This window comes from Manis pentadactyla, chromosome 2 (assembly GCF_030020395.1).
Source record: "Manis pentadactyla isolate mManPen7 chromosome 2, mManPen7.hap1, whole genome shotgun sequence".
Lineage (NCBI taxonomy): Eukaryota > Metazoa > Chordata > Mammalia > Pholidota > Manidae > Manis > Manis pentadactyla.
In genome coordinates this window covers 201,782,578-202,070,935 of record NC_080020.1, presented here as the reverse complement: position 1 = coordinate 202,070,935, position 288,358 = coordinate 201,782,578, and the positions used below count along the sequence as shown (strand labels likewise).

At 38.2% G+C, this 288,358-nt stretch overlaps 2 protein-coding genes and 1 long non-coding RNA gene across 6 annotated transcripts; 2 read left to right on the top strand and 1 right to left on the bottom strand.

Moving 5' to 3' along the window:
• Window positions 1-14,800: 14,800 nt before the first annotated feature.
• LOC118932248 (uncharacterized) lies at window positions 14,801-34,531 on the top strand. Its single transcript, XR_008995871.1, has 4 exons — window positions 14,801-14,953; window positions 15,408-15,501; window positions 31,938-32,053; window positions 32,598-34,531. It is a non-coding gene; the product is annotated as an uncharacterized LOC118932248 (long non-coding RNA).
• Window positions 34,532-84,943: 50,412 nt separating this feature from the next.
• EML4 (EMAP like 4) lies at window positions 84,944-278,124 on the top strand. 4 transcript variants are annotated; one of them, XM_036925587.2, is made up of 25 exons: window positions 84,944-85,246; window positions 85,862-85,918; window positions 177,318-177,500; window positions 191,593-191,722; window positions 194,407-194,580; window positions 196,446-196,571; window positions 197,024-197,049; window positions 197,233-197,265; window positions 207,941-208,064; window positions 209,314-209,463; window positions 212,444-212,513; window positions 213,541-213,651; window positions 215,345-215,440; window positions 219,301-219,435; window positions 219,547-219,682; window positions 230,736-230,887; window positions 232,420-232,545; window positions 232,631-232,762; window positions 233,486-233,553; window positions 254,905-254,993; window positions 256,335-256,432; window positions 271,313-271,400; window positions 271,924-272,022; window positions 274,596-274,726; window positions 275,357-278,124. In XM_036925587.2, the coding sequence occupies exons 4-25, from the start codon at window positions 191,622-191,624 to the stop codon at window positions 275,828-275,830; spliced, it is 2,739 nt and encodes a 912-aa protein (XP_036781482.2). In that variant the 5' UTR covers window positions 84,944-85,246; window positions 85,862-85,918; window positions 177,318-177,500; window positions 191,593-191,621; the 3' UTR covers window positions 275,831-278,124. The 4 variants fall into 4 exon arrangements, with proteins under 4 accessions (XP_036781482.2, XP_036781481.2, XP_057353243.1 ...); XM_036925586.2 differs by lacking the exon at window positions 85,862-85,918; XM_057497260.1 differs by lacking the exons at window positions 84,944-85,246; window positions 85,862-85,918 and adding an exon at window positions 167,964-168,327.
• On the bottom strand, window positions 233,574-235,033 carry TNP1 (transition protein 1). Its single transcript, XM_057497263.1, has one exon. The coding sequence runs from the start codon at window positions 235,031-235,033 to the stop codon at window positions 234,815-234,817; it is 219 nt and encodes a 72-aa protein (XP_057353246.1). The 3' UTR covers window positions 233,574-234,814.
• Window positions 278,125-288,358: the final 10,234 nt, after the last annotated feature.

Sequence of the window (288,358 nt, the reverse complement as noted above, 5' to 3'; positions counted from 1 at the left end):
TTGTTTTCCTGATTTCTCTTTCTGTTGGTTCATTGTTAGTGTATAGGAAAGCCACAGATTTCTGTGTGTTGATTTTGTATCCTGCAACTTTGCTGTATTCTGATATCAGTTCTAGTAGTTTTGGGGTGGGCTCTTTAGGGTTTTTTATGTACAGTATCATGTCATCTGCAAATAGTGACAGTTTAACTTCTTCTTTACCAGTCTGGATTCCTTGTATTTCTTTGTTTTGTCTGATTGCGGTGGCTAGGACCTCCAGTACTATGTTAAATAACAGTGGAGAGAGTGGGCATTCCTGTCTAGTTCCCGATCTCAGAGGAAATGCTTTCAGCCTTCTCACTGTTCAATATAATGTTGGCTGTGGGTTTATCATAGATGGCCTTTATTATGTTGAGGTACTTGCCCTCTATTCCCATTTTGCTGAGAGTTTTTATCATGAATGGATGTTGAACTTTGTCAAATGCTTTTTCAGCATCTATGGAGATGATCATGTGGATTTTGTCTTTCTTTTTGTTGATGTGGTGGATGATGTTGATGGACTTTCGAATGTTGTACCATCCTTGCATCCCTGGGATGAATCCCACTTGGTCATGGTGTATGATCCTTTTAATGTATTTTTGAATTCGGTTTGCTAATATTTTGTTGAGTATTTTTGCATCTACGTTCATCAGGGATATTGGTCTGTAGTTTTCTTTTTTGGTGGGGTCTTTGCCTGGTTTTGGTATTAGGGTGATGTTAGCTTCATAGAATGAGTTTGGGAGTATCCCCTCCTCCTCTATTTTTTGGAAAACTCTAAGGAGAATGGGTATTATGTCTTCTCTGTATGTCTGATAAAATTCCGAGGTAAATCCATCTGGCCCGGGGGTTTTGTTCTTTGGTAGTTTTTTGATTACCGCTTCAATTTCGTTGCTGGTAATTGGTCTGTTTAGATTTTATGTTTCTTTCTGGGTCAATCATGGAAGGTTGTATTTTTCTAGGAAGTTGTCCATTTCTCCTAGGTTTCCCAGCTTGTTAGCATATAGGTTTTCATAGTACTCTCTAATAATTCTTTGTATTTCTGTGGGGTCCGTCATGATTTTTCCTTTCTCGTTTCTGATACTGTTGATTTGTGTTGACTCTCTTTTCTTCTTAATAAGTCTGGCTAGAGGCTTATCTATTTTGTTTATTTTCTCAAAGAACCAGCTCTTGGTTTCATTGATTTTTGCTATTGTTTTATTCTTCTCAATTTTATTTATTTCTTCTCTGATCTTTATTATGTCCCTCCTTCTGCTGACCTTAGGCCTCATTTGTTCTTCTTTTTCCAATTTCGATAATTGTGACATTAGATCATTCATTTGGGATTGTTCTTCCTTTTTTAAATGTGCTTGGATTGCTATATACTTTCCTCTTAAGACTGCTTTTGCTGCGTCCCACAGAAGTTGGGGCTTAGTGTTGTTGTTGTCATTTGTTTCCATATATTGCTGGATCTCCATTTTGATTTGGTCATTGATCCACTGATTATTTAGGAGCGTGTTGTTAAGCCTCCATGAGTTTGTGAGCCTCTTTGCTTTATTTGTACAGTTTATTTCTAGTTTTATGCCTTTGTGGTCTGAAAAGTTGGTTGGTAGGATTTCAATCTTTTGGAATTTTCTGAGGCTCTTTTTGTGGGCTAGTATGTGGTTTATTCTGGGAATGTTCCATGTGCACTTGAGAAGAATGTATATCCTGTTGCTTTTGGATGTAGAGTTCTGTAGATGTCTATTAGGTCCATCTGCTCTACTGTGTTGTTCAGTGCTTCCGTGTCCTTACTTATTTTCTGCCCAGTGGATCTATCCTTTGGGGTGAGTGGTGTGTTGAAGTCTCCTAGAATGAATGCATTGCAGTCTATTTCCCCCTTTAGTTCTGTTAGTATTTGTTTCACATAATCTGGTGCTCCTGTGTTGGGTGCATATATATTTAGAATGGTTATATCCTCTTGTTGGACTGAGCCCTTTATCATTATGTAGTGTCCTTCTTTATCTCTTGTTACTTTCTTTGTTTTGAAGTCTATTTTGTCTGATATTAGTACTGCAACCCCTGCTTTCTTCTCGCTGTTGTTTGCTTGAAATATGTTTTTCCATCCCTTGACTTTTAGTCTGTACATGTCTTTGGGTTTGAGGTGAGTTTCTTGTAAGCAGCATATAGATGGATCTTGCTTTTTTAACAATTCTATTACTCTATGTCTTTTGATTGGTGCATTCAGCCCATTAACATTTAGGGTGACTATTGAAAGATATGTACTTATTGCCATTGCAGGCTTTAAATTTGTGGTTACCAAAGGTTCAAGGTTAGCCTCTTTAGTATCTTACTGCCTAACTTAGCTCACTTATTGAGCTGTTATATACACTGTCTGGAGATTCTTTTCTTCTCTCCCTTCTTATTCCTCCTCCTCGATTCTTCATATGTTGGGTGTTTTGTGCTGTGCTCTTTCTAGGAGTGCTCCCATCTAGAGCAGTCCCTGTAAGATGTTCTGTAGAGGTGGTTTGTGGGAAGCAAATTCCCTCAGCTTTTGTTTGTCTGGGAATTGTTTAATCCCACCGTCATATTTGAATGATAGTCGTGCTGGATACAGTATCCTTGGGTCAAGGCCCTTCTGTTTCATTGTATTCAATATATCATGCCATTCTCTTCTGGCCTGTAGGGTTTCTGTCAAGAAGTCTGATGTTAGCCTGATGGGTTTTCCTTTATAGGTGACCTTTTTCTCTCTAGCTGCCTTTAAAGCTCTTTCTTTGTCCTTGATCTTTGCCATTTTAATTATTATGTGTCTTGGTGTTGTCCTCCTTGGAGCCTTTCTGTTGGGGGTTCTGTGTATTTCCGTGGTCTGTTCGATTATTTCCTCCCCCAGTTTGGGGAAGTTTTTAGCAATTATTTCTTCTAAGATACTTTCCATCTCTTTTCCTCTCTCTTCTTCTTCTGGAACCCCTATAATACGGATATTGTTCCTTTTGGATTGGTCACACGGTTCTCTTAACATTGTTTCATTCCTGGAGATCCTTTTATCTCTCTCTATGTCAGCTTCTATGCGTTCCTGTTCTCTGGTTTCAATTCCATCAATGGCCTCTTGCATCCTATCCATTCTGCTTATAAACCCTTCCAGAGTTTGTTTCATTTCTGCGATCTCCTTTCTGGCATCTGTGATCTCCCTCCGGACTTCATCCCATTTCTCTTGCGTATTTCTCTGCATCTCTGTCAGCATGTTTATGATTCTTATTTTGAATTCTTTGTCAGGAAGACTGGTTAGGTCTGTCTCCTTCTCTGGTGTTGTCTCTGTGATCTTTGTCTGCCTGTAGCTTTGCCTTTTCATGGTGATAGGAATAGTTTGCAGAGCTGGGACGAGTGATGGCTGGAAAAACTTCCCTTCTTGTTGGTTTGTGGCCCTCCTCTCCTGGGAGAACAGCTACCTCTAGTGGCTTGTGCTGGGCAGCTGCACGCAGACAGGGTTTCTGCTTCCTGCGGGGCTGCTATGGGGTTTATCTCCACTGTTGCTGTGAGCGTGGCCTGGCTCGGGCAGCTACTCCAAAGTGGTGGAGTCGCGTTGGAGCAGGAGCGGCCTGGAGGCTATTTATCTCCGTAAGGGGCCTCCCTGCTCCCTGCAGCCCAGGGGTTAGGGTGCCCAGAGGTCCCGGGATTCCCTACCTCTGGATTAAGTGTCCCGCCCTGCCCCTTTAAGACTTCCAAAAAGCACCCACCAAAACAAAACAATGACCACAAAAAAAAAAAATATTTAAATTAAAAAAAAAAATTTTTTTAATTAAAAAAAAAAAAGTGGCCCCTCATTTTTCTTTATTCTCTGGTGCCAGCCTCAGGCATCTGCTCACCGGTCTTGCTGCCCTGTTTCCCTAGTATTGGGGGCCCTATCCCTTTAAGACTCTCAAAAAGCGCTCGCCAGAACAAAACAGAAAAAAAAAAAATGGTGGAGCGTTTTTCTGGTGTCCTCCGGCGCCAGGCCACCGGTGCCCACTCACTGTTCTTGCTGCCCTGTTTCCCTAGTATTGGGGGCCCTATCCCTTTAAGACTTCCAAAAAGCACTCGCCAAAACAAAACAGCAAAAAAAAAAAAAAAAATGGTCGTGCGCTTTTCTTATGTCCTGCGGCACCCGGCCTCCGGTGCCCGCTCACTCTTCTTGCTGCTCTGTTTCCCTAGCATCCAGGGCCCCCTGGGCACATACTGTGTCTGCACTCTGGCCCGGATGGCTGGGGCTGGGTGTTCGGCAGTCCTGGGCTCCGTCTCCCTCCCGCTCTGCCTATTCTTCTCCCGCCGGGAGCTGGGGGGAGGGGCGCTCGGCTCCCGCCGGGCCGGGGCTTGTATCTTACCCCCTTCGCGAGGCGCTGGGTTCTCTCAGGTGCGGATGTGGTCTGGATATTGTCCTGTGTCCTCTGGTCTTTATTCTAGGAAGGGTTGTCTTTGTTATATTTTCATAGATATATGTGGTTTTGGGAGGAGATTTCTACTGCTCTACTCACACCGCCATCTTCCGCCTGTGTCCACAGTAGGTCACTCTTAAAAGAAATGTCATAGCAAATTCTCCAGGAAGGAAGAAAATAAGAAAATATGATACCAAACAGAAATTGGAATCTACACAAAATAATTAAGATCTCCAGAAAAAAGTTAAAAGTGATGTAAACATAAAAGGTGTTTTCTTATTTAATCATTGTAAGAAATAATTGGCTGTCTAAGCCAAAAAGAGTAGTAAAGTATTGTGGATTTATTGCATAAAAGTAAAGGATAACAAAGGCTTAAAAGCTGGAAGGAAAGAATTGGGATTATACTGTTGTAAGGTTCTTACACTATTGATGAAGAAGTATAATATTAGTTGGAGATAGGCTGTGATTAATTAAACATGCTTATTTTAAATTAGGATTAGACAACCTAAATTGTGATTGATTAAATATGTACAATTTAAACACAAGGGCAACATGAAAAATTTTAAGGTATAAGTAATAATGCAATAGTGTAGACAAAACCAAATGATAACAAATTCTCAATCCAAAAAAAGGCAGAAGAAGAGGAAAGATTAAACAAAGAACCAATAAATAGAAAACTAACAAGATATTAGATTTTCATTCATGTGAATGATCTAAACAATCAGATTAAAAGACAGAGATTGTCATATTGGATAAAACTGCAAGATCTAGCTATATGCAATCTACAAGAAACACACTTTAAATATAAAGATATACATAGGTTAAAAGTAAAAGGACGGTAAAAGACATACCATGCAAATACCACGCAAAGTAGATTTCAGTAAAATATTACCAAGGATAAAGAAAGGTGTCACTTAATGATAAAGCGTCAATTCACCAACAAGACATAATAATCTGAAATTTAAAGGCACCTCACAACAGAGCCTCTAAATACATGAGACAAAAAACAATAGAAATGAAAGGAGAAGTAGATAAATCCACAATCACCATTAGAGGCTATAATTAAGTTGTAAAACAAGTAGACAGAAATCAATAAGGACATTAAAGATCTACATATTGCTGTCATTGAACCTGACCTAATAGAATTTACAGAACACTACTCAGTAACAGCAGAATCCACATTCTTTTCAAATGTGCATGAAACATTCATTAAGATAGACTGTATGTGGGGGTGGGTGGGGTTGGGGACATAAAACAAACCTCAACAATTTTAAAAGACTTGGAATTATACAAAGTATGTTCACCAAAATGGAATTAAACTAGAAATTAGTACCAAAAAGATATCTGGAAAATCCCCAAATATTTGGAAATTAAATGTTTGATGGGAGTACTTACTGGGGGTTTTGCTGTTTGTTGTGAGATATATCCATCACTCCTACCACCTTACAAAAGTTCTTAGTAAAATATGTGTGGCTTACTAACGCTTTAGCCAGGAGGTGGCAATCTGTGGCCTGCAGGACAAATCTGGCCTTTGGCCAGTTTTTATCTAAACTGCAAGCTAAGAATAACTTTAACAATCAAAAAAGATTATGAAGAAGGAACAGAGGTGGAGGAAGAGGAGAAAAAGCAGTAGCAGCCCAGTCTTAAATATTTCCCTACCCCTCCTTTAATCTTATAAAATGAGTTGGGAAGTGTTTCCTCCTCTGTTTTACTGAAGAAGTTTGTGACACATTGCTATTATTTATTCTTTAATGTTCCCCAGCAAAGCCTGGTGTTGGGGTTTTCTTTGTAGGAAGGTTTTAAAGTATAAATGCAGTTTGTTTAATAGATAGAGAGTTATTCAGATTTTTATTTCTTCTTTTATCAACTTTGGTAATTCCTCCCTTCGTATAAATCGAAGTTTCCATCTGGTATCATTTTTCTTTAATGTCAAGGATTTCCTCTAACATTTCATGTAATGTATTTTGCCAGGTTGAATTCTCCTGCTTTTGTTTCTTTGAAAATGCCTTTATTTCACGTTTGTTTTGGAAGATATTTTTTGCCAGATATAGAATTCTAGGTTGACATATTTTTTTCCTATAGAACTTAAAAGATATCATTCTCCTATCTTCTGGTTTTCATTGTTCCTGATGGGAAGTCGGTGTTCATTCTTACCATTTTTTTCTTTATGTAATGTCTTTCTCTTCTAGCTGCTTGTATTATTTTCCTCTTCATTGTTAGACTGTAGCAATATGATACGGTGTATCTTGCTGTGTCTTTCTTTGTGTTTATCCTGCTTTAGGTTTATTGAGATTCTTGGATATTTTAATTTATATCTTACATCAAATTTGGAAATTTTTCAGATGTTATTCTTTCTTTAAAAAAAAAACTTTAATAGCTTTACTGAGATAAAATCCCAGTACATACAGTTCACCTAAAGTGAACGGTTTAATGGTTTTTTTAGTGTATTCACAGAGATGTCAGACTTTGTTTTTTGTAATATGTTCCTGCCACATTCACTCTTTTCTCTCTTCCTAGTACTCTAATTACAGGTTTATTAGAGTGCTGATATCCAATAGGTCACTGAGTTTCTGGGGGCTCCAGTTTGGATAGGTGCTATGTTTGTACTTTCATGGATATTTTCTCCTGCAGTGTCCAACCAATGTGTTGCTGAGCCCATTCCCTGAATTTTTCACTTTGTTTTTTTTTATTTTTTAGTTCTAGAAAAGATAATACTTTGGTTCTTTTCTAGATTTTACATTTCTCTTCTCATTATGTTCATGTTTTCCTTTAAACCTTTTAAAGCCTTTGTATGCTAATTCAGTAATCTCTGCCATATATGTGTCTGGTTCTTCTAATTGATTTTCTTCTGGTCCTATGTCATGTTTTGCTGCCTTTTAGCATGCCTAGTAATTTTTTAAGGAATACTGCTGGACATTGTGAATGTTACATTGTTAAGTGTCTTTATATTGCTGTCTTTTCTTTGAAGAGTGTTGAGATGAGTGGGGGGCAGATAGTTGAGTTATTGAAAAATAACCTAAATCCCTTGTTTTTGTGCTTTGTTGGGTGGGTCTAGAGCAGTGGTTCTAAATCTAGTATAGTTTTCCTCCACCCCCACCCCCAGGATATTGGTAATGTCTGGAAACATCTTCGGTTGTCACAACCCAGTGGGTGCTGCTGGCATCTAATGGTTAGAGGCCAGGGATGCTGTTCAATATCCTAGAGTGCACAGGAAAGCCCCCAAAACAAGAATTATCCCTCCCCCCAAAAATATTAAGTGCAAAGACTGAAAAAACCCTGGTCTAGAGTATCCTTACCCTCATACCCTGTGTTACTCAACTACTAAAATATTTATCTGAATGCCCCAGATATTCAACAATGTCTCCCGGCTCACCAATCTGGCTAGCTGGAATTCAAACATCTCCCAACCTGATTTGAAGTCTGGAAATTGTTCAGCTTACAGATTCCTGGTACTTGTTTTTCCAGTAGCTGTCCTTTACCAGGCTTAGTAGAGTCTTAGCCTACACATGCACAGATTAGTATCTAGCCAAAAGTCAAGGGTACCCCATGCAAACTGTTAGAGCTCTTTCTCTGCATAGCTTCCTCCTCTCTAGTACTCTGTCCCACAAATTCCAGCTGCCTTGGCCTCCCTGACCACTAATCTATGAGAGTTCAACTAAATGGGGCCTCCAGGCTCTGCTGGGTTGCCCCTTCCTTGTGCTTGCTCTATAAAGTGACTTCCCATGTGTATCTCCCATTGCTACATGTTTTAAGAGCCATGGCACTATCCGCCTTTGTTCCTATCTTTTCAAGGATGTTGGTATAGAGAACAGCCTTGAAAGATAGAGGTAGTGTCTCTCTGTGGAGAAAAAGACAGGTTTCTGTACTGTCCAGTGTTATAAATATAATGTCTTCCTGCAGGGCAAAGTACAAGTAGGCTTCTGCCCATTATACATGATTTTAGTTCCCCAAGTGTAGGGTTCCTCTTCTGTAATACAACCCACTACATGTACACACATCACCTGAACCTCTTCATATCACTTTATGGAAACTGGGACTCAAGGAACCAGTGCAAATGCTGATTCTCTGGCCACTGCTATTGTTCTGAGTAATAAAGTCCTTTGTCTCTGACCTAGGAGTCTTGTGTCTTCTGTCAACATCTATGAAATGCTAGCAAGCTAACTTGTTAACTTGTGAGTAGAATCCAAGCCTCCTTTACACCAATTATGTACTAGATTAGGCTCTGATTTTGAGGAACTACAAATCAAAAAGGGACATAATCTGCCTTTCTACAGTTTATAGTCTAGTGAGAGAGACAAAACATTTTGAAGACAAACATCATTTTTAAATGGCAACAAGTATTGAGAAAGAAATAAGGAAATTACAATAGGAGAATGACAAGGAAAAAAACTTTAAGTGGCTAGGGGAGGCCTCCATGAACAGGAGTCTTTTAAACTGAGCCTGAAAGATGAGAAAATCAGACAGAGGATGGGCAAGAGAAAGAGATTCCCAGGCAGAGGGAACAACATCTATAAAGGTCCTGTGGCAGAAAAGAGCTTGGCACATTTGAAGAATTGAAAGACCAACACACTTAAAGTGTAGTGAACAGTTAAGTGTGGTGGTAGTTGGGGGGAGGGCGGGAATAGGCAAGGTCTAAATCAAAGGTTCTCAACCCTGACTGTACTTTCACATCTACTCCAGGAACTTGTAAAAATATCACTGTCCCAAGCCCCAAGATAGACCAGTTAGGTCAGAATGCTTAAAAGTGGGGCTTGGCCCCTGATTATTTTTCAGCATTCCTAGGTAATTCCAGGACAAGGCTTGGGTAGAGGATCACTGATCTTGATCCTGTGGGTTCTTGTAGAAGTTTAGATTTTACTGAGGAGTTCGGGTTTGAGTAAAAGTACAAAAAAGAGTCACTGAAGGGATTTAAGCATAGAAAAGGCATTTGATATGATTTATTTTTGAAAAGATCTCTCTGCTGTTGTGAGAAGAATAGAGTAAAGACCAGGAGTGGGAGCAAGGAGATAGAGTGGGAAGTTATTGAAATTGGCTAGGCAAGAGATAATGGAGGTTTGGCCTAGGGTGTGGCCATGAGAAGAATATTAGAAATACTGGGAATCAAGACTAGATTAGTAGAATAGGGCCATAGTATAAGTACTCTGCCTCAGGATCTTTGTACATGCTGCTACCTTCTGCTTGGAAATCTCTTTCCCTTGCTTGTCCTATGTCTCATCCTTCAGGCTTAGTTTTAAAAATACCAAATTAAGAAAATTGAACTTTATCATATGGGTATTGGGGGAAGGGGGCTATTTAAAAATCATGAGTTAGAATGATGTCCAGATGAACATAACAACAACATGACTTGCAGTGGCCTAAACAAACAAAGGATTTTTTTCCCCATATAAACAAGGAATCTTGTTTATATGAGAAGCAGTGGCATTTGTTCAGCTGTTCAGTGATGTCAGGAGCAATAACTTGGTCTTTCCCTCATGGTTGCAAAATGGCTGCTGCAGCTCCTTTGTAACCACACTCAAGTCAATAAGGAAGAAGGACAAGTAACACCAGCCATGATTTTCTCTTTTAATAGGCAATGACAAACTTACCCAGAAATCATTTTCACTTATTTTTCACTGGTTATAACTGTGACTCCCTTCACTAAAGCAAGAAGAGAAAAAAAGGATTTAGTTTTTTCCAGATTTCATCATGCAAGGCAGTAAGAATTGTTAGAGTTCTTGAGCTAGAGTATAATATTGTCAGAGAGGTGTCTTAAAGTACAGCCTGGGGACAATGGAAAAGTGGAAAGGAAAGAACTAGAAATGGAGATGAGTTAAGAGGCAATTGCTATCAGTCAGTGGAATAAAGATCTGGATTAGACTGAAGACAGCAGAAATAATAAAGAGCTTAGTTTAAGGGGCATGTATGCTCATAGCTATAACCATAAATAAGTGTTTCTGTGCTTTCATGTAAATATGTATCATTTTTACAAGGATAGAGAAATTTATGTAAACAGATGTGCATACTTACTGAGTCCCAACTTTGTGCAAGGCTATGTGTCAGGCACTATGGGGAACATGAGTCAGGCACAAATCCTATCCTCAAGGACCTTACAGATTATAGAGAAATACATGTCCCAGACAGCTAAAATACAAGTTAGTAAGATAGTAACTATCATATAGTTATGACAGTTTAAAAGAGGAAGTCATCACCTTAGCTGGAGAGATAAGGAGAAAAGTGACATTTGAACTTGGTCTTAAAGAATTAATAGGATGAGGGGGAAGGAACATAGGCAGGGGGCAATTGACAATGGAACATTCTTAGCTAACTGGCTATAAGGCAAGATGAAAAATAAGCCTGAAGAAAGCTGATCTAAAGAATTTGGATTTTATTTTGTAGACTAGAATTTATCGGGACTCCTACCAAGGGTAAGGTACTATGCTAGATGCTAAATTTCTACATATGACTATGTATCTGGTTTTCTACATATGTGTGCCTGTTTCTGAACACATGTATTTCACTGCATGTACAGAGCTGTCTCCCTGTGTAATAGGTGATCTCGGTGTGTATATTTACACTTAATGCTATATGCCTACATAGAACCAGCAGGTGGCGCCACGAAATCATGCCTAGCAAGGACAAATTTGCCTCTTCCAGCCAGGTAGACCCTATCTCTTAGACCCTGTCAGGCCAAGGAGCCATCCCAAGGCCCTTGTAGGGGCTGGGAATTAGCTTATCTATTTCCATCATTAGCGTTATTCACCACTCTATTCCTATGCCTAGCACAGAACCTAGCAAATGAAATGCTCAGTAAATATTTAGCGAATGAATTGATTAAATGATCGCGTGCTCCACAGGAGAAGTGAGCTAAGGAGGGCCAGGGGAAGAAGTACAAAGAAGGTGGCCAGCAGTAAAGACTCCACAGGAAGTCACACTCATTGAAGTGACAGAAGGTGCACAGGGGAATATGTGACAGAACAGTAAACTCGGTTGTCGCTGTCACCCCTAAGGCTTCTGCTCCTTATAAGGTGGTATCTGACCCTGATCCTTTGCTTTGGCTTTTATTTAGGGCCCAGTGAGTACTAGGACCTGTGGGAAATAGAACCTCTGCTCTCTAGCAGTTTACAATCTAGGAAAATAGATAAAGTTTTGTTTTTAAATAACAACCAATGCAATTTTCTCTCTGCCTATTGCTAAGAAAGTTCCTTCCTGCCCCGTGGGAGAAGTGCTCTGTCAAGGACAGAGCTGCAGAGCTAGATGGTCCAGCTGGGTCTATTCAGCAACCTTTTGATCCAGACACTTATTTACCCAATGCCCCTCTGATCTCCTCAATGGGACCAGTTGAGGTCGGCTGACCATATGAGGAGCTGGGAATACAGAACCCTTTAAGGGTCTGGTAGGGTTTCCATGGATGGGTCCATCTGCTTCCCCCTCCCCCCAGTCCTCCCCATTGCCTCACTTCTTTATCTGAGGGGCTAGCAACATGATTATCATGACACTGATGGTCAGGGCCTCCTCCTGGTGCTCTGAGGACTCCCACAAATGCCTCAGCCTGACACTCAGGCCCCTCTACAAAGTGGACCCCACCTCTTGTTGCAGCCATTCCTCCCATTACTCCTTTGCACCCACTTCCACCCTACACTCTTTGGGCCCTAGATGTGCTCACACTTTCTCTCCCCTGCACATTTGCTGATTCAGTTCCTTGGCTCTGGAATGTCCTTCTTTCCCATCTTCACCTGGCAAATGCCCACCAGCTTTTCAAGACCCACTTCAAATGCCAACTTCTTCCTGAGGCTTTTTGTGCCAACCTGATGTGGCCTCTCCCTCCTCTCTTGGCAACTATTATCAGCTTCATCCTCTTAATGCTTTATTACTTGAATGCCAATTCCTTCTACTCAACTTCAGCTCTGCAGGGGACAAATTTGTCTCTTATTCACCCAGTACCTAGCAACTTGTTTTACATGTAGTAGTTGCTCACTAAATGCAGAGGAGGCAATACAGCCAAGGGTGTTTGCTATAACTCAATCCAAGAGACATGGGCCCAAGGAACCGCAAGCTCTACGGGACACATGATAAAGATGCTCTCTCCACAAGGAGATGAAAATAACATTGAGCACCTACTAGGTGCCTTCTGGCCCTGTCCCCATCCCCATCAGGCTCCTGGCCTCCTCAATTCTTAAGAACATACCACTTTAAAAATATTTCCACTTCACCCCCCCACCCCTTTCTTCTGCCTTTCTCCCTTTTCCTTCCTTTCTTTCCCCTACTCTTTTATAAACCCCTGGGGCCTCTTGCCCACAAAACCCTGGGGAGAAACTAAAAAGGGCCGAGGGAACCCACCCCCTTCTGAGTACTGAGACAAGGAAGTGATGATCAAGGGTCACTGCCTTGGTCAGTTCCTGTTTCTGGAGCAAAGATGCCAAACTCTGTTCCTTTTTCTTGTGAAAAAAATGTAGAGGTTTGCATTTCCAAAGTTCCCAAAACCAGTATGTCACTGTGAGCTGTCTGCATTTCTGTATAGGGTCTGCCAAGGCTTCCTGGGCCTGCTCCTCATGGGAGACTGTCCAGGGGCAGCCTGGGAAATGACACCTCATTCCCTGCCCCTCCCCAGTTACACCACCACCCACCAGGCCCATCTGTGGAGGGGCAATGTCTCTCCTCAGGCCTGCCCCAGGCTCCTATTTCCTAGCAGGACCTCTCAGAAGGCCCTGCAGAGGGTAGAAATTATAGCTGATAACTTGGACTCAGAAGTGATGTGAATCAGTTTGGGAAACTCTCTCCCTGCCTTGCTTCCAAGCTTGGAGCCATCCCATTCCAGGGGCAAGCAGACACAGCTACCACCCTTCTGGCTCTCCACCCTCGGGGCCCCAAACCCATTTGGAACAGATGGACAGCGCCACTTCATGCGGTATCAGACCCTCCTGAGCCCTGAGCCAAGAAAGGAGAGCCAGCCTGGCAAGTACTGGGGGTGAGAGAGAGGAAAACAGGCATATATCAGCTAAGCCAAACCCGGAGGCTAATGCCAGCATAAGACGGAGAGTGAGAATGAGCACTGGGATTAAAGTTAGGATCAAGATGTGAAGGTCAGAGTGGTCTTGGAGAAGTTAATGGTGCCAGGTCTTCTGGACTGGGCCCACCTTGGGGTGGCAGGTGAGAGAAGGCAGGACAGGGCCTAGGCAACAGGTTCTCTGTATATGCAGGAAGCAAAGCTTAGAGTTTTCTAGCAGGATCCACATCTGGCCTGCTTCTCCTTTGGTCTCCGTTTCAGTCTTTACTGTGCCCACCCAGTTCATTCCTCTTTCACTCATTCATTCATTCATCAAACATTTAAATAGTGTCTTTACTATAAGGCAAGCACCAGAGTAAACAGTGAGTCCACAAAGATATGTAAGATTTGATCAGTCTTTGACCTTGTGGAGCTATTGTCTAACTGAAGAGATAAATTTATAAGCACATATTCACAATCCAGTGTGAAAGGTAAAACACTATAGGACATGGCAGCAGATGGAGGGAATAGAAGACAATGGGAGTCAAGGAAGAATTCAGAGAGAACAGAGGGTATTTGAGCTGAAAGCTCAGTAGGACTCACCAGCCAGAGAAAGGAAGGGAGGGCCTTCCAGGGTGATGAAACCAACAGCTGGAGAGGGTAAGCGCAAAAGCCCTCAGTGTGAGAGTTCCTGGGTGTAGGGGCAAAAGGTAAAGACCCCTCCAAATGCTATTCTTGACTGGACCAGGCACTCCAGTGAAGTAGATACATAGAGAGGAGAGAAATCCTGAGTCAACCAGCACTTATTCAAGCCCATCCTAGAAGAGGTTACCTGGGCCCGCACCTCACCTCTCCCCCAAACTATGTTTTTGTTCTGTCCAAGGAAAGCAGGAAGCTTTGGCAGGCTCAGCTGACCACAAGAAGGTTTCCAATCCCCTCCTCATGCCTTCGCACTCTGGAACGTTCTGAGATGATCTCGTTATTCAGACCAGGTCACCTCTCAGGTTCTGTCTCTACTACTCTGCATCCCTGCCCCAAGACCCTCACACTATACCACCTGGTGGCTGACACCTCCTGAGGGGTCTGCCTCTCCCACCGAGCCAACTCCCTGCCTTGCTCTCAACACCTGGAGTAAAGAAAGGCCTGCACTGCAAGCCAGGAAGGCAGGCCTAGAACACTGGGAGACATCAGCGGCCGGGACTTTCCAAAAGCATAGGCTGGGACTTACAGAGGCTTCTGTAAGGCCTGCAGCACCGTCCTCGCTGGGGTCCACACGGGATGTGTGCTGCGCGCCATCCCAGAGGCTGAGGGTCTGAAGCCTCATCAGCCAGGGGTGCAGGACCGCTCCCCAGATGAGCCAGAGCCAGGTTAAGGGGGAGGAGGCCGGACTGGGCCAGGCAGTCTCTCCAGGGGCGAGCCTGTGTCCCTTCACGTGCTCCGGGAGCGGGAGCCTTGCTCCCGCCGCAGGTGCGGGGGGCTGGGAGCCCGACGGCCCTCGCCAGCTCCCCGCAGCGCCTGCGCACGGTCCCCCGGTGCCTCCCCGCCCCGCCCGCCCGGAGGCCTGAGCGAGGCGACGCGGGAGGAATTCGAGCCATTTCCTCTGCGACGCGCGGTATGTGGCCTGCTCGCTGCCCGACCACAGCGCGGCCGGGAGGTGGGGGCCGGGCGGCGCGGGCCAGTCGCCAGCCGCGCCTGGCAGCTGCCGGGGCCTCACTGCCCTGCTCGGGATTCCCGGGCGGCCTTTCACGCAGTGGGGGCCTGTGCGGCGCCCCCGGACGCCGGCTTCTCCCGGCGCAGCTGCAGCCAAAACCTGTCCCCGCCCTGCCCTCATCCCGCACCCCCGCCTCCCCTCTACACGCCTTGCAGACCTTGGGGGTCCCCAGAATCTTGAGTTTGAAGTTGGCCCTTGCTTCGTCACATTGAGGCAAGTCCCTTCTCCTTTCTAAGCCTCAGTTTCTCCATCTGTGAAATGGTGGGCCTAAAAACAGTGCTGCCTCATTTGGGCTGAGTTTAATTGAGAAAAGGAGCTTGTTGGACAAATGTCAACGATGTTTTTGTTTCTCTAGGTACCGATGCTGTCCTTAGTTTTCCTAGATCTTCCCGCCTACCATGCCCATGGCCTCTTCTCCACTCTAACTTGCGGGAGGAGCAGCTGTACAGGTAGGCACAGTAGCAGGTGGCCGCCCCCTGCCCCGGCCTCCCCTAAACTGCTCCCTCTTATATCAGAAAAAAAATGCCTGAAGATCTGATGGTAGTCTTTGTTGGGAGTATTTGCCTTCAAGGTTCTTGAAAAGCCTAAAGACAGTTATTTACATTTTTGAAATGATGTCATCGCAGTCTGAGAGCAGCCAGACACGAACGGATTAGGGAAAGCTGAGGATGCGGCCCGGATGATAGGTGCTCAAACTTGGATTCTAGTTTTGCAGCTCTGAACAAAGGATGCGTGCTCTCTGGGTTCCTCTTTCAAAGTGCAGGATCCCCCGGAGAGGGAACATTCTTTCAGCCTTTAACCGTTTGGAGGCCCAGCGAGGGAATGCAGAGCCAGAGCCCCAGGTGACTGAACGGGTGCGATCCACTTCCCCCACCGCCCAACACCTGCCTCACTGCACCCACGGCTGCCGTAAATATCACTAGGTGGGGTTGGAAAGTCCCGGGTTTCACCAGGCCTGCCCACCGACTGCTTTGCAGATGCAGCGCGGAAGAGCTGCTCTGCCTCAGTGTTCTCCAGATGGCCCCTTGTTTTGATTTTGTAACTTCCATTCCAGTCAGAGCCCTACAGCTAAGAATCAGCCCTTGCAGGAAGATGGGCCCCCGTCATTCCCTACACACACTACAGCCACAGACTGCATAAATCCAGGTGGAGACAGGTCCAGAAACACAGGTGCTATAAATAACCTAGTGTACCCACGAGAGTGAGCTCTCAGGCAGGCCCCTTCCCACTCGCCCTCCTCAGAGCCCACCACTTTTGGCCATCGGGCTGTGCAGGCCCGTCTCCTGCTGTGGGAGGAGCATACTTCCTCTGTTACCAGAGAGGCTTGGCTTCCGAACCCAGGACTGCCCAACCCAAGGAGTTTCCCTCTACTGAGAATAAACTCCCAGTGGCAGAATGCTCCCTCTCTGCCCTGGCATTTTTAGAAGGCTTCTCCCAGGAAGCTCAGGCTGTAGCAAGTCTTCAAGACGGATGACTCCTCTTTCAAGATTGATGAGGGATGCTGCCCATGGTTAGAAAGCAACAACCTAAATCAGATTTTTAAACTTAAAATATGATTCTAAATTTTTGGCAGCACCTTTTGTTCAAGGAGTTAAAAAAAAAAAAAGGTTGGCGACAGGAGAGGGGAAAGAAGAAGCTGGAAATATATGCAAAGAGGAGATAAAGCCCCACTAGAAAAGAGAGTTGCTTTCCCAGCAGGCTGATCCCCAGGAGCTTAGTGGGACTTTCTGAGCCAATCCTGAACCTGGCACTTGGAGTGCAGCTCCTTGAAGAAATCCACCACCAGGGACTAAGGGACTCAGACACAGAAATCATCCCCAGGAAACTCAGAAACCTGATGATTTGGAGAGAGGGTAGCAAGAGCAAGGCAGGTTTGAAGTTGTGAGTGAAACAGATCTGAACCACCAATTTTCAAGTGTGGCTGTAAACATTAGCTTTAACCAGATAAATCCCTGTTTGAAACGTAGAAGGTAGTCCCTCTAAAAATGAAGTCACATCAGTTTCCAATGTGGGAGCTTACTCTACAGTCACTGTGGAAGCACTTTGCAAGCTCAATCTCAATGAATCCTACTTAGGATGCACTGGTAATTCCCCATATTCCAGATGAGGAAACTGAGGTCAGAGAGGCTAATTAACTAGCTGAAGGACACCCAGCTAGTAGAGGACAGGTTTGAACCAGGGATCTGACTCCAGTGATCACATGTTGACCCTGTGGAATAATCAACTCCTATGGTCTCTCTGAGCAGAAATGGAAATGACCCCACTGCAGTCCTCGCTGCCTTTCTCAGTGAAGATGTTTCTGTAACACTCACCTGTCTCTAGCAGACCTGACTGATTGCAGCCTCATTGAACTTGGTGGCTTTTCTGAGGGGCCCAGGCAACCTGCTCCAATACTCCAGGGCATAGAGGAATAAACTGTCCATAGGAGCAGGATTCCAAATGGACTGGATTCAAGTCACCAAGGTCAGAGTCAGCCCTGGACCAGTCCTTCCTCTGTGGTTTCAGGACCACATGGAGGCCCAAATGGCCTTCCTATGAAAATTCAGCCACAAAAGAACCATAGCACAGAATCAGAGGTGTGTTTAACATTATACAAGTCACTGGTATCTCACCTTGGACCATGGGCCAAGGTGACCCAAAGATATATTTTGTCTGGCTTTCCTACCATGTTTTAAAGTTAATTAACAAGCATTTAAAATTAGAAGATTACACAGAAATACCTGAATTTTAAGCTTTTCCCCCAAAATCTGAAGATCTGGCTGCACTAACATTGTATGTACTCTGTAGTTCACTACAGTCCTGGCCTTCCCATCCTGTGTTAGTCTCCGTACCCTACTGCATGGCCCATCTCCCTCACAGAAATGCAAATAATACTCACTAAAGCAATAACTATTGAGTCTAATTAGTCACATCCCAGTGGAGATAACTGTTTCCAAGACCTGGTTAAGGGGGACTAATTGAGATAAGTTAGGGTGAGGGTAGGAGAGAAAGTGGGGCACCCCCCAGACAAGGCATTAGGCCATACCAGAGCAGAGGAGATTTCGAAAGGAGAAATCCTGAAGACCCCAAAATGAGAAATCGCTGTTCCAACAGCCCTCATGGATGTGCAACACCTGCTCCCCAGGAGCTCATCCTTTCATTTAACTCAGCAAACACCAAGCTTTTATTAGTATCCTGGGCTCCCTTCCCCGCGCCTCCTTCTGGAAGCGCCTTGGGTGATCCCCAGCAGCAAACCCTGCAGATGATTAGGGGACTGCCGACTCAGGCTATGAGTGAGCCCAAAGGAATGGGTCTGGCTTCCAACCAGGACAGAGCTAGGCCCAGGAGAGGAGCTGAATGAAGACAAGGACCAAGTGCTTAACTGGGGTCTAGGCAGCCAGGAGTTGAAGCACGATCTCATTCACCAAGATGGTGAGCAGATGTGTTCTCTGAAATGTGGGCCACATGAGAGAGCCATTTTCCTCAAATTTGGAAGCTGTTCCTGCCAAAGCACTTTACTGTGCAGGCAAAGAGGGGAAGAGGTTTTGTATGGAGATGTGGAAATGGATGAGATGGCCTAGAACAGATGATCTGATGAACCTCGGGGCCTCCTCAGCCTGCTCAGCATGCCCATCTGGGAGGGTTTCGGCTCTGAATATTAGAACTCATACTTTTTTAGCAGCAGCCCATGTGACAAGTTTGTCAACAGAGCCCTGGATGTATACAATGGGGTAGAGAGCAGGGTAGACATGATGAAGTGCTTTTAGGGCTTTTAGAGAAACAGGAAGTTCAGTAATCAGAGGAAAATCTATTTGACTTCTTTCAAAACCAGTGGATGTGGATAATATGTCAGCGTCAGGATTGTCACAACTGCTGGGCCTTTCGAAAATGTGAAAAGCAGGAGATGGGGAGGAGAGGTCCCTGTGGGAGTTGCCAGGCTGGATCAGGGACATACTCTACTCAGAGAGCCTCCCCTAACCTTCCCCATCATCAGGAGCTCCTGAAATCCCTCCTGAACCCCAACACTCCATCTTGCCACCATCATCTGCTTTGCATCCAATGGGACTAATCTCATTATGTCCTTGTCCCTGTTTACATCAGTCCTGAAATCCCCCTGGCTCCCAGGTCACCTCATCTCCAGGTCTCTAATCCCATGAGGCCCTGTCTTTCCCCTATTCTGTGGCCTTTTCCCACCCTTCCCTGAACTCTTCCTCCATGACCTCTGGAATTCATAATCCACCATTAGCAAAATCTCCTTTATTCTCAACCCATTCTCTGAGCATCTTCTACTTCTTGCCCTGCAGGACACCTGGCTCTCCCCTGAGTTCACTTGCTTTGATTCATAAGCAGAGTTTCCCTAAGCCTTTAAAATACTTATACTGGATATGTGGCAAAGTCAAGAGGTGGAAATCAGATTTCCCAAGTCTTTGGCCACAGAACTCTTTCTATCATGGAACATCTACTCTGGTGTTCCATGAAACACAAGTAGGAGCTAGTGAACCACTGAAGATTTTTGAACTGGAAAACAACACCTGGGGGAAAACAAAGTTTTAGAAAATTGATCTTATGGTAGAATGTCAGGTGAACAGAAGAGATAAGAAGAGCTTGGATTCAGACAATACAATTAGATGACTGAATCAAGACAAGAGAGGTGGGGGTGATTGGATTATACTGGAGCAGAAAATGGAGAGCAAAACATTTATTGTATGCAATCTTCTGTTGGACTGTGGGGAGACACAGAAGTGTCTGAGTTGCTGGGTCTTGAAAGTGTTTGAATGAGCATTAATCAGGATTTGATTGCAAGGGACAGAAATCAGTCTGGATCAGCTTAAGCAAAAGGGTAGTGTTCTTAAGGAAACAGGGATGCTTCACCAAGAACAGGATCCATGTACTGGAAAGCTGGCAAAAATTCCTTATCTATTTAGTCTCAGCTTCTCTGCATGTCTGCTTCATATTCTTCATATTCTCTCTCTCTCTTCTCTTCTCTTTCCCCTCTTTCTCCCCTCCCACTCTCATTTGTGGAAGAAAATGGCTTCCCTACAGTTCCCGAGTTTGCCTGTCACAGTTCCAGACACATCAGAAACAGACTCTCCATCTCTCCTTCCCAGTTTCAGATTTCCAGTAGAAAGAATCTTGTTGACCCAGCCTAGGACCCATTCCGCTGTGACCAGGGGAACGGGTTTCAAAATAGAAACATGGCTGCAGGGGACTTACCCTGTGAATAAGTGTGGAGGCCACTTACCAGAAAAAGGTGTCCACAATGGAGTGAAATCATGACCTTTAATTGAAAGTATGCTTCTGGAAGAGTTAAGCAGGAAGCTACTGTTAAATGGACGGATGACTGTGAACTTTATGGCAACTTCATTAGAGAGTGTCTTTGCTTGTCCCTTCCCAAACTCCTTTATTTTCCAAGTCCTGGAAGAATGTATGGATAAGGAAAGCAGAATACACAATGGTTAAGTGCACATGTCTGGGTTAGATTGCCTGTTTTTTGGATCTTGGCCTTGAAGACTTGAGCAAATTATGTAACCTGCCTGAGCCTTGGGTTTCTCACCTGTAAAATGGGTATCATGAAGATTAAATAAAGTAATATGTGTAAAGTGCTTAGCACAATGTGCTCAATGTCAGCAACATAATTTTTTAATGAAAATTAACTGATGAGGCTGAAACTTACATCTGCAGATCCTACTCATTAGCACATTTGTTCCAGTGGTGATTCAAATTCTTCTGCAGAAATGGACTTGAAAGACAGAAAATTGCTCTTATAATCATTTAATAAGGAATTCTAGATAATATCTTCAATAAACTAAACAAAAGAAAGATAAATTCACAGGTGGGCTAGTGGTCAGCTTGGTTCTCCAGATATCCCCACGAATGTGCCCTCTTGAATAGGGGGTTTGGGGAGAATAGTAAGCCATGAAGATCTCGTGGGGCCAAGTGGGACTTTAGAGATCACAGGTCACTTGGGCCAGGCCCACTCCCTTTTATTCCTAAAGTTTAATATCTACCTACCTATTAAATGGTCATTGTTTGGAGGAGAGAAGACAAGAAGAGGAATTGTTTTCAGCTGGCCAGAGTCTTTAAATAACCCTGGGTACAACATCTTTTAAACACAAAGGAGACCATATGTAAAACATTAGTTAAATTCAGATATAAATCTAGTCTTTGACCAGTCCAGAGCTAATCAATATGCTTTTCTGCTCTCTTTGAACTTTGAGTTTTCTGGCAACAAGAAAAAATCCGAAACCCCATCCAAAACCATCGTCCAGACAGCCCAGCTTCTATGCTCCCCTTGCTCATGTCACATATTGTTGACAGAACTACTCTTGTTACCACATTTATTCCAGTGGTGATTCAAATTCTTCTGCAGAAATGGACTTGAAAGACAGAAAATTGCTCTTGTAATCATTTAATAAGGAATTCTAGACAAGGAATACAGAGCTATGAATATGGATTTACCCTTAGCTTTCATGGATGCATTTTTCTCAGTTATTTTTGTTGAAAATCACGATGAACTCATTTAAATAGCAAGGTAAACTGAGATGAAAAATTACCCATAATAAGAATTTTGTTGAAAGTATAGTCGCCTGGCTTTAAGAACATCAAGGACACTTTGTTTAAATTGAAAATAAGTATATATTTGAATTGTGTTTGTTTAAATGTGTCAGTTTTAGGCACAAGGAGACTACCGCTTCCCAGAAATCAAGAATTTGCTTTGGGAAAAAATCTTGCAGTTTGATTTGGGGAAATGTACAATGCAGAGGGGGAAGAAAGTAAGTAATGGGTGAGAAAGACCCACCCAAGGGCTGCAGCCAGCTTCCCTAGGAAGATTCATGATCATGCCTCATTACTCTGCTGAGCTATTCTTTCCAACAAATTTTACTCTAACTCTAAATAAATCACTGAAGCAACTGCCGCTGTTACCAGAGCTATCTTTGCCTCTAAAAGAGGAAAATTCTGGACATGCAATATAATCTTCTCACTGTCTAAAAGAGAAGTCCATTTGTCATAACTGAAAACATTAGCTATGTAGTATATTCAACATTAAAGTATCGTACCTCAATATTATATATGTTTTGTAAAATAAAAGGTGGAGGGAGCACACAGAGGTGGATGGATGCAAAAGTGATAAAGTGGCTTAAGTTGGATTAACTAACTATAACCTACAAAAACCATTCTATCTATTGTAGGTGCCTCTAGAAGGTAAGAAAAATTTATGAACAACATTTTAAAAAACTTCTGAGCTATTGACAAATGAATTCTTACCCTTACCATATGTATAAACATTTATGTAATGCAAGGGTTTCATAACTCACAGTGTCATCAAAGGGAGTGCTAACACAGTGTTCCTCTCTTTGACTTGAATGACCTCTTCCCTATTAGGGTCATTATTGCTTCATAGCATTCCAGGGGTGAAAGGACTCTGAAAGGTCATTTGCCTTTCAACCCAGCTAGCAGCATTGGCATTATCAGGGAGAAGCTGGTTAGAAGTGCCAAATCTTGGGTCCACCCCAGACTTACTGACTCAGAATCTGCATTTTGACAGGATCCCCAAGTGATCCATAGGCACATTTAAGGTTAAAATATGCCCCTCTTGGTCATTCTCCTGCCTCTGAGCAGAACTGGGCACAGTAGATAGACTGGTCTCATTCAGCCAATTTTAGGTCCTTTATAGTCTGTCCTGTTTGAGTCATTGAGAAGTAAGGGGAAATATACTCATTTAAGGGAGTCTTTCATAACATAACAAAGTTAGCAACTTCAATATAGTCAAGTGCCTTGCAAATTAGGACAAAGGAAATAAAAAAAATGGAGTGGGCTCTAGTGAAGTGAGGGTAGTACAGAAGCTGAGTCTATCAGGGATTGGGAGGAGCAATTTCACCAAATTACCAGTTCCAAAGACTTCTCTGCACTGTGGGTGATAAATAGCCTCAGAAGCTTAAAGGCTTGAGTCTTGCTATATTCCATTTGAGATTAGTAATTTTTATCTAGTACTTCCCTGCAGCTTCAAATGAAGGCCCTGGAACTACAGTGAATTTATCTGGTGATTTGTGTGCTCACTCTTTAGCTATCCTGCAGGTTTCAGATTTATAACAAGCCTGGAATCTGGACAATAGGACACCTTTGTGGATTAATGGCAGCCCAACTTCTAAGCCAAAGACTGAAGGACTTAAGATAGTTATGTATGTGGTCCAGTGGTTCTCAAATTTAGCTGCACATTAAAGTCACCTAGATACCATTTTTTAAAACAGCTTTCTTGAGATATAATTGACATATAATAAACTGCACAAGTATAAGTGTACACTTCCAAGTATAAGTGTATAATTGGATGAGTTTTAAAATATGCTATGTATCCATGAAACTCTCACCACAATCAAGCCAGTAACTCTTACAATTTCTTTGTGCCCCTTGGTATAGTCCCTCCCCACATCCTGCAACAATTTATTTGTTTTCTGCCACTATAGATTAATTTGTGTTTCTAGAATTTACATAAATGGAACCATATTCTTTTTTTTTTTTTTGGTCTCACTTCTTCCATTGAGCATAATTATTCTGAGATTCATCCATGTTGCTGCATGTATTGATAGTTTGTCCTTTTTGTTGCTGAGAAATATTCCATTGTATGGATGTATGGCAATTTATCTAACCATTCACCATAGAAAAATATTTGGGCTGTTTACAGTTTTAAGCAATTATGAATAGCACTGCTATAAATATTCATGTACAACTATGAGTATATAAGTTTTCATTTCTCTAGGTAAATACCTAGAAGTGAGTATGGTAAGTGTACATTTAACTTTAAAAGAAAATGCCAAACTGTTTCCCAGAGTATTGCTTGCCCACCAGAAATGCCTGAGTTCTAGTTTCTCTACATCCTATCTAGCAGTTGACATTATCAGTATTTTTTATTTAGCCATTTTAATAGATGTGTAATTATCTATTAGATATTTACATTTACATTTCCCTATTGCTATTAATTTACATTTTCCAAATGACTATTGATGTTGAGAATCTTTTCATGTGTATATTTTCCATCCTTATATCTTCTTTGGTGATGAGTCTTTCAAATCTTTTGCTCGGCTAAATTGAGTTGTTTTGCCTTTTTAATTGTTGAGCTTTAAGTGTTCTTTATATATTCTGGGCACAAGTTTTTTGTCAGATATATATTTTCTCCCAATCTTTTTATTCCCTTAACAATGTCTTTCAAAGAGCAGAAGTTCTTAATTTTGATGAAGTCCAATTTATTAGTTTTCTTTTAAGGATTGTTCTTTTAGTAATATATCTGAGAAATCTTTACTTAACCCAAGGTCACAAAGATTTTCCCCTATTTTTTCTTCTACCAGTTTTATAATTTTTGGTTTTATATTTAGTTCTATGATCCACTTTGACTTAATTCTTATATATGATGCAAGGTTTAGTATGATGTTTGCTTTTTTGCACATCAATATCCAATAATTCCAGCACCATTTATTGAAAAGACTGGGCTTCCTCTACTGAATTGCCTTTGTACCATCATTGAAAGTCAATTTACCATATATTTCTGGGTTTGTTATAAATTCTCTATTCTGTCCCATTGTCCCAAGTCACATTATCTTGATTACTGTAGCTTTTTTATTAGTCTTGAAATCCAAATTTTTTTTCTAAGAAAAATAAGATTTTTTGAATAAGTGTGTCAATTTCTGCATTTATAAAGCCTAGTGGGATATTGATTGGGTTTGCATGAATCTATAGATCTGTTTGGGGAGAACTGACAACTTAACAATACTGATTCTTCTAATCCTTGATTATAGTAAGTATATATTTCCATATATTTAAGTGTTCTTTTATTTCTCCCAGCAATGTTTTTCCAGCGTGCAGGTCTTACACTTATTTCATAAGGTTTATCTCTAAGTATTTGATGTTTTTGTGCTTTTGTAAATGCTAATATTAGTATTATTCCACTTTCCTACTATTTGTTGAAACTATTTAAAATACAGCTAATTTTTAATATTGATTTTGTATCCTGCAACCTCACTAAACTCACTTATAGTTCTGTAGCTTTTTTGTAGATTCCATAGAATTTTCTACATAGAAAATTATGTTGTCTGAGAATAAAGATATTTTATTTCTTCTTGTCCAATCTGGATTTCTTTTATATTTTTGTCTTGCCTTATTGCACTAGCTAGAAGTAGTATAATGTTGAAGAAGTAATGAGAGTGGACAATTTTGCTTTGCTCCTAGTCTCAGAGGAAAAGCAGTCTTTCCCATTAAGTGTGATGTTAGCTTTATGTTTTCCATAGATGTCCTTTTTCAAGTTGAAAAGTTCCCTACTTTGCTGAGAGTTGCTTTCTTTTTATCTGAAATGTATTTTGAACCCTGTCAAATCCTTTTTCTGCTTCTATTGAAATATTCGTATGGTTTTTCTTGTAAATATAAGAAACTATGAGACATTCTTATGATAATAGGGTGAATTACATTGATTGATTTTCAAATATCAAACCAGACTGGGGTAAACCTCACTTGATATTGTATATTCTGTTTTTTATATGTTGTTAGATTATAGTTACTAATATTTGAAGAGAACTTTATATCTATACTCATGAAGAATATTTTCCTCTCGTTTTCTTGTAATATCTTTGCCTGGTTTTCATGTCAGAATAATGCTGATCTCCGCAGGGGGGCCATCAGGTGAGAAACTGGGGATCAACAGAGGTGAGGCTTAGAACCTCACCCCCCTGTTTTGAGAGAAATCTTCTGTATCCGTGGATGTTTTGTTGCCCTTCTCTAGCTTGGATTAATACTTAGTCTATAGGCACAGACCTGATCATCTGCATTTGCCCTCTTACAGCACTAAATTATGTTTTCTACCTTTATCTTGCATCTACCTACCACTTCAGCATTTTATTAAAAAAAATAATAATAATAATAATAATAAAGGAGAAATGTGGGATTCACATATAAATCAAGTATAAAAATCAAACGACCAAGGGGTAAAGACACCTCAAGACAAATACTGGGCATAGAAGCCACAGGGCATAAATATGCAAAGAAGTAAAAAGCTAACCTTTTCAAACAATAAGGCTTCTCTCTCACTGATCAACTTTACATTTCCCTGTATGGCCCCGGAAGATGACTGGTTAGCCAGAGACGGGTAAGATTCCTCAAGGGAGGAACAACCTAAGACAGGCACAGTCGCAGGGGGGTCATCAGGTGAGAAAATGGGGATCAACAGAGGTGAGGCTTAGAACCTCACCCCCACGTTCTGAGAGACATCTTCTGCATACGTGGATGTTTTGTTGCCCGTGTCTAGCTTGGATTAACACATAGTCTACAGGCACACACCTGAGCATCTACATTTGCTCTCTTACAACACCAAACTATGTTTTCTACCTTTATCTTGCATCTACCTACCACTTCAGCATTTTATTAAAAACAATAATAATAAAGAGAGAAATGTGGTATCCACATATAAATCAAGTATAAAAATCAAATGAATATTCATATTTGAACTGACTGTTTATAGTTCATAATGCATGAGCAAAACCAAAAGCTTCTGTGATGACTGCCCTTGTACTGTTCACCATGTAACTTATTCACTATGTAAGAATTCGTACTGCATGTAAGAACTTGTTCGTTATGCTTCAGAAGATTGGAGACTGATGAAAATTAGGCTTGGGGTGGATTAATGATTGTGCATTGAGCATGGACCCCCCTATAGAGAATTTTATTGTTGTCAACAACCATTTGATCAATAAATATGAGAGATGCCCTCACAAAAAAAAAAAAAAAAAGAAATATGAGTTAGGAAACTTTCATATAATGTACTGTGAGCTCCATATACTGTCTACTACTGTAAAGTGAAGCCTGTGGTACCCTCTAAAATACTGTTGTGTCTGAAATTACGTTACAAAGTAAATTCTAAATGGCCCCTTTGAATGTATTAACTATAAAATTTAAATGTCAAAAAAAAAATCAAACGAATAATCATATCTGACTTGATTGTTTATAGTTCATGATGTGTGATCAAAACTGAAAGTTTCTGTGATACAACTGCCCTTACACTGTTCACCATGTAAGAACTTATTCACTATGTAAGAACTTGTTCACCATGTAAGAACTTGTTCATTATGCTTCAGAAGATTGGAGACTGTTGAGAATTAGGCTTGGGGTTGATTAATGATTGTGCATTGAGTCCCCTATACAGAATTTCATTGTTGTTAACAACCATTTGATCAATAAATATGAGAGATGCCCTCTCAACAAAAAAAAAAAGAAGAATGCTGATCTCATAGAATGAGTTGGGATGTATTACCACCTCTTCAGTGTACTTGAAGTGTTTGTGTGTAGAATTGATATTATTTCTTCCTTAAACATTTGATAGAATCTACCATCTAAGACAGAAGTTTTCTTTGTGGGAAGATGTTTAACCACTAATTCCATTTCTTTAATAGATATAGAGCTATTAAAGTTATCTATTTCTTCTTGAATAAGCTTTGGTAATTTGAGTATATCAAATAATTTTTGTTTCCTCTAAGTTGATAAAATTTATTAGTATAAAGTTGTCCTAATATTCCCTTATAATACTTTTATTTTTTTTATAATGCTTTTATGACCTGTAGAAACTTAATGATATCACCTCTCTCATTCCTAAAAATATCTTCTTTTCTTTTCCTAAATAGTCTGGCTAGAGGTCTATCAATGTTATTGATCTCAAAGAATCTGCTTTTAGTTTCATTGATTTTTTTCTGTCTCCTATTTCACTAATTTCTTCATCTTTATTATTTACATTCTTCTGCTCAGTTTAGGTTTACTTTTTTTCTTGTTGCTTAAGGTGTAATCTAAGGTCATTGGCTTGAGACCTTTCTTCTTCTCTAACATTAAGTGTTTATTGCTATAAATTTCCCTGTAAATAGGTTTTGGCTGAATATCACAAATTTTGGTATGTTGTGTTTTCATTTAGTTCCAAAATTACTGAATTTCTCTTTTGATTTCTTCTTTGACCCATGGGTTATTTAGAAGTGTGGAAATTTGTTCCCAAATAATTAGGTATTTCCAAGATATCATTCTTTTATTAATAACTAGCTTAATTAGACTTTGGTCAAAGAACATACTTCATCTGATATGAATATGTTAAAATTCCCCGAGGCTTATTTTATAGACTAGAATATGGTCTACCTTACAAAATTTTCTGCGTGCATTTGAGAAGAATATGTACTCTGACATTAAGTGGAATGTTTTTAAGATGTCAAGTCAAATTTGTTGATAGCATTGTTAGGGTCTTCTATATATATATCCTTACTGATTTTCTATCTATTTGTTCTATGAATTATTAAGAGAGGGGTATTGAAATCTCCAACTGTAATTGTGGGTTTGTTTCTTGCTCCTTCATACTTCTATATAGCCCACTGTCAAGTCCACACATGATGCCAATTAATTCAGAATCTCTGGGGGCATGACCCAGGCATCAGTATTTTTTTTAACTCCCCAACTGAATCCAATGTGCATCCAAGTTAAAGAACCACTGCCTTATGCAGTCCACATTATGGATTCAACAGATTCTCAAATGCATTATCTCATTTAATCTTAATATCTGCATTTGAGGTAGGCATTATTCATTCCCACTTTACAGAAAATGAAATTGAGGCTCAGACACTTGTCCACGATCACACAGTTAATCAGAAAACCTAGCTGAGATTTAAACCGCAGTTTCCTATCTCAAAGTTAGTTGCTTTGAGTTACTTATATTTTGTTCTGTGAGATATGTTTGTTGTCTTGAATTCTATTTTATTTTTTGCTGTCCCTCTATTACACTTTTTTGGGTTGTGGGTAAAACCAAAAAAATGCTCTTCGAACATTCTTTGAACATGGTTGAGAAAAATCAAGAACCATGTCTAATCCAAAACTTATAATTTTCACTGGACCTACCACAGTGTCTGTACTCTGGAGATGATTCTAAGGTTTTACTTTTTCGTCTTGAAAGATCTAAGTATCTGGGTTCATCTGACCATATAGTAGTCATCAATCTGCCTTTTTCACGGTCCATCTTCAACCTGAGGGTTTAAATCAGGCTGTAATTAACCCTGACACTCAGGCTTTTCTCCAAAAACCTTCTCAGGCTACAGACTGTCAGCCTGCTTCCCTCCATTAATACAAGACCTTGGCAGCCAGGGACTAGATCTTGTCCAGCCATTCACCCAAGTTTGGGGCAAGATTATGAGGAAAGAGCAGCTTGGAACGGATGCATCTTCTGTGAGTAAAGGCTGTTTTGTCTGAGTGCTTTAAAGTGCTGGTACACTATGATTAAGTTGGCCAAGGGTTAATATTTAAAATTAGGAATGATTTGAAACATTCCTGTAGCTGAGTTGTTTAGCTGCCTCCAGAAAAGGATCAGTCAAAAAAAATGGACCATTAATGTTTTAGAGTCAATTTTAGAGATACATTTCAAAGAGATAAAGAGGAAGACATGAAGAGCTTCTTTGGTTCTCTCTCTCTTTATTTTATTATTATTTTTTGGTCACAGGTATCATCAGTTTCAGCTTCAATATAGACTAATGAATGAATGTGAGTTTGTTCCTTTTCATAAATATTCAACTATGCAAATATTTTCCCCAAACCTGCCTTCTTGGACCTATTTTCTCTATCTGTTATTCTTCAGATCTCCTCCCCTGACTCCTCTTATTACCAAGAAGTCACATTCTGAGCTCAAGACTTAATAGTTGCTGATACGACTTTCTCTACATTTTGAATATTTCCTCAGTTATTGTACAAAGTGAAAACCAACCACAACATGTTAGGGAATTTGGGTATTCTTTTTTTTAGAAAAGGAATTATTTTTATTACTAATGCAAGTCTACAACAACTCTTAACGGTATTTAAAAAGAAAAATATCACTCAATAATTTTTTCCACACCTAACACTTTCTCTTCTCCAAAATTTCCTTCCAGTCTTAAATCATTACATAAAGTTCATATAGATTTTGTGTTCCACTTTATTGTTTAACATAACTTAATAAACACTTTTCATTATCCTTGCATAGTCTTCTTAATTATCATTGTTTGTGGCTGTATGGTCTTCCACAGATATATCATAATTCATTTAACCATTCCCCTGCTGCTGTACATTAAGTTGTCTGCAGTTTTCACTATTACAAGTGATTCTTCCATAAACATTTCAGTACATATAAAGATTTTCCCCCCTCTTCTTCTGAATAATTTACTTTGTAGACAATTCCAGGGGTGCTATTGTCATGAATGATTTTTAAGGGATGATCAGCTCTTAAAAAGCAGTGACACAGAGTTCATAGCCCATGTCATATCTTGATTTGTAAGATTAATTAAGGCACAGGAGGGCCAAGATCCTTCCTAAAGCATCACTCACTGTCCAGTCTTATCCCACAGAGTGGTCCAAGCAACAGAAGATGAATGCATCTCCATCAGTTTATTGTTTCCACTGAAGCCCACTAGAAAAATTAACCAATTCCTCCCACATTTTAAGTGATTAGCTTTTGGAATAGGTCTTAAGAAACTCCAGAACAAAACCATAGGGCTAAATCAAGGATGCACCTTCTGAGATAAATCTTGTCCGAGAAATGAAATGAAGATATACAATGTGTGTGGCAGGGGTGGTAGGGAGTGGGTGCAGGTCAGATATGATCGGAACGCCAGTGTCACAGGTGTCCCCTGCAAATTGGTCTCTGGGAGCTGGGCAGCCAAGTTAAAAGCCAAACACAGACAGCAGCTGTTGAGGATGTAAAGTCTCTGGCTAGAGTGGAGAGCGAGTTGGGTGTGGTCACCCAGAGGCAATTTCCACTCCACCCTGCAGACCCAGTGACAGGACTGAGAAGAGAGAACTTCCCTATTGCATTCCAGTCCTCCTTTCTGGACTTAGTGGGAATGTCTGTGAGACTGCTGGACCCTGGCTGCAAGCTGCCTGATTGCACTGCACACACCTCCCTCAATGGGGTGTCATCGTTCCCCTTCAACCCCCCGGAAGACACAGAGGCTTCTAAGAATATCACATCCAAAGAGCCAGATGCAGGACTGACCTGCACATTCCTGGCTACAGCCCCGGGTATAAAGTACAAGTAATGCCCACTACTGTTGTCCTAGAGAGACGGAGCTAAACTGCAGGGAGCTTGTGGGTCTTTCCTCCATTGCACAAGTAAGCGCTGAGTAGCAGGAGTGACACTATCCCCTTCACAGAGTTCCCAGAATGTTCGAAGAGCTCTGCAGGCTACATCACTGAGCAGGGAATCTTCATTATTCATTTCAGCATCACTTTTCTTGGAAACCCCGACTGCTTCACTCTCCAAAAATAATCTATCAAATTTTTCTCTTTGTTGAAGTCATACTGCGAAAACTCCCATAATCAAATTCCCCACATTAAGATCCCAGATGATATTATGTAACAACAGTCAAGAGGGAAAAGAGTGGGAAAGACACTGACATACTTCATTTTTCTTTCTTTTAACTTTTCAATCATGAAAATTTTCAAATACACACCAAATGAGAAAGAATGGAATAGTGAACCCCCATGTCCCCACCACCCAGCTTGAGCAGTCTCCGCACTTTTCCTCTGTTGTCCCCATCCTTCTCATTCCCTGCCAAATATGCATACTTTTCTTTTTAATTGGAATTTTAAAAGCAAGTCCCAGACGCAGTGTCATTTCACTCATAAATATTTCAGCATACATGTCTAACCAGGACTTTTTGTGGTATAACCTCTATAGGCGCTTACATTTATCTTAGTAACTACTGGTATTTGTTTAGCATTTAGTATCTAGTTCAAGGTTTTGCATTAACACTCTTTATGCAGCTTATTTCATGAAATCTCAGCTCAGCAGAGAAATAGCTTGCAAATTCACAAACTCCCTGGGAGAAAGAAATGCCCTGGCCTTAAGAACATTGTTGTTTGCATTTTACTCATGAAGAAAATGCTCAGCCAACTCAGGGTAAGCTGTGCAGAGGCTGTGGTCCAGGAGATGGCAGAGCTTGGAACGAGAGGCGCATCTGAGCCTGAATTGCTCCATCCCCGCTGGATATTCAGGTATTAAAATGGCATTGCTTTCTCATCTGAAAACGGCCTTTTTTTTTTTTAACTACCTTACACCTACCACGTCAAGTAGCATTGTCAAAATAGAAACATCCAGTCTTCTCCAAAAGGTAGTATCTTTACAAAAGACACTATCGGCAAGAGTTTTGAAAAATGCAGTTTACATTTCTACTCATCAGGGAACAGAGGGGGAATGTTGCCTCACTCAATGTGTGAGCAATCTCAGTGTGAGTATTTCTCTTTGCAGTCTCCCCACCTAACCAATCTACATGCTCAGGAGATTTAGGCAGAGTAGTTGAGACTGATTTGGCTTACCCCAGTAAAGGTGGGGACTGCATAAGCACAGCCTTGGGGTGAGACTGTGACTCAAGGACAGGTTGGTAAACCCACTCTCAGTCATGAAAATCCTACACAGGCCTTGGGCTTCTGCCTGTGACCAGGCCTTCTAACTCCAGCATCCTATACTCAAACCCCCCAGTCAGCTCCACAGATGGTCACAGCACACTGCTGATTTTCCCATGTTATTGCCTTCCTCCAGGTTCTTATCACTTTATGCAAGATTGATTGCTGGACAGTGTCTATCCCTGATTGTCCCATTTTGGATTGGATGCCCTCCTCAGGTACAGTCTGCTGTGGCTGAAGATTGGGGCATGTTATACAAAGGAGCTGCCAGGAGCCACAGTCATGTGTGAGGTCTTTGCACAGGGAGAGGGATGGATTGTGTAACCTGGACCAGCACCATACACAGTGCACTAAAAAGTGGGCTGTTCAGATCGACTCTGACAGATGTCCTCTCTGCCTGGACCACCACCCTGCAGATGTCTCTGTGACTTGCCCCTTTGCCACCGTCTCTACTTCTTTCAGGTCTGCACACAAGTACCCATTATCAGGGAGGCCTTCCCCAACACCCACATCAAATAGCATACACCACTTCCACTCTCGAGCCCTTTACTCTGCCTTGCCTGTCTTTATACCCCTTATTTAACCTGACACATATTTATTATTTGTTGTCTGTTTTGGTCACTACAGTATCTCCTGAACCTAGAACAATGCCAGGCATAAAGCAAGGGTTCAACACATTTGTGCAGAATAAATGATCTCCTTAAGAACAAGATCTTGCCCTCTTCTACCACACACAACTGATTAGAGCGGGCACTGAACATGGAGCTTTGCTGAGGATGGGCTCTGTAGGAAATTATGGGGAGATACTAATGAGCGTTCCAGAGCCAGCACTCACTCACAAATCCTAGCTGTTCTAAAAGGAATATCTCTTTATTGAATCTATAACCTCTGTGACTACTACAGAGCTTGTGACCACCAGCTCACACTTTGTTCTTGCCTCAGAGTCTACATGAAGCTTCCTTATGGCCTGACAAACTTTTAAGCACATATGCTTTAAAAAATACATCCTTCTCAGAGCTACACCACTGAAAGGTGTTCCTTCAACAACAGAAAGATTTATTACTTTCTTCCCCCACAGAAAAACCACAAAAATATTTCCTTCTTGACTGCAGCAGTGAGTTCCAAGTGTCATTAAAGAACCGAGCAGATGCTTCCTCCTAGCCCATGTGGGAAGAAGTTAAGATGAAGAGCATTTGAAACTCTAGCACTGCATACATGCCCCATACCTTATTCCCCCCTGACACATCTTCTTCCTGTCTGCCCAGGGACAGGGATGTAGAGCTGTGTGTGATCTGCCTCGTGCAGCAGCTGGGGCTCTGGAACACCCCTGCCCCTTATCCGTCTGGTATTAATAATAGATGGCTCTTATTGAATTGTGCACCTGCCATAAACCAGGCACTGCACCTAACAAATTGTTTCAAATTCTTAACCCCCAAACTGCAAAAGAGCTGTAACCTGAGTGTCTGCTCCCTGGACAGCCCCGTATCCATAATAACAGAACCTGTCTTTCTGCCTCTGTCACCAAGAATCACTTTCCTCCAGTATATTTGCAGAAAGGGAGCAGTCTCTCATCTCCAAAGCCTGTCCAGGCTGCAGCCTCTTCCTCTGCTTTCATCTGATCCTAAATGCCACACTCAGCCAGGGTCACTGTAATGTGGGCGGAGCCTGTGCTCTGGAGCTGCATCTTCCCTTGATGTGACACTGAGGGTGGCCTCAGGAGCGTACTAGGCAGAATAATGACACTTAAGAATGTCCACGTACAGGAACCTGTGAATATGTTACCTCACATAGCAAAAGAACTTAACAGATGTGATTATCCTGGATTATCCAGGTGAGCATGATATAATGATCATAAAGGAAAGAGGAAGAGTCAGAGAAGATGTGGCAACGGGAGCAGACGTCAGAGGGATGTGAGCCGGGGGCCACGGAATGCAGGCAGTCTTTAGAGGCTGGAAAGGGCAAGGAAACAGACTCTCTCTTAGAACGTCCGGAAGCAATACAGCCCTGCTGATGCCTTGCTTTTAGGTCTTCTGACCTCCAGACCAGTAAGATAATAAATCTGTGGTGTTTTAAGCCTCTAAATTTGTGGTGATTTGTTATGCTAGCACTAGGAAAGGAATACATGGGGATGATGCAGGAAAACCACCTTTGCCTTTGCTGTCTTATCCTTTAATCCTATACCTCTAACACATATGTGTATGCCACTTCATTAAGAGTTTGGGGATAAATATGAAAGGGGGAAAAAAGGCAGAATGTTAAATACGATTGTTCCCAGAGCCCAAGGGAAGAAGGAAAAACCCTTAGCAGGGTTCCTTTAGGGGCATCTCCTCTTTCCTGGCCCTGCTAACTGACTGAAGGCCCTCCCTCTTTTTCTTCTTTTCCTCTGTGAGCCCACTTTTCTCTTCTCTATGGCAAAATTCATTCATTCAGCAAGTATTTACTGACTACTTACTAGGTCCCAGGCTCTCTATTAGGTGCTGGGAATAGAGCCCTTAACACAAAGGACAGATAACACAAAGTTACCACAGTGCTTACCTTTGAATGCAACTCCATTTCATGATATTCCTCCCCAACAAAGTCCACCAAACCCTTACCCTCCACTCCAAATAGGATAATCTGTAAGATACAGATACTCCACTGTAAAGCATTTCTCAAAGTCTGAGTTACTTGATTAGGAATCATACCATGTGATTAGATGACTCCCAGAATAAACCACAGTAGGCTTCATCTCTCCAGTTTTATTCTCTTCAGAGTCTGTCTGCCAAGGTCTGTCTTCCTCCTTATTCTTCCTATGGTCTTTTGGTCTGTGATTAATTCTTAGATCACAATGACACATACACATATCTCCCAAAGACAAACCATCAGTTTCAGTCCAAATCCGTAGTAAGAACGGAAGGGAGAATCTTCCTAAAAGTAACATATTCTGCTCAACCAAATAAAGACATGCCTTAACTTTTGTTATGCTGAGCAGCTCCAATTCCCCTTTTGCCAGGCCCCACCCATAGATCATGTCCAGTGTCCATGTATGTACCAGAAATGCCACCCATCACTGTGCCTTTCTAAACAGAAAAGACCTCCACTCGTTACCATCATCCCCAGCTACCCAGAGAACTGGTAGAAGCTTGGTGGATGTGCTTTTTTTTATCCATTAAATCACATAAAATTCCTACCCAGGGCTTTCTCTATGAACAGATGCCACTGGGAAATGAATCTGTCCTCTCTGTCGTCCAACCATAGCAAGCCCTCAAAATTTATGGGACTTTTCTTCTTCTGGTTATGGAAAGGAGCCCCCAAGGGTATCTCCTTTTAACCACTTGTAAATGATCCTCTCCTCCTCTCTTAGGCTCTTTTCCTAACAAAAAATGCACAGGCACCATGAGGCAAATACTTCCGATTAATGCAAATGTTAATTCTCAGGCACTCAGGAATTTCAGAAGGAAGAATTGTTAGCTGTAGATCTGACCAAGCTTACCACCATTGGTTATATAATGCTGGTTGCAGAGTAATTGTTGTAATATAAGTAACAATATATTGATCATATTTTTACTGGGTGCCTGGGACTTTACCAAATGTTTTTCTTGCATTCGCTCATTTAGTCCTCCCAAATCCACATTTTATAGATGATGAAACTAAGGCTGTGGCAGGTTAAGAAAATTGCTCCAAGGTCACGCTGCTAGTTGGTGGCAGAGCCAAGGCTCATATATAGGTTTTCCTGATGGTTAGGCCCTAACCACTCCACTAAACTGCTTTAATAACTGGAAGGCTATTCGTGGTGGTCCCTTCCATCTCCATTTCCATCTGCCTTTCCATCTCCAGACACGAAAATAACAAAGGAGAGAAGAGACAGGTTTCATGTGCAAATTTGACCACCCTGAGTATTCTAGACAGATGCAAAGAAACCTGAAACCAGGAACAAGAAATACTTTGAAAATTACACCTAACTTAGCAATGGTAAGTTTGGAAATTTTGGTTTAGAGTCAAGAACGGTGTAAGGACTTCATTTATTTTGAAAGTGTCAAAGACCATTTGGATGCCTTTGATAAATGGGAGCCTAAAATACTTGAAAGAGAATCCCAGCAGAGACTACTAGCCAAGAATCCCTGGCTTACAAAATAATGGGGGCTGTTTCATCCCAAGTTACCATGCACAGAAGCAAAACTTGGCAGAATCTGAAACAAAGGATTTTGATCTGGTTCCTACCACTGCTTCCACATAAGGAAGCAAAACAAAACCACTGGGTTATATATATTTACTACTGCTCCTGAGCCCCAGGAGCCTGCTAAGCACTGCTTAAAAGAGAACCCCACCCTACTCTCTGCCCAGGGAAACGAGCCTCTCTGGAAGCAGCCCCAAAAGATCCAAAGGCAGGGCTAGATTTTTCTACCCCTACTTATTTTCTGCAGAGTTCTGTTTCTTGAGGAAATTTTCCACATATAATTGAGTTGCTACTCTGACACCATTTTCATTGAGTAATCCCCGGTGATGTCACACTGGCCAGGCACTAGGGGGAAGCCCTGCTTTTATGGGTTGGCTCTTAATTTAGGAATTTTTATTTTCTGACTTTCCTCTCTTTTTTGCTGGACTCCACTGCTTTAGAGCAAGATGCCTGAGTGGTGAAGTGTTGCCTGCTTTTGAGAAAAGGAATTCCTGCTCGTTGAGAAGCAAATGTTTACATGAAGGCAAGATGTGTGTCCTGTGATTGTACATCTTAATTGGGGAGCTAGCAAGACAGGAAGGATGTGTGGGCTTGGTGTGGGCTCCTCTGCTACTGATGGGGTTCATCCAGTTGAGCTAAGATGGGTTGGAGATAGTAGGACTCACAATACTCCCTGGTGCCAAAGTCATGTGTACCTGGGGAACCAACGACCCCCTCCTGGCACCCGGGCAGCCACATCTAAGCTGCATCCCCATCTTTCTGCCTCTCTTCTCAGCTGCTCTGTGCAGCAAGCGGAGCCAGCAAAGGCAAGCTTGGCAAACATTGCCTGTAAAAGCCTAGTCCAAACAGCATGTCCGCTGAGCTCAGCGGGGTGACTCATGTGCAGTGATGTGTGAGGCCAGCAAGCAGAGATTAGGATCTGGCCCGTCAGCCAGCCTACCCTGCACTTCCTTTGATCAACTCTGATGGTTTTTAATTCTGCAGAAGCAGCTTCCTGCCAGTGGCAAGAACCTCTCAGTAAAGGCTGGAGCCATGTCTATACTGACGTACTTGTCAGAGGCAAGGCTGGCGTGTGCTCGTGACATAGTGACTGATGCCCTGGGCTCACAGCCCACACTGGGCCGAGAGGAGAGCCTCTTTCTCTGAGGTGCCTGTGGTGAATCAGAAGCTTGCTCCTCAGCCAACACCAGCAAGACTATGCGTGTGAGCAGCCTGGATTCTGAACCTGAGGATGGCATTGGTTAGAATCACTGGGTAGTAAAGAAAATGAGACTCTTTCTAGGAAGCTTTTCTTTTTCTGTAAGCTGTGGCATCTCCAAGGATAGTGTCTGGCATGAAATGAAGCACTCTCTGGGTTCTCCAGAAGTTATTTTTCACATCTGTTTTGCTCGAAATTTAACACATTCAGAGTATATTACTTGAAACTTTCTTCCCCTGCTTGAGAGGAATATATTTGCCTCTTGATTCTCCCAAATCCCCTCAATGACCAATGCCAAGCAGAGCACCTGAAACCATATCTCATTCTCTCTCTTTCCCTCTAGCCCCCTATCTTGCTCTCTCCTTTCTCTTATCATTTTTTAGGAAGTAGAGGAGTGATTCTTGGCTACATGTTAGAACCATGAGGAGGCAGGGAGGCAGGGGTGGAGGGCAGTGTGATTTTTAAAGTCCACATGCCCAGGCTCTACCCCAGAATAATTCAGAGTCTGTGAGTGCTGGGCCAGACTTCAGTAGTGTTTAAAGCTCCTCCATTGTGCAGACAAAATTGGGAATCATTGAAAAATGTGGGTCCCATGGCATCAGCTGTAAGTTCTAAGGATAGCTCTTATCTCCTGGTCTGTCTTCCCTACCACCGTTCAGCTTGAGGGCCTTCTAGAGACTGATGTGTACTTTAACGGGTTTAAGGTTGTCATAACAAGCCTATGTGCTAAGAATTTGTTCATCTGACTAAAAATGTTTACCATCCCACTGAGACTCAGCACAAAGCATGTACATGAGGAACTGAAATACAGAATGATTAGGTCTCACAGGGAAGAGCAGGGTGGTTCAGCACAGTACAAGGACCAACCCAGTTGGAATTTCTGAGAGGCAGGTTTCTATGTGATGAGGACAGATGTGGGTAGGGCTCCCAGATAAAATAAGAACGTCTAGTTAAATTTGAATTTCAGATAAACAATAAATAATGCATATTTGGAACATACTTATACTAAAAGATTATTCCTTGTTTATCTGAAATTCAAATTTAACTGGGAGTTCTATGTTTTATTTGCTAAGTCTGGAAATCCTAACTGAGGATGGCAAGCTAGAAAGGAGAATCTTGGGTATTTGAGGGAGTGGCAGATCTCACCTGAGTGGTTACTGCCCTCGAGGGGGTGTAGAGAAAGTGTGTAAGCATGGCATAGTTCCAGTGAAGAACTGTCCCATCTAAAATGCCCATAACACCCAGACCAGTTCCACCTACTTCACAGTTTTACTGAGAACTGACCCTATCACTTTCATGCAGTTGCTCTCTAGAAAACAATGCCCTGGCCAATCAGAGAAGTTCAGAAACTGCCCCCAGGGAAAAGCCAACCTGACAAAGTCCCAGCTACTTGCTCCAATGCCTCCCATAGTCCTACCATACAATGCAGCTGATCCAGTGAAATGAATCTCTGAAACTAACTAAAAGCCTTCAGACCTTTAACTAAGTGCTGCCTCCTTTGGGAAGCCTTCCTTGACTGCTCCAGTCTTCACTGATCTGTCTCCTCAATCCCTAAAGCCCTTATTCTCCTAATTTAATACTTGAAAATATTCTTCCAATAGTTGCATGTGTGGTAGCCTGTGAGTTAGCCTCTACGGCTGGCCTGGAGACACCAGGGAAGTGAGATCAAGTTCTGGGTGACCTTGGTCGGTCACGTTACTGATTTGTTGGTTGGGTTTGCTGTTTGTTATACTTTGCCTTTCTTTAAAAACTCTGGTGCAGCTGAAATCAAATGTACAAATAGATGAGGCAGTTAACATAAAGATGAAAGGGGAGATGAGAAACCACATGGAGGAAGGAGAAGACCAGGGACAGGAGATGAGGAAATTTTGTAGTGAATATTAAATTTAAGCCTGAGCCCCTGACATTCAAAGCAAAAAAGGGAAAAACAATTGGTTATGTCACTCTTACTGTTCGAAAAAAAGAAAGCAATACCAGCTTATGAAGAAGCATAATCTTTTTCCTTAGGATAAATTCTAAGTCAAATTTATTACATAGATCCTTAAACACAGGACTCTGAGAAACATAATGTATAATGTCTTCAAGTGAATTTTCAGAAGACAGAAATGTGGGATTTTATTCTAGTTCTTATGTTTACCTTGTAAGGAATTTAGAACTATAGTATTGAACCTTGGCTCAGTGAAGGCATTTTTATGAGCAGCTAAGCTAATATAGTCTACATTTGTTGGTTTCTAGTGGCCTGATTAAAAAAGACGCACTCAGAAGTTTTCAGCTGCACAGAGCTTTTATGAAGGTTTCATGTATGGTACCCCTAGAAGATTCCGAGTGCATTATGGAAAGGGTGGAGATGCTCTAGAAACTAGGTTTGTGTGAGGGGTAGAGGAAAGGTGGCTGGGAACGGCCACATTCCACTTCCTACCCTACCTTCCTTGCTCAAGACTAGAATCAGACAGTTGGAATTACCCACCCTTCCCATAGAGCACTTCCAGCCGCATCCCCAGGAAAAGGATAAAGGAAAGCAGTGTGTCGCCAAAGGCGTTGGCTAGGATAGGATCCTGAGAATGGCTACAGAGACAGCCTAACCCCGTGTATCATCCTTTAATGAGTGCTACACTTCCGAGTTGGTTTGTCTCTCTTTTAAAGGCAGGGAACAAATAATAAGATGCCTCAAAAAAAGAGTTTCCTGTTTTGGTTTTATTGGGGGCTTTTTTTTTTTTAAACAACGCCCTAAATGGGTAGGAAAGTAAAACAAACTAACAAAAAATAAACTGCAGATTTTAAAAAACCTGGGCTAGACAACATCAGTGATAGGAAACTGTGGCTTAGGGCTTTGAGAGATTGCTGATTAACACTCATGTCCCCTCGCCCTACCCACCCACCGCTGTCTCAGATGCCAGCCCTTGTGTTTGGTGGCTAGCAGTGACAAAACCAAAATGAATCACCATATGTCAGGATCCACAGATTATCAAAAGTCTGAGTAGCAGGTCTGAGATGAGAGATTAAAGCCAAGTGTAAAAATCTTTGATCTCTTGTTTTAAATGGTGGCAGCTTTTATTTCCTTCCTGCTGGTGCAAAAATGACTGGAGTAGGCAGAGCAGATCCAGGTGCAGGTGGAGAGGCTGCTTGAGCGCGAGTGACTGCTCTTCTCACTCCCACGGAGGCTCCTCGTTGCTCCCTCTTTCTGCTCCCGTCTCTGAAGCCAGGGAGAAATCTTTTCCTCCTTCCCTGAGGGGAGGTCAGAGTGGCTGTGCTGACCTGACTTGCCTAGGGGGCTTGCTTCTCAGGTCATACTGGCCTGAGTGCTGGAATGTACTGGACTCATGTCCAATTCTGGCAGGCCAGTGGTGTTGACCCAGGTCCTCCCCTTCACAAAGGATTAGAGGAAGGGGGTTTAATTGGGGTCATTTTTGGCTACCCTGCATCTGAACTGTCTTTCCTGTTGATGACATTTACCACTTTATGAATCTTGGTGCCCTAAGTAAGAGCCCAAAGCCAGATGCTGTCTTCGCTAGCCTCCTCTGCAGTCAGCACATGCACACACTGAAAGGGTATCTCGCCGCAACCCTCCTTACCACAGAATGACTCAGGAGACACGGGCCCACACAAGAGATTTTATTATCTGAAAGAGAAAATGGCTGCCCCCAGAGAGAGGGAGCAGCAGCTGGTGGGTGAGGAAGCGCATTTTTAAGGAGTAGGGGTAGGGTGTGTTCTGCGTTGGTGATTGGATCTTAAGGGGTGGGGGTCTTAGCACGCCAGAATTTGCCTTTACACACAACCAGGACTTGGACAATCAGGTGCATTTGTTCCAGGTGGAATCAGAAGTTACTGGCACCAACAAAGAGGGAGACTGGAATATCCTTTCATGGGGAGGTTACAGGGCAACAAAAATATCTAGACTCCCAGGGCAGCAGTGTTCATGGTGGCATCCAGTGTGCAAGGCTAAAGATGGTGGCGGTGCAGGCTGTGGTGTGGCACTGGGCAGCAGCTGGAGCCATACCCTCATCTCTCCCTTTCCGTGCTGTGCTTGTGCCTGTGGTCTTGGATGTGATCCTGAGTTTCTGGTTCCTATGTTTTCTGAGCCTGTTTCTCCAGCCTTCTCAGTGATTCCATGACTTACTCAATAGCCTTTTGACAGATTCCTTTTCTGCTTAGATTAGTCAGAGATGGTTTCTGTTGCTTGCAACTGAGAACCCTGACTCTGTCCAGCTACAACTGGTTTTGGTCAATTGTTTGCAGATGCTTTTTTTTTTTCCACTGGCTGCATTCTTCATGCCTCTGCCCTCCTGGCAATTTCACAAGTAATCCAGAAAAGGAGGAATGAACATGCAGAGAATTTGACCACAGCTGGGAAGTGAGCCAAGAAAACTCTCAAGAACGTGAATATTAGATCTCTCACTGTTAGGTGGGGTGAATGCCAGGATTAAGGAGATGGAAGGCTGTGGGATGTCCACCCTATTTTATTTTTTTAATCTCTACTTTGGTTATATAGTAATCACCCATGGCACTTAAAGATCTCAGAGGGCACAGACAAAGTCTGCTTTGGTTTCACCAGTACCTAGGTCATACTGGATATTTAGTCAAATAGTAGTAAACGGGTGATGATGGAAGTTTTGAGGAAGAGAATTCAGGGAAGAGAAACCCAATATAACCTTAATGTCCCTTTCAAAAAAGAATTGTCTCAGCTATGTGGGAGCTGAAGATTAAGGCCTGTGAGTCATGCCAACACTGCAGATATTTGGCTGTGTTGATTGAAGAGCAAGAGTCTGGAGCTTTAGCCATCAGACTGGCAGAGACAGAGACGACACACTCCCAGACAGGCAGAGCCCGACTTGAGTCTAGCCCAGAGAGAGTGCCAGTCCATTTCTTCTCAGAAAGGGGCCCCAAGAATGCCTGCAAGCTGAACTGAGATGGCGCTCCAAAAATCATTTTGAATCAATTTCAAATGCTTTGACAGTACTTGGTTGAAACCCAGACCTGGGGTGGTGGGTGGAGTTAGTTTGAATCTAGAAAACCAAGGGCAGTTTTCCATCAGCTAGCTTAGACCATAAAAGACCTTTAATGCATGTGGTGTAGTAAGCCTGGTACTAGGATGTTTGCTACACACACTGACTCTGGTTCTTATTCTTGTTTGTGGGGTTAACCAATGAAACCTTACCTTAGATAAGTCTCTTAACTGACTTGTCTAAGCTTTTGTTTACCAATTTTTTAATTCCTGGTTTTAAAATAGAGGATTTAGGATATCTCATGCACCAATTTCCTATCTAAAATGCAACATTTCTATCATTTCCCTTAAGGACAAGAATCATGTGTTCTTCAGCATGCTCTTCTGTCCAAGTACAAAACTGGATACAGCAGGCACAGCCTGCAGCAAGGCCATGCTCCACAGGATTCTTCTAACAACTTTTTCAAGCCAGAACTGAGGAGTAGCAGTAATAAAGTTAAAAGAGGGAGAACACTAGTATCCTTTGACCTGTAATTATGATCTGTAACCAGTTACAGAACCTTCTAAATGGCTTGTAGTGTTTAGGTTTGCTCCTGAAGGGATTTCTAAGGCACCTACTTCTAGCCCATGCTAATATTTAAATTCACATTGACCAGTAGAATATATATATATATATATTTGAAACCTGTGCTGTGCAACTCGGTTTTAACATGTAGAATCTGTGGGGACTGTTTTTACTCAGTGAGGGAGCTGCACCTCTTTCCCTTTCCGTCCTGGGCTTAGAAAGATAAGCAGGTTTGAAGGTCATAAGTGACAGCCGACAGGATGGTCATCTATTTCCTCTGCTTCCACCCTGTGGAGAAGCAAGAGGACTCCAGAGAAAAGAGAGATGGGAAGGAAAACAAGTAAATCTCAGCAGGGGGAGCAGGGAGGAGAGGAGATGGCAACAGACGTGGGAGCTCAGCTGCCAGCAAAAATCGGATGCCCTGCACTGCTCCAAGGAGAGGCTGCAAGGCTTCCCAAATCCAGGCGCCCCAACATGATTGCAAAAACCACACCCATGAGCCCACAGACAGCCAACGCTGCTGCAGAACCAGTGAGACACCTTGGGAAGCTGCCCAAGTTTCTGAAGACATCTCTATAAAAGCTGCCTTTCTCCGTGGTAGATGTTTGAATGCCAGCATGGGGCAACTCAGGTCTGCCACATAGAGCTGAAAATCCTCTTTTAAAAGGCAAAGTTAATTTCAGAAATTTTGTTCTCAGTTTTGTTCTAGGGCTAATAGCCAATTTCTTCTCTGCACTGGTGGCTGGCAGGGCTGACTGAGCAAGCACACAGTGCTTTGATGTCAACAGAGGTAGGCAGGGCAGGCCCCGGTGGAAAACCGTGAAGTCAGCAGAGTTATCTCCGGCACTCCTCCCTTCCCCCTCTGCTTCCCTTTCTCCACCCATTTCCCCCCACTCAGCTTCCAGTTCTCATTTCCCAGGGGATCCTGGAACATAGGAAAACCCCCTGTCATAAGATATGAGGGGGCCAGCTCAAGGCTCCAGCCATCAGAGTCTGCTTTTTTTCCCCAGTCTAAAACAAACAAAGGCGTGCATTCCATACATTTCCTAAGAAAAGAGAGTGAATGCAGAAACCTTGTCCTTCGTGCTCTCTCCGTTAAACCCCAAGAGTTCGGGGCCCTTGAATTGGAAGCTGTCTTCCTGCCTCCTGGGGTTTTAAAAAGATTCAGAAGTGCCTCAGACCAATACAGCTGCTTGGTTTATGGCTCAAATTTAAACCACAAATTATAAAATGATAAATCGCTGCTCAAATCTCTTCCAGGAAAGACTATGTTGTCAAGATTAAGTTACAACCTCACGGACCTATGAGTGAGTCTAGCTGCTGACTAACTCTCACTGTTTTCCTGCTGGGGATGCTTTTTCTTCATGAACTTTCACTGTTTCTGAAGACTTTAAACAAAGAAAATGACTGAAGGCAGGAAAAACATTGGGGACCTCTTAACCCATGGAGCTTTGTACACACTTTATTATGTCACGGCTGCTTTTGTTTTGTGAGAACCAAAGGAAGTTTAAGAAATTATCTTTCTTCTTGAGCTCTTAACTGCTGGAGAGCAGTGAGAAATGGCTTCACACAGGCAGCTACACTCACTTCAAACTCTAGTTGGAACGTTTAGCATGTGGTAAATCAAAGCTGTTTTAAGGAATTTGGGTCTTAAAGTATCTGTTCAGTGATTTGGGCAGATGCAACCTGAATTACTGTGTTTTGTCCCCATGAAAGTCAATTCTTTAGAATTCTCTTACAGGGTCTGGTCTAATGACAGAGGAGTGTGACAAATAATTAGGCCACATGCATGCTTCTCTGTAATGATGCTCTTCTCTGCCAGAGCTTTGGGAAGCCAAAGGAGAGGAGATGAAATATCTGTTTGAGGCACCCATCTTGCCTCGCTACAGGGTCTGTCACACGGACCTCATTCTGATGACCTGGGGCTGCAGGAAGGAACTCAGTCGTCCATCGTGTTCCCCATCACAGTGCCCTTATTGTACTGCCATGACCCGGCTTCTCCAAGGCCACTCTAGTCTTGGGGACCATCAGAGAGGGAGTGAGTCATAATCACTTTAGCATTTGCTCCTGTTTGCTCTTGCTTATTTTACACCTGAGACCCTTCAGCCTCTCTTTCTTGGGGGGCCCTTGAGTCCTGTGTGGCAGTTTTTGTTTTCTGATGGAATTTCACATTATCACCCACACCAGCTATTGCAGGCCCAGCGTAGCTACTCTTGTCTCTGCTTTTTCTGAAGTCAGCCCTGCTGTCATTACTGCTGCTGCTTTTTCTGAGATACTTCAAGTTGTGGAGAAAGTTCTTTTCCTGTGATTATAGCTCTTTCTTCCAATTTTTACTAGTCTGGTGTCTCTATGATTATAGTTCATTAGGACTCTTGAAGCCAGAAGGTACTTTTTTTTAATGCTGCCTTGTTCTTATTTTTTTTAATAAGATACATTAAGACTTTTTTTTGCAGGGAAATATAAAAGTGAAAACATTAATGGTCATTAATCCCACAGTCCAGACAACCCTTCACAGTACTTTTAAAAAATAGAAATAACAGGAAGAAAATCAAAATTGAAAAGGTGTAAAAGAAAAATAAAAGCTCCCTCTTCTGTCCTGGAGTCCCTCCCTCAAATATAACCACTATTACTATTTTTTGTATATCCTTGTTACTACATATTTATGTATATCCTTTAACAAAATTATATGTAAAGGAGATCTTGCTAGACTTTTTTGCCTAAAATGCTATCTTAGAGATCTTCCCACATGTGCACTGCAGATACTCTCCCTTCTTTTAATGTCTGCATAATGTTTGTTAGAAGAGAATTTGCCTTCCAAATGGAAGGCACTCAATTAATATAATCCCTGGCCCCTTTCTGTCCCTTTACTTCCTCTGCTTGAGTCCAAGTGACTCACCTAAGTTTGGAAGAATGAACTAGACATGCTAGGTCCAACTCTGCTCTTTCTTCTGAGGCTTGAGTTGCCTATAGGGATGTGCCTTCTGCTGCACTCCTCTCTCCCCTACAGTGAGCAGAACGGAGTGATGTCTGCCCAATTCTGGGTTTCAATAGTCAGAAGTCAATTTGTCTCTCACTTAATATGAGATAATGTATGGTACTACATCCAACTTTGCTTTTTATCAGAGATGATTAGGCCTTCCTCTGCCACTCCTTTGTTTTATTTCTCAGTTTGTCCAGAATCTGAGCAGGGAAGAAGGCTGCTATTTATGGGATCTACTCAGGGTCTCCACATGTTGTTCCTTATTTGGATAAATCAAAATGTATTTAATCAGTTTCCTAATGGAAACTGGATTCCATTTGGATGTTTAGGTGGTTCCAGTTTATTGCTTGAACAAATAACACCTCAGTCAACATCTTTATTTATATGCCTGGGTGTACTTTTTTAAAGCCCATCATTGGGTCAATTCCTTACAGTATAAGTGTCCCAAATAAAGATGGGAGAAAAAGCCTACCCCCAACCTTAATGAGAGTTGGGAAGGGGGTGCCTAGATAGTAAACTAATAATTATAATAGTAATAATTAACATTAATTTGTTTCTAGCTGTGTGCCAGATTATGCATACTAATATTTTTTGATCCTCGTAACAACCTTATGACATACAATATTGTTTGTGTGTTGCCCATTTCCCTTCCAGGCCCTGTCCACAGGGCAGGTAAGGGTTTTTTGTTGTTGTTCTGTTTTGTTTTTGTTTGTTTGTTTGTTTATTAAGGTATCATTGATATACAATCTTGTGAAGGTTTCACATGAGCAACATTGTGGTTACTACATTCACACGTATTATCAAGACCCCCATACACAACCCATTGCAGTCCCTGTCCATCAGCGTAGTAAGATGCTATAGAGTCCCTACTTGTCTTCCATAGAGACTATTTTTATCTCCATTTTACAGTTGAAGATACTGAGATCAAAATTGTTAAATGACTAGTTTAAGGTCATAAAGCCAGTAACTAGAAGAGATGGAATTAAAGTCCATGTTTGTGTAATTCCATGGTCTGTACTTCTGACCACCTGACTAAAGATTGTTCCCCTGGCATAGAGTGGGTGGTAGCCTGGTCTAGCATTTGAAAATGTGTCAGGACCATTGATTCACAGCTGAGCTCACACACATATACATATGTAGTATAGTGACTAAGAACACAGAATCTGTAGCTAGGCTCTATGGGTACAAATCCCAGCTTAGCCTCTTACAGATTGTGTGATATGTATCTCCGTTTCTTCATCTGCAAAATGGAGATTACTAAGAGTTTTAAGTTATTTAATATTTGTAAAGCACCAAGAACACTGCCTGGAATGGAGTAAATCCTTAATAATTATTTAAGTAAAACAAATTCCTTCTATTTTTTAAATTGATACAAATCTTCTAACTCCAAAAATAATATATGAATTTGTATTTGTATTACAGTAAATAATTCAAGTAAGATACAAGTGTATACTGAGAAGTGACTAGTGGTTACCAGGGGGGAGGGGTTGAGGTGGGTCAGGGAAAAGGTTGAGGGGGAGAAAGGGGCACAATAATTCAGTCACAATATAAGTTGGTCATGGGGACATTAGTAGAGTCTGGAGAATATAGTCAATGATTCTGTAACATCTTTCTACATTGATAGATAGTAACCACACTAGAGGAGGTGAGGATTTAATAACATGAGTAACTGTTGGACCACTGTGTTCTATATTTGAAGCCATAATAAGATTGTATATAAATGACACTTCAATAAAAAGACAAGTGACATTTGATCAGTTCAATATGGCGGCATGAGAGGTGAGACAGAGAACTCCCAAAACAACATATAGTATGAAAATAAAGTTAATACAACCAACCCTAAAACAGCAACAGGAAAAAAGGCTGCACCAGACTGCATACACCTGGAGAACAGAGCAGACCTCACGAAACAGGGTAACGTATCAAACCCTTGAACCGGCGGGACTCAGGCCCTTCCCCCACCCCAGCTCATGGGCAGGAGGAAGAGAAACGGAGCGGGGAGGGGTCTGAAGCCTGGGACTGCAGAACACCCAGCCCTGGAGATCTGCTTTGGAGCACGAACCTACATTGTGTGGTGCTCTGGAGGTTGGTGGGGATGGGGAGCTGGGACAGGCAGACGGCTTGAGAGACTGAGATTCCGGTCATTTGTGGAGGACAGGGATCCACATCAGGCCACTCTGGGACAAAGGAAAGGTAGGCAGTCTGGGAGGCTTCCTAGCAGCAAGAGGGGGGTTGAAGGGGCGCGGTTTGCATGGACCTTGCTGTACCAGAGAAGGGATAGGTGGACAAGGTTGTCTGGGCATGCTCTGCCCAGCAGGTTGGGAACTTTGAGGAGCTTCAGGCACTCCATCCACCGGGCTGCCTACTCAGCTCTGACGCCCCCACTGTGACAAGCAGCCTGCTGCGCCTTCCTCCTGGCCTGCTGGCACTGGCTCGCAAACTGGCAGTCACTGTGCTGGCATCAGGCCAGCCACAGGGAGGCCCCACCTACAACAGCTAGAGACCCAAAGCAGAGAGGCTTACACCTGTGTGCTCAGCCCACTGGCTCCATCATAAACATGCTGATGGAGGTACAGAAAAAAATTCAAGAACTCAAGAAAAATTTAAGACAGAGATTCAATCATTAAGAAATTCCATATCTGAAATAAAACATACAATGGAGGAATTCAAAAGCAGATCAGATGTAAAAGAAGAGACAATAAATGGAATAGAAATTAGAGAAAAGGAATACAAAGAAGCTGAGGCACAGAGAGAAAAAAGGATCTCTAAGAATGAAAGAATATTGAGAGAACTGTGTGACCAATCCAAACAGAACAATATCCGCATTATAGGGGTACCAGAAGAAGAAGAGGGAGAAAAAGGGACAGAAAGTGTCATTGAGGAGGTAATTGCTGAAAACTTCCCCAATCTGGTGAAGGAGATAGTCTCTCAGGCCATTGAGATGCACAGATCTCCCAACACAAGGGACCCAAGGAGGAAAATGCCAAGACATGTAATAATTAAAATGGCAAAGATCAAGGATAAAGACAGACTTTTAAAAGCAGCTAGAGAGAGAAAAAAGATCACATACAAAGGAAAACCCAGGCTATCATCAGATTTCTCAACAGAAACCTTACAGGCCAGAAGGGAGTGGCATGATATATTTAATGCAATGAAAAAGAAGGGCCTCAAACCAAGAATACTCTACCTGGCAAGGTTATCATTTAAATTTGAAGGAGGGATTAAACAGATTTCAGATAAGCAAAAGCTGAGAGAATTTGCCTCCCACAAACCACCTCTACAATGCATTTTGGAGGGACTGCTATAGATGGAAGTATTCCTAAGGCTAAATAGCTGTGACCAGGGGAAATAAAACCACAGCAAAGTAGAACAATTAATTACTAAGCAGATGCAAAATCAAATCAACTACCCCCAAAGTCAATCAAGGGATAGACAAAGAGTACAGAATATGATACCTAACATATAAAGAATGGAGGAGGAAAAAACAAAGAATCTTTAGGTTGTGTTTGTAATAGCATACTAAGTGAGTTAAATTAGACTGTTAGATAGTAAGGGAATTACCCTTGAACCTTTGTAAACCACAAATCTAAAGCCTGCAATGGCGATAAGTACATACCTATCAATAATCACCCTAAATGTAAATGGTCTGAATCCACCAATCAAAAGGCATAGTCACTGAATGGATAAAAAAATAAGACCCATCTATATGCTGCCTACAAGAGACTCACTTCAACCCCAAAGACATACACAGCCTGAAAGTAAAGGGATGGAAAAAGATATTTCAAGCAACTAATAGGGACAAAAAAGCACAAGTTGTAGTACTTGTATCAGACAAAATAGATTTCAAAACAAAGAAAGTCACAAGAGACAAAGAAGGACATTACATAATGATAAAAGGATCTGTCCAACAAGAGGATATAACTATTATAAATATCTATGCACCAACACAGGATCACCTACATATGTGAAACAAATACTAACAGAATTACAGGGGTAACTAGAATGCAATGATTCATTTTAGGAGACTTCAACAGACCACTCACTCCAAAGGACAGGTCAACCAGACAGAAAATAAGTAAAGAGACAGAGGCACTGAACAACATACTAGAACAGATGGACCTAACGGACATCTACAGAACATTCCATCCAAAAGCAACAGGATACACATTCTTCTCAAGTGGACATGGAATATTTTCAAGAATAGATCATATACTAGGCCACAAAGAGAGCCTCAGTAAATTCAAAAAGACTGAAATTGCACCAACCGGCTTCTCAGATCACAAAGGTATGAAACTAGAAATAAATTACACAAAGAAAATGAAAAAGCCTACAAACACATGGAGGCTTAATAACATGCTCCTAAATAATCAATGGTTCAATGACCAAAAAAAATAGAGATCAAGCAATATATGGAGACAAATGACAACAATAATTCAACACTGCAAAATCTGTGGGTCGCAGCAAAGCTGTGCTAAGAGGGAAGTATATTGCAATACAGGCCTACCTCAGGAAAGAAGAACAATCCCAAATAAACAGTCTAAACTCACAATTAACGAAATTAGAAAAAGAAGAACAAATGAGGCCCAATGTCAGTAGAAGGAGGGACGTAATAAAGATTAGAGGAGAAATAAATAAAACTGAGAAGAATAAAACAATAGAAAGAATCAATGAAGGCAGGACTGGTTCTTAGAGAAAATAAACAAAATATATAAATCCCTAACCAGACTTTTCAGAAAAAAAAGAGTCACACACATAAACAGAATCAGAAATGAGAAAGGAAAAATCACTAGACACCACAGAAATACAAAGAATTATGAGAGAATACTATGAAAAAATGTATGCTAACAAACTGGATAAGCTAGAAGAAATGGACAACTTTCTAGAAAAATACATCCTTCCAAGGCTGACTCAGGAAGAAACACAAAATCTGAATAGACCAATTACCAGCAAGGAAATTGAATTGGTAAAAACAAAACTACCTAAGAACAAAATTCCTGGACCAGTTGGTTTCACTGCTGAATTTTATCAAACATTTAGTGAAGACCTAATACCCATCCTCCTTAAAGTTTTCCAAAAAGTAGAAGAGGAGGGAATACTCCCAAACTCATTCTATGAGGCCAACATCACTCTAATACCAAAATCAGGCAAAGACACCACAAAAATCCCTGATGAACAAAGATGCAAATATGCTCAACATAATATTAGCAAAGACCAATATCCCTGATGAACATAGATGCAAAAATACTCAACAAAATATTAGCAAACCAAATTCAAAAATTCGACAAAGTTCAACATCCATTCATGATAAAAACTCTCAACAAAATGGGTATAGAGGGCAACTACCTCAACATAATAAAGGCCATATATGACAAAACCACAGCCAACATTATACTTAACAGCAAGAAGCTGAAAGCTTTTCCTTTAAGATCAGGAACAAGACAAGGATCCCCACTCTCCCCATTTCTATTCAACATAGTTCTGGAGGTCCTAGCCATGGCAATCAGACAACCCAAAGAAATAAAAGGCATCCAGACTGGTAAGGAAGAAGTCAAACTGTCCCTCTTTGCAGATGACATGACACTGTATGTAAAAAACCCTGAAGAATCCACTTCAAAACTAGTAGATCTAATATCTGAATTCAGCAAAGTTGCGGGATACAAAATTAATACACAGAAATCTGTTGAATTCCTATACACTAATGATGAACTAGCAAAAAGAGAAATCAGGAAAACAATTCCATTCACAGTTGCATCAAAAAGAATAAAATACCTAGGAATAAACCTAACAAAGGAAGTGAATGACCTATACTCTGAAAACTACAAGACACTCTTTAGAGAAATTAAAGAAGATACCAATAAATGGAAACACACCCTGTGCTCATGAATAGGAAGAATTAATATTGTCAAAATGGCCATCCTGCCTAAAGCAATCTACAGATGCAATGCAATCCCTATCCAAATACCAATAGCATTCTTCAATAAACTAGAGCAAATAGTTCTAAAATTCATATGGAAACACAAAAGACCCTGAATATCCAAAACAATCCTGAGAAGGAAGAATAAAGAGGGAGGAGTTACGCTCCCTGACTTCAAGCTTTACTACAAAGCTACAGTAATCAAGACAATTTGGTACTGGCACAGGAACAGACCCATAGACCAATGGAACAGACTAGAGAGCCCAGATATAAACCCAAGCATATATGGTCAATTAATATATGATAAAGGAGCCATGGATATACAATGGGGAAATGACAGCCTCTTCAACAGCGGGTGTTGGCAAAACTGGACAGCTGTATGCAAGAGAATGAAACTGGATTATTGTCCAACCCCATACACAAAAGTAAGCTCAAAATGGATCAAAGACCTGAATATAAGTCATGAAACGATAAAACTCTTAGAAGAAAACATAGGCAAAAATCTCTTGAATATAAACATGAGCAACTTTTTCCTGAATGCATCTCCTCAGGCAAGGGAAACAAAATAAAAAATGAACAAATGGAACTACATCATGCTAAAAAGCTTCTGTACAGCAAAGGACACTATCAGCAGAACAAAAAGGTATCCTACAGTCTGGGAGAATATATTTGTAAATGACATATCTGACAAGTGGTTAACATCCAAAATATATAAAGAACTCATATGCCTCAACACCCAAAAAGCAAATAATCTTATTAGAAAATGGGCAGAGGATATGAACAGACAGTTCTCCAAAGAAGAAATTCAGATGGCCAACAGGCACATGAAAAGATGCTCCACATTGCTAATTATCAGGGAAATGCAAATTAAAACCACAATGAGATATCACCTCATGCCAGTTAAGATGGCCAACATAGAAAAGAGTAAGAACAACAAATGCTGGCAAGGATGCAGAGAAAGAGGAACCCTCATACACTGCTGGTGGGAATGTAAACTAGTTCAACCATTGTGGAAAGCAGTATGGAGGTTCCTCAAAAAACATTTGACCCAGGAATTCCACTCCTAGGAATTTACCCTAAGAATGCAGAAGCCCAGTTTCAAAAAGACATATGCACCTCTATGTTTATCACAGCACTATTTACAATAGCCAAGAAATGGAAGCAACCTAAGTGTCCATCAGCATATGAATGGATAAAGAAGATATGGTACATATACATAATGGAATATTATTCAGCCATAAGAAGAAAACAAATCCTACCATTTGCAACAACACGGATGGAGCTAGAGAGTATTATGCTCAGTAAAATAAGCCAGGCAGGGAAAGACAAGTACCAAATGATTTCAGTCATCTGTGGAGCATAAGAAGAAAGCAAAAACTGAAGAACAAACAGCAGCAGAATCACAGAACCCAAGAATGGTCTAACAGTTACCAAAGGGAAAGGGATTGGGGAGGTGGATGGGAAGGGAGGGATAAGGGGGAAAAGGGGCATTATGATGAGCAGACATAATGTAGTGGTGGGGCATGGGGAAGGTAGTACAGCACAGAGAAGACAAGTAGTGACTCTATAGCATCTTACTACGATGATGGACAATGACTGTAATGGGGTATGTGGTGGGGACTTGATAATGGGGGGAATCTAGTAACCACAATGTTGCTCATGTAACTGTATATTAATAATACCAAAATAAATAAATGAAATACAAGTGTATAGATTAAAAAGTGAAAGGCCTCCTTCTTAAGCACCTGCCTCCACTTGTCCACATTCAATCCTAGTCCTCTCCTAAGGGTTAAGTTTCTAGACCTTGTTTTGTTTTATTTTTTAATATGCATTTATATGTTTATAGTTTTATTTATACACAACTGAGATTACACTACTGGGAGACTACTTTAACATAGTGATGAATATGACACTGGCTCAAGACCACCTGAATTCAAGTCACAGGTCCTCTTCCTACCAGCTGGGTGACCTTAGACAAATTACCTAATTCTCTGAGATATAGTTCTCTCATAATTTCCACAATGGGGAAAAAAGTAGTACCTTCTTATATGAAGATTAGATGAGCTAATATATGCAAAGCTCTTAAAACAGTGCCTGATATTTTAAAAACACTCAGTAAGTATCAGTGTTCTCATAATTATTCCTGCATGTTGTTCTGGGATTTACTCTCTCTCTAAACAGTGTATCTTAGGGATTATTCCACAGCAGTATGTATAGATATACCTCATTTTAAAAGTGGCTCGTATGACATTTCATAATACAACTACACTGTAATTTATTTAGATATTGCATTGTTTCTAGCATTTGGTCCTTTCTTATATGAGGATACAGAGTTCTGGAATCTCTCAACACAAGTCTCTTTTTAGCAGCCATCCGTATGTTCTACTTTATCTATTTAACAAACATGTATTTCATTTACTGCCTGTCACACAATGAACTAATCACCTTAAAAATGTTAACTCACTTAATACTCATTATGACACTATTGAAGTAGGGACCACTTAAGCCCCATATTACAGACTGGGAAACTGAGGCACAGAGCGGTTAAGCAATTTACACAAGATTTCATAGCTAGGAAAAGGAGGGCTGAGATTCCAACCCAGGCAGTCTCGCTCCCACATCCATACTCTTATCCTGTCTGTACACACACTGCACTTCTCTTCCATTCTAAAATCTATGCCACACACTGCACTTCTCTTCCATTCTAAAATCTATGCATCACTTCAATAAGACCCTGAGCCTCCTCTTGTCACATTTTACATCTGTATTGAGGATGGGAATACAAGTAATCTAAAGGTTGCTAAATCAGCCTGACTCCTTAAACTACCAAGGGCCAGCCTTTCTAAGGAGCATACCTGACAATAGCCAGCCAACGTTGAGACAGGCTTTCAAGTGATGATACCAGCCCTTGTCTTCCCAGGCCCTGGCTCCGGGCTCTTGACTCTGCCTCTTTGTTCCTTGCTGGCCCACTAAGTAAACTCACAATGCACGTCAGCAGACAGCCTTAAAGTAAACAAACATATTTGTGTTGTGTGAGGTTATGGAACAGTGTGTATCCAATCAGTAGTGCAAAACTCTTGCAAATAATTTTTTTCTTTTTTTGATTCCTGCTGCATATGAGTCTTTCACAACTGACTTAGCCAACTCAGATTCCTAAAATACTAAGGTTCAGAAAGTCTGGTCAAAAGTTTGCTGGTAAAATCTGAAACCCTGACTCCTCTGTCCTCCATCAGTGCCCCATCCCTACCCTCAAGCTTCTTTAGCTTTTAGATATGTGTATACTAAATGCCTTTTTCTTTAAAGACACGGGTGAGATACTTCTTTTGAAGTATGTCCAGACAATCTGGCAAACCCACACTTGACATTAGCCACAGGGAAGCATTTAAGAAAAAGAAGAAGAGGAAGAACAAGAAAAAAGATTAGGGCAGACTGTGGGCCTACCCTTTTAAAAAATCAGAGTATCTTTCCAAATCAAAATATCTTCCCATTCAGTTATAAAACTGAATGGTTTTTTTTTTAACTTTTTTGCTTTGTTCCTGGAAAAAATATGTATACACACATGTAATTTAATATTCTAGGGAGCTTTTATATTAATAATAAGAGTCTAAGTTTTCATTTCAAAAGTTCTTTCTTAGGCTAACAAACTAAAACCTTCATTTTTCCTTATATAAATAAACTCCTATCTCTGGATTCTGTCCTTATAGAAAGAAAGAACTTAAAGCCAGTGTTCTACCCATCCCAAAGATTAAGTTTTGGCTCAAGGAGCTTCCTGTCCTGTTCCAGCTGTGATATGTTAAAAGTAAACCAGCAATATCAAACAACTTGCTATATACTCTTTGAGTCTTTGCTGTGAGTCTAATACTTCATGTTTTAGGAAACAGAGTGGAGTATGGGGAGAGAAGGAAGGTGGGAGAGGCTCTGAAGGGAGCAGGAAGTAGGATCTTCTCAGGGCCTCTTTTCTACTCCTTTACTCTTCACACCATTCAAGGGGACAAGTTGCCTCTACCACATATGTCTGATCCAACTTCTTTCACAGGGAGATGGTTGAGAAAGGAGTGGAGTGCACTGGTATTGGACCATGGGCTTGTCTTAACCCTTAATTACAACTTGCAAGACTGGAGATTGACTTCAGGAAACTATATCCTGGCAGAATTGCTAAGACCAAAGACAGAAATTAATTGAAAAATAATTGATCCACTTTTATTAACAATATCAATCACATAGAAAAAGACCAATCACACTATGCCCTTCTATTTCAGTATCAACTAGTGGAAACTGCTCTAACCTCTGGTCCCCACTGAACGAGTTTGGTCCAACAGCCATGTTTTGTACCATGTGATCCAACTCTCTGTTCTCATAGCTGATTGAACAAGAAATGGGAACCTGATTCAAGAGCAGCCAATCCATATATTGGCTAGATTCCCATGACCTATAGCCAGATATGAAAAGTGATTCTGGGCCAATCAGAGTCCCTCTTTCAGAAAGGAGGCATGAAAGCAGAGGGAGAAGTTACCAGTTAGTAGCAGGACAGACAGGATTATGGCTGAACTATATTTAAAATGATGAAATACTGTGAACACCTAGGAATTTCTGTTGATGAGGTCTATACAGCCACGTCAAATTCAGAACTAGCTTGTAGCATTAATTTTCTGACACCAGCCTGTTTTGGTTCCTATTCTCGGGTTTCTGAAAGTTTCCGTTATCTTATCATGTATTTTTTTAATGTTTTTATACTTGAGCTAATTGGAATGAGTGCCTGATACTTGTAGCCAAAAAGAAGCCAAACTAAAGCTTTATCAAAAAGGCAGGCAAAAGTAGAAACAAAAATAAAGGAGACTGAGGAATCAGGAAAGTCTAAATCAGAAGCGGTAAAAGAAGGTGACCATGTTAAGGTTCTTGAGGTTGCAAATAACATTGCAGAAACTAACTCAAGTTGATTAAAGAAGAAAAAGGAATTCATATATTCATATGAAGGATGCTAAAGTAGCTCAAGAGCACCCAGAACTTACAAAAACTAATGTGGTTCCTTATAGAGTTGTTACCATATGACCCAGTAGTTCCACTTCTATGAAAATATATGTACACACACTCATACACCAAAATTCATAGCAGCATTATTCATAATAGGCATAGAGTGGAAACAACTCAAATGTCCATCAACTGTTGACTGGATAAACAAATTGGTATATCCATACAATAGAATATTATTTGGCCATAGAAAGAAATGGAATTCTGAAACATATATGACATGGTTGAACCTTGAATAAGTGAAAGAAGCTAGACACAAAAGGTTACAGATTGTATGATTCCACTTATATGTAATGTCTAACATTGGCAAATCTATAGAGACAGAAAGTAGATTAGTGGTTGTTAGGAGCTGGAAAGAATGGAGAATGGAGAGTGACAGCTAATAGGCCTGAAGTTTCTTCTTTGGGGGGGAATAAAAATGCTATAGAATTAGATCATGATGATGGCTGTAATACTTTTAATATACTAAAAACCACTCAACTGTATATTCTTAAAGGTTGAGTTTTATGGCATGTAAACTATATTTCAATAATGCTATTATTACAAAAAATTATGTATATACAAAAACAAAACAAAGAAAAACAAAAAAATTAGTGTCACAAAATGGAAAGCCAGGAAGGAAAACATAGAATTCTCTCCCAATCTCTCTCTCTTCCTGTCTTGGTCTCTCATCTCTACTTCCCAGTGGACATCTGTTTCCTCCTTGCTTCTCTAAAAATCAGCTTTCTTAGCTTTTGCATGCACGCAGTAGATACTATGAACCCCACAGTTAAAAACTTATATGCTGTGACAGAGACTAACTAGATGGTCACCAACCCATTTTCTCTTCTTTCTGGACATACAACAACTGGACTATATTTTCCAGCATCCTTTGCAGTTAGGTGGCATCATGTGATGAGTTAAGGCCAGCAGAATGTGAGCAGTGGAAGTAATGCATACAATTTCCAGGCCTGACCAATTAAAGAAGCCTGCTCTGCACCTGTCAATCCTCTTCCTTTTCTGTTGACTAAGGCTTTATAGAATAGTTGATCCCCTAGATGGAGGGAGCCTGAAAATCAAGTACCAAGGTATCAAGGGTAATAAACTTAATACAGTTTGTGAAGCATGGCATTTCCCCATCTCCATTGACCTACCCTGAGCTGTGATATGATTGAGAAATAAACTAAAGGGTTACTGAAATTTGGGGACTTGTTACAGTGGTCAACCTACTCTGACCATATATGTCCACTGTGCAAGAGATGAACTCAGACTGGCTGGCTCTCAATTCCAATTTGAAATCTTCAGGTGAGAAAATTGTATTGGCCTGAAGTGAGTCAGACAGTCTCCTAGTTCAGTCAACCAAAGACAGGGTATGAGGTCACAGAACATATAGTCCCCTAGGGACCAACTCATGTAAGCGAGCAGCATTTCTTAGAGAAAAGATGTCTACTACAGTGGTTAAGTAGGAGGGGTCAGTGTGAATTAGGGAAGTGAAAATGCAGTTCTCAAGCAGCGTTTTGTTCTCTCCCCAACACATTCATAGATATGGATATGGATACAGATAATATAGATATAGATGTATAAATATATTTTAGTTCCTAATTCTAAAGGTGAAGTTCCTTTTAGTCAATTTGAAAAAGACAAAAAAAAAAAAAATCAGGAGGGAGGGGCGGAAGATGGCGGCGTGAGTAGAGCAGCGGAAATCTCCTCCCAAAACAACATATATCTATGAAAATATAACAAAGACAACCCTTCCTAGAATAAAGACCAGAGGACACAGGACAATATCCAGACCACATCCGCACCTGAGAGAACTCAGCGCCTCGTGAAGGGGGTAAGATACAAGCCCCGGCCCGGCGGGAGCCGAGCGCCCCTCCCCCCAGCTCCCGGCGGGAGAAGAATAAGCAGGGCGGGAGGGAGACGGAGCACAGGGCTGCCGAACACCCAGCCCCCGCCATCCGGGCCAGAGTGCAGGGCCCTCGATACTAGGAAAACAGGGCAGCAAGAACAGTGAGCGGGCACTGGAGGCTGGGCGCCAGAGGACATAAGAAAAGCGCGCGACCATTTTTTTTTTTTTGCTTTTTTGCTGTTTTGTTTTGGCGAGCGCTTTTTGGAAGTCTTAAAGGGATAGGTACCCCAATACTAGGGAAACAGGGCAGAAAGACCGGTGAGCAGAGGCCTGAGGCTGGCACCGGAGAATAAAGAAAAACGGACAACCACCTTTTTTTTTTTTTTTTTAATTAAAAACTTTTTTTTTTTTTTAAATTAAAAAAATTTTTTTTCCTCTTTTTTTTTTGGTGGTCGTTGTTTTGTTTTGGCGGGTGCTTTTTGGAAGTCTTAAAGGGGCAGGGCGGGTCACTTAATCCAGAGGTAGGGAATCCGGGATCTCTGGGCACCCTAATCCCTGGGCTGCAGGGAGCAGGGAGGCCCCTTACGGAGATAAATAGCCTCCCAGCAGCTCCTGCTCCAACGCGACTACAGCATTTTGGAGTAGCTGCCCAAGCCAGGCCACGCCCACAGCAACAGCGGAGATTAACTCCATAGCAGCCGGGCAGGAAGCAGAAACCCTGTCTGCGCGCAGCTGCCCAGCACAAGCCACTAGAGGTCGCTGTTCTCCCAGGAGAGGAGGGCCACAAACCAACAAGAAAGGAAGTCCTTCCAGCCGTCACTCGTCCCAGTTCTGCAGACTATTCCTATCACCATGAAAAGGCAAAGCTACAGGCAGACAAAGATCACAGAGACAACACCAGAGAAGGAGACAGACCTAACCAGTCTTCCTGAAAAAGAATTCAAAATAAGAATCATAAACATGCTGACAGAGATGCAGAGAAATACGCAAGAGAAATGGGATGAAGTCCGGAAGGAGATCACAGATGCCAGAAAGGAGATCGCAGAAATGAAACAAACTCTGGAAGGGTTTATAAGCAGAATGGATAGAATGCAAGAGGCCATTGACGGAATTGAAATCAGAGAACAGGAACGCATAGAAGCTGACATAGAGAGAGACAAAAGGATCTCCAGGAATGAAACAATATTAAGAGAACTGTGTGACCAATCCAAAAGGAACAATATCCATATTATAGGGGTCCCAGAAGAAGAAGAGAGAGGAAAAGAGATGGAAAGTATCTTAGAAAAAATAATTGCTGAAAACTTCCCCACACTGGGGGAGGAAATAATCAAACAGACCACGGAAATACACAGAACCCCCAACAGAAAGGATCCAAGAAGGGCAACACCAAGACACATAATAATTAAAATGGCAAAGATCAAGGACAAGGAAAGAGTGTTAAAGGCAGCTAGAGAGAAAAAGGTCACCTATAAAGGGAAACCCATCAGGCTAACGTCAGATTTCTCAACAGAAACCCTACAGGCCAGAAGACAATGGCATGATATATTGAATACAATGAAACAGAAGGGACTTGACCCAAGGATACTGTATCCAGCACGACTATCATTCAAATATGACGGTGGGATTAAACAATTCCCAGACAAACAAAAGCTGAGGGAATTTGCTTTCCACAAACCACCTCTACAGAACATCTTACAGGGACTGCTCTAGATGGGAGCACTCCTAGAAAGAGCACAGCACAAAACACCCAACATATGAAGAATCGAGGAGGAGGAACAAGAAGGGAGAGAAGAAAAGAATCTCCAGATAGTGTATATAACAGCTCAATAAGCGAGCTAAGTTAGGCAGTAAGATACTAAAGAGGCTAACCTTGAACCTTTGGTAACCACGAATTTAAAGCCTGCAATGGCAATAAGTACATATCTTTCAATACTCACCCTAAATGTTAATGGGTTGAATGCAACAATCAAAAGACACAGAGTAACAGAATGGATAAAAAAGCAAGACCCATCTATATGCTGCTTACAAGAAACTCACCTCAAACCCAAAGACATGTACAGACTAAAAGTCAAGGGATGGAAAAACATATTTCAAGCAAACAACAGTGAGAAGAAAGCAGGGGTTGCAGTACTAATATCAGACAAAATAGACTTCAAAACAAAGAAAGTAACAAGAGATAAAGAAGGACACTACATAATGATAAAGGGCTCAGTCAAACAAGAGGATATAACCATTCTAAATAAATATGCACCCAACACAGGAGCACCAGCATATGTGAAACAAATACTAACAGAACTAAAGTGGGATATAGACTGCAATGCATTCATTCTAGGAGACTTCAACACACCACTCACCCCAAAGGATAGATCCACTGGGCAGAAAATAAGTAAGGACACGGAAGCACTGAACAACACAGTAGAGCAGATGGACCTAATAGACATCTATAGAACTCTACATCCAAAAGCAGCGGGATATACATTCTTCTCAAGTGCACATGGAACATTCTCCAGAATAGACCACATACTAGGCCACAAAAAGAGCCACAGAAAATTCCAAAAGATTGAAATCCTACCAACCAACTTTTCAGACCACAAAGGCATAAAACTAGAAATAAACTGTACAAAGAAAGCAAAGAGGCTCACAAACACATGGAGGCTTAACAACACGCTCCTAAATAATCAGTGGATCAATGGCCAAATCAAAATGGAGATCCAGCAATATATGGAAACAAATGACAACAACAACACTAAGCCCCAAGTTCTGTGGGACACAGCAAAAGCAGTCTTAAGAGGAAAGTATATAGCAATCCAAGCATATTTAAAAAAGGAAGAGCAATCCCAAATGAATGATCTAATGTCACAATTATCAAAATTGGAAAAAGAAGAACAGATGAGGCCTAAGGTCAGCAGAAGGAGGGACATAATAAAGATCAGAGAAGAAATAAATAAAATTGAGAAGAATAAAACAATAGCAAAAATCAATGAAACCAAGAGCTGGTTCTTCGAGAAAATAAACAAAATAGATAAGCCTCTAGTCAGACTTATTAAGAAGAAAAGACAGTCAACACAAATCAACAGTATCAGAAACGAGAAAGGAAAAATCACGACGGACCCCACGGAAATGCATAGAATTATTGGAGAATACTATGAAAACCTATATGCTAACAAGCTGGGAAACCTAGGAGAAATGGACAACTTCCTAGAAAAATATAACCTTCCAAGATTGACCCAGGAAGAAACAGAAAATCTAAACAGACCAATTACCAGCAACGAAATTGAAGCGGTAATCAAAAAACTACCAAAGAACAAAACCCCCAGGCCAGATGGATTTACCTCGGAATTTTATCAGACATACAGGGAAGACATAATACCCATTCTCCTTAAAGTTTTCCAAAAAATAGAGGAGGAGGGGATACTCCCAAACTCATTCTATGAAGCTAACATCACCCTAATACCAAAACCAGGCAAAGACCCCACCAAAAAAGAAAACTACACACCAATATCCCTGATGAACGTAGATGCAAAAATACTCAACAAAATATTAGTAAACCGAATTCAAAAATACATCAAAAGGATCATACACCATGACCAAGTGGGATTCATCCCAGGGATGCAAGGATGGTACAACATTCGAAAGTCCATCAACATCATCCACCACATCAACAAAAAGAAAGACAAAAACCACATGATCATCTCCATAGATGCTGAAAAAGCATTTGACAAAGTTCAACATCCATTCATGTTAAAAACGCTCAGCAAAATGGGAATAGAGGGCAAGTACCTCAACATAATAAAGGCCATCTATGATAAACCCACAGCCAACATTATATTGAACAGCGAGAAGCTAAAAGCATTTCCTCTGAGATCGGGAACTAGACAGGGATGCCCACTCTCTCCACTGTTATTTAACATAGTACTGGAGGTCCTAGCCACCGCAATCAGACAAAACAAAGAAATGCAAGGAATCCAGACTGGTAAAGAAGAAGTTAAACTGTCACTATTTGCAGATGACATGATACTGTACATAAAAAACCCTAAAGACTCCACCCCAAAACTACTAGAACTGATATCGGAATACAGCAAAGTTGCAGGATACAAAATCAACATACAGAAATCTGTGGCTTTCCTATATACTAACAATGAACCAACAGAAAGAGAAATCAGGAAAACAACTCCATTCACAATTGCATCAAAAAAAATAAAATACCTAGGAATAAACCTAACCAAAGAAGTGAAAGACTTATACTCTGAAAACTACAAGTCACTCTTAAGAGAAATTAAAGGGGACACTAACAGATGGAAACTCATCCCATGCTCGTGGCTAGGAAGAATTAATATCGTCAAAATGGCCATCCTGCCCAAAACAATATACAGATTTGATGCAATCCCTATGAAACTACCAGCAACATTCTTCAATGAACTGGAACAAATAATTCAAAAATTCATATGGAAACACCAAAGACCCCGAATAGCCAAAGCAATCCTGAGAAAGAAGAATAAAGTAGGGGGGATCTCATTCCCCAACTTCAAGCTCTACTATAAAGCCATAGTAATCAAGACAATTTGGTACTGGCACAAGAGCAGAGCCACAGACCAATGGAACAGACTAGAGAATCCAGACATTAACCCAGACATATATGGTCAATTAATATTTGATAAAGGAGCCATGGACATACAATGGCGAAATGACAGTCTCTTCAACAGGTGGTGCTGGCAAAACTGGACAGCTACATGTAGGAGAATGAAACTGGACCATTGTCTAACGCCATATACAAAAGTAAACTCAAAATGGATCAAAGACCTGAATGTAAGCCATGAAACCATTAAACTCTTGGAAGAAAACATAGGCAAAAACCTCTTAGACATAAACATGAGTGACCTCTTCTTGAACATATCTCCCCGGGCAAGGAAAACAACAGCAAAAATGAGTAAGTGGGACTATATTAAGCTGAAAAGCTTCTGAACAGCAAAAGACACCATCAATAGAACAAGAAGGATCCCTACAGTATGGGAGAATATATTTGAAAATGACACATCCGATAAAGGCTTGACGTCCAGAATATATAAGGAGCTCACACACCTCAACAAACAAAAAACAAATAACCCAATTAAAAAATGGGCAGTGGAACTGAACAGACAGTTCTCCAAAAAAGAAATACAGATGGCCAACAGACACATGAAAAGATGCTCCACATCGCTAATTATCAGAGAAATGCAAATTAAAACTACAATGAGGTATCACCTTCACACCAGTAAGGATGGCTGCCATCCAAAAGACAAACAACAACAAATGTTGTCGAGGCTGTGGAGAAAGGGGAACCCTCCTACACTGCTGGTGGGAATGTAAGTTAGTTCAACCATTGTGGAAAGCAGTATGGAGGTACATCAAAATGCTCAAAACAGACTTACCATTTGACCCAGGAATTCCACTCCTAGGAATTTACCCTAAGAACGCAGCAATCAAGTTTGAGAAAGACAGATGCACCCGTATGTTTATTGCAGCACTATTTACAATAGCCAAGAATTGGAAGCAACCTAAATGTCCATCAATAGATGAATGGATAAAGAAGATGTGGTAAATATACACAATGGAATACTACTCAGCCATAAGAAAAGGGCAAATCCAATCATTTGCAGCAACATGGATGGAGCTGGAGGGTATTATGCTCAGTGAAACAAGCCAAGCGGAGAAAGAGAAATACCAAATGATTTCACTTATCTGTGGAATATAAGAACAAAGGAAAAACTGAAGGAACAAAACAGCACCAGAATCACAGAACTCAAGAATGGACTAACAGGTACCAAAGGGAAAGGGACTGGGGAGGATGGGTGGGTAGGGAGGGATAAGGGGGGGAGAAGTAGGGGGGTATTAAGATTAACATGCATGGGGGGGTAGGAGAAAAGGGAGGGCTGTACAACACAGAGAAGGCAAGTAGTGATTCTACAACATTTTGCTATGCTGATGGACAGTGACTGTAAAGGGGCTTATAGGGGAGACCTGCTATAGGGGAGAGCCTAGTAAACATAATATTCGTCATATAAGTGTAGATTAGTGATACCAAAAACAAAGCAAAAAAAAAAAAAGGGCAGTTCCTGTGTGGTAACCTCCAACGAGTTCTACACAAGGGTATAAAGGGCATATAAAAGTGTAGGCAAAGGGTCTGTTTGTGTTTATACAGAGGATCAAAGCCTAATTGGGCTACCCCGAAAATGAACTAAGATACGATATGAAAGAGAACTTCCAACATCTGCACTCTCTGGAAGACTCATGCCAGAAGATGATCATCAAAAAACCCCAACAAAGATCCACGCACTGCTACACTGTAGATGCATGCATTCCACCAGTTCCTGGACTTGCCATGGGAATGAGGAAGGAGATATCTAAGCTGGCCTGTGCATACAGTAAAACAACAAATTTGACTGGATCTATACTGTTGGAACTCAACCAAGAATTTGGAGAAGTGCAAATTGTAGCGCTCCAAACTCTTACAACTACAGACTATTTACTGTTAAAAGAACATATGGCATGTGAATAGTCCCCAGGAATGGGTTGTTTTAATTTGTCTGATTTCTCTCAGACTGTTCAAGTTCAGTTGGACAATATCCACTATATCATAGATAAGTTTTCACAAATGCCTAAGGTGCCTTAATGGTTTTCGTGGTTTCACTGGAGATGGCTGGTAATTACAGATATGCTTTGGTTATGTAACTATACTCCTATTATGTTAATGTGTGTGCGCAATTTAAGTAGTAGCTTAAAACCTATATATGCTGAAGTTACTCTACAAGAAGATATGTCAAAGAAATAAACAATCTTCCCATGTTTTCTTCCGTCTGCTACTTCTATAGCTTTTCTTCTTCCTTCCTAATTACAACCCTTAAATAGAATTCGTGCCTCATATCAAATTTACCGAGTATCATAACTCCTCCAAGTGGTAAAGATACCTCAAGACAAATGCTGGGCATAGAAGCCACAGGGCATAAATATGCAAAGAAGTAAAAAGCTAACCTTTTCAAACAATAAGGCTTCCCTCTCACTTACCAACTTCACATTTCCCTGTATGGCCCCGGAAGATGACTGGTTAGCCAGAGACGGGTAAGATTCCTCAAGGGAGGAACAACCTAAGACAGGCACAGTCGCAGGGGGGCCATCAGGTGAGAAATTGGGGATCAACAGAGGTGAGGCTTAGAACCTCACCCCCCCATTCTGAGAGAAATCTTCTGCATACGTGGATGTTTTATTGCCCTGGTCTAGCTTGGATTAACACATAGTCTACAGGCACACACCTGATCATCTACATTTGCTCTCTTACAACACTAAACTATGTTTTCTACCTTTATCTTGTATCTACCTACCACTTCAGTATTTTATTAAAAATAATAATAATAAAGAGAGAAATGTGGTATCCACATATAAATCAAGTATAAAAACCAAATGAGTATTCATATTTGAACTGACTGTTTAGAGTTCATAATGCATGAGCAAAACCGAAAGATTCTGTGATGACTCCCCTTGTACTGTTCACTATGTAACTTATTCATTATGTAAGAATTTGTTCTCCATGTAAGAACTTGTTTGTTATGCCTCAGAAGATTGGAGACTGACGAAAATTAGCCTTGGGGTGGATTAATGATTGTGCATTGAGCATTGACTCCCCTATACAGAATTTTATTGTCGTTAACAACCATTTGATCAATAAATATGAGAGATGCCCTCACAAAAAAAAAAAAAAAAAAAAGGACAGACTTCCAATGGTAAAATAAATAAGTAACCGGGATGTAATGTATAGCATAAGGAATATAGTCAAGATATTGTAACAGCTTGGTAGGGTGATAGCTGGAACCTAGAATTATGTATATAAATGTTCTACCACTGTGTTGTACACTTGAAACTAATGTAATGTAATACTGTGCGTCAACTACCCTTCAATAAAAAATAATTATTTAAAAAAAAAAAAGAAAAGGGCAAATCCAATCATTTGCAGCAACATGGATGGAGCTGGAGGGTATTATGCTCAGTGAAACAAGCCAAGCGGAGAAAGAGAAATACCAAATGATTTCACTTATCTGTGGAATATAAGAACAAAGGAAAAACTGAAGGAACAAAACAGCACCAGAATCACAGAACTCAAGAATGGACTAACAGGTACCAAAGGGAAAGGGACTGGGGAGGATGGGTGGGTAGGGAGGGATAAGGGGGGGAGAAGTAGGGGGGTATTAAGATTAACATGCATGGGGGGGTAGGAGAAAAGAGAGGGCTGTACAACACAGAGAAGGCAAGTAGTGATTCTACAACATTTTGCTATGCTGATGGACAGTGACTCTAAAGGGGTTTATAGGGGAGACCTGGTATAGGGGAGAGCCTAGTAAACATAATATTCGTCATGTAAGTGTAGATTAGTGATACCAAAAACAAAGCAAAAAAAAAAAAAAAGGGCAGTTCCTGTGAGGTAACCTCCAACGAGTTCTACACAAGGGTATAAAGGGCATATAAAAGTGTAGGCAAAGGGTCTGTTTGTGTTTATACAGAGGATCAAAGCCTAATTGGGCTACCCCGAAAATGAACTAAGAAACGATATGAAAGAGAACTTCCAACATCAGCACTCTCTGGAAGACTCATGCCAGAAGATGATCATCAAAAAACCCCAACAAAGATCCACGCACTGCTACAGCTGTAGATGCACTCATCCCACCAGCTCCTGGACTTGCCATGGGAATGAAGGAGATATCTAAGCTGGTCTGTGCATACAGTAAAACAACAAATTTGACTGGATCTATACTGTTGGAACTCAACCAAGAATTAGGAGAAGTGCAAATTGTAGCGCTCCAAAATCTTACAACTACAGACTATTTACTGTTAAAAGAACATATGGGATGTGAACAGTGCCCAGGAATGGGTTGTTTTAATTTGTCTGATTTTTCTCAAACTATTCAAATTCAGTTATATAATAACCATCATATCATTGATAAGTTTTCACAAATGCCTAGGGTGCCTAACTGGTTTTCTTGGTTTCACTGGAGATGGCTGGTAATTACAGGTATGCTTTGGTTATGTAACTATACTCCTATTATGTTAATGTGTGTGCGCAATTTAAGTAGTAGCTTAAAATCTATACATGCTGAAGTTACTCTACAAGAAGATATGTCAAAGAAATAATCAATCTTCCCATGTTTTCTCCCGCCTGCTACTTCTATAGCTTTTCTTCTTCCTTCCTAATTACAACGAATTCTTAAATAGAATTCGTGCCTCATATCAAATTTACCGAGTATCATAACTCCTCCAAGTGGTAAAGATACCTCAAGACAAATGCTGGGCATAGAAGCCACAGGGCATAAATATGCAAAGAAATAAAAAGCTAACCATTTCAAACAATAAGGCTTCTCTCTCACTTACCAACTTAACATTTCCCTGTATGGCCCCGGAAGATGACTGGTTAGCCAGAGACGGGTAAGATTCCTCAAGGGAGGAACAACCTAAGACAGGCACAGTCGCAGGGGGGTCATCAGGTGAGAAATTGGGGATCAACAGAGGTGAGGCTTAGAACCTCACCCTCCCTGTTCTGAGAGAAATCTTCTGCATATGTGGATGTTTTATTGCCCTTGTCTAGCTTGGATTAACACATAGTCTACAGGCACACACCTGATCATCTACATTTGCTCTCTTACAACACTAAACTATGTTTTCTACCTTTATGTTGTATCTACCTACCACTTCAGCATCTTATTAAAAATAATAAAGAGAGAAATGTGGTATCCACATATAAATCAAGTATAAAAATCAAATGTGTATTCATATTTGAACTGACTGTTTATAGTTCATAATGCATGAGCAAAACCAAAAGTTTCTGTGATGACTGCCCTTGTACTGTTCACCATGTAACTTATTCACTATGTAAGAATTCGTACTGCATGTAAGAACTTGTTCGTTATGCTTCAGAAGATTGGAGACTGATGAAAATTAGGCTTGGGGTGGATTAATGATTGTGCATTGAGCATTGACTCCCCTATACAGAATTTTATTGTTGTTAACAACCATTTGATCAATAAATATGAGAGATGCCCTAACAACAACAACCAAGAAAAAGTACACACTTCCAATTGTAAAATAAATAAGTAACCGGGATGTAATGTATAGCATAAGGAATATAGTCAAAATATTGTAACAACTTGGTATGGTGATAGCTGGTACTTAGAATTATCATGTATATAAATGTTGAATCACTGTGTTGTACACCTGAAACTAATGTAATGTAATACTGTGTGTCAACTACCCTTCAATAAAAAATAATTAAAAAAAAAAAAAGAACAAAGGAAAAACTGAAGGAACAAAACAGCACCAGAATCACAGAACTCAAGAATGGACTAACAGGTACCAAAGGGAAAGGGACTGGGGAGGATGGGTGGGTAGGGAGGGATAAGGGGGGGAGAAGTAGGGGGGTATTAAGATTAACATGCATGGGGGGGTAGGAGAAAAGGGAGGGCTGTACAACACAGAGAAGGCAAGTAGTGATTCTACAACATTTTGCTATGCTGATGGACAGTGACTGTAAAGGGGCTTATAGGGGAGACCTGGTATAGGGGAGAGCCTAGTAAACATAATATTCGTCATGTAAGTGTAGATTAGTGATACCAAAAACAAAGCAAAAAAAAAAAAAAAAGGGCAGTTCCTGTGAGGTAACCTCCAACGAGTTCTACACAAGGGTATAAAGGGCATATAAAAGTGTAGGCAAAGGGTCTGTTTGTGTTTATACAGAGGATCAAAGCCTAATTGGGCTACCCCGAAAATGAACTAAGATACGATATGAAAGAGAACTTCCAACATCTGCACTCTCTGGAAGACTCATGCCAGAAGATGATTATCAAAAAACCCCAACAAAGATCCACGCACTGCTACAGCTGTAGATGCACTCATCCCACCAGTTCCTGGACTTGCCATGGGAATGAGGAAGGAGATATCTAAGCTGGCCTGTGCATACAGTAAAACAACAAATTTGACTGGATCTATACTGTTGGAACTCAACCAAGAATTTGGAGAAGTGCAAATTGTAGCGCTCCAAAGTCTTACAACTACAAACTATTTACTGTTAAAAGAACATATGGCATGTGTATAGTCCCCAGGAATGGGTTGTTTTAATTTGTCTGATTTCTCTCAGACTGTTCAAGTTCAGTTGGACAATATCCACCATATCATAGATAAGTTTTCACAAATGCCTAAGGTGCCTAACTGGTTTTCTTGGTTTCACTGGAGATGGCTGGTAATTACAGGTATGCTTTGGTTATGTAACTATACTCCTATTATGTTAATGTGTGTGCGCAATTTAAGTAGTAGCTTAAAACCTATACATGCTGAAGTTACTCTACAAGAAGATATGTCAAAGAAATAATCAATCTTCCCATGTTTTCTTCCGCCTGCTACTTCTATAGCTTTTCTTCTTCCTTCCTAATTACAACCCTTAAATAGAATTCGTGCCTCATATCAAATTTACCGAGTATCATAATTCTTCCAAGTGGTAAAGATACCTCAAGACAAATGCTGGGCATAGAAGCTACAGGGCATAAATATACAAAGAAGTAAAAAGCTAACCTTTTCAAACAATAAGGCTTCCCTCTCACTTGCCAACTTCACATTTCCCTGTATGGCCCCGGAAGATGACTGGTTAGCCAGAGACGGGTAAGATTCCTCAAGGGAGGAACAACCTAAGACAGGCACAGTCGCAGGGGGGTCATCAGGTGAGAAATTGGGGATCAACAGAGGTGAGGCTTAGAACCTCACCCCCCCTGTTCTGAGAGAAATCTTCTGCATACGTGGATGTTTTATTGCCCTTGTCTAGCTTGGATTAACACATAGTCTACAGGCACACACCTGATCATCTACATTTGCTCTCTTACAACACTAAACTATGTTTTCTACCTTTATCTTGTATCTACCTACCACTTCAGCATTTTATTAAAAATAATAATAATAAAGAGAGAAATGTGGTATCCACATATAAATCAAGTATAAAAACCAAATGAGTATTCATATTTGAACTGACTGTTTATAGTTCATAATGCATGAGCAAAACCGAAAGTTTCTGTGATGACTGCCCTTGTACTGTTCACTATGTAACTTATTCATTATGTAAGAATTTGTTCTACATGTAAGAACTTGTTTGTTATGCCTCAGAAGATTGGAGACTGACGAAAATTAGCCTTGGGGTGGATTAATGATTGTGCATTGAGCATTGACTCCCCTATACAGAATTTTATTGTCGTTAACAACCATTTGATCAATAAATATGAGAGATGCCCTCACCAAAAAAAAAAAAATAAGGACAGACTTCCAATGGTAAAATAAATAAGTAACCGGGATGTAATGTATAGCATAAGGAATATAGTCAAGATATTGTAACAGCTTGGTAGGGTGATAGCTGGAACCTAGAATTATGTATATAAATGTTTTACCACTGTGTTGTACACTTGAAACTAATGTAATGTAATACTGTGCGTCAACTACCCTTCAATAAAAAATAATTATTTTTAAAAAAAAATCAGGTCACCATTTTGCATGCTTTCTTCCCTCCTTTACTTTCCATTTTTTTCCCTTCCTCCCATGTTGTGAAGCAGCCTAACCTAGTAGCTAAGAGTGGTTACATCTCTAGAATGAGCGTACCTGGCTAGAGCCTTGCTCTACCACTTTTGAGCAAATCATTTAACTGCTCTCTGTCTTAATTTCCCCATCCATATGGGGATATTTATGATAGCACTGTCCTCCTATCATAGAGGAGTCTCATGAAGGGTAATGAATTAGTACACGTTCAGTTTACTGTATGGTACATACGCTTAGTTTACTGTATGGTACATAGGGAAGACTTATAGTTTGTTGTCATGTATCTGAGGCTGCATTCGAATTTTTTTGAAATTTTCCCAAATGTTCTAAGGCTAGAAGGTGGGCTTTGACCTTACTGAAAACTGTTTTTATGTTCCTGAGAATACAAAAGAAGTAGCAGCAAGTTGTTCTCGGGGATGCCCTGAGCTGGTGGAGTAATCCAGTGTGGGTGTTTGAGGTGGAGATGCTGAGGTTTCTGTTTAATAACACAGATAACTGTTTTTATTGGGGACAGGCATACCTCTGTCCTGATTATTGCAATGTCTCATTTTCTCTGTTGATGGTCAGAAATAAGAAGTTGGGGCCCCAGGACATGGGTCAAGAGCAGTAGAGGCGATTCCCATCCTAGAGGGTGGGACAAGCTCCAGCGCCCCAGTGGCAGGCTGCAAGCTAAGGAGAGCAACTGCCAGGTCGGGGTCCCTGGGAAGAGCCTTACAGGGGAGCTTTAGGAGCGGTGACATCTTATACCCACTTTTAAGTTGTCCATTTCTGCATTGTAATTCCCTTATGTAATCCTTAAGCCTTTGTAAAGTTTGTTAAAATTGCAGCCTTATGTTAGCTGTGTCTTGGGAAATAGAAAACAGGTTTTCATATTTCATGGTAAAGTAGATATTAGAGAATATCAGCCAGCTAGAAAAGCCATTACAAGATGTCCAGAGGAGATTGGAGATGAGTCCTGGAGCAGGGTTGCTGAGTGTAAGGTGACCATTGGAAACCAGCATGGATTGGGGGATAAACAAACACCTGCTGGGAGTTCTCTGAAACACCTGGAAAGAGGACAGGACTTCTTGTCATACAAGTTCCTTTCCTTGGCATAGGAGAGGAAGATAATAGAGTAAGGGTGGAAAATCTGGAAAATCTCTCTCTGTCTGTCTTTGTCTCTGTCTCTGTCTCTCTCTCTCTCTATATATATATATATACACATACACACACATATACATACACATATATGCACACATATATACACACATACATATGTATGCTATTGGTGTTCTATATGCATGTGTATATAGAATATATATCAACATGTGGTTTATAGTATATACTTCTTCATTTGTATCATGAGCCTTTCTTAGTATCTTTAAATATTATTCAAGCATATAACAAGTATATAATAATAATGGCCTCTTAGTACCCTATGGTATGATTATGCTATGATTTACTTAACTAATTCCAATTATTGGACTTTTTTTTTAGTTTTTCACTTATATAAATAACACTACAGTGAACAACATTCTTACATATTCATCTTGGCCTATTAAAAAATCATTTCTCAAGTTCTCAGAAGTGTATTTTCTATGGCCAATGATCTGAATGGTTTTAGGCTTTTGAAATAGATTGACAAATTACCTGCTGGAAAGATCACACCCAGAAGGACTCCATAATCACCATATCCCCATTCCCCCAGAATCGCATAGGTGCCCATTTCATCACATCTTTGTGGAGTAACTGGCACATTTGGGAGATGAGCTGTGCTCATTTAAAGAGGCTGGACATAAGAGACACAAGGAGGCATTTGCTTGTTACCAAGAGATGTCACCAAGAAAATATATCTCAATTTCCATGTCAAAGGAATTACCTTTCTTTATCTCCACAATGGTCTTTTCTTAGCAGGTTTAGTTGTGAGGAAATATCAATCTTCCTTACAGAGAGAACTCTCTAGCTTCCCTTAAAGGGAATTTATTCTTAATTCTCCCCTTTCTACTTGAAATCAAGGTGAAATAATCCATCTTCTGGTGGCGTGATTGAGGGAAAATCTTGTCTCCGGCTCTCTCAAGTTTACCCCTACAAATAGCTACAGGTAAATGCCTACTAGGTCTTACATAACATGCTTAGAATAACCATGACTTTAAACATCATTATGGGGAATATTGATGGGAAAAATGTAACCAAGTCATGGATATCACTTACAGGACTGGATTCAACTTAGCTAATGTTGTCCACTAGAACAAAAAGAGTTTCAGGGCAGATTTGATGTCATAGCAATGAGAGGAACATTATAAGTAATGTGCTCACATCAGCTATCCCGACATTCCCTCCATTCAAGGATAACTATAAGCAGTTTAGACTCCCCAGAACCCTAAGTAAGCAGAAACATGTAGGGCACAGTCCACTTGGAACACCTATCCCATAGCTGACCCTGCTCCTGAATAGGGAAGTGTGGGTCAGAAAAGACATCTATACAAGCTTTTCAATTTCTCTGACTTCATTAATTCATGGGAAGTAAATCTCTAGAGGCACACTCGAGGTCTGTTCTACACTTTAAACACTAAACACTTGACATCACAAATCCTCCACTAAGCAGATAAGAAAACTAAGCAAGAAGTTAGTTCAGTTGCTTTTTCTGAATTGTAATTAAATCATGACTAATTGAATCACAAACCTGGACTAGTGCAGTACATTTCCTTTATTTGCTTTTGACAACACTGTTGCTGACTGCCAAGGTAATGCACATGCATTTCAGAGACAGAAAAAAGTATGAAGAATGAAAGTAAAATCCCCCATAATCCCAGAACCAGAGATTACCACAATTAACATTTTGGTAGATCTTTTTTCATTCTTTTATCCATAGATCGATATACATACACACATCTCTTTTGTAATCTGAGATTGTATAGTATAGTTTTGTGTTCTCCTTTTTTCTTGATATAGGTTGTTTCTGATCTTGAACCATTAAAAATAATATTATGAGGAGACTTCTTGGTTCATTATTTCCTTTGGGATAATTCCCCAAAGTGAAGTTGGCTGAGTTAAATAAAGGTAGTCACAGTTTAAGGCTTTTGGTAAATAATACTGACATGCCCTCCAGAAATATTAACCATTTTACATACCTATTACCAGTATATAAGACTACCTGTTTACCTGCCTCCTCCTCTACACTAAATAGTACTTAAAAAACCCCAAAACTTTCTCAATTTGATTTCTGGCAAATGGTATCTCTTGAATTAATTTGTACTGCTTGTTATATATTCTTCTTATACAGATTTATTGGTGATTTGTTTTTCTTCTTTTGTGAAATGCCTGCTCTTGTCCTTTGCTGTGCCTACATTCTTGACCTGCAGTTGGCCAGCTTGGTGAGGCTGGTATTGTGCAGAACACTGGGTGACTGCAATTAGCAATTGCTCTACACTGACAAGAAGATGCCTTTCCCACACTTTTGGCCCTGGGAGGCTTCTGGGGTTCTTCCAAAGGAATGGCCTCTCCTTGCTTTTGATTGAGAGTGGCCCATCTGTCACCATGAACTGTCTGTATCTATCATGTCCCACCACAGGCAGGCTGGTGCAAAATTGCCACCATTTTGGCATGAAGACCTCAGGTCTGAGGTAATCACATTTCATTGTAGCTCACAGACTAACAAATTCATATATCTTCACAAAACTTAAATTCTAACAGTTTAAATTAAGAGAAATAGCCAGCAATGCTGTATCTGGAAATGACCATTCAGTCAAATGCAAGTCCTCATGTGCCTGAGAATGAAAAACTCCTGTTGTGACTGAGGGAACTTTTATGTTTAACATCATTGTTCTGTGCAACTGGAAATGCTCTGGAATTACAGATCAGTCATACCTTTATCAAGCACTCAGTGTGGGCAAAGTCAAGGTTTAGACTAGGAAGAGAGTGAAGAATGATACAAAAAGTTTCTTGACCATGCATGTCTAGAAACACGCACATACCTGCACATACAAGCATGTACACACACATACAATTATTGAGAAAAGAAATATAAGGAATGACATGATCAAAAGCAAATTATTCATTTTATATTTCCTCCTGTCTTTTTCAAAAAATAATTTCAGACTGCCTAAAGGCAAATTAATACAGTAACACCCACATAGACCACTCCCCTGATGAGCCTCACATCAGCATTGCCTCCCTAAAGTCTGGGCAAAAAGGAAACTGCTTTTTAAATCCATTGGAAAGACTTCATGTACTTTAATTACATCCACGAAGAACCATAAACTAGGAATAGGAAACCTCCAGGGCTTTAATCTTGTTATTATAGTCTAAGGGTTTCACTGTGTTTGAGAACCACTGATGACTTCTTATATTTCTAGTTACAACTTATTTTTTAAATGCCTATTCTTTACTCATAGACTTCTGACATTTGGTGAGAGGAAGATGGAAAATAAAATAAAATAAACCTTACAGTTTGTGTTTATTATTTAAATCAGAGACCATTTTAACTTTATGCTTTTATATGATTTCTCTGCAATGTTTTGATACTAGTTATGTGGCTATTGGATTTATATATATATTTTAAAGGACCATAGAGTAGTGCATTTCCAAAAATGTGCAATGAAGTTATCATCTAATGGTACACCTGAAATTGAGTTTCTAGTTAATCAGATTTAGTTTTATCAGGTCATCCACAAGAGCTTATTGAGATTCGACTGTGCTATGAAACAAAATAAATATGGGTGAAGAATATTTGACTTACCTCTGTGTGGGACATAAATTAGTAGAAGAAATAGAGTTTTCTGAGGAGAATGAGAAATTAAGAAGGATGAGAAATTGTTATTTAAGGAGGAGTAATCACATTAGCTTAAATACAAACAAACAGTAGTGGGGCAAGGAGGAGAGTACTGTGGGGTGGGGAAGAAGCATCTAGTAGATAGTAATCTACTACTAGATAGTCACAGTGGAGAGTCTAGGAAATCAGGTTCTTCAGCCCAAGGAGGAAGTGGGAGAGAGTACTTGGTAACCCTGGCTTGCAAGAAAATTGCAGGCCCTCAATTCTAAAAGTTTGTCCCTTTATCATACTTCAGCTCATGTTAATTTTCTGCTTGTGTTCTTCTTTGCTCAGTCATTTAACAGATTTTTATTGAGTACTTGCCATATGCCAGGTACTTTTCCAGGAGCTGGGAATACAGCAGTGAATAAGACACATAAAATCCTGCCAAACTTCTTTAAACTATAGCTTATATTTTCTCCTTCTGCTTTCACACCACCCTCTCATGTCTTTACCCCCTGAAACCTGATTGCTTCCCCCCTATCATGATAAAACAGCTCTCCCAAAACCAGCGACCTTTTAATCACAATATCTAGTGCCCATTTCTCAGTTCTCATCTTCCCTGGATTCTGTATCATTCAATAGCATCCAATTTCCTTCATTTTTTAAAGTCCTTGTTCCCTTGGGTCTGCGACATGGCACTAGTGTGATTTTTCTCTTACAACTATTACTGCTTCTTTCCTGAATTGTTCTCTTGCCTCCTTAATATTGGTGGTCCCTCAAGCTCTACCCTTTGCTCACTTGCATTTCCTCTCTCGCAAATCTCTTCCCTTGATGATTTCCCATGACTTAAATCTTTGGCTCTATTTAGAAATATCCTACATCTATATACCCAGACCCAACCCTATCCTAAACTTTAATCCCACATTTCATGTGCTGGAGGCTTCCATCTGGGCATCTGGTTATGATACCAGCACAATCTGTTCAAAACTGAGGACAGTGTTTGTACCGTACAGAGCTCTCAACTGCAGACAACAGAAACCCACTCTGGCTAACTCAAGCAGAAAATGAATTCACTGAGAAGATAGCAGGTGGCTCACTGGATCAGCAGGGAAACCAGAGGACCAAGCATGGAAAACAGGCAGGGACCCAGGCAGTCTGGAGCACAGAGAGCACAGCCACATTCACCCCACAGGAGTCTGTTATGTTCCTTCCCCCACACACGATCACAGCTGGTCTTCAGCTTCTCAACCACCTTCTAGTGTGGTCCCTAACGTCAGTATTTGTGTTCTTGCCCCAAGATTAAAAGATCTGGGCTAGGGCTTCAAATTGGTCTAGGACATGTTCCTAGGCCCTAGGTGCCAAAGATGACCTCTTGATTCCCTTCAGCTTCCCACAAAAAGAGAGGACTTCTGACAAGGGCCAACCAAAAAAATGGCAATCAACGATTATATTTTATTTTCTCTAATCACCTCATTTCTTTAAGTTCCTGTTTGCACATTGCATTTCTCTTCAACACCAGGAACTGCACCTGGATAACCCCTTTTACTCTTTCCTTTCTGTCAGCTTCTGAGGCCATCAGTCATCCAGGTCTATGAGGGCTTTGTTTCGTTCATTTATTGCCTTCCTTCACATTCTTTTCCTCTTAGACCTTTCTGTAGCTACCCCCTGCTTCAACAGCCTCCTAATTTAATTCCCCACTTTCGGTGCCTCTTCCAGTTTATCCACCCACAGGTTAATTTTTCTATAGCAACACTTTGATAATGTCACTTGCTAAAATTACACTGTTAATAGGGTCTCAGCCTGACGTACAAGGATCTCCACAACAGAATTCAGGTGAGACTGAGAGGCAAACTGGTGCGGTGAAAAGAGCTTGACCTTCAGGTGCAGACTGATGTGGGTTCAAACCCTGATTTTCCTCCACTTTCTAACTGTACACTCTGGAGGCTCATTTTCCTCATCTGGAAAATGGGGATAATAAAAACCTATCTCCTAGGGCATTTGTAAGTCAGCTCTTTGAAAGTTGGAATGGTATTATAAATTGTATTTAGGTTGCAACATCAACTCACAGATGCTTATAAAGGGCAATAGTTCTAGTTCAAAACCTTAAGTAAGGTTGTCATCACTGTGGTTTCAACATAGGCAGGTTGGGATCAGCATGCTACATGTTTGGGGGCTGGCAATCTAACCACCATTTATATATAGCATTGTTCCTAATTTCAAACAGCTGACTTACAAATGACCTTTTGGAAAATATTTTATTTGCAAGTAGAGAACTTCCTGCTTTATTAGTTTCTAGAGTTGAATTTCCCTGATTGGCTGCTTTCCACTATAACATTGCCATTTGAAAATATTTCCCTGCTGAATTTCAATTTTGTGAGAGGCTGTTATGAATTCCCTGTGGGGCAAAGTACATCGTTATGGTGAACAGATGAAAATTATTAGTTATTACTTCGAAGTCTTTCCCAACATCCAGTAAATATGGTAAAGCTCTAGCACATAGGATGAGACTTTAAAGCTTGTTCTACAGTCTCAACAGGTTTAAATCCCACTTCATAGCAAAAATCCTGGGTTGGTACTGGGAAAACTTAGCTCTGCAGCCCAGTCTGGGTCTCTTCTCTGTGCTAGTCATGAATGGCACTATCAGAGCTATCAAATTAATTTGAGTCCGCATTCACCCACTCACTCATACACCCATGCAGCAAATCCCTAGTGAGGTATGTTTGGTGAACCCTGCATTCTCATAAGCTCTTACCAAGAATTTACAGCACTGCTAGTTGCTTGATTCTTTTCTGAGGTCAGAAAGTCTGGAAAGTCTTCAGTGAAAGATGACAATCATGCCAAGATTGGTAAAACAGTTATTTAGTAAGCATGGTATTTTTAACCAGTCTTTACTATAGTTTGTGGGTGAGTGTGTGAATATGCATTGCAACATATTTTTTGTTTTTGTATCCTTAATGGTTTTTAAAAACTAACATGTTTATAATATGATTAAAATAATATAAAAGTGAAAGCCCCTGTATCTCTCCCTTTTCCTTCCTTGACTCAATTTCATTTCCCAAAGGTAACTGTTTTTTTACACTTTGGGGTATATCCTCCCACACTCTTCTTTTTTTCTCTTGCAATAATTTAAAAGTTATCCCTTTATGGTTAGAAGCTAGAACAACATTGTTATTTAGCCTCTTACAGATTTTGGGACTCTTTCATACACTTATGTTAAACATACATTGAAAACAAAGAATCCTTTTTTCCTACTCAGATGTTATTAATTTCTAATTCTGAAGGCAAAAGAAAAACATTTAATTTTCTATCTATATCATACTTACGCTTACGTGTACAACTCCATGACTATGGGGTTTAATTTTTAAAATGACAATAAGACAATGAAACAAAAGGATCAGAAAGCCCAGCATACTTTTAAAAATTTACTCTGCATGCCACTTTTAAAATGTCAGAGGCAGAGAAAGTCAAGAATCCAAAAAGAATCTATACTTACCTTTCAAGGCCATCTTGCTAGGGAGAGCAAAACAAAGAAATCAGTGTAGGAATCTTTTTTCTTCAAATCTTAGGTCAAGGCTTGACAAATAGATGTTATGTGACTTCACATGTATTCTCAAACTCCTGTCACAATACACTTATTTTGACATAGAGGGAAGATAACTATGCACAGAGTCAAGATTCTGTGCATGAAGAGAATGTTTTAAATTTGTATTATTTGATATAGCTGTATTTAGCCTTCTGCAATAATTAGTCTTCTGAAATATGGTGCATGTTTTATATTTGCCTGAATTAAATTGCATTTAAAGGGCTTAAAGTGAGGGGTAAAGGATGTTTTGTATTGAAAATAATCTAAAGATAATCCTTTGTTAAGAGTGAAGAATCTAAATAACTACCCAGTAATTGTTAACTGTAATATATTTGATTTTTTAAGTATGTTTGTTTTACGATAATGTACAGTTGTATTTTCATTTTGAGGGATTTGTGTTAAGTCTTCCATTTTATTATGGTGTTATTAAATGGCATAAGATCTAATTGATAATTATAAAACAGAAAAATTAATATTGGTTTCTTTAAAGAAATTGGGCATTGGTTGTTGAAATAATGTGTTCAGCTTGACCAGTTTTCTAGGCAGTATCATCCCAGATTCTGCACTACCTCTCCGATATTCTAAAAGCTCTCCTTGTAGAATACAATATAATGGGTGAGACAATTATTGAATAATAATTCAAGCAAATGAAAAATTATAACTGTGATAAGAGCTATGAAGAGAGGTATGGGAGAAACTATTTGGCTCACTGTCACCAAAATGTCTCTCTTTTCCTTCTACTTTTGGAGTTAAGATTGTATTTCATGGTTTCCCTTGCAGTTAAGTGTGGTAATGCAACTAAACTCTGGCCTATGGAATGTGCATAGCACTGAGGCACACACTTCCATACCTGGATCATAAAAGCTTCCTAATTGATCCTCCATGTTCTTCCACCAATACCCCATTTGCTGGCTCAAAAGAGAAGAGTGGAGTCCAAGATAGAAGAAGCCTGGATTTTTGAATGACTTCATGGAGCAGAGTCCCCTGATGATCTGCACTGGATACTGATAAGAGTGAAAAAATTTAGTATATTAAGACAAATGAAATTTGGTGATTGTTTGTAATAGTAGTCAGCCTATCATGACTAATACAGAAAATGAAACCTTGAAATTGAATGCTACCAAAGGGGAAAAAAAACCTAAATATGTGACCTTGAATTCACAGTTGGGTCATGGATGGTATGGAAACAGATATTGGAGGTTGGATTACTTGAGAGCCCTGCTAAGTCATGGCAAAATATTTTCTACACTTGTTGCTTGTGACAACTTAGAAGATGACACTCTATCAGCCTAGTAAGCCTGTAGTTCTAGAGGAAGTTTTTGGGAAGATAGTAATAGTTTATGTATGTTGGTCACTATTTGCTAACTTTAGGAAAGCATTACAAGAAAGAAAAAAGCTCAAGCAAGAACTGACTGGTTTGCAAGGCGAAATAAAAGAGAATTAGAGAAAGTCCAGAAATCTGGGGGCTGAAAGACTAGATGCTGACTACCTTTAGACACCCAGATAGGAAACAAAATATTAAAAACCTTTGAGTACCAAAGGTCCATTTAGATCCAGACTCACTGCAAAAATCTGATTAAGAGTATGGTCTTCTGATCCAAATATGACAGCCTGAAGAAAGCCCTCATTAAATTGAGAGAGAGGAACTAGGGAAGGAAAGCAAAGACATAAATAATGCTTGAGATTGATATGTAGTAGGAAAGAACTTTGGGTGTGGGTATTGGCATGTGTTGCTGACAGGAAGTGAACAGATCAGAAGCCTACCAAGTTTTTGAGGGAATCATGTTCTCAAAGAAATCCTTTGATTATTTGAATTGGAAAGTAACCTTTGGATCTCATTGCTGAACCAGTAGGAAGTGAGCTGAGCAGAGCCATAAAGAAGGTATATTCCTAGTGCCCTTTTGTAGAACAGCAAAGCCAGAGGGGCCATGGAGTACAATGGACAAGGGAATTCCTTGGAAAGAAGAGCAAGATTAAAGTGAAGAACATTCCTTACCCTTCATAACACCTATTCCAGCAGGATTCTGGAATTAATGTAGACAAATGGCTACTGTATTTTTCCTCCTATTTGCCCTTTTTTTCTGAGTGCGCATTTACTTCATTTTCCCTGTCCTTGCTTTTTTTGTTTTTTAAATAACCTTTTGGTTGGCTTCACAGGTTAGGATAAGCACAGATTACTTTTGTAAAAATAAAAGTAACTAAAATAAAGGCAGATTCATCCTGAAACTAATGAAACTTAAGCTCTAGAGGGTCTCTTCAAAGGCTCTAGGAAGTGTATCTTTCCACTACAATCTCTCCTTTGTCACATTTCCCTTTATGTTGGGTGGTGGTGGAATAGCCCTGGATATTTTGGGTATCTGGCTAAGGGAAAGTTGAGTTAGGGATACATTTAATTTCAGGCTTAATGAGACATTTTACATGTGTTACAGTCACTTACATTTAATTAAGTTATTCCTGGCTGTCTTTATTTAGCAATAGATTCCAGGAATACTCCGGTGGCCCACTGCAACGATTCACCCAGCATCCCATCAAAGAGGTGTAGGGCTAGAGGTCATAATGTGATAGGAACATATGGCTGTTACTGGAAGTATGTGCATAGTGTGGCAGAAACAAAGTTTGAAACATAAAGAGCCAGAAGCTAGTCTAGGGAAAATTCTTCTGATCCTCAGATATATGTATAGTTGTAAGTGGAGAGTTTGGTTCTCATTGACGTCAAACTAAAATAGAAGTTCTCTCCTGTCAGGAACATACTCAATAAAATGCAGTGTGTATAATTTAAAATTCGCCATACATTTTATTTTTCTTTTTTAAAATGGAAATCATGTGAAATAGAGAATTCCTTCAGCAATACTACAAACCGCTTGCACTATACGTGTTAATTAGTATTTTTATGCATCAGAACTATCAATAATAAAGGCAAATTTGATCAACCATGCTAGAGGAAAAACTAAATTACCTTCTTATTCTCACTCAAAAAGTTATTAAAAATCACTGTCATATTCATAACACGGATCTTATAGGCTTGCTGTGATATTGAAATGGGGTTAGGTGTATAGAACACTTGGATGCAAAACCTGTCATATAGCAGGATCCTAGTAAATGGTATCTATTAAGAAAAGAAAATCATCATCTTATGAAGAGATAATCAGAGAGTATGCAGCCAAGAAAATTTTTAAAACTATTAGAGGTATATTGAGTAAATACATGTTCTATTTCTCAATTTTGAATGTTTTAGTATTTGCAAGCTTCTTAAAATGTGTAATCTGTTGTGATTTCTTAGTCTAAATAAATGCTCCATTTAACCTAATTTTGTATTTGTAATGTTTGTATTAGTTTTTCTCCAAAGAGCCCCTCTAATAGTAAAATCTTCAGTCCTCACAAAATGTGGGTCCTTCTTTCAATTAAAAATACACATTTGTGTGTGTGTGTGTGTGTGTGTGTGTATATATATATATATATATATATATACCATATATATACCAACATAGCTATGTTTCAGAATTGAGACCTTCTCAAGCATTAAGTGGGTAAACTAAGTAGAAATTTAGATACGAAAATGCCCACAGCAGAGAAAACTTGGGTAAGTAATTTAATTTTGAGGAAGGAAGAAACTTTAGTGTGTAACCTGAATTTATCTTGGCTGCCTTATGGCTAGTCTCCACACACTATGGTATTCAGAAGACATCAGGTCTGATATCCAAAAAGAAATAAAAAGTAATTTAGATTTTTAGGAAATACTTCTAAAGAGGCAACAAAGGGGAGAAGTGTACTTCAAGACAGTGACAGAATGTCTGACAATCCTTTCAGCCATCTGATTCCTCCAAGTCCCTCTCATTGTGACAGTTGTAGACTGCCTCGTATATTTCTCATCTCCCTTTAGCCTGACCCTCTCTCGTGCAATTCTGTCAAGAATGACTCTTATTCTCCCCTCTAACTCATCTCTTTATTATTGTATAGGTCAATTTAGTTACTGAGCACCTCACAGTTGTCTTTAACTGTTACTCGATCCACACAACCAAATCCCAGGAGGACCTTTGGAAAACTATACTATAGGAAGATCTTTAGAAGGATGGAAAATAGAGGTGGGTGGAGGAGAGAGGAAGATGAAAGCTGTGTATACTTATTTGGTTAGAAGTCCAGTCCTTCCACTTGCAAATGAATAAAGTAGGCCCAATTAAGTTTAGTGACTTGACACTCACCTAATGAGTCACATAGAGTTGAGCTAAAATTTAGGCTTACTTCACGTCAACCTTTTGTTGTAGTTCACTAGCCGGCATCCTTATGATCTGCCCTATAAAAGTTGTTTTTGCATCCCTGGTGGAAAGAACACCAGGGAGAGTAAGGGAGCCTAGGTTCTAGCTCTGCTTCCAACAGGCTCCATGACCTTGGGCAGATCATGTCCTTCCTAAGGCTCCGTTTCCTCCCTGAAGGAGCAAGATGAACTCTTGGGTCTTGTCCAGCATTAGCATTCCTTGCTTCCGTTCTATCTTGGGCCCTGCAGCTGTAGCTCTGATGCCTTGAGCTAGTCAAGAAGATTCACCCTCATTTGTCTATCACCCAACTGGGGCAGAAGAGGGCCCTTCCCACACTTGGTTGCCTCTTTAGTGTGTTTGTAGGCACTGGGATTGCCAATTTTCTGCTACGGGGCTCCAGGCTTGGGCTTCAACAGGATTCCACGAGCTCCCCGGGGACTGCGAGGAGAGAGAATCCCCCAAGACTCCTGAGGATCCCAGGCCGGAGGCTACCCTTATTCACATCCACTCGCGGACAGCTTCAAGACCAGCACCTGGCCCTTAGCAGGCCCACCGCGCAAGCGTAGCCCGACCAATCCACTGGGAAGCTGCCGGAATCCGATGCCGAGACAAGGTGAGAGGGAAGGGTCGGCGAGACCCCGCCTCCATCGTCACGTGGGAGGCGGAGTCGGAAGCGTGACGGCGTGCGCGGGGGTGGAGCTACCGCTGTGCGCGGGCGCGGGGGCGGGGCACGGCGTTCGCGGCTGCTGGCTGGGAGGGAGGCCGGGCAGGCGGCGGAGCGGCGCGGCTCCCAACCTGACAGGGAAGTGGCCCGGGCGGCAGCCGCTGACTGCTCCGGGGCAGACGGTCGGCCGGCCGACGGAGGCGGGAGCTGGGAGCTGAGCCGGGCGACCTAGAGAGCGAGCGGGTCAGGCTCAGCGTCGGCCGCTCTGTCCGTGCGCTGAATGAAGTGCCCTCCCCGCTGAGCCCGGAGCCCGGCGCTTACCCCGCAAGATGGACGGTTTCGCCGGCAGCCTTGGTGAGTTGGGCTGAAGAGTGTTCCCGCTCCTGCGCAGGGTGGGAACCCTGTTCCCTCCACGGACAGCCCAGGTTTGCTCTCCACTCTGCCCCTCGGGATGGCAGTAGTTCTACTGCACATGTTCCCCTCGAGGCTGGCGCCCCTCCACGGTCTCCGGTGGACTCAGAACCCCTCCCCCCATGCCCAGTCCTCTGCAGCAAGACCCTCCTTACCTCCCAGCGTCTCTTCAGTGCAGGGCCCTCCTTCCCCGAAGTGGGAACCCCTTCTCTCAGAGGGGCCCCCAGAAGCTGGCACGCCTATACCCACACAGTCACGGCTGCCTTCCACAAATCCACTTTTAGGGTTGGGATACCCCTTTCTCAAACCGTGACCCGTCTTCAGGGTACAGCATGCCTCCCCCTTTCCGCATACTGAGTTCTCTTTCAGGGTGGGGATACCCCTAACCATGAAAAGGCCCCCTTTTAGGGTAGAGACCCCTGTTCCCTCTTCAGGAAGGGACACCTTCCCACCCTGCCACCCCCGTCTTCACTTTAAATCTGGAGAGTTCTTTTAAGTATCTCTCAGAGTAACTGACAACTTCCCTTCATTCCTTCCACTTCTCTGAACGTTTTGCAGTGGTGGAGAGTCCCAGAAGCACCGAAGCATCATTCGCTTAATACAAGAAAGGAAGAGGTGCATTTGTGTTGGGGGACCTTCTTTAAGAGAAGAGTGAAAGCAGAAGTATTTTCTGGCTCTGCAAGCATGCTGGGGAGAAGTAATCCTGTCCAATGAATCCATAGGAAAGGGGGCCTCTGTCAGGGAAAGGATTCTCCATTTTTGGAATATGTTTCTTTGTGGAATGGAGAAAGGGAAGAGGTTATTAAGTAGGCTAAAGTATTCTTTCAGTGTTCTCTTCCACCCAAATAAAGGTAGTAAATTTTGTAACTGTCTAAGGAATCAGAACTCTAGGCTGGAACTCAGTGCCCCATAATCTGTGTCTGGAATTACTGTTCTTTGAGGCCATTGGAATCTGGTTACTGTAAAGATTGAGCTCAACTGTTATGATGGTGAGAGAAACAGTTTCTGCTTTGGCTGATTCTGCAGTTATGTGATACCTTCTGCTGGATTTGTATTTTGAGTATTTTATATGAAGGTGGCTTATATCCAGATGCCTTTCTTCTGCATTTTTTGATAATAAATCCCTAGTTGGTTAATGATCAAGGATCAGCACATTGACCATACTTTATTCAGACATATTGGGAATAGATGTTTTTAAAGTAAAATAGTCAAAAAGCAATGGATCCATTATAGGTATTAAATAGAAAAACCATAATTTTGGCCTTGACTTTCTTTGGGAAGAAAAAAAAACACATTAGAGTGCTTTGAGAGTGGAAATCCTAAAATAGGATCAACTGAGTGTTACTCTTTCCTCTCCAAAGGCACCTGTTGTCCATTAGCTAACCTTTGATGTCTTATAATTCTCTCCATAGTGAGGTTGTTTCATTCTTGGGCTTTCTTTTAAAGAGGCACCAACTTTTCACTGCTGTAGTTTTTTAGCCTCATGTGTAGGTTTATTCGCCAGTCATACTGGTTTGAAAGACTTGCCCTACGTGTTCACAAAGGTATCATACCAGGGCAAAAATTGAGTGTGTTGGGGGCTATTATGGGGCTGAGATTCCTCTGCACCGTTAACTCCTCAGCTTGTGGAATAGTGGGGTTACTACTCAAAGTAGAATTAGCTTTTACTTCTTTCCTCTTGGTTCTGAGGAGTTCTGGAAGGCTCTCTGAAGCTTCGTCTTCTGTTTAAGTGTTTTGAGGGTGTCTTTCTAAACAAGTGGGGACACCTAAGTTTATTTTGAAACAGTGAATATGCCCTGTTAAATAACCTTATCCTTTCATACCCAATTCATGAGTCAACTGATAGGCGAGACTGGAAGATAAAGATGAATTGCAGTTGGGGCTCCCACTTTTCAGAATAAGAGTTATAGCTGACCCTATTGTTGGTTTTCTTTCTTTTTTTTTTTCATTTGGTGCCATCCCAGGGTGGTATGTTTATGAGACTTTTCCTTTCTTTAGATATGTGTTGATTAGGAGCCAGAGAGAGATGCCTGTCTCTGAAGAGAGAAACCTGTGTCAGCAGGGAGGGAAAGAAATGGTTCCTGGCACTATTTCTGGAGCTGCTCCTGATGAAGATACTTCTCAGCAGGAGCTCTGTGCTTTCTCTTTCTGTCCCCCTTGTAAGAGTGAAACTAGGCCCCATCTTAATTGAAACCTTAAAGGATTGGGGATGGGGGAGGGGTAGTGCTGGTATATTTTACTAGTAGTCTTTAAACAGAGTTTGCTTAGCTCTTGCCAAATTGCTTCTTTCTGTTCCCTGCAGTTCATTAGTCTAGAGCGTAGAATTACATTGATCTTTATTTTATCATCGAGAGAGCCATGAATGTAAAGGCAAGTACTTGTATTCTAGTAGATGTTTAAAAACTTCTTTTTAACCAGACAAGAATTCAAAACATGTGAAGTTCTTCTGGGGTCACAAGTATTGAAAGTATTTTTTCTCAAGGAAGCATATGTGTGCATCTCCTTTTATATGCTAGATGGGTTCTTGAAAAAAAATGAGAAAACTACATTTTTATAAGCAGAAAAGTTGAGCGCTTTATAAACAACGATTGTAGAGAAGCTGATTGTTTAAGTGAATCGAATGGTGAATCATTTTATAAAGTGGAAAACTTTTAAAATTCAAACTACACTCTTGATTGTTGAGTGTTTAGATAAGGAAAGCACTATTATATTCGTTTTATAAGACGTCTAATGCCAGTTAAAACTTTGGGTAGTGGTTTTGAAATTTTTAAGAGGAATGTTAGGAGATTGGCCATGTTGTTGTGCCACATTGAAGTTATATACCTGTTAAACTACTTTGGCTTTACATTTAAAAAAAACAAAAAAACTAAAGGATGCTTGCTTTTAATTTCTTGCAACTGGTGAATTTCAGGTAACCCGGCTGTCAGGTGCTTGTACTCTGGAATTTCCCTTAGGCGTAGTACCTTTTAGTTCACAAATAATGGTCATTCAAAAGGCTGCATTTTAGGGACCATTTTTTTTTAAACTCAGGGAATGTCCCCTGAACCATCTTATCTTGATGTCCTGCTTCCAAATCACTGTATACATATACACATGCACACGTCCAAAACCTGTATGCAGTTTCTATTTTATCTCAGGTCTATGAGCAAAAGTGGGAATTTATTGACACAGTTTTTCTTGTTGATTTTCATAAAGAGGGATTAGGTGCATTTTATGCTTAGTCCTTTTAGCATCTCTTTTTCATAATAAAGGTTTTAATTTTAAGACCGTATCTTGGAATTGGCCTAGAGGTTAGTCAGTGTTTACGCTTTAAAGAAAGTATATAGTTAACAATGTCAGTTTTAACTTTTTCTGCATCAAAGGTTAAAAAAAAAACCCTCAACATTTCTCTTTAATGAAAAATTGTAATGAATGAAATTATAGGCTTAATAATCTATAAAAACAACATTCTCAGTGTAGTTATGAACAAATAATAGCACTATGCTTCAATTTAATATTACAAGAAATATTTTTAACATCATAATCCTGGAACTGTGATTTCTCATCTTATGCTCATCCTTTCTTAAAGGAACAATGGAGTATATGATTTTTAAATCTAGTCTAAGACATTATTTTTTTTTTATTGAAGGGTAGTTGACAACAGTATTACATTACATTAGTTTCAGGTGTACAACACAGTGATTCAACATTTATATACATGATAATTCTAGGTACCAGCTATCACCATACCAAGTTGTTACAATATTTTGACTATATTCCTTATGCTATACATTACATCCCGGTTACTTATTTATTTTACAATTGGAAGTGTGTTTATATATATATATATATTTTGTGTGTGTGTGTGTGTGAGGGCATCTCTCATATTTATTGATCAAATAGTTGTTAACAACAATAAATTTCTGTATAGGGGGGTCAATACTCAATGCACAATCATTAATCCACCCCAAGCCTAATTTTCGTCAGTCTCCAATCTTCTGATGCATAACGAACAAATTCTTACATGGAGTACAAATTCTTACATAGTGAATAAGTTACATGGTGAACAGTGCAAGGGCAGTCATCACAGAAGCTTTCGGTTTTGTTCATGCATTATGAACTATAAACAGTCAGTTCAAATATGAATATTCATTTGATTTTTAAACTTGATTTATATGTGGATACCACATTTCTCTATTATTATTATTTTTAATAAAATGCTGAAGTGGTAGGTAGATATGAGATAAAGGTAGAAAACAGAGTTTAGTGTTGTAAGAGAGCAAATGTAGATGATCAGGTGTGTGCCTGTAGACTATGTGTTAATCCGAGCTAGACGAGGGCAATAAACATCCATGTATGCAGAAGATTTCTCTCAGAACATGAGGGGGGAGGTTCTAAGCCTCACCTCTGCTGCTCCCCATTTTCTCACCAGATGGCCCCCAAGACATTCTTTATATATTCACATAAAAATGTTTCTCAAACATTATTTGGGGAATTTTTTTTCTAAACTTTCAGTTTCTTACTGGTTGTCTCTTGAAGGGCTGAAGTTACATAATGTGACACGGATAGTAACTCTCAAATGGTTGCTACAGCATCTATAACATGAGCTAGAGTATATCCTAACATGTATGTGGATTAATACCTATTTTGTGACCAGTATTGTGCTTAGTTGGTCTTACGGGAACAACAAATATAAGACATGCTTCTTGCCCTTTAGGTGCTTACTGTCTGGGTTTTAAAAGAGATCTACTTAATAGATATCTAGAGGTGTTTGAGCATAAGCAGAGGAGCTTACTATCTGGTTTTAAATAACTATCTAGAGATGTTTAAACATAAGCATGTTATCAGAAACGGGAGTAGAGGGGGAGCACCATTTAGAATGCTGTGGTGTGTATCAAGGCCCAACATAAATATTGTTTCTTTTCTAAACACCCTTGTTTGTTCCCTTAACTTCTGAGAACATTTGGAGATTGCTAAATTTATCTGTATAGAACCTTTCCAAAACAATGAAATAGTTTATTCAGCAGTCCAAATATTAGGGAATGCTGCAACTAGGTCTTTTTCTGACTTACATTTAAGGTTGAATAACATGTAAGAAAACTACTATATGAATATGAGTCCATTTTTGTAATATGTAAAACTATAATATTCATAAGAAATTTGAAGAACGTTTTGGTTTTAAAGTAGATGGAGTCTAAGACTTAAACAGTCGAAGGAAATAATCTTCTTTTTCAATTATTACTATTACCTCTGCAGAAGATTCCCAAATCTGTTGTATATTCTATATCTGTGTATGATCTCTCATCCTATAGTTTTAGATGTCTCAGGCTATTATAATGCCTTAACTTTGCATATTGTTTTATAGTTTACAAAAGGTTTTATCTCATTTAATCTGTACACTAACCTGGGGAGAGAAGAAAATGATTCTAGATTGGATCTTGTATTAAAGGGGAAGGTGCTACAAAGGACATTATTGGATTAGTTGGCAAAAAATTGGAATATGGACAGTAGGTAAGATAAAAATATTGCATCAGTATTAAATTTACTGAAGTTGGTAACTGCCAAGTTTATGTAAGAGAATATTTTTATTCTTAGGGAATATACATTGAAGGTATAAAAGGCCATGGTTAACGTAACTTACTCTCAAATGGTTGAGGAATAAATTATGTACATGTGTCCTATGTACATATGTATAGACATACCCATATATTTGTATATATAAGTATGTGTATAGAGAGAGAGGGAGGACGGGAAGTTGCTCATATGTAAATAAAGCAAATGGGCAAAATGTTAACAATAGGTGAACTTGGTAAAAACTGAGTGTTCTTTGTACTTTTGTTCTTACAACTGTTCTGTAAGCTTGAACTTATTTTTAAATGGAAAATTTTTTTTTTAATTGTATGAACTTTGCATTAAATTCTGTAATATAGCCTTTAAAAAATACAGAAATATTGCCTTCCCCAGAAAATTCCAGGTAAACTCTTGGGATGAAACTGTGGCACCAAGAATATGTTCCATGTATATCATGTGGTTTCCTTTTAACCCTGGGCCTCAGTTTGAGAAACATGCTTCTGGGGCAGAAGCAACTGTGGTCCAAATTTAGACCACAGACATTTTTTTGTTTGGCCCTTTGGAGTATTTTAAAAATTGGGAAATTTCATATAAAAATCTGAATCTTTGTTTTTTCTTGAAACATGGAATGATCTTGCCACTGTTGGCTTGAATTCCAGATGATCTGTATACTCACGAAGTGGTCTGTAAAGTAAATAGACTCAGTCCCAACCTTGTATCTCGCTTGTTTCAGATTTTGCTTTATTGCCTGGCCTCTATAGGCACATGCTTGCAATCTTTGCCTAGCCCAGGAGGTCGTAGGGATGTCTGTCGTCTTTGTGCTCAAAACGATTTGAAAATTAAGTTGTTGGACTGATGCCATATCACCTGCTTACATTTTACAGTGTATGTCCTATAAAGAAGGACATTGTCTTACATAACCATACTACAACCAAGAAAATCTGAGAATTAATATTGATACATTGCTACTATCTAATCCTCAGACCCATTCATATATTAATAATGTCTTTCATAGCAAAAGGATCCTGTTCAGAATCGAATGTTGCATTTAGTTGCCATGTCTCTTTAGTTTTCTTTACTCTGGAACAGTTCTTTTAGTCTTTTCCTTGGGTTTCATGACCTTGATGCTCTTTGTAAGATTACAGGCCTGTTATTTTGTAGAATGTCCCTAAATATGATGTTTCCTATTCATTAGATTCAAGTTACCTATTTTTGGCACAAATGCCACAGAGGTGAAGCTGTGTTTTGTCTCATTGCATCCTATCAGGTGGCAAAAAATTTTGATTTGTACCATTACTGGCAATGTCTGTTTTGATCATTTGTTTAAGATGGTGTCTGCCAGGCTTTTCCACTGTTAAATTACTTTTTTTCCCCTAACTTTATAATTAATTAATATTTGGTAGGAGTTACTTTGAAGCTGTAAATACTGTGTTCCTCATCGGACTTTCAATTTTATTTGTTGGCTTTCTTATATTTGTATGCACTCAGGTATCCTATTTTTTTTTTCAATGTGTTATAATACATTACTGTTTGTTTTGATGCTCAAATTGGTAACATTTAGCCTAAGCAGGTGCCTGTTCATGCTGGCTTCTGCATTCTCATCAGTCTTTGAGGACTTCCTTGCTTTTTGACTAGATGAGATGATTCAGGCACACAGTTCATCCCATAATAACATGCATATATAATTTATATAATTTAAAGGGTTCAGGTGAGAGTTTGAATTAAATCACTTTAAGTTAGCAAACATTTTTTATGGTTCTTTAGTAATTTTGCAATTGCATGATATTTTATTTTGCACTTAAAAATTGTGTTAAACACATGGGCTAGACAATCAGTGTCAATTAGTTGGAAGATATTTGCTGTCAGTGGGAAGTTGTTTAGGATTGTATTTGTTACTATTCTGTTTCTATATTTAAACAATCAAATTATCTTAGAGCAAGGTACTCTCATTTGGTATGTGTTGGGAGGTGGGTAGAATAAAATATAAGCAGCAAATATGTTTTTTTCCACTTAAAATATTGTGATCATCTTTGCTTCTTAGCAAGTATAAATATAAACTTTAATGCATCATATTCCATTATTTGGAATCTGGTCTCCTTAAGCTGTGCATATTGAACACAATTTAGTTTATTTTTGGTGACTGGTGGTAATTATTACAAGCATTAGACATGGTTCTATGCTGTAATAAAGTGGTGCCTTTAAGAGCTATTTGTGTAGGGCTGTTTGCTCAATGCACTGAATGCCTCTAGACAGTTAAAACTGTCTTCCTTGCTCTTGCTTGTCAACTAGTGTCAGTCCGCTTTACTTTTCCCCTCTATGATTTAAAAAATATCACCTGTAATACTTGAGTTTATATTTCTTGAAGGATAAGGACTTATTTCATTATCAGAACTAAAATTTGACAGTAATTTTTTTTATTAAGGTTTCTTGATATTGACAGTAATTTCTTAATATCAAAAATCCAGTCAGATATCCCTGATTATCGTAATTGTCATTTTACAGTAGCTTGTTTAAATCAGGATTGGTACAAAATTCATACATTGCATTTGGTTGCTGTGTCTCTTAAATTCTTTTAATTTGTGTATTTCCCTTCTCTTCCTTTTGCAAGTTGTGAAAGAAACTAAACTTTTTGTTCTGTTGAGTTTAACACAAGTGCTGATTGCATCCCTTTGTGTTTTTTTAAACAAGTTTCTTGGTTTTCTGTATATCCTTTAAATTAAAACTTATGGATTTTAATATATTTGATATATTTCAGTCTGCATCTGTTACTCCTTTTCTTTTTGATGCTCAGATTTCCCCATCTTTGGCCTGTGGAGCATCTTTGAATTGGCTCCTCAGTCCTGAACCTGGTGGTCTTTGCTAGCTTCATTGCTTTCTGATGTGACAAAATGTTCAAACTTTTCTTTCACAGTTTCTGCTCCAATTCTGCAATCAGCTATTTCTCTAAGAAGTTATGGTACTTTGGGCATGGAATGGTAATCTAGGCTTTAAAGGTGCTCAGCATTACAGGATTGGCTATTGTTTCTAGCCTATAACCTTTTCTTGGATTGCCATTTTTATATCTGCTGTGTACTGAGAAACCAGTGACAAAGCTGGTTTGACTTACATAAGGATTGTTTTGAACCTCAAAAAAAGGATCATCCAGAGATCAAGGCCTGTGCCTATTTAAATGTGTGATGTAGCATCTACAGGGACAGGATCATACCTAACACATATTGCTTATTTGTTGATATGTGAGTAATGATACCAGATGCTACTCAGAATAATATAATAGACTTCTGAATGAGGTTTTTTATAAAATGCATGAACTTTTAGTTCACAGACTTGATGATATGTCTATGTTTTAAATTATAGACCATTCGTGGCCCTGTACTTTCTTTGTTGAGATTATCTTTTTGTTCCTTTTGCTTTTTATCTTGTTAAGGCAAATCTATGAATTGGTGAAGTGTTAATATGTTATAGAGTGAAATTATGCTATCTTATATTTGTTGTGTAATAAGAATGCATTTGTTTTTCTTTAAAAATTTTTTTTCCAGAGAATGTACTTTTTCTGACTTTTCCAAAATTGATGACTTCCTATAGTTGAGATGACTTCCAGTTTTCAAACAGAACTATATAATGTTGGTATCTGGCATTTTTCCTTAAATCATTTTTTACTCTTGCTTGTTGGTCTTAAAATGACTAATCTCATGCTGATATTTAAGTGACAGAATGATAATCTTTAAGTGACATGTCAAAATAAATGACAAAATTGGTTTGCATTTTTCTTTGAGCCATTTGTTCCAGAAAAGTGTCATAACTGACTTCTGTTGATGAGTCAGTGGGAAGTTTTTTAAGCCTTTGAAGGATATCCTGTGTTCAGTTTAATTGAGACATAGCCTTTGATTTTCTTTGACTCCTTTGAGTACCTTTTGGCATTCACCTTTTCTTTAGTTCTCTCCAGTTATAATTGGTATGGAAATATTTTTGTCACAAATAATGGTTTCTTGATTTCTAGGATCGAGTATTGTGGGTTGTTTGAGATAAGGTATTGGGGAACCAAGTTTAGGATAAAGAGTGATGATTGGGAAAGTAATATTTGACTTATTGTAATTTTTATTTGTGAATGTTTATAAATGAGATTTAATGATTATATGCACACTGAAACTTGCATGCTGTGAAACTGTTTATCTTGGTTCACTAATACCTACTAGAATGGAGCTAGGGTTATGGGTTTGAGTCTCATATAAGCCACTTTTTGTGTGTGTTTCCAGGTTATAAACACATTCATTAAGTCGATAGGTTTTGATTAGCTTCTTTGGATCATACTCTGTGGTAAGTGCTGTGGAAAATTGGTGAATCAGATGCTCAGAATCCCTGCTCTCATGAAGCTTATAATTTTGTGGGGCATTCAGGACTGTTTATTCAGGAAATATTTATTGAATGCTTGGTATGTGCTCAGCATTCTCTCAGCTATAATCAAAGTCCTTATGGAGCTTATAATATAGGCTTTAAAATACAGAGTAATAAGAATGGTGATGGTGAAGTGTGATAGGAAGCTTTGGAAATCTGGAGGGCCAGCTTAACTTAAGCCTCCACTATCCAGCCTCCACTATCCAGGCACCACCTGAGAGTACCTTGCTCTAGTATAATTTCTGATTGTTTAAATGTAGAAACAGAATAGTAACAAATAGAATCCTGAATGACTTTCCACTGACAGCAAATATCTTCCAACTAATTGACATTGATAGTAGTGAACGTGTTTAACACAATTTTTAAGTGCAAAATAAAATATCACGCAGTTGCAAAATTACTAAAGAACCATAAAAAATGTTTGCTAACTTAAATGTATGTCTTGGTTTAGGGGGTAAGCAAAAAAACAGAGGTCAGGTCACAATGGCCCTTCCAGCTCTTGACAACAGCTTAAAGGAATGACATTTGCTTTTTTCCCCCCTACTCCCATACCCCTTAGAAAATAACAAACTCCCAACAGTGCTCACTTTGGTTGCAGTTTCCAGACTATGGAAGGACGATTATCAGCTCTGCCAGCCTGGTGCCATCCTGTTTTAAGGCAGTGAATTCAGTAACTTCTGTCATCTTTCTGTTACCTGCATTAATTGTTTGCTAAGACACTTGCTTTTTCTCTGTCTGTTTTGGAGTTCAAGTCCTGTGATTGTTTAGTCTATGATCTGTGATACACTTGCTGTAGGAAACACTTGCTGTAGGATATTGTAATTTATGGACTACATTTCAAGAAATTTGGTTCACATGACTGACTTTGAAAGGGGAGCAAGGCAAAGGCTCTAACACTTAAGCAGCCATGATTTTTAGAACTGTGTCAGGCACCTTACACAAATTAACTGTAACAACTTTCTAAAGGACTAAAAACATCTTAATTTCAAGCTAAAAGAAAAATACCCTCAAGCATAACTGTTAAGTAAACTGAGTAAAACTGAACCTGTTATTACAACACTTCATATAAGGATGATGCTTATAGTAACATCTACACAGCTTTTTGGTAATTGAAATTAACTGTATGAATGGTAACCTAATAATTCAGCAAGTATTTATTCAGTGATAAATACAGTTACCCACCAGGAATTGTTTCCGTACTGGGAATATATCTGTGACCAAAAGAAACAAAAGCCCCTTCTCTGTTGAAGTTTATATTACAATGAGGGAAGAGAGACAATAAACAATTTTCATAATTATTCACTCCTAGGACATCAGTGACTTCTGTACGGACGTTGCTGTCTGCATTGTCAGTTGTAAACATACTATCCTTTTTTTTTATAGACTAGATAGATGGTCGTATAGCCTGTATGGGATTTGATTGTGTCAGATGAACTTAGAGAATGCAAAAACAGATAGGTAAAACATGACAACTGTGCTAAGGCCACTGTGTTACCATACATCTTAGTCACTGTATCTGTTCTTATGGTAAGGTTTTGGAATATACATATACTTTCTTGAGATGTCCATTCTCAGATTCTTAATTTGTCTTTTTTCTCATTGTTCATATTCAAGCTGTTAATTATTTACTATAGTACTTTTATATATTTAGACATGTATTCCTTTCAGTTTCAATATTCTTGTGAAAGAATTTGTATTTCTATACAATCTTTCTTTTTTTTCCCCCCAGACTGATTACTGTAGACCCTATTTATTAACCTGGATTCAGGACCTCTAGTCAGTTACTAAGGAGAATTCCCAGGATGCTGTGGAGATCTCCAAACAGCTGTTTGTGGGTGGTGATGATAAAGGCAAACAGTGGGTTGTGTGACCAGGATGAGGTCACCGCTTTCACCTTCTGGCCCTGTTTCTTTCCGGACTTTAACACCTACTTTGGTACTTAAAGCAGTTTGGGCTAGTTTCTGTGCTCTGAGCAGTACTTGAGTGGTAGCACTTGTGAGATGATAGTAAATGGTTTTTTTAATAGACTCCAAACAAAAGTTTGAGTATGGGGTGTGACTATGTCACAGTGACAGCGAAGTTGTTTCAGTAGTTTGGAAACCATTGATAATAGTTTTAAATGTCCTGACCTACTTTAGACAATTATTTTAATGTCTAGATACTGTCTTTTCCTACTGTTATTTAACCTGCATATGGCCATCAGATTATTCTTTCAATACATTTTTATTGTCACTCCCCACCTTAAAAACTTTTTATCATTTCCAATTTCTGTGAGATAAACTCTTAGTTTGGTATCCAAGCTTCCATACCACCTGGCCCCAACTTAACTTTCCAACCTCACCCCTTTATAGCTTCTCTCTTTTGGGGAATCTTTATGTGAATCGTCTCAGTAACCCTTTCCTGCTTCATTTCTTGGTACTTTGTTTCTTCTTATACCATTGTTTATTATATGTTACATATTTATGACATATTGACAGGCTTTCATATACCCTAGGGAAAATTAAGGAATTTGAAAACCAACAGATAACATAAATGCACATTCCTAAGACTTATATGAGAAAGTGTCTATAGAGCAAGGTTTGGAGGATCATTTTCTGCCCCTAATTAATTAATTTGTTCCTACGTCTCATCACTCACATTTTGTGTAACCCTGGAAAGCCAATCTCCTATTTTGTTAAACTTCATTGGACTTCTTTAAAACTGAGTGTTTGCTATTCCTTTGGGAATTTGTCTGGTATTTTTGTTATCAGATGCATTCTTCATAGCAAATTCTCACAGTCATTTGTTTTAAAACATCATACAACATCTCATCATATCTTGAATTTAGTGAGAAAAGAACAGAAATATAGAATGATTTTGAGATTTCAGATTTAAAATCAGCTTTATTGAGTTATGCTTTATGATATGATATGCCAATTTTAAGTTTACAGTGGGTCTTGGAAAGTTTATATAGTTGTGTGTCTACTGCCACAGTCAAGATATAGGACACTTCCGTTACCCTGCAAAGTTCTTTAGTACCTCTTTGCAGTCAGCCCCTTCTCTCTACCCTCCAGTTGCTGGAAACTACTGATTTGTTTTCTATCACTGTATTTTGTCTTCTGTAGAACTTTATATAACTAGAACCTTAACAATCTGTGGTCTTTTGGCTTTTCATTTAGCATAGTGCTTTTGATACACATCCATGTTGTGTTTCAGTAGTTTGTACCTTTTATTGCTGTGTAACAGTTCATTGTATGAATATACCACAATAATTTATTCACCAGATGATGGACATTTCAGTTGTTACCCGTTTTTTATTATTATGAACTGCTCTAAAAAGTCTCCCCACAACAGCCCCTACAACCTCGAATCTACTTCCTGACTCCATGGATTTGCCTATTTGGTGCTCATTATTTAAAAACTGGTTTGCTTTTGTAAATATTTTTTTCTAGTCTGTGGCTTTTCATTTACTTAGCAGTGTCTTTTGAAGAGTGAAAGTTATTTATATTGATTATATTTTTATTTTGATGAAGTTCAGTTTCATTTTTTTCTTTTATAGTACATGCTTTTTGTGTTCTATTTAAGAAATGGTTGCCTAAACCAACAAAAAGATTCTGAAAGAAAACTTTATTTCTTCTTTTCACAACACTTAAAATGTGTGAATTTTCCACATCAGGCCATTCTAACCCTGCTACCCGGAGTTAGTGCAGATCCTACGGGTTACGGGTTCAGTCCTACAAGACTACTCCCCACTTCAGATACCAGTCGCAAGTCTGGGCCTCAAGTACTTCTGAGTGAACATTTATAAGGGAGGGTATCCCCATGATCTCCTCCTTGAATTTGATAATTTGTTAGAACAACTCACAGAACTTAGGAAAAGACTTTACTTAACCATTACTGGTTCATTAAAAAGGATACAACCCAGAAATACTCAGATTGAAGAGATGCCTTGGACAAGATACATGGGAAGGGGCATGGCACCCTCCTAGTGCCTTGATGTGTTCATCAACCTGCAAGCTCTCTGAGACCCATCATTTAGGGTTCTTTTGAAGGTTCCATTACATAGGTATGATTGACTATATCACTGACCAGGGTTCACTGAACTTAGTCTCCAGTCCTGCTCCCTTCCCCAGAGGTAAGGGAAGGAGCTGAAAGTTCCAACCTTTTAATCACATGGTTGGTTCCTCTGGTAACCAGCCCTCGTCCTTGAAAAGTCACCTCATAAACAAAATCAAGTGTGGTTGAAAGGGGTTCCTCTCACCCCCATTACTCAGAAAATTCCAGGAATTTTAGGAGTTCTGTGCCATCAACTACGGGCATGTTACAGATTCTCTCCCACTATTCTGTTCTAGAAGTTTACAGTTTCAGCTGTTATTTTTAGAGTTAGTTTTTTGTATATGGTATGAAGTAAAAATCAAAGCTCATTATTTGCACGTTGATACCCCTTTGTTCCAGCACCATTTGTTGAAAAGATTAGCCTTTCTCCATTGAATTGCCTTGGCACCTTTGCTGAAAATCACTAGATCACACATTTCTCAGTCTATTTCTGGACCCTGTATTCTGTTCCATACATTCCTATATTTATCATTAAGTAAACACCACACTGACTCAATTTCTGTAACTGTATAGTAAAGATTTAATTTTACTATATTTGAAAAATAATTTAGAGGAAATAAATTTAACTTTAAAACACTGTAGACTGACAAAAATGATATATTTCAATGATTATTGCTAACATTTCATATTTTAAGGTATACTTTTTTTTTTTGGTATCATTAACCTACAATTACATGAGGAACATTATGTTTACTAGACTCCCCCATCACCAAGTCCCGCCCACAAACCCCATTACAGTCACTGTCCATCAGCATAGTAAGATGCTGTAGAATCACTATTTGTCTTCTCTGTGTTGCACAGCCCTCTCCGTACCCACCCCCAACATTATACATGCTAATCATAATGCCCCCTTTCTCCCCCCCCCCCCCCCACTTATCCCTCTCTTCCCACCCATCCTCCCCAGTCCCTTTCCCTTTGGTAATTGTTAGTCCATTCTTGGGTTCTGTGAGTCTGCTGCTGTTCTGTTCCTTCAGTTTTTTCTTTGTTCTTATACTCCAAATATGAGTGAAATCATTTGGTACTTGTCTTTCTCCACCTGGCGTATTTCACTGAGAATAATACCCTCTAGCTCCATCCATGTTGTTGCAAATGGTAGGATTAGTTTTCTTCTTATGGCTGAATAATATTCCATTGTATATATGTACCACATCTTCTTTATCCATTCATCTACTGATGGACACTTAGGTTGCTTCCATTTCTTGGCAGTTGTAAATAGTACTGTGATAAACATAGGGGTGCATATGTCTTTTTCAGACTGGACTCCTGCATTCTTAGGGTAAATTCCTAGGAGTGGAATTCCTGGGTCAAATGGTATTTCTAGCTTGAGCTTTTTGAGGAACCTCCATACAGCTTTCCACAATGGTTGAACTAATTTACATTCCCACCGGCAGTATAGGAGGGTGTTCCCCTTTCTCCACATCCTCACCAACATTTGCTGTTGTTTGTCTTTTGGATGGCGGCGATCCTTACTGGTGTGAGGTGATATCTCATTGTGGTTTTAATTTGTATTTGTCTGATGACACGCGATGTGGAGCATCTTTTCATGTGTCTGTTGGCCATCTGAATTTCTTCTTTGGAGAAGAAATTTTTAATTGGATTTTTTTGTTTTTGTTCTTTGAAGTGCATGAGCTCTTTATATATTTTGGATGTCAACCCTTTATCGGATCTGTCATTTATGAATATATTCTCCCATACTGTAGGATGCCTCTTTGTTCTATTGGTGGTGTCCTTTGCTGTACAGAAGCTTTTCAGCTTGATATATTCCCACTTGTTCATTTTTGCTTTTGTTTCCCTTGCCCGGAGAGATATGTTCATGAAGAGGTCACTCATGTTTATGTCCAGGAGATTTTTGCCTATGTTTTTTTCTAAGAATTTTATGGTTTCATGACTTACATTCAGGTCTTTGATCCATTTCAAATTTACTTTTGTGTATGGGATTAGACAATGATTCAGTTTCATTCTCTTACATGTAGCTGTCCAGTTTTGCCAACACTAGCTGTTGAAGAGGCTGTCATTTCCCCATTGTATGTCCATGGCTCCTTTATCGCATATTAATTGACCATGTATGTTTGGGTTAATATCTGGACTCTCTATCTTGTTCCACTGGTCTGTGGGTCTGTTCTTGTGCCAGTACCAGATTGTCTTGATTACTGTGGCTTTGTAGTAGAGCTTGAAGTTGGGAAGCGAGATCTCCCCTGCTTTATTCTTCCTTCTCAGGATTGCTTTGGCTATTCAGGGTCTTTGGTGGTTCCATAGGAATTTTAGAACTATTTGTTCCAGTTTGTTGAAGAATGTTGTTGGTATTTTGACAGGGATTCATTGAATTTGTAGATTGCTTTAGGCAGGATGGTCATTTTGACAGTATTAATTGTTCCTAGCCAAGAGTATGGGATGAGTTTCCATTTGTTAGTGTCCTCTTTAATTTCTCTTAAGAGTGTCTTGTAGTTTTCGGGCTATAAGTCTTTCACTTCCTTCGTTAGGTTTATTCTGAGGTATTTTATTCTTTTTGATGCAGTTGTGAATAGAATTGTTTTCCTGATTTCTCTTTCGGTTAATTCATCATTAGTGTACAGGACAGCAACAGATTTCTGTGTATTAATTTTGTATCCTGCAACTTTGCTGAATTCAGATATTAGTTCTAGTAAGTTTGGAGTGGATTCTTTAGGGTTTTTTATATATAATATCATGTCATCTTCAAATAGTGACAGTCTGACTTTTTCTTTACCAATCTGGATGCCTTGTATTTCTTTGTTTTGTCTGATTGCCATGGCTAGGACCTTCAGTAATATGTTGAATAACAGTGGGGAGAGTGGGCATCCCTGTCTTGTTCCCATCTTAGAGGAAAAGCTTTCAGCTTCTCGCTGTTAAGTATGATGTTGGCTGTGGGTTTGTTATATATGGCCTTTATCATATTGAGGTACTTGCCCTCTATACCCATTTTGTTGAGAGTTTTTATCATGAACAGATGTTGAATTTTGTCAAATGCTTTTTCAGCATCTAGGGAGATGATCATGTGGTTTTTGTCCTTCTTTTTGTTGATGTGGTGGATGATGTTGAGGGATTTTCGAATGTTGTACCATCCTTGTATCCCTGGGATGAATCCCACTTGGTCATGGTGTATGATCCTTTTTACGTATTTTTGAATTCTCTTTGCTAATATTTTGTTGAGTATTTTTGCATCTAAGTTCATCAGGGATTTTGGTCTGTAGTTTTCTTTTTTGGTGGGGTCTTTGCCTGGTTTTGGTATTAGGGTGATGATGGATTCATAGAATGAGTTTGGAAGTATTTCCTCCTCTTCTATTTTTTGGAAAACTTTAAGAAAAATGGGTATTATGTCTTCTCTGTATGTCTGATAAAATTCCACGGTAAATCCATCTGGCCCAGGGGTTTTGCTCTTGGGTAGTTTTTAGTTTTTTGATCACTGCTTCAATTTCTTTGCTGGTAATTGGTCTGTTTAGATTTTCTGTTTCTTCCTTGGTCAGTCTTGGAAGGTTGTATTTTTCTAGGAAGTTGTCCATTTCTTCTAGGTTTTCCAGAAGTTAGCATATAGATTCTCATAGTATTCTCTAATGATTCTTTGTATTTCTGTGGAGTCTGTCGTGATTTTTCCTTTCTCGTTTCTGATTCTGTTGATGTGTGTAGATTCTCTTTTTCTCTTAGTAAGTCTGGCTAGAGGTTTATCTATTTTGTTTATTTTCTCAAAGATCCAGCTCTTGGTTTCTTTGATTTTTTCTATTGTTTTATTCTTCTCCATTTTATTTATTTCTTCTCTGATCTTTATAATGTCACTCCTTCTGCTGACTTTGGGCCTCATTTGTTCATCTTTTTCCAATTTCAATAATTGTGACTTTAGACTATTCATCTGGGATTGTTCTTCCTTCTTTAAATAGGCCTGGATTGCTACATACTTTCCTCTTAAGAATGCTTTTGCTGTGTACCACAGAAGTTGGGGCTTAGTGTTGTTGTTGTCATTTGTTTCCATATATTGCTGGATCTCCATTTTGATTTGGTCATTGATCCATTGATTATTTAGGAGCGTGTTGTTTAGCCTCCATGTGTTTGTGAGCCTTTTTGCTTTCTTTGAACAGTTTATTTCTAGTTTAATGCCTTTTTGGTCTGAAAAGTTGATTGGTAGGATTTCAATCTTTTGGAATTTACTGAGGCTCTTTTTGTGGCCTAGTATGTGGTCTATTGTGGAGAATGTTCCATGTGCACTTGAGAAGAATGTGTATCCTGTTGCTTTTGGATGTAGAGTTCTGTAGATGTCTATTAGGTCCATCTGTTCTAGTGTGTTGTTCAGTGCCTCTGTGTCCTTACTTATTTTCTGTCTGGTGGATCTGTCCTTTGGAGTGAGTGGTGTGTTGAAGTCTCCTAGAATGAATGCATTGCATTCTATTTCCTCCATTAGTTCTGTTAATATTTGTTTCAGGTATGTTGGTGCTCCTGTATTGGGTGCATATATATTTATAATGGTTATATCCTCTTGATGGACTGAGCCCTTTATCATTATGTAATGTCCTTCTTTGTCTTTTGTTACTTTCTTTATTTTGAACTCTGTTTTGTCTGATACCAGAATTGCAACACCTGCTTTCTTCTCTCTGTTGTTTGCTTGAAATATCTTTTTCCATCCCTTGACTTTAAGTCTGTGCGTGTCTTTGGGTTTGAGGTGAGTCTCTTGTAAGCAGCATATGGTTGGATCTTGCTTTTTTATCCATTCTATTACTCTTTGTCTTCTGATTGGTGCATTCAGTCCATTTACATTTAGGGTGATTATTGAAAGGTATGAATTTATTGCCATTGCAGGCTTTAAGTTTGTGGTTACCAAAGGTTTAGGGTTAGCTTCTTTACTATCTTACTGTCTAACTTAACTCGCTTGTTGAGCTATGATAAACGCGGTCTGATGATTCTTTATTTCTCTCCCTTCTTATTCCTCCTCCTCCCTTCTTCATATGTTGGGTGTTTTGTTCTGTGCTCTTTTTAGGAGTGCTCCCGTCTAGAGCAGTCCCTGTAGGATGCCCTGTAGAGGTGGTTTGTGGGAGGCAAATTCCCTCAACTTTTGCTTGTCTGGGAATTGTTTAATCCCTCCTTCATATTTAAATGATATTCGTGCTGGATACAGTAGTCTTGGTTCGAGGCCCTTCTGTTTCATTGCATGAAGTATATCATGCCATTCTCTTCTGGCCTGTAGGGTTTCTGTTGAGAAGTCTGATGATAGCCTGATGGGTTTTCCTTTGTAGGTAACCTTTTTTTTCTCTCTGGCTGCCTTTAATACTTTGTCCTTGTCTTTGATCTTTGCCATTTTAATTATTATGTGTCTTGGTGTTGCCCTCCTTGGATCCCTTGTCATGGGAGTTCTGTGTACCTCTGTGGTCTGAGAGGCCATTTCTTCCCCTAGTTTGGGGAAGTTTTTGGCAATTATTTCTTCAAAGACATTTTCTATCCCTTTTTCTCTCTCTTCTTCTTCTGGTATACCTATAATTCGTATATTGTTCCGTTTCGATTGGTCACTCAGCTCTCTTAAAATTCTTTCATTCCTGGAGATCCTTTTATCTCTCTCTGCATCAGCTTCTCTGCGTTCCTGTTCTCTGTTTTCTAGTCCATTAATGGTCTCTTGCATCTCGTCCATTCTGTTTTGAAGTCCTTCCAGAGCTTGTTTTATTTCTGTAGTCTCCTTCCTTAGTTCTTGCATATTTCTCTGCAAGTCCATCAGCATGGTTATGACTTCTGTTTTGAATTCTTTTTCAGGTAGACTGGCTAAATCTATCTCCCCAGGTTCCTTCTCAGGGGAAGATGTAGCAGATGCCAAAGCTGTCTGGGTTAGTCTTGTCTGGATCATATTTTTTTGCCTTTTCATGTTGACAGGTGCTATTGACTGTCAGCTGGGAGGGCCAAAATTTTCACTTGCTACTGGCCTTTCTTTACTGGGACAACTGCGACCCCTAGTGGCTTGTGTTGGGTAATTGCTTGTAGACTGGGTCTTTGTGTCTTGCCTGGCAGGAAGGGAGGAATTTCCCTTTCTGTGGGCAGAGTTTGTCTCAGGCTGCTTCTCTGCTTTCGCAGCGCCCGGAGGGGTAGGGATGGGGGAGCTGTTTGGCTGTTTACCTCCGTGAGGGGTCTCAGAGCTGTTGCCCAGGGGGTTAGCGTGCCCGGTTTTCCCTGTAATTTCCAGCTGCTGGACTATGACCTGTGTTGTTTCCGTCAAGCTGTTAAGTCCCTGTCCCTTTAAGACTTTCAAAAAGCCCCCGCTTTTCTTTGTCACAGGGGCAACAGCTTCGGCACCCGCTCGGAGGTCTTGTTGCCCTGTTCCCCCAGTATCCAGGGCCCTCCGCCCACGCACTGTGTCTGTGCTCTGGTGGGGGTGGCTGGGGCTGGGTGTTCGGCAGTCCTGTGCTCCGTCTCCCTCCCGCTCTGCCTATTCTTCTCCCACTGGGAGCTGGGGGGAGGGGCGCTCGGGTCCCACCGGGCCGGGGCTTGTATCTTACCCCCTTCGCGAGGCGCTGGGTTCTCGCAGGTGTAGCTGCAGTCTGGCCACTGTCCTGCGTCTTCTGGTCTCTCTTTTAGGGCTAGTTGTGTTTGTTGTATTTTCAAAAGTATATATGTTTTTGGGAGGAGATTCCCACTGTCCTACTCACGCCGCCATGTTGGCTCCGCCCTCTCAGGTCTTACTTTTTTATCCATTCTGTTACTCTATGTGCTTTGATTGGTGCATTTAGTCCATTTACATTTAGGGTGATTATTCGAAAGATATGTACTTATTGCCATTGCAGGCTTTAGATTCATGGTTACCAAAGGTTCAAGGGTAGCTTCTTTACTATCTAACTGTCTAATGCTTATTAAGCTATTATAAACACAGTCTGATGATTCTTTATTTCTCTCCCTTCTTATTCCCTCTCCACCATTATTTATATGTTAGGTGTTTTATTCTGTGTTCTTTTGTGTTTCCTTTGCTTTTGTGAGTAGTTGATTTTATTTTTTGCCTTTAGTTAGTATCTGGTTGGTCTGCTTTCTTTGCTCTGATTTTATTTTTTCTGGTGACATCTATTTAGCCTTAGGAGTGCTTCCGTCTAGAGCAGTCCCTTTAAAATACCCTGTAGAGGTGGTTTGTGGGAGGCAAATTCCCTCAACCATTGCTTGTCTTGGAATTGTTTAATCCCTCCTTCATATTTAAATGATAATTGTGCTGGATACGGTTTTCTTGGTTCAAGGCCCTTCTTTTTCATTGCATTAAATATATCATGCCATTCTCTTCTGGCCTGTAAGGTTTCTGTTGAGAAGTCTGATGATAGCCTAATGGGTTTTCTTTTGTAGGTGACCTTTTTTCTCTCTCTGGCTGCCTTTAATACTCTGTCCTTGTGCTTGATCTTTGCTGTTTTAATTATTATGTGTCTTGGTGTTGTCCTCCTTGGGACCCTTGTGTTGGGAGATCTGTGAGCTTCCATGGTCTGAGAGACCATTTCCTCCCCCAGTTTGGGCAACTTTTCAGCAATTATTTCTTCAAGGACACTTTCTATCCTTTTTTCTCTCTCTTCCTCTTCTGGTACCCCTATAATGGGAATACTGTTCCATTTGGATTGGTCACACAGTTCTCTTAATAATCTTTTATTCCTGGAGATCCTTTTATCTCTCTCTGCCTCAGCTTCTCTGTGTTCTTGTTCTCTGATCTCTATTCCATTAACGGCCTTTTGCACCTCATCCAGTCTGCTCTTAAGTCCTTCCAGAGATTGTTTTATTTCTGTATTCTCCCTCCTAACTTGATCCTTTAGCTCTTGCATATTACTCTGCAGGTCCACCAGCATGGTTATGACCTTTATTTTGAACTCTTTTTCAGGAAGATTGTTTAAGTCTGTTTCCCCAGGCTCCCTCTAGGAGGTTGGGTAATTCTGGACTGGATCAAATTCTTCTGCTTTTTCATGGCGATAGAGGTAGTCATAGGCAGTTGGTGCGTGTGTCAGCTGGGAGAACGTCCCTTCCTGTGCCTTGCTCCTTCCCGCTGCCTGTGCTGGTTACCCGCATACGGGAAGCAGCTTCCGGTTTTATTTCCTGAGCCGCCGTGGGCCTGGCAGCTGTCAGGGCAGCCCAGACCCTCATGTGGACAGGCAGGTGCACCAGATGTGCTCTCCTGTGAGAATAGCAACCCTTTGCGCCCTGTCCTGGCTTCCTCTGTCTGTCCTAGGCTGCTGTGCGCCTGTGGGGCATCTGAGTCTGGCCCGAGTGGCTGCGGGGGAGGCTCTGGGCAGCTGCTGTGGGCGCGGCCGCTTTCAGGCTGCTCCCCTGCTGTGGCTGGGCTGCACGGGAGGGGGAATGGATGGGAAGCTGTTAATCACTGTGAGGAGCTTCAGAGCTGTGCTGTCACCCAGGGTGTTAGGGCGCCTGAAGTTCCCTGGGATTCCCAGCCTGCTGGGCCCAGTGTGCCTGCACGGTTCCGTCCAGCTGTGAAGACCCTGTCCCTTTAAGACTTTCAAAAAGCACTTGCTTTTCTTTTGTCCCCAGGGCACTGGCTGGGGGCACCTGCTCATAGGTTTTACTGTTCCGTTTCCCTAATATCCAGCACACAATGCACTGTGTGTCTGTGCTCCCGGTGCGGATGACTAGGGCTGGGTATTTAGCAGTCCTGGGCTCCCACTCCCTCCCTGCTCTGACTCCTGTCCTCCCGCTGGTAGGCTGGGGTAGGGGGAGTGCTTGGGTCCCGCCAGGCCGTGGCTTGTGTCCTACCCCCTTCATGAGGTGCTGAGTTCTCGCAGATGGAGATGTAGCCTGACTGTTGTACTGTATCTTCAGGCTTCTCTTTTAGGAATAGTTGTATTTGTTGTATTTTCAAAAATACGTGTCGCTTTAGGAGGTGATTTCCGCTGCCCTACTCACACCACCATCTTGGCTCCTCCCTCTCTAGGGTTTACTTTTTAAAATTACTTTCAAGAACATCTCTCTTAAGTCAACAGTCTTAGGAGTTAGAGCAGGCATTCACATCCATATTTTATAAATGAGGTAGCTGCAAGATTTAGGAGGCTAGTTTCAGATCATAAATAGTGTGATGAAGCAAGAACTAAAGCTTAAGTATTATGCCTTCCAAAATCCATTGTGCTTCCTACTGTACCGTACTACTTTCATTTGCTGCTGTTCTTTAATGTTGAATATTGGAGAATGAGTGTTTTATGAAAAGTCCAATCACCAAATTTTATTTAATGAAAGTATAGGGGAACAGTTAATCCATCTTCTTGGTCACCAACATCCCAAGACACATTAAGAGGTCAAAATTGGGCTTCATTTTTTTCAGTGGTGTGTTTTATAACCAGAGTAGGTATTCATAGTTTCACTTAAATTTAGAAATGTAGAAAAGAAGCAGCAGGATTTGGTTAATGAAAGCTGAAAGACTTTTTTTAAACAACTGTTTTAAGAATTAAGGATTCTTCACCAAAATGAAAACAAGAATAATAAAACTTAATTTTTAGACTATTTGAGTTCTATAGTATTCTTTTTAGTTGCCAAAGTTAACCACCTTAAGTAAGTCCTTTCTCCCCAAAACTCCCATAACCTCAGTTCATAGAAGTTTCTTGGCTGTGTACTGGTGGAAAGTGATGACAACTGGGGTTTGGGTAGTAGTGGTCAAAGAAGTGGTAGCATTTGGAGTATATTTTGAAGAACCTATGGATGTGCTGATGGATGGATGTAAGGGATGAGGAAAAGGAACAAATCATGGGTAACTTCTAGTGTTTTGCCTTATCAATTTGGTGGTGCTATTTACTTTGTGTGTGGGAAACTTGATGAATTAGAAATGCTGCACAGTGGAGGAAAATCAGGAAGGCAAATCATAAAAACTTTATAGCCTTTTTAAAAGTTTTTTAATTTAATGTTTTTTATAGACGGCAGTGTCACATCTCAGCCTGAGAGGCAGAGACAATGAAATTGCTTATGATCCTACCTTCGTAACTAATAGTCATATTAAGTGTTCTGGTGTGTGTCTTTTAAGTCTTGTGTGGGGGTTGACAAACTTTTTGTAAAGGCAGTTACTCTGTTTTAGCATGAAAGCAGACTTAGACAATATGTAACAAATGGGTGTGCTTGTGTTCCAATAAATTTTATTTATGGACACTGAAACTTGAATTTTATTTTATTTTCACATTTGAAAAATACTCTTTTATTGATTTTTTTTTTTTACCAAAAAACATTTTAAAATGTAAATACCATTCTTAGCTCACAGGCCATACAAAAACTGTTAGCAAACCAGATTTGGCTGCCCAGCCATAGTTTGCTGACCCCTGTTCTTACGCTTTTGTTTTGTAATAGCATTCATATCTTACATTGAATTTCGTTCCCTGTTTTTTCTACTTACATATGTACAACTGTGCATAATTTTTAAGTTATATTGAAAACCAGAATTGCATTTGCTGAATAAGCCTTGCTAAACTTAAGAGTTTGCAGAGTACCTTTATGTTCATTATTTTTTTCAATAGCTGTGCTTAATATAAAATATACATTATGTATCTGAGGACAGGATTATATTACCATTGAAAGTCTCTGTCTCCATTACCTCCATTTCTCTATATATGCTTGTTTTGTTCTTCGAAATAAGCCTTCTCCAGAAGTGGGGTGCATCCCTGTAGCTCTGGAATTGCATACTTGAAGTTTCCTTCCTTTAGTACTAGTTTGATAAAATCCAAAGATAGGACTTTGGTCCTGCTTACATCAAATTTTTATCCCATGTCTAGTCATTGTGAGTCGGAAGGGCAAGGTCATCATGTAGGACGATAATATTTCTCATTTGGGACCAATGCTTAGAGTAATAGAAGGGGGATTGAGTAGTTTCTCAAATGAAGGGAAAGGGTAACACACACCACACTACCTGGGGAATTGGGAGTTGGACAGGCATGCAAAATGTGTCTATTTACACTAATTGTTTATTTTAATTTTACCTATCTGTATCACACTCAGTTCTCTTTCCTTCACTCTGGTTTTCATTACCACTTGTTTTATCACAATCTCAAGTTGAATTTTTAAAATCTCTAGTTTTGAATGTCTCTTTCCCAAGACTCTAGGTTTTATACCTTCGTGAATGTTACTCTTTTCTTTTAAGAAGTCTACTCTTTTCCCATTGTTTCCTGCCTACTCCAGTCCCTCAAAGCAACAAGCTTTTATGGCAAAGATCTCGGTCCTGTCTTGTCACTTTCATAACAACATGAAGGGCTCGGTGAGAAATAAGTGAGGATCATTTGGAAACTTAAGACATTAAAATATATTTTGCTGGATTAACTCATTTCCATTAAATTCAAAAGCCCTGAAAATAGTTGGCTGCTGTCTCAGAGTTTTCAGAATATTCTATTCACTGTCATCACTTTCAGTTTTCTTCAGACCTTATCTAGATTTGTGGTACATCTGTAAAGAGCATTAAGAGTTTTGCTAATCTAGAGGAGTGAGAGGTGAAACCCAACAGAAAGTAGTAAAATTGCTTTGCAGGCTCTGAGATAGTGTGGCTGGGAGCTGGTGGGAACTGACGTGTTGGGCTGCTTGGATCCATTAGCTAAACACTAGTCTTTAGCTACATCACAGCATGCTTCATAGTAAATAAAACATAATGTGAACACCAATTATTCTACTGAAGAAAAAAATTAATAAAATTTGGGGATGAAGAATAAAAAGAGGAAAAGAATTTGGAGTTAGCCTCTTGTGTGATTGTTTTGACTGATGGGAAAATTTCTTAGGAAGAAAATTGCTGTTCCAATTTTATTTCTTTGGGCCAAATCAATGTAATGCTATAATGAGACTAAAATTATTTAATTTCTTTTCAAGTTTGGCTTTTTTTCATATCTTAAGATTTCTTAAAGGGTTATTGTTAATACTTTGTTTATTTACTCTTGTTATTTGTCAAGTCATTATCCACTTATTTTTAACAATGTTGATTTTTTTATACAATTTTTTTATTAAGCTATTATTGATATACACTCTTATGAAGGTTTCACTTGAAAAACAATGTGGTTACTACTACATTCACCCATATTATCGAGTCCCCCCCATACCTCATTGCAGTCACTGTCCATCAATTTAGTAAGATGCCACAGAGTCACTACTTGTCTTCTCTGTGCTGTCTTCCCCATAATCCCCCCACACCATATGTACTAATCATAATACCCCTCAATCCCCTTCTCCCTCCTTCCCCACCAACCTTCCCTAGCCCTCCCCTCAGGTAACTGCTAGTCCCTTCTTTAAAGAATAAAAGTTTGTGAGTCTGCTGTTGTTTTGTTCCTTCAGTTTTGCTTCATTGTTATATTCCACAAATGAGGGAAATCATTTGGTACTTGTCTTTCTCTGCCTGGGTTATTTCCATGAGCATAATATCCTCCAAATCCATCCATGTTGTTACAAGTGGTAGAATTTGTTTCTTTTTTATGGCTGAATAGTACTCCATTGTGTATATGTACCACATCTTCTTTATCCATTCATCTACTGATGGACACTTAGGTTGCTTCCATCTTGGCTATTGTAAATAGTGCTGCGATAAACATAGGGGTGCATATGTCTTTTTGAATCTGAGAACTTGTATTATTTGGGTAAATTCCTAGGAGTAGAATTCCCAGGTCAAATGGTATTTCTATTTTTAGTTTTTTAAGGAACCTCCATATTGCTTTCCACAATGGTTGAACTAGTTTACATTCCTACCAGCAATGTAGGAGGGTTCCCCTTTCTACGCATCCTCGCCAGTGTTTATTATTCTTAGTCTTTTTGATGCTGGCCATCCTAACTGGTGTGAGGTGATATCTCATTGTGGTTTTTACTTGCATTTCCCCAATAATTAGTGATGTGGAGCATCTTTTCATGTGCCTGTTGGCCATCTGAATTTCTTCTCTGGAGAATTGTCTCTTCATATCCTCTGCCCATTTTTTAATCAGGTTATTTGCTTTTTGGTTGTTGAGGCATGTGAGTTCTTTATATATTTTGGATGTTAACCCCTTGTTGGATATGTCGTTTCTATTCTCCCATACTGTAGGATGCCTTTTTGTTCTACTGATGGTGTCCTTTGCTGTACAGAAGCTTTTTAGCTTGATGTAGTCCCATTTGTTCATTTTTGCTTTTGTTTCCCTTGCCTGAGGAGATGTGTTAAGGAAAAAGTTGCTCATGTTTCTATTCAAGAGATTTTTGCTTTTGTTGTCTTCTAAGAGTTTTATGGTTTCATGACTTACATTCAGGTCTTTGATCCATTTCTAGTTTACTTTTGTGTTTGGGGTTAGACAATCCAGTTTCATGCTCTTACATGTAGCTGTCCAGTTTTGCCAACCCCAGCTGTTGAAGAGGCTGTCATTTCCCCACTGTATGTCCATGGCTCCTTTATTGTGTATTAATTGACCATATATGCTTGGGTTTATATCTGGGCTTTCTAGTCTGTTCCATTGGTCCATGGGTCTGTTCTTGTGCCAGTACCAAATTGTCTTGATTACTGAGGCTTTGTAGTAGAGCTTGAAGTTGGGAAGCGAGATCCCCTCTGCTTTATTCTTCCTTCTCAGGATTGCTTTGGATATTTGGGGTCTTTTGGGTTTCCATATGAATTTTAGAACTATTTGCTCTAGTTTGTTGAAGAGTGCCATTGGTATTTTTTACTTCACATTTTTTTCTCAGTTGGATTATATTTTTATTGTTGATTTGTTGAACTTACATACTGTGAATACAAATCCTTTGTCAGCTTTATGGGCCATTAATATTTTCCTCCATGTTGTAGCTTGTCTACCTATTTTTCTAATGGTGTCTTTTGATGAGCAGGAGTTTTTAAATTTTGATGAAGTCTAACCTGTCGTTTGTTCATCAGCGCTAGTGCTTTTACTTATAGGTCTATGATCTACTTCAAATTAATTTCTGTATGTGATATGAGATAAGGGTTAAAGTTCATTTTTTTCCTTATGAACAATAACAAACACTGTTCATTAAAGACTTTGCTTCCCAGTTTTGAATATTATAAAATAGTTTTCCAGATAATTACATGGTTGGTTTGCTCATTGGTTGTTTAGCTTATAGAAACTCTGCTTCTGAGGTCAGAGAATTACAGATTAATTTCTTTGGGGGATCCCAAATACAGATTAATTAAATGGGGGATCCATTTAACTTGGCCTTGTTTAGTGGCCATAGAATATAAACTATTCCTAACCTGCTTTAGCCATTTTGTAGATTTCTACTGTTACTCTGAAGTAAGAGTGTATAGGATAGCTCCATTGTGCTAACAGATAAAATATTAGAGCATATGCTTTACTATTAATTCACTAATTAAACTTATAAAAGACAGTACATTGTGGCTCTTTTAAGGATACAGTATTCATAGTAATAGAGCCTAGTGTGGCATGCTGAGTTTTTATGCCCTGCTTTTATTTTATGCCCTGGAGATTGCTGTAATCAGAAGTATGCTTTAGATCATAAAAGGATATATCAGAAGAATAATTGGACAGTGAGAATAGTAGCAGGCATGCAGGTAGGAATCTGTTATAACAGATCATCTGATTTTAAATCTCCATTAACTTTTGCCTTTTTATGAATTAGATTTAAGTTGATTTGTTGATTATGTGGTCAACAAAACTGTTGATTTAGATTTAGTTTTGTTTAACACAACAGGAAATTTAATAGTGAATTATTATATTGTTTGAAAGCATTCTTTATAGATTTAACAAATGACTAAAAAGAGAAAATGAGTGGGTAAATTTTATAAGCAGAAATGCATTCGTTTTAGTAAACAGTAGGAAGTAATTTTCCTGAGTTGTGTGTAGAGTGGAAAATATAGATATGACACTATACAGTCCATTTGTTGTTAGGTTTTATGGGTAAATGATGGTAATTATAAAAACTTAAGACAGGAATATTCAAAATGCAGTTCTCCAAATATCTGTGTCAATATTTAGACATATTACATAGACCCGATCATTGGCTTAAATTTCTGAGATATCAGCATTAAATATGAATTATCTTCTTATGGGGCTGAATTTGAATTACATTACTCTGGTAGGATTTGTGCCAGCCTTTGGTTAATTATTATCTTGTTGATTATGTTTGATTCAACATGACTCATTTTTCAAGGAGCCTTATTGCAACATTACGTATTTACTACAGGAAGCCTGGACGGAAATGGAGCATCAGGTAATTAGAGATTTTTTTTCCCTCCAGTCTTTATTGCACCAAGTGTTATTAAAGTTAATTATTTTTCAATGACTGAGTTCTCTGTAGAGCCCAGTATTTCAGTAACCAGATGTTACAGAATCAGTTATTCCTTTTTCTTGGCAGACAAATGTGTCTAATGATTGTCTACATGTTGGTCATACATCATACAATACTTTGACTACATTTAGATGGATATTTTATTTTCATTGAGTGTTATAATTAAGAATTCTGGAATCAGAGGTTTGAGATTGAACCTTGCTTATAAAATTTACTAGCTTTGGAAGCTTAGGTGGATTACTTCTCTGAGTTTTAGTTTTCTCCTGCAAGATCAGGATTTAAAAGGACATATAAAATAGTATCTTAATATGTATTTAATCTGTTGTGATGATCATCTGCTGATACTACCTTAAACTAAACATTGAGTTCAGGGGCACCAATCACTTAACTCTCCTTTCTCCAGATTCTAACAGATAAGTAATGGGCATAGCATAAGGCAGATGCCCCCATCTCTTTCTAAAATTTAAACTCTCTGATAATACTGGAATTTGAGAATATAATGTCGATCTGTGGACAAGTTGGGAGTTGAGTGCTGTCCCCAACAAATGCTAGACTGTGGGACTTACCTATGGGGAGAGTTCAATCTGCTATGCCTGCTCTAAATACACATGGCTGCCAGCAGGAAAGTTACAGGCCTGCCTTACACAGCCAGTTATTAGCCTAATGGAGAGCCTCAGCATCAACTGAGAAAGGGAAAGATGATGGTGTCTTCTATGCAGTAACCCCATTCCTTCTTGTTAAAAATGAGGTCCAAGGAGAGCTTTGGACTCTGACCCATCAAATTAGTAGCTCCTACTCCTACCCAGGAGGAAGCATAAGTTTGTGGAGTAGAGAGAGATGGAGAGTTTTCTGTAATACCTAATACAGTAATCACCCTTGCTTGCTGCCCCACCCCTCCTCCTGTGGGAAAGAGAAGGAAAGCCCCATTCTTTACCTTTATAATATGAGATTAGTATAAGAGTACCTCCCTACTTTGAAAAAATAAGTTTCACTTATTTATGTATAGTGTTTTTGTAGGCTATAGAATAAATAAGTACAAAAATGAAAAGCAGCCATACTAGAAAAATAAGTAAATGTTGGCTTGAGCAAGTAAATTGTTTGTCTTTTTAAACTTACTAATTGAAAAATGATTGATTGTGGAGAAAACCCAAAACAGATCAACATAGCAATAAAATCACGACTCATCTATTGCCAGCAGGTGATAAAGAGTTCTGTTTGCAAAGATAATAGTTAAGACATTTATTTAACCAAGTAATGTAATTTTTTGAAATGCAAATTGAAGGAAAAACAATAAGTCTTTAGAAAGAAAGGAATGGAGTAGTATAAACTCAATGTAAAATGTAAATCTATTCAATAAATGAGTAATTTTAAATATCTAGGAAATAAAATTTAGTGATGAATATTTTATCTTAAAAACAAAAATTTGAAATAATTTACTGGCACTTCAGAAGAAACCAGTATCAGAATATTGGATAAATGTCAGTTAAGTCATTAAGTGTATCATTAGCTATCAACAAAGATTACAGTTCTGGCAATAATTCAAGATATGCCTGTCCCACTTCCCCACCCCACCCCCACTCCTCTAGCCAGGGTTTGTAAGATGGAATTAGAGGAACAATATATATCCTTGTAATTTGAATATATGTACTTGTAATAAGATAATGGTTAAGAATCTAGGCTCTAGAGTAACTGTGCCTGGATGTAAATCCTGGCTCTTGAAATTATTAGTTATGTCCTCAGACAAGTCCTTTAATCTTGTGCCTCATTTTATAATGAGGATAATCCAGGTATCTAGTTCATCGTGTTGTTGTGAGGATTAAATTAGGTTATTAGTGACTTTAGTGGAACTATACAGACCAGTTTGCTGCAGGGCAGGTGGTGAATGGAAAATGAAAATGTTAGAACAACTCTAGCATACTCCAGAGCTTTCTTGTGGGACTAGTGGGAGTCTGACTTAAAATTGAATTTTTTTGAGTGTCATAACAGAGATGTGAATATATGCCGAGGGCAAATGACTAGTAGATTGGTCTGATGTGCAAGAGGTGGGGCATGTATGAAGGACACAAGTCACTACACATAATAGAAGGGAATCACTGTAGAGCACCAAGAGAAGGGTTAGTATTTGACCAGAGAGACAACTGTTTAACTGAGTTAGAGAAAAGAGAGAAAATATCTTAATTAGGGGACATTTATTTCTACCTGAAGTCTGCTATTTTCTGTTTGAAAGAGGAGGTGAGGATACACCTCTGAGAGTAAGTATGAAGTAGAAAGTGGTGGAGTTAAAACCTGGAAGGGAGTTGTGAAGATGTATAAATAGTCACTGAGGGCAGTGGGTTACTTGGGAAAGGTAGACTCAGATGAGTTTGGCCATGGATTTTGTGGTGGACTTTGTGGTTTGTATCCACCCCTTCTTCCCATTCTCTCTGCAGTAGTACCCTGAAACTGGGGAGACAAGACTTGAGAAGAATGGTATGAGAAGAACCAGCGACCAGTAGTTGAAGGTATTACAGTGGGAGTGGTTGAAAGGATATATTTTGTGAGTGCTGGCTGGATAGGGAAAGAATTGAAGCTAACACAAGGCTGACGAGTAGGGAGAAAATGGAGGAGTGTTGCACCAGAGGTTTTCATGAGGCTAAAGAGTAAAGTGTGATGTGAAAAAGTATGAAAGAGCCGAAGGATAAGAACTGGTGGTTATAGACCAAAATAATAAATTTTAAGATTTCATATGAGTAACTCTTCCCTGTGATAAGGTATAGAGTGGTCATGGAGGTGAATTGTTCAATTGCATATGGGAGGGAAAGACCACTGTAGTTGGATATCTCTTCACTCCTTAAGGAGAACAGCTAGGATGTTCACATGGATCTGGAAATCATCCAGGTTGATGATTGAAAAGACAAGTGAGTAGTAAGACTGGCATTAAAACTTCTGTGTAAGTTGGGGAGTGACTGGGAAATTGGTTGATGATGACATAACAATGATTAGGTAGAGAGCCTAATTTCAAATAAGAGAAAGGTTGTATCAGGCTTTTGGAGTAATCATATGTGATAAAATCTTCTACCTATTGAGAGGTATCAAGAAAGATAAGTAAAGTGAGGTTCTGTAAAAGGTCTAGGGAAGTTTGTTCATAAAAGAAGTAGCACTGCAAAAGGCATAGTGAAAAGCATTGGAAAGAAGGGAAACCTCTTGGGAAGGATGGGTTATAAAGAGAAGGAACTGAGCTTTACAGAAATCAAAGGTCTGTTATTTACTAGTCAGGTGGTGAATACGCTGGGGAAATGAAAGTGATCTCTATGTGTTACTGTGGAAGCATGGAAGACACCATTTGCTGTGAGATGGTGAAAAGTATTACATGGAACATCATTCGTGCCAGGCCCCAAAAATAATTTTGATACAGTATCTTTCATTAATGTGATGAACAGTGGCTGGGTAAATGAAGTTACTAAGATTTAGAATTCTGAATAGAATATCAGTACTATGTAGACATGAGTAAGGAAATAAGGATTTCAGAGGTAATTATTTATGGCCATTATTATACATTTGGCTGCAGAGAGCAATTTTTTGTGAATTCGATGTAAGTACTTATATGGATAAATGTTAATTTGTGGTTATCAGGAGCATGTAATCCAGTCAAGAAGTATATTAATTCTTATTTGCTGGTCCCTGGGATTAAAAGCTGTCTTTTCCATTTGAATTCTTTCTAGTTGAAAAGATAGTTTCAGAAATTATGGCACTAATTCAGACTAATAAACTTTCTTTGTAGAGACTATAATCCTGAAGTTTAGCAGTTTGACTCTAAACATCATAAAAAATCTAAATTCATACCTAAAGGAATGTTTTAAATTTTTTTTGACATTTTTAGAGTTTTTGCAGACACTCATGATAATATTGGCATGCCTTTTATTGAATCTTTGGTGGGAGAAAATAACATATAAAGCAAGGAACTGCAATTTTCAATGCTTTGCAGGGGAGTTTAGGGAAAACAGGCAGGAAATGAGGGCCCACCCACAAACCACCACAGTGCAGTTTAGTCCAGGTCTTAGCCACCTCCCTATGCTCTGTGGATTGCCTGCTGTGTCTCCCTGGAGATGACCCAGGTGAATGGAGTGAACTGCACTCTCTGTTGTCTGCAATAGCAACATAGCAGTGGTGTAGTACTTCCCCAGTCCCCCAAATTTGAAAGATTAGGGTCTTACATTTATGACTTAAAGTTTGAAGTTCATAGAAATAAATTTGTTTCAAGTGAAGGATACCTGTATTCTAATTTCCATCAATAGGCTGAGTTTCTGAAGATTTTGTGAACTGTGCTGATTTTCAGAATGCTTTTCTTGGCTGCATGCTAGCTAGGAATTACAGCTGTGAGAGCATTTCCATCAAAATCTATCTATTTATTTAAATGAATATATAATTATAATAACTCACATTTATTGATCATCACTCTGCTTCATGTTCTGTTCCAAAGTCTTTACATATATGGATTCATTTAATCCTCACAATATGTTTATGAATGAGTTAGTATTGTTACCCCATTTTATAGATAAGGAAACAAACGCTTGCCCAGGGTTACACAGCAAGACTCGGTATTTGTCAGTTAACTTGTTTATGAAGTTGAATTTAAGACTGTTAAACCTTTAAAAAACCTAAAATATAAGTATGATGCAATTACATTTTCCATAAATATCATTTAAAGGTGTTTTTTTTTTCCTTCATAATCCAATAGACATAGTTTATCTTTCCATCTGTGGTAGCCCCTTTTTTTATCATAGGATCTGAAATAAAGACATTTTGAATCTATATTCATACAGTATAGTATTTCTGAACTTGAATTTGGTTTGTCATTATTAAGTAAAACAAATGTCTTGACATAACTAATTAAAGTTAATGTAAGTAAATTCATATGAATGTTGAATGGATTTTTATTTGTAGTACAGTGAATGGTATCCTTGCCTATGGAAGCAGTTATACAGGGTGGCTATAAAGTCTGGAATCACAGATTAATATTATAAGCCATTTTGTGCATATTTATGTTGCCAGACTTTATAGCCACCTGTATTTTATAGAGGCCTTTTCTGCATGTTTTGGTGGGAGTTTTAGTTGCCTGGAAGTAAAGAGGATAAAAATCAGAACGGAGATAGTTGCTGTACTTCTGTGCCATGTATATGGAAAGAAGACCTCAACCCCTACAGTTTTGTCCCATCCCGCGGGACTATCAACGAGGGCCAAAACGAGAAACCTGCAGAAATGAAACAAGCAAGGGACACAAAGCACGACCAGCAAGACAGGATGTCTGATCAAGCTGGCGCAGTTTATTGTTTGCAGGATCAATTTGTACAGGTAGTGAGGAAGGGGTGGGTCAGAGGGTGATTGGACCTTGGGTGGCGCCGGCGGGAGTGTATGGAGGGGTGATTGGGCCTTGGCTGGTGTCGGCGGGAGCAGAGAACCCGGAAGAGAAACAGGAAGTTCGCCATTTTGTGGGTGGGGGGTCCTTTTGGTCCCCGGCATCTCCTCCTTTTCTATTCCTTTAGGAGGGATTGGAGCACTTACTGAAGTGTTTTAAGCCATTTATCTTCTGGGCAGACGGTGCCTGTCTTAGGTCCAGAGGTTTTATACCAGGCCTCTGTTTCCAGGAGCTTGCCTCCTCCTGGAGTCGGCCTGGAGTTTTCAGGGGAGCTTGCTCTAATACTGAATCGGCCTATATGCATAGGAGCTTGCCCCAGTATTAGATCGGCCCCTAGAGGTCTTATGTTTGTTTGCAGGCATATCCTCTTAGTTACCCGTCATTGACTACCTGTCTAATTGCCCAGGAATGTTTGTCAAGTAACCTTGACATGGCTTGTCTCAGTCTTACTCCCCGGTTACTGTTGGGTCTCTTCGGGTATGAGGCCCTGGGTAAGGATCTCCACCTTGGTCAGCCAAGTCAAGGCGATGATAATGGACTTGGATAGGTCTTGCCATAAGGGAGTCGATTTGCTGTTTGATCAACATTGTAAGTCTTTTAAAAGCCCAGGGGCCAAAAGATAGTAATAATAGCAATCCTAGGAATGGCCCTAGAATGGGGAGAAGGTAAGGGAGAAGTCCATTTAATCCAGTCAAAAGGGGATTGTCACGCAACTCTTTTCTCCTTTTCTCTAGGTCGTCTTGGAGGGTCTTTATCTTATCCCGAACGATGCCAGATTTGTTAGCGTAGAAAGCAGCATTTTTCCTGTAAAGCCAAACAGATGCCTCCCTGCTCTGCTGTGAGGAGGTCGAGGCCTCTGCGGTTTTGTAAAACTACTTCTGCTAGAGAGTCTGTTTGGTCTTGGAGATCAGTAATTGTTTTAGAGAGGGCATCAACATCATTAATTAATTGATTGGATAACTTATGATAGGAATGTATGGCTATTCCTGCCCCTGCTGTCCCTGTAGCTACTGCGGAGGTAATTCCTAGGCCAATTAAAAGTGGAATGAACTGGATGGCTCTTTTAGAGCGTGGATGTCCTGCTATAAACTCAAAGCTGGGTATAGGGACAGGTTCTTCTCCTGGGATGATATCAATGTCTGGGAGAATGCTGGCCTGCACACATAACCCTGTCCAGTTTGTGGGTAAGGCAGTGTAGGCCAGGTTTCCTCCACAGAGAAAAACCTATCCATTAGGGGGGCAAACAGATGAGGTATAATTAAAAACTTGGGAACAATCTGTGAATGAAGCAATCCCTACATCTATATCATTACTGTTGTTCTGCGGCTGCTTTTGTACGCACAGGGATATATTAAATCCTAAAGGTTGCACTTTAAAGGGTGAATTGAGAGTGCAATTTTGATCTGTCAGGTTGGTGGTAGCATTAGCGGGAATTGCAAGGGGCATAGGCGTACCAAGGGTCATGCATAGCCAGCAGTTTTCAGCGAGACTGGGATTGGTGATGTTCAGTGCATTATGAGTGGCCTCTAGAATATCAGCAGTTTGGGTGTCAAGATCTATGCCACGTGGTTTGGGCAAGGCTAAGGGATGATACTCTATAGGAGGGTACAGTTCTCTTATAAGCATTTCAATTCTTTTCTTAATTTGAACTTCCCTTATTTGGTCTGTAGGCCCACCGCCGTCAGAAATGTGAACAGGTGCCACTAGTGGCCAGCAAATCTCTTTACCTACAGTCCCAATGCAGGGAGCTTGTGCATTTTTAGAATTTCTTCCCCCTCTAATAGTGCTATCATCCCAGTCACCTCCAGTGGAGCCACTATAGCCTCTTTGTAGTATAGTTGTAGGGTATGTTTTGTTGCCTTTAGTGCACTGCTGAAAACTACTATAACAAGAGGCATGCAGTGCACTGGTCATCTGACACTGAGCAGGGAAAGGTCCTGGTTTACCATTAACGGGCAATATGACCTTGGGCTTCCTTACGCACTTCCAACTTTGGGGTTTCCATCCTACCCCTGAGGAAAATCCACCTGCAGAGATGTCTGCAGTGAGATAAGCTCTCTTATCTTGACAATCGACAGTCCGACCAGCATAAAATTGGGGTCCAGCTAGATGCTGGGTTCCTTGAGATGATAACTGCTTGGTTCCTCCCAAGCTGGGTTCAAAATCCATTATTCCCCCTTTACAGTCACAGGGGTTTCCAAATAATTTAAGATAGAACTGTTCTTGAGTCATGGAAGGTCCCATTCCCCCACGGGCGACAGGGATAAGTCTAAAAAGGGAGGTGACTGGGATGATCATAGCAAGAAACATAATGGAACCGCTAAGTGGAGATTTGAGGGTAGGCGGAGCTGTCAACAATGATGAAAATATCTTCTTCCTGAAAGGCAAAAAGACAGTTCTCAGGGAGGATCCTCCTCTCTGGAGTGTTTTAGGTTATTGTCTTGTTTCATAGTGGTATTGATGGGTTTGACAAGGCGTTCAGGTAACCATCGAGGTCCATTTCCCAGTGTATCATATACACAGTCGTGGCCTCTGCCCCAGATAAGAACTGGGTCGGGACCGTGCCACTTGGAGGTAAGCGGATCTTTCCATAGAACTTCTGCAAACTTTGCTTTGGTTTCAGGGTGCCACAGCTTATCTGCTGCAGACTTACCATGATCATCTAATTGTAGAAAATTAAGTGTGAACAAGGCATGATTGAGGAGGTTCTTTGGAGAGCCTTTTACAGGATACACAGTATTGGTTTTGAGTTTATTGATCATACCTTTTAAAGTTTGATGAGCTCGTTCGACTATTCCCTGTCCTTGGGGATTGTAGGGGATACCTGTGATGTGTTTAATTTGAAATTGATGGCAAAAATTTTGAAATGCTTGTGAGGTGTATCCCGCTCCATTGTCTGTTTTAATGATTTGAGGTTTGCCAATAACAGTAATGCATTGAAGAACATGGGCTATAACATTTTTGGCGGCTTCACCACTGTGGAGAGTGGCAAATATAAAACCACTGTAAGTATCAATGGTCACATGAGTATATTTAAGAGCACCAAATTCAGAAATATGAGTAACAACCATCTGCCAGATTTCATTAGGGAGTAGGCCTCTCGGATTAACTCCTAAATGAGGAAGGGGCAGTGAGGTAACACACCCCGGACAGTTTTTAACAATTTGCCTAGCTTGTTCTCTGGTGAGTTTAAATAAAAGTCGAAGAGTGTGAGCATTCACATGATGAAGAGAATGGTATTGACTAGCTTTGGTGACTGCATCGGTCATAATAAAATACATAAAGCAGGTGTTTTTATCTGCAAGGGCATTACCTTGGGAGAGGGGACTAGGGAGGTCGGTGTGGGCTCGCAGGTAGCCTATATAGAAAGGGGCTTGTCTAAGTAATATGTAGGTTTGGAGTTGTTGAAAGAGGGAAATGGCGTTGGTAGAGGGTTTAATGTAAGGAACAGTTTCTAGAATAGGAATTGAATATGCTATGTAGGCACTGTCGGTATACAGATTAAAAGGGATTTGGCTCAGCATTTTGAAAACTTGTAAAATAGCAAATAATTCTACGAGTTGAGCTGATTTAAAGGGTGATTGGATGCTGTAACTCTGTGAGCCAATAACATAGGCAGCAATGCCAGAGGAGGAGCCATCTGAGAAAACTAAAGAGGCATTTTCTAAAGGAGTGGATGAGGTTCTTTTTGGGAAAATAAAGGGATGTAGTTGTGAGAATTGGAGGAGTTTATGTGAGGGATAGTGATTATCGATTTTACCTTGAAAAGAAGCAAGGGATATAATCCAATCATCTACATTTTGGGAAAGCCAATCTGTTTGCTCTTTTGTGTAAGGAATGATGAGCTGATCAGGATCTCTGCCAAAATGTTGGCAGCTTTTTTTCTCTGCCTGCTTTTATGATCTTTGCAACTAATGAAGGGTATGTGATAAGGACTTTAGGTGGGGCTCAATGATATTAGCTAGGCTTCAAGGGCTTTAATCTCTTTAATGAGCTGAACATGTTCACGTTTTTGTAGCAAAATTTCTTTAAGTGAAGAAACTTCTTTGGTTAGAGAAATTTTTGCTTGCCGGATGGGGTCAGATAGAAGGGGGGCGGGTAATGAGGAGGCTCTAGAGCAGGGATTTGAAGCATAGGGACGCATTGGGGGAGGGGGAATAGGTTTGTATGGGGGAGGCTTAAGGTGTAAAGGACTGGCGCCATGAGACGCCAGGGGTTCTCATGATCATGATAATGAGCAGCTTGTTCTCTTAATGTCTCTTCATCTTCCGGGCTTAAATGATTGTTTTGATGTCTTAAAGACGTGAGTGTAGGGTAAATGGAGGGGATTTTGAGGGAATCAGATTTGCTAGGTTTACTTTTAGGTTCGTCTTGAGGATCTGGAGCTTTTTGTTCAGATTGGGGCTTGGGAGTTTCTTCGAGAGAAACAGCGGGATCTTCAGGAATATCCACAGTTATTGAAGGACAAGTAGAGGGTGGTCGGGAGTTTTCTCTAAGGCCTATTTCTCCTGTTTCTATAACATTTTTGATATCAGGGTCTTGTGAATGAACTTTAAGGATATCATGAATAAGGTTCCAAAAGGAGAACGCTGAGACAGGAATCTTTTCAGGGCCAAAGGTCTGATAAAAATCTTGGAGGGCATCACCAACTCTTTCCCAGCGTTTACAACTGATAGTGCCCTCTAGGGGGAACCAAGGACAATTTTCATGTACGAAGGAAAAAAAGTGTCGAAGATCTTTTTTCTTAACCCTTACACCTCGTGTCCTGAGAGAATCCTTAACTCCGTTAAGAAATACCTCGTGGGAGTTCAGAGAATTGCCCATCACTATGGTTACAACCTCTGCTCTAACTAAATTTGAATCTCTCCAAGTCAGCCGCGACTACACCCAATGTCTTGAGTCAGTGGAGCCACTCTCATCAGCTCAGACGAGCCCTTGCTTACGTAGGACAGCCGGCAGGTATAATCCACCTGCTCGGACCATCTAGGGCAGGGACTCCGTAGTCAGAGTCCCCTGGGTATGCCTTCGAGGTGAACGGCCGTCAGCCCAAAGTAAGCACAAGGTTTTCAGAGAGGGACAACCAGAGGACAAAACAAGGAATAAATTGTGGTAGGAGACTGGAGGGAAGTGATAAAATCAATCAGATTACTAAAATTGAACTCACAAGAGGTATTTTGAAATGCTTGCTTGGGGAATGCGTCTACTCACCTCTCACGGATCTGTATTACGGACGGGTGGGCCGCAGTGATCGTCAATGCAGAGTCGGCGTCAGGCTCCTACCTGCGCGACGTCTCAAATGAGTGCCTGGCCAGGACTACGAGTAGACGTTTCAGCAGGAGTCCCGTCGAGCCCCACGTTGGGCGCCAGTTGTCCCGTCCCGCGGGACTATCAACGAGGGCCAAAACGAGAAACCTGCAGAAATGAAACAAGCAAGGGACACAAAGCACGACCAGCAAGACAGGATGTCTGATCAAGCTGGCGCAGTTTATTGTTTGCAGGATCAATTTATACAGGTAGTGAGGAAGGGGTGGGTCAGAGGGTGATTGGACCTTGGGTGGCGCCGGCGGGAGTGTATGGAGGGGTGATTGGGCCTTGGCTGGTGTCGGCGGGAGCAGAGAACCCGGAAGAGAAACAGGAAGTTCGCCATTTTGTGGGTAGGGGGTCCTTTTGGTCCCCGGCAAGTTTGGTAGGGAAAGATTTCCGTATAACTATATGATGATGGTAATAATAAAAATATAATAATATCATCTAAAGTTTAGTTAGTGCTTGCTATATATTAGGTATAGTACTAAGCACTTTACGTGTGTTTGTCCTTTTTAATCTTCATAATAGTTTTGTGAAATATTGTTACTGTCTATCTTTAAAAAAAAATCTGAGTTTGAGCCATTATAAATGACAGGACACTATCATTGTAAATGATAGTGACAGACAAGTTTTGAACCAAGGTTGGTCTGATTTCAATGCCTAATCTCTTGCCTACTCTGCTGTGTGGCAGGGATTGACAAACTTTTTCTGGAAATGGTTAGTAAGTATTTTAGGCTTTGTGGACCACATGGTCTCTGACACAATTACTCAACTCTGCTGTGTTTGTGCAATAGCCAGACAGTACCTAGAAAAATGGGGCTGTATTTTGATAAAATTTTATTTATCATTCTGAATTTCATATGATTTTTGTGGGTCCTGAAATAATACTACTACTCTTTGAATTTTTCAGCTATTTAAAATTGTAAAAATATTCTGTTTGCTGGCTCTACAAAAACAGGTGCTGGGCTCAGATTTGGCTTGTGGGCTGTAGTTTGCTGACCCCTGCTAACTGGCTTCCTATAATTATTTTTTCCTCCACAAGGATAGCAGAAATGGAAAATTCTTGTAATAGTTCTTTTGAATGAACTAGTATTGTTAGGTACAGTTACAAGTTAGATATGAATCTAGGTACATGTTCTCATTTTATCAAAGTATCATTGATTTACAATCTCATGTTGGTTTCAAATGTACAACGCAGTGGTTCAGCAGTACCCACATTATCAAATTCTCACCTCCTCTAGTGCAGTTACTATCTATCAACAGAGAAAGATGCTACAGAATCATTGACTATATTCTCCATGCTGTAGGTAGGTGTTCTTTTGAGCAGATACTCATGAAATGCTAAGATCATGAAACCCTTTAATATTGTAATTCTTCCCCATTACCACACTGTATGCTTTTAGAAATCATAAATATTAATTCTTAGTTATTCCTTTTTAATCACCATTTTGTTTTATAATCATCAAAAAAAAGCCTTGGTTTTAGGCCTCTTCTTGTATATTAGGTGCTGATGTAATTTATTCTTCTGTTAAGAGAAAAAGGATTTTGGAAATACAATGAAATATAATCATCTCAAGAAAGATGATTCATGAAGACTTTACAAAATTGGCATCTTGGATTGCAATTTGTCATTTATAAACTTGACCTTGTAGAATGAATTCACTGTAAGTTTGGCTTATTTGCAACAAAAAATACTTCCAGATGTGATCACTGATAAATAATTCTGAATTAAAAGTTTAATGAAAACTTTTAGTGTTGACAAATCAACACTAATAAAAATCTGTTCCATGTACACGTAATGAAGTTAATCAGCAGATGTTTACATTTTAATATTCGGTAAGGAAAAGAGATACATACATTTAAACTAAATTAATTTCAGTTTAATAACAATTGTAGGTATAGATGGTGTTGAATTAAATGGTCCTTTATAGGGACTATATGGTTGGTGCTGAGTCAGCTCCCCTGGCTTGCCTAAACCGCACAATAAGCACTCAATAAATGTTTGATATTAAATTTTGTGGTGTTGCCTGAATCAGCACACACTAAAAAGGAGGGATCAAAATATCTGTTAGCACAGAAGGAAAGGTTCTTTTTAGGAATTATCAAGTTGAGTGAATCAGAATCTAGACAGAAATGGAAAAATTATTTGTATTAATACTATGTCAGAATCATTTAGTGGTTGGCTATTGCCTGTAGTATGAAATCCAATTTTCGTTGGGGTAGGATTCAAAGCCTTCCATAATTTGGCCCCAGTCTTCCTTTCCAGCCTTGATTTTCGTTCTCCATTGTTAACAGACTGTGTAGTCAGTCTCTGGTACTGATATATTCACAAATGTTCTCCTACTTTGGAATGTTCTTTCTCTTTTCTAACCAGGTTTTGCTTAGATTTCAAAACCTGCATTTAATCTCTTTTCTTTCAAGGACAACTCTTGTCCATCACCAGCTTCCCCCACCATCCCACCCTCACCCTTAATTCCCAGTACTTAGTCCCTCTGTCAATTCATTAGATACTCTTTTTTTTTTTTTTTTTAAATAATTATTTTTTATTGAAGGGTAGTTGACGCACAGTATTACATTACATTAGTTTCAAGTGTACAACACAGTGGTAGAACATTTATATACATAATTCTAGGTTCCAGCTATCATCCTACCAAGCTGTTACAATATCTTGACTATATTCCTTATGCTATACATTACATCCCGGTTACTTATTTATTTTACGATTGGAAGTCTGTCCTTTTTTTTTTTTTTTTTTTTGTGAGGGCATCTCTCATATTTATTGATCAAATGGTTGTTAACGACAATAAAATTCTGTATAGGGGAGTCAATGCTCAATGCACAATCATTAATCCACCCCAAGCCTAATTTTCATCAGTCTCCAATCTTCTGAGGCATAACAAACAAGTTCTTACATGGAGAACAAATTCTTACATAATGAATAAGTTACATACTGAACAGTACAAGGGCAGTCATCACAGAAACTTTCGGTTTTGCTCATGCATTATGAACTCTAAACAGTCAGTTCAAATATGAATACTCATTTGGTTTTTATACTTGATTTATATGTGGATACCACATTTCTCTCTTTATTATTATTATTTTTAATAAAATGCTGAAGTGGTAGGTAGATACAAGATAAAGGTAGAAAACATAGTTTGGTGTTGTAAGAGAGCAAATGTAGATGATCAGGTGTGTGCCTGTAGACTATGTGTTAATCCAAGCTAGACCAGGACAATAAAACATCCACGTATGCAGAAGATTTCTCTCAGAACAGGGGGGGTGAGGTTCTAAGCCTCACCTCTGTTGATCCCCAATTTCTCACCTGATGGCCCCCCTGCGACTGTGCCTGTCTTAGGTTGTTCCTCCCTTGAGGAATCTTACCCGTCTCTGGCTAACCAGTCATCTTCCGGGGCCATACAGGGAAATGTGAAGTTGGTAAGTGAGAGGGAAGCCTTATTGTTTGAAAAGGTTAGCTTTTTACTTCTTTGCATATTTATGCCCTGTGGCTTCTATGCCCAGCATTTATCTTGAGGTATCTTTACCACTTGGAGGAGTTATGATACTCGGTAAATTTGATATGAGGCACGAATTCTATTTAAGGGTTGTAATTAGGAAGGAAGAAGAAAAGCTATAGAAGTAGCAGACGGAAGAAAACATGGGAAGATTGATTATTTCTTTGACATATTTTCTTGTAGAGTAACTTCAGCATATATAGGTTTTAAGCTACTACTTAAATTGCGCACACACATTAACATAATAGGAGTATAGTTACATAACCAAAGCATATCTGTAATTACCAGCCATCTCCAGTGAAACCAAGAAAACCATTAAGGCACCTTAGGCATTTGTGAGAACTTATCTATGATATGGTGGATATTGTCCAACTGAACTTGAACCATCTGAGAGAAATCAGACAAATTAAAACAACCCATTCCTGGGGACTGTTCACATGCCATATGTTCTTTTAACAGTAAATAGTCTGTAGTTGTAAGAGTTTGGAGCACTACAATTTGCACTTCTCCAAATTCTTGGTTGAGTTCCAACAGAATAGATCCAGTCAAATTTGTTGTTTTACTGTATGCACAGGCCAGCTTAGATATCTCCTTCCTCATTCCCATGGCAAGTCCAGGAGCTGGTGGGATGAGTGCATCTACAGCTGTAGCAGTGCGTGGATATTTGTTGGGGTTTTTTGATGATCATCTTCTGGCATGAGTCTTCCAGAGAGTGCAGATGTTGGAAGTTCTTTTTCATATCGTATCTTAGTTCATTTTCGGGGTAGCCCAATTAGGCTTTGATCCTCTGTATAAACACAAACAGACCCTTTGCCTACACTTTTATATGCCCTTTATACCCTTGTGTAGAACTCGTTGGAGGTTACCTCACAGGAACTGCCCTTTTTTTTTTTTTTTTTGCTTTGTTTTTGGTATCACTAATCTACACTTACATGACGAATATTATGTTTACTAGGCTCTCCCCTATAGCAGGTCTCCCCTATAAACCCCTTTACAGTCACTGTCCATCAGCATAGCAAAATGTTGTAGAATCACTACTTGCCTTCTCTGTGTTGTACAGCCCTCCCTTTTCTCCTACCCCCCATGTATGTTAATCTTAATACCCCCCTACTTCTCCCCCCCTTATCCCTCCCTACCCACCCATCCTCCCCAGTCCCTTTCCCTTTGGTACCTGTTAGTCCATTCTTGAGTTCTGTGATTCTGCTGCTGTTTTGTTCCTTCAGTTTTTCCTTTGTTCTTATATTCCACAGATAAGTGAAATCATTTGGTATTTCTCTTTCTCCGCTTGGCTTGTTTCACTGAGCATAATACCCTCCAGCTCCATCCATGTTGCTGCAAATGATTGGATTTGCCCTTTTCTTATGGCTGAGTAGTATTCCATTGTGTATATGTACCACATCTTCTTTATCCATTCATCTATTGATGGACATTTAGGTTGCTTCCAATTCTTGGCTATTGTAAATAGTGCTGCCATAAACATAGGGGTGCATCTGTCTTTCTCAAACTTGATTGCTGCGTTCTTAGGGTAAATTCCTAGGAGTGCAATTCCTGGGTCAAATGGTAAGTCTATTTTGAGCATTTTGAGGAACCTCCATTCTGCTTTCCACAATGGTTGAACTAGTTTACATTCCCACCAGCAGTGTAGGAGGGTTCCCCTTTCTCCACAGCCTCGCCAACATTTGTTGTTGTTTGTCTTTTGGATGGCAGCCATCCTTACTGGTGTGAGGTGATACCTCATTGTAGTTTTAATTTGCATTTCTCTGATAATTAGCGATGTGGAGCATCTTTTCATGTGTCTGTTGGCCATCTGTATTTCTTTTTTGGAGAACTGTCTGTTCAGTTCCTCTGCCCATTTTTTAATTGGGTTATTTGTTTTTTGTTTGTTGAGGCGTGTGAGCTCCTTATATATTCTGGATGTCAAGCCTTTATCGGATGTGTCATTTTCAAATATATTCTCCCATACTGTAGGGATCCTTCTTGTTCTATTGATGGTGTCTTTTGCTGTACAGAAGCTTTTCAGCTTAATATAGTCCCACTTACTCATTTTTGCTGTTGTTTTCCTTGCCCGGGGAGATATGTTCAAGAAGAGGTCACTCATGTTTATGTCTAAGAGGTTTTCGCCTATGTTTTCTTCCAAGAGTTTAATGGTTTCATGGCTTACATTCAGGTCTTTGATCCATTTTGAGTTTACTTTTGTATATGGGGTTAGACAATGGTCCAGTTTCATTCTCCTACATGTAGCTGTCCAGTTTTGCCAGCACCACCTGTTGAAGAGACTGTCATTTCGCCATTGTATGTCCATGGCTCCTTTATCAAATATTAATTGACCATATATGTCTGGGTTAATGTCTGGATTCTCTAGTCTGTTCCATTGGTCTCTGGCTCTGCTCTTGTGCCAGTACCAAATTGTCTTGATTACTATGGCTTTATAGTAGAGCCTGAAGTTGGGGAGTGAGATCCCCCCTACTTTATTCTTCTTTCTCAGGATTGCTTTGGCTATTCGGGGTCTTTGGTGTTTCCATATGAATTTTTGAATTATTTGTTCCAGTTCATTGAAGAATGTTGCTGGTAGTTTCATAGGGATTGCATCAAATCTGTATATTGCTTTGGGCAGGATGGCCATTTTGATGATATTAATTCTTCCTAGCCACGAGCATGGGATGAGTTTCCATCTGTTCGTGTCCCCTTTAATTTCTCTTAAGAGTGACTTGTAGTTTTCAGAGTATAAGTCTTTCACTTCCTTGGTTAGGTTTATTCCTAGGTATTTTATTCTTTTTGATGCAATTGTGAATGGAGTTGTTTTCCTGATTTCTCTTTCTGTTGGTTCATTGTTAGTGTATAGGAAAGCCACAGATTTCTGTGTGTTGATTTTGTATCCTGCAACTTTGCTGTATTCTGATATCAGTTCTAGTAGTTTTGGGGTGGGCTCTTTAGGGTTTTTTATGTACAGTATCATGTCATCTGCAAATAGTGACAGTTTAACTTCTTCTTTACCAGTCTGGATTCCTTGTATTTCTTTGTTTTGTCTGATTGCGGTGGCTAGGACCTCCAGTACTATGTTAAATAACAGTGGAGAGAGTGGGCATCCCTGTCTAGTTCCCGATCTCAGAGGAAATGCTTTCAGCCTTCTCACTGTTCAATATAATGTTGGCTGTGGGTTTATCATAGATGGCCTTTATTATGTTGAGGTACTTGCCCTCTATTCCCATTTTGCTGAGAGTTTTTATCATGAATGGATGTTGAACTTTGTCAAATGCTTTTTCAGCATCTATGGAGATGATCATGTGGTTTTTGTCTTTCTTTTTGTTGATGTGGTGGATGATGTTGATGGACTTTCGAATGTTGTACCATCCTTGCATCCCTGGGATGAATCCCACTTGGTCATGGTGTATGATCCTTTTGATGTATTTTTGAATTCGGTTTGCTAATATTTTGTTGAGTATTTTTGCATCTACGTTCATCAGGGATATTGGTCTGTAGTTTTCTTTTTTGGTGGGGTCTTTGCCTGGTTTTGGTATTAGGGTGATGTTAGCTTCATAGAATGAGTTTGGGAGTATCCCCTCCTCCTCTATTTTTTGGAAAACTCTAAGGAGAATGGTTATTATGTCTTCCCTGTATGTCTGATAAAATTCCGAGGTAAATCCATCTGGCCCGGGGGTTTTGTTCTTTGGTAGTTTTTTGATTACCGCTTCAATTTCGTTGCTGGTAATTGGTCTGTTTAGATTTTATGTTTCTTTCTGGGTCAATCATGGAAGGTTGTATTTTTCTAGGAAGTTGTCCATTTCTCCTAGGTTTCCCAGCTTGTTAGCATATAGGTTTTCATAGTACTCTCCAATAATTCTTTGCATTTCTGTGGGGTCCGTCATGATTTTTCCTTTCTCGTTTCTGATACTGTTGATTTGTGTTGACTCTCTTTTCTTCTTAATAAGTCTGGCTAGAGGCTTATCTATTTTGTTTATTTTCTCAGAGAACTAGCTCTTGGTTTCATTGATTTTTGCAATTGTTTTATTCTTCTCAATTTTATTTATTTCTTCTCTGATCTTTATTATGTCCCTCCTTCTGCTGACCTTAGGCCTCATTTGTTCTTCTTTTTCCAATTTTGATAATTGTGACATTAGATCATTCATTTGGGATTGTTCTTCCTTTTTTAAATATGCTTGGATTGCTATATACTTTCCTCTTAAGACTGCTTTTGCTGCGTCCCACAGAAGTTGGGGCTTAGTGTTGTTGTTGTCATTTGTTTCCATATATTGCTGGATCTCCATTTTGATTTGGTCATTGATCCACTGATTATTTAGGAGCGTGTTGTTAAGCCTCCATGAGTTTGTAAGCCTCTTTGCTTTATTTGTACAGTTTATTTCTAGTTTTATGCCTTTGTGGTCTGAAAAGTTGGTTGGTAGGATTTCAATCTTTTGGAATTTTCTGTGGCTCTTTTTGTGGCCTAGTATGTGGTCTATTCTGGAGAATGTTCCATGTGCACTTGAGAAGAATGTATATCCCGCTGCTTTTGGATGTAGAGTTCTATAGATGTCTATTAGGTCCATCTGCTCTACTGTGTTGTTCAGTGCTTCCGTGTCCTTACTTATTTTCTGCCCAGTGGATCTATCCTTTGGGGTGAGTGGTGTGTTGAAGTCTCCTAGAATGAATGCATTGCAGTCTATATCCCACTTTAGTTCTGTTAGTATTTGTTTCACATATGCTGGTGCTCCTGTGTTGGGTGCATATATATTTAGAATGGTTATATCCTCTTGTTTGACTGAGCCCTTTATCATTATGTAGTGTCCTTCTTTATCTCTTGTTACTTTCTTTGTTTTGAAGTCTATTTTGTCTGATATTAGTACTGCAACCCCTGCTTTCTTCTCACTGTTGTTTGCTTGAAATATGTTTTTCCATCCCTTGACTTTTAGTCTGTATATGTCTTTGGGTTTGAGGTGAGTTTCTTGTAAGCAGCATATAGATGGGTCTTGCTTTTTTATCCATTCTGTTACTCTGTGTCTTTTGATTGTTGCATTCAACCCATTAACATTTAGGGTGAGTATTGAAAGATATGTACTTATTGCCATTGCAGGCTTTAAATTCGTGGTTACCAAAGGTTCAAGGTTAGCCTCTTTAGTATCTTACTGCCTAACTTAGCTCGCTTATTGAGCTGTTATATACACTATCTGGAGATTCTTTTCTTCTCTCCCTTCTTGTTCCTCCTCCTCGATTCTTCATATGTTGGGTGTTTTGTGCTGTGCTCTTTCTAGGAGTGCTCCCATCTAGAGCAGTCCCTGTAAGATGTTCTGTAGAGGTGGTTTGTGGAAAGCAAATTCCCTCAGCTTTTGTTTGTCTGGGAATTGTTTAATCCCACCGTCATATTTGAATGATAGTCGTGCTGGATACAGTATCCTTGGGTCAGGGCCCTTCTGTTTCATTGTATTCAATATATCATGCCATTCTCTTCTGGCCTGTAGGGTTTCTGTTGAGAAATCTGACGTTAGCCTGATGGGTTTCCCTTTATAGGTGACCTTTTTCTCTCTAGCTGCCTTTAACACTCTTTCCTTGTCCTTGATCTTTGCCATTTTAATTATTATGTGTCTTGGTGTTGCCCTTCTTGGATCCTTTCTGTTGGGGGTTCTGTGTATTTCCGTGGTCTGTTCGATTACTTCCTCCCCCAGTGTGGGGAAGTTTTCAGCAATTATTTCTTCTAAGATACTTTCCATCTCTTTTCCTCTCTCTTCTTCTTCTGGGACCCCTATAATACGGATATTGTTCCTTTTGGATTGGTCACACAGTTCTCTTAATATTGTTTCATTCCTGGAGATCCTTTTGTCTCTCTCTATGTCAGCTTCTATGCGTTCCTGTTCTCTGATTTCAATTCCGTCAATGGCCTCTTGCATTCTATCCATTCTGCTTGTAAACCCTTCCAGAGTTTGTTTCATTTCTGCGATCTCCTTTCTGGCATCTGTGATCTCCTTCCGGACTTCATCCCATTTCTCTTGCGTATTTCTCTGCATCTCTGTCAGCATGTTTATGATTCTTATTTTGAATTCTTTTTCAGGGAGACTGGTTAGGTCTGTCTCCTTCTCTGGTGTTGTCTCTGTGATCTTTGTCTGCCTGTAGCTTTGTCTTTTCATGGTGATAGGAATAGTCTGCAGAACTGGGACGAGAGACGGCTGGAAGGACTTCCTTTCTTGTTGGTTTGTGGCCCTCCTCTCCTGGGAGAACAGCGGCCTCTAGTGGCTTGTGCTGCGCAGCTGCGCGCAGACAGGGTTTCTGCTTCCTGCCCGGCTGCTATGGAGTTAATCTCCGCTGTTGCTGTGGGCGTGGCCTGGCTCGGGCAGCTGCTCCAAAGTGGTGGAGTCGCGTTGGAGCACGAGCGGCTGGGAGGCTATTTATCTCCGTAAGGGGCCTCCCTGCTCCCTGCAGCCCAGGGGTTAGGGTGCCCAGAGATCCCGGATTCCCTACCTCTGGATTAAGTGACCTGCCCTGCCCCTTTAAGACTTCCAAAAAGCACCCGCCAAAACAAAACAACGCCCACCAATAAAAAAAGAAAAAAAAATTTTTTTAATTTAAAAAAAAAAAAAGTTTTTAATTAAAAAAAAAAAAAAAAAGGTGGTCGTTCGTTTTTCTTTATTCTGCGGTGCCAGCCTCAGGCCTCTGCTCACCGGTCTTTCTGCCCTGTTTCCCTAGTATTGGGGTCCCTATCCCTTTAAGACTTCCAAAAAGCGCTCGCCAAAACAAAACAGCAAAAAAGCAAAAAAAAAAATGGTCATGCGCTTTTCTTATGCCCTCTGTCGCCCAGCCTCCAGTGCCTGCTCACTGTTCTTGCTGCCCTGTTTTCCTAGTATCGAGCGCCCTGCACTCTGGCCCGGATGGCTGGGGCTGGGTGTTCGGCAGCCCTGTGCTCCGTCTCCCTCCCGCTCTGCCTGCTCTTCTCCCGCCGGGAGCTGGGGGGAGGGGCGCTCGGCTCCCGCGGGGCCGGGGCTTGTATCTTACCCCCTTCTCGAGGCGCTGGGTTCTCTCAGGTGTGCATGTTGTCTGGATATTGTCCTGTGTCCTCTGGTCTTTATTGTAGGAAGGGTTGTCTTTGTTATATTTTCATAGATATATGTTGTTTTGGGAGGAGATTTCCACTGCCCTACTCACGCCGCCATCTTCTGCCCCTGTCATTAGATACTCTTGTACTTGTCACATTTCTTATAAAAATATTGTGTATTTGCTTTTATTACTGTAGCTAGATGAAAAAGTCCTTGAGAATAGAGACCATATCTTTTACTTGTCTTGATAATATCTTAGAATTTGGGAGAAAAGTAAAAATATGAATTCCATCCATGTTTTTGTGTATGGAAATTTTTTTCTAAAATGCATTATTTATCCTTTCTTTTTTCTTTAATTTTTATTTTGAAATAATTCAAATACATAAAAAAGAACTCCTGAATATTTTTCACTTAGTTTCACAGTTGTTAACATTTTACAACATATGCTTCATCATTCTTCTACACATTTTTTTTCCTACCTAACCATTTGAGACTCAGTTGCAGATTTAATGCCCCTCTATCCCTAAATACCTCAATGTTTATTTTCTAAGAATCTTGTGTACATAGTTTGAGCAGAAAGGAATTTATTACATGGCTACGTTTATTAAATGGCTTACAGAATCATTAAAAGGACTGAAAAAAGATTATAGGCTGTATACCCTTCCAGTAGTTAGGAAAGAAAATAAAACTATTAAATTCAGGACCTACCATTTATTGATTATGTAACCTTTGGCTTAATTTTTCTTTGGTTAATTTCTACATCTGTATTATGCAGATAATTTAAATACCTTTTTTGTAGGTCAAAACCAGTGACAAATGGTAATTTCATGCAGTTCTAGCTAAAATTTCTAGATTTGTGAAGATGAAATGAGTGCATGCAGCACTGAATTAATGTTCAGTATACATTAGCAGTATATTGTTTTTCAATATAGTTTTATAAAAATAGTAAATATATGTCAGTATGATTATTGGTTACATTCTGAAATGAAACTGTGATTTTTTAATTTAAATATATAAAACCTCTATCTGATATCATTTGTACTTTTATATAAATAATTTTTAAATGTAACCAAATTTTAAATAAATATATGTAACTATATGTTATGTATACAAACACAACCTCCAAATATATTGTAATATCAGGTATAACTAATTTTCACATGTTCAAAAAATACAACTGATATCTCAGGGTTTATTGAAATGTCTTAGGGTGCTTTGCCACTGCACCAAATAACTTTGAACCCAATGCTTTTTGACTTCCTGTGTCTTTAAAAATAGTTTTCTTATTGGTGAGTTGGCACTTACTTTAGCTTCACCTGAACCACTTTTTAATTTATTGCTTTTCATTTTCTGTGCATTGGAAAACCAGATTGCTTTGGAATACACAGAGTTCTGAAAACTTTGTTAAGAAGGAATTTAGGAGAGGAGGAGCCAAGATGGCAGCGTGAGTAGTTCAGCGGAAATCTCCTCCCAGAAACATATATATTTTTGAAAATACAACAAATGCAGCTATTCCTAAAAGAGAGACCATGGATACAGTACAACAGCCAGGCTACATCTACATCTGCAAGAACTCAGTATCACATGAAGGGGGTAAGATACAAGCCGCGGCCCGGCAGGACCCGAATGCCCCACCCCCACCCCAGCTCTCCGGCAGGAGGAAAGGAGTTGGAGTGGGGAGGGAGTGAAAGCCCAGGACTGCTAAACAACCAGCTCTAGTAATCCGCACTGGGAGCGCAGATACACAGTGCACAGTGTGCTGAATATTAGAGAAATGGAAGGGCAAAATCTGCAAGTGGGTCTCCGCAACTGGCTCCCCTGGGACAAAAGAAAAGTGAGTGCTTTTTGAAAGTCGTAAAGGGACAGGGACCTCACAGCTGGAATTGTCCCGGCACACTTGGCCCAGCAGCTGGGAATCCCAGGGAACTACAGGCAACCTAAACCCCTAGGCAGTAGCACACCTCTGAAGCCCCTCACAGTGATAAGCAGCCAGCAAGTTGTTCCCCCACTGGCACGGACCCTGATACACTGGCCCAGTAGCATGCGAGCTAGCGGCGGTGGTGGCGGCGGCCAAGCGAGCAGCCCAGGAGAGGCCCACACGAGCCCATGGCAGCAGCCAAGCGAGCAGCCCAGGAGCGGCCTGTGTGAGCCCGCCGCGGCGGCGGCCGAGCAGCCTGGAAGCGACTGCGATCCCACCAGCCGCCCAGAATCTCCTCCCGGTGCACAGCTGCCTGGGCCAGACCCAAAGGACGCTGCCAGTGCGCAGCACCCCGGCTGGGTCACCACTCTCTCAGGGGAGCGCACCCAGCGTGCCAGCCACTCCACGCAGGTCTCTGCCCTACTCTGACGGAGACCCCGCCCACAGCAGCTTAGGGGATTAATCCGGAGGCTGTTCCAGGAGTGCGGGTAACCGACACAGTCAGCAGAGAAGAGCAAAGCAACCAGTAAGCAGGAAAGGACTTTGTTATCCCAGCTGACACATGCGCTACCTGCCTACAGCTACCTCTGTCACCATGAAAAGGCAGAAAAATTTGGTCCAGTCCAAAATTACCCAGACAACCCCCGAGAGAGAGCCTGGGGAGATAGATTTAACCAATATCCCCAAAAAAGAATTCAAAATAAAGGTCATAACCATGCTGATGGATCTGCAGAGAAATATGCAAGAGTTAAAGGATAAAGTTGGGAGGGAGAATACAGAAATAAAACAGCCTCTAGAAGGACTTAAGAGAAAACTAGATGAGGTGCAAGAGGCAATTAATGGAGTAGAAATCAGAGAACAGGAACACAGAGAAGCTGATGCAGAGAGAGACAAAAGGATCTGCAGGAATAAAAGAATATTAATAGAACTGTGTGACCAATCCAAACAGAACAATATTCGCATTATAGGGGTACCAGAAGAAAAAGAAAGAGAAAAAGGGATAGGAAGTGTCTTTGAAGAAATAATTGCTGAAAGCTTCCCCAAACTGGGGGAGGAAATAGTCTCTCAGACCATGGAGGCCCACAGAACTTCCAACACAAGGGACCCAAGGAGGACAACACCAAGACACATAATAATTAAAATGGCAAAGATCAAAGACAAGGGCAGATATATTAAAGGCAGCCAGAGAGAGAAAAAAGGTCACCTACAAATGAAAACCCATTAGGCTATCATCAGACTTCTCAACAGAAACCTTACGGGCCAGAAGAGAATGGCATGATATATTTAATGCAATAAAACAGAAGGGCCTTGAACCAAGAATACTGTATCCAGCACAATTATTTAAATATGAAGGAGGGATTAAACAATTCCAAGGCAAGCAAAAGTTGAGGGAATTTGCCTCCCACAAACTACCTCTGCAGGATATTTTAAAGGGACTGCTCTAGATGGAAGCACTCCTAAGGCTAAATAGATGTTATCAGAGAAAATAAAATCAGAGCAAAGAAAGCAGACCAACCAAATACTAACTAAAGGCAAAAAATAAAATCAACTATTCACAAAAGCGGTCAAAGGAAACACAAAAGAACACAGAATAAAGCACCCAACATATAAAGAATGGAGGAGGAGGAATAAGAAGGGAGAGAAATAAAGAATCACCAGACCGTGCTTATAATAGCTTAATAAGCGAGTTGAGTTAGACAGATAGTAAAGAAGGTAACCTTGAACCTTTGGTAACCACAAATCTAAAGCCTGCAATGGCAATAAGTACATATCTCTCAATAATCACCCTAAACGTAAATGGACTGAATGCACCAATCAAAGGACACAAAGTAACAGAATGGATAAAAAAGCAAGACCCATCTATATGCTGCTTACAAGAGACCCACCATAAACCCAAAGACATACACAGACTAAAAGTCAAGGGATGGAAAAACATACTTCATGCAAACAATAGGGAGAAAAAAGCAGGAGTTGTAGTACTAGTATCAGACAAAATAGACTTCAAAACAAAGAAAGTAACAAGAGATAAAGGAGGACATTACATAATGATAAAGGGCTCAGTCCAACAAGAGGAAATAACTGTTATAAATGTATATGCACCCAATACAGGAGCAGCAACATATATGAAACAAATACTAACACAATTAAAGGAGGAAATAGAATGCAATGCATCCATTCTAGGGGACTTCAGTAGACCACTCACTCCAAAGGACAGATCTACCAGACAGAAAATAAGTAAGGACAGAGAGGCACTGAACAACACACTAGAACAGATGGACTTAACAGACATCTACAGAACTCTACATCCAAAAGCAGCAGGATACACATTCTTCTCAAGTACACATGGAACATTCTCCAGAATAGACCACATACTAGGGCACAAAAAGAGCCTCAGTAAATTCAAAAAGATTGAAATTCTACCAGCCAACCTGTCAGACCACAAAGGCATAAAACAAGAAATAAATTGTACAAAGAAAACAAAAGGTTCACAAACACATGGAGGCTTAACAACATGGTCCTAAATAACCAATGGATCAATGACCAAATTCAAACAGAGATCACGCAATATTGGAGACTAATGACACTGACAGCATAAAGCCCCAACTTCTGTGGGACGTGGCGAAAGCAGTTCTAAGAGGAAAGTAGATAGCAATCCAGGCCTATGTAAAGAAGGAAGAACATTCCCAAATGAATAGTCTGAAGTCAGAATTATTGAAACTGGAAAAAGAAGAACAAATGAGGCCCAAAGTCAGCAGAAGGAGTGACATTATAAAGATCAGAGAAGAAATAAATAAAATGGAGAAGAATTAAACAATAGAAAAAATCAATGAAACCAAGAGCTGGTCCTTTGAAAAAATAAAATAGATAAGCCCCTAGCCAGACTTACTAAGAGAAAAAGAGAATCTACACACATCAACAGGATCAGAAATGAGAAAGGAAGAATCACGACAGACCCCCCAGAAATACACGAAATTATTAGGGAATACTATGAAAATTTATATGCTAACAAGCTGGAAAACCTAGAAGAAATGGACAACTTCCTAGAAAAATACAACCTTCCAAGACTGACCAAGGAAGAAACAGAAAATCTAAACAGACCAATTACCAGCAAAGAAATTGAATCGGTAATCAAAAACTACCCAAGAACAAAACTTCTGGGCCAGATGGATTCACCGCGAAATTTTATCAGACATACAGAGAAGACATAATACCCATTCTCCTTAAAGTTTTCCAAAAAATAGAAGAGGAGGTATACTTCCAAACTCATTCTATGAAGCCAATATCACCCTAATACCAAAACCAGGAAAAGACCCCACAAGAAAAAGAAAATTGCAGACCAATATCCCTGATGAACATAGATGCAAAAATACTCAACAAAATATTAGCAAACAGAATTCCAAAATACATCAAGAGGATCATATACCATGATCAAGTGGAATTCATCTAAGGGATGCAAAGATGGTACAACATTCGAAAATCCATCAACATCATCCACCACATCAACAAAAAGAAGGACAAAAACCACATGATCATTTCCATAGATGATGGAAAAAAAGCATCCGACAAAATTCAACATCCATTCATGATAAAAACTCTCAACAAAATGGGTATAGAGGGCAAGTACCTCAACATAATAAAGGCCATATATGACAAACCCACAGCCAACATCATACTTAACAGCAACAAGCTGAAAGCTTTTACTCTAAGATCGGGAACAAGACAGGGATGCCCACTCTCCCCACTGTTATTCAAAATAGTACTGGATGTCCTAGCCATGGCAATCAGACAAAACAAAGAAATACAGGGCATCCAGATTGGTAAAGAGGAAGTCAAACAGTCACTATTTGCAGATGACATGATATTGTGCATAAATAACCCTAAAGACTCCATTCCAAAACTACTTGAACTAATATCTGAATTCAGCAAAGTTGCAGGACAAAATTAATACACAGAAATCTGTTGCTTTTCTGTACACTAACGATGAATTAACCGAAAGAGAAATCAGGAAAACAATTCCATTCACAATTGCATCAAAAAGAATAAAATACCTCGGAATAAACCTAATGAAGGAAGTGAAAGACCTATACCCTGAAAACTACAAGACAGTCTTAAGAGAAATTAAAGAGGACACTAACAAATGGAAACTCATCCCATGCTCTTGGCTAGGAAGAATTAATATTGTCAAAATGGCAATCCTGCCTAAAGCAATCTACAGACTCAATACAATGCCTGTCAAAATACCAACAACATTCTTCAATGAACTGGAACAAATAATTTTAAAATTCATATGGAACCACAAAAGACCCCAAAAAGCCAAAGCAATCCTGAGAAGGAAGAATAAAGCAGGGGGCATCTCGCTTCCCAACTTCAAGCTGTACTACAAAGCCACAGTAATTAAGACAATTTGGTACTAGCACAAGAACAGAGCCACAGACCAGTGGAACAGAATAGAGAGTCCAGATGTTAACCCAAGTATATACGGTCAATTAATATATGATAAAGGAGCCATGGACATACAATGGGGAAATGACAGCCTCTTCAACAGCTGTGTTGGCAAAACTGGACAGCTACATGTAAGAGAATGAAACTGGATCATTGTCTAACCCCATACACAAAAGTAAATTCAAATTGGATCAAGGACATGAATGTAACTCATGAAACCATAAAACTCTTAGAAAAAAACATAGGCAAAAATCTCTTGGACATAAACATGAGTGACTTCTTCATGAACATATCTCTCTGGGCAAGGGAAACAAAAGCAAAAATGAACAAGTGGGACTTTATCAAGCTGAAAAGTTTCTGTACAGCAAAGGGTACCATCAGAAGAACAAAAAGACATCCTATAGTAAGGGAGAATATATTTATAAATGACAGATCCAATAAGGGGTTGACATCCAAATTATATAAAGAGCTCACATACCTCAACAAACAAAAAGCAAACAAGCCAATTAAGAAATGGGCAGAGGAGCTGAACAGACAGTTCTCCAAAGAAGAAATTCAGATGGCCAACAGGCACATGAAAAGATGCTCCACATACCTGATCATCAGAGAAAAGGAATTTAAAACCACAATGAGATATCACCTCACACCAGTTAGGATGGCCAACATCCAAAAGAGAAACCACAACAAATGTTGGTGAGGTTATGGAGAAAGGGGAACCCTCCTACACTGCTGGTGGGAATGTAAACTAGTTCAGCCATTGTGGAAGGAAAGCAGTATGGAGGTTCCTCACAAAGCTCAAAATAGACATACCATTTGACCCAGGAATTTCACTCCTAGGAATTTACCCTAAATATGCAGGAGCCCAGTTTGAAAAAGACATATGCATCCCTATGTTTACTGCAGCACTATTTACAATAGCCAAGAAATGGAAACAACCTAAGTGTCCATCAGTAGATGAATGGATAAAGAAGATGTGGTACATATACACAATGGAATATTATTCAGCCATAAGAAGAAAACAAATCCTACCATTTGCAACAACATGGATGGAGCTAGAGGGTATTATACTCAGTGAAATAAGCCAGGCGAAGAAAGACAAATCCCAAATGATTTCACTCATATGTGGAGTATAAAAACAAAGAAAAAACTGAGGGAACAAAACAACAGCCAACTCACAGAACCCAAGAATGGACTAACAGTTACCAAAGGGAAAGGGACTGGGGAGGATGGGTGGGAAGGGAGGGATGAGGGGTGGAAAAAGAAAGGGGGCATTACGATTGGCATGTATAATGTAAGGGGTGCACAGGGTGGACTGTGCAACACAGAAGACAAGTAGTGATTCTACAGCATCTTAGTACGCTGATGGACAGTGACTGTGATGGGTTACGTGGCGGGGACTTGGTGATGGAGTGAGTCTAGTAAACATAATATTACTCATGTAATTGTAGATTAATGATATCAAAATAAAACAAAGAAGTAATTTAGGAGGGTCAGAGGAGTCTTCCTTTTAAGTGTTGGGGTGTTGTACTTAGTACTTTTAGCTTTATGGTTTTGACTTTGACTGTTGATAGGTTCCCCCTTTTTTGGTCACTTTCTGGTTTTTGTCTCAGTTCTGATTGATTGAAGTTGGAAAATAAATAAACTTTTTTCTGAATTTGGCATAGTACAAATAAAATGCTAATTCACCTTTACATTCCTAGTGAGTCATTAATTTCCTAATTTTTCTATGTTTTTGACAATCATATTTTATCTGTATTACATTACCTTATTTATAGGAAGTTTTCCCCTAACTTAATGTGTTGCAATACAGATTGGCAATGGAGAGTCTTCTAAAAATGGCAGTATTTGGAAATGAGCATGCTCTAGTATCAATAACTCCTGAAGTCAAACATCGGTATGTGAGAGCCTGCTTTGTGATAGCAACTCACATTTTCTATTTCATTTCTTCCTCAGTGAAGAGTTAGAAATTACATTTGTCTACCACTTTGGTTTTTAGCCCATGTTTGTACATTTATTCTTCCCACTCACCCTGGGAGAGGGGGATCTTACTTTATCTTTTGAGTTAGAGGTTAGTGATATTGTTTAAGAATATAAGGTTAGTAAATGACTAAGTATTCAGATTTTGAATACTCTCATTCAGAGAATGGGTAAACTTTCATTCTTACACCTGCTTTGAAACTTAAGTAGTTTTGTCTCACATCTTTAGAACCAGAATATTTTAAGGTACTGACTTTGTATATATGCTTATAATCAAAGAACCAATATTTATATTTAGGATTTTATATTTACAATAGTTTAATGTTTTCCCTACAATATATTTATTTTGGATGCCTATTTCCTTTCTGTTTTATACCTTTTTATTGTAAAACTCAAATACCAAAACCACACAAATGTAGCTTAGTAAATTATTATGACGTGAATACCCTTGTAACCACAATCTAGGACAAGAAGTAGAAATTTGTTGGCCACTTAAGAAGTTCCTGCATTTGCCCATCCTAATCACAGATTCTTCCATCCAAAATTATCTACTAATCCTGACATTTGTAGTAATAGTCACCCCTATGCATAGGGGATATGTTCCAAGACACCTGAAGCCACGGGTAGTTCTGAACCCCCTGTATATACTATGTTTTTTCCTGTAGATAATCTATGATTTGTGATGACCGGTCCGGTTGCATATGCAGTGTGGATTCGCTGGACAAAGGGACGATTCACTTTCCAGTGGGATGGAACTGGGTGGTGTGAGACTTCATCACGCTACTCAGAATGGTGTGCAAATTAAAACTAATGAAATGTTTACTTCTGGAATTTTTAAATATTTTTGAACTGTAGTGAACTGTGGGTAACTGAAACCACAGAAAATGACACTGGGGATTAGTGGAGACTTTTACTATAATTGCTTCCTTCCTTCTTTAGGGTTTTTGTCCCATATGTGTCCATCCCTAGGCACTAGAGTTTAGTCATACTCCTTTTTTTTAAGTTCTTAAAATGCATCTTTATTATGTTTGATTGTAAAAGGAATGAGAAATAAGGATAGTAAAAGTATAATCACTAATACTATGATGATACTTAAAGCAGTTATTTGGAAACTTAAGGCTTTACATAGCTAAAAACCTGGTTTCAAACATGACTTTTCTCTTTTACACAAACACCACAAAACAGATAGTATGTTAACTTTCCTTCAGTAGCCATTTTTTTCCCCAAGAGAACACATTATATTCCTTCTTATGTTGCTTAACATCTGTACCGAACTTTATAGTTTATAAAGCAGAGATTCATAATCTGATCAGTCCTTAGAACAGTCTTGTAATGTAGGTATATTCTTTCCATTTTATGGACATGGAAATGACATAATTAGTATGTGGTGGAGCCTTGATTAGACCTTGTGATTGGAAAGGCTTTCTTCGTAAGTGTTTTCCAAACTTTAGTCATCTGAGTAATGCCTTTATTATTTTTCCCAGTCTCTTAACAAATGGTACTATTTTACTTAATTTTATTTAGAATGACCTTTTTAATTGACTATTTACAACAGTTTAAAATTTACAGAAAAATTGGATGGTTCAAAGAGGTTCCCACATTACCCCACCACCACCACCACCACACATACAGTTTCCTTTATTATTAGCATCTTACCTTAGCATAATACATTTGTTTGTTACAATTAACAGATCAATATTGATACATTATTATTAACCAAAGTCCATAGTTTATTCAGATTTCCTTAGTTTTTACCTGATGTCCTTTTTTCTGTCCAGGGATCACACATAGTTGTCGTGTCTGCTCAGACTCTTCTTGGTTGTGACAGTTTCTTAAATTTTCCTTGTTCTTGATGATCTTGACAGTTTTGAGGACTGTTGGTTAGTTACATTGTAGGATGTCCCTCTAGTGGAATTTGTGTGATGGTTCTCATGAATAGGTGGTATTGTAGGTTTTGGGGAGGAGGACCACAGCGGCGAAGTAGTATTCCCATATATCATATCAACATACAGAGTAGCAACATGATTTATGACTGTTGGTATTGACCTCTTGTCACCTAGCTGAGGTAGTGTTTATCAGTTTCTCTGCTGTGAAGTTACCCATCATCACTTCCATACTGTACTCTTTGGAAAGAAGTCATTATGCACAACCCACATTTAAGGAATGGGGAGTTATGCTCTACCTCCTTGAAGGCAGTGTATCTACATAATTTATTTGAAATTCTATGCAGGAGATTTGCCTCTTTCCCCAGTAGTTAATTTATTCAGTCATTTATTTATGTTAGTATGGACTCATGTATATTTTTTATACCTTGGGTTATATACCCCGTACTACTTAATTTTGTTGCTTAGACTAATCCACCTTTGGCCATTCGCTCTTTAGTTGATTTTTGTGTCCCTTTGACATGCCATCTTTTTTTTTTTTTAACTTCTTTACTTTCTAACACTATAAAATAACTTAGTTTTGAGATAATTTTCTTTTAAGGTAAAATTTTATAGCCCTCAATAGTTTCAGGCTATAGCCCAAAGTATGTTTCAGAAAACTTTTATATTTATCTTAGAAATCAGTTAATTTAAATATTAGGGAAGTGTTAGGTATTAAAAACTGAGATCTTCTCCTTGAAGTAATCAGAAGGACGTACTAGTTGTAAGACACTGGGAAGTATGAAGGTAGTACTTGAAGTCATATACTTGACTACTTTTGGGCCTTTTTTGTCATCTCTTGAGGTTTTTATTGTTTTCTTAACTCTAATTTATTTCATATTTTACTTACAATGTAATATGTGATGTTTGAAATTTGAACTAGTATATATTTAAAGTCACCTTTAATGAATTAAATATTAGATTTCTAAGTCTGAGCCGATCGTTTAATTTCCTCTGTCTTTTGTAATAAGGTTAGTCACTGTTTTAAAATATAACATACCTAAACTTCTGTCTTCATACACACTTCACTGGAGCATGGCTTCCTTTGCATCCGTAGCCTTTTTTTAGTATTTGCTTCAGCATTTACTGAAATGCCTATAATATGATTGGTGTACCTACCATAGTAGGTACTGTGGGAGATTAAAAGTATGAAATACAGTCTCTTATCATGAAGAGGCTTACAGTTAGATCTGGTTGATAGTCTATAAGCAGTTGAAAAAAATCATGTACTGCTGGATGTTAAGTACCAAATGACACAGGTGAGGCTTATAAGAGTTCAGGAAAGGAAGGATTCAGTGTTGAATAAAAGGAAGCACTTCTTGGAGTTTGAGATCTGGTAATGGGTCTTGAAGGTGGGATTATGGGAGTGGTGGTAGATGAAGTGATTTCAGATCAGAAAGTGAACTAAATGAGTATTTCTGCAGAACAGTGAGGAAATGGGCTTAAGAAAAGCATATGTTAGTAAAAACTGGAGTAGTTTGAAAGTATCTGAACCAGTGGCTTAATTCCCTGTTTTCTGTAATGCTGTTTAAAGACACTGTTTTAAAGTATGACATGCCTGAAGGGGTCTGGTCTAATTATTAAAGAATTTGGATGTTTAAATCTGCAAATAAAATATTATTAGAGACATTGAGATCTTTATCCTTCCAAGGAAGGTTATATACTGTCTCAACATAACAATGAAATTTAAGTTGTATAACTTTGCTTCTGTTACTGCATAGTGTGTTGACAATGTTCTGACTAGGGTAGGATTTACCCTCTGTCTTGGTGGGTAATAGAAACTTAGGCTGGCAGCAAACAGTAATACTTTCTTCTCAGACACACAATAATCCACTTAAAAATGGTATGTGAACATACATCAGTGGCTCTCTTTAGTCAGCATGGTACTTGACTACTTTGGGCCCCTTTTTGTCATCTGTTGAGATTATATTTTTGTTGTTGGTTTTAATTTCTTAATGAAAAACTTCCAGTTTTTATCACATGTGTTACTTACAAAGTAATATATGTATGGTGTTTAAATTTTGAAGTACTGTATATTTAAAGTCCCCTTTAATGAATTAAATATTAGACTTCTAAATTTACCTTTTAGTAACCATATAAAATTGTTATGTAACTGCTTTGACATTTTAAAGAAATGGAAGGGAAATATATTTAAAAATAGATTGCATTAAATATTTTAAGCTATGTATGTTTTATCACAAGAAATCAAAATATTTTATAAATGTTTAAGACTGTTTTAGAGGATCATATTTAGAAAGCTTCCCCTCCCCAATAGGTCCCTGCTGAAGTTCTATCTTAATTTTCTTCTCATTAAAACATTTTCTATCCAGTTAATATATATTGAAGTGACATTGACACATAGATTGACTATATGTGTACATTATTCAGTCCTATATAGTAAAACAGATTATTATGTCTTAATGCATTCTGTATCTTCCAGTATTTTATATTTTCTAGTATTTCTGTATTTGGCATTTCCCAGTATTTCTTCTACGGCAATGTTCTATTATTGTTTTGTTGAAGGCTTTGTAATAGAAAAGCGTATCTATAGATATTTTTTAAGTGGCTTCTAGAGAAAGAGGAGTTGGCAGTACTGTGTAGCTGTAAAATACTGGAATAGTTTGGAGGCCTGGTTCTAATCTTGGCTCTGTCTTGTGTTATGTAACCTGGGAAGTCAGTTTCTTCATTCTCATTTATTTGGCTTACATGATTCCCAAGCCACCTTCTATAACTATATCATTTTGTGCCATGGTTTTGCAAACAAAAGGAGCATATTAGTGTAAAGTATCAGGAATGACATGTTAGAATACCTCTGCTTCAGCTATAAAGATATTAAAATCTTAATGCTTTGTTCCCCCCAAAATGTAAACTTTTAATTGAACTATAGCATACTTACATAAAAGTACACAGATCACAAAACGTTACCAGAATCCTAGAAGCCCCGTGGTGACTTAAGTCACTCCTCCTCCTCCCCTCTTAAAGGGTGACCATTATCTTGATTTCTAACACCATATCTTAATTTTGACTGTTTTTAAAATCATTTGTATGGCTTCTTGTGTCTGGCTTCTTTTGCTCAGTATTATATTTGCAAGATTTTATAGAGTTGTAGTTTGTCCATTTTCATTGCAGTGCAAAGTTCCTTTGTAGAAATATACAATTGATTTATCCAATCTCTTGATAGACTAATAAAAAAAAGGCAAATTGAATTACATTAAAGTTAAGAACTGATAGTTTTTTAATCTCCTGGGATTGAATCTTTCTGATTTATACTTTTATTTACTGTTTAAGTGAGCCTTCAAGTTACAAATGGGTTCATGTTGAAAAGTTTCTGACAGATAAAGTTCTCAAAGAGAGAAGATAATAGGAATAGAGATTCTTAATTTTTATGACTGTCCTCCAAGGTATAAAAGGATCAGGAGGAAAAAGTAATTTCAATCCCTGAGTACTTGCAAACTTTGGTTTAGTTTTTCACAATTCTTACTCTTCTGATAGTCCCATTAAGATATTTGGAGGAAAAGGAGAAATTTTTTTTTAAATTATAAAAACTATCATTCACAATCCCAGTATAAGCACAGTTACTCATTAACATATTCCCTCTTCTTTTTCCATTTTGTGTGTTTTTATAGTTATTGCTAGTGTGTTCTTAGTTAAAAAAATTTTTTTTTATATGTAAAGTTTTTAGTTTATTATGGCCTCATAATTAATGAGTTTTTGATATTTACTGGACTACCAGTTTTAACTGTGTCTCTCTGTTGGACAGTTAAGTTGCTTTCCCATTGAGAAAAGCTATTGAACCCAGTGAAGTGTTACTGCTTTATTGTCTGAAACTGGTTATATGCAAAGTTTATCCCATCTCTCTCACTTGCACAACTGTAAGAGTTGTAACTGATGAAATGGCAGAGAAACACAGAATTTGGAAGGAATAAAGATAGACTTTAGTCCTGCTTGACTTTGAAACCATATCAGGGACAAATGAGGAAGTTATTAACAAATTGTATTTTTAACTTTGAAACATTTTAGTCAAGTAAATTTTCATTTTTACAATTATTCTAACAGTTGCACTTGGAGTTGGGCTGAGTAAATGCCCTATTTAAAGTTTACCTGTAAGTGTAAACATATTAGAAGCCTTTGGTGTCAAGTACAGGGGCAAGATATATATATTTCCAGTGAATTTTATTTCTATTTATTGTGGAACTACTATGAACTCTTAAAAAGCAGTAACCAGTTCACTACCACTTATTAATGTACACTTAGTAAGTGGTAGTTTAAATTTTTTCTCATAGCTTGAAACATAATTAGCTAATTAAAGAGGGATATTCAAACAAACTGAATTCTGTAATCTTAGAGATAGTCTTGTAGATGATAATTTATGAGTACTTCTGCATTGATTCAGGATTATATTTAATCCATCAAGGCAGTTGAGTCTCCTGTTAAGAGATTTTTCAGAGAAAGTGGCTCTTGATTGTTAAGATTAATTTTTCCCAGAATTAACCTTTCCTGTTAAAAAAATTCTTGTCTAACCTACATTCCTCATGTTATATATTGAGTATATTTCATCTAGTTTGGCCTCCTGTGGAAACAGATGGTTACTGTTTTTCATATAGTAGCTTTAGACACTTGAAACCTAACATTTGTCTTTTAGACTTCACTGTGCTTGAAGTTATTTACGTAATACAGACCTAAACAGAGGTTTCTGCCTATGAAAAAGATGCTCTCTGGGGGAATTCTTAAAATACACTTCTGGACTAATTTAGTCATGTTTCTGTGTGCATATATTCATTGTCTTAAGGAACAGTTAGGTAAGTTGAACTACATTGCTTGATTGCTGTGATTGTCTTTAGACTATATACCCAAGTATCAGATATGAAATAAAATAGCAAAATGCCTCACTAGAGTAAATGGTCTGGATTTGACTTGACTTTTGAATATGTAGATTTAATTAAGGGAAGACGTGGGAAATTTGATCTGGGCTCTGATCATCTCAGTTTTGGAAAATTCCTAGAATGTTAGCTTGATCCTGGGATTAATTTATGTGTCTGAGTCAGATCTGGGATGATCCCAGAAGATTGCATTGTCCTCTACAAAGAGAACTCTAGGACATCCTATGTATTCCACTCTTGAGAATTGCTCCTTGGGTCTCTCATTTATATGGATTCTCCTAAACCAGTCTGAAAGAGAATAGAAAGGTAAAGGAAAGGAGAATTAAATTTGTCTCCTTTGCTTTGATGTTAGCCTTTCATAGTTGGTTCCTATCCAAATAGCACAACAAAATTCCATATTAGGACTACATGGGTGCTGCTTTAAATTTTGAGGATGCTTTACTTTAACAGTAATAATATTTTGAGTTTGGGATTTCAGCCAGTAGTATAGTAATGGCTTCTCCTTTGGTTTTTTCAAAGTCAATGAAAACTTGAAAGCAGCAAAGTTCTCTAAAAATGATCTTATTTACATAAAAGGTATATATAACATATGTGATTGAAAAAACATCATTTGTCCTTATCAAATACATACTCTGTCACTTGAAAAAAGTTACTCTTTGGGGTTGTTTTTTCTTTCTTTGGATATTTTTATTCCAAAATAAAATAGACTGGTAGAGATGAAGGGGGAGGATAAAGCCACTCATTAGCTCTGCCACTGGCAGCAGTCTATTTTGCCCCTTTATTTATGTTGTCTCTGCCCTACTTAGGCGACCATTACCTCTAACCTGCATGGTTCTAACAGACTTTTATTTGTTGTCTGGCTTCTGGTCTCATCTCTCTCAAACCTGTCTTTGCTGTAAATTCATCCTCCATTTAACCACCAGGGAATGAGTTGCTTAAATTGCATGCAGATTATCTGGCCACTTCCCTGCTGTCCTCCAAGACAATGGTCTTTAGAGTAAGGTGTGTAAGATGATTTATTAGTGGGTCAGGAAAAAAGTACTAGAATTTTAAAATTTACTTTTTAAACCTAAAAGAAAAGAAATGCCTCACCAATATTGAAAAGAACGATTAACATGGCTCTCTCATCCAGTCTGTCAGATAGTCATCTCTCACACTGAGAGAAGTGGGAGTTCCACACTGCAAAAGAATTGATAGTAGAGCTCTCTTTCATTCAGTCTCCATGATTGCAATGTATTGCTGTTTACCTGTACTCTGTTAAGTAAGTTTATATTATTATATTATCTAATTCTCAAAAAATAGATGTGACCTAAAAAGATTTCTTCAAGGAAGCCATAGAGTTAAGATAATAAGTCAAGCACAGAACAGTAAGAAAGTGGTACAGCTGATGCTTCTGTTCCTAGTTCAAGCTATTTGTCAGCCACATACATGTTTAAAATCAGTGCTTTAATCAAGTCTGGTAAGAAATCGTCTTCCCAAAGTCAATTACTGAGAAGATTTTTTGAAATATGGATGAGTCTTACCCTAAATACAATATTAAGCCTTAAAATTTCAACTAGTTTGAAAGACCAAAAAGTAGTTTGCCATGTCTTGATATTATTCACCACTCCACGTCTGCATAAAATTTAAGTATTATAAGCATCTTGGCAATTAAGTCCTACTGGGAAAATAAGACAATATATAGTTGTGTGTGAAACTAGTAAAAACTTACAACCACAAGATTAAAATATTAACTTCTCTTGGAAGAAATAATTATGCTATTTCCCAGCACACACACACACACACACACAAACTAATGAAAGCATGAAGCTATTGCTATTAGCAAGACATCCAAGATATTTTCTTTATTATGTACTTCTCAAATTTCTATTTTTATGTATATTTTATAATGTTCATAGTATTAGCACAATAGTACATGTATGAAAAAATATACATATATTGGAAGTATGAGCTCAACATTAAAAAAATTTTTATTGCCTTATAAAACATGTAAGCATAATCCAGCTCAAGAACACAATATAGCCAACACCCCAGAAGACCCACCCCTTATGCTACTTCTATTTATTACTTCTCTCACGTCTCCAAAACTGTCTTAATTTCTGACCATATAGTGTAGTTTTGCCTTTTTTGTACTTTATCTAAGTGGAATCACAAAGCATATATATTTTTATGTCTGGTTTCCCTTTCTCCATATTATGTTTGTGAGAGTCATCCATGTTGTTGTATATAATTATAGTTCATTCAGGATCATTGCTGAATGATATTTGGTTGTATGACTATGTCACAATTTATTTGTCCATTCTAATATTGGTGGATTTTTGGGTTATTTCCAGTGTCTGACTGTTACAGATAATACTGCTCTGATTCCTGTGCATATCTCCTGGTACACCTGTGTACGCATTTCTGTTGGGTATAATCATAGAATTGGAATTGCTGGGTTGTAGTGAATTCATTTATCCCATTTTAATAGATAATGCCATAAAAGTCTTTCATAGTGGTTGTAGCAGTATAATAATCCCACCGGCAGTTGCAAGAGTTCCTGTTCCACATCTTCACTAGCACTATAGGTATTGTTAATCTTTTTAATTTGAGCCAGCCAGTGAGTGTAGTGGTATTTGATTGTTGTTTCAAAATGTATTTTCTTGATTACTAATAATATTGAGAACCTTTTTATATTTTTTATTGTCCATTTGGATGTCTTCTTTTGTAAAATTCCTATTAAAGTCTCTTGCACATTTTTCTATTGGACTGTCTTTTTGTAATTGATTTGTAGATATTCTTTGTTCAGGATATGAGCCTTTGTCAGTTGTATCTTCCAACTACTTTCTCCTACTCTGGCTTGCCTTTTCACTGTTATTGATGTCCTTTTATAAATAGACTTTGGCAAATTTAAGATCTGGTCCTGCTGTCAATCTTTTCCTTTATCAGTAGTGATTTCTGTGTCTTGTTTACATATTTTCTGTGTAAAGCTTTATTGTTTGTCTTTCACATTGACATTTACAGTCCACCTAGGATTGATTTTAGTATATGCTGGGAGGTAAGGGTCAAGATTCATTTTTCCCCCTTACATGGAGATTCACTTGAATCAGTGTTATTTATTGACATGACTCATTTCCCCAGATCTCTAAGGTACTACCTTTGGTCTGTATATGAGTGTGTATATTTTTGCCTTTTCTTTTCAGTTCTTATGGGTCTATTTGTTTATCTTTGCCTTAATTACTATAGTTTCATAGTAAGTCTTGATACCTAGAAGAGCAAGTGCTTCTACTACCTTTTTCCTTTTCTTCAAGAGTGTGTATATTATTCTTGCTTGGCTCCTGCCTTTTCATGTAAACTTTAGAATAACTTTATCAAATTCCATGCATATACATGTACACACATGTGTATGCATACATGTGTGCACACACATGCATACACACGAACTGTTGGAAATTTTTCTGTATTGCATTAAGTTTCCAGATCAGTTTGGGTAAAAATGGCATATTTTCATTGAGTCTTCAATCCATGAGCATGGTATGTTTAATTATTTAGGTCTTTAATTTCTGTCAACATTTACTAGCTTTATGTGCAGAGGTCTTGAAAATCTCTGACAATTTTATTGCTAGGTATTTTATTATATTTTTGTACTATTGTAACTTTTTTTAAAAATATATTTTCCTGTTGTCACTAGGATATAGTAATACAGTTCATCTTATATATTTCCCTATATCCATCAACCTTGTTAAACTTGCTGTTAATTCTAATAACTTATCTGTATTTGGGGGATTATTATACATTATCATTGTCTGTGAACAATAGTTTTATTTCTTTTCTCATCTTCTATTTATTTCTTTTTTCCTGCAGAACTGAGTAGGGTTGCAGTACAGAAGTGGTGAGAGTGGGTCGTCTTTGTTTTTTTGTTGTTTCCTGACTCAAAAAAAGAAAGTTTTCAGTATTTCAACATTAATTATGATGTCTTCTTTGGGGGGTTTTGGCATATGCCTCTTCCAGTTTTTAGTGGCATAAAGCAGCCATTTATTATGATCATATATTCTGTGGAGTTTAGATGGCGCACACCTTGAAAGGCTTATCTCTGCTCCACATTGCCTGAGGCCTTGGCTACAAGATGCAAAGGCAGAGGGAGGAATCATCTGAAGGCTCATATATGTCTGGTTGTTTATGCTGGCTCTTTGCAGGGAGGCTCATTTCCTCTCCACCTGAGTCCTTCAATGTGGTCTCACCATGGGCTAGTGTGAGCTTCACAGCATGGTGGCTGGTTTCTCCTAAAGAAAGCATTACCACAGAGAGAAAGCCAGTTGAAGTTGTATTCTTTTTTCAATTTTTTTATTTTGCTATCATCAGTGTACAATTACATGAACAACATTATGGTTGTTCATGTACATACCCCATTAACAGTCACTATCCATCAGCATAGTAAGATGCTGTAGAATCACTACTTGTCTTCTCTGTGTTATACTGCCTTCCCTGTGTCCGCCCCAACTACATTATATGTGCTAATCGTAATGCCCCCTTTTCCCCCTTGTCCCTTCCCACCCATCCTCCCCAGTCCCTTTCCTTTGGTAACTGTTAGTCCATTCTTGGGTTCTGTGAGTCGGCTGCTGTTTTGTTCCTTCAGTTTTTTCTTTGTTCTTATACTCCACATATGAGTGAAATTATTTGGTACTTCTCTTTCTCCGCCTGGCTTATTTCACTGAGTATAATACCCTCTAGCTCCATCCATGTTGTTGCAAATGGTAGGATTTGTTTTCTTCTTATGGCTGAATAATATTCCATTGTGTATATGTACCACATCTTCTTTATCCATTCATCTACTGATAGACCCTTAGGTTGTTTCCATTTCTTGGCTGTTTTAAATAGTGCAGCAGTAAACATAGGGATGCATATGTCTTTTTCAAACTGGGCTCCTGCATATTTAGGGTAAATTCCTAGGAGTGAAATTCCTGGGTCAAATGGTATGTCTATTTTGAGCTTTTTGAGGAACCTCCATACTGCTTTCCTTCCACAATGGTTGAACTAGTTTACATTCCCACCAGCAGTGTAGGAGGGTTCCCCTTTCTCCATAACCTCACCAACATTTGTTGTGGTTTCTCTTTTGGATGTTGGCCATCCTAACTGGTGTGAGGTGATATCTCATTGTGGTTTTAAATTCCTTTTCTCTGATGATCAGGTATGTGGAGCATCTTTTCATGTGCCTGTTGGCCATCTGAATTTCTTCTTTGGAGAACTGTCTGTTCAGCTCCTCTGCCCATTTCTTAATTGGCTTGTTTGCTTTTTGTTTGTTGAGGTATGTGAGCTCTTTATATAATTTGGATGTCAACCCCTTATTGGATCTGTCATTTATGAATATATTCTCCCTTACTATAGGATGTCTTTTTGTTCTTCTGATGGTATCCTTTGCTGTACAGAAACTTTTCAGCTTTATATAGTCCGACTTGTTCATTTTTGCTTTTGTTTCCCTTGCCCAGAGAGATACGTTCATAAAGAAGTCACTCATGTTTATGTCCAAGAGAATATGGTTTCATGAGTTACATTCAGGTCTTTGATCCATTTTGGGTTTACTTTTGTATATGGGGTTAGATAATAACCCAGTTTCATTCTCTTACATCTAGCTGTCCAGTTTTGCCAACACCAGCTGTTGAAGAGGCTGTCATTTCCCCATTGTATATCCATGGCTCCTTTATCGTATATTAATTGACCATATATGCTTAAGTTTATGTCTGAGCTCTCTAGTCTGTTCCATTGGTCTATAGGTCTGTTCTTGTGCCAGTACCAAATTGTCTTGATTACCGTGGCTTTGTAGTAGAACTTGAAGTCAGGGAGCGTAATTCCTCCTGCTTTATTCTTCCTTCTTAGGATTGCATTAGCTATTTGGGGTCCTTTGTGGTTCCATATGAATTTTAGAACTATTTGCTCTAGTTCATTGAAGAATGCTGTTGGTATTTTTATAGGGATTGCATTGAATCTGTAGATTGCTTTAGGCAGGATAGCCATTTTGACAATATTAATTCTTCCTATGTATGAGCATGGGTTGTGTTTCCATTTATTAGTATCCTTTCTAATTTCTCTTAGGAGTGTCCCATAGTTTTCAGGGTATAGGTCTTTCACTTCCTTTGTCAGGTTTATTCTGAGGTAGTTTATTCTTTTTGATGCAATTGTGAATGGAATTGTTTTCCTGATTTCTCTTTCTGCTAGTTCATCATTAGTGTATAGGAAGGCAGCAGACTTCTGTGTATTAATTTTGTATACTGCAACTTTGCTGAATTCAGATATTAGATGTAGTAGTTTTGGAGTGGATTCTTTAGGGTTTTTTATATACAATATCATGTCATCTGCAAACAATGACAGTTTGACTTCTTCCTTACCAGTCTGGATGCCTTTTATTTCTTTGTGTTGTCTGATTGCCATGGCTAGGACCTCTAGAACTATGTTGAATTAAAGTAGGGAGAGTGGGCATCCTTGTCTTGTTCCTAATCTTAAAGGAAAAGCTTTCAGCTTCTCACTGTTAAGTATGATGGTTGGCTGTGGGTTTGTCATATATGGCCTTTATCATGTTGAGGTACTTGCCCTCTATACCCATCTTGTTGAGAATTTTTTTCATGAATGGATGTTGAATTTTGTCAAATGCTTTTTCAGCATCTATGGAGATAATCATGTCGTTTTTGTCCTTTTTGTTGATGTGGTAGATGATGTTAATGGATTTTCAAATGTTGTACCATCCTTGCATCCCTCGGATGAATTCCACTTGATCATGATGGATGATCTTTTTGATGTATTTTTGAATTTGGTTTGCTAATATTTTGTTGAGGATTTTTGCATCTGTGTTCATCATGGATATTGGGCTGTCATTTACTCTTTTTGTGGTGTCTTTGCCTGGTTTTGGTATTAGAGTGATGTTGGCCTTGTAGAATGAGTTTGGGAGTATTCCCTCCTCTTCTACTTTTTGGAAAATTTAAGGAGGATGTGTATTAGGTCTTCACTAAATGTTTGATAAAATTCAGCAATGAAACCATCTGGTCCAGGTATTTTGTTCTTAGGTAGTTTTGTGATTACCAGTTCAATTTCCTTACTGGTAATTGGTTTATTCAGATTTTCTGTTTCTTCCTGGATCAGCCTTGGAAGGTTGTATTTTTCTTGAAGTTTGCCCATTTCTTCCACGTTATCCAGTTTGTTACCATGCAATTTTTCATAGTATTCTCTCATAATTCTCTGTATTTCTGTGGTGCCCGTAGTGATTTTTCCTTTCTCATTTCTGATTCTGTTTATGTGTGTAGACTCTCTTTTTTTCTTGATAAGTCTGGCTAGAGGTTTATCTGTTTTGTTTAATTTCCTAAAGAACCAGCTCCTGCTTTCATTGATTCTTTCTATTGTTTTATTCTTCTCAATTTTACTTATTTCTCCTCTAATCTTTATTATGTCCCTCCTGCTGACTTTGCACCTCATTTGTTCTTCCTTTTCTAGTTTCGTTAATTGTGAGTTTAGACTGTTCATATGGAATTGTTCTTCTTTCCTGAGGTAGGCCTGTATTGCAATATACTTCCCTCTTGGCGCAGCCTTCTCTGCGTCCCACACATTTTGCATTGTTGTCATTTGTCTCCATATATTGCTTGATATCTGTTTTTATTTGGTCATTGATCCATTGATTATTTAGGAGCATGTTATTAAGCCTCCATGTGTTTGTGGGCTTTTTCATTTTCTTTGTGTGATTTATTTCTAGTTTCATACCTTTGTGATCTGAGAACCTGGTTGGTAGAATTTCAATCTTTTTGAATTTACTGAGGCTCTTTTTGTGGCCTAGTATACAATCTATTCTTGAAAATGTTCCATGTCCACTTGAGAAGAATGTGTATCCTGCTGCTTTTGGATAAAGTGTTCTGTAGATGTCTGTTAGGCCCATCTGTTCTAATGCTTGTTCAGTGCCTCTGTTTCTTTACTTATTTTCTGTCCTGTTGGTGTGTCCTTTGGAGTGAGTGGTGTGTTGAAGTGTCCTAAAATGAATGCATTGCATTCTATTTCCCCCTGTAATTCTGTTAGTATTTGTTTCACATATGTAGGCGATCCTGTGTTATATCGTCCTATTGGACTAACCCCTTTCTCATTATGTAATGTCCTTCTTTGTCTCTTGTGACTTTTTTGTTTTGAAATCTAACTTGTCTGATACTAGTACTACAACTCCTGCTTTTTTGTCCCTATTAGTTGCATGAAATATATTTTTCCATCCCTTTACTTTCAGTCTGTGTATGTCTTTGGGTTTGAAGTGAGTCTCTTGTAGGCAGCATATAGATGGGTCTTATTTTTTTATCCATTCAGTGACTATGTCTTTTGATTGGTGAATTCAGACCATTTACATTTAGGGTGATTATTGATAGGTATGTACTTATTGCCATTGCGGCTTTAGATTCATGGTTACCAAAGGTTCAAGGGTAATTCCTGTAGTATCTAACGGTCTAATTTAACTCACTTCGTCTGCTATTACAAACACAACCTAAAGATTCTTTTTTTTTTCCTCCTTTTTCTTCCTCCTCCATTCTTTATGTTAGGTATCATATTCTGTACTCTTTGTCAATCCCTTAATTGACTTTGGGGGTAGTTGATTTGATTTTGCATCTGCTTCGTAATTAATTATTCTACTTTACTGTGGTTTTATTTCCTTTGGTGACATCTATTTAGCCTTAGAAATACTTCTATCTATAGCAGTCTCTCCAAAATGCATTGTAGAGGTGGTTTGTGGGAGGTAAATTCTCTCAGCTTTTGTTTATCTGAAAATTGTTTAATCCCTCCTTCAAATTTAAATGATAACCTTGCCGGGTAGAGTATTCTTGGTTTGAGGCCTTTCTGCTTCTTTTCATTACATATATCATGCCACTCCCTTCTGGCCTGTAAGGTTTCTGTTGAGAAATCTCATGATAGCCTGATGCATTTTCCTTTGTATGTGATCTTTCTTCTCTCTTTAGCTTCTTTTAAAAGTCTGTCTTTACCCTTGATCTTTGCCATTTTAATTATTATATGTCTTGGTGTTGTCTTCTTTGGGTCCTTTGTGTTGGGAGATCTGTGCACCTCCATGGCTTGACAGACTATCTCCTTCCCCAGATTGGGGAAATTTTCAGCAATTACCTCCTCAATAACACTTTCTACCCCTTTTTCTCTCTTCTTCTTCTTCTGGTACCCCTGTAATGCAGATATTGTTCCTTTTGGATTGGTCACACAGTTCTCTGATTATTCTTTCATTCTTAGGGATCCTCTTTTCTCTCTGTGCCTCAGCTCATTTGTATTCCACTTCTCTAATTTCTGTTCCATTTACCATCTCTTTTACTACATCTAATCTGCTTTTATATCCCTCCATTTTGTTTCATTTCACATATGGAATTTCTTAATGATTGAATCTCCATCTTAAATTCATCCCTGAGTTATTGAATATTCTGTACCTCCATCAGCATGTTTATTATTTTTATTTTAAACTCTATTTCAGGAAGATTGGTGAGTTCAGTTTCATTTGGGCCTTTTTCTGGGGTTTGTGATATTTTGGTCTGAACCAGATTCCTTTGACATTTCATAATTCTGTGTGGTGTCCTCTAGTGCCGAGAAGCTGTAGTCTCTGGAGCTGCTCAGCCCCTAGAGTGAGGTTGGGAGTCGTAGGGGAGCGGCACTGGTGCCTGAGGGGAGTAAAGAGCTGTTTCCTGCTTCCTGGCTGCAGTGCCTGTCTCCAGTATCAGAGCCAGTGGGCCAAGCACTCAAGTGTAAGCCTCTATGCTTGGCATCTGTAGTTGTTGTAGGTGGGGCCTCCCTGTGGCTAGCCTGACGCCAGCTCAGTGACTGCTGTTTGCGAGCAGGTGCTGGCAGGCCTGGAGGAATGCACAGCAGGCTGTGTGTCACAGTGGGGGTCCTTGGAGCCGACTAGGGAGCCAGAGGGATGGAGCGTCCGAAGCTCCTCAAAGTTCCCAACCTGCTGGGCAGAGTTGGCCCAGACAACCTTGTCCACCTATCCTTTCTCCCACTTAGCAAGCTCCATGCAAACCGCTCCCCTTCAGGAGTCCTCTCGCTACTAGGAAGACTGTCAGATCGCCTGCCTTTTTTTTGTCCCAGAGCGGCCGGATGTGGATCCTTGTCCCCCACAAATGGCTGGAATCTCAGTCTCTCTGGCACCCCGCCTGCCCAAGCTGCCCATTCACACCAGTCTCGAGAGCACCACACAATGTAGGTTTGTGCTCCAAAGCAGACCTACAGGGCTGGGTGTTCAGCAGTCTCAGGCTTCCACCTGCTCCCTGCTCTGTTTCTCTTCCTCCCATGGATGAGCTGGGGTGAGGGAAGGGCTTGGGTTCCGCCTGTTCAGGACTTTTGTACGTTACCCTGTGTCGTGAGGTCTGCTCTGTTCCTAAGGTCTGTATGCAGTCTGGTGCAGCCTTCTTTCCTGTTGCTGTTTTAGGGCTAATTGTATTAACTGTATTTTCACACTATATGTGGTTTTGGGAGGGAATTTCTGTCTCACCTCTCATGCCACCATCTTGAATCTGAAGTTGTATTATTTTTTACAACTGGTCTCATAAGTCGCATCACTCTTGGCATTCTCTGATTGCAGCAGTCACAAGCTCTGCACAGATACAAGAGGAGGGAACACAGACCCTGCTTTTTGGTGATAGGAGTGCCTGTCAGTGACATTGTAAGAAGAGCACCTTGGATGGCACACACATGTTTATGTATGTGTGTGTGTTAGAGAGATGCCAAAATTATCTGCCACAGTGCCTTTTTATCAGGTTAGGAATGTTCCCTTCTATTCATAATATTTAACATTTTTGTTTTGAATGGATATTAAATTTTGTAAAATGCCTTTTCTCTGTTGAACATGATTTTATTTTCTGTTAATGTGGTAAATTTCATTGATTGGTTGCAAAAATTCAGCTTGGTTGTGATGCATTATCTTTTTGAATATATTGCTGCATTTGGTTTGCCAATATTTTCTTTTGTGATTTTTGTATCTTTGAGAGCTCCTTTAAGGTTAAGGACCATCTCTTTCACTTTTTATATCCTACCGTATACTGTTGGGCATATGGTACAAGCTTGGAAAATAACTTTTTTTCAGGCTCTCTGTCAGTTCTTTATCCACAGTATCAAATCCTTTGAATACTATGTGTTAATGAACTTTTTAAAAATATGCTTTATTATGGAAAGCTTAGGAAAGGTTTTTCTGAAAATGTAAACATATATTCTCATAAAACTAAGTAGTTTTATATTTTTTTCTCAGAAGTATAGTGTTTCTATTCTGTACTGTATATCTTTACAATTTCTACCAGTTTAAGAACCCTCACTATAAATGAGCAGAGATTTACTCTCTGAAGCAAGAAGTACCAAGAAGTACGAGATTCTCCAATTTGGAGCTAAATAAAAATGTAAAGCTATTTCTCTTTTCTCCTTATTCTTTCTGTGGCCATGGAGAGAGAGTCATAAAATTAATATATCACACAGTCTGATTGTTAGAAAACAGTTCTTACTTAGCCTTACTAATAAAAATTACTTTGTTAATAAAACTGATTTCCTGACCTTTGAGAAGAGATACTTTAAAAATTATTTTATATTTTTAAATTATAAATAATGTACTTGCTCATTTTAACAAATCAAACTTTCCTTAAGATAATCCTTATTAACAGTTTAGTTTGTATCCGTCTACATCAGGGGTCAGCAAACTATGACCCTTGCACCAAATCTAGTTTTTGTACATCCTGTGAGCCAAGAATGCTTTTTATATTTTTAAAAGGTTGAAAAAAATTAAAAGAATGACACATGAAAATTATATGAAATTCTAACTTAAGTGTGCATAAATAAAATTTTGTTGGAACATAGCCATGCTCCTTTGTAGAGAAATTATCTGTCTTCTTTCATGCTCTAAGAGAAGAATTCATTAGTTGGGACAGAGATCTTTTGACCTGCAAAACCTTAAATATTTTACTTTGTGGCCCTTTACACAAAAATTTGCTGACTCCTGTTCTACATGCAGAGTTTTTGTCTGTTTGTTTTAAAAAGAGGACATCAACTGTATGCAATGAATGGGTATGCATTATCTTTTGCTCACTGGCAGCTAGCTTTTTTCACTTGTCCACTGCTTGTGGAAAGCCTTCCACACCACATTGATATATAAAGGTGATATATTCTTTTAATAGTGTACAATATTCCACATTTTAGATACATATTTCATTCACCTGATTTCATTTTGATAGACCTTAGGTCTGCTTATAGTCCCTTCTTTTCCTACTACATACATTGTTTGATTAAAGAGTGTGTATGTATAATTTTAATTTAAATAGCTATTACTAGATTACTTTTCAGAATGCTTTAGCAGTTCACAAATGCACTGATATGACTGCTTATTGTCCTAACATTCTAGTCATTCTCACTTTTAATTTTGTCTGTAATATCAGTGAAAATTAATTTCAATCACCTGCTGACTTAAGAGGCTAAGCCATTTACACTTGTGAACACATCCTTTAAAGAGGCTGAAGTTGAATTATCTCAACATTTTGTTTTTGAAGAGATCTTAAATTTAGCAGTCACAGATTGCAAATTTTACTCTGGCCAGTTATCTTTCTTCTCCTTGCCTTACATAAAATAACCATTTTTTTAGTCTGTCCCTCTTGCGAGGGTAATGTGTCAGAGATTTTGACCTACTTAAACCAGATCTCTCACAGCATATGAAAAAACCCTTACAAAAACACATCTAGATACAGTGAAAAACAACTATGTTTACAAAGGCCATTACATTTCATTGATCTTTGAACAATTTGAGTAAATATAGATAATCTTTTAAGCAGTGGTGGCTCTAGGCTACATTATGAAAAAGTTGAAATTGTCCTTACAACTCTACATTCTCTCTTAAGTTTTGGGGGAATGAAAAGTTAAACAGTTGAAAACTGCAGGTTTTCAACTATGCAGGGAATCAGTGCCCCTATCCTGTCTGCTTTCAAAATTTATATTGTCCTTTTTAAGCCTATTCCTTTTACTTCTTATCCTAACAAAGAAAAACATTAAACTTGTTCATAGACCAAGAACTCAATTTTGTGTGACATACTGTAATAAATATGCAGAAAGCATGCCCAGGGTTCTACAGTTAGTAAATGGTCAGGCCAGTGTTTGAATCCAGATAATTTAAATCCAGTACTAAATTCTTAACTATTGTATGCATATTAAATGTTTTCAGTTACACATGAACTTTGTACTCTAGGAACAATTTTGTTAATGAAAATTTATATGGTACACATATGAGTATTTTTCTCAAAGCAATACAGATCCTGTATTTTCTATTGAAAGCCGATGATTCACCAGGAGTTTGTATGTGAGCCTGGGTGTGCAAGAGAGAGAAAGTGTGAGTGAGTTTAGGACTAAATACATGAAGAAAGCAGTGAATTTGTCAGGAATCAGGGAAAGGAATGAAGTGGGTTTTTAAAAATGAGAAATAGAAGCAGTTAGTTCATTTACTTATGAAAATAAAGATTTAATAAAATAAGTAAGTAAGTCTGTAGTCTTGGGTTGAAGCCCAGTGGTGCAAAAATACATTCATGGTTGGGCTAAATTTCCTGTAATGTGACAGCAGTAACAAAAATATGCATCATTTTGGGCATATTGTGGCACGGGTGAGGAGGGAAAAGAAAAGCAGGGAATAGATAGGCAGATAGATAATCTCAAAGTCCAGGTACAAAAGAGGGAAGGGGGATATTCAGAGAAAGAAGCCAAAAAAGGGAAGAAATATTTAAAGCAGTGACTGAAGTAGGGAGAGAGACCTGTCTTTTGTATCATACAGACATTGGTTAAAATTGTTTCTTCCAGATCCTCCTCCCAGCTCCATGAAACCTCTAATGCTGGGCTTCTGCTTTTCTAAAGCAGCCCTAGTTCCTCTGCATGTCCCTAAGGTAATAGGGATCTCTATCTTGCCCTTGTTTTATCCTGTCTTTGCTGCTGATTCTAAAGTATGGTCACAGTAAATCAACCATTTGGAGAGTTAATGCTACGAGTGGTGCTTTCCAGGTGTAGAGGAAAATAAAAATAGCTTCTTCCCTAGAGGACTTCACAGTTTAGTTGAGAATTTAAAATAACTATATTAAAAGGTAATTAACAATATCGTGCAATATGATGAGTAAGACGATACAGACAATTCCACACCTTACCACTTAGCTCAGGTTCTTTAACCAGCTCATTCCTCTCAGATGGTTACCTTGTCTCCTGCCTCACAGATAAAAAGTTAAGGTATAAAAACAAAAGTCTGAGCCCGCTCTCATCTTACCTTCATTCCTAGATAAAAGTGTCCTTTTTCAAGGCACATTCTGTGCCCTGTGTATTCTATTTTAGCCCTTCACACCTTCTCTAACACTAGAATTTTGCTGCTGTCCCATGTTAGTACAAATCACTTCGTCGTTGATTCCTTCCCCAACCCCTGTAAATATACTGCTTTTCCATCTTAAACAAAAACCTCATCATCAACTTTGTGTAATGCACTCCCCACCCCTCATCGCATCTATTCCATCTTCAACCAAATTCCTTAAAAGACATCTTTACCTCCTACTCAGAATTCAATGCATTGCAGTCATGCTTCTGTCTCCATCACTCCCCTGAATGCTCTCTAGTAAAGATTTCCTAATAATTGCCATATACAATGGACCATATTTTTTATATTGAAGTACCATTTGCATACAGTCTTACATTGGTTTCAAGTATACAACACAGTGGTTTAACAGTTTAACATACTAAATTCTTGCCCCCACAGTACAATTATTCTCTGTCCAGTAGACCATTTTTAGTCCTTGTCTTTTGATATCTTTGCTGTCTTTGAAATTGTGTCTCTTTCTCCTGAATCTATGACTATCTTTCTTTCATTTTTATTCTATATTCTCTGCAGGGTTATTTTCTTCAGGCTGCCCTTAAAATAACCTTGACCCTATTCTCTTCTCCTTCTGAGAAATCAATTCTCATAACTGCACCTGTCAATTATATCCTAATGTAGTTCCCAAATGTACATCTCCAGGCATCTCTCTCAAGCCCAACACTTTAGTTATCCTTTTGTTACAGGGACCTGTAATGGAGTAGGTCCAAAACTGCCCATCATTCTACTTCCTCATTCCCCACCTTGTTTCTTTTCTTTTATTCCCTATCTCAGTGAATGTTACCCATCTATTTACTGAGTCTTCCAAATAAAAACAGGGATCATCCTTTCATCCCCTCATCTAATCAGTGACCATATTCTATCGGTTCTGTGTTTTGAGTAGCATTTCTTAAATCTGTCCTTTAATTTTTAATTTATGGTAGTAATACTGATTATTTTCTATATGTAGTACTAATTACTTTAATGAATAAATAGGCCTTTTAGAAAAGATACTTGATTTGTAATAGTAAAGAGAGATGGTGATCCTTGAGCATAGAAACTAAATTGAGATTAGGAACCACATACTTTATGGCCCAAAATCAGATTTTTGCTTTGAGAAGAAAGGAATGCCCAAGGTATGTAATCTACAAATTGGTAGTGGTCTACAAATGGGCGGTGGTGAAAAGAAGCCCCATATATTGCAATGTGTAAGAGGAGCCTTTTTGTTACGTACTAGTTAGACAGCACTTGGTTACAGAACTTCTTGACAGCCCTTCCAATCTTTGGAATTTAATCGGGCTACATTTATTTGTAAAGAAGAGTAATTGACATCTGAATTATTAAACTGCAGTCTTACATTTATTTGTCTGATGACAGAAGAGAAATATAATACAGTCTGCTTCAGAGCCTCTCATCAATCAGTAGCAAGAATTCAAACTCCTTCCTACTCTGTACCTACCGTGCCTCTTTTGTATCATTCTGTTTCCCATTCTGTCTGCTTTTATTCTACCTGTGTGGTCTCTGCTAAATGTCCTTTGTTTCAAACACATTGCACACTCCCTAGCCCACTTAACTTGTGTTAATCTTCAGGCAGCCTCCTATACTTTCATGGATCTGTCCCGGTATAATCAAAAAGAGATTATTTTCCTGAGTCTCACTTGAGGAAACACTCTTCTGATGTTCCCACTTTTTTCCATAAAGGCTTTTAAAAAATACTCAGCTGGATCATTTTGCTTCATCCCCTTAGTCTTAATCACCTTTGCTGTCAGTTTATCCTTAATTCAATTATTTTAACACAGCTCTTAATGTTCAGTTTGATTTAGGTTTCATCCCTTTCACAGTATCATGTGTGTGCACGTGCACACACACGCATAGCAATCATTGTTTCTGTTTGGGTTGATTTAAATTTGCTTTTCTCAATTATAAATGTAAAGCTTAAAGCAACAAATTGAAGTGGTAAGTGCCAGTGGCTTTGATTTGACACTTAAGTTTTGTTCTTTGATTAGCTTTAAAAGGCATTATCAAGAGAATAAATACATTTGCATTCATTAACTTTCACCTGGTTTTATATGGTTTTGTAAGGCAGACTAAAGATTTATCATTTGAATTACCTAACTAATATGTTTACATTATTGTAAGCAAGAGTGGTTTAAAATTAGAATATCTGACCAGTTGTAAATTGCTTATTATAGGTTAATTACTAGTGCTGTTGTATTATTTTAAAATACTTTGGAAAATCAGTGAATTAAGAAATGTGTTCTTGTTATTAAATTACATTCATTATATTACATTAGTGAAATGGTTATAATCAGCCATGTTAGAGTTAAGACTAGGTTTTAAAAATCATTGAAAAGTGATCATTCTTTTAGTTTCTTTACAGCTCATGTGGATTTCATTTTATTTTAAACCAAAGGAAAAAGGAAATGTGACTGACACTTTGCATGCACATTGTTTTTATTTCCTAGTAAAGAAAATACTCACTTTGGGGACTCTATCTCTGATATTTATAGAAATTATTTAGTATGTTTTGTGTTTCAGTTTCAGAAGACAAAAACTGGGTTCTGTACTTGAAGTAATTTTACCTTACCATTAACCAATTACCAAGGACAGACAAAATTACTGTAGTGAATATTCATGTGGTGCATTAATTCATGTGTTTCTGCCTACGCCTGGAATTTAGCCACTCCCCAAAGCAGCCCAAGTTTTTTGTCTGTACCGTACCCCCTGTGCTGGCATGCTCTGTTTGCTCTCCCTCCTGTAGTTTCTTTGTCTCTCTTTATAAATAAGTAGAAACGTTTTGTTTAGTTCTAAGAGCAAAGGAGCGCAGGGTAAGAGCTATCTTAAGAAGTTTTTATTTATACCAACATAGAAGTGTTTTGTGCTAGGCCATCTGGACGGGGAGGATTTCCTCAGAATGTAAAGTATGTCGTGAGATTCAGAGAGCTGGGATTTGCTCTGAAAATATCTGGGAAGGCAGCAGGAAACGTAGACAGAACTGGTTTATGTTGCTTGTAACGTAGGTGGCAAGAATGGAAGACAGCTTGCCTGGTCTCGCTTCAGTGTGTGGTTCCTCTACAGTTACGAACTTGTGCATGGGTAACGTATCTTTCCTTTCCTGGGAGTTCAAACCTGTCTTACAAAATACTACTCTTGGCAAAAGTCTGAGGACTTGGAAATGGATTTAGATACATTCTTTTTTACCTTCTCCCTTTAAACATATGTGTTAAAAATGGCATAAATAGCTGCCTACATAATTTTATTAAGTATTTAAGACTGTATCACTGTATAAAATATATTCCTTCTGTGAGGGCAGAGTGGGCTTTGCTCAACATGTTTTTTGCCTCCCCAAAAAGATCATCAACATATTGTTATTTAGGGAAAAAATTAAAATAGCAGCTTTTAATGGAAAGTAATCAAAATATACTTCTTGTAAATATTAGCAAGTCAGTTGTATAATTAAGCATGATGTTTGCTTCTATGAAGTCTAACAAAAAAAATTCATCAAAAGCAGAAATATCTGAATATCTGTTTTTAATTCTGTGTTGAATTAAGTAAGATTTTGAAAAAACACAGTTTTTATTGTGAATGGATCCTGGTGATAGAAGTAAAGTCCTTCCCTGGAACTACTGATTAGAGTACTATAGCAAAAATAGTTTTTTTTTTTTTTACTTAACACGATTTCTTTTAATTTGTGCTAGTAAGACTTACAAGGAAGAAACACCCTTCATTTTTTAAAACAGAAAATGTTGACATTATTTGTTATTTCATTGAAACCAGAAATTAGTTTTATTTTCATATAGTCATGTTGCCAACAGGAGGTAGTTAATGTGATTTACTAAAGAAAGAAACTACCCAAACTTTAAACAGTTAAAATGCCTTATTTAATTAAAGCTTCTTTGAGACAAGGATTTGATTTTTGGAAGTAGAATATTAATATAAATAGGAAAGAATAACTGCATAAATATAAATGTATTTGTATGAACTACTTATATTTTCTTATGGTTTACTTCTAAAAATAAATTTTAACTGCTGTAGGATACATAGTTCCTGACTTATTGATGTAGTACTTAAATATTTTTATCTTTATGTGACGTGTTAGAAGGCAACCAAATCTGTTTTAGAACAAAACAAAAAAATCAAGTTGCTAAATGTTTTTCGATGTGAATTTACTAATGTGACAAATCTGTTGTGATTTTGTTTTGTGTTTTGAAAAATTTTTAAACACTGGGTCTTCCTTTGGATGTATTGTACTGATTTTTCTCTTACTGGCTTGAGAGTATTCTTTTTGAACATCATAATATTTATACTTTTACAGAAATATTTTCATTCACTATGCATAAAAATCTACAAATTAACCAATTTGCATTGAAAATTTGGGTGCATTACTAAACAGGTTTACATCACAGTCAAAATTAGCTTTGCTTTTTTTTTTCCTGTATTTTTCTTTTTTCTTTTTTCATTATCATTAATCTACAATTACATGAGCTTTGCTTTTTTAACTGGGAAATTTTGTTTACAAAGAAATTTTTTTGTAGAAAATTCATCTGAAAGAGTATAAGGAAGCAAAAATCCTCTGAAATTCCACTTCCCAGAGACATATTTCTGTAGTGATATCCATTCTCTGTGTACATTTGTATGTACATATGTACCTGTGGGTTTACAATTCTACACAGAATATACTGTAAATGTTGCCCTGCAAATTTTTTTCTTTCCATAGTATATTGTCACTCCTGCTATTATAAAATATACCATCCTTTTGAAGAACTACTTAGTATACCTTGTATTTATCCATACATAGTACTATGTATCTCCTTCAGGCTGGTACCATGTTTTCTTTTATCTGTAAAGAATGCATGGTATTGTTACTTTTTTATAATAATTCTTCACCCATATTAGCTCCTCTAATCTTCTAATCTGCTATTACCATTCTATTAATAAGGCCTGCCCAATGTCTTACCATCAGTGCCTTTTAAGGAAGGGGAGAACAAAGCCAATTACTTATTTTTTAAAAATATTCTTTGGATGATATTATGTATTGTATAACACACTTTTTTTGAAATGAAGGATTTTTTTCCCCCAAAGGTTCCTAAGTAACAACCTCTTAGGGCCATACAATTAGCCCTTAAAACTACCACAAAAATCACCTGTTTTAATGATTTTCTTGACATTAAAACCTCAGCATTCTTTGGAAACACAACTCCATTATTATGTTTTGAAATTTAATTTGCAAAATAGATTTCATTGTTCTCCCAAAAGTAGAGTAAATCTATTACATAGTTTAGTCATTCTCATATCTCAAACTCTTCCAGTAGAAAAAAAATCATTCAATTTCCCTACTCCCCAAAAAAGTATAATACTTTTAATTGTTCTTATGACATAGATGTTCTTACCTGTAGACGCTTCCCTGGCCTCTACCATCAGAAGTAATTATTGTCATAAATTTAATGTTTATCATTCCCTTGCTTTTATAGTTTTATTCTAAACAACGTATTATTTACTTTTTTCAGCTTTATATAAAGTTCATGTGACTTTTTATAATCATCAGTATATATTCCTCAGATTCATACCTGATGTTGCATGTAGCCATAGTTTATTTTTACTAATCTGTAGTAGTCTGTTGAGTGTTACGTCACAATTTATATACACATTTTACAGTTGATAGACATTTAGGTTGCTTTCGGCTTGTTTGTAGTTTGAACTATGCTGTTGTGAACATTCTTGAGCATTCTTTTGGTGTATGTATGCAAGCCACCTGTTTTTATAAAGTGTTACTGGAACATAGCTACACCCAATCATTTTTTTTTTGGTATTCATCTTGTGTTGCAAAGGTGGATCTTAGTAGTTGCTACAAAGATTATATGCTCTGTGAAGCCTAAAATATTTGCTTTTTGGCCCTTGATAACAGATTTGCCAACCTTGCTGTAGGTCATGGTATATACACGTAAGAGTGGAATTGCTTGGTAATAGGATGAGTGCATCTTCAGTTTTACCAGATGATGCCAAAGTTGGGATTTTTTTCCCACCAAAGTCACTGACACAGCTCACCTCCTACCAGTAATGCACGAGGGTTCATGTTACTCTATATCTATGAACATGTGATGTCATATTTTAAATTTTTTGCTAGTTTGGAGAGCATAAAATAGTATTTCATGTAGTTTTAATTTTCCTTTCCAAGATTATTAATGAGGTGCTTGAGCATCATTTCATATGTTCATTGGCCATTTATGTTTCCTTTTCCACAAGGTTGTTAGTCAAGGCCTTTGCCAGTTTTTCTATAGGATTGCATGTCTTTTTTACCAATCTGTAGGAATTCTTTAATCCAGGATGCTAATCGTTTACCAGTTATAGGTGTTCACAACTATCTTTTCCTAGTTTGTGAGTTGCCTTTTGTCTTTATTGTATCATTTAGTAAGCATATATTCTCAATTCCAATATAGTTAAATATCAGTCTTTTTGTTTCATTGAAGTATAGTTGATACACAATCTTTTATGGGTTTCAAGTATACAGCACAATTGTTCAACAGTTACCCACATTATTAAATCCTCACCCCAACTGGTGCTGTTACTATCTGTCAACATAGGAAGATGTTACAGAATCATTGACTGTATTCTCCATGCTGTACTACCAGCCCTGTAACTAACTTGTATTACATATCAGTCTTTACATTTATGGGGAGTGCTTTCTGTATCTTATTTGGAAAGTTTGTCTCTACTTGCAGGATATGAAAATACTCTCTATTACTTTTTAAAGGTTTTATAATTTTGCCTTTACTCAGATTTGATTTTTTTGTGTGTGGTAGAGCTAGGTATTTCAATATATACTTAATTTTAATGAATTTGTAAATTTTAATTTAATTTGGGAAGTTCAGCTATTATTTCTTCACTTTTTTTTCCCAGCTAAAATCTTTTTCTCCACTTCCCCTGGGGTTCCAGTGACACAAATTATCAGGCCTGAAGCTATGTTCTTCTTTTTCCCTCTGTATTTAGATTATATAAGTCATACACATAATGTATGTTGTATATAATATACATAAATAATTTTTAAAGAGAAGAGGTCGTAATTTCAGATTATTTTCTCATATACATTTAAAAAAGCTTGGTTATCCAATGTCCCATAATGTAGGATATTGGATTGGAAAGGAGTGTTGCTATAAACAAGCATAGTTATCCTAACTGCAAAGAGGGAAGTAAAAAGTATCAAGGAAGATCTGAAATTTGAAAATGTAATGCTTTCAATTATTTAAATAGAAATATAATAGCCTCTAGGGCATCATTTTATTACAGTGCTTATAGCACAAAGTAATCACAGTGAAGACTGAGTCATCTAGAAGTGGCTACATTATAATTGTATGCCCTTTTTAGGAAGATGAAGTAAGTATTCCATTTTAGAAAGATTTACATAAAGTCATTGATATTCAAAAGGTGCTAGAATGTATGGGCATGTCTCATTCTGCTATGATGTTGGATCGCTAACTTTGGGATATTTAGATTAGAATACAGTGTGTTTATCTCTGCAAAGTAACATGACAATTCAGAAGACTGATTCACTGTCTTAAAAGCATAATGAACAGCTGTCATTGCAGTTTTAAAACTGTAATATTACAATTAAGGTTTAATAGTTACATATAAAGTTGTTTGCACTTCTAATAAATGAGACTTATGCCAATAAATAGATTAGACTGGTGGAATAAGAGGTTTATGGACCTCCTTTCTTCCCCTCCCGCCCACTCTTAGTGAGTTTAAGAACCCTTGAGAATTCATTTGTTCATATTTTAACTCTCAAGGCCAGAAACTATTATGAGAAGAAGCAGTGAAAAAAAAGTATGGGAAAGGGAACTATTACATACTTGGATTGAGAAAAGAGTGTAAAAAGCCTCTGGAAAATAGATAAATTGTATTCACTGAACAGATATATTCCTAAAATGTTTATTATGAATGAGAATGTTGCCCATTAGAAAGTGAAATAAAAAATAAGAACTAAGTTTTCAAAATAGGAACAGCAAAGAGCGGTGGATTCTAAAAGAGTCATCTGAGGAAGGAACTCTAACCTCAGTTTGCTGTGGGACCAAGAATAGCTCACCTAATTCTACAGTAGTACTTTATTCATCTGTAAAATGGCAGGAGGGATTGTAGGTCTTTAAGATATTCTTTTTTTCTAGCTTTAAATTGTCTTATACTCTAATCTATTCCTTTACAAAATTGAAACACTACCTGGAGGACACTTGTTTTAAGAAATCAAGTTTCAGAAGTAATGTATTTTATAGCTTAAATGTAAGTTTAACACGATACATTTTCATTGTGAAATTCAATATAGAAATACTTATACTATAAAGCAGAAAGTTCCATTTACCCTATCTTTCTAATCTCACTCTCCTGGTTGTAAGTAACCCTGTCACCAGTTTGATGTATGTATGTAACTATGAAGTTTTTTATTTTATTTTTTTAGAAGTGTGTTTTTGGTGCGTGTGTGTGTATTTTAATAAATTATTCAGTACATACTGTCTTGCAGTTTGCTCATTCAACTTATGTTGTCTTACAGATCTTTCACATTTTTTTAACATATCATAGCTTATTAACCACATCCATAGATAACTAGATCATTTCCAGTTTTGTGGAAATCTATTACTCTCACTGTTGTCATTTTGAAAACTTTGTTCTTATTTTTTCCTCTCTCAATCTCTAGTGTACAATATCCTCATTCACAATATACTTTTTAGGACCATATTGGTTGAGTAAATAGAATATATCTATTTTCTGGAGGCTTTTTGCACTCTTTTCTTAATCCAATACTAAGTCCACTAATAAACAGTGTAGTAAAGGACATTACAGGATAGTAAGTTATTGAACCCTCGTGATATAGCTGTGCATTATTTCATCTAACAATCCTAAACCTGAAATAAGTACTAATAGTAACTAGCATGAAGAAATTACACATGCTGGTTAAGTAGCATACAGATTTACTCAAGCAGTGGAACACCAGAGTTCACGTAGTATTCTACCACAGCTTTTACTGGATTCCCAAAGAGATTCTTGTCCCCGGAAAAGAGCCAAGATTTTAAACAGGAAGGGGTTATAGAATTTTATTAGAGCTATAAGGAACTGTAGAGATCAACTACTAATGCTCTTTTGCACCTCAGTTGCTGCTGACCCTGTAATTGATCATCCAAACTGGGAAACTTGAGACTGAAAGAAGGAGCATTATGATAATAGATAATATTTATACTGAGATAGCAAACATATTTGAGATACATGGACACCTTAACCCCTAGCTTAGGCTAGGTTTCATATGGTTAGTGCAGTAACCTGCCTGGTCTTCTTACCTTTACTCTTTACCTGTTCCAGTCTGTCCTCACACAGCAGAAAAAAATGACCATTAAAAAAAAAAGATGATATCACTTAGTAGTTAAACCCCTTCAATGGATTTGTGAAAAAATATATTTATTCTGTCTTCCTATGATTATTGTTAGGATGCAGTATGAAATAGAGTGAAGGACACTTAAATTGTGAGTCAAGAGTCCTGTGTTTGAGGCTTAAATATCAAGACTAGTTTGGTGACCTTGGGCAAAGTGTTGAATTTCTCAACCGTTTCCTCAATTATAAAACATAGATAGTGTGAGGAGGGGGATGAGGTAATAAATATGAAAGGTACAGTATAATGCAGAACATTGTTAATAGTTAACTTTGTGCTTGTTAATACCCTTTGAAAAATTTCCTTGTGTCTTATCACAGTATATAACAGATTGTGGTAAGATTTTTACAAGCTGAACCACCTTTCATGTGACTGTCCAACTTTCACATAATAAAAACTTAAGTAATTTTTTTAAATTAAGTCCATAAAAGTTAAGTGACTTGACAAAAGTAAAAGCTAGTTACCCTGTCAGTACTAAAACCCAGGACTATCACTTTGGCATTATAGCCTGATAATCTTTCCACCAGCCTCTTCTCCGTTCCCCCCAAAAAAGATTATGTTTATATATGAAACATATTACATAAGATTGTGTTTATAAAAATGACGTACACATTTTGTCTTTGGTTGTAGTTTATATAACTCATCTTTAGTAAGTTGAGAACAATTTAGAAAGGTGTGATTTACTGACTTAATCAGGACTTCTGGCTTACAGAAAGTGATGGCTTGCAAGTGATGGCTTGCAAAAGATAATTTTATTAGGCTACATAATTAGCTGGGAAGAATATTAAAGCAGCTCTCAGAATTGAAAGCCCAAGGCTTCAGAAACCGGAACTGGGACTCAGGGCAGTAAAGACACTTTATCACTGATAGCCCTAGGTCTATGTCCTTAGAGCTGGCAAACCAAGAAGGATGGATGTACCTTCTCTGAGAAGTTTGGTAGGACTCCATTTGGCCCATATACAACCACTCCTAGGGTGGTTTTTAGATTGAACCATAGGAAATTGCTAATAGTCAATCATATTTTTACCAACTAAAAAGGTCATTTTGTATGGTTAATCTATTAATAGTTCAGGGTGGTAGTAGAGAGAATGAGGCATCATAGATTGACAGCCCCAATGGGACCTCAAAGAAATGGACTCCTACAAAAGAGCTGAGCTGCTCTTCCTACCAGAAGGAGGAAAATAGGAAAGCATTTTCTACAAAAATCACAGTGGCCATAATATAACACATTTTAGAGTTATGTGTCAGCTAGAATTTCGCTAGATTCTGTGGAAATGAAAAAGACCTCAAATACAAAATTCTAAAGTGAGACTGAAATGTTCTTAACAGTCCTTTTCTTAAGAATCTCATCTCAGAGTTTGACAAATCTGCCTTTTATCTAACAAATGTGCCCAAAGTTTTCAGTTATACCTTTTGTACTTTGCTGTTGCATGTTAAACATTTATTGAATATCAGACATGTCCTAGGCATCTTCCTCATAACAGTCCTATTAAAGATGAAGAAATTGAGGTTCAGAGAGGTAAAATAATTTGCCTGAGGTACCCAGCTAATTAATAAGGAACTAGGATTTGAAGTCTAAATTGAAGATAGTTTCCTTCCATATTAGTACTTCTCAAAGATTGTCATTAAAATACCTCATTTAAAGGTAAAAGAGAGTATATGTGTGCCTGAGAGGTCTGTAGGCTTGTAAGATCCCAAATGAGTATTTTTTACTGTTTCATAATAAGTGGTGATAGCTTTGCTTGCTTTTTAAATGCTGAGGATGCTTTTTAACTCAAGTTTTGAGTTAAATTGTCTTTATGAAGATGTATGGCTTATTAATCTTAATATGAGAAAAATGATACACTGTGCCTTATTGTGTGAATGACTGCTGCAAACCATTCTTATATAAGAGTCTAAATTCCCTCCTGAATTTTTCTGATTATAGTGAACTAGGCAATAGCAATCGATATTTCTGTATATTTGGATTCCTGTTGACCCAACAAACAAGGTACTCTAAAGTTACATAGCTTTAGAAGTAGTTTGTAATTCCTATGTTATAGCATGTCTTGTTAAATACCTAAGGCAAATATTAGCTAAGTACTTTGTAAAGACCGTACCTTTTTTTGAGAGGTTGGAGCATTAGGGGAAAAGAAGTAACAGCAAAAACATTTTGCTAATTACATAGCAGTATTTTGAGGTTTTGGGAGAATGATAGTAAATACAGAAGTAAAGAGTGCTTTCTGGTGATCGTTGCTGAAGGCAAGTGGTTCCCAATCTGATACATAAAGCAAAACTGAAATGATTTGTACTACTTTTTTATTTTCGTAGAGAAGTATGATAATGACAATTAAAACGGATGCCTCAAGTAGTTTGCTCTCTTGCAAGTTTCCAGAAGTCTACAAAGTGATATGTTTAGGGAACATTTTGGTGAAAAAAACAATCAAGGTCATGGTACAATAATGGGGAAAATTTTCATAATTTTAATTGTACATCAGATATATTAACTTACACTGTTTTAAGTTCAAATAGCTATGAAAATCTTTACAGAAGTTAGTCTGTGTAAAAATGTTTTTGTCCCCTCAATTTTTCTCACCTTTTAAAAAGATTTACCTGGCATAAGCTTTTCCTATTTATCGTTAGATTCTTTCTAAAGCAGTTTAATTTAAAAATATTCTATATTTCCTTTATTTTATAGATGATAGTATTTCTGCTGCAAGTACTTCTGATGTTCAAGATCGCCTCTCAGCTCTTGAGTTACGAGTTCAGCAACAAGAAGATGAAATCACTGTGCTAAAGGCAGCTTTGGCTGATGTTTTGAGGCGTCTTGCAATCTCTGAAGATCATGTAGCCTCAGTGAAAAAATCAGTCCCAAGTAAAGGTAATTAAGTGTGTTGTAAAGTAAGAAGGGTCTTGCTTTTTGCAGCACTTTCTTTGCAATAATATATAAAACTTGTGTATTTTATCAGTGACATTAAAATTGGAAATATAAAACTATAGTTTCTCTCTTGGATTACTTATGATTATACTTCGTTTTCCATTTCCTTTTTATTCCCCAGAAATTCTGAAGTTTATTATTTCAAATTGGGAATTTCTGTGTAATACCACTGATTGTACTTACAGGATTTTATTCATAGTATTTACGTGAATTCATTTTCTTGCAACTAGATAAATTTACTGATGGCAGGAACCGAACTTACTTTGTGTGTGCCTCATAGTAATTAGCAGTGTATCTTAAACATACCAGGTAGGCAGTCAGTGTACTTTTTGAATCAGTCCTCTTATCATTACAGAAATGATTAAAAGTCATAGTTCAAATGGCTTCATTCTAAGCCTTCCGATGGCCATTAGTCAGCACAATCCTGAAGAATTTAAGCTTTGAAACTTATTGCCAACTGTAGTACCATGGGGACTTTAACTTCTAGATATTGAGAGCGTTTTTACAGTTTAAGAGAAAGTCATCAGGACCCTGAGTTTGGAACAGATGTAGTATGGCCTTTCCCTTCCTCCAACCACCCAGAAAGAATTTTAAATTATTTCACATAAATCAAGCAATTTGAACATATTTTCTAAACCTTACTGATTTTTTTTTTTGGTAGAGCAAATGGACACAGGCATGATTATCCCATTTCGACAGTGGAAGAAGTGAGGATATTCTGTGGCTTACTGCTCTACTGCAGTATGTCAGTGCAACTTATTAACTATGGAGGAGTCTTACATTAACTGTTAGATAACTGGCTAGATAAAAGATTTTAATCAGGATATGAGGGACAGATTTAGAAGAAAGATTATGAAGTTGGCTTCTGAATGTTGAGTTGAGATACACATCTATAGTGGATAGACAGATACACAGAGATAGCTGAATTACAGCTGGTGCTCCCTCTGGTCTTAGCTAGCAATAAGAATTTGGGAATGTTCAGTTTATGGATGATAGTTGAAGCCGTACAAAGAGGATGTAAAACGAGAACAGGCTCAGTATAATTCTTTTGGGAATGCCAGTATTTCAGCCTAGCAAAGAAAGAATGACTCATGTTGCCAGCTGCTACAAAGAGGTCGAATAAAACAAAGACTGAGAGGTAGCTATGGGTTTTGGCATTTATGAGAATCAAGAAAATTGTGGAATTAGAGCAGCAACTACAGCTACTCTTTCAAAAAATTTGCCTGGGAGGGGAAGATTATAGCAGCTAGAAGAGGATGCTAAATTGAAGGCCAGTTTTTCTTTTTTTTTTTTTTTTAAGATGTTATAGACTTCAGTACAAAAATATGTTGAGAACAAAAAGGCAGCAGAGGGGAAGATGACATTGATGAGGGAGGGGTGGTGGTAATTAATAAAGCAAGTTTCCTGAGAGTTTGGCAAAGGAACTTGGAGCAGGTAAGAAACTTAGTCTTAGAAAGAAGACTACTTCTGAGATAGAATGGAAAGAGAAAACTAAGTGGAAGTTGCTATATATTCACAACTGTCAGGGCTGGAACTTTCATTCCTTGTCAGCTTTCTCCTCAAGAGACAGTGATGCCAAAGAAAGACAGTTTCTGGGTGGTGAAAGAAAGGGGAGTAAATGTTTGGCATGGTTCAAGTGAATGATGGAAGAACACAGACACATGAAAGATATACTGAATGACCTTGAGAGTATTGAGGTAGGAAATGGGAGGTACATTCATTCTGCCTGGTTTTGTGATTCCCATTCTTATATCTCCCACCCTCAAGCACACTGGGTCTTGGTGTTAATCATGGAGAATTAGAGAGTTACAGGATTGATCTTTTCCATTAGTGGTTAGTACTAAGATAAATATGTCAGTGACAATAGATAAGGGACTTGAGAGTTTGTCAAAAGACTTAGTAGAAACCACTTTGGCTAAAATGTCATATTGTGGTTTTTAATTTTTTGAGAACCAACTTTGAGGACGGCCAAGATCAAGCCAGGCAAAAATTTATTTGGTTATAAATTGATTTTTATAAGAGTTGTTGCAGTAGCATGAGGAGCCTGATCAGTTAATTTATGTGGGCTGTACAGGGCAGGCCAACTTGACCAAATATAAATAACTTTCCCATGCATTATTGGTATATGTTTTCTCAGCTTTTGACTTAAAAGTATTTGAAATTCTATAAGAAAAAATGACATAGTGTTTAGTTATTATTCACAACATTTTTTAAAGCTTAAATAGTTCATATTAGTCTAAAAAAATTTTTTTGGTATCATTAATATACACTTACATGAGCAACATTGTAGTTACTAGATTCCCCCCATTATCAAGTCCCCACCACATAACCCATTACAGTCACTGTCCATCAGCATAGTAAGAAGCTATAGAATCACTACTTGTCTTCTCTGTGCCTGTACTGCCTTCCCTGTGCCCCGCCCCCTATATTATGTGTGCTAATCGTAATGCCCCTTTTTCCCCTTATCCTTCCCTTCCCACCCATCCTCCCCAATCCCTTTTGTTACTGTTAGTCCATTCTTGGGTTCTGTGAGTCTACTGTTTTATTATGCTGTACAACAGTACATTATAATTTTGTGTTGAAAAAAAATTAAGCAATATTTTCTTTCATTTTTTCTTTACCAAGGTATTTCAGTGAAGAAATATTTAGGAAAATTTAAAGACTGCTTTTTTTAGTTAAGCAGATAGATGATATTTTATATGGCACACCAGTTACTTTGTGCCTACCTGTTTCAGTGTCATAAACTACAAATACATTTAAAATAGTTGTGTTCCTATTCCCCAGGAACATACTTTTTGTAAGTTGTCCTTTTTAGTATTTTTCTAGTTCTCCTTATTCATAATTCTTCTGTCTCTAAAGTGAATGAATGGTCATTTTTGTTAGGGACTCCTTAGTACAGACTAGTATTGGAGCCACATGCAGCTGTTATATTGGAACCTTTTCTTTCCACATTTTGTTGACCCTTACATTTTATTAATAACCTTATTAGATGTTAAGTTCTTTTTCATGGATTCTACTTCTTAAGTTTAGAGTGCTATTCTTGTAATATGCTAATCTGGTTACATTCTGAAATGGAGTCTACTAGTGATTATATTTTAAGTAACTTTGTTGCCTTAGGCACAGGCTTTAAATTGAATTTCTGTACAAATGTAGGGAAATAATTATTTTAGAGATGAACGTAATTCATTGTTAAGAATTAATTACTCATTTCCCCTTAGTGGAAAAATTTGACCAATAATGTTTTACAATATTGATATTAAAACATCAAGAGAAATACATATTTAAAGTTTATTATTTTCAATTTTAAACATCTTTATCTTAGAGGTTATATATAGTATACTGTAGATAGTTATTGGAAAAAATATTAAATGATTCTTCACTATTGGCATGTGTATAAAGATGAGCTATCAGTTTGAACATTAAACACGATTAATATATGAATGGTATGAATGTTTGGAGTAAATGTTTTAAGAAACATTTTGTAATGAAGTCTATTTTTTTTTTTTTTTTATTGAAGTGTCGTTAGTGTCTTATGTTAGTTTCAAATGTATATCACAGTGGTTCAACAATCCCCATGATCAACTTACACTGTGATTGCAAATTATTGTGCCCCTTTATTCCCACCCCCTACCCCTGCTCCCTGTACCTGTTCCAACCCATCCCCCTTGGTAACCACTAGTCACTTCTCAGAGTCTATCAGTCTACTATTGTTTTGTTCCTTCTGTTTTGCTTTGTTTTTATATTCCACAAATAAGTCAATTTATTTGTCTTACATTGTGTATATGTAACACATTTTCTCTATCTGTTCATCTGTTGATGGACACTTAGGTTGCTTCCATATATCTTGGCTATTGCAAATTGTACAGTGATTAACATAAGGGTACATATATCTTTTCGAATCAGGGATTTTGTTTTGTGTAATGAAGTTTTTCATAGAATACTTCCTAAAAAACAGGAAATTATTTGGTAGGAATTATGTATATTTTCCTTCAATTAAAAAGTAAAGTAATATCTGATACTGTGGAAATTTTTATGTGAATTTTTTAGTCCCCCTTGAAATTAGAATTTATAGCATCACTTTCAAATAAATTACTGACACAGTAATAATCACTGTCATCTTCATAAGGTATTTACATTTTTTAGAGCATTTTTTTAGAGGTAAGACTAAAACCCCCATTAGATATACACAATCGAATATTATTCAGCCATAAAAAGAAAACAAATCCTACTGTTTGCAACAACATGGATGGAGCTAGAGGGTATTATGCTCAGTGAAATAAGCCAGATGGAGAAAGACAAGTACCAAATGATTTCACTCATTTGTGGAGTGTTAACAACAAAGTAAAACTGAAGGAACAAAACAGCAGCAGACTCACAGACTCCAAGAAGGGCCTAGCAGTTACCAAAGGGAAGTGGTTAGGAAGGGTGGGTGAGGAGGGAGGGAGAAGGGGATCCAGGAGCATTATAATTAGCACTCACAATACAATTAGGTCATGGGTAAAGCAGTATAGTACGGAGAAGACAAGTAATGACTCTATAGCATCTTACTATGCTGATGGACAGTGATTGCAGTGGCGTGGGCCCAGGGGTGGGTACTTGATAATATGGGTGAATGTTGAAACCACAGTGTCACTCATAAGATTGTCTATCAATGATACCTTAATTTAAGAAATATGATAAGTAGGTGGAGCCCATTTATGAAGCTATGGTTAAAAATATGTTAACTATTGATAAAGGTACCTACTATGTAGTTTTGCTAGATGGTGGTGATAAGGGGAACATACTTGGCTTCAGGTATGGCTGAAACTAAAGGTTAATGATGTACATGCTAATAGCTTAATGACATTCTACTATGTCACTTTATAGCAGTATTACCATTCAGTAAATGCTGAAATCAGAAACACACCTAACTAGTCTTTAAGTATTTTTAGTTCTCTTTTATTGGTTTATCCTTGTGAGTGTGCCAGCAGTATTAAAAGCTAAGCCCCAGTTTTTCGTATTTTATGCCAGACACTTAACTGAGGTATAAAGTTTTTCCAATAGTTCTTAAGGTGGCCAGTCACTGAAATTCCTCATATAAATTCTCTTCAGTCAGAGAATGTTTTCCTATTGACGGCATATGTTCATAATATATGCACCAGTTGCAACTGAATCCCTGCCAAAAGAAAAAAAATTACCTGTACTGTGGAGCAAAAGGGAAGGCCCAGGGAGCACTTTGGCAGTTTTAACTGCCAGGAAGACAAATTGTGTCACAACTGGTGCCTGGGAAACCCATTAAGACCTCTTGGGATGACCAAATGAATGTAATTTGAGAATACAGCCTGGTGGCATTATGTGAAGACAAGCTGTTAGTACACAATGGTGTAGAAGCAAAGGAGCCAAATTTATCTGAAGGTGGGAAACGGTCATCTTAAACCAGGAAACTGCTGGTAGACCAAAAGCATCAAGTATTGTACTTGCTGCTTGAAAAATGAGAGAACCTAGAGGCAAAACTGAAATGTGGAGGCTGTCAGTTCTCCAAAAGAAACATTCTTAATTATGTAGAATCTGGGATAGTGCAGATCTGTATCATTTGGCTCTTTCTCCAGAAAACATTTGGGAGAAGACAGTGATTGTCATAGGTTTGCTGTAGATGTTGATAAGTAAATTACATTTTCAGGTTGGAAGGTGTGAATTTGCTTGGTGGGGCTCTTGGACTAAAATGACTCATTAGTGTGGTAGGAGTTGGGAGAATGTTTTATTATTTTGACAACAGATCAAAAACATCTAAACTGCTCTTTGTATATAGAAGTATATGGGTGGATGTTGCCTCAGACCAGGCAGCAGTTACCATTTACAGCATACATTTCCCTAGTCTAATCCTTCTTTCATCATTTCAACTCAAAATAGACTCTTAAATGTATTGGCCAAGAGTTATGAGGATTAAAGCACACCTTCCTCTGAGACAAGAGGGAAAGAGAAGTGTATGTATAAAATTCTAAATGGAAAAAGTAAAATTTGAGTAGTGTAGTCAGTCCTCAATCTTCTCAAAGAATGAAGCAAAGTAATTGACAGGTTGAAAAATGAAGGTGGCAGGCAGCTTGAAAATATGAAGAGAGTGGAAAAGGTGCAGTTGGAGGTACAGGGCATATGATAGGGAATCTGAGGTAAAGAAAAGATTTTTGAGTATCCACAAGAGTTCTTCCTCCCTGGACCATTTTTATCCATCTGATCAAAATTTTTCCTACCCTTCAAGGCTTCAAATCTTTATTTCTTGAAAACGACCTTTCCATTTCTTGTCTCTTCTTCAAATTGTTTTAAAATTTTGCTGTATGTGCATTTTGGTGCTTATATTTGTTCCTGCTAGGCTACAAACTATTCAAAGACAGGGACAGTTTTTTATTAACATAGCTAGCCTTGGGATGACTCAATAAATACTTGTTGAGTGTAGGAAGAAGAAAGTTGCAGAAACAGGAAGTTGTATTAAGTAAGAATTTCTGCTGTAGAGGGAGGGACTGAGATAGATGCAAGAATAAGTGAATGTTATGGATGAGGGTAGTAAGGATTTGAGATTTTGAATATGCACCAGTTCCTAGTGATAGTAGAGGGATGTGTGTGTGTATGTGTGTGCATACATATAGACATGCCATATACATAACATATAAATGTGTAGCTAATGGTGCAGTTCAGTCATGACATGAATTTGTGTAACTGTGATAATCACTTCTTATTTTCTTTAAGTTCCTAATATTCTAAATTTCAAAGAATACACTTTAGACCTCTCAACTGAGAAACAAACATTCACCCACAGCATTCCTTTTTGTTTTCTGCCTCTGCTTTTCTTCAACATTTCTTAAAACTGCCTACTCCTCTCCATTCATGCTACCTAGCTTTTGTTTCAAGTCCCCATTACCTTATACTTAAACCACTGCCCTGAAATCTGCTCTTTGCATAGCCCCTAGAGGGTTTTCTCTAAAATACAGCATCCTTTTTTCAGCTGAAACCCTTTAGTGGTCTCTTCTATAGATAAAGTCTCCATGATCTAACTCTTGCTTAACCTTTCCTACCTGGACTCACCCCTCCCACCTGGACTCTGCCCTCTCTTGGGTTCTACATTCTCACCACATAGAGAGTTTTTTGTTTAACCTCCACCCCACCCTCCCAAGCATGCCACAGGCACTTACACATCCCACTTTGCTGTTACATTCTTTCTGATCCTTTATCCCTGCTGAAATAAGATCTCAGAATCTTAGCACCTCCCGTTTGCCTAGCTATCTCTTAATGATCCCTCAAGACTTTGTTCTGTATTTCCTCTAGGAAGACTTTCTTGAGCCTTATGTTTCTACGTATTCTTACAGAACTGTGTGTCTTTTCTTTGTACTTCCATGACACTCTGTTCACGTCACTCTGTTACTTGCCACATGTTTTCATTGTCACTATGATTCTCTTGCAAGATTTTTAACTCCATGGTGCCAGTGGCTGCCTGGTACTCTTTTGTCAGAACAAGGCTAGGATCATAATAGGCCCTGAGTAAATATTTGGTGGGTGAATAGATGATGAATACATGTTAATTTAGGCAAGCAGGGATGACTAGCATATGCCAGAAAGAAGAGCCATCCAGGTGCAAAAGCACAGAGGAGTAAAAATACTTAGTTTAGGAGTTCAGAATAAACTGAAGCATGAGGTGTGAGGTTGGAAGTGTCAAGATATGAGCCTAGACTGGTAGGTAGGGCCATGGTGAAAGGTTTTCTTTGGCCTTGCTGAAGAATTTCGTTCTTATCCTGAAGGCCCTGGAGAGCCATTAAAAGTATTTTAAATTGAGGACTGAAAGGTAGATTTAGAGTAATCCATTATTTCTAAGATGCCTATATTTCTTGAGTTTTAACATCCCTGAAATTTTAATACATCTTATAATTGACTATGTCTTATAGTTCTCATAGGCAACACTTCTTTCTTTCTAGTTAGGTGTTTAAGAGAATGGTGTATATTACAGTTGATGGCATATTAAATTCAAAGACATACAGCAAGTTTTTATTTTTATTTTTTTTTATTTTGGTGTCATTAATCTACAATTACATGAGGAACATTATGTTTACTAGGTTCCCCCCTTCACCAAGTCCCCGCCACATACCCCTTCACAGTCACTGTCCATCAGCGTAGTAAGATGCTGTAAAATCACTACTTGTCTTCTCTGTGTTGCACAGCCCTCCCCGTGCCCCCCACGCACTATACATGCTAATCGTAACGCCCTCTTTCTTTTACCTGCCCTTATCCCTCCCTTCCCACCCATCGTCCCCAGTTTAAAAAGTCATTCTGGCGCAGTGTAGAGGATGCCTTAAGAGCAGTGTCATACTGCAAGAAGGGAGAGTAGAGATAAACTGAACATAATCCAGAAGAGAAATACGAGGCAGTTGTGGCAAAGATGCAGTCATTTAGTCATTCAGATATTAAGTGTTTTCTATGTGCTAAGTAGGGGAATACATACAAGACACACAAAATAAAGTTTCTGGATAGAGTTACAGTTGATTGTAACTGGTGATAAGGACTGTGAAGGAAATAATGGAAACAGTAAGAGAGTAAACTAGGAGAAGCACTTCAGATAAGGTGATAATAAAAGCCGCCTTTGAGGAAGTAGTATTGAGCAGTACTTTAAAAGATGATAATGAGTCTTTCAGGTGAAGAACATATCCGAGTAGAAGAGCAAAGGCAAAAACTTGTGTGCAAGAAAGGGAGGAAAAATGAATTCAAAATTTTGGTCATATGCCAAAAAATAAACAAACCCACCTTGACTTTTATGTCACACCCTCTACAAAAATTAAGTCAAATGGATCATTAAACTCAGTGTAATAGCTAAAACCATAAAACGTTTATAAGAAAATATAGGAGAAAATCTTAGTCACCTTGGATTTGGAAAAGATGTATTAAGTAGGATAGAAGTACAAATGAAAGAAAAATTAATTCATTGAACTTATCAAAATTTAAGAAATCTTGTTCCTCTGAAGACTGGAAAATAAAAGATAAAAAGCTGCAAAACAGGAGAAAATATTTACAAAATGTATTTGTCAAAGGATTTATATCTAGACGATATGAAGAACTTTTAACACTCAGAGATGCCTATTTAAAAAATAGGCAAAAGATTTTAACAGACATGTTGATGCCAGGGTTCTTGTTCGTGGAGTTGAAGAATGAACTTAGCAAACACCTAAGGTAGGAGAGCCAGCAAGAGGCTTTTATTTAGAGATACAGTGAGAGAACAGAGCTCCTGGCTCATGCGAGGAGGGGACAAGAGAGTCCAGGGTGGTGCGTTGTCTCTAAGGAATATAGGCAGTTGAGTATTTTGGGGAACTGATAAAGGGCTAGGGGTGCAGACTTGTACCGTCTGCCCTGCCCCCAGGGTGGGCTGGGTTGTTGTCTATTTGCTAGAGCTGTTTATAGTTGAGATACAGTAAAGTCATGGGTTATGCTGAGGTACCCTTCTTTATTTGCAGAACACTCAGACATTCCAGGCCAAGTTGCTCCTGGCCTTTTGAGCTTTAACTGATCTCACTGAAGATGTCTATATTACTAGTCTGGTATCTTTACCCTAGAGAATTAGTGTGACCTTGACTTTGCATAATGCTTAATTTAACACAGAGTTTCCATAGGGACTTCTTTGTACATTGTTACGTTGTCTGACTGTAAATATCCTGCCTTGCTTTTCCCGGAGGCCCTCTCCCTACTCTGATTACACCCACTGTCCCTGTCTCAAAGTCACCAAGAAAATACATAGATGTCAAATAAAAGCACATGAAAATATATTAAATACTTTAGATATTAAGGAAATGCAAATTAAGAACACAGTGAGATGCCATTACATGCTCAAAAAGACTGATCAATCCAAATATTTGCAAGGATATAGAGCAACTGGAGCTCATACTATGCAGGTGGGATATAAAATGGTACAACCACTTTGGAAAACAATTTAGCAGTTTCTTTAAAAGTTAAACATTCACCTGCCATACAACTCAGGTTTTTACCTTTAAGAAATGAAAATTTATGTCCACACAAAGACTTACACACTTATGTTCAATGTAGCTGTGTTTTTAATAGCAAAAAAACAAAACCATTCAAGTGTCAACAGGTAAATGAATAAAAATATCGTAGTATACCCATATAATGGGGAAATATTGGGCATAAAAAGGAATAATCAACTAATATACTTATCTTAGATGAATCTCACTGAAGTTAAAAATGCTGAAGTTAAAAAGCCAAAGATATGATTCCATTTATATAAAATTCTAGAAAATGCAAACCAACAGTGATAGGAAGTAGATCAGTGGTGGCCTGGGGACCTGCCTGCTTTTCAGTCTCTAGCAGCCACCATTCTATTTTCTATTTCTGCAAATTTGACTACCTTAGGTATCTCATATAATTGAAACCATATAGTATTTGTCCTTTTGTGTCTGGCTTATTTCACTTAAAATAATGTCTTCAAGTCCCATCCATGTTATGGCATGTTTCACAATTTCCTTTTTTAGACAGATGAGTGGATAAACAAAATGTGGTATATACATATAGTGGAATATTATCTAGCCATAAAAAAGAATAAAGTACAGGCATACGTCATTTTATTGTGCTTCACTTTATTGCACTTCACAGATAATTACATTTTTTACAAATTGAAGGTTTGTGGCAACCCTGCATTGAACAAGTTTATTGGTGCCATTTTTTCAACAGCATTTGCTCACTTCATGTCTCTGTCACACTTTGGTAATTCTCACAGCAGTTCAAACTTTTTCATTATTTGTCATGGTGCTCTGTGATCAGTGATCTTTGATATTACTGTTGTAATTGTTTGGGGCACCACGAATGCACCCATATAAGACAATGAACTTAATTGGTGAATGATGTATGTGTCACTTGAAATCAAAAGCTAAAAATGATTAAGCTTAGTGAGAAAAGGCTGTTGAAAGCTGAGATAGGCCAAAACGTAGGCCTTTTGCACCAAACAGCCAAGTTGTGAATGCTAAGGAAAAGTTCTTGAAGGAAATTAAAAGTGCTACTCCAGTGAATACATGCGTAAAAAAGCAGAGCAGCCTTATTGCTGATACGGAGAAAGTTTTAATGATCAAGATAGAAGATCAAAGCATCCTAACATTCCCTTAAGTCATAGCCTAATTCAGAGCAAGACCCAAACTCTCTTCAATTCTTTGATGACTGAGAGAGGTATGGTAAGGAAGCTGTAGAAGAAAAGTTTGATGCTAGCAGAGGTTGGTTTGTGGGTCTAAAGAAAGAAGGCATCTTCATAACATAAAAGTGCAAGGTGAAGCAGCAAGTTATCCAGAAGACTTAGCTATCTAAGATAAATAATGAAAGTGGCTACATGAAACAACAGATTTTCAATGTAGATGAAACAACCTTCTATTGGAGGAAGATGCCATCTAGGACTGATAACTAGAGAGGAGAAGTCAGTGCCTGGCTTCAGAGCTGCAGTGGGGGGCGCTGACTCTTATTACTAAGAGCTAAAGTAGCTGGTGACTTTAAGTTGAAGCCAATGTTCTTCTACCATTCCAAAAATTCTAGGGCCTTTAAGATTTATTCTCTGTCTACTCTGCCTGTGCTCTGTAAATGGAACAACAAAGCCTGAATGACAGTGTAGCTGTTTACAGTGTGGTTTTCTGAATGTTTTAAGCCCAACTGTTGAGCCCTACTGCTAAGAAAAAGAGTTCCTTTCAAAATATTACTGCTCGTTTATAATGCACCTGGTCACCCAAGAGCTCCAATGGAGAAGTAAAGACTAATGTCTTTGTGCCTGCTAATGTAACATCCATTCTGCAGCACATGGTTCAAAGAGGGATTTCAACTTTCAAATATTATTTAAGAAATACATTTTTTAAGGCTATAGTTGCCATAGTAGTAATTCCATTGGTGGATCTGGGCAAAGTAAATGGAAAACCTTCTGGAAAGGATTCACCATTCTAGATGCCCTTAAGAACATTTGTGATTCATGGGAAGAGGTCAGAATATCAACATGAACTCAGGAGTTTGGAAGAAGTTGATTCTGACCGTCATGGATGACTTTGGAGGGGTTCAAGACATCAGTGAGGGAAGTTAATTATGTGGTGAAAATAATGAGAGAACTAGAGTTAAGTGAAGCCTGAAGGTGTGACAGAATTGCTGCAATTTCATAATAAAACTTGAACAGATGAGGAGTTGCTTTTTATGGATGAGCAAAGAAAGTGGTTTCTTGAAATGAAATCTACTCCTGCGAAGATGCTGTGAAAATTGTTGAAAGGACAACAAAGGATTTAGAATATTATATAAACTTAGTTGATAAAGCAGTGGCAACATTTTAGAGGATCGACTCCAATTTTGAAAGAAGTTCTGTGGGTAAAATGCTCTCAAACAGCATTGTATGTACAGAAAAATTGTTCATGAAAGGAAGGGTCAGTCGATGCGCATACTTCATTGTTGTCTTATTTTAAGTTGTCTCAGTCTTTAGCAGCTACCACCCTGATCAGTCAGCAGCATCAACATCGAGGCAGTACCCTCCACCAGCAAAATGATTACAGCTCATTGAAAGCTCAGGTGGTGGTTATTAGTCTTTTTTAGCAATAAAGTATTTTTTTACAGAGGTATGTACTATGTTTTTTTAAATGTTCCAATGCTATTGCATACTTCATAGACTACAGCATAGTGTAAACATAACTTTATATGCACTGGGAAACCAAAAAATTCATTCGATTCCCTTTATTGAAATATTTGCTTTATTGTGGTAGTCTGGAACCGAACCCCAGTGTTTCCAAGCTTTGCCTGTACACACACGTGCGGCCACATGGGTAAACCTTGCAAACATACTAAAAGGAAGAAGCCACACACAGAAGAGTACATATTACATTGTTCCATGTATATGAAATATTCAGAATAGGCAGATTATAGAGATAATGCAGATTAGTGCTTGACAAGGGCTGGGCAGGGAGGAAATGGGGAGTGACTGCTTAATGAGTGTAGACAGGGTTTCTATTTAGGGTGGTGAAAATGTTCTGAAACTGACTAGTGGTGATGGTTGCACAGCATTGCATATATACTAAGTGCCACTGAATTGTACATTTTTAATGGTTAAAAAGTTAAAATTTATGCCATGAGATTTCACCACAATTTTTTTTTTAAACTCAGTACAACAAGAAGTTACCTCTTTGGCAAACTAGCACTGGATCTGACAAGTGGTGTTACTAACACAATTTGAGGGTTATTGTACCTTATTATCTGAAAATTTTCCTATGGAGTTTCAAAAAATAAATACAGTAGTCTCCATATTCCTTCTGAATCATTCTGTCTGTGATCAGGTCTAGGAGTCTCTGCATTAAGGAAGTCCATTAGATTATTGTGATACAAGTGGTCCCAGTAGCTTATTCTTGTTAAAAATGTGGTATTACACCATCAATGTATGGAACACTCCACAGTGCCAAATGTTTTTCTTGTGTGCATGTGAGAGAACTAAGTGCAAAAATTCAAAACTATTCTCTATTCCCAAATCTTTAAATAAACTTGCTCTTTAGAGGATGTGGCTCTATTATCTTGGGACTTTGAGTCTTCCTGACCATACCAACATACCCATCACATATTTATTCCAGTCCTTCTAGATTATAAATTAAGAAAGCAGAGGTTACCTTACATATTTACGCTTTATTTATGTGGAATAACATTGTAAGATTAAACATTTACAGTTCTAGGATTTCTGATTATTTAATTTCAATAGAACCTTTGTATTTTTGAAAAGTAATGACATGGGGATTTGTGGTTTACTTGAGGTACAACTTTTAAGTTGTGTGCTTTAAAGCTGCTATGTGTAGAGAGCAAGCCACTTAGAGAATGAGCCTATTTAGCGATTTAGCATGGCTTTTCTGTATGTCTGTTTGGATGAGATTAAATCTTCAGGCAGTAATATTTATGCTGCATAATGCCAGGGCAACCTGCTTACTAGTTCTGAACACTGATGGACTTAATTTTTTAAACTACAATCTTTGAGGAATATACTGACATTTGATGTAAAAATATTTTTCTTAACCACTTTCAGCCCAGCCAGGTCTTCGAGAAGCTATTTCCATGTCCTGTATAACCAATGGGAGTGGTGCAAACAGAAAACCAAGTCACACCAGCTCTGTTCCAGTTGCAAGAAAAGAAACTTTTTCATCTGCTGCTAAAAGGTATCCATTTGTGGGGATGGGGATGGGTGAGCTAATATTGAATGTGATAATTCAGCCTTTTTTTTTTAAAGAATATGAAATAGAGCTGTGTGGAATTCAAGTGAGCATGTCCTTTGAATTCTTTATCTCTGAATCTGGAGACTTCCAGTCTACTCATTCAGTTTTCATTCATCGTACCTACCAAGTTGTATGAGGAAGCTTTTGTTTCTTATCAAAGAAAAAAGGTGGCTTCCTTTCCTGGTTTGGTTTTGTTTCTTTTTTAATAAGCATTTGTTGATGAGGTAAGCATCACTATATTTAACATAATTATATAAGTGAATTTTCCATAGCAAGTGATACAGTTGATACAGCATTTTTTAAAAAGAGAATTAGAATCTTCAGTATATTTACATTAGCAGGAGGTTAAACACTATTATAACTTTTATTCTTTAACTGTGACTATAAAATTAAGACAGTTCAACATATTATAATATTGTTTTGTGTATGTATATGTTACAGGATGGTAGTCAGGAGGGCAGTGAAAAGTACTGCAGTATAAACATTTCAGTGGATCACAGATTTATATTCTACATGTTCTTTTCATCAATGAATTAATCTCTTGTTCCAATAAAACTGCTTACAGAATTTTTCTTCCACTTTTGTGTAATTCTTAACATGTATTTTTGGAGAGACCATAAGAGATCAACTACATAATCTTAAACTGTTTTCTTCAAAGAATGATTGAGGGGAAACCTTAAGTAATAGAAAAAAATTTAAGTATACTGATGGAAAATGGTTGCCTCAATAAACTAATTCCAGAAACTAAACTTTTTAACACTGTGGATTTATAGGTGTTAAACAAACTTGTGGCTATAGAAATACTGAAGAAATGACAAGACCTTTAGGCCTTTTAAAAGGCCCTTCTAGAATTCAGTGTCTTTGAAGTCATTGTCATTATAAAATCTAGACTTTCTCCTCCAAAGCATACCAAAATATATTACCTGTGCTCCACTTTCAGAAGAAAAGGACAAATTGTAGAAAAACAAATATATAGTGGAAATTTTTAATAAACTTCCTTGTATCCAGTGATAGTTTGGATTCAGCCTATTTTCTTACATACCTATAGATCTGTACAGTGATCAGTATTATGCACCATACAGTCTAAACAGTCTATGACCAGCTGAGTTTGCTACTCTGTGTTGCAGGGGCTCTATACTTTAAAGTACCCAGGTGGAAAATCTCTTTTAAGTGGTACTGGGCCCACATTATTATAGAGACCTAAACATTCAAGATAGTTTGAAGAACAAGAAATAAGTAATTTCTAACTCAGTTTTAAATTTCAAAGTTGATTTGGTATTTTTGAGGTAGAATGTGTTTCTGAGCACATACTCTTAGAAAGTGAACATGAATTAGTCAGTAAAGGCCCAGTCTGAAGTCAGAAGGTATCAGAACTGAATCAGATTAAGAAATGTCACTGTAAAACTTATATTTTAACATTTTAAGTTATATACACTATGTATATGTTTAAAATGTTCTTAAACATACTTCCTTGTAGATTATATACCTTTTAGTCAAATTACAAAATGTCCCTTAATGTGTAGACAATTGATAGTTCTCTGTCTTTCAACCCAGAGTTCAAGTCTTCATTTCCATCTGCTTTATTATATTGTCAAAAATATTTGTGCAGTATTAAGGATTCTTAACCAATGTGATTGGCAATAGCAGATGCTTTCATTAATCAAGAGTCATAGTGTGGAATTATAACAATTTATACATAAATATTTAAGTATTTCATTTTAACTTAAAACATACTCACATATATTCTTTCGTCAATGTTTTTATGAAAATCTGAGCTTCCCACCCTCTTTTTAAGTATGCATCTCTGATTAGATTCCTTATTGACTGTCTTCCAACACCCATAAATCACTTTTTATAATTTTTCATTCTATTTTTAAAGATAGAGTAAGAAATTTAAAACTCTTGCAAAACAATATTAATTAGAACTTATCTCTTTTTCTGTGACTTTTTTCTCAACCTTTTACAATTGTCTCACAAAATTTAACAGCAGTTTTTTAGTAACTAATTTTTGTGAAATCTTTCCAGACAACTCAACTTAGTTTTCATGGAGATTACAGTTCTTTTTTCTATGTATATTTTGTCAGTTTTCTTTGTATTTAATTAACTTACATAATTAAAATAAGTACAACTGACATAAACAGGTACAAGGAAAAAAAAAACAATTGACTTTTGGCAAGTTTAAAACTCAACTGGAACAGAAAGAAGTACACAGAAGAAAGGGGAATTAGAGAATAACCTTCTAAATGTGAGCATTTAGTGTGCCTTGGGAGTCAGTATGTTTTACAGAGGTAATGGAAAGTGTCACTAATGCTCTGATTTGGGTAAGCTGGAGTTAGTTAAAAGAGTTCTGTTGTCCCGCAAAATCTGCCAAGATGGCAAAATGCATTAATGGCTATTTTGGTCTAAAGGGGCAGTCTTCCCAGGATATGCCTTAAAATTCTTGTAAATTCTTCACTGAAGATTTTAATAGCTTCCAGATTTTTCAAAGAAATATTTTCATTATTAAATGACAGCAGTGTTGTAAGTTGAATGATTTAGGATTTTGAATTATATAATCACTTTTTCAGCCATTTGATTTTTTCATTTATTTAAATATATGTTGTTCCATGTTATACTTTATTTTACAGTGGTACAGAAAAAAAGAAAGAAAAACCACAAGGACAGAGAGAAAAAAAAGAGGAATCTCATTCTAATGATCAAAGTCCACAAATTCGAGCATCACCTTCTCCCCAGCCCTCTTCACAGCCTCTCCAAATACACAGACAAACTCAAGAAAGCAAGAATTCTACTCCCACCAAAAGGTTTTAATTGTCCCCAAGTATAGAGTTAGGGAATGGTTGTAATGATACCTAAATTCTGTGACTTCAGAAAAACTTGGCTATCCATGATTCCAAGAGAAAATAATCTAGTGGCTTTTTTCCCCCTTCTTTGTTTCTATAATTTTTAGCACATTGGGGGATGAAGATTTAAGAAAAAGATTCTCAATTAAACCTGGGGGAAAAAAACTTAAGTTATAAACAATTTGATGAAAAGAAGGCAGAAATAACCTGCTGGAAATTATACTTTTATAATAAAGTTATAGAATTTTTAAAATTTATATATAACTACATAAACTGATAGATGTGGAAAATTACCATATGTAATTATCCTCACCATATTTTGGCATCATTACGACCTTCAAATGGCAAGGGCCTTTTTCAGCAAATGGCTGTTGTGACTGCATCTCAATTTAAGTTTTGGGTTTTGGGAGGATAAGTTCTTGCTTGAGTACTCAGAGAAACAAACCCATTTCATCTGGTCTTTTCTATGCTGAGGGCTTGCGTGAGGGCTTCTCTCTGTGTCTGTAATAATTAATATTTTAAAGTTATGAGAGAGGCAGAAGGGAGAAACATTCTAACAATGTGTGTGAGCCTAAATCGGGGATCTAAACCTGCATGCTGGGAGTTCAGTGCTACAGCTGCCTTGTAATCAAAAATTTAGACCAACTTAATGAAATTTGCCTGCTCTAGAAATGCTGATTCAAGCTTTATGATTAGGTGTAGATACATTTATCATCATACTTCTGCTTAGAAATCTTAGGAAAATATTAAACCATTCCCAGAACTGGCTAGGATTTTAAGTAAAATAAACAATAACCATTCTTAAAAGATTTGTAATATATTTTTATTTGATCAGTTTAATATTTTGCCTCAAATCTCCAGAGGGAATTTGAGAAAACAATACTACATTCGATTGATGCATGTTTAACATTTTTTAAATGCTTTGTGTGTCTCACGCAGATTCTTATGCTATCTAAATGGTTTGTAATTCTTCTGTCTGGTCTCATGTGGAGTTCCTCTTGGATACAGCTTATTAATGTTATGCAACATTGGATTGTGTATGGTTTAAGGTGGCTTTTTATAATCAGTTTTTAAGGTTCTGATTTGACTTGGTATCTTCTTTGTCCCAGATCTTTTTTTCAGCTTCTTAAAGGGCTCCAGGACATAAGCTTGCCATTCTGAATTGCTCTTTGGACACTATTGCAGGAAGGATTGAAGACTGGATGAGTTGTAGGGTAGTTAGCAATGCAGCCAAAAAATCATTTATAAGTCAAAATATTGCAGTTAGAAATATATCCACGTTGATAATAAAACATTCTTGTGTTAAGTCATGTTCATTTATTTTGCATTATGGGTAAAACTGTCTCTGAAAGCTATAAATAAGAGTTTTACTCCTAGTCCTGCAATTTTTTAGAAATTGTCATTTGTACCATACATAATTACATAAGGACATAAAAAAAATGAAAGTAGCAGCCTTGTAATGACAATGAAAAACTACAGGTTCTTTTTCACAAATTCACACAATTTCACAAGCTTTGAGAAATATTTTACCCAGAGATTTATGCAAATTGTTTTTTCTATTTACAAAAGTATATATTTTTTAATCAAGTAATATTTGTTCTGGTAAATCTTCTTATATAGAAAATTATAAAACAGACCATACATAATTGCCTTGTTTAACTCCTTCACTCATCCAGGCAGAACCTTTCAACTAATCCTTCCTTCTCTTTTCTGAATTAGCTTTAAGGAAATGTTCATTGCTGCCTTTATGTTCTACTTAAACTGTCAGTCACATGTCATTGCTACTTACAGAACTTTTCCCTAAGAAATTAATGTGTTTCTTCCAGCATAAAACGACTGCCACCAGCTGAAAAGTCACATAATTCATGGGAAAGTTCAGATGATAGTCGTAATAAATTATTGAGGGCAGTTTCAGCATCAAAATTAATCTCAAAAGTGATAAAAACAGACAAGTAAGTATTATACTTTATCTGTTATATCTGAAAGTTAATAATTCTGAGACTCATGCTTGCATGTACAATTTTATATGCCTGGTTTGAGTAATTTTTTAAAAATCTGTAATTTATATGTTTTTTTCTTCTAAGTGTTCTTAAAAAAAAGTCTTCCTGTTAATGTTCCCCATCTCAAATAATAAATATCCCATAAATTTTTAATATTTTTCATAAGTTCTTTCTAAGCTTTCACTGTTAGGTAATTTTATGGAATATTTATTGTTTTATAAAACAGTTTATATTACAAGTTAAAACCAGTGAGAAATTTGTAAGATTATTGATGTCTGAATTTCACTTCTAGAGATTGATCTGGGGTGTGGCCTAGGCATTGAAGCTTTTACAATTTCTTCAGGTAATTCTGATGGTCAGCCAAATAAAATTATTAAATAAATGTCTTTGAATTCCTTTTGTAGGCATAAAGATGTCATCATCAACCAAGGTAAATTAAAAATCCTTTAAAAAAATATTTATCTTTTCTACTTCAGTTAAATTTTTGATAATTGATAAGAATATTGACTTATTTTCATTGTGTATTTTAGTAATCAGAGAAGTGAGTTATTGTAGTCATTTAAGAAAAATGCCCAATTTTTATTGTAAGATTTGTCATTTTTGTCTCAACCAGCAAAAATGTCAACCCGTGACAAAAACAGCCAAGGTAAGAATAAGCTACACAGTTGGTCGCCTTCTAAGTTAATTTCTTCTCGGATCTCTTATTTGGCTTTTCGTTATTTATACTGCTTTGCTGTCCTTTTAATAAAGGAAATACGGTAATTTGAACTAGTGACTCCAACTACTTTCCTAAAAATTCATCTTATTTCTCTGAGCTCTGATGATTTAAGATGAACAGTAGAAATAAACATGTCATTTCCAAGAGAAAGAAAATACTAAAGAGAGTTTCCCCTTAAAAAAAAAAAGATTGATAAACTTTAACTTAATTTCCTGTCTTGCCAACTTCATTACAGATAATCACTCATTTCTTGAAGCTAAGACTGAAAATATAATGAGTCCAGCAAATCCATTTCCTCTTAAATTTTTCTTTTACGTTAATTGTAATTTCTGGCTACTTGCTGTTGTTGGCTTGTTCTGATCAAAAAAGGAGAGCAGACTTTCTATAAATGTGTATTTAATTTTATTGCAAAGTAGGTTAAGTTTTATACATCAGTTTTACATTCTCCTTAGATAGCCTGTAAATTTAATTGAAGCATGCTATTCTACATGAAAGCATGTCCTTTCTGTGCATGCTTTTTATAGCTTATGTGTCATATTTATCATTATTTTCTGGGCTATTATATTAACCAGATACACTGTGGTTAAAATTTTTGTTAGAGATTCAACTTGATTCCTGTGGATTTTCCTTTTGATGATTCTAGTAAGAAAAATGTTTATTTGTAATCTTCCTTGGATCATTTGTTTTCACTTAAGAATTTTAAATTAAGTTGATTTTTCCTGTCTTTCTTCTCCTTTATAATTTAACTATAGATTAAGTAATGGTTGGAATACTTTAAGGAAAAAATGAAATTTTATTTATAAAGGCAATTCTGAGAATATATCACAACACTTCTTAAAAGTATAAGTAGTGATATACAGTGGAAAGAGCAGTGAATGGGTAGTCTCTGTGTTCAGTCCTGGCTCTTCTGCATAGTAGCCTTGTGACCTAGGCAAAATGACAAATGTCTCAGAGTAGTTTTCTAATCTGAGAATAATAACTATAAAGCTATGTCACATGACTGCTGAAGGATGAAATAATATATATAAAAGTACTTCAAAAATAGAAACACCGTAACTATAAAAAGGTACTATTACTGTGTTTTGCTAAAGAGCTCAAATTTTACACAATCTTTATAGGTTAAATGAGAAAGGGCTGCCTGCCTCTTTCTCATGTTGTGGTATGTTCCTTCAAAGGCAAAAGGAACTTAAGGTTAGTATATAATACATGAGTGGTTTGTGTTGGTAACAATTTTCAAAACCATTCAGGTAAGCAGATAAATAAATGTACTTAAAAGGGCAGGGTTTTGCTACAGAAACATCCTAAGCAGGGTTTCAGCCAGTCTCTGGGAAGAAGGATGGAATGAAAATCTGGAAAAGGATATAGAAAAATATGTTAAATTATGTTACAAGAATTTTACCTCAAAAAGATTGCCCCAGATGTTGGAATTTAGTAATGTCAAATGTGGATTGCAGTAAGCCTTATTTTGGAATCTATTCCTTTGGCCCTTTAATCAGCTATATCCTGTCTGGATAGACTCTATCACTAGAGGATACATTCAAGGAGAACTTTTGTGCTTCCGCCTATTAGACATTTCAGGACTGGCAGAGATTGAAGCAGAACCTACAGAAAGAAGTAAATGGATTCCAAATAGTTCGGGTAGGGTAGGGAGGTAAGGAACAAAAGGAATCTATGAAGACTAGCTGGAGCAATTAAGTAAGAGGCATCTACTAAAATAAGGAATATTTGAGAGGAAGAGAGGTGTGCCAAAGAATAAGAGTTTGGTTTTGGACATTTACACTTGAGCTGTCTATAAATCTTAATCTACTTATAGAGAGATGTAGCAAGCAGTGTAGTATAGGTGTTTCATGTATTTTGGAGTCCAGAGACTGGTTTCATTATTTACTTGGCTGTGTGACCTTAAGCAGGTTACTTCACCTTCTGAAGTCTTTGTTTTCTCATCTATGATTGAGACAATAAATCTTCAAAGGGTTATTATAAAAATTTAAGATGATAAGTGGTTTACACATAGTATCAAATAAATTTTAGTTAACATATATGAGTCTAGCAGTAAAGCCTTGCATTTAAATATATTGAATAAGATGAAAAGACCATTAAAAAAGGATCTTCATTTGATAGATATTGTAGATACATTTTAAAAGTTTGATACTCGTTTTGCATAGCATATTTTACAACACATTTTCTTATACTTTGTCTTAATCCAAAATATCTGCTTTAAATATTAATCCAAAAAATATATTTGATCACTTTTAAAAGTATGATTTATTAATTTATTTAGCTCTTTTTTGACAATGACAGTTGTGACTTGCTCCAAGCCATCTGCTTTGATTTGGGAAGAAGACTATTTACATTTGGTACATTTTAGGTGAGTGGTAGCAGGGAAAACTTTGCCTGGAAGGCCTATATCCTTCAGCCACAGCAGAATAGGAGAAGAGCTACAAAGCTGCATATTCTGATCATCACTTAGAAGGAAGAAACTGTTGTTGAAAGCAGTAGGAGGTGGAACGGGATGTACGCATCAATCTGAGGCCCTGTGTGTGAGCAAAGACAGGTTATACCACTAAGAAGAGAATCTTACTGACTTAGATCTTTATGTACACTCAAATCCCTAAAACCCAAACCCCTTTACTTTCTCCCTAGCTCTGTTGGATTCTGCTCCCATCACAAGAGAAATAAAGACTTAGCATATTAGGTTAAAACCATGAATAGGTTTTCCTGTAGGACTGCTTATTGTTTGATGTAGCAGTTAGGTTCTAATACACTACTATTCACTTGACAAGTTGTTGATAAAGTTTTTTGAGCTAATTTGGAGAACTACAGAACTTTTCATAAAGTTATCCATTGGGGAAAATAGAAAATAGTCTGACAATTTTGTAATAAAATTACTACATCCTAGAAGCTCATTCTTATAACTATCAAGTATATTACATTTTTTTAAATATGGTAAATAAGTGTCACATCCCCATTTCTGGAGCAGAACCTGAATGTCCTCAAATTATTCCATGTTACTGGTTTATTAAGGCTTGAATAATCTTAAGTCATTTTTCTCTTAAACTCATGCTGCTTAAAATTAGCACACAATTAATTGGTTGTGTTGAGAACCTTTATGAGTCAGATCTCTACTGGATAGAAATCTGTTTGAGAAAAGGGAGCTCATCAATCACTAAATTACACTCGTACTTCCTCCTATAGTGCTACCTCACTGCTATAAGATTAAACTCATTCTTAACTACCAAATTGATGCAGTAATATCCTAATACAGGTGTATGTTGATGGAAGAACAGTTATTGTAACAATTGCAATGTCTTAGAAAAATAAGAAGTAATTCACTATTTCTTACTAGCTATCTAACTGTCCAAAAATGGCTTCAGATGAAAAATACTTTAAAAGTCATTTTAAAATACATACTGTCTAAAAACCTTCAGTGATTAGTTGCAGCCAAACAATCGTTCAAATAATCTAAAAATACATAATATAAACTCACTTTTCAAAGTAGGTGAAAAAAAAACTCTGAGTATCTTGTCATTTTAACAGCTGTTACAGTTCTGATATGTTTCTTTATCAGATATACATTTTAAACATTCATTCATTTAACAAATATTGGGTGGTTACTTTGTCAGGCCATTCTAGGTACACAAGGATATAGCAGTTACAGTATCTGAACTCTGTGGGATGTATATTCTGCATGTAAGAAACAAATATTTAATATGTCAGGAGGTAATACATACTGGTAAAGAATAAGAGTAGAGAATTCCTATTTTATATAAAGGGGGTAGGGAAGACATTTCTGATAAATTTTGCCACCTGAAAGAAGAGACATATATAGATAGCTGGAGAAAACAACTTCATAAGTAGAGAAACGTGGGCTTACATAAGCCCTGCTAGGGCTTTCTTGCTGTGTTGAGGAACAGCAAGGAGGTCATTAATTATAGTGTGCATACAACCTTGTATTTGTTACCATTACATTTATAAAATATAGATTCATTCTAAGCAACAGAAACTTCATTAGGTACCTCACTTAGGAAAGAAAAGCAAAGTGGTTTAGTGGAAAGAGTGTAAGAGAGTAAGCATCAGACCTAATCAGGTGGGAAGTACTTATATCACAGAAGCTTGAACAATCAGAATCCTACAGTGACTAAAAATATGAATGTAGGTTGAGGAGAAGCTCAAAATTCCATTTTCCAAAGGAAATTATGGGAAAAAATGAAACACTGTTCATCTGATAATAAATTTTTCCTTATGACTCTGAGACCTTGGGCCTCAGTTTCCTCATGTATAGTTAGGGTGAGACTAGCTGTTGCTAAGGGTCTCTTTGATAAACTTTTTAAAGCTTTTTCTTGCAGCCAATCAGTAATGGATAACAGTTCCCAAATATCTTCTAAACTTGTTTTTAATTTACCTTTTAAAGAATTTGAGTGCAGGTGCTTTTGTTTAATACCGGTGTTTTCTGACCCATTGGCTCTAGGCATGTTCCATCCCAAAACTTGCTCACACCTTTGTAAATTGAGCATTCTATCTGAAAGAATAGCTAAATTTTACCTATAAGAATATAGGATAGCAAGGGTCCTACAGACACTGTATCTTGTGTTACCAACTGAAAGGGAATATGTTGTCATTTGCTGAGACGGTGTGCAATTTGAAACAAACCAAAAACTACAGACAGAATCTTTCCTTGTTGTTACTTAGATGGTATCCAAAACATTGCAGTTCCAGAATTTAGGAAAAGGGTCCTGGCTTTAAGTCTGTTTTAGTGTGAATAAGCAAGATGCAAGAAACCAAATACAGCATTTCCAAATATATATATATACTCACTTCTAAAATTTAGATATTAGCCCATTTAAAATAGGTTGTATAAACATTACTTGGATCCCTAGGTCTGGGGTTTGTATGAGTATTCTCTCTGTTTTAAAAGGAAAGCCAAAAGGAGAACCGTTTCTCTGTTGGAGGTTTTTTAAAGCCGTGTAAAGCAACCATCTGAATTCTTGATGTTAGTAACAGTTTTCTAAATTAAAGTATGTTTAAAGTCTGTCCAATTTATATATATATATATATATATCAACTTCTAAGAATACATGTTCTTGATATCCTCTTTCTTGATTTTCAGCTGGAAAAAAAGCCCTTTTGGACACGGATAATATGCTTTTCATAAGAGAACATCGTGTTCTTGTGCTACTTATTTTATTCTGGCTAAAGACTTTTCATCCATACTGTATCTTCAAAAAAATAGGTGTAAGTTTAAAAAAAAGTTCTAAACCAGAAAAGTCTCCATTCCTCAAGCATGCCAGTTAACTGAGATAGCATAGTCAGAAATCCATTCTGTCCAGAATTGGCAATTAGACTCCATGATGTGTTGCTCACTCTGTCAGTTATTGTTTTCATGAAGCATTTTGAAAAATTCTTAAACTTGTAATTAGGCTTAGCAGAAAAGAGGTACAATTAATCAGTGACATATACCATGATTGCAAGAAAGGCATAGTAAGTTGTGTGCTACATTTTTTAACTATACTCATAATTGGTTTTCCAGGGAACAGTGTCACCAAAAATATTCTACTGATTATTTCCTTTAATAATGCATTTTAAACTTATAAAAGGTTTTGAAGTATTGTAATCTTTCTAAAAATGCATGCAAATAACCCCTAGACCAGATGGTTTCACTGCTGAATTTTATCAAACATTTAATGAAGACCTAATAACCATCCTCCTTAAAGTTTTCCAAAAAAGTAGAAGAGGATGGAATACTCCCAAACTCATTCTACAAGGCCAACATCACTCTAATACCAAAACCAGGCAGAGACACCACAAAAAAAATTATAGACCAATATCCCTGATGAACATAGATGCAAAAATACTTAACAAAATATTAGCAAACCGAATTCAAAAATACATCATAAAGATCATCCATCATGATCAAGTGGGATTCATCCCAGGGATGCAAGGATGGTACAATATTCGAAAATCCATCAGCATCATCCATGACATCAACAAAAAGAAGGACAAAAACCACATGATCATCTCCATAGACGCTGGAAAAGCATTTGACAAAATTCAACATCCGTTCATGATAAAACCACTTAACAAAATGGGTATAGAGGGCAAGTACCTCAACATAATTAAGGCAATATATGACAAACCCACAGCCAATATTATACTTAACAGGGAGAAGCTGAAAGCTTTTCCTTTAAGATCAGGAACAAGACAACTATGCCCACTCTCCCCACTTTTATTCAACATAGTTCTAGAGGTCCTAGCCACGGCAATCAGACAAAACAAAGAAATAAAAGGCATCCAGATAGCCAAGGAAGAAGTTAAACTGTCCCTCTTTGCAGATGACATGATACTATACATAAAAAACCCTAAAGAATCCACTCCAAAACTACTAGAACTAATATCTGAATTCAGCAAAGTTGCGGGATACAAAATTAATACACAGGAATCTATTGCATTCCTATACACTAACAATGAACTAGCAGAAAGAGAAATCAGGAAAACAATTCCATTCACAATTGCATCACAAAGAATAAAATACTTAGGAATAAACTTAACCAAAAAAGTGAAAGCCCTATACCCTGAAAATTATGGGACATTCTTAAGAGAAATTAAAGAGGACACTAATAAATGGACATTAATCCCATGCTCATGGATAGGAAGAATTAATATTGTCAAAATGGCCATCCTGCCTAAAGCAATCTACAGATTCAGTGCAATCCCTGTCAAAATACCTATAGCATTCTACAATGATCTAGAGCAAATAGTTCTAAAATTTATAGGGAGAGACAAAAGACCCTGAATAGCCAAAGCAATCCTGAAAAGGAAGAATAAAGCAGGAGGAATTATGCTCCGTGACTTCAAGCTCTACTACAAAGCCACAGTAATTAAGACAATTTGGTATTGGCACAAGAACACACCCATAGACCAGTGGAACAGAATAGAGAGTCCAGATATAAACTCAAGCATATATGGTCAATTAATATACGATTAAAGAGCCAAGGATATATAATAGGGAAATGACAGCCTCTTCAACAGCTGGTGTTGGCAAAACTGGACAGCTACATGTAACAGAATGAAACTGGATTACTGACTATCCCTGTACAGAGAAGTAAACTCAAAATGGATCAAAGACATGAATGTAAGTCATGAAACCATAAAACTCTTAGAAAAAAATATAGGCAAAAATCTATTGGACATAAGCATGAGCAACTTCTTCATGAACATATCTCCCTGGGCAAGGGAAACAAAAGCAAAAATGAACAAGTGGGACTATATCAAACTAAAAAGCTGTACAGCAAAGGATACCATCAGTAGAACAAAAAGACATCCTACAGTATGGGTGAATATATTCATAAATGACATATCTGATAAGGGGTTGACATCCAAATTATATAAAGAGCTCACGCATCTCAAAAAACAGAAAGCAAATAAGCCAATTAAAAAATGGGCAGAGAAGCTGAACAGACACTTCTCCAAAGAAGAAATTCAGATGGCCAACAGGCACATGAAAACATGCTCCACATTGCTAATCATCAGAGAAATGCAAATTAAAACCACAATGAGATATCACCTCACACCAGTTAGGATGGCCAACATCCAAAACACAAACAACAACAAATGTTGGTGAGGATGTGGAGAAAGGGGAGCCCTCCTACACTGCTGGTGGGAATGTAAACTAGTTCAACCATTGTGGAAAACAGTATGGGGGTTCCTGAGAAAACTCAAAATAGGAATACCATTTGATCCAGGAATTCCACTCCTAGGAATTTACCCTAAGAATGCAGTAGTCCAGTTTGAAAAAGACATATGCACTCCTATGTTTATCACAGCACTATTTACAATAGCCAAGAAATGGAAGCAACCTAAGTGCCCATCAGCAGATGAATGGCTAAAGATGTGGTACATATACACATGGAATATTATTCAGCCATAAGAAGAAAACAGATCCTACTGTTTGCAACAACATGGATAGAGCTAGAGGGTATTATGTTCAGTGAAATAAGCCAGGCAGAGAAAGACAAGTGTCAAATGATTTCACTTATCTGTGGAGTATAACAACAAAGCAAAAACTGAAGGAACAAAACAGCAGCAGACTCACAGAATCCAAGATTGGATTAACAGTTACCAAAGGGAACGGGACTGGGGAGAGTGGGTGGGAGGGGAGGGACAAGGGGATTAAGGGGCATTATGATTAGTACACATAATGTAGAGAGGGCATGGGGAAAGAAGTATAGCACAGAGAAGACAAGTCGTGACTCTGTAGCATCTTACTATGCTGATGGACAGTGACTGTAATGGGTATGTGGTGGGACTTGATAATTGGGGGAATGTAGTAACCACCATGTTACTCATGTATATATATACATATATATATATATATATATATATATATATATATATTTGTTGAGGACCTCATTATCATACTTCATAGTGTGGTATCTTATTTAATCAAATCGTAATTAGAAGTGGTAAGTAGTACCATTTTATGTATTAGGAAAATGAGGCCAAGGTCACAAACTATTAAGGGGTAAAACTGGAACTCAGATCCTGATCAGTCTTTTCCCAAAGCTCATGTTCTTTCCACTGTAAAATATTTACTCCCTCTCAGTCCCAAGAATCATAGTTCTCAGTTCCTAGATTATATACTTGGCCTCCTACATACATACTATCAATTTTCAGGCAGGGAAAGCATTTTTATCATGATGACATTGCCATTTTTATATTAGGAAAGTCAGCAAGCACTAGATAGATAGATATTCCTTTGCTTTAACTTAATTGCTTGTACTACTGAGGATAAAGGAATATTGATAAAAGAATTGATTAAGGAATCATTGTGCCATTCTGAGCTGTCTCTGTTAGCAAATGAGAGCTTTTTTTTTCTTTGATACTGTCTCTACCCCTTTCCCTTTGCTGGGCATACAAACTCTTCTAAGTGATGATAAAAACATCATTAAATGTTTTACTTTTTTCACTCAGAAAGCATTTATGATACACACTTCTGATCAAAAATCCTGGGATAAATCCCAAAGGACAGGCTTTCTGCCTTCAAGAATTTATATTCTTAAAAAAAAATAATAAACTAGAGGGAAAGTTATACATTTGACACTTACAAGGAAATTACACAAATTGACACCTGTAAGAAAGTAAACTGCAGAAAAAGACAAGGAGATTCGGATAAAGATGATTACAGAAGGAAATAGTTGCAGCTGGTAATCATTTGATTATCAAAGTCCAGCTGTGCTAAAAATCATCAGGCAACAGAGCCCACTCTTAGATTCAGAAGTAATCAAGATGTACATCATGTGTTAAAACCATGGTGTGGGAGGTCTTAGCCTGTTCTTAGATCAAACTCTGCAGCCAAGCACAATGAGTAATAATAATAAAAATAACTTGAACTTCTCACCCATAACAAGCACAGTTTTTTAATCTGACTCTGAAGAAATACTTGGAGACATTCCTCAAGTAATTATCTTTCCTTCCATGGTATGCATTGTATATACTATTAAATTACTATGTACTCTCTCCTTAGTAGCTTAGGTCATTATAAGTTCTCAGGTTGTATTAGCCTCTGGTGGATCCTAAGGTTTATCAGCCTCTGGTTGATGACCACATTTTCATTCTGTTTCTAATGCTATTTTCATATCACGCCAGATAAGTTGGTAAGTGCCAGACGTTTCCTATGCTTTTGTACTCAGTCCCTTTGTCCTTTCCTTTCAGCTTCTTTTGTAACCATTTCACAATTACCATCAACATTAAACCTATCTGTATGTAGGTCATTGAAATGTTGGGCCATTGGATGGGTGGGGTTTTGTTTTTTGTTCTTTTTCAAGACATAATAAAGAATCTCATTAAGTGAAGGGCTTCCTTTTATAAAAGGTGTATAATACTGGTTTGATTCTGGACTTGCTTTTTAACATTTTTAGTTCTAGACTGTGGCAGGTGTTGTAAACAACTATTGGTTTTTTTAATGTAAATAAAAGATGGCTTAGAGCCTATGCTGCTAGTAAGAAAACTGTTTCTTAGCATTGTCTTAAATATGTTAGCATATTATAATTGAATTTAATTGTTTAGACCCAAGCCTTAATGTAGGTACAGATGTGAATTGAGAGAAGTTGGTAGCTATTCACCCTGCTGTGTATAGCGGAGCTCTTATTCCCTCTCCCCATTCTGACTTATGAGAGTGTTTGATTCCTCTATTTTGAGGCCATGTTTTTCGTATGTAATTAAACATCAGTATGTTGCTCAGGTAGTGTGGTAGACATGGTTATTGATCATCTTTTTCTTCTTTTCGACTGTCAGAGAAACTTCCATCACAAAATTATATTCTTTTACATTTTTCTACCTCAACCTTCCTGGCCTTCTTGTTGAAATGTGTCAACCTACACAGATAAGCTGTATTTTAATTATGAAAATAGGTATCCTTGTTTAAGGAAATGACCAATGGTTTTTCCTACAATGTTTTAGACTAGGTCTTTATACAAAAACAGTTATGTATAATGGGACTAGAACTTTGTAGTAGCCTATTTTTTTTGTCTTGTCTTTATTTTATACATCTACTTTTCTGTGATTGTTCAGAAAATACATCTGACTTAATCTTTGTCTTATGTTTCAACAGAAGGAGAATATGTTAAAATGTTTATGCGAGGTCGGCCAATTACAATGTTCATTCCTTCCGATGTCGAGAACTATGATGACATCAGAACAGAACTGCCACCTGAGAAGCTCAAACTGGAGTGGGTGTATCCTTCTCTATTATCATGACAGCAAATGGATTTGCTTTGTTTTAGTCTAAGAAAAATTAGTTTAACCTTTATCAGAAATGACTTTATACCAATAAAGTAAATGTAATAAATAATAACCACTTAAAAAAGTAAAGAGTTGTCCCTCTAATCCTTTCACATACTATATATTTTGCTATTAGCAATTTAAAACCACCAAAATTAATGCCTGACACATGTTAGGTACTCATGGATAGGGCAAGCAGTATTCTGTGAACATCGCTGCAAGTACTTTTGTTGTAGAAAGGGCATTTGGAGTGGAATTTTAAGACTAGTGTTTGAGTCTTGGCCCTAAATGAACCTTAACTATCTTCACTTTTTTAAAAAAGAGGTTAGTAACCCCTACCTCAGAGCACTGTTGTAATAACTAAATACAGAAATGTCAGTTACACATTTTGTAACCTGAAACCAATATGAAATAATGTAAATTACTTTATTAAGAGTTCAAATTAGCAAGGTGGATTCTAATTCAAAAACTACTCAGCCAGACTTTTTAAAAAATGACTGTATTAAATGGAGCTCTTCTGATTTCACTTAGAAATTCTCACTGCTCTTAGAAACTATTAACAAACCCTCAGTGAAGCAGAAGGGAGTTAATAGTTTGAACTTGGTTTTCTGCCTCCAATCACCCATTCCCTGTTCCCGTGCTTCCTGAGTTAGGCAGAAATTAGCTTGGGAAAACTCACCAATTCTGTAATTCTCTACAGCTTTTTAACAGACATTCTGCCTGCCAGCTTGTGCCTGGCTATCTCTTACTCACCATTCAGGTCAACTATAAATGCCACTTTCTCAGCCCTTCTTTTGAGCTCTCGCTTCTCACTCCATTTAAATTAGGTCCTTCTTTTATGCTTTCTCCTAGCATCCCGTTTTATTCCTTTACACAATTTCTAATTATGTATTTGGTGTTTATTTTTGTCATCTTTGCCAGAGCAAAAGTCCAGGGATATAGTCCCCACATTTGTTTTGTCAGAACTGTATGTTCATGTCTGTGCCTGACACATGTTAGGTACTCAATATGCATTTATCCGGTAAATGAGGAAACTAAGATTTAATTACATTAGAAGACTCAGGGTTGCACACAGGATAATGGCAGTCCAGTTCCAGTCCTATCCATTTCATTATACCTTCCTGATTCCCTTAAGTATCCATGAAAAAATTTGTGAGCAACTTTGAAAATGGTTTATTAAAAACCTTGACTGTTTATTTTAAGATATGGTTATCGAGGAAAGGACTGTCGAGCTAATGTTTACCTTCTTCCTACCGGAGAAATAGTTTATTTCATAGCATCGGTAGTAGTACTATTTAATTATGAGGAGAGAACTCAACGACACTACCTGGGTCATACAGACTGTGTGAAATGGTTGGTATCATTTAACATTTGTTTCACATTTTTTTCTTTCATGCTCTCATGTTTGTATTTCTCTTAAATTTGGGTTTTATTGGAAACCATTTCTTGTGGCGAACTCAGAGCTTAAGGATTTTATGGGCATTCTTGAAATACATTTTAAAAGCAAAAAGGTTTTACAGGCTCCCAAATGATTGATGTTTCAGCAGCGATAAAACACATCCCCTATAAATCTCGATAGGAACCTCTTCTGCTTTCTCAGATTGTTTATGGTCCTTTTCTTCTGGCCTAAGTGTCAAATATGTGGAGCACATGAGACATTTACAGATTTCTAAGAACGATTATTGGTTATTGAATATTTATTGAGGGTTCTAGGCAGGTAAACTTTGGACTAGAGGCTTTTCTTTTTGGGAGAAGGAAATCATGCTGAGTAAGGATCATAAATATCCCATAGAGTGTTCAAACTAAAAATGTGAGAAGGCCTTTTAAACGTTTAGACATGTTTTAAAATTACTCAGTTTTGCTGCTGCTTAGTTAAGTTCAGTCATTTATTGCTTTAATTCATTGTTTTCCAACATATAAAAACTTTTCTTTATGGTCTGTACTAATCTGGCCACTGTATCTTTATATAGAAAAAAGTTAATATATGACTACTAGAATTATATAGATACTGTTAAATGTTTAGAGATGATTAAAATATTGGCTTTTATACTGGAAGAATAACATACATTTGTTTATTGAATGGAATTATTATTGAATAATAAATTTTATTTGTTTATTGAATGGAATTTATATGGAAGAATTTATTATAACATTGTGATACTAAAGATTGAAAACAGCCTAAATATCTTTTAGCTAAGGACTAGTAAAGTTGTGGTTACCAGTGGATTTTATCATGCAGCCATAAAGAGTGAATGTGTAAGGTCTTTGTATATTAATATGGAAAGATCCCTACGGTACTCTCCTAAGCATGAAGTTTAAAGAATAGGAAAATTTGCACAGTATTCTACCATTTGTTGGAAAAAGAATATTTTGGCTCTCATATGTAAAAAATTTTCTAGAATTACTAATAAAAAGAAACTGATTACAGTGACTAGTAGGGGTTGCAGGGAGTGGGGATAGTGAAGGTAGATGAGATCTTAGCAGATGGGTCAGGGTAGGAAAGAGCCTTTTCTCAATATGTCTTTTATAGCTTTTGATATTTGAACCATGCAGAATGTATTACCTAATCCAGAAATTTTATTTTTTAAAGAGTTTTAAAAGATCTGCATTAAATATGGAAAAATGTTACATTTTTTTAATGTAGTTGACCTTAATAAAGGACATAAACTATTTAAGTAAGAGTATATAGAGTAGTTTAAGGAACTTATTAGTAAACTCTGGCCTCCTTAGAAATCAAAGAAATTAAAACAAGATACCATTTATACCAGTCAGTTACCAGGGCAATTCTTAATATGGGAAAGTTGTAGTGAAACTTTAGGAACATTTTTATTTCTGATGACAACCTAAATTAATACTACTCTTGAAAGTAATGAGCAATACATATGAAGAATAAAAAATTTATATTCTCAGTTGAACTTACTCCTTGGTCGCAAGATGTAGGAAGATTCCAAATATGGATGTGAAAACATCTTTTTAAAAATTTTGCTAGTTAACTCATGTTTATCATGAGAAATGTGGGCATATATGCTGTACAATTTTAAATTTGTACATAAACGTGCCTTGCCACAAGTTTGACTTAGAAGAGTTTAGCATTAAGAAATAAAATGTTGGAGACCTTAGATGTGAAGATGTTCAGCACTGTGCTCCCTTGAGAAACGTAGAAATGATAGAAGAACTGTTAAGTCAGTAATGTGCATAAGGATTATGTTGCATAATGGAAATGTTTATGTTTTAATAGATTTAATTTACAGAGTACAGTATTACATCTCCACAGTAATAATTAAAGACATGAATATGTATGCCTGTGAGCTGGTCTGGAAGGGAATTTAAACAAATGAAAACAGCTCAGTAAAGACATGTCACAATTATAAATAAGTATTTCTTCAAATATAGTGTTCTATTTGTTAAGTTTAACAAAGAAAAACCACAGCTGAAAACTTAGAAATCCTTTAGATAGTTGTTTGATTTGCTAAACTAAATAAATAGGTCACAGTGAGACTTTTTTAATGATTAAAAACTATTTAAATGAGCTATCAGCTCATGCCAGTCAAAATGACTAGTATGAAAAGATGAGAAAAAATGAAAATTAAAAATACAAATATCATACCACCCAGTAATTCTACTTCTGGGTCTTTACCTGAAGAAAACAAATCACTAATTCAAAAAAGATATATGCACCCCTATGTTTATCACAGCATTATTTACAATAAACAAGATATGGAAGCAACCTCTAAATGTCCATCGGATGAATAGATAAAGATGTGGTGTGTGGAGTAATGGAATATTACTCAAGCATGAACAAGAATGAAGTCCTACTATTTGTGACAACATGGATGAACCTAGAGGGCAATATGTTAAGTGAAATAAGTCAGAGAAGGACAAATACCATATGATTTCATTTATATGTAGAACCTAAAAAAAGTATAATCAATGAAACAAAACATACAGACTCATAAGTATTGAGGACAAATTCGCAGTTGGCACAAGGGAAGGTGGTTGGGGGGCAGGCAAAACAGGTGAAGGGGATAAAGTACAGATTTCTAATTGTAAAAATAAGTTACGGGATAAAAAGTACAGCATAGGGAATATAGTCAATAATACTGTGATAACTTCGTATGCTGACAGATGGTAATGACACATCTTATAATGTAGCTAATTTTCAAATGGCTATGTTGTATACCTAAAACCAATATAATACTGTGTATCAACTGTACTTCTATTTTTTAAAGAAGAATAAATAAAACAGTTTTAAAAACTGAAAAATGTTGATACTAAGGTGTATTTCTGCTGTTTCACATTTCCTATATTTAAAATTGTTAACACTGCTTTTTAGCCTTGCTATACATCCTGACAAAATTAGGATTGCAACTGGACAGATAGCTGGAGTGGATAAAGATGGAAGGGTGAGTGGCACAGTTTTATGTATGTCTAAGTGATACTTCTGTTAGAATGGAATTTATTGTAATTTTAACTACAACTCATTTATTTTAAAATTTACTAAGGAATTTCTAGTGTATGAAAAAAATTTTTTTCTTCCAAAAAATAAATATTCTTCCTGAGGAAACTATGTACTTGTAAAAAGGGGAGGACTGATAAGCTTGTTAGTTTTTTTTTTTTAAACATAGAGGAACTTATGAGTGTTTGCCAGAAGGTACTACAATTTACCCAAATAGATGGACCTCTTGATTTTATATATGATTATAACTGTTAACATTGAAGAAATTTCAGTTACTGTTCAGTATCATTAAATTGGTTTGCTTAGCAAATCCTTTATTTGTAAGGATGAACTGTGAATATTAATAATGACTGATTAACATATGTATGACTATATATTCTCTGCTTCAGTTCCTTCTTAGAAATGGAGTTGGGGGAACTGGGGAGGTTTATAGTGGATGACTTCTAAGACCCTTCCATTTCCAAATTCTATTTAAGGACTGTTTGCTGAGCAATTTATTGCAATATAATGAAGTTTTATTTAGTAATGTTAAAAGGTATGTATCCAGAGCAAATTTGCCTGGGTTAGAATCATAACTCCATCTTTTAATAGCTGTATAATTTTGGGTGAGTTATTCAAATCTTTATATCTCAGTTTTCTCATCTGTTAAATAATTATAATACATAACTCATAGGTTTATGAGGATTAAATGAATTAATACATGCGATGTACTTACTATTTAGCACATAGTAAATACTCAAATCATTTGCTGCTACTATTAAAATTGCATTTCCTTATTTTCATGGTATAAGAAGAAAATACCTGCTAAGATTATTTGAAGGCATGTCTAAAAGCAGTAGCTACTTTTTATTAGATATTCATCCATCCCTATTACTTTTTAAAGATGGCAGACAGTTCTGTGTGGTAGTGTTACTTACTTGCATTCAGCTGAGTACCAGTTCTGCTATCTTGTTTTTTTCCCCTTGTTTTTGCAGCCTCTGCAACCCCATGTCAGAGTGTGGGATTCAGTTAATCTATCCACACAGCAAATTATTGGACTTGGAACTTTTGAACGTGGAGTAGGATGCCTGGATTTTTCAAAAGCAGTAAGTAAGAATTCTTAAAGAAGTAAATAGGCAAGCTGCACCAAAAAGCAGAAAATAAGCTCAGTTTTGGATGTGTGTGTTCATAATATGTGGTAAGTTTTAATTGAAAAGTGAGATATTACTATTGCTTAGCAATAGACAGCATTTTAATCCGACTAATAAAGTACTTTGGTTTAGACAGGACCCAGGATATTACACTTAATTATACTTAATTTTGTTCTAAAATGCAATTCCAGTGTAGTAGCAGGAAATGGTTAGAGGAATACATCCATAGCATAGTACAGTTGAAATAAGCAATAGGATTTGCTTTCACTTCAGCTTGAATCATAGAGATCTATTTTAGTTAGGAAATTCAGACATGAAACTTGGCTGGGTCTGCACAAATATTGACGTTTCTTGATGCCGTCTTGGAGCAGAAGAAACAATCAGACCGTTGAATTCACTAAAATAATGAATTATCTTGGTTCTGAATTGACGACAACTTGAGTTTAAAATACAGTGTCTGGCAATCTTTCTAAGCCTTGAAGCTTTATTCTGAGGGGAAAATAAAACAACGTTACTCATTTAAACATTCTATTTGTTCTTGAGTTACATGTAATTATTTATACTGTATACAGGAGACTTTCTACATTTTAGGATTCATAATGTAAATTTGCAGATATAAATGTTCCTCTAGATTTTTTTGGGCCTCATTCATACTTTAGAATATGTTTATATATTCATATTATCTCTTTAATTCCTAGCAATTAGCTACTATATTCTAGATTATGGGAGTTTTGTGGGACATGGAGAAGGAAGGCACATTTTTAGAACAGAAAAATAAATTTGGGTGGATATAGGAATTTTGCTGGCTTGAAGGCACTGATGTCAAGGCGGTTCCTGTTGAGTCAGGAATTGGGAGAAAGACATTTCAAAAAGGAGATAAGAAGACAGAAAGAAACACTTCTACTACCTTTTTCCCCCTGAAATCTCTGTAGCAGGAACTGTTGTCATCTTGGTGATACCATTGTTAAAATATTAAGACTATCTTGGATTACCTCATACTCCCAACTTTTCCTGGGGCTGAAAGAAAAATAAAGAGTTACTCCAGTATCTCTCACTTTTCACCACAGTATTTCTTTGTTCTATATACATCATAAGGTTTATACTACAAATGCTACTAGAAAAAAAAAAGTTAAAGTCATCCACAGTTCAAACTAACTTAAATTATGTGAATGAAAATGGTTTCAGAAAAATAGAAAAGATTTTTATGTTTTTGTTAATCTTGTTTTTTCATGTTCATGTAAATTGGATATATCATGGAAAACAAATTGGCAAACTTTAAAATAGCTATTTAGTTTATTCCCTCAAACTATTAAAATGTAGTCAGGAGCAAACTTATGAAATCATGTATGTTTCACACCTGACTCAATAGAAAATACTTTAAATATGGTCAGCAAAGAAGAAGCATTAAGATGCAGAAGGGATTCCTATCCCTGGATAATAGAAGTGGCTAGATGGCAAGTGGAAATAAACCTAGGGGAAAAAATTAAAAATAGAAAATATTTTTTTAAAGAATCATTATATTTTTTAAGAAAATTTAAAGAACTTTGGTTTATCTTAATGTTGAAAGTTTTACTAATATGGTATTTCTTCTTAGAAAATCTGCCTAACCTTAAAATTTTCAAATGCCTTTTTATTGACTTTTCTTCAGGATTCAGGTGTTCATTTATGTGTTATTGATGACTCCAATGAGCATATGCTTACTGTATGGGATTGGCAGAAAAAATCAAAAGGAGCAGAAATAAAGGTAAATCAAAAAATTTAAGTTGAGTATTATATTTTGGATTTCATTATTTGTTTTGTAGATCCTTGGAAGTATATTTCATATACTAAGTTGCAAGAGCACACCAACTGGCCATATTCATTAGATTTATTGATTTGTCGTCATTCTTACAGTATTCTTAAAGTAAACTAATTAAGCAACTTCAGCTAATTTCAGTGATATTTTAGGCACATTATGCTACTGAAATGCCAAAGTAGATGAAAATTAAGACTATACTTGGCTTCTTCTTTATAACAAAATTTGTTACTTTATTCAGTCTTTACAGATTTGCATATGTAATGATAAGGTTTTTGGTCTTAGTTATGTTTGTGGGATTATTACATAAAATTCTACAGCATTTATAATTGCTGTAGAATAGTTTTTGATCCATTTGTGTGTATTAGGCTTTAACTTGTGAGAGAATATGAGGTTAGTAGTACAACTGTATTCGTATGGGTCAGAAATGGCCTCCCTCTGACAGGTTTTCAAAGGGATTTAAAGTGATGGGATGACTAAAAAAAGCCTATAAAATACTTGCTGTAATCTTAAATAACATATTCCTTGTCCATGCTCTCTATCAGCAGTTTTGTTCTGTGTAAACTTCAAGCTTTTAGCTTGTTGGTCAAAAAGAGGTTCATTTAAATAGTGTAAGTTAATTGTTTAAAAGAAGTAGAGTAGATTTGATTATATTTGAAAAGGAATATAACATGTCAGGAAACCTCAAACTTTGAAAAACATAAATGAAGATACAGATTGTCTTTCAGCTATCATTCAGAGTAATTTAACATTGAAACACAGGGGAGTTACACTAAGTGAAATATGTGATTTTTATCCTTTGTAGTAAAGGCTAGCATGAAGTCCTGTGGTTTTGCTTCTGCTGGCTACTACTTGATCTCCTTTCCAGGACTTTAAATGTTGGTATTCCTCAGAGTTACATCCCAGATCCTCTAGTGATACATCAGTTAACTCCAGTCCATATCTCTCTCACAGATTTAAACCTATATTTCTTGCCTGCTAAACATCTTTATTGGAATGTAGTCAAAACCAACGTGTCCAAATTTGTACTAATATTAGTTGTCTTCCTTACCCAACAACCAGTTTCTCCTCTTAGTGATTAACCACATTCCACTTAGCTGCCCAGCATGGAAACTTGGGCATCATTCATGACACCTTTTTCCTCATTTCTAACTGATCCAGTCAGTCAGCAAGTTCTCTCAACTCTGTGTGTCTCAAATGTTTGTAATAGAACTCTTTCCAGTGCAAGTAACTGCAAAACAGCTAAAGCTTACTTAAAGAGAATTTATTGATTAATATTTGGGGAGGAAAAGAAATATCTAGTAAAGGTCAGAGGGAGATCTTGCTTTAGAAATGACTTGATTCAGGAACTGGATCACTTTATTCTCTGTCTCTACTCTTAGCTTCTCATTGTGTGTTGACCTTATTCTATCCTACTATAGATGAGCTCTACCCTTGCTTAAGTCACAAGAATTTGGGAGTTGATACATAACTTGTTAATTCATGTAAGTTTAAACTTCAGTAAGGCAACTTTAAAACCTTATTGACAGAAATTAAAGATGACCTAAATAAATGGAGGAATATACAGTAATCCTGGATAGAAGACAGTATTTTAAAGATGTTACAGCCCTGCATATTGATCTATATGTTCAAAATAGTCAGAACCCAGCATGATTGTTATAAAAGTGGACAAGCTGAGTATATTTGGAAATACGCAAGAGTAAGGATAGACAAACGGGTTCATGAGGGTGTAAAGTAACTGGAACTCATATGTTGCTCCTTTGAAATGTAAATTGGTATAACCATTTTGAAAAACTGGCATTACTTACTAAAGTTGAACATATATATATATATATATTCAATTGATGCACCCTGTTTTGTTCCTAGGTATAAGCCCAACAGAAGTATATACATGTGTTGACCAAGCAACTAGTAATGAAAAGTAGTAATAGCAAAAAAAAAAAAAAAGAAGGAAAGAAAAAGAAATTACCCAAATGTCCATCAGTATGGACAATGGCTAAAAAGACTGTGGTCTTTCCATACATAGGAATACTATACAGCAATTAGAATGAGCGAATGACAGCACATGCACCAACATGAAGTGGATGCCACACATGAAGGAGTACATGCTGTATGATTTCATTTAAACAAAACAGACAAAGCAGTCTACACTGCTACAAATTAGGATCATGGTTATTTGAGTGACTGGAAGATAGTGACTAGAAAAGGGATCTGAGATGTTTCTGGGATTTTAGTAATGTTCTGTTTCTTGCTCTAGATGACTGTACAGAGGTGTGTTGAGTTTGTGAAAGTTTACTGAGCTATATACTTAGGATTTGTGTACTTTTCTGTGTTAGTACACATTAGTAAAAAGTTAAAATATCTTATAAGGCTATAGTCAGACCCAAAGTGATTTAATTTCATAGATTAGTTTACTTTATGTCTTGAATATCTTATTACTAGCACCATGGGTTAATTTTATAATCTTTGATTAATCATTTTGGCATAAGATTCAACTGTAAAGTAGTTTTGATTTTGTCCAAGTGAAAACTAAGGGTGTTGAATTAATTTTTGCAAGGCATCACCCTGAAAGAGAAGTGACTAATTTTTGCTTTTATCTTTAAAGTTTACTTTGACCTTCAAGGTATATATAGTTCAGTAGTAGTCATGGAGAATTATATAACAAGAAAAGATACTGCCATTTCCTTCATCTTACAGTCTAAATCTAGTTAAGGGGGAAAGGTATTCAGATTAGGATTTATGTGCTTATACAAGGCCCTTAAGCCCAAATGTTAGTAGTTGAAACCTAAAATTTGCAGTAATATTGGAGCCATGGGAAAATGGTTTTCCCATAAAGTTCAGATCAATTCTTTTAAGTATTGTTTTACTAGTATAAGATTATAAAATGTATTTTAACTCACTTTTTCATAAGATTACCATGTTTACCATGTTGGGCTGTAATGAGGAAATGCTTTCTTCACAGGAAGTTTTTCACTAAGTTAAAAAATGGACATTAATGGTCACCCTGCAGATAAACAGCAGCTAACAACAAATAGCTCTATAAGCATATAGATTTTACCTATTAAGCTAAGTATATTCTTTTACTGTAAAACATCAATTTAGTAAGAATTCAATTATGATTTATTGAACATACAGAAATAATTTTTAAATATCCTTAATTAATTCAATAATTCCAGTGAAAAAACTACTTGTAATTCCTTTGTGACACTCATGTCTGTTTTCTTCCTTTTTCACTCTAGTTCTTTTAAACTTAACACCTGTCTTTTCAGGTGTTTTTGAGGAAAGAACATAAAAGCTTCCTTGTTCTTTGTTTTTTCATTTTTGTAGGAATCAATAGTGACCATTTTATATTTATATTTTAAGCCTTCAGCCTAAGGATGAATTTCTAAACCTCAGTAATATTTTCTTGAATGCATGAATGGTCAATAATACAAAGAAAGATGAGACTGCTTTTCTTTTTTTTTTTTCATCAAAATGGCATGTGTTTTAAGAATGTACATTGCTCTTGTATCTGTTGGTTTTAGTATACTTTTCTCTGAATGTGCAAGAAATGAAAATAATCTAAAACGAATTTATATAAATAGTATATGAATATAATAGTGTAGGTATTAATATAAGTACCATAAGAGATGATATAATAGTATGAGGACATTAAATTTAAATCATTACTCCAAAAATCTTCAGGAAAATAGATCTTGAAAGAAAGGCATTTCCTCAAAAATTTTCCTTGTCTTTCTTGGTACCTATAATTGGTACTTAATGGAAATAAGGATATACATTCATCTAAAATTCTATTTCTCTTTCCACAGACAACAAATGAAGTTGTTTTGGCTGTGGAGTTCCATCCAACAGATGCAAATACAATAATAACATGTGGTAAATCTCATATTTTTTTCTGGACCTGGAGTGGCAACTCACTAACTAGAAAACAGGGGATTTTTGGAGTAAGTTTCAGAATGTTACAACTTCATTATAAAACTTAATTTTTAAATTGCTGGTAAGCATAAAATCATCATGCCAAAGGGAAAACTAAAAATCTCATTCTTTCATTGTAGAAATATGAAAAACCAAAATTTGTACAGTGTTTAGCATTCTTGGGGAATGGAGACGTTCTTACTGGAGACTCAGGTGGAGTCATACTTATATGGAGCAGAACTGCTGTTGAACCCACTCCTGGGAAGGGGCCTAAAGGTACAGTACTCTCACATTAAAGTCATTCCTTTTAATTCTATTATACTGCAGTTGCAGTTGCATCTCTTAACCAGACCAAAAGAGAGAGCTGCAGTGAAACATGAAAGTCACCAAGGTACCTTGTGTTTTTATGATTCTTCATAATGACCTTTTTTAAAATTAAAATTATTTACCCAATTATTTATTAAGCACATATAACCCACATTTGACTCTAGTGAACCTGTCTTTCCAGGAGGTTACTACAAAATAATTAGAAAGTGATGAATAGATATATGTTAACTTAAACTGTGTAAAGATTAAGAGATAAATTATCGTGATCTTCAGTGTTTTTTAAAGCCTTCACAAAAGAAATGGTATTTAAACTAAGACACAATGAATGTACAAGACTACAAAAGATACAGAACCTTGATCCCAGTATAGGGAAGTAGTACAAGCAGAGGGAGAAAGATGAATATGAATGTGAGGCATTCAAGATAGCATGAGTAAATTTGTCATGTAAAAGAAATGTGACAGAAACAAGATAACCAACCAAGGAAATTTGATTTTAAAAAATCATAGTGTTTTGCAATTCCTATTGTCTTTAGTATGTACTAATCATTGAAAATTCAAGTAATGATTAAAGATACAGACTTCTCTAAATTATCTTCAAGAATCCTTAAAACTGGTTGAGCTCACTATGGAAGAAAGAAGAGCTGTGAGGCCAACACTCCTTTATCCCACCATTAGCTGACAAGAAAAGAGCCTACAAGGATTACAGAAATGAGATTTTAAAACAAAGTAGTTAAAAGATAGAACTCTTTATCTAGTGACACTGAACAAGGGAGGAGAGAGTTTCTAGGCATATCAGTGCTGTAAGGAATTCAAGAAAAATGAGAATCAGGAAAAGACCATCTAGCTTGCAGTTTCAATAGAACATGAAGGTTCTTGAACAGCTAAGTGGAAAATGGACAGATTCAAAATGCAAAATTTTGAGAAGCAATGTGGAAAATGGAATGGGAAGTAAAAAGTTACTAGAATCAACCAGCCTTTTTTTTTTTTAATTTTGGTATCGTTAATCTACAATTACATGAAAGACATTATGTTTACTAGGCTCCCCCCTTCACCAAGTCCCCCCCACATACCCCTTCACAGTCACTGTCCATCAGTGTAGTAAGATGCTGTAAAATCACTACTTGTCTTCTCTGTGTTGCACAGCCCTCCCCGTGCCCCCCCCCAACACTATACATGCTAATCATAATGCCCCCTTTCTTTTTCCCCGCCCTTATCCCTTCCTTCCCACCCATCCTCCCCAGTCCCTTTCCCTTTGGTAATTGTTAGTCCATTCTTGGGTTCTGTGAGTCTGCTGCAGTTTTGTTCCTTCAGTTTTCCTTTGTTCTTATACTCCACATATAAGTGAAATCATTTGGTACTTGTCTCTCTCCACCTGGCTTATTTCACTGAGCATAATACCCTCTAGCTCCATCCACGTTGCAAATGGTAGGATCTGTTTTTTTCTTATGGCTGAGTAATATTCCATTGTGTATATGTACCACATCTTCTTTATCCATTCATCTACTGATGGACACTTAGGTTGCTTCCATATCTTGGCTATTGTAAATAGTGCTGCGATAAACATAGGGGTGCATCTGTCTTTTTCAAACTGGAGTGCTACATCCTTAGGGTAAATTCCTAGAAGTGGAATTCCTGGGTCAAATGGTAAGTCTATTTTGAGGAACCTCCATACTGCTTTCCACAATGGTTGAACTAATTTACATTCCCACCAGCAGTGTAGGAGGGTTCCCCTTTCTCCACAACCTCGCCAACATTTATTGTTGATTGTCTTTTCAATGATGGCGATCCTTACTGGTGTGAGGTGATATCTCATTGTAGTTTTAATTTGCATTTCTCTGATGACAAGCGATGTGGAGCATCTTTTCATGTGTCTGTTGGCCATCTGAATTTCTTCTTTAGAGAACTGTCTATTCAGCTCCTCAGGCCATTTTTTAATTGGATTATTTGCTTTCTGTTTGTTGAGGTGCGTGAGCTCTTTATATATTTTGGATGTCAACCCTTTATCTGATCTGTCATTTATGAATATATTCTCCCATACTGTATGGTACCTTTTTGTTCTATTCATGGTGTCCTTTGCTGTACAGAAGCTTTTCAGCTTGACATAGTCCCACTTGTTCATTTTTGCTTTTGTTTCCCTTGCCCGGGAAGATATGTTCAAGAAGAGGTCACTCACGTTTATGTCGAAGAGATTTTTGCCTATGTTTTTTCTAAGAGTTTTATGGTTTCATGACTTACGTTCAAGTCTTTGATCCACTTCGAATTAACTTTTGTGTATGGAGTTAGACAGTGATCCAGTTTCATTCTCTTACATGTAGCTGTCCAGTTTTGCCAGCATCATCTGTTGAAGAGACTGTCATTGTATGTCCATGGCTCCTTTATCGAATATTTGTTTGGGTTAATGTTTGGAGTCTCTATTCTGTTCCATTGGTCTGTGGCTCTATTCTTGTGCCAGTACCAAATTGTCTTGATTACTGTGGCTTTGTAGTAGAGCTTGAAGTTGGGGAGCGAGATCCCCCCCACTTTATTCTTCCTTCTCAGGATTGCTTTCACTGTTCGGGGTCTTTGGTGTTTCCATATGAATTTTTGAACTATTTGTTCCAGTTCATTGAAGAATGTTGTTGGTAATTTGATAGGGATTGCATCAAATCTGTATATTGCTTTGGGCAGGATGGCCATTTTGACAATATTAATTCTTCCTAGCCAGGAGCATGGGATGAGTTTCCATTTGTTAGTGACCTCTATAATTTCTCTTAAGAGTGTCTTGTAGTTTTCAGGGTATAGATCTTTCACTTCCTTGGTTAGGTTTATTCCTAGGTATTTTATTCTTTTTAATGCTATTGTGAGTGGAATTGTTTTCTGGATTTCTCTTTCTATTAGTTCATTGTTAGTGTATAGGAAAGCCACAGATTTCTGTGTGTTAATTTTGTATCCTGCAACTTTGCTGAATTCCGATATTAGTTCTAGTAGTTTTGGTGTGGAGTCTTTAGGGTTTTTTATGTACAATATCATGTCATCTGCAAATAGTGACAATTTAACTTCTTCTTTACCAATCTGGGTTCCTTGTATTTCTTTGTTTTGTCTAATTGCCGTGGCTAGGACCTCCAGTACTAGGTTGAATAACGTTGGGGAGAGTGGGCATCCCTCTCTTGTTCCCCATCTCAGAGGAAAAGCTTTCAGCTTCTTGCTGTTCAGTATGATGTTGGCTGTGGGTTTATCATATATGGCCTTTATTATGTTGAGGAAGTTGCCCTCTATGCCCATTTTGTTGAGAGTTTTTATCATGAATGGATGTTGAATTTTGTCGAATGCTTTTACCGCATCTATGGAGATATCATGTGGTTTTTGTATTTCTTTTTGTTGATGTGGTGGATGATGTTGATGGATTTTCAAATGTTGTACCATCCTTGCATCCCTGGGATGGATCCCACTTGGTCATGGTGTATGATCCTTTTGATGTATTTTTGAATTCGGTTTGCTAATATTTTGTTGAGTATTTTTGCATCTACATTCATCAGGGATATTGGTCTGTAGTTTTCTTTTTTGGTGGGGTCTTTGCCTGGTTTTGGTATTAGGGTGATGTTGGCTTCATAGAATGAGTTTGGGAGTATTCCCTCCTCTTCTATTTTTTGGAAAACTTTAAAGAGAATGGGTATTGTGTCTTCTCTGTATGTCTGATAAAATTCCGAGGTAAATCCATCTGGCCCGGGGTTTTTTCCTTGGGTAGTTTTTTGATTACCGCTTCAATTTCATTGCTGGTAATTGATCTATTTAGATTTTCTGTTTCTTTCTGGGTCAGTCTTGGAAGGTTGTATTTTTCTAGGAAGTTGTCCATTTCTCCTAGGTTTTCCAGCTTGTTAGCATATAGGTTTTCATAGTATTCTCTAATAATTCTTTGTATTTCTGTGGGGTCCATCATGATTTTTCCTTTCTTGTTTCTGATTCTGTTGATGTGTTTTGATTCTCTTTTGCTCTTAATAAGTCTGGCTAGAGGCTTATCTATTTTGTTTATTCTCTCGTAGAACCACCTTTTGGTTTCATTGATTTTTTTTCTATTGTTTTATTCTTCTCAATTTTATTTATTTCTTCTCTGATCTTTATTATGTCCCTCCTTCTGCTGACCTTAGGCCTCATTTGTTCTTCTTTTTCCAATTTCGATATTTGTGACATTAGACTATTCATTTGGAATTGTTCTTCCTTCTTTAAATATGCCTGGATTGCTATATACTTTCCTCCTAAGACTGCTTTCGCTGTGTCCCACAGTAGGTGGGGCTTTGTGCTGCTGTTGTCATTTGTTTCCATATATTGCTGGATCTCCATTTTAATTTGGTCGTTGATCCATTGACTATTTAGGAGCATGTTGTTAAGCCTCCATGTGTTTGTGAGCCTTTTTTGCTTTCTTTGTACAATTTATTTCTAGTTTTATACCTTTGTGGTCTGAAAAGTTGGTTTGTAGGATTTCAATCTTTTGGAATTTACTGAGGCTCTTCTGTGGCCTAGTGTGTGATCTATTCTGGAGAATGTTCCATGTGCACTTGAGAAGAATGTGTATCCTGTTGCTTTTGGATGTAGAGTTCTGTAGATGTCTATTAGGTTCATCTGTTCTAGTGTGTTGTTCAGTGCCTCTGTGTCCTTACTTATTTTCTGTCTGGTGAATCTGTCCTTTGGAGTGAGTGGTGTGTTGAAATCTCCCAAAATGAATGCATTGCATTCTATTTCATCCTTTAATTCTGTTACTATTTGTTTCACATATGTTGGTGCTCCTGTATTGGGTGCATACATATTTATAATGATTAGATTCTCTTGTTGGACTGAGCCCTTTATCATTATGTAATGTCCTTCTTTATCTCTTGTTACTTTCTTTGTTTTGAAGTCTATTTTGCCTAATATTAGTATTGCAACACCTGCTTTTTTCTCGCTGTTGTTTGCATGAAATATCTTTTTCCATCCCTTGACTTTTAATCTGTACATGTCTTTGGGTTTGAGGTGAGTCTCTTATAAGCAGCATATAGATGGGTCTTGCTTTTTTATCCATTCTATTAGTCTGTGTCTTTTGATTGTGCATTCATTCCATTTACATTTAGGGTGATTATTGAAAGATATGTACTTATTGCCATTGTAGGCTTTAAGTTTGTGGTTACCAAATGTTCAAGGTTAGCTTCTTTACTATCTTACTGTCTAATTTAACTCGCTTACTGAGCTATTATAAACACTGTCTGATGATTCTTTATTTCTCTCCCTTCTTATTCCTCCTCCTCCATTCTTCATATGTTGGGTGTTTTGTTCTGTGCTCTTTCTAGGAGTGTTCCCATCTAGAGCAGTCCCTCTAAGATACCCTGTAGAGGTGGTTTGTGGGAGGTAAATTCCCTCAACTTTTGCTTGTCTGGGAATTGTTTGATCCCTCCTTCATATTTAAATGATAATCGTGCTGTATACAGTATTCTTGGTTCAAGGCCCTTCTGTTTCATTGCATTAAATATATCATGCCATTCTCTTCTGGCCTGTAAGGTTTCTGTTGAGAAGTCTGATGATAGCCTGATGGGTTTTCCTTTGTAGGTGACCTTTTTTCTCTCTGGCTGCCTTTAATACTCTGTCCTTGTCTCTGATTTTTGCCATTTTAATTATTATGTGTCCTGGGGTTGCCCTCCTTGCGTCCCTTGTCATGGGAGTTCTGTGTGTTTCTATGGTCTGAGAGGCCATTTCCTCCCCTAGTTTGGGGAAGTTTTCAGCTATTATTTCTTCAAAGACACTTTCTATCCCTTTTTCTCTGTCTTCTTCTGGTACTCCTATGATGCAAATATTGTTCCGTTTGGATTGGTCACACAGTTTTCTTAATATTCTTTCATTCCTGGAGATCCTTTTATCTCTCTCTGTGTCAGCTTCTCTGCGTTCCTGTTCTCTGTTTTCTAGCCCATTAATGGTCTCTTGCATCTCGACCATTCTGCTTTGACGTCCTTCCAGAGATTGTTTTATTTCTGTATTCTCCCTCCTTAGTTCTTGCATGTTTCTCTGCAATTCCATCAGCATGGTTATGACTTTTGTTTTGAATTCTTTTTCAGGAAGATTGGTTAAATCTACCTCCCCAGATTCCTTCTCAGGAGAGGATGTCGAAGCTGTCTGGGTTAGTCTTGTCTGGATCAAATTTTTTTGCCTTTTCATGTTGATAGATGCAGTGGTATGCTATTGACTCGTCTGTCAGCTGGGAGAGCCAGGACCTTTTCCACTTGCTCCTGGCCTTTCTTTACTGGGACAACGGCGACCCCCTAGCGGCTTGTGTTGGGCAATTGCATGTAGACTGGGTCTGTTTCTTGCCCAGCCGCTATGGAGGAAGGTCCTTTGCTGTGGGTGTGGCCAGCCTCAGGCTGCCGCTCTGCTATGGTGGGACGCCAGACTGGGAACAGACAGGGGGGCTCTTTATCACCATGAGGGGTTTCAGAGCTGCTGCACTGGGGGTTAGGGTGCCCAGAGTTCCCCAGGATTTCCAGTTGCTGGGCTAAGTGTCCCGGGATGCTTCTGTCCAGCTGTGGGGTCCCTGTCCCTTTAAGACTTTCAAAAAGCACTTGCTTTTCTTTGTCCTAGGGGTGCCGACTGCAGGGACCCACTCACAGGTCTTACTGTCCTGTTTCCCTAGTATCCAGCACCCCACGCCTGGGTGCGGATGACTAGGGCTGGCTATTTAGCAGTCCTGGGCTCCCTCTCCCTCCCCGCTCCAACTCCTCTCCTCCCGCCGGGAGCTGGGGTGAGGGGTGCTCGGGTCCCGCTGGGCAGGGGCTTGTATCTTACCCCCTTCGTGAGGCGCTGGGTTCTCGCAGGTGTGGATGTGGTCTGGCTGTTGTCCTGTATCTTCTGGTCTCTCTTTTAGGGATAGTTGTATTTGTTGTATTTTCAAAAATATATATGTTTTTGGGAGGAGATTCCCACTGTCCTACTCATGCTGCCATCTTGGCTCCGCCCCTCTCAACCAGTCTTTTTTAAGGTCGCCTAAAACACCATAGTAAAATGGGAATTGCTGATGGGAAGACTGAAAATCTTAGAGAGATGAGAATAGATGGATTTGGGTCCAAGAGGAAAGATTATCCTTGCAAAAGAGCAATACCTACATTTCATTTTGAGACTGGAGCTTTAGAAGGCTGAGATATCTTATGTGGGTAAATGGTGGAGGTGATGCAGGATGACATTGTTCTCAGTAAAAGCAGCCCTCTGTTACAGAATTGAAGTTTTTATTTTTAATGGACAGTATAAGAACAATATAGTAAAATATCACATAATCAGACTCCATTACTTCAGAATTCTACTTGTTAGAATTAAGATCCAGCTGAACTTTGACTTGCCCATAAATATTGGATTTATTATAATAAACAAATAGTAAATCTAAAGGCTCGTAAATTTAGAGGTATCGTTTTTACAAACAATTAGTGGTTAAATTATCCTTATCAACTCATGAAAGCCTGTTTCCAAGGACTTTTTCTTAACAGCTGTTGTAACAGAGTTATGTGTTATATAGAAAGATGGTCCCAGTTATTACATTTGCAGCACATTCCCTACCTTTCTCTCCTTTTCCCAACATAGCAACAGACTACAGGGTTCAGTCTCCCCTGGGCTGGGTCTAGGGGTATCTGAGGGCAATATGCATGGCCATGTGACTAAAATGGGAAAGGGGAGGAAAAAAGAATAAACTCCTAGTTTGGTCCCAATCTTTTCTTTTTCTCACTACAGCGCCTCTTCCCAGCTCTAGTAGTAGGCCTTGGCATTCATTCAGTTTTATCTCAAATTGATTTTCCTCAGAAATAAAGAAATGTTTTATTTTTAAGTTCCATTTGCACCCAATTATACAGGTGTACTTTGACCTTTTCTGTGGTAGATGAAAAAATTAAAGGAAGGGCATTGAAAATAGTCTTTTATCCAACCCTATTCTTTTTATTACTGTGTTAAAATGTTAAAATTGAAAAAATGTCCAGAATACTATACATTTCCTTCAAAGTAGAAGATATGAGAGACGTTCTAAAACGAGTGGGCTGGGAGCAGAGAGGGATTCTTTATTATCACCAATAGGTGGTAGCAGTAGAAAGAACACTAGCTAGACCACAGTCTCTGAGAATGCCCCAAAAAAATTAATAAAAGAAAGAGAGAGAGAGAAAGTGACAGGGAACTGACCTGGGGTTCTTGAGTTTTCCCCTCAATTGGCAGAGCAGCATGCCCTGGTTTCTCTTATTCATCTACCTCACCTTAAACACACGGAAACAACTCATTTCTTTGGCCTCTCTGGAGTCTGCATCAGACCATGGAACTCACCACCAGTGCCTTTGGAGTAAGGGAATCCTGTTCCCCTCATCAGAAGGAAAGAGCCAATTAACATGTCCACCCTTCCTAATAGGCTTTCTCAGGACGAATGCAATATCTGGTGTTTGGTGTTGTTTGAAAATAATTTGTTGACATTTTATTAAAGAGATGACTTTAATCTTACCTTTGGGTATCAGCGTAGGAGTAAAGATTGAGTAATACTGGTCAAAGCACTGTTTTCACTGAAATGTGGGATTTGAATATAACTGTAGATTTCTTGTGTTCTGCAGATTTAATATGGTATTTTTTAGGAGATAATACCAGTGTCTTCCATATCCATTCACTGAATTTCTCAGTTTGGCAACTGAATTAAACTAGACATATTCATAGTTAAAAAAGTAGTCCTAAAATGTATTACCAGTGACCTTGACCTCTATCACTGGCCATTCAATTCATTCTTAGCCTCCTTCATTCAAGTTAGGTTCAAAATTCACATACGAGAAGGATGGCAGTAGTTGAGGATTCTTAAGAAAAAAGAACAAAAGTAGTATCAAACTACCTTTCCCACTTATTTCTCTTTTCTTTTTCCTGGCACATTTGTTCAATACCAGAAATGCCAGAAACAGCATTGTATATTAAAATGTTGACTTAAGTTGTTGACATATTATGCTCGGACACTGAGCAGTTTGGACATAAATGTACCCTTCATTAGCTTTAACGTGTGTTGAGGTAGGCAGGGAGAGGTAATTTTTATTTTAATTAATGTCTGAGAAACTTGTGGCTTAGCCTTTGTGCAAAGAAAACTTGCATATACACATACAGGAAACAGGAAATTAATCTTGTAAACTGCTGGGCACCTGAAATGGCCTGTATTATACTCTACTACCTGACTGCCCCTATTATGGGCAAACTTGCTAAGAATTTTGTTTCTTCCTGTAAGTTTCAGATTTTCAGTTCTGTAGGTAGGACTGGGAAAGATTTGGTGGATGCAATGAAGTGTGTAAACCCAGATTAGAACAAATGCTCAAAGTGTCTTTTTTTAAATTACTGCCAAAAATTTCAGTAGGTTGATCCAGTTTGCATATTCCTAATAGGACATTTCTGTACCCATGGCAGTTCTTACCAACCAAAATTTGAGCATAGTGTGGTATCATATCTGATAAAGGGACATTTTGGGGTGGCAGAAGTAACTTCATAGCTAATCCTTTTAGTCTAGTAAGTAGGTGACAAACCAAAACTCTGTTTTATGTCTGATAAGCTCTGTATGTTTTCTTCCTCCAAACCATTTTTCCTTACCTAAAAATGTAAATTAACAGGAATTTTCAAAATAATTAAAGTTTTATTGAGCTATAATTAACATAACAGCTTTGTAGTTTAAGGTGTACAGCATAGTGATTTGATACATGTATATATTTTAGAGTGACTACCACAATAAGTTCAGTTAACATACATCACCTCGCAGAGTTACAGGTTTTTCTCTTGTGATAAGGACCTCTAAGTTGTACTCTCAGCAACTTTCAAGTATACAATACAGTATTGTTAACTATAGTCACCATGCTGTGCATTAAATTCTCAGAACTTATAACTGGACATTTGTACCTTTTGACCACTTTCACCCATCTTCCCATTGAATAATTTTTAAACTTATAATTATTTTCATTTTTCCAAGGGACCTAAGGTCTATTTATTGATTTACTTTGGCAAGGTTTAGATAAGGCTTTACCTTCCCATTTTGAATGTGGTAACTAGTACTTCAAGATACCAACTTCCAAAAAAAAAAAAAAAGCTTTATTTTGGCTCTGCCAGCCTCACTAGTCAGCAAAGTTTCCTTGAATAAGGCATTGTGAACACGAAAGAAAAACATTTGAGTACTACCCTAATTCTAAAGAATCTGATTACATTATATATTTGCTTTTTCATTCAATCAATCTCCACATGGACTTGACCTAAAATATTTTTCTCGTACCTGTCTTATCCCTCCCTGGGTACTTGTAAAGTACTATGAGTGTACAAGAAAGCTGAGATGTCTTTCAGTCATCAAACTGGTACAGTTGGACCAATTTTAAAAATACTAAAATACTTGTTTGGTTATTCAGAAGCCATCAGTGCCCACTTCTGCCCCAATATCTTCCCTAGTTCCCCATATCTCAGCAAATAAGGGGTTGATCCTTGGCAGAGCAAAAGACCTCCAGGTCAGCAGTGGTTGTTAAATGTTAAATATTATGACCGATACCTCTAAAGGAAATGAAGACTTTTTTGCTTCCTTCAGAGGAACATTGAGTGAAGATGTGAGTCCTAGTCACAGCTTTGTCAATAAATAACTGTGTCATTGTCTAAGCCACTTCTGTACCTCTGGGTCCTCAGTTCTAAAACCAGAATAGTAGTACCTTATCTAATTACTATATAAAATGATTATAAGAGATAGTTAAGTTCTGAGGCTAAAATATCCTTCATGGTCTATGGTACTACTTTAGCTTACCTTTTTTAAAAAATGTATTTTGAAGTATTTTCAGAGTTACTAAAATTAACATAAATGCCAAAGATCGTATTAAGTTTTACTACCTGCCTTGCAGACAACTTGCTGAAAATAGGTTTTTGTGTATTGAATCATAGGAACTTAACAACTATTCACATTGTAGTTCTATTAAAGTTTTCTCCCAAAAAGACACTAAATTCTGATGGAAATGTTATCACTAGTGTTTTTGTCTTTCCCTTTTCATATTAGGTGTTTATCAGATAAGCAAACAAATCAAAGCTCACGATGGCAGTGTGTTTACACTTTGTCAGATGAGAAATGGTATGTTATTAACTGGAGGAGGGAAAGATAGAAAAATAATTTTGTGGGATCATGATCTGAATCCTGAAAGAGAAATAGAGGTAAGAATGAAAATGGAACATGAACATTTAAAAATGTTAAAAGCCCTCTAACTCACATCTTTTGTGTCACATTAAAATGACACACTTTTCTGGGAAATTGGTGTACATTTCTTGTCATTTCATTCCCTCAAAAAACAAAACAAAACAAAAAGACCATTCACTAAACAAAATAATCTGAAATAATTAAAAAAAAAAAAGATTGGCAGGATAATTAACTTGCTTGTTATTTCTGAAATTAATTTTTAGTGATCCAAAACTATAACCATGCAAACTTAAAATTCAGCAAATATTCATCAGATACTATATCCACTGCCAAGGCATACGAAATGGCCAGTTTAATTTTAAAACTTGAATATAATCTTTTAAACAATGGGACTAAAAACCTGATAGGTATTATCAATGAAAATCAATGTGCTCAATGAAAATTTACATAATTGAATTAGGTCCCAAGAAATGAAACGGTTAAGTATAATAGTATTTTAGGTCAGTGATTCTCAAAGCAAGAGCAAATCTCACAGAATTTAATGTTGCTTCTGTTTTTTGGTGACTGAAAATTTTAATTTATACTGTTTTCAACACAAAACATGGTTTCCAGATAAAATCTTCTCTAAAAAAGAGAATCCTAATAGTATTGCTTTGGGGTTTATTTCCAAGAATATAGATAAGAAAGAGTTGTTTATCACAACCTGTGTTATTTCCATATAGTGGAAATGCCATCTCCTTTACTATTTCTTTTCTTCACAGAAAACTCATATCCTTTGTAATCAAAAGCTATCCCATCAAGTTAATTCCTCCCTTTGCCATTTCCAACATAAACTGGATTACTGTTAGAATAGTTCTTTGTGCTTTTAGGAGTCATTTGGATCCTACTTCAAAAAGAAGAAATCAATTGCATTGTTTCAGAAAGAGTCATTCTTTGAGCTTATTGTATTTTTAATAAAACATTGACTAAGAGTATACCATGTAGTATAGTACATTAAATAAGATTGATCTCCCAAGGAGTCCTATTAATACATTATAACACTTTATAGTATATTGCTTTTTAGTTTACAAAGAAATGCCATATATGTTATTCTTGTATTTTGATTCTTACAACAATCAAGAGTAGATATAGGGCATGTATTATTATTATTATTATTATCTCCATATTACAGATAAGTTTTGTCTTGGGCTAAATGACTTCACCCAAAGTAAAGTAACTTGTAAATAACAAAAACAGACCACGTTCTTGATAAAATAGAACCTACTTCTTTTTCCCCTACTGCTAATCCATAACTCTTGAAACCATATAAAATATAAACTTCAATAGACTGAAAGCAAAGAATGTTGAAAATAATGCATTATAACTTCTGTGTAATAAAATGTAATTGTATGAACAAGTAAATCACTATTAGCATAATATTAGCATATTACTTTCAAATTTGGAGTTCTGTAATTTATTACCTCATAAATTGCTTACAGCTATAAATGCTGTCCACAGGTAGTAATTATTGCATTTTACTATGCATATGATTTCAAATTTATTTTTTCAGGTTCCTGATCAGTATGGAACAATCAGAGCTGTAGCAGAAGGAAAGGCAGATCAATTTTTAGTAGGCACATCACGAAATTTTATTTTACGGGGAACATTTAATGATGGCTTCCAAATAGAAGTACAGGTAATGTTTATGATTTTAATAATTAACTGAATATTTTTCATGATAATTTTTGTTTCTTACAACAAAGTGTACATTTCATTTTCAGGGTCATACAGATGAGCTTTGGGGTCTTGCCACACATCCCTTCAAAGATTTGCTCTTGACATGTGCTCAGGACAGACAGGTGTGCATGTGGAACTCAGTGGAACACAAGCTGGAGTGGACCAGGCTCGTAGATGTGAGTAAAGCAAAATGCAATTATAATCTCCCCACAGAAACTCCCTAATTAGGAAATTGGCAGCAGCAGAAGAAAAAGGACTCAGCATTGGCTAAAAACAAGTGTACTTACATAGTTTAGTAAGGGAATGGTGTAGAGGAAAGTGGTTTAGTCACAAAGTATAACATGAATCCACTCTAAAAAAGCAAATTAGCAGGGTAAGAGCTCGGTTTTTCTCTCAGTTTTAGTAGTAAAAATCTGAAAGATTTCATATGTTTATGGAGCATTATTTTGGAAATGTGTGGGCCTCTGGTGGTGTTGCAGTCAGATTTAGTAAGTGCTGCTCACTAACAGACTCTATCTTCTTTTTGAACTAGTCTCTTACTGTATTTTCTCCCTACCCCACCCAGATGTCCACCTTCTCTAGCTCAAAAGGTGTATACAGATTCCTTATAGTCTCTGAGGAACTGTGCAAATGTTTGTTATTATCCTCATTATTGTTCCACTGCCTAGCCACAAGCTAGTTGTCCTTTCCCCTCACTACTCTGCCAGCATATCCCCTTCTGCTCTGAAATTCTTTTTCTTCTCATATCCATGTGGTATTTCCCATTGGCTACAGTAAAGTTGATTGGAATTCCATGTTCATATAAAACAAGATACTTTCAAATATGTTTTTGCCACTGTTCCCTAGATCTAGGGAGACTTTCTCATGTACCCCCCAACAGCTGTCTGTCTCTCTTCTAGGAACCAGGACACTGTGCAGATTTTCATCCAAGTGGCACAGTGGTGGCCATAGGAACGCACTCAGGCAGGTAGGGTCTTTAAGGGAAATGTGAGCTGAGTAATCTGAAGTGGTGGGATATTTAACCATTACTCAGGAATGTTCTCAATCTGATCTGAGAATTAATCTTTTAAGTGGCATATTAATATGCTTGTTGCTCTTATCTGTTTTATAGACTCATTCAGTCATTCAGTAATTATTTGTTGAGTGCCTGCCATTTGTTAGACACTATTAAGGATGTTCAGGCTTCATCAGAATACAAAACAAAAATCCCTGCCCTTGTGGAACTAACATTTTAGTGTGTGTTGGGGGTGGAGGCAGAATAAAAAATGAGTATTTATAAGTAAGTTAGAAAATGTTAAGTGCCATGGGGGTGGGAATGAGGGTTGAGCATAGGAAAAGTGACTGGGAGTGCAGTTGCAAAATGGTAAATAGGGTGGTCAGGAGAGACATCACTGAAAAAGTGATAACTCAGCAGACCTGACCCTCTGAAATTTTCTGTGGTATCAGAATTGTCATTAAGGAAGGGAACTGAGGTTGAAATAAATCAGTTGACACGTTTTTGAAGTTGTTAGTGCTATAGCTTTTGTCAGCATGTCTTTTTTAATGCTACACAGATAGAATAAAGGTCTGTTTCCTGTGCTAATTACTTGTCTTTGTAGACCTTATATATAGTACCTTTCCAAAGTTATTAATTAAGTACATATACTTATTATCTATATATTTTTAATTGAGTCCTTATTATTCCCTCTTCTATTAAGTAGCTCTCATCACAAATAATTTCTTTATATTAAAAAGGCAGAGGAAGAATATGAAATCATTTTCTATAAATTAAACTCACAGAAAATGTGGAGTGCTGATTTCTTTTTTTTTTTTTCAGTTTCCAAAATTTTATTGAGATGTTGGGGAGAAACAACCAACATATACATTCCTCATTTCATTACAGTTGGATTTTACCCTCAGGATAGGGTCTTCTCTGGCATTGATCTGACTTCACATCTCTTTGGTACTCCCATTCTGCGCTCTTGGCTGCCTGGTGTGGTTTGAAGCCCAGCACAGCAGAGCCCGTGGGTGGGATCACAAGTGGGAGCGGTAATGGCATTTGCCTGTGGGGGAAGGACATATTTGCAACGGGGACACCAGTTAGAACACACCCATCCAGCCTCTTGCTGCCCACACGTGAATGTAATCAGAAATGAAGTCCTCAGGCTGAGTGTCAGGCTCCTGTGAGAGTTAACTCCAATGGGGGCGGCCTGGGACATCCAGCTCCCCCACGTTTGCCTGCTCATCCCTCACTCACCATCATCTCGCTTTCTATTCTTCAGGCTGCCCTTCTGGTATTTTCTCTTGTTGCCACCTCTCTTGACTCCCTTGTGAGGAGCTCGGCTCTTGCCCCTCCTCATGCCATGGCTGTTTGCTTTACGGCTGGTCGACATTGTAATTTCTGCCAAAATGAGGGGCTTTGCAAGGCCCAGAGGCCCCGAGTGTGGGGTATTTAAGGCCTTGGCCATTGTGACTGTGCAGGGGTGTGGGTGGGGTCCCACTGTGATGTCACTAGCTTTTTTACCCTTTGGTCATATATGTGAAATAAGGTGGCCACTTGAAACTAGCTCAAGGCTACCCTCAATTTTGAGGTCCTTTTGATGGTAAATGAAGCTTTTCAGATAGATGTTACTGAGCAACTGAATTCCAGCCCTATACTGGGCCATCTGGGGAGTACCAGAGACCATTAAATACAGTACCTTCTGTCTGTAGAGAATTTAATGGTTGTTGAATGTGGGGATCTGCATGTGGGTTTAAGTCTCTCTTACAGCACTGGGATATAAATGACTTCTCTAAGGACATGACTTTAGGAAATCCAATTCAGTATGACCCAAATACAAATATTCCTTCTCTTCCATGCAAACCAGGATTGCTCAGCCTCAGCACTGCAGACACTATGGGCTGAGTAATTTCATGGGGGTGTTTGGGTTGGCTTCAGTGTCAGCCGTCCTGGAGTGAGGACAGAGCAGGCTGAGCATTGGGCCCTGCTGTCTGCCTCTGTTTCTCTTTCCATTGCTACCCCAGGGCTGCTGAGCCAACAGCATGGTGTTAGAACACCATCATGAGTTCATTCCTAACCCTTAGTGGAGCTGGAGAACCAGCTCTTCTTGAGACTTGGCTGCTAATCCAGACTGCTGTCTCCTCACTTTCTTTTTTATTAAGGTATGATTGATATACACTCTTACAAAGGTTTCACATGCAAAAACAATGTGGTTACTACATTTACCCATATTATCAAGTCCCCACCCATACCCAAATGCAGTCACTGTCCATCAGTGTAGTAAGGTGCCACAGATCCACTATGTGCCTTCTCTGTGCTACACTGTTCTCCCCGTGATCCCCCAGACCGCGTGTACTAAACATAATACCCCTCAATCCCCTTCTCCCTCCCTCCCCACCTGCCCTCCCACACCCCTCTCCTTTGGTAACCACTAGTTCATTCTTGGAGGCTCTGAGTCTGCTGCCATTTGATTCCTTCAGTTTTGTTTCATTGTTACACATGGAGTGCTGATTTCTAATGAAGTGTAACTATTATGAATATACTTCTGTGAATATTGTTGTTTATATGACAAGTATTTCAAATCAGCCAGTTCATTTAATTCTAACTAAATTTAGTCATGAAGAGGTTTTATTTAATAGCAACTTTTTCCCTTTAGCTGTTGCATAGAAATTAACACCTCTGGAAACTTAGAACATTCAAATTCCTTCGCATATAGTGCTACTAAATCTTTCAGAAGCGTGGAAAATATGGTCTTTACATTAAAGGTAAACTTGCAATGTGAATATGTAACTAGAGATGGCATCTGAGTGGTTCTGAAATAACCGATTTGTAGAATTGGGCTGCTTGGAGAGTAATTGGTGATGACTTGCAAATACAGATGGCTTTGTTATCTCAAATTTCCCCAGACCACATGTCAGTCACAGATTATTACATAGACTTGGACTAAATAGACATGTGTATGACAGATCGTTCTGTAGGAGTTGGAGGCAATTATTTTCTATTATACCCCAAAAATTAGTCTTAAGCATATAAGTAACAACCTGAGCCATGGTACTGAACTGGTTTTCAGAAAATTACAACAGAGTTCACCTCAGATCTATTTTTCGGGCAGCTTAAATTAATACCACAAATGCTAAAATCAGTGAAATAAGTGTAAGAGGTACCATTTTTTCAGTATCTAACAGGCCTTGTACTAAACTCTTTTATATGTTACTTTAAACCATCATGAGAGCACAACAAAATACTAATACTTCATGGCACAGACAGGAAACTAAAGCCCATGGAGTTGGCCACTGTGACTGAGCTGGGGTCTGAACTCAGGTTTATATTCCAAAGCTGACCTCTTTCTCCTACTCCACCAGTACTTTGCAATGTGCTTTACAGTGTTGTAGTGTTACTTAGAAATATTGTAAGGATAGTTTACCTCTGAAGGTTTAATCACTTGCTGATGTATTTTAAAAGGCATTTACCCTACGATGGCATTAAACACTGAAAGGAGTCTCTGGGCTAGAGGAATTTGAGTCATTAAGAAACAGCACTTGATTGGATAGTGGAGGGTATGTGTGTGTGTGTGTGTGTGTGTGTGTGTGTGTGTGTACATATAATATATACACACAATGCAGACACCCAGTTTTTAAGGAAAAATGGTCTGAAATTTAAACTCACTGAAATTGCTTTCTAACATTTATGTAGCTGTGATGTCATTAATAAGCATAAAATCAAAAGTCACTCAATTCAGGTAACTTAAAGTTAAGCTAATTAATTCTCTTGGATCTGTAAGCACAAAATACCTTATAAATGAGAGTGATATAAATAAAAAGTATTAGCAGTCAGTCCTTTCTGGTGTGGAGCTGGAGATATTTATAATCAGAAGGAGATGTAGTTATCAGTGTTCACTCTATACATAACTCCTGTCTTTGGTTTTACAATCTGGTTAGATTCTTGATTCTTAGAGAACTTTCTCTATTAATTTATTCATTCATTCATTCATTCAGTTGGTTATTATTAAGGTGTCATTGATATACAATCCTATGAAGGTTTCATATGAGCAACATTGTGGTTACTACATTCACCCATATTGTCAAGTCCCCACCACATACCCCGTTACAGTCACTGCCCATCAGCATAGTAAGCTGCTATAGAGTCACTACTTGTCTTCTCTGTGCTATGCTTCCTTCCCCATGCCCTCCCTACATTATGTGTGCTAATGATAATGCCCCTTAATCCCCTTATCCCTCCCTTCCCACCCATTCTCCCCAGTCCCTTTCCCTTTGGTAACTGTTAGTCCATTCTTGGGTTCTGTGAGTCTGCTGCTGTTTTGTTCCCTCAGTTTTTGCTTTGTTCTTACACTCCACAGATGAGTGAAATCATTTGATACTTGTCTTTCTCTGCCTGGCTTATTTCACTGAACATAATACCCTCTAGCTACATCCATGTTGTTGCAAAAGGTAGAATTTGTTTTCTTCTCACTGCTGAAAAATATTCCATTGTGTATATGTACCACATCTTCTTTATCCATTCATCTACTGATGGACACTTAGGTTACTTCCGTATCTTGGCTATTGTAAACAGTGCTGCAATAAACATAGGGGTGCATATGTCTTTTTGAATCTGGGATCTTGTTGTATTTGGGTAAATTCCTAGGAGTGGAATTCTTGGGTCAAATGATAATTCTATTTTTAGTTTTTGAGGAACCTCAGTATTGTTCTCCACAATGGTTGAACTAATTTACATTTCCACCAACAGTGTAGGAGGGTTCCCCTTTCTCCTCATCCTTGCCAGCATTTGTTGTTTCTTACCTTTTGGATGTTGGTCATCCTAACTGGTGTGAGGTGATATCTCTTTGTAGTTTTAATTTGCATTTCTCTGATAATTAGTGATGTGGAGCATCTTTTCATATGCCTGTTAGCCATCTGAATTTCTTCTTTGAAGAAGTGTCTGTTCAGATCCTCCACCCATTTTTTAATCAGGTTATTTGCTTTTTGGGTGTTGAAGTGTGTGAGTTCTTTATGTATTTTGATTGTTAACCCCTTGTCAGATATGTCATTAACAGATATATTCTCCCATAGTGTAGGATGCCTTTTTGTTATACTCATTGTGTCCTTTGCTGTACAGAAGCCTTTTAGTTTAATATAGTCCCACTTGTTCATTTTTTCTTTTGTTTCCCTTGCCCGAGGAGGTGCGTTCAGGGAAAGTTTGCTCATATTTATATTCAAGGAATTTCCACCTATGTTTTCTTCTAAGAGTTTTATGGTTTCATGACTTACATTTAGGTCTTTGATCCATTTTGAGTTTACTTTTATGTATGGAGTTAGACAATAATCCAGTTTCATTCTTTCACATATAACAGTCCAGTTTTGCCAACACCATTTGTTAAAGAGGCTGTCATTTCCCCACTATATATCCATGGCTCCCTTATCCTATATTAATTGGCCATATATGTGTAGGTTTATATGTGAGCTCTCTGCTCTTGCATTTCTCATTTGTTTTTAATTTTTCACAGGTCTGTGAATACCTGGCTATACTTTCTAAAACTCAAAGTTCCTCAGTGGTAGCCATTCAGATTATTGTCACTTGACCCTAATCCTGAAAAGGAATTTAGGGCAAGGTATTTTTTTTTAAGTATAACCCATCACAGGTATAAATTGTACATGATCCAGAAAAGGTAATCTGGAGAATGTTTAAAGATATCTTCATGTCTATATCTAGAAATCTCCTTGTAATCAAGAAGTAAGCCCAAGGGCGAATAAATTATCACAGTGATAAATAAAATTACCATTTTCTAAAGAATAATACTAGTACAATTTCTAGGTGAAAAAAATACATAGCCCTAAGTGGACATAGCCCTTAATATGCTAATTCTTACAGAGTAAACTTTATATAGCTTATAACCTGTAACAGCTTTATTGAGACACAATTCATAGACCATAAAATTCATCCAATTAAAGTGTACAATTCACTCATTTTTAATAAGTTCACAGGGTTGTGCAACCATTTCACAAGCTAATTGCAAAACATTTTCATTACCCCCCCTCAAAAAAAAATACCCTGTTTACGCATTAGGAGTCACTCCTCATTGCATCACCCACTTCCCCCAGTGCCTTAGGCAACTGATCTACTCTTTGTTTCTATAGGTTTTTCTATTCTGGATTTTTCATATAAATAGAATCATACAATATATGGTCTTGTGTGTCTCACTTTTTTCACTTCCCATGTTTTCAAGGTTCATCTATGTTGAACAGCATGCATAAGTACTTCATTTCTTTCTGTGGCCAAACAATATGTCATTGTATGGGCATACCTTCATCAGTTGATGGACATTTGCGTTATTTCCACTTTTGGCTACTGTGCATATGCTGCTTTGAATATTCATGCACAAGTTTTTCTGTGGACTTAGCTCTCTTGGGTATATACCAAAGAACAGAGTTGTTGAATCTGTGGTAACTCTGTGTTCAACATTTTGAAGAACTACCAAACTGTTTTCCATAACAGCTACACACATAATGCCACCAGCAAAATAAGTGGGTTTCTCCACATCCTTACCAACACTTGTCACTGTATTTTGATTATAGCCATCCCAGGGAGTATGAGGTGTTTTTTCCTTATGGTTTTGATTTGCATTTTTCTCAGGGCTAATTATGTTGACTATATTTTTCATGCACTTATTGGCCAATTGCATAACCTCTTTAGAGAAGTGTGTGCTCATATCCTGTGCCCTTGAGTTGGTTTGCTTTTTATTATTGAGTTGTTGAAAATTCTTTATATATATTGGATTTGAATGCCTTATCAGATAACATGATTTGCAAATGTTGTTTCTCATTCCAAGGGTTGTCTCTTCATTTTCTTGATGGTAACATTCGTGGCACAAAAAGTTTTAAATTTTAAATTCTTTCTCTTATCCTTGCTCATAGGATTTACTCCTAAGAATTTTATAGTTTTAGCTCTTACCTTTAGGTGCCTGATTGGTCTTGAGTTAATCTTTGTATATAGTGCAAGGTAGATAAACAACTTCATTCTTTTCCACTTGGATATCCAGTTGTTACAGTAAATTTGTTGAAAAGTCTATTCTTTCCCTATTTAATAGTATAGACCTCTTGTCAAGAATCAATTGACCGACATTCAAGATGGCAGTGTGAGAGGTGAGACAGAGAATTCCTCCCAAAACCACATACAGTGTGAACATATAGTTAATACAACTAGCCCTAAAACAGGAACAGGAAAGAAGACTGCACCAGACTGCATACAGACCTCACGAACAGAGCAGACCTCACGGAACAGTTTAACATACAAAAGCCTTGATCCGGTGGGACTCAAGCCTTTCCCCCACCCCAGCTCACCGGTGGGAGGAAGAGAAATGGAGCAGGGAGCAGGCGGAAGCCTAAGACTGCTGAACACATAGCCCTGGAGGTCTGCTTTGGACCACAGACCTACACTGTGTGGTACTCTGGAGGTTGCTGGGCTTGGGGAGCTGGGACAGGTGGAGTGCTTGAAAGACTGAGAGTCTGGCCGTTTGTGGAGGACGGGGATCAGCATTGGGCCGCTCGGGGACAAAGGAAAGGCGGTGGTCTGAGAGGCTTCCTAGCAGCGAGAGGGCTGCTGAAGGGGCAAGGTTTGCACAGAGCTTGATACGCAGGAGAAGGGATAGGTGGACAAGCTTGTCTGGGCACACTCTGCCCTTAGAGTTGGGAACTTCGAGGAGCTTCAGGCACCCCATCCCCCTGGCTGCCTTCTCAGCTCTGAGGCCCCGCACTGTAATACGCAGCCTGCTGCGCCTTCCTCCAGGCCAGCCACAGGGAGGCCCCGCCTACAACAGCTAGAGATGCCAAGCACAGAGGCGTAACTGTGTGCTTGGCTCACTGGCTCTGATACTGGAGAGGCACCGCAGATGGGAATCGGGAAACAGCTATTTCCTTTCCACAGGCACCAGCTCCACTCCCCTTACAACCCCCAACCTCACTCTAGGGGCTGAGCAGCTCCAGAGACTAAAGCTGCTGGACACTAGAGGGTGCCACATAGAATTACGAAACATCAAAGGACCTGGTTCAGACAAAAATATCACAAACCCCAAATAAAGGCCCAAATGAAACTGAACTCACCAATCTTCCTGAAAGGGAGTTTAAAATAAAAATAATAAATATGCTGAAGGAGGTATACAAAAATATTCAGGAACTCAGGGACAAATTTAAGATGAAGATTCAATCATTAAGAAATTCCATATCTGAAATGAAACATACACTGGAGGGATTTAAAAGCAGATTAGATATAGTAGAAGAGACGGTAAATGGGATAGAATTAGAGAAGAGGAAAACGAAGAAGCTGAGGCACAGAGAGAAAAGAGGATCTATAAGAATGAAAGAATATTGAGAGAACTGTGTGACCAATCCAAAAGGAACAATATCTGCATTATAGGGGTACCAGAAGAAGAAGAAGAAGAGAGAGAAAAAGAGATAGAAAGTGTTATTGAGGAGGTAATTGCTGAAAACTAACCCAGTCTGGGGAAGGAGATGGTCTCTGAGGCCATGGAGGTGCACAGATCTCCCAACACAAGGGAACCAAGGGAGACAACATCAAGACATACAATAATTAAAATGGCAAAGATCAAGGATAAAGACAGACTTTTAAAGCAGCTAGAAAAAGAAAAATGATCACATACAAAGGAAAACCGATCAGGCTATCATCAGATTTCTCAACAGAAACCATACAGGCCAGAAGGGAGTGTAATGAAATATTTAATGCAATGAAGCAGAAGGTCCTCGAGCCAAGAATACTGTACCCGGTAAGGTTATCATTTAAATTTGAAGGAGGGATTAAACAATTATCAGGTAAGCAAAAGCTGAGAGAATTTACCTCCCACAAACCACCTCTACAGTCTATTTTGGAGGAACTGCTATAGATGGAAGTATTCCTAAGGCTAAGTAGCTGTGACCAGGGGAAATAAAACCACAGCAAAGTAGAACAATTAACTACTAAGCAGATGCAAAATCAAATCAACTACCCCCAAAATCAATCAAGGGATAGACAAAGAGTACAGAATATGATACCTAACATAAAGAATGGAGGAGGAAGAAAAAGGAGGAAAAAAAAACCTTTAGGTTATGTTTGTAATAGCATACTAAGTGAGTTAAATTAGACTGTTAGATAGTAAGGGAATTACCCTTGAACCTTTGGTAACCACAAATCTAAAGCCTGCAATGGCAATAAGTACATACCTATCGATAATCATCCTAAATGTAAATGGTCTGAATGTACCAATCAAAAGACATAGAGTCACTGAATGGATAAAAAAACAAGATCCATCTATATGCTGCCTACAAGAGACTCACTTCAAACCCAAAGACATACACAGCCTGAAAGTAAAGGGATGGAAAAAGATATTTCAAGCAACTAATAGGGACAAAAAAGCACGAGTTGTAGTACTTGTATCAGACAAAATAGATTTCAAAACAAAGAAAGTCACAAGAGACAAAGAAGGACATTACATAATGATAAAAGGATCTGTCCAACAAGAGGATATAACTATTATAAATATCTATGCACCAACACAGGAGCACCTACATATGTGAAACAAATACTAACAGAATTACAGGAGTAACTAGAATGCAATGCATTCATTTTAGGAGACTTCAACAGACCACTCACTCCAAAGGATAGGTCAACCAGACAGAAAATAAGTAAAGAGACAGAGGCACTGAACAATGTTATTAGAACAGATGGACCTAATGGACATCTACAGAACACTTTATCCAAAAGTAACTGGATACACATTCTTCTCAAGTGGACATGGAACATTTTCAAGAATAGATCATATACTAGGCCACAAAAAGAGCCTCAGTAAATTCAAAAAGATTGAAATTATACCAACTGGCTTCTCAGATCACAAAGGTATGAAACTAGAAATAAATTACACAAAGAAAATGAAAGAGCCCACAAATACATGGAGGCTTAATAACATGCTCCTAAATAATCAATGTATGAATTACCAAATAAAAAGAGAGATCAAGCAATATATGGAGACAAATGACAACAATAATTTAGCATGGAAAAATCTGTGGGACGCAGCAAAGGCTGGGATAAGAGGAAAGTATATTGTAATACCAGCCTACCTCAGGAAAGAAGAACAATCACAAATGAACACTCTAAACTCACAATTAATGAAACTAGAAAAGGAAGAACAAATGAGGCCCAAAGTCAGTAGAAGGAGGGACATAATAAACATTAGAGAAGAAATTTTAAAAATGGAGAATAATAAAATAATACAATCAATGAAAGCAAGAGCTGGTTCTTTAGGAAAATAAACAAAATAGATAAACCCCTAGCCAGACTTATCAAGAAAGAAAAAAGAGTCTACACACACATAAACAGAATCAGAAATGAGAAAGGAAAAGTCACTATGGACACCACAGAAATACAAAGAATTGTGAGAGAAAACTATGAAAAATTATATGGTAACAAACTGGAAAACTTAGAAGAAATAGACAACTTTCTAGAAAAATACAACCTTCCAAGGCTGACCCAGGAAGAAACAAAATCTGAATAGACCAATTACCAGCAAGGAAATTGAATCGGTAATCACAAAACTACCTAAGAACAAAATCCCTGGACCCGATGGCTTCACTGCTGAATTTTATAAAACATTTAGTGAAGACCTAATACACATCCTCCTTAAAGTTTTCCATAGAGTGGAAGAGGAGGGAATACTCCCAAACTCATTCTACGAGGCCAACATCACTCTAATACCAAAATACCAGGCAGAGACACCACACACACAAAAAAAATTACAGACTAACATCCCTGATGAACATAGATGAAAAAATACTCAACAAAATATTAGTAAACCGAGTTCAAAAATACATCAAAAAGATCATCCATCATGATCAAGTAGGATTCATCCCAGTGATGCAAGGATGGTACAACATTCGAAAATCCATCAACATCATCCACCACATCAACAAAAAGGGCAAAAACCACATGATTATCTCCATAGATGCTGAAAAATCATTCGAACAAAATTCAACATCCATTGATGATAAAAACTCTCAACAAAATGGGTGTAGAGGGCAAGTACTGCAACATAATAAAGGCCCTATATAACAAACCCACAGTCAACCAACATACTTAACAGTAAGAAGCTGAAAGCTTTTCCTTTAAGATTGGGAACAAGACAAGGATGCCCACTCTCGCCACTTTTATTCAACATAGCTCTGCAGGTCCTAGTCACGGCAATCAGACACCACAAAGAAATAAAAGGCACCAAAATTGGTAAGGAAGAGGTCCAAATGTTCCTGTTTGCAGATGACATGATATTGTATATAAAAAACCCTAAAGAATCCACTGAAAAACTACTAGATCTAATATCTGAATTCAGCAGAGTTGCAGGATACAAAATTAATGCACAGAAATCTGTTGCATTCCTATACACTAATGATGAAGTAGCCAAAAGAGAAGTCAGGAAAACAATTCCATTCACAGTTGTATCAAAAAGAATAAAATAACTAGGAATAACTGTAACCAAGGATGTGAAAGACCTATACCCTGAAAACTATGGGACACTCTTCCAAGAAATTAAAGAGGACACTAATAAATGGAAATTCATCCCATGCTCTTGGCTAGGAAGAATTAATATTGTCAAAATGGCCATCCTGCCTAAAGCAATCTACACATTCAATGCAATCTCTATCAAAATACCTACAGCATTCTTCAATGAACTAGAGCAAATAGTTCTAAAATTCATATGGAACTCCAAAAGACCCCGAATGGCCAAAGCAATCCTGAGAAGGAAGAATAAACCAGGGGAATTATGCTTCCTGATTTAAAGCTCCACTACAAAGCCACAGTAATCAAGACATTTTGGTACCGGCACAAGAACAGACCCATAGACCAGTGGAACAGACTAGAGAGTCCAGATATAAACTCAAGCATATATGGTCAATTAATATACAATAAACGAGCTATGGATATACAATGGGGAAATGACAGCCTTTTCAACAGGTGGTGTTGGCAAAACTGGACAGCTACATGTAACAGAATGAAACTGGATTATTGTCTAACCCTGTACACAAAAGTAAACTCAAAATGCATAGATGAATGCATAAAGAAGATGTGGTACATATATACAATGGAATATTATTCAGCCATAAGAAGAAAACAGGTCCTACCATTTACAACAACATGGATGGAGCTAGAGGGTATTATGCTCAGTGAAATAAGCCAGGCAGAGAAAGACAAGTATCAAATGATTTCACTCATCTGTGGAGTATAACAACAAAGCAAAAACTGAAGGAACAAAACAGCAGCAGACTCACAGAACCCAAGAATGGACTAACAGATACCAAAGGGAAAGGGACTGGAGAGGATGAGTGGGAAGGGAAAGATAAGGGGGAAAATGGGGCATTATGATTAGCACACATAATGTAGGGGGTTGGGGACATGGGGAAGGCAGTGTATACAGAGAAGACAAGTAATGATTCTATAGCATCTTACTACGCTGATGGACAGTGACTGTAATGGGGTATGTGGGGAGGACTTGATAATAGGTGGAGTCTAGGAACCATAATGTTGTGCAAGTAATTGTACATTAACGATATCAAAAAAAGAACCTAAAGTATCCACTCCAAAACTACTAGATCTAATATCTGAATTCAACAAAGTTGCGGGATACAAAATTAATACACAGAAATCTGTTGCATTCCTATACACTAATGATGAAGTAGCAGAAAGAGAAATCAGGAAAACAGTTCCATTCACAGTTGTATCAAAAAGAATAAAATACCTAGGAATAAACATAACCAAGGAAATGAAAGACCTGTACTCTGCAAACTACAAGACACTCACGAGAGAAATTAAAGAAGATACCAATAAATGGAAACACATCCCATGCTCATGGATAGGAAGAATTAAGTCAAAATGGCCATCCTGCCTAAAGCAATCTACACATTCAGTGCAATCCCTATCAAAATACCGACAGCATTTTTCAATTGAATTAGAGCAAATAGTTCTAAAATTTATATGGAACCACAAAAGACCCTGAATACCCAAGGCAATCCTGAAAAGGAAGAATAAAGTGGGAGAATTACACTCCCTGACTTAAAGCTCTACTACAAAGCCACAGTAATAAAGACAATTTGGAACTAGCACAAAAACAGACCCATAGACCAATGGAACAGACTAGAGAGCCCAGATGTAAACCCAAGCATATATGGTCAATTAATATATGATAAAGGAGCCATGGACATACAATGGGGAAATGACAGCCTCTTCAACAGCTGGTGTTGGCAAACTGGACAGCTACATGTAAGAGAATGAAACTGGATCATTGTCCAACCCATACACAAAAGTAAATTCAAAATGGATCAAAGACATGAACGTAAGTCATGAAACCATTAAAACTCTTAGAAAAAAACGTAGGCAAAAATCTCTGGGACGTAAACATGAGCAACTTCTTCATGAACATATCTCCCCAGGCAAGGGAAACAAAAGCAAAAATGAACAAGTGGGACTATATCAAAACAAAAGGTTCTGTACAGCAAAGGACACCAGTAGTAGAACAAAAAGACATCCTACTGTATGGGAGAATATATTAACAAATGATGTATCCAATAAGGGGTTGACATCCAAATTATATAGAGTTCATGCACCTCAACAAACAAAAAGCAAATAAGCCAATTAAAAAATGGGCAGAGGATCTGAACAGACAGTTCTCCAAAGAAGAAATTCAGATGGCCAACAGGCACATGAAAAGATGCTCCACATCCCTAATCATCAGAGAAATGCAAATTAAAACCACAATGAGATATCACCTCATACCAGTTATGATGGCTGCCATCCAAAAGACAACAACAAATGTTGGCGAGGATGTGGACAAGGGCGAATCCTCCTACACTGCTGGTGGGAATGTAAACTAGTTCAACCATTGTGGAAAGCAGTATGGTGGTTCCTCAAAAAACTAAAAATAGAGTTCACGTGCCGGCAGCGGCGGACCCTTATAGACCTCTCATGGATCAGCTGGGCACTCTCAGCCTGAATAACGAGGGAGTACTGAAACCAGAGACAATTAAAAAACCAGAGACAAGCACAACGATTACTTGAAGAAATCCATGCCATGAAGCCCAGGTCCCTTGCTGCACAGCAGAGGAAAGACCAGAATGAGCACTTTCTCAGGGAAGCAAATCCTGAGAAGGAGCTGATCTGGGCCATTTTCTTGTTCTTCTCTGAAGTTTTTCAACAAAATACATCATCAGCCTCATAAGGAATTTCTGAAAGCAAAAAGGTAGATGTGGTCACAGTTACTCTTTGCTTCCCAAGGCAGAAGACCTGTTGAATTTCTAATATTAGAAAGAAGAGGAATTAGGAAGCAACCTAAGTGTCCATCAGTAGATGAATGGATAAAGAAGCTGTGGTACATATATACAATGGAATATTATTCAGCCATAAGAAGAAAACAAATCCTACCATTTGCACCAACATGGATGGAGCTAGAGGGTAATATGCTCAATGAAATAAGCCAGGCAGAGAAAGACAAGTATCAAATGATTTCACTCATCTGTGGAGTATAACAACAAAGCAAAAACTGAAGGAACAAAACAGTAGCAGACTCATAGAACCCAAGAATGGACTAATAGATACCAAAGGGAAAGGGACTGAAGAGGATGGGTGGGAAGGGAGGGATAAGGGGGAAAACGGGACATTACTATTAGCACACATAATGTAGGGAGTTGGGGACATGGGGAAGGCAGTATATACAGAGAAAACAAGTAATGATTCTATAGCATCTTACTACGCTGATGGACAGTGACTGGAATGGGGTATGTGGTGGGGACTTGATAATAGGGGGAGTCTAGTAACCATAATGTGCAAGTAATTGTATATTAATGATATCAAAATTTTTTTAAAAAAGGAATTAGAGGCACATGAATATTATATATGAATATGAATATTATATATATATATTTCATGATATGTGTTATCTTGTTTAATTGATTTACAACTACTTTAATAAGGATACACAATTTCATTTTCAAAATATGCCATGTGTATATATTGATCTTGTATCCTGCAACTTTGATAAATTTTTTTCTCAGTCTAATAGGGTTTGTGTGTGTGTGTGGTTTTTTTTAAGATTTTATACATACAAGATCATGTAATCTGCAAATTATAAAGAGTTTTCTCCTTTGTTACTGAATGCTTTTTCTTTCTCTTGCCTGATTGTCCTGACTAGAACCTCCAGTATAATTTTGAATAGAAGTGCCAGGAGTGGTCATCTTTATCTTCTACTCTTATCTTAGAGGGAAAGCATCCAGCGTTTCACCATTAAGTATAATGTTATTTGTGAGTCCTTCATAGATGCCCTTTGTCATGTTGAAGAATTTTCCTTCTGTTCTTAGTTTGTTGAGAATTTTAAATTGTGGAAGTGTACTGGATTTTGCCATATAAATCTCAGTAAGTGTATTGAGATATCAGGGATTTTGTCCGTTATTAATATGGAGTATACACTAATAAATTTTCAAATGTTAAATCAACCTTGTGTTCCTGAGATAAATCCTACTTGGTCATGGTGAATAATTATTTTTTAGATGTTGCTGGATTCAGTTTGTTAGAATTTTGTTGAGTTTTTCATCTGTATTCAAAAGGGATGTTGGTGTGTAGTTTTCTTATGTCTGTCTGGTTTTGGTGTTGGGGTTATTTTGGCATTAAGAACTTTAATAAGGCTGACATCTCCAAAACTGAAATAAAGATTTAAAGCATACAACTGGATTAAAATTATCATATTTTTTATCATATCAGATTTGTTAAACCAATGATTATAAACCATTTAATAAATCACACTTAGGCACCCCACACATTATTTTCAAATATGACATTCTATTTTTTTTAATTTGGGTTTCTTGATGGGATTTAAAATTCTTCATAAAGATCACAATACATGTGAACCTGAAAATTTGAAAGTTTGTAATCTCTGATTTACTGGTAAAAATACAGTCTGCTTGATTTTTCTAAGACCCCAATTAATCATCCTTCCCCTTCTTGTGTTTGAAACTAGTTTCTCAAAAGGCACTTAATCTTTATACCACCTCCAGACCTCAGAGAAACTAGACATATTTACCATCCCATCAGGATGTCAGCTCTGTATCAGCGCAAACAAAAATTCTCCCAGCAGTTTACACAGAACTTTACTCTGATCTTGGTTGGACCCAGTTCCATTTCCAAACCAACAAAGGAAGGAGTTTTCACCATAGTTCTTTTATAGGCTGGTATATGGAGGTGGGACATCCAGAATTAGAGAGATCAGTAGGCTGGAAATGATGATAGAGAGGATAAAAAGCAGAAGTTAAAGCTGTAAATCATTTGAAAGAAAGAAATCCACAGAAGTCAGTCAGTATATAGAGCATACTGTATATAACATAGAGGGATGGAAACGGGAGTAGACAGACTGAGGGAGGTGACTTCAAAGAAGATCAGAGCTTCTGGTCTACAGTGATAGTGACAATTCTGACAAGGAAGCAAGCTGGGAAAATGAGCCTGATAGGTAAAGAAGTTAGTTTTTGATCTGGATTTAAAGAAGCCTAGGCCTGGGCAGAGACAAAAGTGATCCAGCTCAACTCATCGATTTTGATGGTGACTGTAACATTGGCAAGCCAGTGATATACCTAAAGTAAAGTACTGTTACCAAATTCTACCTGAGACTTTCTTCTTTGCTATAATTAAGAAAGAAAACTTAGAAAAGAACAGCTTTTCCCTCTGTAATTTGGTGTTACTTACTTGGCCTATGGTGCTCCTGAGCTCATTTCCCAAGGTGCACATTTGTCTTTGGACTCCAGCAGCATGAATCTCCTGAGTTCTACCTTGTACAGCTCTAGTTCTGAGTCACTCTTCAAATGATTGAGTTCCTGCAATTTGTAAAGCACTGTACTACAAGCAATGAAGTGGCACAAAGAAAACAGGAGATACGGTCCCTGCCCCAAGGAGATTTTAACCTAATTAGATATTGCATAAAAAGATAAAGATTAATATTGTTCAAGTAATATTAATATTACTTGAGTAAACACACTAATGCTTTGAGATCCAACAGAGAAATTACTACTCTGAGTGGTAAGAGAACGCTTTACTAAGGAGATGGAATTTGTCCCACCTTGAAGGAGTTCTTGGATCTTGAGGAGGTTGAAGATGAGGAGCTCATACCAAGCAGGAAGAATGGACTGAGCAAATACAAGAGGCTATGAACTAACTGTACTAAAATATTTCTAAAGGCTTCTCGATACCTTAACAGTGGAATCCAAACTTGTTAGTCTGGCCTTTAAAACTCATTAAAAAATTTTCCCTCACCACTCCAGCTAGAATGGTCAAGTCCTGTATATACACACCAGCCTCTTTTGTAGTTTCTTACCTATGCCTCTCCACCAATGTGTGTCCCTCCTTGCCATATTTGATGTGATTACTCAGTGCTCTAAAACTTCATAATCCTTATTACTTATATATAATTCATATTACTTTAAATTATTTACTACTTCATGAACTCATTCTGTCTCCACAGATTATAAAATCCCATTCTGCCCCCTTTGCTGACTCCTTTCTTCCCTGGGTCCCTAAATGTTACTGTATCTCAAAGACGTAGAGCACTTTCCATGGGGTCATGCCCTGCCCAGGTGTGCTGTAGTGAAAAGCACAAGGGCAAGAAGCCCTAGCTTGGCTCTGCCACTAACTTCATGCTTGATGACTGTTCCGGTGTTTTGACATCACAGAATTTCAGTGTTCTTATTTGTAAAATAAGAGGATTGGATTGCACTTTTCTTGCTCTGTTTTTGACTTTACACTTTGCTGATTATAAAAGCCACAAAAGAATGTTCTTATAAGTAGATCATAACGGAGCAGGGTAGGGAGTTTTACAACCCTGCCATACAGAAGACATGTTTTATATTATGATGAATGTTGCTAGATTCATATTATGAACAGATATATATTTGTTTAGTAAAATATGATACTACACAGTTTTAAATTTTTATGATTCTTTTTTTGCCACTAAGATAGGAGTATGTAGGCATACCTCAGATAATTTGCAGGGTTCACTTTCAGACCAGTGCAGTAAAGCAAGTTATCGCAGTAAAGCAAGTTAATGAATTTTTTGGTTCCCCAGTGCATTTAAAAGTTATATTTATACTATACTTTAGTCTCTTAATTGTGTGATAGCATTATGTCTTTTTAAAAAAAAGTACATACCTTAATTTAAAAACACTTCATTGCCAAAAAATGCTAGCCATCATCTGAGCTTTCAGGGAGCAGTAATCACTGATCGCATCACCAAAACATGTTATTCATAATGAACAGATTTGAAATACTGCAAAAATTACTAAAATGTGACAGACACAGAGTGAACAAATGCTGTTGGAAAAGTGGTGCTGACAGACTTGATTGACAGAGCTGTCTTAAACTTTCAATTTGTAAAAAAAAAAAAACCCAGTATCTGCAAAGTGCAGTAAAGGGAAGTGCAATAAAATGAGGTGTGCCTGAAGCATCTTTTTAAAAAGTCATCAAGATAGTACTACTTTTTGCTGCTTAATTCACAAGTCAGATTAGCTTAAATATATGACCAAAGATTTCCCATTTCTGATACAGAGTAATTACATTTAGAAAAATCCATTAGGTCCTTTAGGCCATATAGAGAGAGCCCCATAATGATTCCAGATTACCTTAAAGTAAAACCTTGTCCCAGTGTATGTGCTCTAGAAAATGAGTACAGTTCAGCACAGTGAAAACTTGAATAATTTCTAGAAAATTCCCTTTGCTGGAGGATTTATTGTCCTCTCCATACCTTTCTCAGGGACAGGGGTCCTGAGCCCCAAAGTCTTTTCTGAAGTAAAACATAATTGATGGAATGAAAAGGGTGGGAGCTTTAAAATTATAGCTGGGGGTCCATGTGGAAATGGTATACTTTTCATAAAGATACTGAATTATTAAAAATTGCTTGCTAAAAGTAGAATTAAACTGATATGTAATTAAAGAAATAGAAAATAAGTTACGGTTTTTCTCTCTTTTTTGATAGCTACCATCTCAACTAGTAAATGACACAGAGTTTTAGGTTTCTACATATTAATGCCAACAGACATTCTAGTTTGTTGTGGGTTGTTTTTTTTTTAACTTCCTAAGGGAGTTTCCAAAAAAATTGTTTAGTTTTCCTAGGTGGATTAAACTAACTTGGAAACAGTCTTAAAATGGTATCAGTGGAGGCTTCTCAAAAATAAAAATTGATAATTTTTAAATGTCTAAGAAGGTAAAGTTTCTATAAACTCATTAAAAAACTTGAAAACTGATACCTGCAGAGTGGCACTGTATCTCTGTTCTTTAGGTGTATCTGTTCAGTCTGAGTTGGAATATTTTGTTCCCTTATTTTGCAAAGGCAGTTTACTTGGCATCAGTTTTGGCATTTCTTGGTTCAGAGGAGCTTCACTGTGGTAGCCATAAAAATTGATGAATGAATTACATTCTCAGAAGAAACCTAAAATCTATGGATATTGTCCAGTTGCAATAAAGTATGTCCAGTTGAAATAAAGTATGTTTCTAATATACCTTTTGCAATGGAAATGATCAGTAAATAAATGCAACATAGGCTGCAAAGAGCTAGTGTTGTGCTGATTGGCCTCAACTCGGTTGTTTCCAAAGAAAAGCTATTTCTCTTACCTGAGTAGAAGAGACAATTTATCAGTTGGGTTAGCTACCTAGAGGTTTCAGCCCAGAACTCCCAAGTTACTAAAATTCATTCCTGACTGTGTTTAGAGAGGGATTTCACTGATAGTGAAGAATTGGGATCTTTTCATCTTTCATTCTCTACCTTGAATATACTAAGGTATGTTAATGTAACATCACTAAAAAAATTTTTTAATTCCTTAATTACTTGAAGCCCTTTCTTTCCTCTTAAGTAATATTTATTTTATTCTGAAGGGAAGATGGTTTCTCTCCAGATACTAGTTATGCTTCAAAATGAAAAAGAACTATCATTATGATCTCTCTTATTGGTTTATTTTAGGGGTAGAATTTTTCCCATCTGAATAGTTAAAAACAAAGCTTGCTGCTCTTGTCCCATCCAATTATATGAGATTATATTAGTGATTTGTTTTCTAGTCTTGTCCCATTCTCTCTGCCCTAACCATTTCTTCCTTTACACTGCACTACTGTTAAATATTTATTACAACTTGGTTTTTGTCATGTTCAACATTTATTTTATATTTGTTCATTTACTCATTCTACAAATATTTACTTAGTGCCTGAGCTGAGCTGAGTAGTGCTCAGTTCTAACCTCCTCCAACCGGTTATGCATGCTGTCTGTAATGGCCTTCCTCTCACTTCTCCAACCATCAGTTGGATAGGTCCCAGTCTTTTCTTTATACCCCGTATCTTGCCGTGCTCTTCTGAAGCATCATCCCTTCCTTCAAGCACTCTTAGAAAAAGGTCTAGTAAGAGTCATTTATTATGTAGTTGGATTTAAGTCGTTGTTTTACCTCACAAGAGGCTTTTTTTTTTTAACATGTTGATTTAACAAAATACTATTCTCTGAATTCAACAGGACAGGAAAAGCATTTGCTCAGACTTTAAGCGTGGCAAGAATTATCTTGAAGCAGAAAAGGTTTTGTTTTGGCTTGGCTTTTTTTATATATGTGAATGAAATACTGTCTTTCAAGGAATTTAGAGTGGAGTGGCCCTGTGCAAGTGTTGGAGGTACTGGGGAGGCAGAGTGCCCCCACTGGTCCCTTTGAAGTCGCACCAAGTGAATGGCACTCTGCCTTTCCCTCTTATCTTCATACTGGTTCATGTTCCTTCCGGCTTCTGTTCCTGTGCAACTGTCACTCCTCCTGCCTGAATTACCTGTAATTCTTTTCCCCAGTGTTCAGCTCAACCCATATCCTACATCCTCCCTAAAGGTTTTCCTATGTCTGCTGTCTCATTTTCCTTCTGTTACTCTCTTTATATGAGGTTACCATCACTGATTGGCACTTAATTGTTCTTTGCTTTGAGTTGCCTTGTTTTCTTTTCTCTAACTCTCATATAATCTTCAAGGACACCAATCCTGTCATCTTATTTTTATTGAGACGGTGCCTAGCAGTGAGTCACAGTTGGCATTCGGTTAATACCTAAATAGAAATGAGAACATACCTGGGCCCATATAAGTATATTTGTTGTATCTAGCAACATATTTTGCAAAATGAAGTCATCCTTCATTACAAGAGGGAAACCTGTCATACTTAAGGAAATTATTAAAATATCTTAAAATTTTTTAAGAAGGGAGAAAAAAGCAACCTTCTCTTTTTTTGTAAATGATAATTTCTGAAGAAATTCTTGATTTTTACTTAACAGGTGGTTTGTTTTGGATGCAGAAACCAGAGATCTAGTTTCTATCCACACAGATGGGAATGAACAGCTCTCTGTGATGCGCTACTCAGTAGGTGGGCAGATTTACCCCTATCCTGTCATTCACAGCATTTCTTCGTAATTGTGTATTTTTACTTACAATAAAGGTGACTACTTTTTTCTCTGCCTCTAGAGTTGTTAAGCATTGAATGTCTTTCCCCCAACATCAAGTTAAATTCTGCTGCAGGAAACTAAAAATATCTGCTAAAGTTAAACATTCTAAATCATCATCACACATAAATTTAGAACAAACCGTATGCAACTGTATTTGCAGTTGAAAGTAGAACACAGTATAATCAAATCCAATATTTTTTTGGAATTACACAGAAATAGAATTTTGAATAGGTATTAGGCTGAATGTTATACCTACTTAGCAACCTTTTCTTTGTATAAGAATAAAAAATTATACTAATATTCAAAATATACAACTTTTTAATATAAAATCTAGTTATATTCTTACTGGTTACACAGTAATGATTAGATAAAATACTCAACTGATAAAAAGTTGATAAACTTCTTAGCCTTATTTGAATAATTCTTTGTACTTTATTCAAAATACTTAGTTTCCATAACATTCCAGTTCCCTTTGCCTGTTACTGATACGATTTTGATTCATATCATTCTTCCTGGAGTTAAACTGGTAACATTTGCTTACATTCAAAAATATATTCCAGTAGTCATTGGATCATTGTAGGGTCCAAAGAATCTTTTTTATTTCTTCTAATTTATTTCAAAGGAAACACAAAATACTATTCTCTGAATTGAACGGGACAGGAAAAGCATTTGCTCAAACTTTAAGCATGGCAAGAATTATCTTGAAGCAGAAAAGGTTTTGTTTTGGCTTGGCTTTTTTTAGTGCTGTAGTAGCAAATAACTACTGCAGTAAAGTCTGACTGAAAATCAGTCGGACTTTACTAGCCATCCGTGACAGATGGTAAGTATAATGGAGAAGACCATTAAAGAGAATGTGGTCCCTTCCCAAGAGAACCTACCCTGTAATTGGATAGGTCATATGTGCTTAGCCGAAATGCACCATTATATACTCAGCTTGGCATATGAATACTGTGTACATAGACCCATAAAAGCAGGTTATCCTTCCCGGGGCTGGTTGATGGCTAACTAGAAGGCCATGAGGCTGGAGTCCAAGACCCAAGGGTACCTCCAAGAAGGGATTATGTATTGGACTAGATGACCATTTGTTTTTCAAGTGTGCTTAGTGAAGGAAAGATTCATTAATCAAATGCCAAATAACAGTTAAATTGATGAGATGTAACAATATTTATAAAATATCATTTAGTAGAGGTCCAATAAAAATAACAGTAAATAAATCTATCAGTATATTTCCCTTTTCAACACTTTTTCGTATTTCATTCTAGATGGCACCTTCCTGGCTGTAGGATCTCATGACAACTTTATTTACCTCTATGTAGTCTCAGAAAATGGAAGAAAATACAGCAGATATGGAAAGTGCACTGTAAGTAGAGAAATAAAACCAAGATGTGAAAATGTTGGAAAATTTTGCTTCTGTTAAAATGAGTTAAATGTTTACCTTGATATATCCATTATTTTCTCTCCTTAGCTGCTTTAACCTTTAATCTCTATCTATCTTTGAAAACTGAGATTACCTGACAGTAGGATATGGCATTCCCTGTATACTCTAGAAAGATTTCTCCTTTTGATGGAGTTGAATACTTGTCTGTCTCTAGCCAGTTTTTTGGTTTTTTTTGTATCGTTAATATACAGTCACAAGCACCATTGTGGTTACTAGATTTCCCCCCATTATCAAGTCCCCACCACATACCCCATTACCTCACTGTCCATCAGCATAGTAAGATGCTATAGAGCCACTACTTGTCTTCTCTGTGCTATACTGCTTTCCCCATGCCCCCCCAGTACATTATGTGTGCTAATCGTAATGCCCATAATTCTCCTTATCCTTCCCTTCCCACCCACCCTTCCCAGTCCTTTCCCTTTGGTAACTGGTACTCCATTCTTCGGTTCTGTGAGTCTGCTGCTGTTTTGTCCCTTCAGTTTTTGCTTTGTTGTTATACTCCACAGATGAGTTTTCATTTGGAACTTGTCTTTCTCCACCTGGCTTATTTCACTGAGCATAATACCCTCTAGCTCCATCCATGTTGTTGCAAATGGTAGGATTTGTTTTCTTCTTATGGCTGAATAATATTCCATTCTAGTGTAAGTACCACACCTTCTTTATCCATTCATCTACTGATGGACACTCAGGTTGATTCCATTTCTTGGCTATTGTAAATAGTACTTCTATAAACATAGAGGTGCATAGGTCTTTTCGAAACTGGGCTCCTGCATTCTTAGGGTAAATTCCTAGAGGTGAAATTCCTGGGTCAAGTGGTATTTCTATTTTGAGTTTTTTGAGGAACCTCCATACTGCTTTCCACAATGGTTGAACTAATTTACATTCCCACCAGCAGTGTAGGAGGGTTCCCCTTACTCCACATCCTCGCCAACATTTGTTGTTGTTTGTCTTTTGGATGGCAGCTATTCTAACTGGTGTGAGGTGATATCTCATTATGGTTTTAATTTGCATTTCTCTGATGACTAGCGATGTGGAGAATCTTTTCATATGCCTGTTGGCCATCTGAATTTCTTCTTTGGAGAAGTTTCTGTTTGTTGAGGTGCATAAGCTCTTTGTATAATTTGGGTATCAACCCCTTACCAGATATGTCATTTATGAATATATTCTCCCATACTGTAGGATGCCTTTTTGTTCTACTGATGGTGTCCTTTGCTGCACAGAAGCTTTTTAGTTTGATATAGTCCAGCTTGTTCATTTTTGCTTTTGTTTCCCTTGCCCGGGGAGAAATGTTCATGAAAAAGTTGCTCATGTTTATATTCAAGAGAGTTTTGCCTATGTTTTCTTCTAAGAGTTTTATGGTTTCATGACTTACATTCAGGTCCTTGATACATGTCAAGTTTACTTTTGTGTATGGGGTTAGACAATAATCCAGTTTCAATCTCTTACGTGTAGCTGTCCAGTTTTGCCCACACCAGCTGTTGCAGAGGCTGTCATTTCCCCATTGTATGTCCATGGCTCCTTTATTGTATATTAATTGACCATATATGCTTGGGTTAACATCTGGACTCTCTATTCTGTTCCACTGGTCTATGAGTCTGTTCTTGTGCCAGTACCAAATTGTCTTGATTACTGTGGCTATGTAGTAGAGCTTTAAGTCAGGGAGCGTAACTCCTCCCTCTTTATTCTTCCTTTTCAGGATTGCTTTGGCTATTCGGGGTCTTTTGTGGTTCCATATGAATTTTAGAACTATTTGTTCCAGTTTGTTGAAGAATGCTGTTGGTATTTTGATAGGGATTGCATTGAATCTGTAGATTGCTTTAGGCAGGATGGACATTTTGACAATATTAATTCTTCCTACCAAAGAACATGGGATGAATTTCCATTGTTAGTGTCCTCTTTAATTCCTCTTAAGAGTGTCTTGTAGTTTTCAGGGTATAGTCTTTCACTTCCTTGGTTAGATTTATTCCTAGGTATTTTATTCTTTTTGATGCTATTGTGAATGGAATTGTTTTCCTGATTTCTCTTTCTGCTAGTTCATCATTAGTCTGTAGGAATGCAACAGACTTCTGTGTATTAATTTTGTATCCCTCAACTTTGCTGAACTCAGATATTAGTTCTAGTAGTTTTGGAGTGGATTCTTTAGGGTTTTTTACGTACAATATCATGTCATCTGCAAACAATGACAGTTTGACTTCTTTACCAATCTGGATGCCTTTTACTTCTTTGTGTTGTCTAATTGCCATGGTTAGGACCTCCAGAACTATGTTGAATAACAGTGGGGAGAGTGGGCATCCCTGTCTTGTTCCTGATCATAGAGGAAAAGCTTTTAGCTTCTCACTGTTAAGTATGTTGGCTGTGGGTTTGTCATATATTGTCTTTATTATGTTGAGGTAGTTTCCCTCTATACCCATTTTATTAAGAGTTTTTATCATGAATGGGTGTTGAATTTTGTCAAATGCTTTTTCAGCATCTATGGAGATGATCATGTGATTTTTGTCCTACTTTTTATTGGTATAGTAGATGATGTTAATGGATTTTTGAATGTTGTACCATCCTTGCATCCCTGGGGTGAATCCCACTTGATCATGGTATATAATTCTCTTGATGTATTTTTTAATTCAGTTTGCTAGTATTTTGTTTAGTATTTTCTCACCTATGTTCATCAGGAATATTGGTCTGTAGGTTTCTTTTTTTGTGGTGTCTTTGCCTGGTTTTGGTATCACGGTGATGCTGGCTTCAGAGAATGAGTTTGAAAGTATCCCTCCTCTTCTATTTTTTGGAAAACTTTAAGGAGAATGGGTATTATGTCTTCTCTAAATGTCTGATAAAATTCAGTGGTGAATCCATCTAGTACAGGGGTTTTGTTAGTGGGTAGTTTTTTGATTACTGATTCAATTTCATTGCTAGTAATTGGTCTGTTTAGTGTTTCTGTTTCTTCCTGGGTCAGTCTTGGAAGGTTGTATTTTTCTAGAAAGTTGTCCATTTCTTCTAGGTTATCCAGTTTGTTAGCATATAGGGTTTCATAGTATTCTCTAATAATTCTTTGTATTTCTGTGGTGTCCATAGTGACTTTTCCTTTCTCATTTCTGATTCTGTTTATGTGTGTGTAGATTCTCTCTCTTTTTTTTTTTAAGTCTGGCTAGGGGTTTATCTATTTTGTTTATTTTCTCAAAAGAACCAGCTCTTGGTTTCATTAATTTTTTTCTATTGTTTTATTTTTCTCAATTTTACTTATTTCTTCTCTGATCTTTATTATGTCCCTCCTTCTACTGACTTTTGGCTTCATTTGTTCTTTTTCCAGTTTCAATAATTGTGACTTTAGACTGTTCATTCAGGATTGTTCTTCCTTCTTTAAATAGACCTGGATTGCTATATACTTTCCTCTTAGAACAGCCTTCGCTGTGTCCCACAGAAGTTGGGGCGTTGTGCTATTGTTTTCATTTGTGTCCATATATTGCTTATCTCTGTTTTAATTTGGTCATTGATCCATTGATTATTTAGGAGCATGTTGTTAAGCATCCATATGTATGTGAGCCTTTTGTTTTCTTTATACAGTTTATTTCTGATTTTATACCTTTATGATCTGAGAAGTTGGTTGGTACAATTTCAGTCTTTTTGAATTTACTGAGGCTCTTTTTGTGGCCTAGTATGTGGTCTATTCTGGAAAATGTTCCATGTGCACTTGAGAAGAATATATATCCTGCTGCTTTTGGGTGTAGAGTTCTGTAGATGTCTGTTAGGTCTATCTGTTCTAGTGTGTTGTTCAGTGCCTGTGTGTCCTTACTTATTTTCTGTCTGGTTGATCTGTCCTTTGAAGTGAGTAGTGTGTTGAAGTCTCCTAGAACAAATGCATTGCATTTTATTTCCTCCTTTAATTCTGTTGATATTTGTTTCGCATATGTTGGTGCTCCTGTATTGGTGCATATATATTTATAATGGTTATATCCTCCTGTTGGACTGACCCCTTTATCTTTAGGTAATATCCTTCTTTATCTCTTGTTACTTTCTTTGTTTTGAAGTTTATTTTGTCTGATACAAGTACTGCCATACCCATTTTTTACTCCCTATTGTTTGCATGAAGTATCTTTTTTTCATCCCTTCACTTTTAGTCTGTGTATGTCTTTGGGTTTGAAGTTATTCTCTTGTAGGCAGCATATAGATGGGTTTCACTTTTTTATCCATTCTGTAACTCGGTGTCTTTTGATTGGTGCATTCAGTCCATTTACATTTAGCATGACTATGGATAGATATGTACTTAGTGCCATTGTAAGCTTTGGATTCATGGTTACCAAAGGTTCAATGGCAGCTTCTTTACTATCTTACTGTCTAACTTAACTCACTTATTATGCTATTATAAACACAGACTTATGATTCTTTATTTCTCTCCCTTCTTTTTCTTCCACCTCCACTCTTTATATGTTAGGTGTCTTATTCTGTACTCTTTGTGTTCCCCTTGACTGACTTTGTGGATAGCTGATTTAATTTTGCATTTAGTTCGTATTTAGTTTGTCTACTTCCTTTGCTGTGGTTTTATCTTCTCTGGTGACAGCTATTTAGCTTGAGGCATAGAGCAGTCCCTTTAAAATACACCATAGAGATGGTTTGCAGGAGGTAAATTCCCTCAACTTTTGCTTATCTGGGAATTGTTTAATCCTTCCTTCAAATTTAAATGATAATTTTTCTGGATAGAGTATTCTTGGTTGAAGGCCCTTCTGTTTCATTGCATTAAATGTACCATTTCCTTATGTCCTGTAAAGTTTCTGCTGAGAAGTCTGATGATAGCCTGATGGGTTTTCCCTTGTAGGTGATCTTTTTTCTCTTTCTGGCTGCTTGTAATACTCTGTCCTTGTCTTTGATCTTTGCCATTTTAATTATTATGTCTTGGTGTTTTCCTCCTTGGGTCCCTTGTGTTGGGAGATCTGTGGACTTCCATGGCCTGAGAGACTATTTCCTTCCCCAGATTGGGGGAGTTTTCAGCAATTATTTCTTCAAAGACACTTTCTATCCCTTTTTCTCACTCTTCTTCTGCTACCCCTATAATGCAAATATTGTTCTGTTTGGATTGGTCACACAGTTCTCTTAATATTTTTTAATTCCTAGGGATCCTTTTTTCTCTCTCACTGCCTCAGCTTCTCTGTATTCCAGTTCTCTGATTTCTATTCCACCTCACCCAGTCTGCTCTTAAATCCTTCCATTGTTTGTTTCATTTGTTATATCCCTCCTGAATTCATCCCTTAGCTCTTGAATATTTTTCTGTAGCTCCATCAGCATGCTTATGATTTACTTTGAATTCTTTTTCAGGAAGATTGGTGATTTCAGTCTCACCAAGCCCTCCTTCTGGTGTTTGAGGGATTTTGGATTGAACAAAGTTATTCTGCCTTTTCATGGTGATGGGAATGGTTGCTGGCGAGTGGTATGAGTGTCAGCTCAGAGACCAAAGTCCCTTCCTGCTTGCGGGTTGCCTTGCTGGTCTCCACTGTCTGTGCTGTTCAACTGCACACAGGGAGCAGCTTCTGGGTTAATCCCCTGAGTTGCTGTGGGCGGGGTGGCCCTCAGGATGGCCTAGGGCACTGGCGGGTGTTGCAGGTGAGCGGCACATGTTTTGCTGTGAGAACAAAGCCCCTTCGTGCCTCCCAGTCTCCAGGCCTGTCTCCTCTGTCTGTGCTGGTTAGCCATGCACAGGGAGCAGCCTCTGGGTTAAACCCCTAACCTGCTGTGGATGGGGTGGCTCTTGGGATGGCCTAGGGCACTGGCATGGGTTGCAGGTGAGTGGTGCATGTTCTGCCATGAGAACAAAGCCTCTTCATGCCTCCTGGTCTCTGCTCCCATATCCACTGTCTGTTCCAGTCAACCGTGTGCAGCGAGCAGCCTCTGGGTCTGGGTCAGTTAGCCACAGGCAGGGAGCAGCCTCTGTGTTAAGCTGTGTGGTTGCTGTAGGCGGGGCTGCTCTCTGGCTGGTCTGCAGCAATGGTGGTGACAGCCAGTTTGATCACAGTTGCCACTGGGGAGGAAGAAACAGCAGGCTGCTTATCGCGGTGAGGGCCCTTGGAGCTGCGTTGCCAACCGGGGAATAGGGCACCTGAAGCTCCTTAAAGTTCCCAGCCTGCTGGGCTGAGTGTGCCCAGATGATTTTGTCCACGTGTTAAACTCTTGTCCTTTTAAGACTTTTAAAGTGCCTGCTTTTCTTTCATCCAAGGGCAGCCAGCTGTATACACCTGCTCACAGTCTTAGTCTTGGATTTTGCTTTTCTGCTCCTCTAATATCCAGGGCACCATGCAATGTGTGTCTGTGCTCCTGGGGCAGATCACTAGGGCTGGTTATTTAGCAGGCCTGTGCTTCCACTCCCTCCCCGCTCTGATTGTTTTCTTCCCACTGGTAAGCTGGGGTTGGGGGAACGCTTGGGTCCCGCCAGATGGCGGCTCTGTACCTTACCCTTTTCCGTGAGATGTTGGCTCTCACAGATGTGGACTGGCTGGTGTACTGTAACTTCTGGTCACTCTTTTAGGAATAGTTGTATTTGCTGTATTTTCAGAATATGTATGGTTTTGGGAGAAGATTTCCACCTTCCACCACCATACTCACACTGCCATCTTTTCCTCTCTCCTCTGTCTCTAACTAGTTTTAAGGTGACTTCTTAAGTCAGAACTATTTCCATAGGAAACCCTTAAAGTAACACTTTTTGAAAATTGAATAAAGCAGGTCTGAAAGGGTATCTCACTTTTAATCCCAGTGTATCATGTCCCTGCCCACCCCATGCGGTTGCCCGTATCACCTCTCTACCACTAAAAGTAAAGTAATTTATATGGAGATTTGTCTGCATTAAGAGAATTAACAGAAGCACATTTCCTTTAATTTGTTGCCCATTTCTGACTGACTTCATTGTAAGATGAAGATTAGATTTAATTCTGTAGCTATACCGAGTGCTTACCTTATGGCACATAGTCTGCTAACCAGAGAAATGTTCTAGGCACTGGGAATATGTATATGCTCTGTTCCTTGTCCTTAAAAAAGTACACAGTTGAGCTGAGAAAAGCAGTTAGTATAACATAATAGTTATACTTGGGTGAGACTACCCTGGATTTGAATTGAATTCTTGTTTCACCACTTACAGACTGATCTTGGGCAAGTTACTTACATCTTCTATTTCCATTCTCATCTATGAAAAGAGGGTAATAGCAATTTCAACTTCACAAGTTAGTACATGTAAAATACTTAGGATAGTTCTTGGCACACAGTAAGTGCTCAATATGTGTAACTATTATTTCTATAGGAAATGAGGTAGCTTGGTATGTAAGGAAATTAGGATTCACAAATCATTTGATAAATTAGTGGCACAGATCTTTTAATAGTCTTTACCACAAAACAGTTCTATAAAAGAATTAGTTTTTAGAAGCATATACATAAGCAAAACCCAGGCCCCACTTACTGTTCAAAGATATGATTTATTTATTTATTGGGTGGTTGGGGTTTTTTTGTACATTTCATACCATATGTTAAAAACCAGCCTATAAACTGGTCCACAAGCAACCTCAAAATTTTAGTATTTATCCAAAATATTTTTGTTTGCCTTGAAAACAATTATGAATCATCGTTCATTTAAATCTATCCTTTAATCAGTTTAACTTATTATCTGATATGGAATAGTACCATAATACCTCACTGTGCAGCATGATTAAATGAAATAGTCCACTGAAAGGAATTTTCAGGTTACTGAAGTTTACCCTACCAGGTACTGAATTTTTCTTAATTACTTTTTACCGTAACCTTTTTAAAAAGTCCATGTCTTAATAAACAGTATATCAAAGATGATTCAATCTTGTGGAATCATCAGATTTTACAGATGAAGAGACTGAGTTTCAGAGAAGATAAATGTCTTGCCCTTGGTTGAATCTTGACACAATGGCAGATCTTGGGGCCTGAACCTTGTTCTCTTAGTAGAGCAAACTTTGCAATGTATGATAATGCCTCATATTTTTCAGTATGTATATTACTGTATTGTGCTTTTACAGTGCAACTGATCCAGAAAGGACAGAGCAGCATTGGATAATGAGAATGAACTTGAAAGTGTTAAGAAATGGCAAGTTTCTCAATTGTACAAGATTTAACCTCCAATTAGGCAGCTTTTGAAAGTATTATTTTGAGATATCCTCAGGAGCTGTTGAAGTTTACAGCACTGGTGGAGGCTACAACGAAAGGCTGAGCTCTTCTGCTTTCCTAATTACCTTCTGTTTTGTGCTTTGCTTCCAGCTGCCACTTCTCCTTGCTGTCTGCTTCTACCAGCTGGTCTTAGAGTTTCATATTAAGTGCATTTATCTGTTGTCTGCTATGATTTGGACAGAAAAAACTGAGCTAATGCTGGCTCTGCTGCTTACTAGTTTGCAACTTTAAGCAAGTTAATTAACTTCTCTGAATCTTAATTTTATTATCTTAAAATTAGAGATTATAACAGTTCCTATTACAGGATTTTTGTGCAGATTGGGTCTTTATTAAAATGTGGCGACACTCAATTCCAAATACAAATACAATTCTTTTATATTTCCAATATTTTCCTGTTCCTAGTCAATATTTAAGCAACCACTGTAGCTGCAGAAGCATACTTAGAACTTAAGGAGAAATGTCTCCCTAATAAAATGTAGCCAAGTAGTTGGAGCCTGTCCCCCTTCGCGGCATTACTTATGTGGAAATGTCAGCTGAGAAGGTGGCTGGTACCGAAGGATGGGAAGGAGCACCTCGTGGTAAAGGGACACTGGCTGATGATGAGCCTTTCACCCATGGCATGCTTGATGAGGTCATTATGGGCCACAGCCTTGCTTGCAGCTTAAAAAGCTAAGAAATAAGGTGATCCATTTTATAGAGATGTACTTACATTATCTAAGTTCTCCAAAGTTGATTTATAAAATATCAGTTTACAAGAGCTGTAAATGATAAGGATTGAATCCTGGCTTCCTCTGGCCAAGTTTTCTCTCTCTATAAGGAAGCCTTAGAAAACCAACTCATAATCATAGTTCCAGTTTATTCGTTTAAAGTAAGGTATACAAATGCCAAGGGGACAATACACCAGCATCCTCTCAGTCCTTCCATTTAGGGAAAAAAAGTACACATAAAAGCATAAAAGCAGAGTATAATCAGAAGGTGAGGAAGCTCAGCACCTCTGTCCACGATAGGGCCATAGCTGCCACTGGCACTGTTCTTAGTTCAGGTCCCTCTGCTGTAGACATGAGATGGGTTGTACTCACATTTGCTTCATGACTCCTCTTTTTCTATGTTGGCCACCCTACCCCAATCCCCACCCCCACTCTCTTTGGATAGATTCATACATGCAGTCAGGTTGTATTCAACTTGCTGACCTTAAGCTGTTATAACTCTCAACTTCATTGCCTTTTTCTGCTTTGATTTATTTGACGTTAATTCTGAAGTTTAGTCCTCAGAGGTTCCTGGGAGAGAGCCACCAGTTTCCAGAAACACAAAACTTGCTCTTTCATTTATTGAAGCATTTCTATTTTCTACCGACCCCAAGTACTTTCCATGATTTTCCTGAAATTTACTCTTACCCATTTAAAATTACAGTGCTTAGTTTTTTGTTTTTTGTTTTTTTTTGGTATCATTAATCTACAATTACATGAGGAACATTATGTTTACTAGACTCCCCCCATCACCAAGTCCCCCCCCCACATACCCCATTACAGTCACTGTCCATCAGTGTAGTAAGATGCTATAGAATCATTACTTGTCTTCTCTGTATATACTGCCTTCCCCATGTCCCCAACCCCCTACATTATGTGTGCTAATCATAATGCCCCATTTTCCCCCTTATCCCTCCTTTCCCACCCATCCTCCCCAGTCCCTTTCCCTTTGGTATCTGTTAGTCCATTCTTGGAGTCTGTGACTCTGCTGCTGTTTTGTTCCTTCAGTTTTTTCTTTGTTGTTATACTCCACAGATGAGTGAAATCATTTGATACTTGTCTTTTTCAAAGTTACAGTGTTAAAAAAAAATTAGCATGAACTGTAAACCTGGAGATTCAGTATTCATTCCATCTTTGAGGTGTTCTTTAAAAATGTTACTCTGATCTCATTTAGAACCACAAAACTTTTAGCATATGAAGACTTATTTGATGAGTAGGAAAACTGAGGGAACTACAGCAGAAGCTCATTTATCATGGTTCTTTATTTTATGTTCTAACCTGCTGATAAAGCCAATCTCAATACAGTTACCTTACAGTGTAAGTACATGAACAAACTAAATAGTCTCCAAAGGTGATCAAGACGGGGTTACATCTTTGATGTGTGTCTGCTTAATCCTTAGAACCCTGGGAAACCTCGGCATATGCTAGAAGGGCCTAGCTGAGAGCACTTTTGGTTGAATCTCTTTTTCACAGACCCTGTCCCTTCCCTTCTCTCTCCTGTTTCTAACCCTCGGATTTAGTTCTCATGCCGTGCAATCCTTGTTACTTTAGAAACAAAGCAAAAATAGGTGCAGGACAAAATAACTGGCCCATCTCTTTGAAGGAATCCCAGTGATCTTCCAAAAAATAATTTGCTCGTCATGAGCCGGACCTCTGGTGCAGCTGAGGGATAGAGGGGAAGAGAGGTAGACTGAGGGCATCCTGTGTGCTGTGGGTCTGTGGCAGCCTTGTGCCCTCTTCTGCGGCTTGTCTTTGCCCTCTCACTTGCTGTGTTTGCGTGGAAGCACACTGTCTTCCGGTTGCCCTCGGGCTCTCCACTCCCGCTGCCAGCACACTCTAAGCCTACTTGACTGATCCTGTGGCATTTTGTGGCTCTTAATTCAATCATATAATTTAGAACAGAACAACCTTTTTATTTTACTTAGAATGAGAGCATCATCCACCTGTTTAGTGTTTAGTAAATATTAGAAAAAGTGCTTTGACTATAGAATTCATGGGTTTGTGGTTATATCATATATTCACTTTGTAAGCAGTTTGATTTTGTGACTACCGCCGTAAAACAGTTTATAAGGAGGCTTTGGAAACCAGAAGCTCTTTTTAACTTGTCTCCTACAAAGTCCTAAGATTTGACGGTGGGACTGGGCTGGTGTGTGTCTGATTTTATTTGCTTTATATATTTGGCTTCTCTAGAAGATTTAATGACAAATGGCTTTGATAGCTAAAAATAATTTGAAGACTACTGGCTGATTTCCTCAAAGATCCCTAAGTAAGTGTTGTGAGGTTTTATAGTTTTGCTTTCCACACATTTTTCCAGCTTTTCTTATACTATTTTGAAAATGTACTGAAAAGGTCTTTGATTACTTTTAAATTCCTTTTCTTAAAATGCAATGTTTAAATTACTTTCTGCTTATCTTCGGTGTTACAGAAATGAGTAAAAGATAAGCATGATTTAAATGCTGTGTGCACTTTGGTCCGGAATCATCTGACGTGAGTTTGACTCTGGCTCCACCAATTATTGTTATGTGACTTCAGAAAAATTACTTAACCTCTCTCTGCCTCCTAAAGTTCTTCACCTACTAACTGTGCATTTTCAATAAGCTTGCTGTGAGATTTAGAACTGAGAATATAAGGAAAGTACTTAAACTTAATGCCATAGAGAAATAGAGAGTACTCAGTAACCATTAGGTGTTACTCACAGCAGCAGCATTATTCTCAGTAACTAGATAAGCCCTGGGTTGTATCTAGGCAGGTTTTCAGCATTTAACATATGAATCTAGGAAAGTTCAAAAATAGTTTTCTGATTACGAACAATTGTGTTTCTTCCATGAAAGAGTTCTGAGTGACCTAAAGGTTCTGTTCTATTTGCAATAGGATTAAGATTATTTTGTTCTGCATCTGAATGCCAACATAATAGCTTTCTGTTTGACTCAAATTCCTGTGTACATCTTAACATTACTACTCAGAGTTCTTTATTGATGCTGCAGTGATGTACTGGAAAGGATTACCAAGTCTGTTAGAGTAGGCAAGAAGAGCTGGTAAGAAGTGTTCTTTTTGCTAGCATTTTGGTAATTGAAAATATATATCAAAAAGGAAAGAATAAAAGACTTTTTAACTGTCTACCTAGAGATCTCCAAGAAAAGAACCATAAAACTAACAAAATATTTCAATAAAGCAGTAGAATTCAAAATTACTCTAACAATTAGGAGTTATTTTGCAGTACCTGGTGACTAAAACAAATGAGGTATGTTCTCATTTAAAAGACATCAGCAGGGACTCAGAATCCTTCTTCCTTTCTACTCCATCCTCCTGTAGTAAGATGCTGCTGGAACTCCAGCCATCACATTCTAGGTCCAGGAAGAAAGGATCAGAGCAAGGGGAAGAAGACACTGTTCGTACTAAGTCAGTTTTCTTAAGTTTTCCCAGAAACTCCATTCAGTGACTTCTACCACCACCCCTGCATGGATGATCTTCCATGCAGTTGACAGAAATTTAGCTAAAGTATTTATGATTTTTCTGGAGTAGTATTCTTGGGCTCCATCATTATCATGGTTACATCATTAAGCTACTTAATGGCTGTAATGAAAGTGCCAGCTGAGAATATGTTCCTGTTTATTTCCAAAAGGATATACTAGATTTTGCTCCCCTGTGTCTTGTGCTTGTGGAGCTGTTTGAGGCTCTTTTCCCCCAAGCTGTGCATCTGTAAGAGTTGGGTGGGGAAAGACAGTCTGATATGGGTATCTGGGAAAGGTAACATTGTAGTCCCCCAGAGTTGCATTTAATATTTTCTTTATTTACTGGAATCCATACCAAGGGAAAAAAATTATCACTTTGTTTTCCAGTATAAAATAACTTCCTTTTCAATGTTTGAGAACTTTTCCTACTCGAGTCCTTTTCAAGAATACTTTATATTGATTTACTTTCTAAATAATGTTCTGTTTCCAACACAGATGTGAGTTACATGAATATCATGTATACATACAATGCTTTTGATATTCTTCAAGGTGACACTATTGAAGTCTTTTGACAGATTCAGACAATATTTTAAGTTCTTTGTACATTAGGATATTTCCTGGAAGACTGTACTTTGCCATTACTAGCCTGGTTAGACTCTTCATGAAGCAACAGTTTTCTTAGAAGCATGGCTACTCCAGGTGCCAGAGCCAGGCATCAGACTCAGATATACTATGGAAAGGATTTGTGTGAACCCCATCTCCTGCCATAATCAGAAAATATCCATTAACCATATGTCTTTCTGGCTTTGAAAATTGATTTCCTGTTAAATTGGTAGATCTCCTGGCTTCCTGGCAAGGGATTCCCAAACTCCTTTCCAATCTCTAGTGATTTCAGGCAACAACTTCACAGTTCTCAAATTCATGTAACTTAATTTAAACGTATAAATATGTGTATTTGCCATGCAACACTGTGGGGGTAGATCATAGCTCCAGAGAGGTTGTTAGGACAGGTTAGACTTCAGAAGGGTAATGGAATAATTAGAGTACTTCATGTAAACACCTAAAGTGCTTTGAATTCATTAAGTTAAAAAATAAAACCATGTGCACAGAATGCTGGTAATTCAAAAAGTACAATAGACATCAAATACAGGCCTATCCTGTTTTATTGCACTTCATAGATAGTATTTTTTTACAAACAAAAGTTTGTGGCAACCCTGCATTGAGCAAGTCTATTTGTGCCAACTTCCAACAGCATTTGCTCATTTTATGTCTCTGTGTCACATTTTACTGATCACCCAATATTTCAAACTTTTTCATTATGATTAATTTGTTTTGGTGATCAATAATTGCCACTCACTGAAAGTTCAGATGATAATTAGCATTTTTAGCAATAAAATATTTTTAAATTAATGTATTTACTTTTTTTTTTTAGACATGCTGTTGCACACTTGATAAGACTACAGGATAGCTAAAACATAACTTTCAAATGCACTGGAAAACCAAAAAATTAATTTGACTTGCTTTATTGCAGTATTCACTTTATTGCAGTGATCTGGAACCAAACTCTCAATATCTCCAAGGTGTGCCTGTCTGTTTTACCACAGACTGTAGTACATAAGTGATTTTGAGTCTCCACTGACTTTGGTAAACTGTAGGACCTCTGTGATTTATCTGAAATAATTTATTAGAAATCATCAAATGCATGTGAAGCTAACAAAATACAGCATTTAGCAGTTTAATGTTTTAATTCCCACAGTGTTAGTAAAACCTAAGTAGAAAAAGATATCTGTCTCCCTGTTTGAGGAAGGTTTTAAGGAGTCAGATGATTGTATTAGATGCTGATCTGAAGGAGTACAAAACCCAGAATACTCATTGGGAGCAGGAGTTTTTCTAGGAGACCATTATATGACTGTGTATGTGTGCTGTTCCTCAGCCCCTGGGACGTACCATGGATACTCTCTGTGAACAACTTGGGACCAATACATCAGTCTCAAAAATGAAGTCACTATAACAGGGATAGGGTGACTTGAAATAAAGCCTGAGGGTATGATATCTGTTGTGGTGTCCTTTAAGGTACAAGTTTGAGACTCTTCCTCAGGAGTTTCTAACACAAGGAGTGGGTGCTTGTTGCTGGTATCTAGATGGAGAGCCCGACAGGATACTCCCGGGTTCCAAGTGCTAAATGTTTCCACTGTGGTGAGATCTCTTTCATTACCAAAGTTGCCAGATCTTCTCATTCATTACTGGCATCTTCAGTTCCCAATAAGACAGACTGAAAAAGAGCTAAAGACCTGCTAAGTCCTGTTGGGTTCTGGTGGGTGTAGTACTGCTCTCTGCACTTAAGGAATTCCAGGTGAATGACTACTCAACAGTATTGGCTAACTATTAAACTGTTCACCATTGAGAACTCTTAACTGCTTTCTAATAGTTGATCTATTATTTCCTAGGGACATTCCAGCTATATAACACACCTTGACTGGTCCCCAGACAACAAATACATAATGTCTAACTCGGGAGACTATGAGATACTGTACTGTAAGTATAAATGACCACATAAAGCTGAAATGTGTCTGTCAGGGGCATTAATGAACAGGCTGCATGGAATATGAATTGCATAGAGAAAATGCATGCTGGCCTCTAACCTGACAAACCATATGTTACTCTTAACTGTCTAATAAGAATCTCAAATATGGTTCACTTATCCAAGAAAGTAACAAATTAATTCAAATGGTTAGACATGTAGTCATAAGAAATTACTTAGAGAGATTGATGCTGCTCTGAATGGTTTTGTGTTTAACTTTTACCAGAGGCAGGAAGGAGTATAATGGTTGGGCATTTATGCTTTTTAAAGAAAAAAGAACAACTTCAGTGGGCAACAGTTTGCAGTTCTATAAACCCTGTTAGAGTAAACACTTTCTTTTCCTTTTCAAATATGCCTTGATGTTTTTCAGTGTATGGATTATAAATACAAGTAAACGTGCCTAGTTTGAATCAAGATGTACTTTCAAACAATTTGTACACAGCACTATGATTACACTTCCTGTTTCTGAATTTAAAGGGGACATTCCAAGTGGCTGCAAACTAATCAGAAATCGATCGGATTGTAAGGACATCGATTGGACGACATACACCTGTGTACTAGGCTTTCAAGTCTTTGGTAAGAACATGACACCTGATGGGAAAAGGTAGTTTATGGGTGTTTTTGTATATAATAATTACTTGCTTAGATTTCTAAATGAAAAATAGTTTGTATATGTTCTTTAGTTAATCACTATTAACGCCAGATTCGGAGTCAAAATACATTTATGACATAAAATAGAATTGCAGGCCAGTATGAGGTTTGTTCTCTGCAGAATCCAGCAGACTTTTGGTCCCCAACAAATATGAAAGACAATTGAAAGGAATTTATACAACAGCACAGAGTACCTTCCCATTTTTTTCCCTCCAAGTGAAAATTGAAACTTTTGAATTTGTGAAGGCTTTTTTAATACCTTTGAGATATCATTACCATATAATTCACCTAAAGCATAAAATTGAGTATGTTTTACACTTAAAACCAATATAATTATGTATAGCAACTACAATAAAAAAATACTTTACAATTTGGTGATTTTAGTATCTTCACAGAGCTGTGCCACCACCATCACTGTCCAATTTTAGAACATTTCATTACTCCAAAAGGAAAACCCTCTAGCAGTCACTAAAGAAAACCCCATGAGCAGTCACTCCCCTAACCAGCAACTACTGATCTCTTTTCTTTCTCTGAGGATTTGCCTGTCCTGGGTAGTTCATATAGATGGGAGTCATACAACGTGTGATCCACTGAGACTAGCTTCTTCCTTTAGTGTAATATTTTGAAGGTTCAGTGCCTGTAGGAACTAACATGTTGGTATAGCACTTTATGGCTGAGTGGTATCCCACTTTACATATGTACCATATTTTGTTTATCCATTCTTCAGTTGATAGACACTTAGGTTTTTACTTTTCAGCTACTATAAATAATGCTGTTTTGAACAAGTGTGTTCAAGTTTTGTGTAGACATGTCTTCCTTTCTGGTGGGTATACACCTAGGAATAGAATTGCAGGGTCAGTTCGTAACTCTGTGTTTACTCTTGAGGAACTGCCAGACCGTCTGCTAGAGTGACTTCCATTTACATTCCCACCAGCAGCGTGCAGTGTCTTCACATCCTTGTCAACAGTTGTTACTCTTTTGCTTGTGAATGTCCAGTTGTCCCAGCACCATTTGTTGAAATGTAAAGGCATTTTTAGTAGATATTATTTAAAGATAAAACTTGATGTTTTGGACGTTTCCATTAGAAAAATAATCCATTATAGGTACCTGTTCTCTAGTACAACTGCTGTAGAGACAGAGAAGTCTACTAGTCTAGGAAGAAATGAAAAACAATAACCCAACTAGTCTATAAACAACTTCGTTATTCTAGGTAAAACTGAATCTGTCCTCTGTGACAGTTTTCTAAGCCTGTTCCAATCTGTAGGCATCCTTCTGAAAAAGGAGACAAACAGAAAAGTTAAAATAATAAAGTCTTGTTTCCAAAGAATTAAAAATAGATGTTGTACTCAGTAATTAAAATACTAGATATGGATGTGGTACCAATACCTAAAGCAGTACCCAAAATATGAGTACTTTCCCTGTAAACAGTTGTATCTCTGCCTTCTGAAAGATGCTCTTTGCTCCAGCATAATCATAGCTCTGAACGTTTCTTTATGCTGTATGCATTAGAAAAATAATCCATTATAGGTACCTGTTCTCTAGTACAACTGCTGTAGAGATAACCTACTAGTCTAGGAAGAAATGAAAAACAATAACCCAACTAGTCCATAAACAACTTCATTATTCTAGGTAAAACTGAAGCAGTGGCCAATAGCTGATAACTTACCTGCTCGTTTTAATGAGACAGTATTTATTTACTTATTAAGAGATGTCAGTCAAAAAGTGCTTTGACTTATTTTAGAGCAAATTTACCAAAAATATATTTGTTCTCTGGAATAGGACTAAACTGCAGGAGGCCAGTATCTCAACCCATACCTATTCTGTCATTTTCATCTAGTCTACTAGAGTTTTGTGCAGTTATGTTGAACATTGTCACGAGTGCCTCATAATAATTCAGAATAAATTTGCTGTCTTATCTCTGGACATAAATAATAGTTCCTGGGAAATTCTGTGGGATAGAATGGTGACTAGTGGATGGCCTATGCATTTCGATTATGAAAGAAATCTTTATGAGGTTTTCTTTTAAGTGCCTGCTTGAAAGGGATCAGGGGAGAGTGTAAATCTTATACAGCTTACCCAGAGTCTACTTTGAAGAATTAATGCTATGGTTTTGTTTCTGCACCTTATATAACTAAGAATGTGCCCTCCACACAGAAACTTTAAAAAGGAAAAGCTTATTACTGAGGTGAGACAAGCTAAAAGTGAGTTTATTAGCGCCACCTGCTGGTTACTATTGAGTCAGTCGCGAAATTTGCTGCCTTGAGGTTGTTTTGGTTTAATTTTATTACTAGTTACATATTGAGTAAAACATCATTTGCAGTAAGTGTTGAGCCACTAAGAAATTCGTAAGGGAAATGTAGTAGCTAAGAGTTGGGACAGAGATGAAAATAATAAGATACTAAAAATCTTATTAAATCTAAAATTAATAAGCCTATATATTATCCGCAGTTATTTCTTTCAGGCTAATTTTTCTGCACCCCCGTGTTTCCATATTAAAGGTGTCTGGCCAGAAGGATCTGATGGGACAGATATCAATGCACTGGTGCGATCCCGCAGTAGGAAGGTGATAGCTGTTGCTGATGACTTCTGCAAAGTCCATCTGTTTCAGTATCCCTGCTCCAAAGCAAAGGTAAACTCGGTTTAATAAAAACTAGTGTTGTAGGGCCTTTCATTTGTGGATAATTTTGTGTTGATGGTGAGAACTTATTTGTAGGGTTACTAATTACTGTCCGTGATAGCACAATGCGCAGAGGGAGCACAGGGCCGTCCGTGAGCATCCAGGAGGCACTGCTTGTCTTCTCCTTCCTCATGAACGTCAAGGAGACAGTTACAGAAGACAGCTGAGGACATTCTGTTCACTTTTATTGTCTAGTTTTTTATTTTGATTTTTTGGCAGTTACAAATTTCTCCTAAAGATACTAAGATGTTTTATTTGTTAGATGTATGACCAGCATAAAACTTAAGAACTGCCAACCTAGTAAAATCTCTCCTAGTGGAAGTTACTAAGCTCTGACAAATATACCAACCTGACATCCAGAGGAGATAGACTTCAATTCTTTTTAAGTGTCCAGTCTGAAAGTACAAATGTCCAATTATTCTGTTTTGTTTCTCCCATGTAAATAGGTATTAAGAGGAAATAACTGTTAGGTAGCTGTTTCATAAGCTTACCTGTTACATACACCCTTATTACCTAGCCCATTGCTATAAGCAGGCTTGTAAAGAATGAGTTTAATTTTCCTGTTTGATTTATTTCATATAGGCTCCCAGTCACAAGTACAGTGCCCACAGCAGCCATGTCACCAATGTCAGTTTTACTCATAATGACAGTCATCTAATTTCAACTGGTGGGAAAGACATGAGCATCATTCAGTGGAAACTTGTGGAAAAGTTGTCCTTGCCTCCAAATGAGATTGTAACAGATACTCCTCTAACCAAAGTCCCCATCTCTTCCATGGAAAGCGTCATGCCATCTGATGCACCCACTCTGCCTCCTTCCCAGCCCTTAAATGAGACAGCTGAGGAAGAAAGTAGACTAAGCAATTCTCTCACACTTCTGGAGAACAGCCTGGAACAGGCTGTGGAGCCCAGCGAAGCCCACAGCGAGGAGCAGAGTGAAGGGGGCAGTGAAGACCTCGGGGAGCCTGTTTGCAAAGAGCTATCCAGTGAGGTCAGCGAGCAGCAGAGGGAAGCTGCTCTCACGGAGGACCAGCAAGACCTTCCACCCCTATCCTAACAGCAGGACTGCAGTGCAGCTGTTCTCCCTCAGCTGCATGTGACCTTGTGATAGGGTTCAGATAACAGGCCGGGATGGGGTGGAGAATCACTGTTGATCGAATGTTGGTTTCCACGTGATCTGTTTTCTTCAGTCGTCTTATCTTCAGTCTCTCAAATGCAGCTGACCTAAAGGCTGTTTGGTGTGTGTTGAAAATTAACCAAACTTAATTAGTAGGACAGACTGAAACATGAATTATGTCTCAGCAGTGACTGTATGTAAGTGGTATGATGTAAATACTGGAAACAAAAACAGCAGTTGTTCAATTTAAAATAAACCCCTTGTTATTTGAACATCTTTTCTTCAGGAACAACCAGAGGCACCACAAACACTGTTACTCATCTACTGGCTCAGACTGCTACTTTTTTTTCCCTGATGCAGAAAAAGAAATTAGAAAAAAAATTGCTCTTTTACTGAGATGTCCTCCCACTGCAAATGTCTAGTGGAAATTTTTTAGTTAAGAAAGCCTTCAGTATTGCTGTAAGCAACGGTGTCACCTTCTTGAATAACTGATGTGGTCTTTTCCGCTGCCAGCGGTGTCCGGATGTGCTCGTCCACCTCCTGGAGAGGTGCTGCCTTTTCTGAGGCATGGGAACAATCCCTTCACTTCTTACGTCCAAATCTATTTTATCTTAAGAACTAAGCAGTGGTTTGTTACAGAGCTTTTAATGTACATTATTAAATCATTGATACTCAGAATTACATGGATTCCTCCAAGGATTCCCTTACTGGCCTAAACATTGTGAATGTTTGGCATTCAAGTGAATGGAAAAAAAAAAAAACCACATGCCTTTAAAAACTAAACTGTAAGATTACTAGGCTAATTTTAGCTTAGCCTCTGTCATAATTTGTTCCTTCAATAACAGCAAAATACAAACAGTAAATTTAAATGATCTAATTGGTGCTTGAAATTCACTGCTTTAGTTTTGACTTTGATACACTTTATTGAGGGATATACAGCAAACTGCAAATTCTTTTTATAGAAATGTGAACAACAGTAATTGTTTATAAATTGCATACTTAACAGACTTGCCATACATGGTAATTTTTTTCTGGTTGGGCTGCTATAAGCCCTGCAGTTCTAATGTGGCTATCCTCTGCTATTTGGGGCAGTACATGTATTATGATGCATTGGATAGTTTTTTTGTTTAAGTTTTGTCAGGTAACTATGTTTTTCTTAAGTATGTGTTCCCTACTTTAATGACGAATATGCATTTCCTATATATTTGTTTATACTCTGATTATAAAAAACTTTTTATTTTTTAACTCGCTGCATTGATTTGATATCTTCTTCCCCTTTTTTTGGTTAGATCATGTTTAGAAACTTTGGATGAGTTCAGAAGTCTTAAGTATGCAAGTGTTTACGTGATTGTGCCATTCCAAAGTGCATCAGAACTGTCATTCCCTTCTAGTATCTTCTCAGGAGTAATACAAATCAGGTATTTCATCATCATTTGGTAATATACAAACTCCAGTGAACTCCCAAGGACACTCACATTTATATTGACATGCTGTATGTAAGGGTGTGGGTGTGTGTTATGAGTTGAGTGTAGACACTCTGTGTTTGTGTGTATCTCTATATAAGATGATGTACACCACATTGAAAATACTCAGTGTATATCTCTATGTGTATATCTCTTTTGTTTACAATTGTTCATAAAAAAAAAAACCTCAAAGTAGTTCTTTTCAAAACAGGAGATGTAGATTCCAGGCAACCTGTCTTTCTTCAGTATGCTCTGTACATATTAACAGAGATCATCAGTATGTATTGGGCATATGTATCTGCCTATTGAGTGGTGATTGAGTCAGGTCATCATGTGCTAGTCCCTGTAAGAAAAATGTTATGAGATGAAGTAGTTCTAAGAGAAGAACAAGCATTTCTTTAAGTGCCTGGAGATTCAGGGCTCCATGATAAGCAAGAAGTTTCTTTGGGGACATCAGTCACCTTTGGGGTTGCTGTGTACAATGAGATTTATAATTGTGATACTCTTGGGTGGTAGTTTCAAAAGACACTACTAATATGCAGAAAGCAGTCCAGCACTCTTGCTGGCAACTACTGTTTAACAGTCAATAAAATCTGTGATAATGGTTAGAAGGGGGTAGGATTATGAAATTGTAGATCTTTTTAGAAAAACTTGTGAATGAAAATGAATCCAAGTGTTTCATGTGAAGATGTTGAGCCATTTATATCATGCATTCCTGTCTCATGACAGAAAATTTTGAAGATTAAAAAATAAAATAATCGAAGTATTTCATTTGTCCCAGTGTGTCTTAACTCTTCATTTATACTGCTAGTTTCCATGGCTGTCCAATTATCAGTAGGCTGCTGCTATGGATACAACCATTCTGGTGATAACAAACTCCATCTCATAATATTAAAGGAAATTACTTCTGATTTATGCTTCAATTTAATAAGGAAATAGCTTTGTTCTAATTTATTTCATGCCTATATGTTCACTAATGTTTAACATTGGCCAATCCTGCTTACCTACCTGACCTGACTTCCCCAGTAATTAGCCCTTCATGTCTTTAAACTCAGCAAGACATTGCATTCTCTGTTTTCTCCATCTCTCCCATGTTGCTTAGTGACACAGATAATCTGGACACCACAACCATAGTAAGTTGGTTGGTACAAATTTTTACTTAAGAAGATTCGATTGAGAGTATTCTGTACGTTCCCCAGTTCTACAATCCTGGAAATGAAGGGCTTTTCACCATTACATTCATGATCTTTGGTAACTGTGAATATATATGTTCATGGTCACTGACATATACTAACCCATGAGAGGCTGTCCTGGGGTAGGTATTCTTTTTTCACCAATTAGGAGACAAAAATGGCTGGTGGGCAACAGAACAAACCAACTAAACAATGTGGTTTTTATCCTGTTAATAAAAAAGATCCATGTCTTCAATAGTGTTGGAAACTATAGACAGCCACATGCAAAAGAATGAAACTGATCACACTCTTACACCATACACAAAAATAAAGCCCAAATGGATTAAAGACCTAAATGTAAGACCTGAAACCATAAAACTCATAAGAAAACATGGACAATAAACTTGAACATCAGCATTAGTCATTTTTTCCTGGATATGTCTCCCCAGGCAAGGGAAATAAAAGCAAAAATAAATAAATGGAACAATATCAAACTAAAAAGCTGTACAGCAAAGGAAACCCATCAGCAAAATGAAAAGGCAACTGACTGGGAGAATATATTTGCAAATGATATAATAAAGGGCTGTATTATTTATCCAAAATACATAAAGAATTCATGCAATTCAAAACCAAAAAAAAAAATCCAATTAAAATATGGGCAGAGGACCTGAATAGGTATTTCCCAAAGAAGACATACAGATGGCCAACAGGCACATGAAAAGATGCTCAACATCACTAATCAGAGAAATGCAAATCAAACCCATAAAGCTATCACCTCATACCAGTCAGAATGGCTCATAGTAACAACAACAACAACAAAAAGATGTTGGCAAGGAAGTGGAGGAAAGAGGACCCTTGTCCACTGCTGGTGGAATTGCAAGTTGGTGCAGCCACTATGGAAAGCAGTATGGAGGTTTCTCAAAAAACTGAAAATAGAATACCATGTGACAGGAATTCACTTCTGGGAAGTTACCAGAATAAAACAAAATAGTCCAAAAAGATATATCACTCCTATGTTTATCACAGCATTACTTACAATAGCCAAGATAAACAACCTAAATGTCCACCGAATGATGGATGGATAAAAAAGATGTGATACATGTACAGAATGGAATATTAGCCATAAAAAATGAAATTTGCCATTGTGGCAACACAAATGGACCTAGAGGGTATCATGCTAAGTGAAGTAAGTCAGAGAAAGACAAATACATACGATTTCACTTACATGCAGAATCCAAAAGGAAAACAAATGAACAAAACTGAAATAGACTCATAAAGAACAGACTGGTGGTTGCCACAGGGGAGGAGTGAATGGATGAAATATATGAAAAAAATTAGAATGTTTGGTATGGTATCTTGATCTGGGTGACAGTTACATGAGTGTATACACATACTAAAAGTCATCAAGCAGTATGCTAAGATTTGTATGTTTTATTTTACATACCTCAATTTAAAAGTTCCAAAATGGGAATTTGCTTATGGGGAAATAATAATTAGATTTTGGACACATTGAGGTGTTGCTGTAACTTCTAGAAGAAACTAGGTTTCCAGCTTTAAGCTGGAACTGAAATGAAGAATAAGGGCAACGTTTTTAGGATAAGATGACAAGCTGAGGGGCAGATGTGCAGGCCTTGAATCAACATGAGCAGCCGCAGGGTGAGCACGTGGTTGGCCAAGCATGCCCCAAACGGCCTGGCTCTTGTTCAGCGATGGGGACAGTGATAGTTACCGTGTAGGTGAGGAGGTGGCTTACAGAGATGAAATAACCGGTTTCTCCGTGCTCGTTTACCTAGATAATGGCCACACCAGGACTTCGTGTTTTATAACCTCTAGGTTTATGTTTCTTTCACTTACACTAAGAGAAAGACGTTCTTTAGTAACAGGAAGCAGGAAAGGACGAAGGTAAAGAGTCTCAGGGATTTGGGGAAGGTGATGAAAGGAGGGCTGTGTCAGCCTCAGTCCTCCCACCGGGTGTGGGTGAGGTCAGTGGCCACAGTGATGCTGCAGGTCTGGGTCGCCCTGCTGGAGAAGCAGCCTTTGTCTAGGATGCCCAGGACCAGACTCCTCAAGCACCACAGGAAGGTCTCCAGGCATTTTTCCAAAAAATAAATAAAAGTATTTGCAAAGGGCAGCTCCTGCTCTCCTCACAGGGTCTCGGATAACACGTGACACCTTCTGTGCTAATCTGTTCACCTTTTCCAAAAGAAACCTGATTTTCTACTCTGTTCTCATTAACAGGTCTCCAGAGTAACTTTAAATGCTCTAATATAAAGAAGACAGAGGAATAAAAAATTTCCCCAAATGGAGAAAAGGAAGTTTCATTGTCTCCTCTGGAAATGTCAGCTTGTTTCATTTCTGTATCCATAGGTGACATCCTCAGGAAACTAGGGCTTACTGAACTGCATTTACCAATCCAAAATCTGGCAGAAAAACTTAAGGGTATCACTTCTGTATCTATCTCAATGAAAACATGAAGAAATGGGCAAAAAACACCTACATGCTCATAGGTAAAAATATGGCACATGCACATAGCTAAATGCTGCTCAGCCGTTATCTAACACTTAAGCACTCTACATGTATTAACTCATTCAATTCTTTCAACCATCTTAAATGTGATTACCTCCATTCTGTGGACAGGAAACTTGAGAAACAGAGAAGCCAGGTTTACTACTAGCAGTGGCTGAGCCAAGGTTTGAAGCCACATCCCCTGCCCCCCAGAGTCCCTGTGGCTGACCACCATGCTCTACTGCTAGTGCCCTGTAGATGTTTACTGTATGACAGTGATTTAGTGACTACAACAGCGAGAAAGAATGAAAATAGGTTGAATTTCTGATAATAACAATTTAAGAAAAACTACAGGTGACCAGGCTTTGAAAAAGGCAGCTTGGAAGTCAAAACAGGATCACAGTTAGAAGGACCCTGCTCATGTACAAGTCCCCTCTCCTGCCATCCCTACAACCAGATGCAGGCCGAGGAGCTCCTGGGCTCTTCACTGTGGTGCCTGCTGCCAGGAAACACCTGCTCTTCCTGCCACCTTTGGCCATGGTCAGGCACTTGTGTCCTCAAGCCCTAATGTTCAATTTCAACCTATTAGGAGACACTGCTCCCTTAATTTCCAACCTTTAGGCAATAATCATTTCACTGAAATGGCAACTTCTTTCAACCATTAGCCAAATACTTTTTCCACTTTGTCCTCATTCCCCAACCCAAACTTCCCACAGCAAGGCTGGAGGTTCTGCTGGGCCCCATGCTCAGCCACAGGGCTGTGCTCTTGCTTGTCCTTTTCTTCAGCAAGGTAAACACACAGTCCTGTGAACAGATACTCCTAGGGGGCCAACTATTGACAGATAAATATGCATGATTGCTGGTGCCCATGACTGACCATCTCGATGGGATTACAAAGTCAGCTCCAACATCAACTGGCAGGGTTTACTTTCACCAGATCTCACTAAAGGAACTAAAAACAAAGGAGGTGCTAGAAGCAATGGCCTCAGAAGGAAAAATAACTTTTTAATAAAAGACAAAGCCCTCATACCTGGTGATCCTGTTTCATTCTTGAAGTTCATATGACCACCAAGCCAGAGTGCATCCTGGGAAAGGTCACAGGGTACTATGGAGCTCACCTCTGCACAGTGATGCCCATTTAGCCAACACTGGGGTGGGCTGCCCTGGAAACCTGGTGGGAAGCAGAGAAACCAGAGGCTGGCATTCTCTTACTGTGTCGACTATAGAACTCTATTTCAGTTACCATAGCTGTGTAAGTCGAACGCCCAGATAAGTCAGCTCTTCTTCCTTCTACAGACTTCAGTCTCTGCAATAAAAACGTATCATGCTGCCAATACCTTCAAAGTGGTAGCCAGCTGGAATCCTGGGAGTTCATGTAGACTAAGAGGCAAGGAGTCATTCATTCGCCAGGTGTGCGTCACAAACCTGCCTCATGCAAGGAACTATGCCTCGGCCCAGAAGGGAATCCGATAGTGGGAAAGATACAGCCCCTGCCCCCATGGAGCCTAATAAGGGTGCAAAGACAAGCCTTGGACATTTTAGACCTGGTATATAGCAAGCAAAATCAGGTTCCCTCAAAATTAGAAAATTCTAACTACATCCTATAGTGTATGACTTGAAATGTGGGAAGTAAATACTCCTATAAGGAATCCGGTATTTGTCATCTATTGAAACCCCCTGTCCATTGCTTAAATTCTGCAATAGATAACATCCAAAAAGTTAAATTTTGATATTTAAAAAATATTGTGGAAGCCATACAATGCAATACTACTTAATAAAAAGGTACTATTGATACATGCAAACTTAAGTGTAAACATAGAAACTCAAGGGCATTATACAGAGTGAAAAAAGCCACTCTTAAAAGTTGACCAAGTGTATGTTTCCATTTATATAACATTCTTGAAATGATAAAACTACAAAGAGAGAGAATAGATTAGTGACTGGGGGGGGACAGGAATGAGGAGAGGGGATGTCAGAATGGAGAGAGACACATTCCCTTTGTGGTGATGAAGTCCATCTCATGATCTTAAGAGATTATATACGTGATCTTAAATATATACATGATATATCTATACTATATATTATATATATTCTATATTATACAATATATCTCACCCTTGGGGAGAGCTGAGGGAAGATTCACCAGACTCTATTTTTAAAACTTCCTGTGAGTCTATATTTATTTCAAAATAAAAAGTTTAAAAACAATAATAATGTAGAAAGTTTACCTTCCCGTTTATGCTTTTGAAAGAAATGTGGAAAATGGGCCTTAATACAAGTGTTTTATGAAATTGCTGTCCTTGTACACTTGAGGTGCTTCACCTACAGGTAAATAAAACATTGCTTCTTGTGAAACCGGGCGCTCAGCTTTCCCAGCGGCGGCTCTGCTCCCACACAGGCCTGCGGGCATGACGGAACTGGGCAAGGGAGGGTGCTGGTCACAGGCGTGGCTGTAGAGCTCAGTGTCTGGGCCAGCAGGGGCAGGGGGCAGCCTGGGAGCACCGAGAATTTGCCTGCTGGTACCCCCCTCCGACAAGAGGCAGCAAGGCAGCTCTTGACCACCGCTGACCGAAGGGGACTGCTTCTGGGCGGGTCCCGGCCGCAGAATCCCTTTGCTGGGGCATTCTGAAAGCCCTCTCCCCACTTGTGTTTCACTGGATTCCCTTCTTTCTGACTGGAGTGTCAGCAGTGCTCACGCCCCGCCTTGGAAACCCTCTCCTAAAGCCGCCCTACTGCTGCCTTCCCCAGGCTTAGGCTCCCTTATTCAGAACAAAATGATAAGAAAAAGAATTCCACTCTTCAGCAGAGCCCTCGTGAAACTGCTACAGAATTAAGATTCGGTTATCAGGCTTTCTCCCTTGAGAGTGACGGGCCCCCGGCTTCATCGGCAAAATCCATTTTCCTGTGACCTACTGTTTGCTGCCCATGAATATCTCATCCCCAGAATCATTAGCAGAAATGTTTGCCAGGCTTTGACATTTCCATTTGGAAGATGAATTAATACTGAGCTGAGCCAAAGGTCCCATCTCTTGGAAGAATGTGTTTAGGACTCAAGCCCTCACAGGACCCTGGAGATCAGAGAGATCCACCCAGTTTTCCACTTGACCCATTGGTCAGCCCTTCCTTGGGGACAAATGAGGACTTTGCCATCAAAACCTAAGGGCTGAAATTACAAAGGCATTTCTCATTGCAGGTCTCATTAGGTACTGTCTGTGCTGCCCCAAGGCCCCCTCTCCCTAGTCTCGGTGTAAAAGAAGAGAATAGGGGCCCTGCCCACAAGCGCATCTGACCCACCGACAGCCACCCTGGAGAGCTCATGGGCTCTGCCCCACCTGCTCTGTGAAGGCCCCGCATCCGACGAGCACAGAGAGAGCAATCAGCTGTCCTTGCATCAGCGCGCAGGGAAGGCTTTCCCCTCTGGATGACTGGCCGGAGCCTCCATCACAATAAACAATGTTTGCACTGGAAGCGATGAGCAGTGTAACAGATTGTTAGAAAAGCTAAGAAAGCCTACAGATGGCTCCATTAATAAAGCTGCCATTCACAGCCTCCAAAGCTGAAGTGGTTTCTATGGGAAACCCTCACATTAAAATAGAAGGAAATTCTTTTAAATTAAATTATAGACCTTAATTATTTTTTAATATTAAACATTATCAAATCTAAACACAGGGATTGTCTGGAAGGGCACTCAGGAAACCACAGACGTGGCCATTGCACTGCTGGGAGCACTGCTGGGAGAGACAAAGCTGAGATTTCTCAGGTGCGCCCTTGCCCTGAGGATCTCTACTGCCTGCTTGGCTCAGATTCAGTGCCAGGGTCTGTTCTAGGTCACTCACTCAACAGGCCTAAGGACACACACCAGTGAGATGGGAGGCCAGGCAGGGCAGCCGCCACAGACACAACCCATATCCATGTCACTCTACACAGGCGGCCCGGTGGCGTGACCTCTGTGAGGGACACTGGTCATCACTCTTCCATGAAAACCCTACCCTCTCCTGACATGATTAGCCCCAGGTTTCCTTCCCTTTCCCTTTTTCTGTTTTACCCCCTCCCTGTCCCTTCCTCGCATCGTCCTCCCCTAGGGTAACAGAACATGCCACCCTAAAATATGCCGCTCTGGCATATTGATTATTTTTAGCTGTAGGCACTTGAAAACTAGCAAATGCAGGGAGAGGCTTTCTCTGAACTCCCCCATCTGCCTAAAGACAGAGGCAAAGATCCCCTCCTCAGGAGTTTCAGCACCCAGGGAAGATGGACTCATCACAGGAGTGGAGACCAGAACTGCACACCACACCCCAACCAACTTTGTCAGACTGTCAGGCCTCCCCAGTCTGTTCTTCTAATGTGCCAGTCATCTTCCTTAGAAATCATTTACTTCTCCCTAAGAGACCCACACACCTTTTCCCCTTCTCTATTAAGATGGTATTTATTAATTAATCCTGAGTTCAAATCCACTCCCAGGTATATGTGAGATATGCATCTAAATAAACTTGTTTTTCTCTTGTTTATCTGTCTTCCGTTACAGGGGGCTCAGCCAAGAGTTCAGAACAGCAGAAGGAAAATTACTTTTCCTCCCCTACACTTCCATCTTCCCTTCCTTCATTTATTAAAAAAAAAACGTTACGTGCAAGTTAAATGTGCACAAATCTTAGTGTAGCTACATATGTGCACACATATATACACACACACTCCAATGTGGAAGGTAAGGAACATTCCCAGCACTCAGATGTCTGCCTTGCAATGCCTCCCTCTGTCAGTAACCACTGACAAGGAGAACCTCTGTTCTGACCTCTCTCAAAATAGGTTCGTTTATATCAATGGAATCATATATGCACTTCTGTGTCTGGCTTCTTTCAGGCACATTATGTCTATGTTCCTTCTGTTCTTACACCTCTATGAGCCATCACAGGTTCTTTTCCTCTCCATCCACTCCAGAAATACTGGGATTCCCCCCATCTATTTCCTCTCTCTTACATACACTCCCTAACAATGTAACAGACACCCATGGTTTTCACTGCCCTGTATGCTGGGCAAATTCTCAAATTCTTATCTCCAGCCCCACCTGCCTACTGGAATTCTTTGCCTGTGGGCCTCACAGGCAATCCATTTTTTCCAACAACACTGCCCTGTTTACCCCTAGTCTTGGTCATTCACCCGGAAGGTAAGCTGAACCATCCGGGGAGCACCTGGAAGCCTTCCTCACCTTACCTCCAAAGACCAACTAATTGTCCGGTTTGGGTTCACTGTACCTTTTAACATCCCAGGGATTCATTCCTTTCTTCCCTGCCCACTGCCAGTGCTCCCCAGGCCCTCTTTTCTCTCAGCTATTCAAATGCTGGCTTTTCCCTCACTGACCTGTCCTCCACACTGGTACCATAGCTTCAAACACAGCAAAAAAACACTGAATTCTGTGGCCACACACACACACACTACTGCTTACCGACTGGAGTCGGGGCTCTCTCTGGCCCAGCCCCAGGAAAGCCTCTTGAGCGGGCCTGAGCCTCCTTCTCCAGGCAGGGGTGCTGCCATTCCTCTTCCCACCTCCCCAAACGCACATCTGAGATGCTCTCACAGATCAGCCCGTGCTCTTCCCTCAGGCCAAGTGTCCTTCCCCACCCCATTTTCCTGGAAACCACCTATGCACGCCAGAGGCAGTTTCAACAGTGCCCCTTCTGAGAACTCCTTGCCTTCCTGGGCGCTGGCCCTGCCTCTGGACGGTTCTGCTGTACTTTAGTTGTGCTCATGACTCTGAGGGCTCTGGAGGCCAGGCACAGTCTCTACTGCCCAACACCAGATCTGCAACACAGCAGTCCAGAATGGGCGGTCTGCACTATCAGGCTTACTCATGGTGAAGACAGGGCAACCCCCAGTCTGAGAGGGAGACAGTTACCTAGCCTCAGGTAACCCTCCATGTGCTCATGTCAAACCCCTGTGGGAAAGGAAGACAGGGCACCTGATGGCCCACAGGGAAGAATGTAAAACATGCAGAGCTAGCCCAAGGAGCTGGGGATCAGGAAAGAGAAGAGCCGACAAGACTTCTAGACGCGTGCAGCTCAGCAGCGGCCGGGTTGGCTGGCAGCACTAGGAAACCCCAGGCCCACACTGCTCCCGGGTACAAAGCCTGAGGCGTGACCATCTTCACAAGTGGGGTCAGGCTGCCCCTTGTTTTTAATGGCATCTAGCCCAGATCCCAGACCAGTGTGGGGTTCTTCCAAGGCCAGAGCACAGCATGGAGCAATGACCAGCAAGCATCCCCGCGATACACAAGTAAGGGTACGATCAGCACCTCAGACCTCAGAAAGCGACCTCACCTCTGTCTCCCAAGCTCCACCTTAAGGATTCTGAGCTGGCTGAGCACTACTTTCTTGGTTGTAACATATCACATCTGTAAATACTTGGGAAAATAAATAGAAAAACTGCAGGATCACAAGGCATACATAAGTCCTGCAACAGGGATGCACTGTGTCATCCCACCGTGCTCCCCAGCCCTGCCCGCTGCGGCTACGGACGGGTAGCCTGCGAGGGCCCGCCCTTTCAGGACTGATCCGGCACTCAGCAGGGACAGGGCTCCCCAGCCCCAAGGCATACAGGCTCAGGGACAGTGAGGTCACAGTGTCACAAAGGCTGGCATGCTCCCCTCCCGACAGCAAGGCCCTCCTGGGCAGACCATGCCTCACCTCAGTCCCCTAAGCCTGCCCCGGGGCCTGCCCAAGCTGGACAGCCTTAACTTCCTCTCCCACAGCCATGGGCCACATTTGTGCAGGTGACACACTTGAACCCCGCCACCAGCAGTGATCACTTACCCCGCTCTCCTCGGCAGCTTCAGCCTCCTCGGTGCACTTCCTTCTAATGCTCAATGAACTGGGCCCAACTAAGGGAGGGATGGGCAGGCACATAGTTATAAACCTATTTTCCAAATGACAGTTTCTTCAAGAGGACACAATTACAGAAGAGAAAAGGGAACAGACACCAAGTATAAACCAAGGCTCTTCTATGTGACTCTAATTAGATGACAACTCACTGAAAGCAATTTTGTTGGTTCAATGAAAGGTTAATGGAATTCATGTTTTGGAGATGCCAAATGCAACATAGACTTAGCCAGAATCACAAATCTAACCTTTATTCTATTTAATTATTCGGTCAGAATAATTTCCTGGGAGCAGGTTTAGTCTCTGGGTGGCTTTAATTAAACACCATTGAACTTTGAAGTTGACATCACTTCATCCAGCTCCAACTCAATTTTCAAATTAACCTGCATCTAACATGGAAGTTTTGGCCTAAGCAGGGGAGTTGTGATGGGCTCAGAGCTTGACAGCTATTAAGCAGTT

Coding starts and splice junctions, on each gene's coding strand:
- TNP1 (XM_057497263.1), bottom strand. CDS start 235,033: ATGGCCAAGGCCTTAAATACCCCACACTCGGGGCCTCTGGGCCTTGCA.
- EML4 (XM_057497260.1), top strand. CDS start 168,261: ATGGAAGACAGCTTGCCTGGTCTCGCTTCAGTGTGTGGTTCCTCTACA. Junction 196,572..197,023: donor AAAGTGATAAAAACAGACAA/GTAAGTATTATA, acceptor TTCCTTTTGTAG/GCATAAAGATGTCATCATCA. Junction 208,065..209,313: donor AAGCTCAAACTGGAGTGGGT/GTATCCTTCTCT, acceptor GTTTATTTTAAG/ATATGGTTATCGAGGAAAGG.